This window comes from Leucoraja erinacea, chromosome 16 (genome assembly GCF_028641065.1).
Source record: "Leucoraja erinacea ecotype New England chromosome 16, Leri_hhj_1, whole genome shotgun sequence".
Lineage (NCBI taxonomy): Eukaryota > Metazoa > Chordata > Chondrichthyes > Rajiformes > Rajidae > Leucoraja > Leucoraja erinaceus.
Window position 1 is genome coordinate 24,873,439 of NC_073392.1, and position 253,917 is coordinate 25,127,355.

General features: G+C 49.3%; 5 protein-coding genes and 1 long non-coding RNA gene across 14 annotated transcripts in view; all 6 read left to right on the plus strand.

Annotated features, from left to right (window-relative positions):
• The first annotated feature begins 13,433 nt into the window (after positions 1 to 13,433).
• On the plus strand, positions 13,434 to 118,085 carry LOC129704659 (uncharacterized). The gene is made up of 4 exons (XR_008724753.1): positions 13,434 to 13,561; positions 42,784 to 42,870; positions 82,435 to 82,515; positions 115,351 to 118,085. It is a non-coding gene; the product is annotated as an uncharacterized LOC129704659 (long non-coding RNA).
• Positions 118,086 to 127,456: 9,371 nt separating this feature from the next.
• On the plus strand, positions 127,457 to 172,979 carry LOC129704658 (sodium- and chloride-dependent taurine transporter-like). Of its 3 annotated transcripts, XM_055647932.1 has the most exons (15): positions 135,781 to 136,020; positions 136,580 to 136,641; positions 137,501 to 137,728; positions 152,854 to 152,988; positions 154,439 to 154,673; positions 159,708 to 159,840; positions 160,651 to 160,785; positions 163,321 to 163,424; positions 163,829 to 163,953; positions 164,834 to 164,946; positions 168,337 to 168,474; positions 169,835 to 169,937; positions 170,733 to 170,833; positions 171,433 to 171,603; positions 172,821 to 172,979. In XM_055647932.1, exons 3-15 carry the CDS (start codon positions 137,503 to 137,505, stop codon positions 172,971 to 172,973), a joined length of 1,872 nt encoding a protein of 623 aa, XP_055503907.1. In that variant the 5' UTR covers positions 135,781 to 136,020; positions 136,580 to 136,641; positions 137,501 to 137,502; the 3' UTR covers positions 172,974 to 172,979. The 3 variants fall into 3 exon arrangements, with proteins under 3 accessions (XP_055503908.1, XP_055503909.1, XP_055503907.1); XM_055647933.1 differs by lacking the exons at positions 135,781 to 136,020; positions 136,580 to 136,641 and adding an exon at positions 127,457 to 127,661; XM_055647934.1 differs by lacking the exon at positions 136,580 to 136,641 and having other exon boundaries at positions 135,780 to 136,020.
• A 12,562-nt stretch (positions 172,980 to 185,541) lies between these two features.
• LOC129704661 (coiled-coil domain-containing protein 71-like) lies at positions 185,542 to 191,948 on the plus strand. The gene has a single exon (XM_055647937.1). It carries the CDS (start codon positions 185,833 to 185,835, stop codon positions 186,445 to 186,447), a length of 615 nt encoding a protein of 204 aa, XP_055503912.1. The 5' UTR covers positions 185,542 to 185,832; the 3' UTR covers positions 186,448 to 191,948.
• Positions 191,949 to 196,601: 4,653 nt separating this feature from the next.
• Positions 196,602 to 219,144, plus strand: LOC129704660 (phosphatidylinositol 4,5-bisphosphate 3-kinase catalytic subunit gamma isoform-like). Of its 2 annotated transcripts, XM_055647936.1 has the most exons (11): positions 196,602 to 202,313; positions 202,752 to 204,572; positions 205,231 to 205,296; positions 208,444 to 208,669; positions 209,277 to 209,371; positions 209,912 to 210,058; positions 210,204 to 210,294; positions 212,040 to 212,170; positions 212,601 to 212,712; positions 214,106 to 214,263; positions 216,098 to 219,144. In XM_055647936.1, the coding sequence occupies exons 2-11, from the start codon at positions 202,761 to 202,763 to the stop codon at positions 216,359 to 216,361; spliced, it is 3,102 nt and encodes a 1,033-aa protein (XP_055503911.1). In that variant the 5' UTR covers positions 196,602 to 202,313; positions 202,752 to 202,760; the 3' UTR covers positions 216,362 to 219,144. The 2 variants fall into 2 exon arrangements, 1 of the variants encoding a protein (XP_055503911.1); XR_008724754.1 differs by lacking the exon at positions 212,601 to 212,712 and having other exon boundaries at positions 216,098 to 216,236.
• An 18-nt stretch (positions 219,145 to 219,162) lies between these two features.
• LOC129704920 (protein piccolo-like) lies at positions 219,163 to 229,977 on the plus strand. The gene is made up of 6 exons (XM_055648329.1): positions 219,163 to 219,638; positions 221,820 to 222,302; positions 222,570 to 222,667; positions 224,245 to 224,321; positions 224,971 to 225,210; positions 226,099 to 229,977. The coding sequence occupies exons 1-6, from the start codon at positions 219,472 to 219,474 to the stop codon at positions 226,111 to 226,113; spliced, it is 1,080 nt and encodes a 359-aa protein (XP_055504304.1). The 5' UTR covers positions 219,163 to 219,471; the 3' UTR covers positions 226,114 to 229,977.
• A 145-nt stretch (positions 229,978 to 230,122) lies between these two features.
• LOC129704663 (solute carrier family 41 member 1-like) overlaps positions 230,123 to 253,917 on the plus strand; it is a 25,024-nt gene continuing 1,229 nt past the window's right edge. The window contains exons 1-10 of one of the 6 annotated variants that reach the window (XM_055647941.1): positions 230,123 to 230,247; positions 233,646 to 233,830; positions 245,347 to 245,454; positions 246,675 to 246,746; positions 248,536 to 248,680; positions 249,112 to 249,258; positions 249,366 to 249,510; positions 250,152 to 250,231; positions 252,230 to 252,364; positions 253,771 to 253,917. The exon at positions 253,771 to 253,917 is cut by the window's right edge and continues 2 nt beyond it. In XM_055647941.1, the coding sequence (XP_055503916.1) occupies positions 230,226 to 230,247; positions 233,646 to 233,830; positions 245,347 to 245,454; positions 246,675 to 246,746; positions 248,536 to 248,680; positions 249,112 to 249,258; positions 249,366 to 249,510; positions 250,152 to 250,231; positions 252,230 to 252,364; positions 253,771 to 253,917 (1,186 nt within the window). In that variant the 5' untranslated portion in view covers positions 230,123 to 230,225. Of the gene's footprint in view, positions 230,248 to 233,645; positions 233,831 to 237,882; positions 238,048 to 241,417; positions 241,836 to 245,346; positions 245,455 to 246,674; positions 246,747 to 248,535; positions 248,681 to 249,111; positions 249,259 to 249,365; positions 249,511 to 250,151; positions 250,232 to 252,229; positions 252,365 to 253,770 lie in introns of those variants that run through there. The other 5 variants (XM_055647947.1, XM_055647943.1, XM_055647942.1 and 2 more) reach the window with 5 other exon arrangements.

Sequence of the window (253,917 nt, forward strand, 5' to 3'; positions counted from 1 at the left end):
TGTACCAAATGCAGTGTCTATTACTCATCACCATGTGATGTTACTGATCCGACAGTTTTGATTTTTTTTTTCTTCTTGAGCTTTTATTCTCAGTCGCCTGGGGGTTGGTCTCTGAAGAAATTAAGTTCATATACTGAGAACCATCTCCCTTTTGTTACTTGAGACCTCTGGGGTCTTCAATTAGGCTTCAACACTTAAGAATTTTGTTTTGTGTGTGTGTGTGTGTGTCGATGTGTATGTACACATTAAGTTTACAACAGCAAAATGCAACATTTATAGGCCAGAAAATACTGATCTTTATGCTTGAATGTTCTTTTGAGTTTTCCCCCTACAATTAAATCTGAATCAATGGCTCTAGATATAGGAGAACGCAAAAAACTGTGAATGCTGGAACCTTGAACAACAAAGCGCTGCTGGAAGATCTTAGCGGGTCGGGCAGCATCTGTGGAGAGAATGGACAGACGGCATTTCGGGTTGTGATCCTTCTTTCATCAGTCTGAAGAAAGATCCCAACCCAAAACAAAATATGCAGTATTCACCTCAACTTTTCCAAGGTAATAAGTTCCACATTTTGATACTCTGGTAATGTAGTTTCTCCTGAAATGCATTTACTGGTGACAGTCATATATTGATGAACCTTTGGCTAAAGTTTCCTCCACATCTGGAAACACTTATCTACCATTTCAAATCTGTTAATAATCAATCTTCGGGTCACTCCCTCAGTCCCCTTTATACCAAAACCCAAATTTTCTTTATACTTAATATCCTGCTTCTGACTGTATATTTAATTGATTTTGTCAGTTCTTTAGATCTCTGTGAATAATTTAGTTCTTTGACCCTTAGGAAGTGGTATTAAATGTCCTTCTTACCTCAAGATTTACCTGTTGCAATACATTTCTGGACACTCTCCGTCATTCTCTGAACCTGAGCTCAGCCAAAACCTTGCTGAGTTACGTGGCACTGAATCCTGTTTGTCTATCAGTTGTAGCGGTCTCAGAATTACGATCTCAGAATTCTCATCCTATTTCCATGGCGTTGCTCCTTTTTCATTTCTGTAATCTCCAGTCCTCAGTGGTGGAGTCGCTACCTTACAGCACCTGAGACCTGGGTTCGATCCTGACTACAGGAGCTGTCTGTACGGAGCTTGTACATTCTTCCTGTGACCGCGTGGATTTCCTCCCACATCCCAAAGACGTGCAGGTTTTTAGGTTAATTGGCTTGCATAAAATTGTCCTTGGCGTGTAGGATAGAGCGGATGATTGATGGTCAGCGTGGACTCAGTGGGTCAAAGGAGCTGTTTCTATGCTGTGTGTCTAAACTAAACTACTGCCCTATCAATGTCAATGTTTCTCCAGTTCTGGCCCTGTAAGCATCTCCTAAAGTAACCACTTAATTATTGACAACTCTACCAACTGCCGAGGGTCTTAGCTTTGAAACTGCCGCCTTGAACCCCTCTGTGCTACTGCTCCATCCAACCTTGCAGCCACATGCCAATTGGAGGAACAACACTTCATATTCCACTTGGGCAGCTTAGAACCTAACAATATGAATATTGAATTCTCCAGTTTTAGGTAACGCACCAACAAAGAATCAGTCCTCTGGCTGTGCCTCAAACTCTATCTTTTCATCTCTGGGCTTTGACTGACTGCATGCCTATCAAAACCCCTCACATGTATCCACCAAGCACTCAGCAGGCTTATCCCATCCTCACCTCTTCTCCAGCTTTCTTCGCCCCCCCCACCCCTTACTAAAATCAGCCTGAAGAAGGGACCTGACCCGGAATGTCATCTATCCATATTCTCCAGAGATGTTGTCTGACCTGCTAAGTTACTCCAGCACTTTGTGTGTTTTTATTTTCCTTGCATCCTTTCTCTTGTCGATCTTAATTATCTCTTTGTGGCTTCATATCAAATCTTGTTTATCTATGGTCCCGTGCAATGGTGTGAGAAGTTGTATTGTGTGAGAGTACTCTGCACTTGCAGTTGCTTGAGTAAACCACATTTGAAGTATATTTACTGGCATTGCATGAAAGATGAGGTTGTCTGTCATGCTGCCAATATTGGGTAGGAACATGATGCTATGTATCTGAATCTAGAGGATGGTAACTGGTGGTGGTTGGGGGGGGGGGGGGGGGGGGGGGAGGATAGGAATATGAGAAGAAAAACAAGGAACTGCAGATGCCAGGATCTTGAGTAAAACACAATGCTGGAATAATTCATTGAATCAGACAGCATCTGTGGAAGGAATAGATATGGGCCAAGATGACAGCACAGGCCAGTGTTGACGAAATGCATGTTGCTGTAGCAACAAGTCTGCGTTGGAACAGAACAACATCTTTGAGGACCTAAGGAACTGCAGATGCTGCTTAGCTAAAAATGACACAAAATGCTGGTATAACTCAGCGGATATTTTGAGGCCTTGAAGGCCTAAGCTATAAAAGAGAGATTAGGGCCTCAACCCGAAACGTCACCTATTCCTTTTCTCCAGAGATGCTGCCTGATCCGCTGAGCTATTTGAGGAATTTGCATTACCTTATTCTTTGGCATGCAGGAGGCTGAGGGGTGATCTTACTGTGATGTATAAAATAGGTTGGGTGAATTCACAGAGTTTTTTACCTACTGTAGGATATTCAAGAACCCAAGGACATAAGTTTAAGGTTGGAGGGGAAAAGACTTAATAGGAATCTATTTTTCCATTCGGGCAACTTTTCATTCAAAGGGTAATGGTTATATTATATATGAGCTACCAGAGGAAGTAGTTGAGGCTGGTACGATCACAACATTTAAACAAACATTTTGACAAGTACATGGATAGGAAAGGTTTAAAGAGATATGGGACTAGCTTAAATGGGCATCTTGGTCGGCACAGATGAGTTGGGCCGAAGGGCCTGTTTCTGCGCTGTATAACGCAATAACGTGGTTGAAGAGCAAGAGAGCAGCAGGAATCAGAGGGGGAGCAGCGGGAGATGGTCTCACAGACCACCCGTCAAAGTGATCATACTCTGAGGAGATTTGGGAATGGAACAGTAGAATAGAGGCATGAGGAACTGCAGATGTTGGGATCTTGAGCAAAACACAAAGTACTGGAGGAACTCAGTGGATCAGGCAGCTTCCGTGATGGGAAAGGCATTTCGGGTTGAGATCCTTCAGAATTTCCATGTGATTCCCATGGAAACCAGGGCTTCCTATTCTCCTGATAATATTACACAACCTGACTTGCTGCAGCTGGACAGAGCACTGGTGAAAACACATCTGAATACTGTGTTCAGTTCTGGGCACCACACCTCGACGAAGATATATTGGATTTGGATGAGTGCAGCACGGAACACCACCAGAGTTCCAAGGGTTAGGTCATCAGCAAGGGTTGGGGCATTTCCAAGGAGAATACACAAACTAGGCTTGTTTTCCACTGCTTGCAGAAGGTTTAAGGGCGACTGCATTTTGAAAGGAAATTTTGGTTAACTTTTGTCTTATAGCCATATCAGGAAAAAGAAACTAGCGAGGAATAAAGTGGGACCACTTGAAAATAAAGGAATGCCAGAGCTGTTGAGTAATTGCTGTTATGATGTGCATTAGAGAGAGATGACTGCATGCCAGGTATCCCAGGGAAACTGTTTCAATAACACAGGCGAATAACAGCAGAAGAAAAAAATAATTGCACTGAAGTGTGGCAAATCCCCAGTGTTTTACATGCGAGTGCATTGCAGATTATAATTTTCCAAAAAATGTCTTTGATAGAGAGTCATTTCTCTTGATTCAAAAATGGAACCTGAAATTCTGTTTGAGAAATCGGTCAATGTTTCCACACAGAGTATGTGGAGCAAGCTGCCAGAGTGAGCAATTGAGGCCGGTACTATAAACAACATTTGAGGGTGGCAGAGTGGTGCAGCAGGTAGAGCTGTGTTCTCACAACGTCCGAGACCCGGGTTCAGTCCTGACCCCGGGTGCTGCGAGTGTGGAGTTTGCACATTCTCCCTGTGACCCCACCGGTTTCCTCTGGGTGCTCCGGTTTCTTTCCACATTCCATAGATGTGTGGGTTTGCAGGTTAATTGACCTCTAAATTGCCCCTAGTCTGTAGGGAGTGGTTTCAAAAGTGGGATGACGTAGTACTAGTGTGAACGGGTGATCGATGATCGGCGTGGGCTGGAAGGCCCGTTACAGAAATGTATCTCTAAATTTTGACAGGACAGGTTTTTGATAGGAAACACTCCGAGGGATATGGGCCAAATGTGAACAAATGGGACCAGCTTGGATGGGCCATCTTGTCTGGCACGGACAACTTGGGCAAAGAGCTGTGCTGTATGACTAATATAGACCAGTGAACTAACATCTGCTGTTGGGGAAATTACTGGAGTCTATAATTGAATGCACATTTTTGGTAATTTTCAGCTGATCGGAGAGGAAGGTAGCGTGGACTTGTAAAGAGTAAGCCATGCCTGGTAAACCTGACTGAAGTTTTTGGAAGTAACGGGCATGTCTATGGTGCTATTTATATAGGCATCCATAAGGCATTTAATAAATCCCTGGTGAATGACTGTCAGTTAAAGTTGAAGCACCTGGAATTGAAGGCAAATTATTAACCTGGTTGGAGAATTGAGTGGCAGGACATAGTTGTGATAATTGGAAAGGTGTGTTGTGGGGATTGTGCTTGGGGATTGATTAGCGACTTGGATGATGGCTTACATCCACCAAATCACACACTTGTGTGTCAACAACAAGCACATGTAGGCAACATTATCTGTGCAGTGGTGGCATTAAATTACAGATTTGTGTTGATAAATTAAGTGCATAGGCTAAATTGACAATCCATTTGCGAAAATATAAGGTTATTAGCCAGATGAGAGTGCAGCCAGGATGGTGTGGGTCTTTGATATTGGAGACAACATCAATTGTAGATCCTCTCACTGGTGGGGACGTCAATACCTGTGATGGGCCAGGTGTTACAACCATCTTCGCTCCTGGGCGTTTGAGTTGCTGATCCAGGCCTTATGCAACCAGTTAATGTGCCCTCTACTTGTACACCTGTAGAGGTTCAATAGAGAATTTGGTGACGTGCCAAATCTCCTCAATCTGAGTTCCTGGTGAACTTTCTCTGCAGCCTGCTCCATTCATGCACTGCTTTCAGATCTCTGAACTTCCAGGCCTGGCTTTGTGCACAATCTCCACTCTCTTCACTGCAAATAAAAGCCAAACTTTCATTCACATGCCCTAATGTGTGGAGTTTGCACCCCAATCCTTTCTCACTTTCTTTATAGGTACACAAAAATGCTGGAGAAACTCGGGTACATTGGTGTACCAGCATTTTTGTGCACCTTCGATTTTCCAGCATCTGCAGTTCCTTCTTAATCACTTTCTTTATAATTCGTTGACCAACGCCTGGTCATCTCAAGAAGGGAGCCAATCCAAAATGTCTGTCAATTCTCCCCACAGAGGCTGCTTGATCCACAGGGTTCCTCCAGCACTTTCTTTTGCTCAAGATTCCAGCATCTGCAATCTCTCGTGTCCCTGGGTCATTTGCCGTGTTGTTCCCTCCTTTGCATTTTTGAAGGGCTTTGGAATGTTTGCCAAGTTGCTATGTTTAAACGCAAGCAAATGTTTTCACTTATGCAGCAAACAAAAAATCAATGACCTTTATAAAAATAGCTGTGTTTTTCCTATTGTTGTGGGAGGCATGTCCCTCTGGTTTTGTGCACTGCAATAACATCTCCAAAGCTGAAGATGGTGCAATGTGCTAACTATCCTGCCTCATGACACTAATCACCTTTGCTCCGTGTCCTCTGATCACCACCAGTCCTGTCATTGGAAGCACCTTGTTATTTAATCTACCAAAACTCTTTATGATGTTGAACACTTCTAATAAATTCATGTTCATAAGTCATAGGAGCAGAATTAGGCCATTCGGCCCATCGAGTCTACTTCGCCATTCAATCATGGCAAATTTATCTTTCCCTCTCAACCCCATTCCCCTACCTTCTCTCCATAAACCCTTGATGCCCATCACTAGTCAAGAATCTCCACCTTAAAAATACACAATGACTTGGCCTCCACCGCCGTCTGTGGCAATGACTTCCACAGATTCGCCACCCTCTGATTAAAGAAATTCCTCCTCATCTCCATTCTAAAGGTACGGACTTTTATTCTGAGGCTGTGCCCTCTGGTCCTAGACTCCCTCTGTGGAAACATCCTCTCCACATTAATTCATTCAAGGCCTTTCACTATTCGGTAAGTTTCAATGAAGTCCCCATTTATCCTTCTAAACTCCAGCGAGTGCAGACCCAATGCCGTCAAACACTCATCTTACGTTAACCCAATCATTCCTGGGATCATTTTCATAAATTCTTCTCCGTTCCAAGGAGAGCGAACTCTGCTTCTCCGCTCCCTCCAAACTGCTGTAGTCCCTCATCCCTGGGACCATTCTGTAAGTTTCCGCTGAACTCCAAGATTTTTGGATTGTTCCTAAATTATGGGGCTTGGAGTTGGATGTAACACTCCTGCTTGGAGCCCTTACTTTCTCTTCCTCCGAATAAATCTAAGGATCTAGTGTTCATTAAAGAAGTCTTTAAAATAATGTTATTATGCTTGTTTAGCTTCCCCGTGTGTTTAAAGCCCAGACCAAGAGACGTGGGCAAATCTCAACCAGAAACAGCGCAGTGGCACATCTGGAGGAGCTGCTGACTTACAGCACCAGAGACCCACGTTTTATCCTGACCTCAGGCGCTGCCTGTGTGGAGTTTATACGTTCGCCCTGTGACCACGTAGGTTTCCTCTGGGTGCTCCGGTTTCTTCCTACATATCAAAGACGTGTGGGTTTGTAGGTTAGCTGGCCTCTGTAAGCTGCCCCTTGTGTGCAGGGAGTGGATGTGAACGTGAGATACCATAGAACTGGTGTGAATGGGTGATTGGTGGTTGGTGTACATTCAGTGGGCCAAATGGCCTGTTTCCATGCTGTGTCTCTAAACTAAACTAAAATGTATAAACAAATGGCAACTAAGTTGGCATTTTAAGCTAGTCCCATTTGTCTGCATTTGGCCTGTTTTCTTCTAAACCCTTCCTATCCATTTATCCGTCTAAAGTAAATGTATTTTAAAAGCCATAATTGGATCTGCTTCTATAGCTTCCTCTGGCAGCTCTTTCAAGATATGGACTACCCTCTGAGTGGAAAAACTTGCTCCAGACGTCGCTCTTAAATCTCTCCCCTCATCATAAGCCTGTGCTCTCTAATTTTAGAATCCTCTCCCTGGGGAAAAGAGTGTTCACTTTATCATGCCCCTCATAAACTTGTACACCTTAATAAGCCTCAGCCTTCTGTGCTCCAAATAAATCCCCTCCCCTCAAGCCGGGGAAGGGATAGCACCCCAGGGGGCCACATGAGTGGCAAGAGTGTCGGGTATAATTATGGTTTTTGAGAACACTATCAAATAGAAAGCTAAATAATGTATGTGTAGCCACAGAGAATGTCGGAGGAACTTTGCACAGTTCCTGTTCTGTACATATTTTATATCCTGAATAACTCCCTGTAACTCAAGTCCCCAAGCCCTGGTAACTTCCTGCTGAATTTCTTCTGCACTCTTTCCATGAGCAGGCGTTCAGTGGGTCAGGCTGTATGTATGGAGGAAATCTTTCCCCAGATGATGCCTGATCAGTTGAGTTCCTCCAGAACTTTAATTTTGCTCAAGGTTCCAGCATCTGCAGTTTCTTGTGTTTCCATTTTGCCTTTGCCCACCTCTCTTTGCCGGTTTTCTTCCCCCTACTACATCAGCCTGGCGAAGGGTCCCAACCCAACCCAATGTGTTGTCTGTCCATTCCCTCCACAGATGCTGCCTGACCCAACGAGTTCCTTCAGCACTTTGTCTATTGTTCAAGATTCCACCATCTGCAGTTACTTGTGTTACCCTATGATCTTGCATCGTAGCAGATCTTTGACTCTGAGTTAATATATTAAAGTCTTAGTTCCTATTCCTAGCTCCCAGACAGACTGTGCCCTGGCAGGCTCCATATCATATTACTCAAGAAACCTCTCAATTTGTGCTCTTAGTCTTTCCGACTCGATTAACCCAAACTACGTTCAAAGTCTCCTGTAATTATTGCTGTTCTTTTACCTACCCCTATTATTTGTTGATTTGTTTTATTTGTGCCAAGATATAAATGAAAGGAGAATGCAGGCAGACTAAACTAACATAAATGAGTAGGGAATAAATAGAATAGTAGAAAAGGAGTAAAAAAAAAAATAGTCAAATAAATAGTGTGCATTTAAAATTATTTGCACCGTCTAAGGTTTACATACTAGTCTTGAAAATACAGTGCTGTGCAATTGTAGAGGGGAAAGTTAGAATGCACCTTTATAACATTTTGGTTAGGCCGCATTTGGAATATTGCATACAGTTCTGGTTGTCCCATATAGGACAGATGTGGCGGCTTTGGACAGGGTGCAGAAGAAGTTTACCTGGATTAGAGGATACAGAGAGAGATTGGACAAACCTGGTTCAGTTTCTCTGGATCGTAAGAGGTAGAGGAGGGACCTGCTAGAAATATATAAAATTACTAGACTAAGTGGGACCCGTTGGGTCCCATGTTCACACCGGAGGGCTGGTCCCCCGACACAATATTCCACCTCTCCACCAATTCCAATATTGGTGGCCAGTGGGGGGAGGGGGGTTTCTGGAGTGCTGGTATGGGTTCTTGTGGTGGCAGCTCAGTCCCTCAAGCCTGATCTGCTCGCAGCTCACTCACGGCTGGTGGGCTGGCAGATGACTCATGACTATTCCTTGAAATTCCATTTCAAGCAGGGTGCAAGGCCACCAAATTCAAATCCATGTTCCTACCATTTCAAGCAGGGTGCCAGGCCACCAAATTCAAGTGCAGTTTCATACCACTTCAAGCTGGATCCAAGGCCACCAAATTCAAGTGCAGTTTCATACCTCTTTCAGCAGGGTGCAAGGTCATCAAATGCAGTGCAGTTTCACAACACTTCAAGCAGGATGCAAGGCTGCCAAATTCAAGTGCGGTTTCATTCCACTTCAAGCAGGGTGCAAGGCCACCAAATTCAAATGCAGCTTCATACCATTTCATGCAGAGTGAAACCACCATAAAACCACACAAAACACCAAACTCACAGTTCAGTAGACATTTAGTGTGTTCAGTTGATTCACAGCTCAGACAGAGTCGTGACCTCTCCCTCCCCCATCATGCAGAGACTGAGCCACACCCACACTTCCTGGATTTATAACCCCTCCCCCTCCCACCAGAAAAGGTGTGGCTTTCATGGCGTGATTGACAGGAGTGAGATTCTCAACATTTTTTAAACGCTAATAACACTTTTATTTTTCATTAATGGGAAGAATTCTCTGCACCTGCTGCGGCCTTTTAACTTCAAGCCAAAGCACCAAGCCGTCAGGCAGTAGTGCCCTTTTAACTTCAAGCCAAAGGGGGACTGAGTAAGATGGCCAAAAATCACAGCCGTAAGTGTTAGCGTTTTATCTAAAATCAATATACAGTGAGAAGTGCATTTGGGGTGACTTGCCATTTGCAGTAAGTATGGCCAAAAAGCCAAGCACCCCAGTAGTAGTGCCTTTCAACTTCAAGGTAGTAGTGCCTTTTTTTATCTAAAATCCATTTGCAATATACAGTGCAAGCCAGGAAGTGCATTTGCAGTAGTGCCTTTTAACTTCAAGCCAAAGCACCCAAGCCGCCATTTGCAGTAAGTAGTGCCTTTCAACTTCAAGCCAAAGCACCCAAGTCACAATTTGCAGTAAGTAGTGCCTTTCAACTTCAAGCCAAAGCACCCAAGCCACCATTTGCAGTAAGAAATGCCTTTCAACTTCAAACCAAAGCACCCAAGCCACCATTTGCGGTAACTAGTGCCTTTCAACTTCAATCCAAAGCACCAAAGCCACCATTGCAGTAAGTAGTGCAGTAAGTAGAACCTTTCACCTTCAAGCCAAAGCACCTAAGCCACCATTTGCAGTAAGTAGTGTGTTTCAACCAAGCCAAAGCACCCAAGCCACCATTTGCAGTAAGCCTTTCAACTTCAAACCAAATCACCCAAGCCACCATTTGCAGTAAGTAGTGCCTTTCCAATTCAAGCCAAAGCGCCCAAGCCACCATTTGCAGTAAGTAGTGCCTTTCAACTTCAAGCCAAAGCACCCAAACAACCATTTGCAGGCAGTGCCTTTTTTACTTCAAACAAACCCATATTTTCATTTTCAAACCACAATAAGGGGACTCACAGTTGTGTAGACATTTGTTCAGTGTTATTCAGAGCTCAGGGAGACATTACCCTTGGCTTCATCCATCTTGCAGAGTGAGGCACACCACTTTGTGTATAAAACTAAAAGAGAAGACGTATAACATAGCAAAGATGAGCGGGAAGCCAGAGGATAGGGTGACTTTTAAAGAACAACAGAAGGTAACTAAAAAGGCAATATGGGGAGAAAAGATGAAGTACGAAGGTAAGCTAGCCAAGAATATAAAGGAGGATAGTAAAAGCTTCTTAAGGTATGTGAAGAGGAAAAAAATAGTTAAGACAAATGTGGGTCCCTTGAAGACAGAAACAGATGAATTTATTATAGGGAACAAAGAAATGGCAGACGAGTTGAACAAGTACTTTGGTTCTGTCTTCGCTAAGGAAGACACAAACACTTATATTAATCCATTCAGCAATGACTGCTCTGTAACCTTCTGCAACTTGGTGGCTCACATGCACGCCTAGATACTTCTAACCAGACTCAGGAACAGCATCTTTCCCGCTATTATCGGACCACTGAACGGTCCTCCCAAAAGCTAGTGCGTAGTCCCAATCTCCCAACCTAGCTCATTGTGGACCTTTGGACTTTTTCCCCTGTCACTGCAACACTATAAAGCTGTAACATTATATTCTGCACTCTGGTATTTTTCCCTTTGCACTACCTATTCTACGTCTATATGCCTGGTTGTGCTCTCGTGTAGAATGACACGATTTGACTGGATAGCATGCAAACAAAAGCTTTTCAGTGTATCTCAGTGCATGCAACAATGAAAAGCCAAACCAAACGTTGAGATGTTTTGAATAAAAATCAGTAGGTTCGCAAGCTGAAAGTGTAGCGTTACAGTGGTGCTCTGTGGAGCCTGCAGTTGAAGATTACAGTGCTTATGGAGCTTAAAAATAATGTTTAACACAATCACAGTGTTGTAAAGCAAGCTGGACCAGTCTGTAATTAAACAGAAATATGGAAGCTGGGATGTTTTGGAAGGAATCAGTCAAGAGTCAAGAGTGTTTAATTGTCACATGCGCCGACAACGGAACAATGATTTTTTTTTTACTTGCAACAGCTTAACGAACCTGTTAACACAATAACATAGACGAGCACAGCACAGGAACACAGGTCTGAGCTGAACATGATGCCAAGTTAAACTAATCTCCTTTGCCTGCATGTTTTAAATATCCTTTCATTACTTACATATCCATGTGCCTATCTAAAAGCCTCTAAAACACCACTATTGAACACAGATCTCACCCTCTGTGTATAAAATAACATGCCCTGCACATCTCCTTTAAACTTTCCCCCTCTGACATTAAAGCTATATCTGCTATAACCCACAGATAATATATAATAATCACAATTCCAATCAATTAAGACTAAGAAGGGTTTCGACCCGAGACATCACCCATTCCTTCTCTCCAGAGATGCTGCCTGTATTGCTGAGTTACTCCAGCTTTTTGTGTCTATCTAAGACTAAGACTAGGTTACCATAATAATGCAAAGTCCGTAGTGCAACCAAAGACCAGTCCACGGAAGATCACAGTTACTGAGGTTAGTGTCGTGCGGTGTTCAAGAGCCTGATGGTTGCTGTGAAGAAGCCCTTCTTGAACCTGGAGGTCACGTTTTTCAGGCTCCTGTTCCTTTTTCCCAATGGTAGCAGCGAGATGAGAGTGTGGCCAGGGTGGTGTGGGTCTTTGATGCTGCTGGCTACATTTTTGAGGCACAGTGCCTCCAGTAGATGGTGGTGGGGGTCAGTACCTGTGATGGATAATAGAGTTTACTAGGATGTGGCTGTGGAAAAATCAGCACCCGGGATTAAACATTGCACAATGAAACTTCTTTGGTAAGTAAAATGGAGCCACTGACAAACCCAGATTTCATGGCTCTCATCATGTACCTGTGGGGCTTGAGTGGGCACTGAGCCACCATTATGAAGCATCACATGGTGCTGTTTTTTACATAGATAATTTATATCCTGTGCTGCCTGGATTAGAGGGTTTCCGCTACAGGGAGAGAGGTTGAATAGATTTGGATTGTTTTCTCCGGAATGTGGGAGGTTGAGGGGAGATTTGATAGAATTATATAAAATTATGAGAGGAATATATATAGGGTAATCAGTCAGTCTTTTTCCCAGGGTGGAAAAGTCCAACACGAGAGGGCATATCTATAAGGTGAGAGGGGAACGTTTAATGGAGATATGCGAGGCAATTGGTTTTACTCAGGTAATGGTGGGGGCCTAGAAAGCACTGCCATGGGTGGTGGTGGCAGATACGATAGTGGCATTTAAGAGGCTTTTGGATAGGCACGTGGAAGTGCAGGGAATGGAGGGATGTGGCTCAGATGCAGGCAGATAAGATCAGTTTAACCTGGCATCATGTTGGGCAACAAACATTGTGGGCCAAAGGGCTCGTTAGATCGGTACATGTACTGCCCCGTACTGTACTATTCCATGTTCAAATCCTATTTCATATCCTTAGATTACTGCAACTCCCTTTACACTGGCATCAGCCAATCTTCCCTGTCCCGTCTGCAGCTGGTCCAAAACGCCGCAGCGAGACTCCTGACAGGCACCCGAAAAAGGGACCACATCACCCCGATCCTGGCCTCTCTCCACTGGCTCCCTGTGCGGTTCCGTATAAACTTCAAGATACTCCTCCATGTCTACAAAGCCCTCAATGGGCTTGCCCCCACCTACATAAAAAGTCTTCTCACCCACCACTCCACCTCCAGGCCCCTCAGATCGGCTGACGGGGTTGCTGAATATCCCACGGTCTAGGCATAAGCTCAGGGGCGACCAAGCCTTTGCGGTTGCAGCCCCATGACTGGAACAGCATCCCCCTTCCCATCAGAACTGCCCCCCTCCATCGACTGTTTTAAGTCAACACTAAAGACTTATCTATACTCCCAAGCCTTTCCTGACGTCCTCTGAGTGAGGGCTACATGTATATATGTATGTACATAGTCTGTTTTGTTGTGCTATTCTTATAACAAATGTAAAGCACCAACAAGAGTTGTTTTTTAAATGTGCTATATAAACAAATGTAACTTGACTTGTCTATAGTTGTCTCATTTGAACATTGCCTGAAGAGGTAAGTGTATGTTGGAACTTGTTCATAGACCACGGGGAGAACAAAAGACAGAGAGAGAGAGAGAGAGAACAGGTTGATCCAGAAACTGGCAGTACATGTTTTCAAGCTTTTGTACCTTCTCTCCAACAAGAGAGGGGAGAAGAGGGAATGACCGGGGTATAATCACACTCCTTTGTAAGCAAGAATGCACAAAGCTGAACGAGAGAGGATTTATCCAGTGTTCGACAACAACTGGTAAGAAAAGTTGAAGCAGTGGAGCATCCAGGCAATAGTGATCATGAAATTATTTACACGCATGACAGGAGGATGAGAAATTGGAATTAGGACAACTTTGAGGGACTACCTCAGGCAGTGAAGAAAGCCTTTATTGCGAGAGGATTTGAGTTTAGGAGCAAGGAGGTCCTCCTGCAGTTGTACAGGGCCCTGGTAAAACCACACCTGGAGTATTGTGTGCAATTTTGGTCTCCTAATTTGAGGAAGGACATTATTGCTATTGAGGGAGTGCAGCGTAGGTTCACAAGGTTAAATCCCGGGATGGCGGGACTGACGTATGATGAAAGAATGGGTCGACTGGGCTTGTATTCGCTGGAATTTAGAAGGATGAGAGGCGTTCTTATAGAAACATATAAAATTTTTAGAGGATTGGACACGGTAGATGCAGGAAACATGTTCCCGATGTAGGGGGAGGTCCAGAACCAGAGGGTCACAGTTTAAGAATGAGGGGTATGCCATTTAGGACTGAGATGAGAAAACATATTTTCACTTGTGAATCTGTGCAATTCTCGGCCACAGAAGGTAGTGGAAGGCCAATTCACTGGATGTTTTCAAGAGAGAGTTAGATTTAGCTCTCAGGGCTAAGGGAATCAAGGGATATGGGGAGAAAAGCCGGAACAGGGTACTGAATTTGGATGATCAGCCATATTGAATGGCAGTGCTGGCTCGAAGGGCCGAATGGCCTACTCCTGCACCTATTTTCTATGTTTCTATGAAAGATAAAGGAAATAAAGCCGTGTTTGTAAAAACCAAGCCATGAGCCAGAGGGGGAACTTAGCAGAAATCTGCCCTTGTTGTGCCTCAGTCAGCAGTGCTAATTGTTTATCTGTGACAGGATGCTGTAGACCTGCCTGCAGTGTCCTTATTTAACGTGATGTTCCTGCTGCCCTCTTCAACCTGCAGCACGTGGCTCAGGAAACACAAGAGATCTTCAAGTAAGCTTAGTTACACATGGAGCTAATCATCAACCTCTTCAAAGCACATCACTTGGCTTCCATGAGAAAATTGATATCTGTGCTGTGAGCTCTGTGCCTTCTCCCTCATTCAGATTCCGTTAAACATTTCCAAGGCCTTAACCCTATTTCCTGTCTCATTAAATGATTTGGAATACATCTTCTCTCTCTCCTCTCTCGCTCCCCTCTCTCCTCTCTATCCTCTCCTCTCTCTCCTCCTCTCCTCTATCCTCTCCTCTCCCTCCCTCTCTCTCTCTCTCTCTCTCTTACTTTCACTCTCACTCTCAAGCTCTCTCACCTATTTCTCTCCCTATCTCTCTCACCTATTTCATTCTTTATTTCTCTGTCTCATCTATCTGTCTATCCTCTTTATCTCTCTTCCTCTCTCCCCTCATTTCTCTACCCACCCCTCATTTCCCCCCCTCCTCATCTCTCTCTCTCTCTCTCTCTCCTCTTTCTTTGTATCTCTTCCTATTTCTCTTGCACTCTAATTATCTGCCTAGCTTGTTGTCTCTCTCTCCTTCCCTCTTTCACTCTTTTGTCCTCTCTTTGTTTGCCTGTCGCCTGTCTGTCTCTCTCTCTCTTATTTCCTCTTCCCATGGTCTATGAACAAGTTCCAGCTTTCAACACTTATCTCATCGGATATGGTTCCCATGGGACAAGCATAGGATGTGAAACAGGACTGTCGACGCTCCAAGATTTGCTGGGAACTCCAGTAGCCAACATCACTGCTATAGACCTCGGCTTCAGGGGAAGTGCTGTGCAAATTTATTGCAAAATTGTCCATGACCATTTTCCTTTATGAGTTCCACATTGTTGCTGATAGGAAACTGGTCTGTTTGACTTTAACATGAGAGTCATCCAATCAGGCAGCAACTTGCTTTCTGATTGGTTGCAGGGTGATCAGGGAGACTCCAAAGTGATCATGTGATGCTTCCTCTGGGTAGAAGCCTGACCAATCCTGTGTGCGTGTCTGCAACGAGCTGCCAGGGGTGGTGGTGAGGCAGATACAATAGTGGTGTTTAAGAGGCTTTTGGATAGACATACGGATCACGTGCAGGCAGATAAGAGTTGGTCATGGCATCATGTACTGTCTATGTTCTATGTTGTAACTCATGTTGTGTTGGCTTTTGGCACAGAAAATATGTCACAGGAACAGGTGCTTCAGCCCACAAGATCCGTGACAAACACAATGCCAAGTTAAATTCATCTCCTCTGAATTGAATTGGAAACTTTATGTCACATGTGACAAGTCACAGTGAAATTCTTTGCTTGCATAGCTAAGGTATACAAATAGTCGCCGATAAAAGTCGTGTACAAAGTCACAAAGTACCCCCACGCCAGGTCCCCCTTTATTCTCACTCCCTCCTCTCCTCACCGAGTCCTCCATTGTCCATTCTTCTCCTCCCTCCCTCATGGCAGTTCCCCCCACGCTGGGATCCCATTGTTCTTCCCCCTCACGGTGGTTCCTCCACGGCGAGTCCTCCTTTGTTCCTTTCCTCGGCAGCAGCGTCCTCACTTCCACATGTCCGTCCTCGTCAGGGCTGGATTTACGTATAAGCTAGACAAGCTTAAGCTTAGGGCCTCGAGATCATGGGGGGCCTACTCGCCTCGCTGCCTCACTGGCCATCCGCCCACCGGGACCTCCTACTCTTCGCCCGCTGACCGTGGCCACTCCACCGCCCTCCAGCAGCCCGCGGCTGTTGCCTTACCTGCAGCCTGGACTCAGCATCGGGCCTGATGTTTCCACACTGCAGATTCCCACTCCCCTGGGTTTGAATGCGCTGGGTCGTAGAGCTAGGCCCCCTAACCCTGGTAACATGAGTGGCTGTTCCACTGGGTCTTCCCCATTCCCCTCAAACCATGTGACCCCAGCTCTTCCCCACCTACACTACAGTCCTCATATCCACCTCCCCCCTGACCACCCACCACCTCCCCACCAGACATCGCCTCGGCCTCAGTCCACTCACCTGCCTCCCTCCGACCCCAACCCCCATCCTTGCCACAGGCCCAACACTCCAGCTTCAAATGGCGATCCAGGTAAGGCATCGCCCGCTCCGCGGTGAATCCAATATGTATTTTAAAACCAACTGTTTAATGACAGCATACAGTAGGATCTAAAAGTGTCACACTGTCACTGTCAGGTAGTCATGGTCCTTTAGTCGTGGGGGTGGAGGATTGGGAGGAGGGGGGCTCACAAGTGAAATAGCTTGGGGCCTCTCTTCCACTAAATCTGATCCTCGTCCATCAGTCAGCACCACCATCGACCACCGCACTGACTTCTCCATTATCGCCGCCAGATCCTCTGCGGATGTCTCCGTGGCGCCGACCCAGTGGCGCCTGCACCTGGTGCATTTCCCTTCATTCCCGTCATATCCATGTGTTCTACTAAAGGTCCCGTCCCTCATTGCCCTTGAGAAGGTGGGGGTGAGCCACCTTCTTAAACCACTGCAGTCCTGGTGAGGGAGCTCCCACTTTGCTGTACATTTGACATTCTTAATTGCTGCAGCTTTACAGGCCTGTAAATGAAACAATGCACAATAAATATACCACTATCAATTATGCAACTACTTAATAATCAGTAATACTAGGTGACCATAAGAGTGCAAAACCAAAGTCCGTAGTGCAACAAAAGCTACAGTCCATAGATGTTGCTGAGGTTAGTGTTATGCAGTGTTCAAGAGCCTGTTGTGCAGTGTCCAAGAAGCTGTTCTTGAACATAGAGGTCACAGTTTTCAGGCTCCTGTACCACCTTCTGGATCAGTGGTTCTTAACCTGGGGGTCATGACGTTTGGGGCTTTGCCGGGGGTCATGAAGGGGACACAAATAAGATATCAATTTGTTGAGCCCATGTTTAGGAACCTAACAAAGGTACATACCACATACAGTATTTTGTTTGCGTGCGCGCGTACTGGTGCCAAAAAGGCTAAGATCCACTGTTCTGGATGGTAGCAGCAAGATGAGATCATGGCCAGGGTGGTGTGGGTCTTTGTTGACGCTGGCTGCCTCTCTGATGGTGGGGAGATCAGTACCTGTGATGGGCCAGGCAGTGCCCACCACCCTCCGCAGTCTTTGTTCCTGGGTGTTTGAGTTTCCGAACCAGGCCGTGATGCATGCAGTCAGTGTGCTCTCTCTCTACCGTACATCTGCAGAAATTCGATAGACTATTCGTCGACAGACCGAATCTCCTCAATCGTCTGAGGAAGTAAAGGCGTTGATGAGGGTTCTTCATGATGGCATCATTGTGCAATGTTAAGATGCAGAGAAGGAAGGGGAGAGTAGGCAGAGAAGGGAAGGTGAGTGACTGTGTGGAGGCTGAGAGAGGGAATGGTGAAGAATGACCTATTCAGCAAAAGGACTAGGGGAGATGAAGAGTGGAGATAGGTTTGAAGGGGGTGGAAATGGCAGAATGTGCTTCGAATTACAGCAGTCAATGCAGGGCCTGCAGATTAATCCCCAAGTCGCATATATCGCCGTTCCTTCATCATCATCGGGTCTAAATCCTTGAACTCGCTCCCCTACAGCATCCGGGAGCCCCTTTCATGAAAGCACCACGCCCCCAGCTCCGTGTCATGGAAATAAGGTTTAAGGTGAGAGAGAAAATATTTAATAGGAATCTGAGGGGCGACATATTCACATACACCACCCTTTGTGTAAAAAAGTTACCCGTCAGGTTCCTATTAAATCTTTCCCCCCTCACCCTAAACCTATGTTCTCTGATTCTCTATTCCCCTACTGGGCAAAAGATTGCATTTTTCCTATCTATACCTCTCATAATCTTGAACACCTCTATAAAATCACCTCTCATGCTCCTGTGCTCCAAGGAATAAAGTCATAGCCTGCACAACTTCTCCCTATAGCTCAAGCCATTGGATCACGGCAACATCCTTGTAAATCTTCTCTGCACCCTTTCCAGCTTGACAACATCTTTCCTATAACATGGTGACCAAAGCTGAATATAATACTCTAAATGTGCAGAATAATGTCATGTACAACTGTAACATGACCTCCCAACTTCTATACCACTAGTGGGCCCGGTGTAAATGAGGCATCCTGGTCGGCATGGACAAGTTGGGCCGAAGGGCTCTGTTTCCGTGCCGTGTGATACTATACAACATGGAAGCAGGCCCCGCAGCCCGACACGTCCTTCCCAAGGGATATGAGGGATGGACGATAAATGCTGGCCTTGTTTGCGACTCCCACAAACAATGAATAAAAGATTCAGAAGGCAGAAATGAATGATTGAGAGTTGAGAGATGAGGTGTTGTTACTGGTGCTGACTAACGCAGTGTAGGAGGTGAGATCGAAGGTCAGGGTGGGTGTGGAATGCCGCATTAAGGCTGCAGTCGCCTGGGAGTTTGGGATTAAAATCAAATTTCCTGTTTTCCACTCAGCTGCTGTGAGCCAGGCCTCTGCCCATAGCACACTCTCTCTGGCTGCTGGCACTCCTGTGAACAGCCCTCTCCCTCTTCTCAAAGGCCTTTCAAATATTTTCCAGCCCACATCGCACGCAACCCACACCGTTTGCACTTTCGCTTTGTGAAGACAATAGCAGATTCTCAGCACCAGCTGCCTGCGCCTTCTCCCTGTGTTTTCTCAACTGCCTCTGCTGACTATTGGATGTGACAATTTCAAGACGGCTAATTTTAAAATCTATTTTCTGCTTGCTGGATTTTTTTTTTTGCATTTTGTTGCCCAGAGACAGCTGAATAGCGATGCTGGAAATAGCTGGGATTAAGCTTCTGTCAATAATGCAGGGAGAGTTTCATACTGGGCTCCAGTCCTCAGCTGGGTTATGCTGCACGTTGCACATGTCACATGACCCCTGGGACCTCTGGCAGATAAAGCAGGGTACCAAGCGAGGCTGTGTATGAGAACCTCCTCGCCTTGTCTTTGAGTCGGAAAGTCCTCAGTCTAATTCCCATGGCCGAAGTCTGTGCTCAAAATCCCGGGGGATTTGCAGTGCAGTACTGAGAGAGGGGCGGTACTGAGGGAGCGCCGCGCTGTGGGAAGGGCAGCACTGTGGGGGAAGCAGTACTGAGGAAGCAACACACTGGGGCATGGGCATCATGAGCACTATACCTATGAGGACAAGTGAATTTCTCAGTATCATGCGGCACATATGTAACTAGACTACCTGTAAACAGCTGAATGCAGTTTGCGGGGCTTTGCTTATGTGCTGATTTTAGAAGAATTTTAGTGTTGCTTAATGTTAGGGCAGGTGCTACAGAAATCTTTTTTTTTCCTTTGAAGAAATATTAGATTGTTGTTGCATGCCGTGTATATTTACCGAGTGGCTTCACTATGCCACTCCACTGGGACTAGCTTAGCTGGGGGCACATTGATTGGCATGGTCGAGTTGAGCCGAAAGGCCTGTCTCCACGGCTGTATGATGGTGTGATCTTTGAAGAAAAATATTTTTTATTATGTTGTGAATGATATTGTTTACGCTTGGCAACGGCAGAGGAAAATTCCGGAGTCCCACAGCACTGTTTGTGCTATTTGGGCAGAAGAGGTAGGTGGAAAAGTGGTGAGAGTGAAGTCTGCTTCAGAATCACCAGAAGTCTCCCTCACTCAGCATACTGCAGGAGAGCAGCGCCATGGAGATCATCCGCACTCACAGTGGCTCCTGCCTAAATGGTGAGGGGAGGTTATCTGGCCCATTGGGGCCTTGCTGGCCCTTTGAAAGATCTCTCTGATGTCGGCCTCTTTTGGACCCCAAATGTTGCCCTCCCTGGTGTTAATTGAGTTATCTTCATAAAGCCCCATCGAGTTGCTCTGTGTGTCCTCTCAGGCAGCCGCCTCTCAATTGTAAACATACTCTTTCTCTTCCCCCATCCATGCCAGTTTTAATTTAGCTTAGAGATACAGCATGGAAATAGATCCTTGGCCCACTGAGTCTACACCGACCATCGACCACCCATTCACACCAGTTCTACGTAATCCCACATTCTCATCCACTCCCTACACTGTAGGGGCAATTTACAGAGGCCAATTAACCTGCACATCTTTGTGATGTGGGGGGAAACCGGAGCGCCCGGAGGAAACCCACGTGGTCCTGGAGAGAACATGGACACCAGTTATGAGAGGAATCCGATGGACTCCGGGCGCTATGTTACTCCTGTTCCGCATCCGTCGGATGTTTCGAGAAAGACTTGAAGAACAGCAAAACACCAAGTGCTGCAGTAACTCCGCGAGTCAGGCAGCATCTGCAGAGAGTTGCACAGACGAACTCCATCAAGCTGAAGGAGGGTCCTGACCCGAACGTCATCAGTCCATTCCTTCTACAGATGCTGCCGGAATTGCTGAGTACCTTCAGCACTCAGTTTAGTTTATTGTCACATGTACTGAGGTGCAGTGAGAAGCGTATGTTGCGTGCTAGTCAGTCAACGGAAAGACAAAATTATTACAATCAAGCCATCCACAGTGTACAGGTGCATGATAAAGGGAATAAGCTTGAGTGCAAAGGGAATATGTTTAGTGCAACATGCTGAACAAGATGCCTATGCAATGCAAATTTATGGGCTTGTCCCATTTGCCTGCACTTGGCCCATATCCCTCTAAACCAATTCCTATCCATATACGTGTCTACATCCTTTATAACTAAAACTCTGATCTTGTGTGTGTGTGTGTGTATGTTTTTTTTGTTTGTTTTTCTCGCATGCATTCGCAACGGGTCCCTGTACTGATCCCCATACCAATCTCACTCCCCACTAAAAGGTCGACATGGACGAGGTGGGCCGAAGGCCCTGCTTGTGTGCTGCACTATTCCACAACTCTATGAAGGGAGGGATGGTGAGGAAATATTGAAAAGCTGCTGGAAATGGAAGGCAGTTGCCAGATGATCTTTGGTTGCCAGATAGGAAAGGCATTTGGATAGAGGTGAACGCCCGAGCCACATTGATAATGAGCTCAGTATCAACTGTTGGATAGAGCATAGGGCATTGAATTGTAATCATTCTGGGTTTGTTGTAACCTGTGGGAACGGAAATGGCCAGATGAGTATCAGTGAAAGGGTGTGTTTGAGAGATTGTGCGTTCCTCCACAGCAATTAGAGCTCAGGTTCAATCAGTCAGCAACAGGCCAAAAGGTCTCTCGCTGTCACTCCCAGGGAGTTTTACCAGGTGATTTGCTTGAGGTCGTAAAGATATTGTGAGGAGCTGAGAGCCTGTGGGCCTGAGGGCCTGAGAGAACCCCTTCCTGTCGACCAGCAGGGCTGGGACTTAGGGGCAGAGTCGAGAAATAACAGCCAGGATATCAGGAGTGAATATCAGAAACCATTCTGGGAGAACTCTGTCCAACATTGGCAATCGATGTCTGGTTAATTGTTAATTTTAATTTGGGATTGATTGTTATTGCGTTAACCCAAGGATACGGTATTACGGTTATTCATTGGTTGTATCATTGATTATTATATATTGTCTGGGTGTCATTGTGTTTATGGGCCTGTTTAAGCTGCAGCTAGTAAGTATTTCATTGGTCCATTACCCACACTGATGATAATTAAACACCATTGGCAACCTTGAGAAAGGTGGGCCTGTGGAGTTACTTCATCCATGAACCACACTCACGTTGTACCAAGGAACAATCCTAACGCACTGGAATTGGTCCCCCTTTTTTCGTTAAAGGGGGAGGAAAGTTAGTAAACAATATGTTAATAACCCATTGTCATAAATTATTTGGATTTATTCTTCCAAGTTACAAGGGAGGACTTGCTTTCAACATTAATCGAACAGTACAGCACAGGAACAGGCCCTTCACCCCACCACATTTACGCTGCCCATGATACTAATTACAACACACCTTTTGGCCCACAATGTCCGTGCTGAACATGACACCAAGATAAACTATTCTCCTCTGCCTGTACGTGATCCATATCCCTCCATATCCATACCCTTGTGCCGATCTAAAACCCCTTTAAACCCCACTATGCAGCGTGTTCCAGGCACCCACCACCCTCAGTATAAAAATACTTGCTCTGCGCATCTCTTTTAAACTTTGTTAATCTCACCTTGAAGATATGTCCTCTAGTATTTGATTTACCCACCCTGGGAAAAAGATTCTGACTCCTACCCTATCTATGCCTCTCATAATTATTTTACTTCTCTCATGTCTCCGACACTCCAGAGAAAACAATCCAAGTTTGTCCAATCTTTCCTGTACTTAGTGTGAGAGGGTGTTTAACGGCTGGCTCAGATTCGGTGGGCTGAAGGGCGTGTTTCCATGCTGTATCTCTCTCTCTCTGACTGCATGGTGGACTAGTGGGTTCAATGTCCAGGGATCTGTTGGCGGTTCCAGACCTGATTACAACAGGGAGACAGGTTCTTGATTCAAAAGATCTTGCACTACTGATCCAGACTCTGTGACCCTACATCTTCTCACAGCATCGGAGAATTTGAATTTAGCAGAAATATAAATCATTTGCATCATAATCAAATTACCCTTTTGCATAAATATTTGCATGGAAATGGAATCTATGCAGAGGATGGCTATACGGGTGGCATATTGAGCAGCACAGTGAGCCGCTGCCTCACAGCACCAGAGACCCGGTTCGATCCTGACCACGGGTGCTGTCTATATGGAGTTTGCACGTCCTCCCTGAAACCGCATGGGTTTCCTCCGGGTGCTCCGGTTTTCTCCCACATCCTAAAGATATGCAGGTTTATAAGTTAAATGGCCACTGTCAATTGCCCCTTAGTGTGTAGGGAGTGGATGGGAAAGTGGGATAACATTGAACAAATGTGGACGGGTGATCGATGATCGGTGTGGACTCAGTGGGATGAAGGGACCCTTTCCATGCTGTATCTCAAAACTAAACTCAACTAAAGATGCATTTTGGGGTTAAGGATTCAATGAACTGCATCATAAAGTATTGCAAATTAAATATTAATTCCTGCAATGCTGTAATCAGTTCCTACACTCATTAACCAAGAGTGGGAGCCGGCACCCTGACACCATACAGATAATCGAAGCGCTGCATTTTATCAGCAGCCACTGCTCACGGTCACAGCTACAGATTCCTGTAAAAGCACCCTGCTGGTTCCTTGATCAGTCAAACACACGGGAGCAAAGACAGACATTACTGGGCAAACCCGCCAGCTGCTGTAACCAAAGTCTCCCTTAAGCCATTGATCATCGGATAATCTCACTCTCAGAGTCATACAGCCCTTTCGGCCTAAATTGTCCATGCTGACCAAGATGCGCCATCTAAGCTAGTCCCATTTGCCTGCTTTTGGCCCATAACCCTCTAAACCTTTCCTATCTATGTACCTGTTCAAATCTTTCAAATGCTATTATTGTACCTGATCAACTACCTCCTCTGGGAGCTTGATGCACTTAATGTGTTAGAGTTGCACAGGACAGAAACAGACCCTTTGGCCCTCCATGTCCATGCTGGCCTTTTGGCCTATCCACACATTTACCTCCTTTAGTACAAAGATACAGCACGCAAACAGGCTCCTCGGCCCACCTATTGAATGACCATGAATGAATGAATGAATGAATGAATCTATGTCATCCCATTTTCTCATCCACTCCCTACACATTAGGGGCAACTTCCAGAGGCTAATAAATCTGCAAACCTGCACATCTTTGCGATGTGGCAGGAAACTGGCACCCGGAGGAAACCCACAAGGTCACAGCGAGAACGGCAAGCTCCACACACAGACAGTGCCTGAGGTCAGGATTGAACCCGGCCCTTGGGTGCAGTGAGGCACTGTGCTTCACCCAAGTATGTCCCTTTCAACATCCACAACTCCCCATCATCAAATCCCCCCCCCCGTCCCCCACAATTTACAATTGTAAGTGACAAAGACTGGAGGTGAAAAAGGGACAAAGTGCTGGAGTAACTCAGCGTCTCTGGAGAACATGGACAGGCAGCATTTCAGACTGAAGGAGAGTCCCGACCTGAAACATCACCTGAAACACTCCATGTTCTGCAGAGGTGCTGCCTGACCTGCTGAGTTACTCCGGCACTATCTTTTTTTTGTAAACTAGCATCTGCAGTTCCTTGTGTCAGCTAGAGGTGAAAAGGAGACAAAAGGGAGTCAGATGAAGTGGCGTTGAATGCAAAGCCGGACGGAGGGATATGGGTAGAAAGGATGAGAGGGGATAAACGGGAAATGTGAACTCGGGGATGGAAGATGAGCGTATGGAGGGGGGGATAGGAGCAGGGCGACTGGGGGTGGGGGGTGGGGGGCGATGGTGGGGGCGATGTGTGCGCACGGCACAGGGGTGGGTGGGTAGGGGGCAGGGGAAGGTGGGTGGTTACTTGAAATGGGAGTATTCAGTCCATACCCGAAACGTTGCCTATCCACAGATGCTGACCGACCCACTGAGTTCCCTCAGCATTTTGTGTTTTGCACAGTATTTCTGCACCAGCAGTTCTTTGTATCGCTAGGCGTGGCCATGTCAGTTTTCAATAATAGAACAACCTTGGGGGAGGTGGGGGGGGTTGAATGAAGGGATTTAAGTAGCAGTTAGCAGCAAATTAAGATTTTACATCTGTATAATATGCTGCTAATTGTAAGGGTGTGGCGTGGCCAGAGGACAAAGGTAAAAAGACTGAGTCAAGTGATGCGTCAGCGTTGGTTATGATGCAGAAATATATAATCTGTTATTGGTTTTATAATCAGTTCTATTGGTTCTGATAAACACAGGTTCTTGAGGTGTTTTGCCTTAAATTTTGAGATACAGATACAGAGAGGAAAAAGGCCCTTCGGCCCATAGTGTGAGCACCAACCAGTGATCCCCGCACACTTACACTATCCTACACACACTAAGGAAAGTTTACAATTCTACCGTGCCAATTAGCCTACAAACCTGCACGTCTTTGGAGTGTGGGAGGAAACCAGAATACCTGGGGAAACCCCTCACAGGGAGAACATACAAACTCTGTACAGACAGCACCCGTAGTCAGGATTGAAACCGGGTCGCTGGGGCTGTAAGGCAGCATCTTTACTGCTTCGTCACTTTTTTTTTTTTTTAGATTAGATAGCCTTTATTGTCATTCAGACCGAAGGCTGAAAGAAATTGCAGCAGTCATACATATAATACAATAAAAACAACAATAAACACATATTAACATCCACCACAGTGAGTCCACCCAGCATCTCCTCACTGTGATGGAGGCAAAAGTCTTAGGTTGTTGTTGTTCTTGATGGTTGAGGCGGACTTCCCATCGAAGTTTGTGTTAGTTTGGTTTATTATTCTTCCTTGTTCCAAGATGCAGGGAAAACAATTGGCTGCGTGCTCTTCAGTCAAATCATACCGTTCAAGGGTACATACACACGTACAAACTGTTGTCCGCAGAGGAAAATACCAGAGCGCACAATATTGTAGTTACAGGTAAAAAGTGCAAGGTCAGCAATGAGGTAGGATGGAATATTGTGACAGCTCCCTCTTACAGAATGCTGATGTCACACACGCACACTCCGGAATGTTAACATACAGAAGGCAGCCGGTCCGGACAGTCTCCAGTTTCAGATTCCTGGGCACCCACATCTCAGCTGATCTCAGGTGGTCAACTAACACGCACTCCCTGGTAAAGAAGGCACAACAGCGACTTTACTTCCTAAGATCACTCAGGAAAGTCAACTTGCCACAACAGCTGCTAGTGTCATTCTACCGTTGCCCCATTGAGAGTGTCCTGACACATGGCATCCTGGTGTGGTGTGGCAACAGTTCTGCGGCTGACAAGAAGGCTCTACAGAGAGTCATCAATACAGCCCAGAAGATCACCAACATACATCTGGGAAAGATCTATAGCTGTCGTTGCCTGCGGAAGGCATCACACATCCTAAAGGATTCATCTCATCCCGTACATCACTTGTTTGCCCTTCTGCTCTCAGGAAAGTGTTACAGGTCCATTAAATCACACACCACAAGATTAACAAACAGTTTCTACCCCAAGGGCATCACGACTCTGAACTCTGCTCTGAATTCACACCCCCCCCATGGCCAATATTTTGTGCTGCTATAACACTAAACTGAAATATTAAACATTCTGTCTTGACTTGACGCTTTTCTTGCTGTTATTATTTATCTGATATGTTGAAGCTCCGCTCGGGCAGTGAGCCTGAAATTTCATTGTATGTATTTACAATGACAATAAAGTGTATTATTATTATTATTATTATTATTATTAGAAGGACCACTCAGTAGTCTGATAATAGAGGGGAAGAAGCTGTTCCTGAATCGGGTGGTGCGCACTTTCAAGCTTCTGTATCTTCTGCCCAACGGAAGGGAGAAGAGGGAATGGCCGGGATGTGAGTGATTCTTGAGAGGAGGGGCAGGTAGTGTGGAGAAAGCAGGGACTTTGCAGAAGGACTCATTGGGAGAGCGGGCTGAGAAGTGGCAGATGGAATACAGTGTAGCAAAGTATGGAGTCACACGTTTTGGTAGTCGGAATAAAGGCGTCAACTATTTTCTAAATGGGGAGAGAATCCAAAAATTGGAGGTGCAAAGGGACTTGGGAGTGCTGGTGCAGGATTCGAAAAGGTTAATCTGCAAGTCGAATCGGTAGTAAGGAAGGCGAATGCAATGCGAGCATTTATTTCGAGAGGGCTGGAATACAAAAACAGGGATGTAATGCAGAGGCTTTTATAAGGCACTGGTCAGACCGCATTTGGAGTATTGTGAGCAGTTTTGAGCCCTATTTCTGAGGAAAGGTGTGCTGGTGTTGGAGAGGGTTTAGAGGAGGTTTGCGAGAATGATCCCAGGAATGATTGAGTTAACATATGATGAGCATTTGACAGCACTGGGCCTGTACTCGCTGGAGTTTAGAAGGATGAGGGGCACTTCATTGAAACTCACCAAACAGTGAAAGGCCTGGATAGAGTGTGTCAACCCGGTCAGCATAGACAGTGTGGGCCGAAGAGCCTGTTTCTGTACTGTAGAGCTCTGTGACATATCCACCAACGTCGCTTCAATTATTTTGCAACTATGGCAGTCGATTTACTGATCTCCGCTTGCCTTTGGGATGCGGGAAGAAACCGGAACGGCCGGAGGGGGTGGGGTTGGGGGGGGGAACGTAGACAGCACGGAGGTGAGGATGAAAGCGGTGTCTCTGGGCGTGCGTGTGCACAGGCTCCGGGCCTCTGTCAGACGGACAGCTGGGAGCGTGGCCTGCCCTGGTTGCTGCAGAGATTGATGAGATTGCCTGCATCAAAGTTACTGTTGAGGACAGCTGGACCCAGGGTAGGGATTAAGCGAGTGTAATGGAGAGCCCATGTAATACGTCCTCATCAATGATCTACAGTAAACAAGTACTCGGCATGTGACAGGTCCATTCAGAATGACATCAAGAGTTTTGATAGGAACCTAATGCATCAAGAAGGCACGGTCAACATATTCCTAACCATCCCGGCATCCAACTTGGCTTTGAATCCATTCACTTTTTCCTTCCTCGCTCTTGATTTAATTAGGACGGGGATCACTGGACGGGAAGGATGTGAGCAGATACTGGAGACTGGAGCGAAACACAAAGTGCTGGAGGAACTCAGCGGGTCAGGCAGCACCTGTGGAGGGAATGGACAAATGACTTTTCAGGTCGGGACCCTTCTTCAGACTGATGGAGTGGGGGTGGGGGGGGGTGGGAGAAAGCTGGAAAAGAGAGGTGGGGGTGGGGCAAAGCGAGAGAAGTGGTGGAGTTATTGCATTTACCGGCCTGTTAAGCTGCAGCAAGTAACAACTTCATTGTGTAAGAAGGAACTGCAGATGCTGGATAACTCAACGGGTCGGGCAACATCTTTGGAGACTCAGGAACAGCTTCATTCCCAGAGTTATAGCGGCTCTGAACCGGCCCTGCTGAGTGCCCCCCACCCCCATGGACTGTCTCCCTTGGATGATCACGTCTGCACTTTAGTCTGTTTGAACTGTGTTACTGTTGTAATGTTCTTTTTACAAACCATGTTTCTTGGGGTATCTAAATCTAAATTTTATTAGTTATTTAAGTTATGACATCGGATGGAAGCTGCAAACCCAAATCTCGTTGCACTTATGTGCAATGACAATAATATATATTATTATTATTATTATTATTATTATTATTATTGAAAAGGAATAGGTATCGTATTGGGTCGAGACCCTTCTTCAGACTAAAGAATTTCATTGTTCTATTGCGGGTACAGATGACAATTACACACTCTGGAATCTCGAACACCCACATATACACTGACAGAGTCTGTCTGAAGAAGGGTTTCGGCCCGAAACGTTGCCTATTTCCTTCGCTCCATAGATGCTGCTGCACCCGCTGAGTTTCTCCAGCATTTATGTGTATAACACTGACAGAGATCAGTCGTGCCCTGGTTTCCAGGTCACTGGGTCCAAAGATGGGAGGACCCGTTCTCGGATAGAAAATGTGCAGTTCTATCGCATCTTCCACCACTCACTCATCCAAAAGGAATGGGTGACTTTTCGGGTTGAGGTCTGAAGAAGGGTGAAGAAACGTCATCCATTCCTTCTCTCCAGTGATGCTGACTCTCCCGCTGAGTTACTCTATCATTTTCTATAACTTACCAAGCTTTGTCCCCCCCACCCCATTTCTCTTTATCAGCTTTCTCCCCCTAAACCCTCAGTCTGAAGAAGGTCCCGACCCGAAATGTTGCCTATTCATTCCCTCCGCAGATGCTGAGTTTCTCCAGCACTTTGTTCGTTGCTCATGTTTGAGTGAAGCCCGTGTTGTGATGTAGGAAACCTGCGAATAAAATAAGGAGAGATAATGACCAGATAACCTGCCATCTGATGTTTCTGCAGGGATAAATACTGGTGCCAATACACAACGTGTCAAAATAGACCAGGGATCATGTGTCCATCTGAGAGGGGATCTACGTCAATGATTTGGATGCCGGGATCAAGTGTCATATGTTTGATGAAAACCCTAAAAGTGTTGTCACGGGAAGGCAGGCTGGTGAGGAAATGCACACAGTGCTGGCGTAGCTCAGGTCAGGCAGCATCCCTGCACAACATGGATAGGTGAATAGGTGATTTTTGGGGCCAGACCCTTCTTCAGACACTTCTCAAGGGATGTTGCTTGACCCGCTGAGTTACTCCAGCACTTTGTGTCTTTCCTTGGTAAACTAACATCTTGTTTCCACAGGGTGGTAAGGAATGCTTTTGGCATGTTTACTTTCATCAGTCAGGGAAATGAGTACAGTTCAGTCTGAAGAAGGGTCCCCAGACGAAACATCGCCTATCCACATTCTCCAGAGATGCTGCCTGACCTGCTGAGTTACTCCAACACTTTGTGTCTTTTTGAGTACAGATTCCATCTAAACCTGCAGATTTATCTATTTTGAAGGATCTTAACTCCTTTAAAACTTATTTTATGACATCCAATACATACCACTCATCACATGCCTTCGTCACAACAATGGCACCTTTCTCCTCCTTTGTAAAGATAGTAATTGAGGCATACAGCACAGAAACAGGTCCTTAGGCCCAACTCGTCCGTGCTGACAAAGATGCCCCATTTAAGCTGGTCCCATTTGCCTACACTTGGTCCATATCCCTTTAAACCTCTCCTAGGATCACCTCTCAGCCCCCTGCACTCCAAGGAATAAAGCCCTAGCCTGACCGACTCCCTATAGCGTTTAAGAAGGAATTGCAGATGCTGGAAAATCGAAGGTAGACAAAAGTGCTGGAGAAACTCAGCGGGTGCAGCAGCATTTAAGAAGGAACTGCAGATGCTGGAAAATCGAAGTTAGACAAAAGTCGACTCCCTATGGCTCTCTCTATCTATTCCCCTCAAGTTGCATAAGGTCACCCCTAAGTCTCATTGTTATTGTCCCTGCCTCTGGCAGCCCGTTCCATATACCCATCCCTCAGGTTCCTATTAAATCTTTCTCCTCTCCTGAAACCTATGCCTTCTGATTTTTAATTCTCCTAGCCTGGGGATAAAGTTCTCCTGTTTATGATCGTGGATTTCAGTTCCTCGGCACCTCTGACCCTGACTCTATCCCGGTTTATGTTTGGGTATCTGAAATCTCCGGATATTAAGGCCCTTGGGCGTTGTCACATGTTAGAAATTTGCTGACAGATTTCCTCCCAGTCCCACACTGCTTGGTGTGTGGAATTCATCGCCCGCACTGTGACTGCTTCGTTTTGTGCTTCAGCTCAACCTTCAGTGTCTCATTTAATGATCCTTCCAACGTTTCATTCCTCCTTACCCCTTCCCCGTGCCCCACATGGACCTGCACCCATTTCTCCCCCTCCCACTCCCCCTCCCCCTCCACCTACATTCCTTCCTCCGGATTCCCAATTCACCCCTCTTTTAGCTTAGTTTAGTTTCGAGATAAAGCGCGGAAACAGGCCATTCGGCGCACCGGGTCCGCGCCGACCAGCAGTCACCACCCACTATACTATCCTACACACTAGGGACAATTTACAATCCTCATCAAAGCCATTTAACCTACAAACCTGTACGTCTTTGGAGTGTGGGAGGAAACCGGAGCACTCGGAAAGAAAACACACACGGTCACAGGGAGAAGTCCAAAATTGGTACAGAGAGCACCCAAAGTCAGGATCGAATCCAGGTCTCTAGCACTGTAAGGCAGCCACTCTATAGCAGTGCCACTGTGCCATCTCTTCAATCCTTATCATACCTTTTGTCTTTCCATCTCTGGTTTTTGTCAAAACCATCTGCCAATCACCCCCCTATCACAAGCCAGGCTTTATCCTGCTCCCACCCTCCTCTCTTCCAGCTTTCAACACCCCTACCACAGTCAGACTGTAGAAGGGTCCCGGCCTGAAACGTCGCCTATCTATGTTCTCCAGAGATGCTGTCTGGCATGGACTCGGTGGGCCGAAGGGCCTGTTTCCATGCTGTATCTCTAAACTCTAAACCAAACAAACCCACTAAGTTACTCCAGCACTTTTTAAATTGTTCCTTTTCACAGAGTAGGCACAAGGAACTGGAGATGCTCGAGTCTTGTGTAGACCACAAGGTGCTGGAGGGATATGCAGGCATACGAGATGAGGTTATCTTGGCAGCACGTTTATCTGAAATAAAAACAGAAAATGCTCAGCATTTGTGCGAGAGAAACAGGGTTAATGTTTCAGGTCTCAATCAGAGAAGTGCCGAAACAATTGGTGAGACCACACTTGGACTATTGTGTGCCCAGTTCTGGTTGCACTATTGCAGGAAGGGTGTGATGAGGTGAGAGATGGTGCAGAGAAGATTCACTGGGACTGGAGGACTTGAGACTGGATGGGTCAGAATTGTTTTCCTGGGGTTGCAGGATGTTGTGGGGTGAACTTATAGAAGTGTATAAAATCATGAAGGGCATGGATAAGATAAATGGTCATGTTTCTATTCCCCTTGGTAAGGGAATCTAAAAACCAGAGGGCATATGTTTAAGGTGAGAGGGGAACTTTTTCACTCAGTGGATATATGGAACGAGTTGCCAGAGGAGGTAGCCGAGGCAGGTACTATAACAACATTTAAAAGACACTTGGGCAGGTATATGGATAGGAAAGATTTAGAGGGATATGGGCCAAATGAGGACAGTTGGGACTGGCGTTGATGGTGCATCTTGGTCGGCATGGACGAGTTGGGCAGAAGGGCCTGTTTCTGTGCTGTGTGACACTGTGACTATTGGGGAGAGTGTCCTGTCCCAGAGTGAACAAAGGCCGGCTCCGTCCCCAGCCAGGCACAGATGGAGGGGAACCTGCTGCCTTTGTCTACCAGGCCCCCTTGAGGAACAAGATAGACTCGATGCTTCTGGGTGGGTCTCTGACGCAGGGCGTACGAGTAGTTTGAAGAATTGACCTGCTCCAAGGTGATAGCACTTCCCTTTAAATAGCAGACGAATGCACGGTGAAATCTGATGCCCCGCGAGCAACTGAAGCCAGCGGGCGCATGGTTTCACGTTGCGTTCCAGCATGCCTCTCCAGTTTCATTCCATTAACTCTCCACTCTCCCTGCTCTACCGTGGCTGCTCACAGCACAGCTGATCGGCTCAGTGCTAGTGGTGGCACCAGGGCAAAGGCACAGAGGGGCACGGGGGAGGAGACAGGGGGCCCGAGGAGAGAGGCTCAAGAAGAGAGAGGCAGAGGCAGAGGCACAGCGGGGCAAGGGGGTAGAGACACAGTGGGGCTGGGGCAAGAGTTTCAGGGAGAGAGGCCAAAGGCAGGCCAGGGGCGGGAGGCCAGGGGCAGAGGCAACATTGGTCAGGGGGCCAGAGGAACAGTGACCCAGGGGTCTGAGCCACAGTTAAGCCCAACACATGTGAGAAAGAATCTCTCATCTTTTATGTTTTCTTAGCTCCCTGGCAGGTGTGTATGTGTGTGTGTGTGTGTGTCTGTTTGTCTGTGTCCGTGTGTGTCTTTGTATGGATGTGTCTGCTTGTGTGCATCCTTGTGTGTGTGTTTTTCCGCAAGTGCGCATATGTGTCTCTGTGTGAGTGTATGTGAATAAATGTATTGGCCAAGTATGTTCACATACAAGGAATTTGCCTTGGTGCTCCGCTTGCAAGTGACAACATGACATACAGTGACATTAAGAATGACACATAAAACATTAAACATTAATAATCAAACAATATCGATTAAACATGTGAATTAAATAAAATACCAGAGCAAAAGGAGGCTACAGATTTTTGGTTATTGAGTAGAGCTACTACTCGTGGAAAAAAGCTGTTTTTATGTCTGGCTGTGGCAGCTTTGACAGTCCGGAGTCGCCTTCCAGAGGGAAGTGATTCAAAGAGTATGTGACCAGGGTGAGAGGGATCAGGGATGATCTTACCCGCTCGCTTCCTGGCCCTTGCAGTGTAGAGTTCGTCAATGGAGGGAAGGTTGCAGCCAATAACCTTCGCAGCTGATCGGACGATTCGCTGCAGCCTCCGGGTGTCACGCTTGGTGGCTGAGCCAAATCAGACCATGATGGAGAAAGTGAGGACAGACTCTACGATGGCCGTGTAGAATTGGGCCAACATTGCCTGTGGCAGATTGTGTTTCCTCAGCTGCCGCAGGAAGTACATCTTCTGTTGTGCCTTTTTGACTGTGGATATGATGGTGGCCCCACATTTAAGGTCCTTGGACTGGATTGTTTTTAGTTCCCAGGAACTTAAAAGACTCCATAGATGTGACTGTGGTGTTGTTGATGGTGAATGGGGGGAGGGGAGGGGGAGCTCTCCTAAAGTCTACTATCAATTCCACTGTCTTAAGAGCATTGAGCTCCAGGTTGTTGCGATGGCACCAGGACGCCAGCTGTGTCACTTCCTATCTTTAGGCAGATTCCACCCCATCCTGGATCAGTCCAATCAGGCTTGTGCCATCCCCAAACTTGAGAAGCTTGACAGAGGAGTCAGTGGAGGTGCAGTCATTGGTGTAGAGGGAGTCTAGGAGAGGGGAGAGTACGCAGTCAGGAAGCTGGTGATCCACCGACAGAGGGGTTCAGGCACAGTCAACTTGGAGAGTATATGTGCATGCGTGTGTGTCTTTATGTGTATGCATACCTGTGTGTGTCGTGTGCGCATGTCAGCCTGTGCATGTGTGTGCACCTGTGTGTGTGTGTGCCTGTCTGTGTGATCATCTCTGTGTATTTCTCTGTATTTCTATGTGCATGTGCGTTACTTGGCAAGGATTGCTGCGTGTGGCTTGATTTGTACGCATACAGTGTTATCTGACGTGACTGGATGGCACGCAAACAAAGGCTTTGCACTGCATCCCAGTACACGTGACAATAATAATCCAATACCGACACCAATGTGGCCAGGGCTCGAGGGCCTGAGCTACAGGGGGAGGTTGGGCAGGCGAGGACTTTATTCCTTGGGCCTCAGGAGGAAAAGGGGTGATCGTATAGAAGTGTATAAAATCATGAGGGGAATAGATAGGTTGGATGCAGGCCTTCATGAGATGGGACATTGAATACAAGAGCAGGGAGCTGAATCAATCAATCAACCTTTATTGTCATCTTGCAAAGCAACAGTTGTACAGTGCAAAATGAGAAGACGTTTCCCAGGGAATACCGGAGCATCGCACATGAAACTTAAAACATGTCACACATAATAACAATAAAAAACAATCCAGTCCCTGATGAAACAGTTTAAATAGTTAAAAGCAGGTAAAACGGCAACATTAAAGTACATTAAAAACAATCATTAAAATGTCCAGGGCAGCTGATTTGAGTGGCCAGTGCCAGAGTTATTAAAATGTCAGTGCAAAGCCACAGAATCTGGTGGAGTGACTGTTTAGCAGCCTCACAGCCTGTGGCAGGAAGCTGTTTAGCAGTCTGGTAGTCCGGGCTTTGATGCTACGGTATCTCTTGCCTGATGGCAGAAGATCCAGGTGTGTGTGGAGGGGATGCAGTTTGTCCTTAGCTATTCTCAGAGCTTTTTTCAGACAGCGGCTCTGGAACAGTTCTTGTACAGAGGGTAGGGAGGCAGTTCTTGTACCGAGGGTGCAACCTTATAAAACTTTGGACACCCACAGCCCGGGGTGGAATTGTGATCACCACACTACAGGAAGGATGTGATAGCTTTGGAGAGGGTGTGGGGAGATTGACCAGGATGTTGCCTGGGATCGAATGGCTCAGTTACGACGAGAGAGTAGGGAGGACAGGACTGATATCCCTGGAACAGGCGGTAAAGAGCTCCGCTCTATGATCTTTGGTAAAGAGGGGCCAGGATTGAACAGTACAACATTAAGATGAGTATAGATAGGGTTGACCTCCCATATCAGAGGTACATAAAACTAGAGGACATAGATTTAGGGGAAGGGGGTAGTCATTTTGTGAGGCTCTGGGAAGATATTCTTCATCCATTGAGGTGTGGACGCAGAGTCACTGGCAGTGTTTAACAAGTGTCACGACCAACACTTAATCACCCATGGTCAAAGGCCGCAAGCTCTTAATACGGAAGGGTGTCCACTGGTCATGATCAGAGTGTTTAGTTGTCATCTGTACCAGCAACAGAAAATGAAAGTCTTACTTAGTGTGGCTTAACAGATCTGTAAACTCGATAACACACAGATAAATATATAATAAATAGCACAGTAAATTAATAACCGTAAAATACTAGGTAACCATGATATTGCAAAATCGAAATCCGTAGTGCAGCCAAGACACAGTCCACAGTAGATCACAGTTGCTGAGGTTAGTGTTGTGCAGTGTTCAAGAGCCTGATGGTTGCTGGGAAGAAGCTGTTCTTGAACCTGGAGTTCACGCTTTTCAGGCTCCTGTACCTTCTTCCCGATGGTGGCAGAGAGATGAGAGCGTGGCCAGGGTGGTGTGGGTCTTTGATGATGCCGGCTGCCATTTTGTGGCAGCATCTCCTGTAGATCCCTTCGATGGTGGGGAGGTCAGGACCCGTGACGGACCGGGCAGTGTCCACCACTCTCTGTCGTCTCCTCTGTTCTAGGTGGTTGAGGTGACTTCCCATCTATGTAACATCGAGGAGCAGAGAATGGGGCAGGAGCATGACACATGACAGAATTATACTGACTGCTTAACAAGGCCTACAGTGCTGCAGCATTAATCTCAGGGATTTATTTTTTATGGGGATTTACATTCAGTGCTGGTTTACACCAGCAGTTCCAATTGTTCAGTCATTTCAAGCAGTCTGCAGAACCTAACAATGGAAGATTAGAGTGGGAGCAGGTCACTTGGTGCAGCTGGTCTGGGCTGGGCTTGGCACATCACCCACAGCAGGTCACCACGGCAGCTTTTATGTTCCCCTCCCACTTCCCTCAGCCCCTACCCTCCCACTGAGGTGTTGAGCTGAGGCATGGTTTCTCTCTGAGTGGGTGTAAAGGCCCAGGAACCAGTCCATCCTGTGACCTGGGGAATGCTCATCACCAGCCAACGCCACTAGTTCTGGTGTTTAAGAAGGAACTGCAGATGCTGGAAAATCGAAGGTACACAAAAATGCTGGAGAAACTCAGCGGGTGCAGCAGCATCTATGGAGCGAAGGAAAGAGGAAACGTTGCCTATTTCCTTCGCTCCATAGATGCTGCTGCACCCGCTGAGTTTCTCCAGCATTTTTGTGTATCCACTCGTTCTGGTTCTGGTTGATTACTGTACATACACCCCATAAGTGGTTATCTCCCACAGGTCGATGGGAGTAGAGTACTGATTACATTTTGAAGTGGGCCTTTTTGACCAAGTTGAGATCTAGTTGCTCTAACCCCTTTTTAAATGACTTAACATCGGGAGCAGCACGTGTGTTGGGTGGTAACCTATTCCATTCCCTTTGCGTCCTTGGGTAAAGGGAATATTGGGAGCAAAGTTTAATAAAATTTAGCGAGTTGATGATGTTGTTTTGTCTTGTTTCATGGCAGTTAGTGCCAAAGATTATAGAGACTTTGGTTAGTGCTCTGGGATGACGGGAGATTTGATGACGCGATCTTGTGAATCTCCTTGTAAATTGCAAGAGACGTCCCAGGTCTCTGTTGTTTCTGGGATCTTCCTGTGTAGAACTGATGGGGTCATTGCCTGCAATAGGCCCGCATGGGACTGTCCATCTGACATCCACAGATAGTGCCCCCCGTAGCGCCAGAGGAGTCAGCCTGACATCCTCACAAAGCACCCCCTGTACCACTGGAGTTGTATGCCTGACATCCACACATTATGCCCCCTGTATCTCTGGAGGTGTACGCCTGACATACACACAGCACTCCCTGTATCTCGAGGTGTACACCTGACATACACACAGCACTCTATGTACCACTGGAGGTGTACGCCTGACATACACATAGAGCACCTCCTGTAGCATTGGTGGTGCACACACTGGCGTCCACACATGGTGACCCCTGCAGCTCTGGAAGTGCACACACTAATTCCACACACAATCCCACCACTGAGTGTTATTTCGGGGAGGGTGACCGGATGCCGTGGACTTGGGGTCTGGAATGACCCCTGCGTCAGTGCCTTTGGCCCTGCGTGGGTGTGGGAGGCTTGGAGCCGGCAGTTCCGAGACAGGCTGCCAGACGGGAGCCCCACCCTGGTCACCATAAGTCTGATGCTCTCACCACACAAACGGCTCCTTTGTCCAACCGCTGCGGTTCGATTCCTGTGATTATATACTCACAGTTAGGCAATCCTGGCAGCTGGACTGAAATTAAAGTCGTGAATTCATCAAACGGCCAGGAGCAGAGTGAGGCCCCACAGCCTCTGAACCTGCCCCCCTCCCCACTCAGCTCCTGCATGTTCCTCAACGCTATTTCACATCTCCCTCCACCCACCGTGATTCCCAGCGTCACTCCTGCCCCCTCTTACATACCCCCCCTCACTCCCCTCACCCCACTCTCTCCTTCACCAGGAACCCTCATCAGTCCATTGTTCGACCTCCTAATGGCCTCTCGGTTGAGGGAGTGAAAAATCCCTCAAACTAAAGAGATAGAACTATCTTCCTCCACTTTCTCCGAGGGTGGAAATGCCAAATACTAGAGGACATAACTTTAAGGTGAGAGGAGCAAGGTTTAAAGGAGATGTGTGGAGCAAGTTTTTTACACAGAGGGTGGTGGGTACCTGGAACTTGCTGCCAGAGGTGGTGGTGGAGGCAGATATGACAGTGCTGTTTAAGAGAGTTTTAGATCGGCACGTGGATGTACAGGGAATGAAGGGATATTGATCGCCTGCAGGCAGAGGAGATTGGTTTATCTTGGCATTATGTTTGGCACGGACATTGCGGGCCGAAGGGCCTGTTCCGTGTTCTATCTGTTTGGCCGATTGCTTTTAATTCCTGGCTGTGTCACGAGAAAAGAACGGCTTTCTTTGTCTAATGCTGGCTTTTGATTAAGAGCCTCATTAGAGGCTTTTGGCTGACTCTGAAGGCAGGGTATTTGAAGGAAAATGACTGGTCTGGGCAAGAGGCAGCGGATGTCAGTGAGGCGAGATAATGTGCAGGTAGTGGCATGTTGAGAGCCGAGACTGGCACCACCCCAGGGACCCAGCGCGGGACCTCGGTTATTTGTTGTTTAGAAGCAACTCAAATGACTGGACGGAGGAATATGTCAATGGCATAAAGATAGGAATCATTGTAAACAGAGTGAATGGAAACGTTCAATTAGTCAGAGGTATTAATAGACTAATGTTGGAACTGTGGGAATTACGAGGTCACAGTGGGTCTACTCCAGAATCTTTACTTAGGCTCAAAGACTCGCACAGCACCGAAACAGGTCATTCGGCCCAACATGCCCGTGCCAGCGTCAAGCACAAAGTGATGGAGGAACTCAGCGGGTCAGGCAGCATCTGCGGAGGGAACGGACAGACAATGTTTCGGGTCGGGACCCTTCTTCAGACTGATGGAGTAGGAGCTAGAAAGCTGGGAAAGAGAGGCGGAGGCGAGACAAAGCCTGGCGAGTGATAGGTGGATACAGGTGAGGGGGTGATTGGCAGATGGGTGGAGTAAGTGACAGAGGCTGGAGGTGAAAAGGAGATAAAAGGGGACAAAAAGGGTGTTAGACAAGGAGAGAAGAGGAGAGATGAAATGTGAAGCCAGAAGTTGGACAGACTTGAGTTGTTTTCTCTGGAGATTCATAACATTCACAACGGAGATTCATAACATTAGGAGAAACAAGCATCTGCACGTCCTTGTTTCTCCAAGATGTGCGGGTGCCTGCAACGTGCTGCCGGGGTGGTGGTGGAGGCAGATACGATAGTAAGATATATGGATAGGAAGGGTTTAGAGGGATATGGGCCAAATGCATGCAAATGGGACTTGCCCACTATGTCAACTTGGCCGACATGGATAAGGAAGATTGAAGAGCCTGTTTCCATGCTGTACAACTCTGTGACTCCCTAAATCATGAAACATAGAAACACAGAAAAGAGGTGCAGGAGTAGGCCATTCGGCCCTTCAAGCCAGCACCGCCATTCCGAATCAGTACCGCGTTCCTGCTTTCTCCCCATATTCCTTGATTTTGTTAACCCGAAGAGCTATATCTAACTATCTCTTGAAAACATCCAGTGAATTGGCCTCCACTGCCTTGAAGGATTTGAAGAATGATCTGCCTTCACTCTTACAATCGTGTTGGGTTAAAAGTTCTTGTCTGTTTGGCCATATTTTTGTGAGGGGGGGGTTGTCAATGTGAAAGATGCCACAAAACATTCTCCCGATGAGTGGGTTTTGTTTGCTGCACGTACCGACTCACCTCGACATCGGACTCAGCACCACCAGCCAGCAGCCAGCAGCCAGCACAGCACTGGCAGAGAGGTAACACCATGCTGGGAGTCTCGACCGGGAGGTCACCAGCCCATAACACTATAAAGACATAGGGGCAGAATCAGGACATTCGGCCCATCGAGTCTGCTCTGCCATTCAATCATGGCTGATCTATTTTTCCCCCTCAACTCCATTCTCCTGCCTTCTCGTAAAATTTGACGCCCGTACTAATCATAAACCTATCAATCACAACTTTAAAAACACCCAAATGAAGGCACGGTGGCACAGTGGCGCAGCAGTAGAGTTGCTACCTTACAGCTGGCAACTAACCAAAGACCCGGGTTCGATTCTGACCACAGGTGCCGCCTGTACAGAGTTTGTTCGTTCTCCCTGCGACTGTGTGGGTTTTCTCCGGGTGCTCTGGTTTCTTTCCACACTCCAAAGACGTACAGGTTTGTAGGGTAATTGGCTTCAGTAAAATTGTAAATTGTCCCTAGTGTGTAGGATAGTGCTAGTGTACGGGGTGATCGCTGCTCGGCAGGGACTAGGTAGGCCGAAGAGCCTGTTTCTGCACTGTATCTCTAAACCAAACTAAAGACGGCCTCCATGACCGTTTGTGGCAATGAATTCCACAGATTCACCACTCTCTGGCTAAATAAATTCCTCCTCATCTCCATTCTAAAGGGAGGTCCTTTCATTCCGAGGCAGTGCACTCTGGTCCTAGACTCTCCCACAAGTAGAAACATCCAGTTAGCGTGGACCCATTGGGCCGAAGGGCCTGTTTGCAGTGCTACATCCCTCCTTGACTGTCATTGTTATTAAGCATGTGATTAGGCAGAAGGATATTACTGGGACTGGAGGGCCTGAGTTAGAAGGACTGGATGGGATGGGACTGGTTTTCCTGGAATGAAGGAGACTGAATGGTGATCTTATATAGAGTCCAGTCAAGAGATTTTATTTCTCATATGCACCGGATATAAACTGGAACAATGAAATTCTTACTTGCTGGCACATTCAACGCAACAACTATGAAAGTAAACAACAGCAGAGGTTTCGAAAATCATGAAAGGCATAGATAAGATGGAAGGTCACAGCCTTTTGCTCAGGGGAGCGATATCTAAAGCTGGAGGGCACAGGCTTATGATGAGAGGGGTAAGATTTAATGTTCTGTCTACCCTATCTTCACACATAGACCATGGGTATATGGAACAAGCTGCCAGAGGAAAGGTTTAGGTTTATTATTGTCACGTGTACCGAGGTACAGTGAAAAGCTTTGTTTTACAACCAGATCAGATATAACTATACATAAATACAATCAAGTCAAATTCAAGTACAATAGGTAGAGAGCAAAGGGGAAGATACAGAGTGCAGAATATAGTTCTCAGCATTGCAGCGCATCAGTTCCGGAGACAATATCCAATGTCCGCAATGGGGTTGAGGTGAATCGGACAGCACCCTAGTTTATGGAAAGACCATTCAGAAGCTTGATAACAGAGGCTGTTAAGAACCTGTTCCTGAGTCTGGTGGTGCACATTTTCAAGCTTCTGTACCTTCTGCCGAACGCGAGCGGGGAGAAGAAGGAATGACCGGGGTGGGACAAGTCTTTGATGCAGGTGGCCAGTGTGGAAACAAAGCAAGGAACAGAGGAAACTCAGCTCATCAGAAGGTTTAGATGGAATGGTAGAACACAGGGAAATAGATCAATATCCCTCCATTCCCTGTGTGCTTTCTAAAAGTCTCGTATATGCACCGCTTTCCACACAGTCATGAGGATATAGGGAGTATAGTTTGGGGCAGAAAACGTATCCTTGTGTAGAGAGTATTGTGGACTATCCTCACTGATCGTGGTCTGTAGGTCAGGTGGTCAAAGATCCAGTGGCGGGTGGGGGTGGGAGAGGTTCTGACTCCTAGCTCCAGGAGTCTAGAACCTGGTTCAGCTACAACAGGGCGGCACAGTGACGCTGCAGGTAGAGCCACTGCCTCATAGCACCAGAGACCAATAGTCAATAGTCAGATTTATTCGTCACATACACAATGAAGTGCAGTGAAATGAACTTGCCAGCAGCGGTACAATAAAAAAGAGCACACAATACATATTAAAAATTTAACACAAACATCCACCACAGCATTCATCACTGTGGTGGAAGGCACAAAGTTCAGTCAGTCCTCCTCCATTTTCTCCCGTGGTCAGGACCACAAACCTCCGCAGTCGCCTCTGTGGGCGGCCAGATGTACAGGCGAGGCAAGGTAAGTCCTGAATCGGTGCTTCCCTACCGGAGACCATGGCTTCAAGATGGTGTAGGCCGCAGGCCGGCGGTCGAAGATCTAAAGTCCCCGCCGTGCCGTGGTTAGAAGCACCGCAGACCGCGGCTTGAAGATGATGTAGGCTGCGGGCCTGCGGTCGGAGCTCTTCTCCTCCAGGGTCCCCAACGAGGGATCCCAGGCTCCGGAACCCGCGCCAGCTGGAAGCTCCACAAACTGCGGTTTCAGCTTGCCGCGGGCCAGCGATCGGAGCACTCCCTTCTGGTGGCCCTCGGCGAGGGCTCGCCCGCTCCACGATGAAAAGTCCACGCTACGCCCGCTGCTGAAGCTCCTCTCCGTGGAGGAGATGACCGAAAGCGGTTCCCCCCTTACCTCCCCTCCCCACCCCCCACACTAGACACACCGAGAGACATTAAAACACACGTTTGGACACACTAAAAAAAACAAAAAAAGTAGAAATGACAAACATGCTGCTGGCAGGGCAGCCGTTTCGCAGCGCCCCCACCAACCAAGAGCGAGAGAGAGTTCAAGAGCGACCAGAGTTCAATCCTGACATCGGGTGCTGTCTGTGCGTGTGGAGTTTGCATGTTCTCCCTGTGACCGCGTGGGGTTTCTCCGGGTGCTCCCACATTCCAAAGATGTGCGGGTTTGTAGATTAATTGGCCCTCTGTAAATTGCCCCTAGTGTGTAGGGATTGGATGAGAAAGTGGGATAATATCGAACTAGTGTGAACAGGTAGGCGTGGCCTCGATGGGACCCAGGATCTGTTTCCATGTTGTGAACTGAACTAAACTAAACTGATGTTAAGATGGCAGAGCTACAGTCAATAAATGGGAGTCTGATGCAGGTGTCCGTCCCTGTTATCTAGGTTTTCCAGAGATGAATGAAGGACCAGGCAGAGTGCAGACCACGTAAACGAGGAGATGTTGCCACAGCAGGAGTTTTACTATTGATGGTAAGTGACAAGAAATCCCATTTTATGTTTTTATATATGTTACTATCTTGTCTTTTGCAGTTTAACCACTGCCTGTCTTTCACTTCCTGTAACATTTCCTGTCAGACTTTGATGTTGTTTCTGTGTTCGATCCACTTTACTGACTTGTTGATTCACGGCCTGGTTCAGTAACTTGAACGCCCAGGAATGAAGGAGTCTACAGAGAGTGGTGGACACTGCCCGGTCCATCACAAGCACTGACCCCCCCACCATCAAAGGGATCTACAGGAGGCGCTGCCACAAAAAGGCACAGACCCACACCACCCTGGCCACGCTCTCATCTCACTGCCACCAATGGGAAGAAGGTACAGGAGCCTGAAAACCATGACCTTCAGGTTCAAGAACAGCTTCTTCCCAGCAACCATCAGGCTCTTGAACACTGCACAACACTAACCTCAGCGACTGTGATCTTGTGTGGATTGTATCTTTGGTTGTACTACGGACTTAAGTTTTGCACTATTATGATTACCTATTATTACTGTTATTAATTTATTGTATTATTAATTATTATATATTTATCGGTGTGTCATTGTGTTTACGAGCCTATTAAGTTGCAACAAAATAATTTCACTTCTGTTTCCAGTACATATGACAATTAAGCACTCTTGACTTTATCTCCAATGAGCTCTGCATTGCTCGGACTCCGAAGTAGGGGGCAATGTTGCTTATTTCCTGCTGTACGTTAGCTTGGGGCAAAATTCATTAAATAGTTTTCCCCTGACTTTGTTATTGTTTATTTATAACATGATTCTTTCATGGCTTTTCCAGTTTGTAATTTTTATTCATAGGCCGCTGATGTCACATGCAATACCAAAAAAGTCGAGTCGACATTCATCAAGATATAGCCATGCAATACACAAGCAGGCCCTTCGGCCCAACTAGCCCATGATGTCCATGAAACCCCAACTAGGCTACACCCATTTGCCTACCTTTGCCCACGTCCGACCAAACCTTGTGTTTAAGAAGGAACTGCAGATGCTGGAGGATCGAAGGTTACACAAAAAAGCTGGAGAAACTCAGCGGGTGCAGCAGCATCTATGGAGCGAAGGAAATAGGCAACGTTTCGGGCCGAAACCCTTCTCCATACCGTGTGTGAAAAAGTTGCCCCTCTCAAACGCCTACTAAATCTTTCCCCTCGCAAGTTAAACCTATTTCCTCTGGTTTTTGATTCTCCAACCCTTGATTCTCCATCCCCTCAAGCCTGTTCTACCAACACCATTAAGTACCTGTACTTAGAGAAAAGCATGGAAACAGGCCCTTCTGCTTAAGTTAAGAAAGCCAGGAATGTTTCATTGTCATATGTACCAGGAAGAGGACAATGAGATTCCTACCAGCTGTAGGTTTACAGGCATATTAAACCCAACTACACAAATAAACATAGAATGATCAATAATACCATAAATTATTAGTAATACCAGGTGACGAGTCCGTAATACAAACCGAAGAATGTTATTCACGTGGGCGGAAAATGGCAGATGGACTTCAATCCGAGCAAGTGTGAAGTGTTGCACTTTGAGAGGTGAAATGTAAGGGGAAGATATTCAATTAATAGCATGACCCTTTACACAGGGTCCTGATGGTCCAAGTCCACGACACCCAGAAAGTCGAAAACAAGTAGATAGTGTGGGAAAGAAGGCATATTGCCATAGAGGGAGTACAGAGAAGGTTCACCAAACTGATTCCTGGGATGTCAGGACTTTCATATGAAGAAAGACTGGATATATTCGGCTTGTACACGCTAGAATTTAGAAGATTGAGGGGGGATCTTATAGAAACTTACAAAATTCTTAAGGGGTTGGACAGGCTAGATGCAGAAAGATTATTCCCGATGTTTGGGAAGTCCAGAACAAGGGGTCACAGTTTAAGGATAAGAGGGAAGTCTTTTAAGACCGAGATGAGAAAATCATTTCTTACACAGAGTGGTGAATCTGTGGAATTCTCTGCCACAGAAGGTAGTTGAGGCCAGTTCATTGGCCCTTGTGGCTAAAGGGATCAGGGGGTATGGAGAGAAGGCAGATATGGGATACTGAGTTGGATGATCAGCCATGATCATATTGAATGGCAGTGCAGGCTCGAAGGGCCGAATGGCCTACTCCTGCACCTATTTTCTATGTTTCTATATGAACTGATAAACGTATGCTCGGCCCAGGGTGGGTTTTGGAGGTGGTGGTGCCGTGATATGGGTGAGGGCTCTGGATGGAACATGTTGAATGTGTTCCCTCTCTGAGCCAGCTCTCATTCTCTTCCAGGGTTGCTAACCACTGGCACTCTCTGCCTGCCCTTCCCTTTTAATCGGCAGAAGTTGCAAACCAATGACCCATGCACACAGATCACAAAGAGTCGCACATAGAATAGAACACACAATATAGAATAGATGCGATTGGTCACCATCAACTTTACGTGAAACTTTAACACTGTTCCTTTCTCTTGTGTCTCCTCATCTTCTGCACTCCACGGAACAGGAGGAGGCCACTCATCCCCTCAAGCCTGTTCTACCAACACCATTAAGTACCTGTACTTAGAGAAAAGCATGGAAACAGGCCCTTCTGCCCACCGAGTCCATGCCGTCCATCGGTCACCCGATCACACTAGTTCGATGTTATCCCACTCGTGGGGTGGGTGGGAGATTGCAAACTTCCCGTGGTCCACCCTGTTTCGACTAATGCAATCAACCCGACGTGTACAGACAAAAGATCAAATAGAACAAGTTGACCAACAACTTTAGGCAGTGCACGTCGTACTCAAGAAGAAGAAGCCACTCTCTACACTCCAGAGGCAATTTACAGAGGGCCAATTATCCTCCAAACCCGCATATATTTGGGATGTGGGAGGAAACTGGAGCACCCGGAGGAAACCCACACGCAGCAGGATCTCTGGAGAACATGGATAGATGATGTTTCAGGTCCCGATCCGAAAAGTCACCTGGTCATGTTCTCCAGAGATGCCTCCTGACCCACTGAGTTACTCCAGCATTTTGTGTCTCTCTTTTGTAAACCAGCACCTGCAGTTACTTGCGCTACTGCGCTACCTTTGTGCTCGGGGTTGGGTGGGTTTCGGAGGTGGTGGTGCAGCCAAACTCCTGAAAAAGTTTGGGAACCACTGGTTTAGAGGGATATGGGCCAAACACGGCAAATGGGACTAGCTTTGATGGGGCATCTTGGTGGGCATGGACAGTGGGGCTGGGCCGATGGGTCTGTTTGCGTGCTGTGTGACTCTTTGTGATCTGTGTGCCTGAGGCATTGGTTTGCAACATCTGCCGATTGAAAGGGAACGGCAGGCAGGGAGTGGCAGTGCTGCAGTGCTTAGCAACCCTGGCAGAGAATGAGAGCTGGCTCAGAGAGGGGAACACAATCAACATGTTCCATCAAGAGCCATCACCGCAGTCTCTCACCCGAATCACTGCACCACCACCTTTAAAAGCCACGCCAAGCATAGGTTTATGCTCATAAGTTGTAGGAGCAGAATTAGGCCATTCGGCCCATCAAGTCTACGCCACCATTCAATCATGGCTGATCAACCTTTCCCTCCCAACCCTGTTCTCCTACCTTCCCCCCATAACCCCTGACACCCGTACGAAACAAGAATCGATCAATTTCTACCTTCAAGATATCCATTGACTTGGCCTCCACAGCCTTCTGTTGCAATTAATTCCATAGATTCACCACTAGGGCGGAACAGTAGCGCAGCGGGTAGGGCCGCTGCCTCACGGCTCCAGCGAACATCCAAGTCCATCACACGGACCAGACTCCCCGTCATCAACTCCTCACTACATCTATACCTCACACTGCCTCTGCATAGCAACCAACATTATCAGGCACCAGTCACTCCCTGCTCATTCACTCTTTTCCCTATTCCCATCGGGCAGAAGATACAAAAGCTTGAAATCGTGTTGCATGTTGACCAAGCTGCCACACTGGGCTAGTTCCATTTACCTGTGTTTGGCCCATAACCCTCTAAACACTTCCTATCAATAAATCTATCCAAATGTCTTTTAAAATTTGCAAGTGAATCCATTAGTATGCAAAGCTCCCTCTGACAGCTCGTTCCAGATTCTGACTACTTTCTGAGTCAAAAAGCTGCCGCTGAGGTCCTTCTTAAATCTCTCCCCTCTCACCGAAAGACTGTGTCCTCTTGTTTTAGGATCCTCTACCCTGGGGAAAATACTAATCAGTGGGGCAGACCCGAGGGGTCGACTGGCCTACTCCTGCTCCTGTTTCATTGACATTTGGGACTTGGTGCCAGGAAGGGCATTGGGAACGGGTTCAACAGGAATTTCACAAAGGGAATTGTGGAGACACAGAGAGAGGAGAGTGCGGAGAGATTGGGAGAGCTGTGAGCCGGAAGTGGGACTGGTTGTTTTCTCTGGAACGCCAGAGATTGCCGAGGTGACCTGACAGACGCAATAAAATGATGGGAGGCATAGATAGGGTAGACAATCTGATCCTTTTTCTCTCCGGGTGGAAATGTCAAAGAACAAATGGCATTGCTTTAAAATGAGAAGGACAAAGTTTAAAGCAAATGCATGGGTCAAGTTTTTAACACATTGGGCGGTGGGTGCCTAAAACACGCTGCCAGGGGTGGTGGTGGAGACAGATACGATAATGATGTTTAAGAGACTTTTAGATAGGCACATGGATATGCAGGAGATGGAGGGATATGGATCACACGCAGGCAGAGGGGATTAGTTTATCTTGGCATCATGTTGGGCGCGGACATAGTGGGCCGAAGGGCCTGTTCCTGTGCTGGGCTGTTCTGTGTGTGTTGAAGAGCCTGTACACAGAGTCGGGGCAGAACAGCTCCTGCCAACACAGCGATTACTCTGCGTTTGAGCTGCATTAGCCTCTGTGACGGAGAGTAAGTCAGTTGTGTTCATTAGTACGATGTGCATTCACGAGTGATGAGTGACTTTTCTTCATTGACAGAGCAATAATTACAACTGAGCAAAATACTTTAACAAAAAACAATGTAAAGGGATAATTACGGAGTTAATGGCCCATCTCCCTTAGCCCGTCAACAATGAGAGAACATCAGATTAATGAACCCAGAGGTGTTGAGGACAAACTCTTCCTGTCTGCGTGTGGTGTTGCCTGCTGCGAGCAGGCACAGTGGTGATGTTAATGGCTGCGAGTCACATCCATCTCCTGATGGGATCAGCTTTGTGATGCCGTCAGAAGATGTGGCCCACTGACATTCTGCAGGAGGTACAGAAACCTGAAGTCCCACACCGCCCGGGATGGTTTCCGAACAGCTCCATCCAAGACCAAAAGAAAATGCAGGGAATTGTGGACGCAGTCCACCCCATCACCCAACCTCCATTCCATTGACTCAATTTACACTTCATGCTGCCTCGGCAAGGCCAGCAGCATAATAAAAGACAGGTCGCATCCTGACCATTCCCTCATCCTCCCCTCTCCCATCAGGCAAAAGGTACAAGAGTGAAAATGCATACCTCCAGATTCAGGGACAGTTTCTTCCCAGCTGTTATCAGGCAACTGAACCATCCTCTCACCGACTAGAGCGTGGTCCTGAGCTACCATCTACCTCATTGGAGACCCCCAAACTATCTTTAATCTGACTTTACTGGACTTTATCTTGCATAATATGTTATTCACGTTATTCCCTTTAACATGTATCTGTACAATGTGGGTGGGTCAATGGTAATCATGTATTGTTTTTCCAGACTGGTTAGCACGCAACAAAAGCTTTTCACTGAACACGTGACAATAAACTAAACTCAAAACTCAGGTTCAGGAAAATACACATGGGCAGGAAAGGTTTAGAAGGATATGGCCAAACATGGGCAGGTGTGACTAGCTTAGCTTAGTTTAGTTTAGAGATACTGTGTAGAAAAAGGTCCTTTGGCCCACCGAATCCACGCTGTTTACACTAGTTCTATCCTACACACTTGGGCCACTTTACAGAAATGAATTAACTTACAAACCTGCATGTCTGTGGGACGTGGGGTAAAACCCATGCTGTCACCGGGAGGTTATGCAACTTCCACACAGACAACACCCAAGGTGAGTATCGAAGCGAAGTCGGGTTTTTTTAGCACCGTGAGACAGTTGTGTTTTGTACTAATGTCATTATTTTTCACAGTCTTTCTTTTCAATGTCTTGTAAAATGTATGTGCAGTTTACGTTTTTGTGCGTTTATCTGCATCTATGTGTCTGTAATGCTGATGATTTGGCCATTATACAGTACAGCTGGAACAATGTCTGTGCCGAATATGAGCCAAGACCAATTCTTATCTGCTTGCACATCATCTATATCCCTGCATTCACTGCCTTTCCATGTGGCCTATCCAGAAGTCTCTTAAACACCACTATCATATCGGCCTCCACCACCACCCTGGCAGCATGTTCCAGGCATACAGCATCCTCTGTGTACAAATCTTGCCCCACACATTTCCTTCAAGGGTTGTGCCCTCTTAGTGAGAGGGCAATGTTTTGATTGGAACCTCAGGGGCAACTTTTTCCATACAGAGGGTGATGGGTATATGGAATGAGTTACCAGAGGAGGTCGTTGAGGCAGGTACAACTTTAAAAGACATTTGGACAGGTACATGGATAGGAAAGGTTTGGAGGGATAGGAGCCAAATGCGGGTAAATGGGTGAAGAGTACTTTCATCAGCCTGGCAGGTCAATTGGTCGGGGCATTTAAGATGATCAGGGAAGCTCCTTGTCTGAGATCATCTGTTGCTGGCCCCAATCTACCCTGCATTTTTACCCATTTTTCCCCTGCTCTCTCCACTACAATCAGTCTGAAGAAGAGTCTCAACCCAAAACGTCACCTATCCATGTTCTCCAGAGTTGCTGCCTGACCCGCTGAGTTACTCCAGCACTCTGTGTCTATATGGGATTTGAGTGAACATGCAAACGGGAAAATGGGACCAGCTCAGATGGCGCATCTTGGTCGGCATGGACGAGCTGGGCCAAAAGGCCTGTCTCTGCACTGTGTAACTCTATGCGTTTAGACTTGAGAGATATAGCTTGGACACAGGCCCTTTGACCCATCGAGTCCGTGCCGGCCATTGATCACCCCGTGCAAATCGCACTATCCTACACACTAGAGACAGTTTACAACTTTCTAAAGCAACAAACCTGTGAGGGAGCGCGGGTTTCCCCTGATTGCTCCGGTTTCCTCCCTCCCTCAATACCACCCGTCCCACAGCGCGGCGCTGCCTCAGTACCGCTTCTCCGCACTGTGGGAGGTGCAGTACAGTGGGAGTGTCGCAATGTGTCGTTTTTTCGATATTTCAATCAAATGTGGTAGGATAAGTGATGGAAGAATTCCACCCCAATAATTACAAAGAGTGACGACATTTCCCTGAAGCCCTGGGGCCAATATTGCTCATCCACCAATATCCCCGAGACAGAATGGTAAGGTCCTGCAGCAAAATGTACACTCACAAAACTACCAGTTACATGGGTTACACAAAAAAGCTGGAGAAACTCAGCGGGTGCAGCAGCATCTATGGAGCGAAGGAAATAGGCAACGTTTCGGGCCGAAACCCTTCTTCTCACAAAACTACCAGTTACATGGGGTGGGAGATTGCAATCTTCACTTGGTCTGCCCTGTTTCGACGAATGCAATCAACCCGGCATGCACAATCAAATAAGATCAAATAGAACAAGTGGTCCTACAACTTTAGGCTGTGCACGCTATACGCAAGAAGAATACCAGATATATGTGCACTGTAGGAGCAGCACAGCCTGTACACAGAGTGAAGCTCCCTCTACACCGTCCCATCTCACTCCCATTGTAGCAAAAACCTGAGGGATTAACATGCAAGTAGCTGACTGTAATATCAGACCGTTTGCCGCTGCGATGTTTTGCTGCGATGATATATGGTGGTCAAGGACATGATTAGCCAATCTGATGCTGTAATTCAATCCTGATTTGCTCAAGTTTCTGTGAAGGACAGTGTGCCATGAATACTCAGTTTCCAAATCACGTTTCTTAATTAATACTTGTTGATGAATGGTGTATGCAGCATACCATAGATACCGTCTCTTGCCAAACATTGAATGTCAAACAGTACAGCACAGTAACAAACCCTTAGGCCCACATAGTCCCTGCTGAACACAATGGCAAATTAAACTAACTTCCTCTTCCAACTTAACAACATCTTTCCTTTAGCAGGATGACGCAAACTGAACATTACTCTAAATGTAGTCACACCAATGTCTTGTAGAGCTGTAACATAACATCCCAACTTCTCGGTGTGGGAAAGAACTACAGATGCTGGTTTAAATCGATGGTAGACACAAAATGCTGGAGTAACTCAGCGGGACAGGAATCATCTCTGGAGAGAAGGAATGGGTGACGTTTCGGGTCGTGTCTGAAGAAGGATCTCGACCTGAAACGTCACCCATTCCTTCTCTCCAGAGATGTGCCAGTCCCGCTGAGTTACTCCAGAATTTTGTGTCTACCTTCGATCCCAACTTCTGTATTCAATACCCTAACTGAAGAAGACCAATGTGCCTCATAATTTTACATACTTCGATGAGGTCTCCCCTTAACCTCCGGTATTCCAGGGGAAACAATTCAAGTCTGTCCTTACTCTCCCTGTCGCTAATCTGTAATATCTTACGCAACTCTCTATGTGGAGTTTTAACCAGTCAAGTCGTACAAGACATGAATACAATCAAGCCATACACAAGTTCTGTAACTTTATGACTAAGGTCAAGAAAAATCAGCATTCCTCTAAAGACTTACCAACTTCTACAGATGCATCACAGCTTGGTTTTGGCTCTGCCAAGACCACAAGAAATCACAAGCTCTGCCACAACCACAAGAAATTGCAGAGAGTTGCAGATGTAGCCCAGTCCGTCGCACAGACCAGACTCCCCACCAACGACTCCATCTACACTTCACGCTGCCTCAGGAAAGCAGACAATATAATCAAGGACCACTTTGAAAGTTTGTAAGCACGTACCTCCAGATCGATGAATATCCTGCTGTTATCAGACTACTGACCGAATCTCTCAAATGCTAAGAATATAATCCTGATCTTCCAATCTACCTTGTTTCAGCCCATGCACTTTTTTAATCTGCACTTGCACAGTAACACTATATCCTGCAATCTTGTTTATTTTCTCCTTTGCAATACCTGATGTACAATATGATCTGCCTGGAGAGCACGTAAAACAAAGTTTCTCACTATGACTCATTACACGTGATAATAATAAGTCAATGCCACCAGCACTCTGGCACATATACCGTTTAAAAATCATTATGAGGCATTGGTGGTTCAAAAGTCTGGACTGTCACTAAAACTTGGCGCAGTGGTAGAATTGCTGCCTTACGACGCCAGAGAACCGGGTTTAATCCTGACTAAGGGTGCTGACTGCACGGAGTTTGTACGTTCTCCGCGTGACCACGTGGATTTCCCCCGGGTGCTCCGGTTTCCTCCCACACTCCGAAGAAGTACAGGTTTGTAGGTTAATTGCCTGCGGTAAAAATTGTAAATTGCCCCTAGTGGGTAGGATAGTGCTGGTGTACAGGGTGGGATGGTGTGGTCTGGAGCATGGGAGGCTGAGGGGAGACCTGATAAGAGTGCACTGGATGAGAGCAACGGGAGCTCAGCACTTCAACTCCCCCTCCCATTCCCAATCTGACCTTTCTGTCCTGGGCCTCCTCCATTGGCAGTGAGGCCCAGCGCAAATTGGTGGAACTGCACCTCATATTTCACTTGGGTAGCTTACACCCCAAGGGTATGAACATAGACTTCTCTAACTTCCAATGGCCCCCGATTTCCCTCTCTCCAAACCATCCCCCTTCCCAGTTCTCCCATCAGTCTTACTGTCTCCGACTACATTCTATCTCTGTCCCGCCCACTCCCCTGACATCAGTCTGAAGAAGGGTCTCGACCCGAAACATCACCCATTCCTTCTCTCCAGAGATGCTGCCTGCCCTGCTGAGTTACTCCAGCATTTTGTGTCTACCCACTAATTAATTTATCTTGTGGCCAAAGCTTCTTGCATTGAGATGGAAAACATTTTGTCATAACCTTTTTACCATTTCCTCTGAGTGAACAATTTTTACTGATGCATTCAAGCATCCCAGTCTCTTTCCTTTGCTGACAATCTGACCTCTCCCCCCTTCCCCTAGGGAACACCATGCACCTCCCCCACTGATTATTACATTCCCCTCCCTAAACCTTTCAAAAGCCACCTCTTGCCATTAGTTAAAAATCTTGGTTATTCCTCCAAAGTTAACCCTTTTTGTATGAAGTCACATGGAGTGTCTATTGGCCACAGAGATCCTACATTTACTGAGTTCATTTGATCGTTTATCGAAAATGGTTTCATGGTGCTTTTATTGACACGGTGAAATTATTTTCTTAAATACAGTCCAGCAAAGTGTTCCCACACTTAAACACATCCTCGATTGTTAACTGTACAGAAATAGCCTACTGAGCCCGCAGGGAAGAGGCGTCATGTTTTGGCTCCATTTTCAAAGTCCGCTCTCTAGTTAGTAAGAGCAGTGTCTGATTCAGGCAAGTCCCAGGCTGCTGCATGGCCTCCAGCCGTTGCCATCCTTGGACACCTCGTCCCTCTCCTCGCCCCGAGGGTGCCTCCCGCAGCTGACCACGAGGGCACGGCAGGCCAGACCCCGGTTTCCTCTCTTGTCCTATTGGCCTCACTCCTCACCAGTCGCGTTCACCATCGTCGTCACCGGCTCCACCCTCCCGGTCTACGGTCTTCGGTGGATGAACAAGGGCCGGCGGCGGGCTCCCGCCCTCTGGCCATGGTCCACTGGGTCCTCTGACTGATCTCATCTCTTGCTTCAGCACACCAAGTGCTGGAGAAACTCAGCGGGTCAGGCAACATCTGTGGAGGAAATGGGCAGACCACGTTTCGAATCGGGAACTCAAGAAGGTCTTTGGACCAATCAGTTGCACCGTGGGAATTAATATTCAATTCACAAATCTTTATGATGCAGTTCACCAAATCTTAACACTTCTTCAGTGTGGAGTCCAAGATGCCCCATCTTTATTGTCCCACCTGTCCACGTTTGGCCTAAATCCCTCTAAAACTGAATCCCTCTGTCTGAAGAAGGGTCCCAACCCGAAATGTCCAAAGATGCTGCCTGACCCGCAGAGTTACTCCAGCACTTTGTGTCTATCTTTGGTATAGACCGACATCTCCAGTTCTTTGTTTCTGCCCTGTAAAGCTTTCATATCCATGTACTTCTCCAAGCGTTTTTTAAATGTTGTCATTGTTCCTGCCTTAATTACCTCCTCTGTACCATCACCCTCCATGTGAAAATGGTGCCCTTTGGGTTCCTATTAAATCTTTCCCCTCTCATCTTAAACCTATGACTTCTGGTTCTTGATTCCCCTACCTTGTGTAAAAGACTGTATTCACCCTATCTATTCCCCTCATGATTTTCTACATCTCTATAAGATCACCCCTCAGCCTCCTGTGCTCCAAGAAATAAAATCTTAGCCTGCCCAACATCTCCCTATAGCTCAGGCCCTCGAGCCCTGGCAACATCCTCATAAATCTCTGCACCCTTTCCAGCATAATGGCATCTTACCTAGAGCAGGGTGACTAAAACTGAACACAATATTTCAAGTGTGGCCTTACCGCATCTTGTACAACTGCAACTTACCATCATGACTTCTATACTCAACTGCCTCCTCCGGCAGCTCGATCCATATACCCACCATCCTACTGCCTGACCCAGTGAGTTCCTCCAGCAATTTGTTTGTTCAAGATTTCAACATCTGCAGTCTCCTGTGTCTCCATGAACTCATGCTGACTACCGTCTGAAAATAGAACTTACATTTATTTTTCTTTATTTGTCCCTGAACTATGTTTGGCAACATTTCCAGAGGCTCAAAGTGCTGGGGTAACTCAGCGGGTCAGGCAGCATCCCTGGGGAGCATGGATAGTTGACGCTTCGGGTCAAGACCCTTCTTCAGGCTGGTTCCAGACTTCAGAGAAAAATCTGATTCTGCTCAAATTCTCCCAGGCATTTTTAAAGACGTTTTTAATCTCGTAGCAGTAATAATAAAATGTTTCTGGATATTTACTCATAAGATTCATTTAACTTGGTGTTCATCTTCAGCATGGACATGGTGGGCCAAAGGGCCTGTCCCTGTGCTGTACTGTTCTGGAAGTCCTGTGAGGTGTGTGGGAACGACGTTACCCTCTGTCAGTGTGACTGGGTGCAGGTTATCTACATCTCTGGGCATCTTGCTCTGCATCAGTTGATTGTTCCCTTTCCTGCAGGCAGCGGGTAGAACAGCTGCTTACAGCGTCAGGGACCTGGCTTCGATCCTGACCTCTGGCACTGTCAGCCGCGTGGAGACGTGAGGGTTTGTAGGCTACTGTCCCTCTGTAAAATTGCTCCTAGTGTGTAGGCAGTGGATGAGAAAGTGGAAAACATGAGTGAACGGGTGATCGATGGTCGCCATGGACTCGGTGGGCCGTTTCAATCTTGTATCTCTAAGCTAAACAAATATATGGGACAATAAAATGGGACCAGTGTGTTTGTAGGCCAGCACAATCTCAATGGGCCGAAGGGCCTGTTTCTGTGCTGTATCTCTAAACAAAAACTAATATATGGGACAATAAAATGGGACTAGTTGTTTGAAACATAGAAACATAGAAAATATGTGCAGGAGGAGGCCATTCGGCCCTTCAAGCCAGCACCACCATTAATTGTGATTTGTGATTTGAAGGCTAGCACAATCTCAACGGGCCGAATAGTCTGTTTCAGTGTTGTGTATCCTTATGACATGGTAACTCCATCTCTCCCAGCTCTTCAGCTGAAAGGCGTCTCCAGTGTGACCACTTGGCAGTTGTTTGTTATTCCAGATATTGCATAACCGTGGTATTTTGCAGCTTTTTGAGAGATTGCGTGTTGTATTCGCAGCAGAAGCAGCAGCAGCAGCAGTTTGGCGAGTCTCTGTGGGTTGGGGATGGGTGGGGCTGTGTTCTGCAGGCATTATGAGGGTTTGAGGATCAGGTCTCAGCAGTGCTCCACCAGATGCCCCTGCCACCAGAAAGGTGGGAAAACTGGACTCATACTTGGATCATTTGGACTGAGCTTCCCGATGCCAGCTCAGACCAAACTCACTGGGAAATTCCTGAGGTTTTCTTGGAAGACAGGAATCCAAGCTAACCATTAGCCCCGATGGGAATACACAGTCATGCTTCCCAGCAACTGAGATTTCCCATGCATATATTAGCACGTGGGCTGGTTGCATCACAGCCTGGTTTGGCAACTCGGACGGCCAGCAAGGAAGGAGACTACAGAGACACACAGACATTGCCCAGTCCATCACAGGCACTGACCTCCCCACCATCGGGCATTGAGTATAAGAGTCAGGAAGTCATGTTGTAGTTTATAGGACTTTAATTAAGCTGCATTTAGAATATTCTGAGCAAGCCTTCTCAATTACTGCAGTCCTTCGAATGCTATGCCAACCCTCATTGGTTTGGGGCGTAGAGTATAAGAGTCATGAAGCCATGGTGCAGCTTTATAGGACTTTAAATAAGCTGCATTTAGAGCATTGCGTGCAGTTCTGCCGGCCAAATTACAGGACGATGTGGAGGCTTTCAGGAGAGTGCAGAGGAAGTCTACCAGAATGCTGCCTGGGTTAGAGGGCACAGGTTACAGGGAAAGGTTGGACAGATTTTGATTGTTTTCCCTGGCGTTGAGAAGAGACCTGATAGAAGTATGTAAAATGATGAGGCACAAAAAGGGTGGACAGTCAGAACCTTCTCCCCAGTGTGGAAATGTCAAAAACTGGAGAGCTTAGCTTTGAGGTAAGTGGGCAAAGGTTAATGGAAAAGTACGGGGTTGGTTATTTTACACAGGTGGGTTCCCTGTAACGTGTTGCCAGGGGTGGTGGTGGAGGTAGATATGATAGTGGTGTTAAAGATGCTTTTACATGTATTTGCATGCAGTGGAGGGATATGGATCACGTGCAGGCAGAGATTAGTTTAAGCTAGCATCATGTTGGGCATGGACATCATGGGCTGAAGGGCCTGTTCCTGTGCTGTACTGTACTGTACTGTGTTCTGCTCAACTGCTCTCCTCCCCACAGAAAAAGGGTAAAGGCAGACTTGCAATCCTTACAAAAACAAAGCATTGGAGCTGGGCATGGGGTCAAGGAGCGGGTTACTGCCCGCAGTGAGTGACGTGACAGAGATCAGGTGCGGAGAGGGGGAAGCTTCATGTTTCAGGTCGATGGCCCTTCACCAGATGGACGGCACCTGATGCTCGCAAGAATTCAGGCAAAGAGAGAAAGATAAAGAAAGGGAAGATAAAGTTACATCTCAGGGTCCCTGCTGGCCAGGTGGTGTCGACTAGAGGGAGAGAGGACGACATCACTTTACCAGACCGACACTCTGCTCAATCTGCAGGGACTGCCCTGAGCTCTGGGCTCCTGACTTCCCCAACCTCCATCAATCCCTGACCTCTCTGCCTGTGGTGTGTTGTGTGGAATTCGGCATAGGCTCAGCAACGCCCAGTGGTGAGGTTAGCCATTTCAGTAATCAGCATTGCCAGCTTTCAGCGCGGCACAGTGCCGCAGCAGTAGAGTTGCTGCTTTACAGCACCAGAGACCCGGGTTTGATCCTGACTACGTACGGGTGGTGTTTGCGCGGAGTTTGCACGTTCCCCCTGCGACCATGTGGATTTCCTCCGGGGGCTGCGGCTTCCTTCCACACTACAAAGACGTGCAGATTTGTCGGTTAACTGGCTTCTGTAAATTGTCCGTAGTATGTAGGACAGAGCTAGTGTATGGGGTGATTGCTGGTTGGTGTGGACTTGGTGCGCCAATGGACCTGATTCCATGCTGTATTTCTGAAATAAATGAATCTACACTTTGCTTCAGAACCTGCAGAGTACATGGATAGGAAAGGTTTAGATGCCTACAGGATGCATGATCATAGATGGGACAGGTGTGGATGGGGCATCTTGGCATGGACAAGGTGGGCCAAAGTGCTTGTTTCCGTGCTGTATGGCTCTATGACACTGACAACACCGTGTATCCCTTTGGCAATACGTAACCTTGAGATTAAACAGGAAACAAATATTTCCATGGCCTCAGCCCATGACGAGAACAGTTACCCTTGAGGAGCCTTCACGCCCACGTTGGTTTTGCAGCCTGTCACCGCAGCCTCCCGAGAAGGTCCAGCCTCAAGAGCTCAATAACAACTCCAAGGTCAGAGGCACTCATTGGCCTTATCTGCACATGGGTTATGATTGGTGAGAATGTAGGTAAAAGGGGCTTCTGGAATAAACGGAACACAAGATGTCTGGTTCAGCTAAGTGTTGTTTGTTCTTTACTTTCTGTCGTGGGATTCAGTAGATCTCTGCAACTGGTGACCCCGTTACTACACGCAACCTTCCACTTAATCACGAAATGTATGAGGATAAAAGTGATACGGTGTCAGTCGACAAAGTAAAACTTGACGTCCCAACTTTTAAAAACCAACGCAAGAGCGTTGTTGTCAATACTAGAAGCTCGATTTCACTCCCTCAATGTCACGAGCCAATGGACAAAATTCGGGTTCCTAGCAGCTCATCTTCCAGAGCAGATTGCATGGGAAGAAATGATGCCATGTGACGTGCTTCAATCCGCTATCTTGGAGCGAACGTGGCCCTTGAAGCAAGCTCGCATTTCGGAGTTGCTAGGGGATGATAATCTCAGCGATAGGAGACCATCACAAATGCTGCGGAGATGGCCACAGGCTGGCGGTAGAAGAAAAGATTGATGGCGATGTCTGGAAACAAGATTCTCTGCTGCATGTCTACTCAGGTGCAGGGGCACCTGACAGGTATGTTTGGGTACGAACCGGATTCGAACAACTGCGTATCACCCACAAGCGAACGGCCTGATTGAAATGTTCCTTCGCCAGTTGAAGGCCGCTCTGGCAGCCGAAGGAGACGCGTCGGACTGGAGTGGACGGTTGCCTCTGGTTCTGCTTGGCATTTGTACGGCGGTGAAAGCAGACCTAGGATAATCCTTGGTGGAAATGGGTAACGGCACAACTCCGAAGTTGCCCGGCGAATTTGTCAAACCAATCCCCAGAAAACAGATCCTATGATCCAAGCAGGTATGTAGATCGATTACGGTGAACTCTGCAGCTATTCAGGCCAACACCGACACGGTGAACACCTACAATGGTCTTGTACGTGCCTGCTGACCTCCAAAGCTGCACACATGTTTTGGTCCGTCATGACGCCGTCTGCCGACCTCTTCAGCAAGCATACGATGGCCCTTACCAAGTCACCCAACGCCTACCCAAACGTTTCGTGATCTATCGGAACGGAAAAACTGACACTGTATCCGTTGACCGGGTAAAGCCAGCATAAGTAGAGAACCAACCGACTACCTCACCCACTGAACCAGCAAAGTCACAAGACCCCAACACTTCCCGTCAAAGACCTCCCACACTGCAGTACCAAACAAGATCAGGCCGTAAAATCAACCCGCCAGCCCCGGACGGGGCAGGACAAAGCCAGGCAGTCGCCAGCTGGTATGACCGAGATGACTGAGGGAGGAGCTGTGGCACCTTCACGCCCACATTGGTTTTGTATACAGCCTGTCACCGCTGACTCGCCAGCAACCTCACGAGAAGGTCCAGTCACAAGAGATCATTAACAACCCCAAGGTCTGGCGCACTAATTGGCCTTATCTGCACGGGTTACGATTGATGAGAATGCACTTAAGAGGGGCTTCTGGAATAAACGAGATACAAGGTGTCTGGCTCAGCTAAGTGCCACTTGTTCTTTGCTTTCTGTCGTGGGATTCAGTACATCCTACACCCTCATAAAAAATACATCAAGTTCTGGAGTAACTGAGTGGGTCAGGCCACATCTCCAGAGAACATGGACAGGTGACGTTTCAGATCGGGACCCTTCTTCAGACTGAGGAGCAGATTATCCAGTGATTACCATGTCTGTGATTATCGATCACCCCTTCACGCTAGTTCTACGTTATCCCACTTTCACATCTATGAAACTCATAATCTTACACATTTCTCTCAGGCCTTCCCTCAGACGCCTTCGATCCAGGGATAACATGGCCAACCTGTCTGAGCTCTCTTGCAACTAAAGTATCTTAATAATAATAATAATGCATTTTATTTGCTGCCGCCTTTCTGGACACCCAAGGACACCTTACAGGACCTAAAATCACAATGCATTTATCAATATTAAAATCAAGTTGATTAAAAACAATGACAAAAAAATACACAAAACATTTTAAGTCATTAAAATCAGGGTGAACATGGTGGAAGTTATGTCGGGTATGCTAATCTAAACAGGTGTGTTTTGAGTTGTGAGTTGAATTGATCGATAGTGTCCAGGTGACGGATGGGAGGTGGGAGAGTGTTCCAGAGACGTGGGGCAGAGCAGCTGAAGGCTCTGGCACCCATGGTGCTGAGTCTAAATGTGGGGACAGTTAAAATTGCAGCTGAGGAGGAACGAAGTGACCGGGAAGGAGTGTATGGTAGCAGCAGGTCAGAGAGGTATTGGGGAGCAAGGTGGTGTAGGGCTTTGAAGGTCAACAGTAAAATCTTGTAGTTAATCCGGTGGTGCACAGGGAGCCAGTGGAGCTGAGTGAGGATGGGTGTGATGTGGTCCGATGATCTGGTGCGGGTGATGATCCGGGCTGCAGAGTTCTGAATGCATTGGAGGCGATGAAGAAGTTTATTGGAGGTGCAAGTGAGGAGGGCGTTGCAGTAATCGATGCGGGATGTGACCAGAGCGTGGATGAGGACTTTTGTATTGTCTTTGGAGAGGGAGGGGCGGAGTCTGGAGATGTTGCGGAGATGAAAGTATGCAGAGCGTGTGATATTGCTGATGTGGGGGCCAAAGGAAAGTGTACTGTCCAGAATGACGCCAAGACTTTTGACATGGGAGGAGGTGGGTATGGGTGAGCCATCAACTGAAATGGTGAACGGGTGGGTTTTGGAGAGTATGGACTTTGAGCTAATTAGCATGATTTACGTTTTATTTCCATTGAGTTTTAGAAGGTTGAGTGACATCCAGTTGCTGATAGCTTGAAGACAGGTGGTGAGGGCAGTTGGGGGAAGGGAGGTGTTTGGTTTTGTGGAGAGGTAAAGTTGTGTATCATCGGCGTAGCAGTGAAAATTGATTCCAAAATGACGGAGAATATTGCCAAGAAGTTGAATATAGATGATTACAAAGCAGTGGCCCCAGCACCGATCCCTGAGGAACACCATGGGTGGCTGTGGCAGTTGTGGATGTGACTTTATTTCCCTGGATGAACTGTTTTCTGTCGTGTAGATAGGACCTGAACCAAAGTAGTGCATTGTTGTTGATGCCGGTGGCAGATAGACGTTCCAGAAGAATTGGGTGGGAGATGGTGGCAAAGGTTGTTGTGAGGTCGAGGAGGATCAGGATGGATAAGTGGCCGGTGTCAGCTGCGAGAAGGAGATCATTTGTAATTTTTACCAAGGCTGTTTCAGTGCTGTGATTGTGGCGAAAACCGGACTGAAATGGTTCATAGAGGTTATTGTTTTGAAGGTGGACGAAGTTGTGTCCTTTCCAGAAGTTTAGTGATGAATGGGAGGTTGGAGATGGGGCGGGAGTTATTTGGATTGTTTGGATCAGAACCTGTTTTTTTTAGAATCGGGGTGACAGAAGCTGTTTTGAGAGATGTAGGGACAGTAGCAGTTGATAGGGAGGAGATAATTATGGACGTTATGATGGGTGAGATAGAGGGTAGACAGGATTTAACCAGGACCAGTAGGGGTGGGATCAAGCAAGCAGGAGGAGTTCTTGGACTTGGTGATGAGTTTAGTCATTTCTTCGACTGTTGGAAGCTGGAAAGTAGATAGGGTGGAGAGTGGGGAGTCCAGTGTGGAAGTCCAGGGTGGGCTGTTGTGAGCAGAAGCTGAGAAAGAGTTCAATTGGTGATGAATGCTGGTGATTTTGGTACTGAAGAAGTCCAAAAACGTATTACACTGAGCAGTGGAGGTGAGGTGATTCGAGGTTTCAAGAATTCAGGCTTAAGTAGTTCGTTGACAGTGGAGAATAAAGTCCGAGTGTTATTTTCACTGTTGTTGATGATGTTGGGGTAGTAGGAGGATTTAGCAGCAGTCAGGGCATTTTGATATGAGAGAAGATGATCTGTATGCATTTGGTGGTGAATAGTTAGTCCAGTTTTCTTTGTAAGTCTCTCCAGACGCCGGCCCACCATTTTCATATGGCGGAGTTCAGGAGATGACCTGCTAAAAGAGACTGTACGGGTTTTCAAAGGAGCCAAGGAGTTTAATGAGTGGGATAAACAGTCATTGTAGTGATCAACCAGGTTAGCAATGCAGAGTGGGGGGAAGTAGGATGAAGAGAGTTACCGATTAGTCTGTTGAGTTCCACTTGATTAATGTTTTTCAGATTATGGAAGGATATGGTGCGCTTCAGATTGCGTTTAGGGAGTGGCAGATTAATATCAAAAATGACAGTTTTATGGTCTGAAATGGGAAGCTCTGTAGATTTAAGATTGTATGGTGTCACTTCAGGTGAATCTCCTCAGCGCTTTCTCCAATGCAACCAGATCTTTCCTGCAGTGTGGGACCAGAACTGTACACAATACTCCGTGTGCAGTCAAAAATGTGTTTTGTAAAGTTGCAACATGTATTCTCAACCTCTATATTCTATGCTCCAACTTATTAAAAAACAAGCATCCCACAAACTTTCATCTCCACCTGTAGGGATACCTTCAAGGGACTGTGCCCATGTTCCTCCCCTCTGTTATCAGGCATCTGAACGGTCCTTCCATAAGCTAGGGTACTGTCCGATTCACCTCTACCTCGTTGTGGACATTGGACTAATGCCCCTGTCCCACTTAGGAAACCTGAACGGAAACCTCTGGAGACTTTGTGCCCCACCCAAGGTTTCCGTGCAGTTTCCGGAGGTTTTTGTCAGTCTCCCTACCTGCTTCCACTACCTGCAACCTCCGGTAACCACCTGCAACCTCCGGGAACCGCACGGAAACCTTGGGTGGTGCGCAAAGTCTCCAGAGATTTCCGTTCAAGTTTCCTAAGTGGGACAGGGGCATTAGCCTCTGGAACTGGTGCACTACAATGCTGCAAACTATAATCTGCACTCTGTATCTTCCCCTTTGCTTCACCTGTTGAGTTTGACTTAAGTGCATTTATGTACGGTGTATCTTAACTGTTTGGATAGCACTTAAATTAAAGCTTTTCACTGTACCTCAGTGCAAGGGATAATAATCAACCGAAACCTAAATATGTAGATGACGAATCTCTTGCATTCTTTCCATCCTTTCACCAGTCTGTACTCCCACGTTCCACGTTGCATTTCTTTATCAAGTCCTCAGCCCTTATTTGCTGAGTTTTTAGCCTTTTCCCAATCGGGCTATTTCTGGCATGGTGATAAACGCTTCCTTTGATGTAAAGCTAAATTTAATTTCTCCAGTCAGCCACAGGCAGACCACTTCTGATGGGTTTTAGACGAATGGATCTATTTTTGCAAATTCAGCATTATTGTTTGAAGTGCTAGCCTGTCATGTTTTTCAATGCCTCCTTGTAGTCAATGGCAGCCCACCTCTCTCATAGTTTGTCTTCGATGACTTAAATTCCTTGGTTCAGATTAAACACATCACGTTTGGGGTAACATTCTATCATGTCGTGATCAGTTCCCCCTCTCATCAACCTTTTCCCCGAGCTGGTCTCTCAATACATTGATCCTCATACCTATCCACTTTATTACCACTAATTAATCCAGTTTATACATTGGTGAAAGTCTACCATAATTACTTAACAACATCTGTGATATGCGCCACTAATTTCCTGATTCATGCTGCACCCATTATTACGAACACTATTTACTGACCTTTGATATTTCTTAGTTTGACCCAAATTAATTCTAATTCCACATCATAATCATAGAGTCATACAGCACAGAAACCTAGGTCCAACTCATCCATGCCCCATCTAAGCTCGTCCCATTTGCCCGCCTTAGGCTCCTAACCATCTCAACCCTTCCAATCCATGTATCTGTCAAGTATAAATGTTATTGTACCCGCCTCAACTACTTCCTCTGGCTGTTTGTTCCATATACCCAACACCCTCTATGTGAAAGAGGTGCCCCTCAGGTTCCTATTAAATCTTTCCCCTCTCACCTTAAACCTATATCCTCTGGTTCTTGATTCCCCCACCCTTGGAAAAAGACTGTGCCTTCAACATTTCTAGTCCGTTCGTGTTTGTATACACCTCCATACGATTACCCCTCAGCCTCCTGCACGCCAAGGAATAAAATCCTCCTGTTCCCTATAGCTCTGGCCCTCGGGTCCCGGCAGCATCCACGTAAATCTTCTCTGCACTTTCCCCAGCTTAATGGCATCTTTCCAAACATCTTCAGACCAAAACTGAACACAATATTGCAATAGTCAAGTCAAGACAAGTTGAGTTTATTGTCATCTCACAAGTACGGTGCAGTACAGGAACAATGAAAATCTAGACAACACAGAAACATCAATTAAACGTAATTAAACAAAACAAAAAACACAGGACTTTCCTATGAAGAAAGACTGGATAGACTCGGTTTGTACTCGCTAGAATTTAGAAGATTGAGGGGGGATCTTATAGAAACTTACAAAATTCTTAAGGGGTTGGACAGGCTAGATGCAGGAAGATTTCTCCCGATGTTGGGGAAGTCCAAAACAAGGGGTCACAGTTTAAGGATAAAGGGGAAATCTTTTAGGACTGAGATGAGAAAAACATTTTTCACACAGAGAGTGGTGAATCTCTGGAATTCTCTGCCGCAGAAGGTAGTTGACGCCAGTTCATTGTCTATATTTAAGAGGGAGTTAGATGTGGCCCTTGTGGCTAAAGGGATCAGGGGGTATGGAGAGAAGGCAGGTACAGGATACTGAGTTGGATGATCAGCCATGATCATATTGAATGGCGGTGCAGGCTCGAAGGGCCGAATGGCCTACTCCTGCACCTATTTTCTATGTTTCTATAATTGCTCCGGTTTCCTCCCACATCCCAAACACGTACAGGTTTGTAGGTTGCGTGACTTCAGTAAAAATTATAAATTGTGCCTAGTGTATAGGATAGTGCTAGTGTATGGGGCTCGCTGGTCGGTGTGAACTCGATGGGCCGAAGTGCCTGGTTCCACACTATCTCTAAACTAAACTAAAAGTGAGTCCTGCCCTGGTTTGACATATCAAACTGCAAACACACTTGTCAGAGTAAAATTCCATTAACCATTCCTTGGTCCACCTTGCCAACCGATCTAGATCCTGTTATGAACTTAGATATCTATCCTCACTGTCCAAAGGGTTATTTAGACTACTGTCAGCATCCTCTTACAATATTTGCTTCATTTGTAGCTGCTGTACCAAGCCCACTGATTACCTATTAATATCGCTAAATTGAAGGTTGACACAAAATGCTGGAGTAACTCAGCGGGCAGGCAGCATCTCAATTATTCAGCAATGCTCTGATATCGAGTGTACCTTCACCCTCCTCCATTGGAAGCTCCATTTCCACTCCATTTCCACTGTATCGAACGGCCCTTTGATAGATGGTGAAACGATGATATTCAGGGATGTGTGGGCAGGCTAGAGGAGCACGGAGGTGGAGAGAGGATTGGAGTGTTTAGTTCAGTATAGTTTAGAGATACGGCACGGAAACAGGCTCTTCAGCCCACCGAGTCCACGCCGACTATCGATCTCCCATTCCCACTGTTCTCTAATCGATGTTATCCCACTTTCCCATTCACTCCATACACACTAGGGGCAATTTACAGAAGCCAGTTAATCCGACAAACCTACACGTCTTTGGGATGTGGGAGGTGACCAGAGCACCAGGCGGAAACCAGTGCGGTCACAGGGAGAACGTGCAAACTCCACATACAGACAGCACCCGAGGTCAGGATCGAACTCGAGTCCCTGGCGCTGGGAGGCAGCAGCTCTACCTGCTGCGCCACAGTGCCTCACAAGTTGCCGGGGCTTGGGAATTGCAGATGTGACTTGTTTACTTCAGAACAGAGGAGGATGTAGAGGGTTGTAGTGGAGTTGTATAAAATCATGAGTTGAGATGGGGTAAATAGAGATCAACTTACCCCGGCCAGGAAGCTCAAACATCCATGGGCAGAGACTTACATAGCAGGGCGCCTTTTGGTAGCAAGTTCCAAAAGACCCACCACCCTCTTTGTATGGAAATAGTTGCACCCTCAGGTCGCACAGTGGCACATTGTAGAGTTATTAGCTCACAGGTGCAGAGGCCGGAGTTTGATGCTGATCTCGGGTGCTGTGTGTTTGGGGTTTGTATGTTCTCCCTGTGACAGTGTGTGTTTTCTCCAGGGGTTCCGGTTTCCTCACACATCTCAAACATGCGCTGGTTTGTAGGTTAATTGGCCTCTGTAAATTGCCCCTAGTGTGTAGGGAGTGGACGCAAAACTGGGATAAGGTGGAACTGTTGTGATATTTGGTCAGGGTGGACTCAATGGTGGGCTGAAGGGTCTGTTTGTTTGCTAAATCTGTCAGTTAAAGAAAATTAAAACTTCAAAGTTTGCTGATTTAGACCTTTACTTTAGACGTTAGAGATACAGTGTGGAAACAAGTCCTTCGGCCCAACGAGTCAGTGCTGACTAGCGATTACCCCGTTCTTTAGCACTATCCTACACACTCGGGCCAATTGACAAATTTTTCACATTGTATCTCGAAACTAAACTAAAGTAAAGGCTCCTGGTAAATCTTGCCCCTCGCACCTTAAATCTATGTCATAAGTTCAAGGAGCAGAATTAGCCCATTCGGCCCGTCATGTCTACTCTGCCATTGAATCATGGCTGATCTATCTTTCCTTCTCAACCCCATTCTCTTGCCTTCTCCCCATAACCCCTGACACCCTTACTAATCAAGAACCTGTCAATCTGCAACTTAATCCATTGACTTTGCCTCCACAGCCGTCTGTGGTAATGGATTCCACAGGTTCACCACCCTCTGACTCAAGAAATTCCTCCTTATCTCCTTTCCAAAGGTATATCTTTTCATTCTGAAAGAACCTCTGGTTCTTGATTCCCCTTGCCTGGGAAATGATTCCTCCTATGTATTCCCTTTTTTATTGTTTTAAACACATGCACCGTTCCTTAGAGATGATCCCAGCCAGTAAGTAGAACTATTCATCAGGCAATGATTGCACATTTGCCTGTCTATGAACCGGCCTCCAGGAATACTGAAGGACACTCTGCCATTCTGAAATAACAACAGAAGCTTTTAAAAATACTCAGCAGGTCAGGGTGGTTCAGTCGAGGAAGACAATGTTCCAGGTCGCTGTCCTGACAGAAGATTTAAACGTAAACTATTTATAAAAGATTCCAAAAAAGCACGAGGCGGTGATTGCCATCAGCACTGGCTCTGGTCCACTGCGGAGAGAACAGAATTCTCCCAACTTCATAGCCCTCACACAATCACACTTTTTAAAAACAAAATTACAAGTATTCAATTAATTACAATATTAGTTGCACAAGAAACAATAACAAAATACCCTCCATCATAATACCACATTGGCAAGTATTCTTACTACTAAATTGACTAGATTACAATTAGACAATAATAGACAATAGGTGCAGGAGTAGGCCATTTGGCCCATTCGAGCCAGCAACGCCATTCAATGTGATCATGGCTGATCATCCCCCAATCAGTATCCCGTTCCTGCCTGCCTTCTCCCCATATCCCCTGACTCCGCTATTTTTAAGAGCCCTATCTAGCTCTCTCTTGAAAGCATCTAGAGAACCGCCCTCTGAGGCAGAGATTTCCACTGACTCACCACTCTCTGTGAGAAAAAGTGTTTCCTCATCTCCGTTCTAAATGGCTTACTCCTTATTCTTAAACTGTGGCCCCTGGTTCTGGATTCCCCCAACATCGGGAACATGTTTCCTGCCTCTAGCGTGTCCAAGCCCTTAACAATTTTATGTTTCAATTCTGATCCAGGATACAGTTAGTCCCCAGCGGTGGCCCAGCGGTCCCAGAACCGCTCCATGGGTGCCCGTGGACACCGCATGTTCTTTTATCAAGGGACACCCTGGCACGGACCTAACCACGGAAAAGGGGCAGGCAGGCAGCCCTCTTCTGCCTGGCAACATGACTCACGAATGGCTAGCTTGGCCAGGCCCAGGAGCAAACCAACCAGGACATCCTCTGCTCTACCCCCTTCCCTGCACACGGGATGCCCAAAGATGAGGATGGTGGGACTGGAGTGCTGCCAGAAAGCGAGAAGCAGCCCCTTCCAACATTCAAACGGGCTGCAACCTCACACACTCCATGTATACGTGGAATACAGATTCTTCCAGCCCGCAGATGTGGCAGGTGGCTGGCGAGTCTGAACCGGCTCAGGAATTTGTTGCGTGGGACTGCTCGGTGTAGTACTCTCCGACCCAGGTCCCTGGTGTAATGGGGACTCACAATCACACTGATGCCGGGACTATCTCAGTCGATTACTGAAAATCGAGAGAAGACAGCAGCTGCTGGAAATTGGCAAAGGATACAGAGAATGCTGGGAACATTAAGCTGGTCAGGTGGCATCTGTGGAGAGAGAAACCTGTAACGTTTCAGACACAGCCAGACCATGGGGAGTGTGTCCAGCAGATCCAATTTATTTTTACACAGCACTGTGGAGTGGTGCATTCCCCCTCCTACAGTATGGTGCTCCCCCAGTACCTCCCCCAGCGGGGCAGGTTTATTTATACAGGGGGTGGTGGGTGCCTGGAAAGTGCTGCCAGGAGTGGTGGTCGAGGCAGATACAATAGTGGCGTTTAAGAGGGTTTTAGATAGGCTTGTGGGTATGCTGTGAATGGAGGGATATGAATCACGTGTAGGCAGAGGAGATTAGTTTAACTTGGCATCATGTTGGACACGGGAATTGTGGGCAGAAGGGCCTGTTCCCGGGCTGAACTGTTCTATGTTCACTGTCCAGACATCAGAGGTTTTCTGTGCAACAAACAACTGCTGGAGGAACAGCGGTTCAGGCAACATCTGTGGAGGGAAAGTTTGAAGAAGGGTCACGACCCAAAACATTGTCTGCCCGCTTCCTTTCACAAATGCTGCGTCTGTCTAGGAGTTTGTATTTGCTCAAGATATTGGCCAAACATCAAAGTGGGAATAAATGGATTGGCAACCGTGACTAGTGATGTATCACGAGGATCAGTGTGTGGATTGAAAATGTGGATTAGCAATTGGCTGATGAGGCCAGCGACGTTAACTGGTAGAGCTGCTGCCACACGGTGCCAGAGACATGGGTTTGACCCTGACCCTGGGTGCTGAGTGAGTGTGTAGTTTGCACATTCTCTCTGTGACTGCGTGGGATATCTCCAGTTTCCTCCCACATCCCAAAAGCCATTCGGGTTTGTAGGTTAATCGGCCCCCTGTAAATTGCCCCCTAGTGTGTAGGGAGCGGATGGGAAAGTGGGATGACATGGAACTAGTGTGAGTGGGTAGACACCAAATGCTGGAGTAACTCAGCGAGACAGGCAGCATCTTTGGAGTGTACGAATGGGTGACGTTTCGGGTCGAGACCCTTCTTCAGGCTGATGTCAGTGGAGTGGGCGGGACAGAGGTAGAATGTAGTCAGAGACAATAAGACTGGTGGGAGAACTGGGAAGGGGGAGGGGATGGAGAGAGAGGGAAAGCAAGGGCTATTTGAAGTTAGAGAAGTCAATGTTGGGGTGTAAGCTACCCAAGCGAAATATGAGGTGCTGTTCCTCCAATTTGCGCTGGGCCTTACTCTGACAATTGAGGAGGCCCTGGACAGAAAGGTCAGATTGGGAATGGGAGAGGGAGTTAAAGTGCTGAGCATCCGGGAGATCAGGTAGGTTAAGGTGGACTGAGCGGAGGTGTTCAGCTAAACGATCGTCGAGCCTGCGCTTGGTCTCACCGATGTACACAAGTTGATACCTGGAACAGCGGACACAGTAGATGAGGTTGGAGGAGGTGCAAGTGAACCTCTGCCTCACCTGAAAATATTGTTGGGGTTCTTGGATGGAGTCGAGGGAGGAGCTAAAGGGACAGGGGTTGCATCTCCTGCGGTTGCTGGGTAAAGTTCCTGGGGAGGGGGTGGTTTGGGTGGGAAGGGACAAGTTGACCAGGGAGTTGCGGATGGAACGGTTTCTGCAGAATGCAGAAAGGGGTGGAGATGGGAAGATGTGGCCATAGTGGGATCCCGTTGGAGGTGGCAAAAGCATTGAGGATTATATGCTGAATGCCACGCTGATGGGGTGGAAGGTGAGGACAAGGGGGACTCTGTCCTTGTTGTGAATGGGGGGGAGGGGGATCAAGAGCGGAGCGGTGGGATATCGAGGAGACCCTAGTGAGAGCCTCAATTATAATGGAGGGGAACCTCCGTTTCCTAAAGAATGAGAACATCTCCATTGGTCCAGTAAGGAAAACCTCATCTTGGGCGCAGACTATCCTCCACACTAGGAACACTTTACAATTCTACTGAGGCCAATTAACCTACAAACCTGCACATCTTAGAAATGATGGAGAACACCGGAGCACCTGGAGAAAACCCACGCAATCACACGAAGAATGGATAAAATCTGTACAGGTGTAGTCGGAATTGAACCTGACCGCTGCGCCACTGTGCCGAACCTAATGATGACGAGGTGGGATTGTGAGTCAGGAGGAGGAGGTGATGAAGCTTCAGGGTGGTACGGACAAGCTGGGAGTGTGGGGGAGAACTTGGCAGATGGAGAATAATGGGAGACCATCATTTAGATGCACCAGGCAGGAAGATGGGATGAATTCCAGTGACCATGTGGTGTTGAAGTTCGAACAGACCAGGGCGTATTTGTACAGTAGCTTTAAAGCAGGATGTAGGTGGATCATGCATTAGCAAGGCAAGCACACTTTTAATATATGAGAATTTCAGAACAAAGATTGCTTCAAGTTCAATAGATCAATAAATAATGCTTCATTTGTCACATATGCAACTGCACAGTGAAACTCTTTTGCATATAATACACATGCAGGCGCTGCCATTATTCAGTCTAGATGGCCCATGCACTCGATGCACAAGAGCAGCTGCCGCAGACTTCCCTCTCCTCTCTCCGCCTGGCCATCTTTGTGTCCCGAGGGCACCTCCTGCAGCCGACCTTGAAGGTGCTGGAGGCATTACCTCACTTCACCCTCCTACCTGCTCATCTGAATGAAGAGATCTTCCTCATCTCAGTCCTGAATGGCCAATTCTTTATTGTGAGAGTACTCCCTCTGGTCCTGGATTGCAAAGATGGGGGAATACGCACTCTGTGTACCTGGGCCTTCTGGCTCCTGTAAAAATTTGTGTTTCAGCGAGATCTGCTCACTCCCTTCAAAACTCAGCAGACACGGTCCCAGTATGTTCAAACTGTCCACAAACCCTCCGTCTCTGACTCACCCGTTGATTCACACAACACAGAAACAGGCCCTTCGGCCCAACTCGTCCATGCCAACTGAAGATTGTGGAGGTCAAGTCAATGGATGTTTTTGAGGCAGAGATAGATAGATTTTTGATTAGTACGGGTGTCAGGGGTTATGGGCGGAAGGCAGGAGAATGGGGTTAGGAGGGAGAGATAAATCAGCCATGATTGAATGGCGGAGTAGACTTGATGGGCCGAATGGTCTAATTCACACACACACAAGTTATAGGAGTAGATTTAGGCCATTCTACTCATCGAGTCTACTCCGCCATTCAATTGTGGCTGATCTCTGCCTCCTAACCCCATTCTGCCATTCTCCTAACCCTACTCTGCCATTTTCCTGCCTTCTCCCCATAACCCTTGACAACCATTGTAATGAAGAATTTGTCGATCTCTGCCTCAAACATATCCACTGCTTAAAAAATATAATTCTGCTCCAATCCAATGACCAACATACCCCATCTATACTTGTCCCATTTGTTCACGTTTAGCCCAGATCCCTCTAAACCTTTCTTATCCATGTTCTTGTCTAAATGCTGTTCTAGTACCTGCCTCAACTACCTCATCTAGCAGCTCCTTCTATATACCCACCACCATCATACCCAAGTCTGATGAATCTTCACAGGACTCCCTCTTTGACAAGGACAGGGTTATAGATGACCAAGAATAGTCACAGTCAAGAGTCAAGTGTTCAATTAGCATTTGTACCAATATTGGAATAACACAATGCTTACTTGCTGCAGCTTAACAGGCCCGTAAACACAATAAGACTAAGACAATAATTAATAATAAAGTACATTAATAGTTAGCAATACTAGATAACCATAATAGTGCAAAACCGAAGACCATAGTGCAACCAAAGACACAGTCCACAGAAGATCACAGTTGCTGAGGTTAGTGTTGGGCAGTGTTCAAGAGCCTGATGGTTGCTGCGATGAAGCTGTTCTCGAACCCGGAGGTCACGGTTTTCAGGCTCCTGTACCTTTTTTCCAATGGTGGCAGTGAGATGAGAGCGTGGCCAGGGTGGTGCGGGTCGGTGATGTTGCCGGCTGCCTTTGTGAGGCAGCGCCTCCTGTAGATCCCTTCGATGGTGGGGAGGTCAGTACCTGTGATGGACCGGCCAGTGTCCACCGCCCTCTATAGTCTCCTTCTTTCCTGGGCATTCAAGGACCTCCAGTACTATCTGTGTGGAGTTTGCACGTTCCCTCTGTGACCGTGTGGGTTTTCTCCAGCTTCCTCTCACATCCCAAAGACGCATTGTTTTGTAGGTTAATTGGCCCTCTGTAAATTGCCCCTAATGTGTAGGGGTGGACGAGAAAGTGGGACAATATAGAACTAGCGTGAACAGGTGATTGATGGTCAGTGTGGACTCAGAGGGCCGAAGGGCCTGTTTCTATGCTGTCTTTCGTGGAAGCAGGCCCTTCGGCCCTCTGAGTCTACGCCAACCATCGATCACTAAACTAAATCAACTTGGGATCAAGGAGGTACAAGGAACTGCAGATGTTTGTTTACAGAAAAGACAATGTGCTGGAATAACTCCACAGGTCAGGCTACATCTCTAGAGAACTCTGAAGAAGGGTCCCGACCTGAAACGCCACATAATCATGTTCTCCACAAATGCTGACTGACCCTCGGAGTTACTCCAGCACCTTGTCTTTTTTTGTTGCCCCCCTTTTCTCATCCACACTTCCTGTAAATAGGTGCTTGGTAGCTAAACACACTGGACCGAAAGGCCTGTTTGCACACTGTAGAAGTTGAATATCCTGGTGAAGCCAAGCCTTCAATAGCCAGTGGTATCCTACAGTTTGCTCTGTTGGTTTGGACTGTTACCAGGAATAGTAACATTTTGCTACACGCATCACATAACCTCGGGGAGAGCCTAGTTTGTGACTCAGCCAATCTGCCATCATGGAATTGCTCCCTGAGCAAGTGCCGGGTGATTCTTGGCATAGTTTACCCGTATGAGGAGCTGTATGCGTTATCTGAGATCCCACTTGATCTCAACACTCCACTCCTCACCGCTGACTTGTTGGACATTTACCCCGAACATCAGCCCCTAGAGATTAGTGCGTCGATCCCCAGTCTCCAAGGAGGAGCAGGCCCATGGACTGCTCACCGGACCATATCCAACACAATCCTTCCAGGAAAGGTCCCATTTCACTTTCAGTCATTGGATTATTTCACTCCATCTAACGTTACAGCGGGTAGAGCTGCTATCTCATGTTCAATCCAGGGTGTGTGTGTGTGTGCGTGCGTGTAAGTGTGTGTGCATGTGTGCTGTGTGTGTGCGTGAGTGTGTGTGTATGTGCGCATGTGCGTGACTGTGTGTGCGCATGTGTGTGTGTGCGCATGTGTGCATGTGCAGTTTGCATGTTCTCCCTGTGAGAGAGCACAGGTTTCCCCCAGGTGCTCCTGTTTTCTCCCATATTTAGTTTAGTTCAGAGCTACACTGCGGAAACAGGCCCTTTAGCGCACTGAGTCCATGCCGACCAGCGATCATCCCATACACTAACACTATCCCACACACACTGGGGACAATGTACAATTTTACTAAAGCCAATTAACCTACAAACCTGCACATCTTTGGAGTGTGGGAGGAAGCCGGAGCACCCGGGGAAAACCCATGCGGTCACTGGGAGAACGTACAAACTCCATACAGACAGCACCGGTAATCAGGATTCAACGCGGGTCTTTGGAGCTGTAAGGCAGCAACTCTACCCCTGTGCCACTGTGTCGCCTATAGCAGTGCCAAGCAAAACAAGATATTAGTGGCAAATCATTAAAAGTAAGTTGATGGTCATGCAAGAAGTGACCCGTAGTGACCTGTTCTTGAGGTAGGATTAGGGTTGTGCACGTCGGCTCAAGAACATGATAATTGTCGGAAAGTAACTGTTCCTGCATTTTCACTGATGCAGAGTGTCACGAATGAAGTGCTGCACTGATGCAGTGTTGCATGATACATCCACCGAAGGAATGAAGAAGGGTGTCTCAGCCCACAGTTGAATCTACATGAGATGGGGATGTGTGCCAAGTGAGCAGATGGCATTTAATTTGGAAGAGCAGTGCTCTTGGTAGTCTTGTGAAACAGAGAGACCCAGGGCACCCAATATGCATACACAGCTCCCTGAAAGTGTAACACAGGTGGGCAGGATGGTAAAGATGGCTTTTGGCACGCGTGGGGCATTGTGTACAGGTATGGTAACATGGCGTTACAACTGTACAAGACGTTGGTGAGACCACACTTGGAGTATTGTGCACTGTTCTGGCCAACAGCGACAGTGAGGATATCATTAAGGGTGGCACAGTGGTAGAGTCGTTGCCTTATGGCGCCAGAGATCTGGGTTTGATCCTGAGTACAGGTACCGTCTGTAAGGAGTTTGTACGTTCTCAGCGTGACCTGCGTGGGTTTCTCCGGGTGCTCCGGTTTCCTCCCATACTCCAAAAGCCATCAGGTTTGTAGGTTAATTGGCTTCTGTAAATTGTTCCTAGTGTGTAGGGTAGAACTAGTGTACGGGGTGGTTGCTGGTCGGCGTGGACTTGGTGCGCCAAAGTGCCAGTTTCCACCATGTATCTAAACTAAACTAGACTGAAGTTGAAAAAGGTGCAGATGCGATTGACAAGGATCAAGTAGGTTGAAAGCAGAAACATCACCACTCCATGTTGTCCAGAAATCCTGCCTGACCCACTGAGTTTCTCCAGCACTTTGTGTTCTAGGCAAGATTCCAGCATCTGCAGTTCCTTGTGTCTTCACAAGGGTGTCACTGCGACTGGCAGACTTGGGTTATGAAGAGAGAATGGATAGACTGAGTGTTTTCCCTGAAATGACGTAAGCTGAGGATTAATTTAGTTCAGTTTAATATTGTCACGTGAACCAAGGTTCAGTGAACAAAAAAATTGTTGTTGCATGCAATCCAGTCAAGGAAAATATTGTACAGTGCAGGAACAGGCCCTTCAGCCCACAATGCCTGTGGCTTGATGGAGAGGCCTCAGGCACCTGTCCTTCCCACTGGGCGGTGGCAGTGAGAACAGGGTCTGGTCTGGCGGAGACAGTGGGTTCAGAGGGACGGAGGTGCGGGAGAGAGAAGAGCTCACTAGCGCTAGGCAACTGGGAGCGGTAAACAAACAACGAAGAGTTGGGCAAACTCCCACTTGCACCCAGCATTTGTCACCAATTAAAGGCGGCACACAGTGGCTTTTAACGCAGGAGGAATGCAGAGAGCCGTAACTGTAACTGGAGAGCCCTTGCTTTGTTAGCACTTTCCCCGCGCTTGGTGCCGGCTATGTGTCTGCCTGGAACTATGCTGCGTGCGGACCCAAATGTTGTTATTGTACCCGCCCCTACCACCTCCCCCCCGACAAACATGCCCCATCCATGCTGGTCCCACCTGCCTGCGGTTGGCCCATATCCCTCTAAACCTGTTCTACCAAAGAACTACCTCCTCTGACAGTTCATTCCATATAGTGACCAACCTCTGTGAAAAAGTTGCCCTTCAGAATCCTATTCATCTTTCCCTCTTCACAAATCCAAGAACTCTAGTTGGTGATTCTCTTACCCTGAGAAGAAGACTGTGCATGCACTCTATCTATTCTCCTCATGATTTTATACAACTCTATTAAACCCTCTCAGTTTAAATCTATCTCCTCTGGTTCCCTTTACTTTGGGTAAATATCTCTGTGCATTTATCCTATCTATACCGCTCATGATCTTATACACTGTTATAAGATCACCCCTCAGCCTCCTACGCCCCAAGGAATAAAGTCCAAGCCTGCCCAACTTTTCCCTATAGCTCAGGCCCTCAAGTACTGGCAACATCCTTAAAAATCTTCTCTGAACTCTTTCCAGCTTAGAGTCATAAAGTGGAAACAGGCTCTTTCTATAAAAAAGTTACACCTCGGATTCCTATTAAATCTTTTCCCCTTCACTTTGAACCCATGTCCTCTGGTCCTCGATTCCCCTACTCTGGGCGAAAGACCCGATCTACCCGATCTATTCCTCTCATGATTTTGAACACCTCTATAAGGCCTCCCCTCATCCTCCTGCGCTCCGTGGAATCAGAACTGAAAACAATATTCTAAATGCGGTCCCACCAACATCTTATACAACTGCAACATGACTTCCCAACTTCTATACTCAATACTCTGACTGACGAAGGTCAAAATGCCAAAAGCCTTTTTGACCACCTTATCTACCTGCGACTTGACCTTCAAGGAACCATGCACCTGTACTCCTAGATCCCTCTGCTCTACAACACTACGCAGAGGCCTACCATTTACTGTGTAGATCCTGCCCTTGTTCGACGTCCCAAAATGCAACACCTCACACTTCACTGTGTTAAATTCCATCAACCATTCCTCCGCCCAACTGGCCAATCGATCCAGATCCTGCTGCAATCGTTCACAACCATCTTCACTATCTGCAAAACTACTCACTTTTGTATCATCAGCAAACTTGCCAATCTTGCCCTGTATGTTCTCATCCAAATCATTGATGTAGATGACAAACAGTAACGGGCCCAACACCGAACCCTGAGGCACACCACTAATCACAGGCCTCCAAACCTCCCACCACTACCCTCTGCTTCCTTCCATGGAGCCAATTTGCTATCCATTCAGCTATCTCTCCTTGGATCCCATGCGAACTAGTCTTCCAGAGCAGCCTACCATGCGGCACCTTGTCGAACGCCGTACTGAAGTCCATGTACACAACATCTACAGCTCTGCCCTCATCAACCTTTTTGGTCACGTCTTCAAATAAATCTATCAGATTTGTGAGACACGACCTTCCAAACAGAAAACGATGCGGACTATCCCTAATCAGCCCTTGCCCATCCAAATGCCTGCATATCCTATCCCTCAGAGTACTGTCCAGTAACTAACCAACTACAGATGTTAAGCTCACCGGCTTATAGTTCCCTGCATTTTCCCTGCAGTCCTTCGTGAATAGAGGAACAACATTTGCCACTCTCCAGTCTTTCGGCACCTCATCCTGTATTTAAGGATGATTCGTAAATTTCAACCAGGGCTCCCGCAATTTCCTCTCTAGTTTCCTGCAATCTCCTCGGATATATCTGATCAGGACCTGGAGATTTGTCTACCTTTAAACATGACACAAAAATCTGGAGTAACTCAGCGATAGACACAAAAAGCTGGAGTAACTCAGTGCATTCTATATATCCCTCTCATTACTTTATATACCTCTGTAAGATCACCCCTCTCCTGTGCTTCAAGGAATATGGTCCAAGTGGCTCAATCTCTCCCTGTAGCCCAGGCCCTCTCTGCACCCTTTCCACCGTCATTACATTCTACTTATAGAAGGGTGACTAAAATTGTACACAATACTCCAAGTGAGGTCTCAGCAACATCTTGTACACCTGTAACATAACATCTTGATTTTCATATTCAATATAAAGGGTCTGAGGAATAGTCCCAACACAAAAGATCACCTATTCATATTTTCGAGAGATGTTATTTGACCCGCTGAGTTACTCCAGCACTTTGTACCTTTTCCCTGAAGAAGGCCAGTGTGTCAAAAGCCATTCTCACCACCCTGTCTACCTGTGATTCCACTTTTGGGCAACTATGTACCTGTACTTCTAGATCACTCTGCTCTAGAACACTCCCCAAGGCCCCGCCATTCACTGTGAAGATTCTATCCTGGTTTGACTTCCCAAAATGTAACACCTCACATTTATCTGAATTAAACTCCATTTGCCATTCCTTGGCCAATATGCCCAGGTGATTAGAATCCCACTGAAATTCTTGATTTTCCCTGTCTACGATACCATTGTTGTGACATCTGCAAAGTTGCTAACCATGCCTTATACATTGTCAACCAAATTATTAATATGGATGACAAATTCAAGAGTCAAGAGTGTTTTGTTGTCATATGTCCCAAAACAGAACATTGAAATTCTTACGTACAGCAGCAAAACAGATATGTAAACACAGATCTGTAAAACCAATAATAAACAAAAAAAAAGTTCAGTATATATGTATGAAAAAACCAGACAAATAAATAGACAATAATAGTGCAAAAACAAGCGATGCACTGCAACTACACTGGGAGGGGCACACTATATCTGTGCTGGGGGAGGTGTGCACTGTATCTGAATTGAATAACCTTTAATAATCCTTTAATAATCCTTTACAGACAGAACATTACAGTGCCACAACAGCTTCAAGACAGACATAACACCACACATTTCCTCAGATCTGCACTGGGGGAGGGGTGCACTGCATCTGCACTGGGGGAGGGGTGCACTGTATCTGCACTGGGGGAGGGGTGCACTGTATCTGCACTGACGGAGGGGTGCACTGTATCTGCACTGGGGGAGGGATGCACTGTATCTGCACTGGGGGAGGGGTGCACTGTATCTGCACTGGGGGAGGGGTGCACTGTATCTGCACTGGTATGCACTATATCTGCACTGGGGGAGGGGTGCACTGTATCTGCACTGGGGGGAGGGGTGCACTGTATCTGCACTGGGGGAGGGGTGCACTGTATCTGCACTGGGGGAGGGGTGCACTGTATCTGTACTGGGGGAGGGGTGTATTGTATCCACTTGGAGGGGTGGGGTGTGCCTTCCGCCCACAGTACCATAGTCTCGAGCAGGACCTTTAGGAGCCTAAATGGATTTTTAAAATCCTTAATTAGTTCGACTCGCTCGCTCTGCTGTACCTGAGCTACTCGTTCCAACAATCTGCTGAGAAACAATAGACAATAGACAATAGGTGCAAGATTAGGCCGTACGGCCCTTCGACCAAGCACCGCCATTCAATGAGAAATTTAAACTAGAAAAAAGCAAGTAAAATATTCCACAGGATTATAAACCGGCTTCAGCAGTCATGTTATTGTGGTTCAACTGACAGCTTTACGTACGAGTTTGATTATAGGCCTCGTTCTCTGACCTTGCCTTTATTTTAACATACTAATTCATCCATTTGGAGAAGATTAAAGGCAAGCCTTGTAGGCTTTCCTGTTGTCGAACTCAATCGCGGTTCTGTCAATCCAGATCAACGGAGATCGGTTCAAAGGATCAGTCTCAGGGGAACAAATGTCCCTGTGAAAGGCACACTTCATTGTAACTCTCGACATTACACAGCCCTTATATAATCCACGTCAGACTAATCTTAATTGGGACCAGCTTCCTCTCCATCTAGCTGCTCTCTCTCTCTCTCATGAAACACAGACAAGAGGCGCCGTGCATAAGTCACCACCTGCTTCCATCTGTCTCCACAACACTGCATTTGTATAGCAACTTTAACCCGGTTAAAAGAAACAGTTCTGAGAAATCTCACAACACAAGCTGCTACGGAGTTTAAAGTAAAAGTCCTCGAGTAAATGGCGGCACAGTGGCACAGCGGTAGAGCTGCTGCCTTACAGCTTTGATCCTGACCATGGGTGCTGTCTGTATGGAGTTTGCAAGTTCTTCCTGTGACTGTGTGGGTTTCCTCCTCTGCTCTGGTTTCTTTCCTCATTCCAAAACATGCAGCTTTGTAGGTTAATTGGCTTCGGTAAAATTGCAAATTGTCCCTAGTGTGTAGGATAGCGCCAGTGTGCGAGGTGATCGCTGGTCGGCACGGACTCGGTGGGCCGAAGGGCCTGTGTCCATGTTGAATCTAAAGTAAAATAAAGTCCAAAGCAGACGTAAACATTTTTTAAATGATTTCTAACATTTAGTTTGTCTAGTATAGACAGGGTGGGCTGAAGGGCCTCTCTGTGCTGTGGGATGTTATGACAGTGAGACACATGGCATTGCCATTCCTGGGCCCACTTATTTATCGAGGATTATAACAGAACCTTGATCAGCTGGGCAAGTGGACCGAGGAATGGCAGATGGAGTTTAATTCAGATTAATGTGAGGTGTTCCATTTCTGGAATTCAAACCATGGCAGGACCTGCAGAGTGAATGGTAGGGCCCTGTGGAGTGTTTTGGGGCAGGGGGGTCGAGGAGTGCAACCGCACAGTTGTCGGAAAGATAGATAGGTAGCAGGTAGATAGGATGCTGAAGAAGGCCTTTGACACATTGGCCTCCATCCCTCAGGTAATTTAATGTAGAAGTTTTTGACATCATGTTACAGTTGTAGACATTGGTGAGGCTGCACTTGGAGTATTGTGTTTCGTTTTGTTCACCCTGCTGTAGGAAATATACCTCCCTCACCAGGCGATGGAGTTTCTGCTCCCTGATATCTCCGCTGTCAGCTCGGCTGTGGCAATGGAAACGGAGAGCACTTCCCACCGAGCGATTGTCAGACGCGTGCTTTGCCTCTCGGTGTCTGGGCCAGTTGTGGAGACAGGCACTATCCCAAAATAGACCCTGAACACTGACCAACTGCGGCATTCCTGGCACGCGGGACTGGGAGGGATGGGATGGAACGAACAAAAATAAGCATAAACAACTCTGACATTCTCTAACTGTATAGGAATGCAGTTCCATTAGACATCTTATTGCAGCCCTGGAGGTCACTCAGACTTGGTGTTGGTTTATTACTGTCACGTGCACCAAGATACAGTGTAAACATCCCATACATCCCAGACAAGCCACACACAGGTGCAACAGATGGAGCGAAGAGAAAATCACCACTAGTGTTACAGTTGCTGGGAAAGTGCAGATAAAAAAGTGCAAGAACCGCAATGAGGCGGGTTGGAGGATTTGGGCTACACACTAGCTTATGGAAGGACCGTCAGTAGTCTAACATTAGCAGGGAAGATGTTCTTGAGTCTGGTGGTACGTGCTTTCAATCTTCTCTATCTATTGCCCATTGTATTTATACAATGCCCGTTGTATTATAGGGTCATAGCATCATACAACATGGACACAGGCCCTTTGGCCTGGTGTCAATGCCCCATTTAAGGCAGCCCCGTTTGCCTCATTTGGCCCATATCCCTTTAAACCTTGACTATCAATGTACCTGTAGATATTGTCTTTTAAATGCAATTTTAGTACCTACTTCAACTACAGTACCTCCTTTGGCAGCTCGTTCCATATACCCACCACCCTCTGGGAAGTAGTTGTCCCTCAGGTTCCTATGAAGTCTTTCCCCACTCACCTTAAACCTATGTCCTCTGATTCTTGATTTCCCTACTCTGTGTAAAAGACTCTGTCAACAGTCCTCAGTTCTTAGATTCTGGGAGCATGTCTCATGTGAGCTTCTCCGCACTGCCGCTGTTTGTTGTTAGGACGGGGAGATCGACTCAGGTAAAGAGCTGCAGTTCCGGAGTTGGTACGTTCTTCCTGTGACTGCATGGGTTTCCTTCTGGAGCTCCGATTCCCTCCCGCGTCCCAACGAATTAGGCCAATAGGCCCATCAAGTTTGCTCCGTTGATCAATCATGACTGATCTATTTTTCCCTCTCAACCCCATTCCCCATCACCTTTGACAGCCTTACTAACCAAGAGCTTATCGATCTTTGCTCTAAATATACCCGATGACTTGGCCTCCTCAGCCTTCTGTAGCAATGAATTCCACAGATTCACCACCCTCTGGCTAAATACATTCCTTTTCACTTGATGCCTATATCTGGCACCTGAGAATGCAGACCCTGGGGTAGAAATAGTTGGCTTGGAGCATGACTGCCTTGGAAGTCTTACATGACTGCTCCAAGTCAGGGTGCGTTTATTGCCAATGTCACAAGTATGCTGAGGTACAGGTACAAATGAAAACATTGCTTGCGGCAGTGGCACAGTGGAGCAGCGGTAGAGTTGCTGCCTCACAGTGCCAGAGACTTGGGTTCAATCCTAACTATGGGTGCTGCCTGCACGGAGTTTGTTCGTTCTCCCTGTGACTGCATCAGTTTCCTCTAGATTCTACACACTAGGGACAATTTACAATCTTTTACCAAAGTCAGTTAACCTATAAACCTGTATGTCTTTGGAGTGTGGGAGGAAACCAGAGCATCCAGAGGAAACCCACGCAGTCACAGGAAGAATGTACAAACTCCATACAGACAGCACCCATAGTCAGGATCGTACCCGGGACTCTCACACTGTAAAGCAGCAATCTACCACTGTGCCACTGTGCCGTCACATGGCACACATGAAAATGAAACGCTCGCTCTCTTGGTTAATTTAATCAATAAGATTTACATTTCCTTGCTTCCTAGGTGGGATTTGAACCGTGCCTTTGGATAATCAATGCTGAACTCTGGCTGGTAATCGAATAACTTTAACCACTACTCTGTCAGGTCTGTATTTATACACGGTGGAACAATTGGTTGCTGTTGTGAAGGATGTCAGTGAATATCTCCTTCAGCTCAGGCTGACCTGCTGAGTCCGTGTCCCACCAATCAGTCATTTTTAAAGAGTTTGATAGTGATTAGGAGAGTTGGTGGAGCGCACTTCCCACCGTTCACCAGACACTTCTGCCTTCATTAACCCATCATAGAATTCAGAACATAGGGCACAGGACAGACCTTTCGGCCCACTATGTCCGTGCCGAACATGATTTAGGGTTCAAGTTCAGGGTCAGGTTCATTATTGTCACGTGTACCTAGCTACAGTGAAAAGCTTTGTTTTGCCTGCTATCCAAACAAATCAGATAATACTATACATAAACACAATTATCAAACTTAAGTACACTAGGTAGAGCAAAAGGGAAGATACATATAGTTCTCAACATTGTAGCGCACCAGTTCCAGAGACAAAGTCCAATGTCTGCAATGGGGTAGAGGTGAATCGGTCAGTACCATAGCTTATGGAAGGGCTTATCAGAAGCCTGATACGGGAAGAGGCTGTTCCTCAGTCTGGTGGTGTGCGCTTTCAAGCTTCTGTACCTTCTGCTGGATGGGAGCGGGGCTGGACAAGTCTTCGATGATGGTGGCTGCTTTTCGGAGGCAGCGTGAAGTGTAGATGGAGTCGATGGTGGGGAGTCTGGTCTGTGTGATGGACTGGGCTACATCCACAACTCTGGGATTTCTGCAATCTTGTTCCCAAACCATGTGATGGATCGCAACATCATGCATTCTGTGGTCCATTGTTAAACTAATCTCCTCTGCTGGCACATGGCCCACATCTCTCTTTTTCATGTATGTACTGATGTAAAAACCTCACACACCACTATGGTAACTGCCTCAACCACCATCCCCGGAAGTTCGCTCCAGACACCCACCACCATCTGTGTAAAAAACCTGCCCTTTACATCTCTTTTAACCTTAAAACTACACCCTCTAGTCTTTCACACTTCCACCCTGGGTAAAGGTTCCGGCTGTCCACCCCATCTATGCCTCTCATCATTTTATATACTTCCATCAGGTCTCCCCACAACCTCCGACGCAACGGAGACAACAATCCAAGTCCTTCCATCCCCTCCTTTTAGGCACTCCCCTCTAATCCAGGCAGCATTCTGGTAAACCTCCCTTGCATCCTCTCCGTTGCCGAACCAGCAGGTCCAGGAACAGCTTCTTTCCGGCGGCTGTCACTACTCAACAACGTACCTCGGTGACTGCCAATCACCACCCCCCCCCCGGACACTTATTATTATTTATTCAAATCATTTGCTATGTCGCTCTTCCAGGGAGATGCTAAATGCATTTCGTTGTCTCTGTACTGTACACTGACAATGACAATTAAAATTGAATTTGAATTTTTTTTGAATTTTGAAAGCCTCTACACCCTGTAATGGGGCGACCAAAACTGCACACAACAGCACCGTGGCGCAGCAGTAGGGTTGCTGCCTTACAGCCCCAGAGACACCGGTTCGATCCTGATTACAGGTGCTGTGGGTATGGAGTTTGTACGTGTTTAAGAAGGAACTGCAGATGCTGGAAAATCGAAGGTACACAAAAATGCTGGAGAAACTCAGCGGGTGCAGCAGCATCTATGGAGCGAAGGAGATAGGCAACGTTTTGGGCTGAAACCCTTCTTCAGACGTTGCCTATCTCCTTCGCTCCATAGATGCTGCTGCACCCGCTGAGTTTCTCCAGCGATTCTGTGTACCTTCGGAGTTTGTACGCTCTCCCAGTGCCCCACATGGGTTTTCCCCGGGTGCTCCGGTTTCCTCCCACACTCCAAAGATGTGCAGGTTTGTAGCTTAATTGGCTTTGGTAAAAATTGTCCCTAGAGCGTAGGATAGTGCTCATGTACGGGGATCGCTGGTCGACGTGGAATCAGTGGGCTGAAGGGCCCGTTTCCATGCTGTATCTCTAAACTAAACGATTCAGTCACACAATGCAAACAAGGTGAGCTTTATTGCCAATCCCAATTGTTTCTGCGAGGGGTGGCAGTGGCCAGTGGTTTGGCCAAGATGCTCAAACATTGCTTTTGGGTAGGTGGGGGCGGGACAGCCTGACAAATGATAGGTGGATGCAGGTGAGGGGAGGTGACTGGCAGATGGGTGGAGATAGTGAAGTGTGGGTCGGAGCATGGTTGAAGAGCGGGAGTCGGAGGGCGAGAGAATCTCACAAAACCCCCGTCGGGGGAGAGAGGCCAACTGGCAGCTGAGCAGTAAAACGGAGAAACAAAGAACTGCAGATGCTAGTTTGTACACAAAAGGACACAAAGTGCTGGAGTAACTCAGCAGGTCAGGCAGCGTCTCTGGAGAACATGGATAGGCAACGTCTCGGGTGGCGATCCTTCTTCAGGCTCAAATGGAGGCACTAGAAACTGCAGATGCTGGAGCCCAGAGTGAAGCACCAAAGTCTGGAAGAACTCAAGCTGAGCACTGAGGTGAAAGATCAGTGTCTTTTCCACCAGCTCTCCCAATCGCCATAAAATTCTTTAACAATTACTGAACGTACTGTTCAAAACTGATAATTTGGTATTTGGACATCAAATAGATAAAAGTGGGAAGTTGAGATAGCTGTAAGTCGGAGTCTGGTTGCTTTGGAACATGGTGTACAGGCAGTGACCTGAGGCAGTGAGAGTGATCTGCCAGGGCAGGCAGAAGGCAGGGCCGACCCAATCTCACAGAGGGGATGGACTTCCTAGAACAGCCAACACTCGCTCTCCTCAACAACTGCCTCCAACTTCAGCAACACCGTGTCATTCAAAGTCCACACCAAGCAAGATTAAATCGGAAGTGTCAGTGATGCAGTTGAACATAGGGGACTATGAAGGCATGAGAGAGGAGCTGGCCAAGGTAGACTGGAAAGGGATACTAGCAGGAATGACGGTGGAACAGCAATGGCAGGAATTTCTGGGCATAATCCGGAAGACGCAGGATCATTTCATTCCAAAAAGGAAGAAAGATTCTAAGGGGAGTAGGAGGCAACCGTGGCTGACAAGAGAAGTTAGGGATAGAATAAAACTAAAAGAAAAGAAATATAACACAGCAAAGAGTAGCCTGAAGCCAGAAGATTGGGAAACTTTCATAGGAGAACAGAAGGAAACAAAACGGGCAATGCGGACTGATAAGATGAAGTATGAGGGGAAGCTGGCCAGGAATGTAAAGAAGGACAGTAAAAGCTTCTTTTGATATGTTAAAGGAAAAAGAGTAGCAATGTCAAATGTGGGTCCCTTGAAGGCAGACACCGGTGAAATTATTATGGGGAACAAGGAGATGGCAGAAGAGTTGAACAGGTACTTCGGATCTGTCATCACTAAGGAAGACACAAACAATCTCCTAGAAGTACGGGCGGACAGAGGATCTGAGGGGGTTGAGGAACTGAAATAAATTTTCATTAGGTGAGAAATAGTATTGAGTAGGCTAATGGGACTGAAGGATGATAAATCCCCTGGGCCTGATGGTCTGCATCCCAGGGTCCTCAGGGAGTTGGCTCTAGAAATAGTGGATGCATTGGTGATCATTTTCCAATGTTCAATAGATTCAGGATCAGTTCCTGTGGATTGGAGGATAGCTAATGTTATCCCACTTTTCAAGAAAGGAGCGAGAGAGAAAACGGGGAATTAAAGACCAGTTAGCCTGGTGGGAAAGATGCTGGAGTCAATTATTAAAGAGGTAATAATGGGGCATCAGGGTAGCAGTAAAAGGATTAGTCCAAGTCAGCATGGATTTATGAAAGGAAAATCATGCTTGACTAATCTTGTGGAATTTTTTGAGACTGTGACAAGTAAAATGGATGGAGGGGAGCCAGTGGATGAAGTGTATCTAGACTTTCAGTAAGCCTTTGATAAGGTCCCGCACGGGTGACTGGTGACTAAAATTAGAGGCATGGTATTGGGGGTTGGGTGTTGGCATGGATAGAAAATTGGTTGGCAGACAGGAAGCAAAGAGTAGGAGTGAACGGGTCCTTTTCAGAATGGCAGTGGCGAGTGGAGTGCCGCAAGGCTCGGTGTTGGGGCCGCAACTGTTTACCATATATATTAATGATTTGGAAGAGGGAATTAGGAGCAACACTAGCAAGTTTGCGGATGACACAAAGCTGGGTGGCAGTGTGAACTGTGAAGAGGATGTTAGGAGGTTGGAGGGTGACCTGGACAGGTTGAGTGAGTGGGCAGATGCGTGGCAGATGCAGTATAATATAGATAAATGTGAGGTTATACACTTTGGTTGCAAAAACAAGTGGGCAGATTATTATCTCAATGGGGTTTAGTTAGGTAAGGGGGAGGTGCAGTGAAACCTGGGTGTCCTTGTACACCGGTCACTGAAAGTTGGCGTGCAGGTACAGCAGGCAGTGAAGAAAGCTAATGGAATGTTGGCCTTCATAACAAGAGGATTTCAGTATAGGAGTAGAGAGGTTCTTCTGCAGTTGTATAGGGCTCTGGTAAGACCACATCTGGAGTATTGCATACATCCTTGTGATTGAGGCAGTGCAGCGTTGGTTCACGAGATTAATCCCTGGGATGGCGGGACTGTCATATTGGAAAGATTGAAAAGACTAGGCTTGTATTCACTGGAGTTTCGAAGGCTGAGGGGGGAACTTATACAAACATATCAAATTATAAAAGGACTGGACAGGCTAGATGCAAGAAAAATGTTCACAATGTTGGGGGAGTCGAGAACCATGGGTCGCAGTCTTAGAATAAAGGGGAGGCCATTTAAGACTTTAAACTTTTTCACCCAGAGAGTGGTAAATTTGTGGAATTCCCTGCCACAGAGGGTAGTGGAGGCCAAATCACTGGATGAATTTAAGAGAGAGTTAGGTAGAGCTCTAGGGGCTAGTGGAATCAAGGGATGTGGGGAGAAGGCAGGCATGGGTTACTGATTGGGGTCGATCAGCCATGATCACAATGAATGGCGGTGGTGGCTCGAATGGCCGAATGGCCGCCTCCTGCACCGATTTTCTATGTTTCTATGTTTCTAACTCAAGTGCAATAGGTAGAGCAAACGGGAAGATACAGAGTGCAGAATACAGTTCTCATCATTGTAGTGCACCAGTTCCATAGATGAAGTCCAATGTCCACAATGGGGTCGAGGTGAATGAGACCGTACCCCAGCTTATGGAAGGACCGTTCAGAAGCCGGATAACGGAGGGGAAGAAGCTGTTCCTGAGTCTCGTGGTGCGCGCTTTCAAGCTTCCGTACCTTCTGCCAGATGGGAGCAGTGAAAAGATGGAATGACCAGGGTAGGACAAGTCTTTGGTTTTGTTGGATGCTATTCCGAGGCAGCTTGAAGTGCAGATGGAGCCGATGGTGGGGAGGTCTGTGTGACGGACTGGGCTACATCCACATTTCTGTGATTTCTTGCGGTCTTGGGCAAAGCTGTGTCCCTGACCAAGCTGTAATGCAACCTGACAGTGTGCTTTCTATGGTGCATCTGCGGACGTTGGTAGGAGTTTGTAAGAGACAACAATGAGTGAATTATCCCGTGAGATAAAAATTCAAGGTGCATAAAATACTTAGAACTTGCAATCTGCAATCTGCGGCCTACATAATGAGGCCTTTAGTGTGGGACCTGTATTGTGCGGCCTGTAATCGTGAACCTGCACTATAAGTCTAAATTCGGGGCCTGTGTAGAAAGGAACTGCAGATGCTGGTTTAAACCGAAGATAGACACAAAAAGCTGCAGTAACTCAGCAGGACATGCTGTATTTCTGGAGAGAAGGAATAAGTGACGTTTTAGGTCGAGACCGGGTTGGGTCAGAAGAAGGGTCTCGATCCGAAACGTCACCTATTCCTTTTCTCCAAAGATACAGTCTGACCCGCTGAGTTACTCTAGCTTTTTGTGTCTAAAATCTGGGCCTGTTCAGTACAGACAATATATTGGGCCTGGATATTACATCCCATAATCTGGGACCTCTGCTGACAACCTGTACGTGTGGCCTGCTGCAGGGGGCCTATAATTTGGGGCCTATACTGTGGATCCTATAATTTGGATCCTCTGGTTTTAAACTGATTGTTTCCTGGGGCTCTATACTTTGCAGCTAACTTAACAAAAGAAAAATTGCAATCATTTTTACAGACACACATCTCAAACATTAATTAGTGAGATTATGACTTTGAGTGCCTGTGCGATTTGGGAATTAAGTCTTAGGCTTCCTTTTAATTTAATGTTTTGCCCATCGCTGGATGCCCATGCGAGCTGCCTTCTGGAACTACTAAGTCGCAGAGTCATGTAGAACGGAAACAGGCCCTTCAGCCCTACCAGTCTATGCTGACCAAGATGTTCCATCTGATTGAATTGATTGAAAGAGACAGCATGGAAACAGGCCCTTTGGCCCACCGACCATTGGCATCAGCACTGACCATTGATAACCCATTCACACTAGTTCTATGTTGTCCCACGTTCTCCCACTCCCTACACACTAGTGGCATTTTACAGATGCCAATTAACCCACAGACCCGCACGTCTTTGCCATGCAGGAGGAAACCGGAGCACCCGGAGAAAACCCACACGGTCACAGGAAGAATGAGTAAATTCTACATAGACAGCACCCGTGGTCAGGATCGAACCCGGGCCTCTGCCGCTCTGAGGCAACAGCTCTCAGTTGCACCACTGTGCCACCCTTAGTGCAGAATGTAAGTCAGTCCCGTTTACCTGTGTTTAGCCCAGATCCCTCCTAACCTTTCCGGTCCATGTGCCTGTCCAAATGTTTTTTAAATGGTGTTTGTGACCGTGTGGGTTTCCTCTGGGTGCTCTGGTTTCCTCCCACATCCCAAAGACGTGTGGGTTTGAACATTAAATTGCCCCGAGTGTGTGTAGGGAGTGGTTAACATAGAATTAGTATGAATAGGTGATCGATGGTTGGCGAGTAGTACCTACCTCAACTACCTCCTCTGGCAGCTCATTCCATATTCCCACCACCTCTGAGTGAAATCGGATGTTCAGATTCCACCATCCGCACCCTTTTGCCTTCTCCGCTGATCACCTCCAGCCTCGTTACTTTCTCAGGCCTCTCCGCAAAATCTCCTTCTTTCCTGGGCATCCGAGTTGCCAAACCAAGCCACGATGCGACCATGCTGTGTGCTTTCAACCGTACCCCAGCAGTCTGGGGAGATTGGAAAATGGAACAGAGGGAGGAAGAGAAATAATGAGGGTGATTTGGAGAGGGGGGGGGGGGTGAAAGAAAGTGTGTGTGATGGGTGGTTGTGTGGAGGGGAGCTGAGTTGATGAGAGGCAGGGGGTGGTGGATGGAGTGGGGAGATGACTCAAAAAGAGGTTCAACATGAAGAGCAAAGTGTGGAAGGGTTATTTTTGGAACGCTTAAACCAAAGCTGCTGCTTTTCACACGTTGATGGGTCAGATGCATTTTCTGGCTGTTGTGCAGGATGAGATCTAGTTGCATTATCTTTAAGCGTGGGATAGCATTAAGGATAATCACCCTCAAGTAATAGACACGGCTGGCTGGTGAAGGAGATTGGTTCACGGGAATGTGCTGACCACTGGATTGTCAGCGCTCAGTGCTCCAGGACTGTGGCTCTGAGGAAAGTTCTTGCCTTCCCACCCACAAGGTCAAGGGTTCAAGTCCCATCACCGCTCTGAGGGAGGGGCAGTACTGAGGGAGGGCAGTACCAACGATGCTAGAGGAGCAAGATAGACCACTCCTCCGAAATCCAATGGGCTGACGTCTAGTATGTGATGGAACGTCACGGCCGCCATTTGTTTATGCCTCCCGCTGTGCACACGCTCTATCGTCTGGTGTCATCAGTGTTGTAGGGAACAGTGTTTGATTTAGCGCATCTATCACATCACATATTTTAGTTAATGCTCCTCTATAATCTTTGGGCAGTACTGTGGGACTGTGGGAGGGGCGGTACTGTGGGAGGGGCGCACATTGTGGGAGGGGCACACTGTGGGAGGGGCACATTGTGGGAGGGGCGGTACTGTGGGAGGGGCGGTACCGTGGGAGGGGCACATTGTGGGAGGGGCACACTGTGGGAGGGGCACACTGTGGGGCGGGGGCACACTGTGGGAGGGGGGGCTGTGGGAGGGGGGGGGGGGTACTGTGGGAGGGGCGGTACTGTGGGAGGGGCCACACTGTGGGAGGGGCGGTACTGTGGGAGGGGCCACACTGTGGGAGGGGCGGTACTGTGGGAGGGGCACACTGTGGGAGGGGGGGGTACTGTGGGAGGGGCACATTGTGGGAGGGGCACATTGTGGGAGGGGCGGTACTGTGGGAGGGGGGGCGGTACTGTGGAGGGGCGGTACTGTGGGGGGCGGTACTGTGGGAGGGGCACATTGTTGTGGGAGGGGCCACACTGTGGTACTGTGGGGCACACTGTGGGAGGGGCACACTGTGGGGGGGGCGGTACTGGGGGAGGGGCGGTACTGTGGGAGGGGGGTACTGTGGGAGGGGCACATTGTGGGAGGGGCACATTGTGGGGGGGGGGGCGGTACTGTGGGACTGGGGGGGGCTGTGGGAGGGGCGGTACTGGGGGAGGGGGGCACATTGTGGGAGGGGCGGTACTGGGGGAGGGGGGTACTGGGGGTAGGGGGAGGGGGTACTGTGGGAGGGGCGGCGGTACTGTGGGAGGGGCACATTGTGGGAGGGGCACACTGTGGGAGGGGCACACTGTGGGAGGGGAGGTACTGGGGGAGGGGCGGTACTGTGGGAGGGGGCACATTGTGGGAGGGGCGGTACTGGGGGAGGGGCGGTACTGTGGGAGGGGGGGCGGTACTGGGGGGAGGGGCGGGTACTGTGGGAGGGGGAGGGGGTACTGGGGGAGGGGCACACTGGGGGAGGGGCGGTACTGTGGGAGGGGCACATTGTGGGAGGGGCACACTGTGGGAGGGGCACACTGTGGGAGGGGAGGTACTAAGATCCCCTCTGCTCTGAGAACATCCGTCCATTTGCCTGACTCTCACAGACAGTGCCATATGGACCTGTCCTTTCATGGGCGATTAGAGTGGTGACATTGACGCATATCGCTTTGCAAAGCCACTAAACCCGAGCCTCAACGTCAGCCTCCGACGCACATGTCCCAAGTGTTTCTGAGCGCTTCAAATACTTTAATCTGCTGTGACATTCGCACTGATCCAACAGCAAGATGCGGTCACAGACTGACAAAAACGTTAGGTGGGGCTCTCTGTGACCCGGCCAGTGTGACATGACCCTTCAGCCCACTTGGCTCCCCAAGGTCTCTGTCCCATCCCAACATTAGAGATTCTGCACCGAAAACAGGCCTTTCGGCCCACCAAGTCAAGTCAAGTCACGTTTATTCGTCACATACACATACGAGATGTGCAGTGAAATGAAAAGTGGCAATGCTCACGGACTTTGTGCAAAAAGCCAAACAAACAAACAAACAAACTACAAACAGAATGGAACAGAATCACATATTCTTTTACATATTGCATATTGTGGGAGGAAGAAAAAAGGGAAAAAAAAACAGCAAATAGGAGTTTTCAGTCCGAATGGCCTCTGGGAAGAAACTCCTTCTCAACCTCTCCGTTCTCACAGCATGGCAACGGAGGCGTTTGCCTGACCGTAGCAGCTGGAACAGTCCGTTGCAGCGGTGGAAGGGGTCTCCCATGATCTTATTGGCTCTGGAGTTGGACTTTCTGATGTGTAGTTCCTGCAGAGGGGCGAGTGAAGTTCCCATAATGCGTTCGTCCGAACGCACTATTCTCTGCAAAGCCTTCTTGTCCTGGGCAGAGCAGTTCCCAAACCAAATCGTGATATTTCCGAACAAGATGCTTTCCACAGCCGCTGAGTAGAAGCACTGGAGGATCCTCGGAGACACTCTGAATTTCCTCAATTGCCTGAGGTGGTAAAGGCGCTGCCTTGCCTTACTCACGAGTGCTGCAGCGTGTGATGTCCATGTCATATCCTCAGAGATGTGGACGCCCAGGTATTTAAAACAGCTCACCCTATCCACAGTATCCCCATTTATCCTCAATGGTGTGTATGTCATCGGATGATGTGTCCTCCTAAAGTCCACGATCAGCTCCTTCGTTTTTTTGATCGTCGTACTGACCACCATTCACCCGTTCACACTAATTCTATGTTATCCCACTTTCTCATCCACTCCCGACACAATAGGGGCAATTTACAGACAATTAACTGACAAACCCGCACATCTTTGGGATGTTGGAGGAAACCGGAGCACCCGGAGGAAACCCACAATGTGACAATCCATTGGCAGCAAGAGTCAAGAGAATTTAATTGTCACCTGTTCAATCAACTTGCTGCAGCTTAACAGGCCGTAAACGCAATAACACACATATAAATGTGATCCGGATGGATGAATCCCGCATACCTCATCAACTCCTCTACAGAGTCCTGTCTCAAAGTCAAAGGATCCCAGGGCACCCAAAGAAACATTTCACAGACTGCATCAAGGACCACCTCTAGCATGAGGGCCTAGCCCCAAAAGAACTGGAAACCCGTGCCCCTGACAGGACTGGCTGGCGTACAACCACTAGCAAGGCGGCCAGCAGTTTCAAAGACAATCGCCGAAGCCGACTCGTTAGCGCCGGAGTCAGGAGGAAGGCTGCAGCCCTGAATGCCCCCACAGTGGCCTTCATGTCCTCCCCACTGCTCCCATATCAGACTCGCGAGACACACTCGATCCCAAGACATGAGACTGCACAACCATGCCATCGTCATCGATCAAGGCCACCAGCCGTCAATAGTACAATAAATTAATAACTGCAATACTAGGCAACAATGCAGAACAGAAGTCCGTAGTGCAACCATAGACACAGTCCACAGAAGCTCACAGTTGCTGAGGTTAGGGTTGTGCAGTGTTCAGCAGAGGCTGAAGGTTGTTGGGAAGAAGCTGGCCTCATTCCGAGGTCACAGGAGGTCAGCAACAGATTGAAGTCCTAATGACTAAATTGTTCTCAGTTCCTGATTTATTACTGACTTCCTGTCTCCTCGAGAGAGAGAGAGAGAGAGAGAGAGAGAGAGAGAGAGAGAGCGAGAGAGAGAGATACCTCTGGTTAGAAGCAGCATTTTATTTGCAGTTTCCTGTTTCAGTTACAGTTCTGTTTTCAATTTATTATTGTCACATGTGTACCGAGGTGCAGTGCAAGCTTTGTTTTGCATGCTGACCAAACAGATTAAATAATATGATACGGAAACACAATCAAGTCAAACTCCCTACACACTTGGAGCAAGTCAAGGCAATAGGTAGAACAAAGGGAAAGATACAGAGTGTAGAATATAGTTCTCAGCATTGTAGCGCATCAGTTCCAGAGACAAAGTCCAATGTCCACAATGGGGTAGAGGTGAATTGGACAGCACCCTAGCTTATGGAAGGACCGTTCAGAAGCCCGATAACAGAGGGGAAGAAGCTGTTCCTGAGTCTGGTGGTGTGCACTTTCAAGCTTCTGTACCTTCTGCCGGACGGGAGCGGGGAGGAGAAGGAATGACCGGGGTGGGACAAGTCTTTGGTGATGTTGGTCAGGTGATGTCGGTCACTTCAGGTGATGTCGGTCACTTCTCCCCCTTGGACCAGCTCCTTTCGATATTCAGATGCACAATGATTAAGCAGCTTACAACACATCCCGTTCCAGAGGATAGAACATGAAGTGAAGAGGTGGCTCTGTCTAGATTAGCTTAGTTTAGAGACACAGCATGGAAGCAGATCCTTCGGCCCACCAAACCCGCGCCAATCATCGATCACCCATTCACACTAGTTCTATGTTATCTCACTCTCTCACCCACTCCCTATACACTAGGGGCAAGTTAGAAGCGAATTAACATAAAAATCCAGGTGTCTTTGCGGTGTGGGAAGAAACCCATACAGTCGCTGGGAGAACGTGCAAACTCCACGCAGAAAGCACCCAAGGTCAGGATCGAACCCGAGTTTCCAGCACAGTGAAACAGCAGCTTTACCAGCTCAGACACCTGTGCTGCAAGAAATAGCCTGCCCAATCTCTCCCTACATCTCAGGCCCTCAAATCCTGGCAACATCCTCGTAAATCTTCTCTGCACTCTATCCATCCTTCTTGCTATAGCAAGGTGACCACAACTGGGCACGATACTCCAATTGCAGCCACACCAACATAACAGGTCTATACTGAATTCCCCAACCAATGAAGGGCACCATGCCACCCTGTCTGCATGCGTTAAGACCATAAGACAAAGGAACAGAATGACTCAATTTGGCCTATCGAGTCTGCTTCACCATTCAATCATGGCTGATCTATGTTTCCCATTCTCCTGCCTTCTCTCTGTAGCCTTTGACACCCTTATACCCCTGTCCCACTTAGGAAACCTGACCGGAAACCTCTGAAGACTTTGCGCCCCACCCAAGGTTTCCGTGCGGTTCCCGGAGGTTTTTGTCAGTCTCCCTACCTGCTTCCACTACCTGCAACTTCCAGCAACCAACTGCAACCTCCGGGAACCGCACGGAAACCTTGGGTGGGGCGCAAAGTCTCCCGAGGTTTCCGTTCAGGTTTCCTAAGTGGGACAGGGGCATTACTAATCAAGAACCTATCAATCTCATCTTGAGAAATACCCAATGACTTGGCTTCCACTGCCGTCTGTGGCAAAGAATTCCACAGATTCAAAGGTTTCAAAGGTCTTTTGTCATGTGTCCCTCGACCGCCCCGCGTTGGGGCAGTCGAAACATCCGTCGGGACGATCGAAACTCCCACGTCGGGGTGGACGAAACTGCCGTGGCTTGGAGTTTCCAAAGTCGGTCTCTGACCAGAGAGCGCACGCTCCATGATGTTAAGTCCACAAACACCCACGGTTGGAGATCCGAGGTCGATCCCTGGCTAAGGGATCGCGAGCTCTGCGACGTCCCATTGGCTCCCCGCTCTCAAAATCGGTCTCCAGCAAAGGCCGCCAACTCCTCGATGTTAGGCTGCAGTGTGGACGGAGATATGATACGTAAAAAAAATCGCATCACCGTCGAAGTCAGAGATTAGAAGCCAATCCCCAACCCCCCACAAAAAAACAAGCTAAAGAACACTAAAAAAACATCCATTTAACACATACAATTAAAACACAAAGAAGGAAAGGACAGACAGACTATTGGTGAGGCAGCCATTGCTGGCGTCACTTGGTGTACCCGATGCATTACCCCCTGACTAAAGAAATTCCCCCACATCTCCGTTCTAAAGGTATAGCCTTTTATTCTGAGGCTGTGCCCTCTGGTCCCAGATTCTCCCACTAGTGGAAACATCTTCTCCACATCCACTCTAGCCAGGTCTTTCATTATTCGATTTTCAGATTTCAATAAGATCTCCCCCTCATCCTTCCAAACTCCAGCGAGTACATGCCCAGTGCCTTCAAACACTCATCATAAGTTAATCCAATCTTTTCCGGGATCACTCTTGTCAACCTCCTCTAAGGATCCTCTCCACGCCAGCACACCCATCTTCAGAAATGGGGCTCACAACACTCCAAATGTTGTCCGACCAGCGCCTTATAAAGCCTCAGCAAAGGGGAAGCCATGTACTTGCACTCCTAGATCCCTCTGCTCTACTGCACTCCCCTGCCGTTCACTGTGTTGTTAGTCTGTAGTGATGTTGGGTCCGGGGAGGCAGCACCCAGCAGCAGCCACTATAGCAGCTCACAAACCACTCCGCATTTTGCCCTCCTTGCCAGCACCACCTACCTCTCCAGAAGCAATCAATGACAGCATTGTCTAGCCACTCTCTCCTGCCTCTAGTGGAGCCGGTGCCAGGCCTAGACTTGACGGCGTCCCTCACTCTTTTGTCACATGAGGCCCTGCTCTGCATTTGTTAAAACAAGTTCAATAAATAAACCAAAGAGAAAACTCCGAGGATAATATCCTGTGAAATTGGAACAGACTGTCCTTCAATTAATTAATTGTCTCTAGAAGTCAAACAGATAATGTACAGAGTGGCATAGATAATAGAGAGAGACAGATTATTGCCAGCTTTGGAATAATGTCTCTGTAGAATTTGTTTCCAAACTTTTTAAGGAAACTATGGTTACTGGGCCTAACGAGAGAAAGCATTTCTCCCTGCATTTTGCCCCCTTGCCAAGATGGCAGGCAGAAGGATGTTATGTGCTAATCCTTCCCTCTGAACGTGAAAATAAGCCACAAAGCACTCTCATTGTCGAAGGAACACGTGCTGCAGAGTCTCTGCCTTTGACTGAGGCCTTAAGCCAGCAGGAGCTGGTGGAAGCAACCCCCTCGACTGCTGGGAGAAGCTGACCCCTGATCCCTCCTCTTGTGAGATCGAGTCTCGCCCTCTCAAGGTCTCAAGGACCCTTGACCTGAATGAAGGGTGGATAGGGGAATATAGAGTGGAGGACTGGTGAGGGCCCATTGACTTGTGTTGGGGTGAAGAGGAGATTCTAAGGGAGCGCCACACTAGTTTTTATACCAACAATAGATTCATTCAATTGTTTACAATACTAAACAATGCAAACAAACCCACCACCATTGTGCAAGTAAAACAAATACTCTTAAATAACTATTTCACAATCATTATTAAAGATGTATTCCACCCTCCACACCTCCTCCGCCCAGCGGTCCCGGAAATCCCCCAGGCTGCCCGTGGACAGAGCATAGTTCCTCTCTAACCCCACCCGGGCACGGACGTAACCCCAGGAAAGGGGCAGGCAGCCGGCTTGGGCAGAGCCCTCTTGCACCTGGCACCGTGACTCGCGGATGGCCAGCTTGGCCTGGCCCAGGAGCAACCCAACCAGGACATCTTCAGCCCGACCCTCTCCCCTATGCACAGGGTGTCCAAAGATGAGGATGGTGGGTGTGAAGTGCAACCAGAAGGCAAGGAGCAGCCCCTTTAGGTATTGGAACAGTGGCTGCAACCTCACACACTTCCAGCCCGCAACAGGGGCAGCGGGCTGGCGAGCCTGTGAACCGCGAGAGAAACAGGTTGCAGGGAACACCTCGGTGCAGTAGCCTCCACCCCAGGTCCCCGATGTAGAGGGGGAGAATCCCTGCAATAGCGGGACCCCCACTAGGGGGGGCCTCTAGCGGCCAAAATGCAACATCGACCGCCACTTTGTGTCTAGACGTTGGTCCAGGGCGAGGAAGTGCAGGGTGTGGAGGAGGAGCCCATACAGGAGATGCCTCCCAGCGTCTCGGAGGGAGATGAAGGGTGTCGAGGAAAGTGTGAGACTCCCAAGACTCCCAAGTAGAGGAGGTGCCTGGTGCTCCATGTGAAAGGCCACATCTCCTCCGGGAGGGAGTCCACCTGTCAGGGACCCACCAAGAGTCCAGAACATTTCCCCCAGTTGATCCTGGCAGAGGAGTCGGCCGAGATGACCCATTGGCACTCGAGCATCCTCTGCAGGCCGACGGGGTCGGTGACCACGAGGAGCATGTTATCGGTCTATGCCGAGGGTGCCACTGCGGGAGGGGCGGTACTGAGGAAGGGTCACACTGTGGGAGGGGCCATACTGAGGAAAGGCCACACTGTGGGAGGGGCCATACTGAGGAAGGGAGGAAGGGTCACACTGTGGGAGGGGCCATACTGAGGAAGGGTCACACTGTGGGAGGGGCCATACTGAGGGAAGGGCCACACTGTGGGAGGGGCCATACTGAGGGAAGGGCCACACTGTGGGAGGGGCCATACTGAGGGAGGGTCACACTGTGGGAGGGGCCATACTGAGGAAGGGTCACACTGTGGGAGGGGCCATACTGAGGAAGGGTCACACTGTGGGAGGGGCCATACTGAGGAAGGGCCACACTGTGGGAGGGGCCATACTGAGGGAGGGTCACACTGTGGGAGGAAGGGTCACACTGTGGGAGGGGCCATACTGAGGAAGGGTCACACTGTGGGAGGGGCCATACTGAGGAAGGGTCACACTGTGGGAGGGGCCATACTGAGGAAGGGTCACACTGTGGGAGGGCCACACTGAGGGAGGGCCACACTGTGGGAGGGGCCATACTGAGGAAGGGTCACACTGTGGGAGGGGCCATACTGAGGGAAATACTGTACAAACGTTGCTTCTACCTTTTGAGTGAGATGTTTTTCAAGACTCTGAATTCAGTGAAATATATCCCTTTTTCCCGAAGAGTTGCATGCGATGTCCCTTGATTCTGCTCAGTACATCCTCCTGCCTCCACGTTGCCACTTTCCATCAAAGGATACGCCCCATCTAGTTGACTGTCAGTACTGTGGATCGTTCATTAATGGGATGTGACAGGTGCTACAGAAATGCAGGCCTTTCTTTCCTGCAGTGGTAAACATTGGTTGTGAAACGATTGGTTTGCTGACTCTGGGGTCTGGCGGTGCAACAGTGAGCTGACGCATTTCCTGCGTCGTGCAGTTCACAGAGTTCCCCTCGCTGGGAGTAAGGGTGTTGTTTTTGTTTTGTTTTTGGCCACATCATTTGCAGTTTGCCTGTTTCTTCCGTTGTCGATGCAAGTTCTGCGGTGTGAGCACGTGTCCATGTGCACGCACTGCGATCTGAAACAGCGCGGAGCGCACATGCAGTAGGCGTGCTCCTTGCATGGGTGGAGAATGCGTGCAGTTTACGGCTGCAGGAGGGGGGGCGGTGGGGCCATTGCAAACTCAACAACAGGCAGATTTGGACAGAGAGAAAGAGAAAGAGAGAAAGAGAGAGAGAGAGAGAGTGAGAGAGAGAGAGAGAGAGAGAGAGAGAGAGAGAGAGAGAGAGCAGGGGCCGGATGTATTTATGTCAGACCAAAGTCACAGTTCACTGAAGAACTGCAGTGGCTTGTTTACGAAAAAAGGACACTAAGTGCTGGAGTAACTCAGTGGGTCAGGCAGCATTTTTTAGAGAACATGGATAGGTGACGTTTCAGGTCAGGACCCTACTTCATACCTGAGATGTCACTTATCCATGCTCTCCAGAGATGCTGTCTGACCTGCTGAGTTACTCCAGCACTTTGTGTCTGTTTTTTTCCAGTTCGCAGGTTCCTTTCAAGAACACAGCAGATACACTTCATGCTCTAGGTTTACTCCTAGTTCTTGATTCAGTGGATGAGGACCATGCTGAGTTTAACAGCCCAGAACTATCCCCTTCCCTTGGGAACAAGGGACACGCATGTGTGGAGTTACACACAGCCCAGGAGGTCCGGGTAGGGTCCCTGACCATTCCTGTCCTTATTGGCAACAGCATTGTCATTATACAGAAGATAGACACAAAAAGCTGGAGTAACTCAGTGGGACAGGCAGCATCTCTGGAGAGAAGGGATGGATGATGTTTCAGGTCGAGGCCCTTCTTCAGACTGGTCAGGGATAAGGGAAACAAGAGATATAGATGGTGATGTGAAGAGATAAAGAACAGTGAATGAAAGTTATGCAAAGAAAATACTCTGCAAGAACCAGAGGACATAGGTTTAAGGTGAAAGGGGAAACATTTAATAGGGACCTGAGGGGTAACGTTTTCACACAGAAAGCGGTAGGTATGTGTAGCGAACTGCCAGAGGAGGCAGTTGAGGCAGGATACCATCGCAACGTTTACACTTGGACAGATACATGGATAGGACAGCTTTAGAGGTATAGGGGACAAACACAGGCAGATGGGACTGGTGTAGATGGGGCATCTTGACAGGCATGGAGGAGCTGGGCAGAAGGGCCTGTTTCCATGCTGTGTGACAATAGACAATAGACAATAGGTGCAGGAGTAGGCCATTCGTCCCTTCGAGCCAGCACCGTCATTCAATGTGATCACGGCTAATCATCCCCAATCAGTACCCCGTTCCTGCCTTCTCCCCATATCCCCTATCTCCGCTATCTTTAAGAGCCCTATCTAGAAAGTATCCAGAGAACCGGCCTCCACCGCCCTCTGAGGCAGAGAATTCCACAGACCCTGTGATTGTGTGGCTAGTTATGTAACGTCACTGGGACAGACACCAGGTCCAGAGCCAAAGTTACAATCAGTGATTATTTGGGAACGGGCTACTGCTGACCAGCCGATAGGAAGTGCCAACTCTGAACTGATGAGTGATGCGGCAGGAATGCAAATTCTTTCTTTTTTCACTTTGTTTCCTCCTCGATAGGGGAGCCTGTGAAGGTAGGGCAGCAACAATACACAAAGGGGGCTTGAAGCCAAACGTACTACCTGTGATCACAGATCACACCCACTTCCTCCGCTTACCTCTGGGACAGTGAACCAAAATATCCCCTGCTGAGATGGCGGGCCTGTTTAGTCAGGCCGCCGTTTTGTCACTTCCGTCTCTGTAGCTGAGATTTCTGAGCAAACCTGCCAGGGCTCTGAGCTGCAGCTTTGATTGTTATCAGCTGATTATAAATTTGGAAACTGGCAATTCATAACCCTGGCAAGGTGTACGGTGGAGAGCACACACTGGCTGGTTGCATCACGGCCTGGTTCAGTAACTCGAACGCCCAGGAACAAACGAGACTACAGAGAGTGGTGGCCACTGCCCGGTCCATCACAGGTACTGACCTCCCCACCATCGAAGGGATCTTACAGGAGGCGCTGCCTCAAAAAGGCAGCCGGCATCATCACAGACCCACACCACCCTGGCCACGCTCTCATCTCGCTGCTACCATCGGGAAGAAGGTACAGGAGCCTGAAAACTGTGACCTCCGGGCTCTTGAACACTGCACAACACTGACCTCAGCAACTATGATCTTCTGTGGACTGTGTCTTTGGTTGCACTGTGGACTTTGCTTTTGCACTGTTGTAATCTGCTTACTTAGTATTACTGGAGAAACATGGAACTGCAGACGCTGTTTACAAAAAAAGACATAAAGTGCAGGAGTAACTCAGTGGCTCAGGAGGCATCTTCGATGATCCTCAGACTGATGAAAGGATAGATTATTGCTCACTGATATCAGACCGCAGAGCCAGCCACCCCTTTCACACACCCTTCCCTGAGCGGCTGACATGTACTCTTGTTGTTAACTCTACCACAATCGGTTATTTTGTTATTGCACTTTAATATTTATTGACACCAGGCAGCTTTTGCACTACAGCCTTGCACCTTTCTGTTGAGTCGCACTTGTTGTTGTAGTTATTGTTATATCTATCATCACTCCGTGCAAGTTGCCATGTCTATGCTTTCAAGCTCCTGCATCTTCTCCCAGAATGTGGAAGAGAGAAAATGGAATGGCCAGGTTCTGAAGAAGGATCCGACTCAAAATGTCACCTGTCCATTCCTTCCACACCGAGTTCCTCCAGCAATTTGTATTTTACACAAGATTCCAGCATTTGCCCTTTCTTGTGCCTCATGCTTTACATAGTCATAGGATCGTACAGCATGGAATCAGGCCCTTCAGCCTCAACATGTCCCTGATGGCCAAGATCCAAGATACTCCATCTAAGTTCATCCCATTTACCCGTGTTTGACCCATACCCCCCGGAACCTCACACATTAATCAAAGTCGTAGAGAGTAAAGGGCCTGTCCCACCAGCATGCGACTCCATGCGGCAAGCGCGACCTAACGTGGTCGCTTGAGCCGTATGGCCTCGCGGGGCCGGTCCCACTTCGATCACTGGAGCCGTATGGAGTTGTGCGGCGCTGGTCCCGACATCGCGCGGGGTTCCGAAAAACTGACCGTGTTCAAAAAAATTGCCAGCCCGCAGCCGCCTCAACGCCGTAAGCACCGCCTCGACGGGCGTGCGCAGCGTCTCGATGCCGTACGCAGCGTCTTGACACCGTACGTCACGCGCGAACTTCCCGCGGACTTCGCTCGAACTTCACGTCACTCACTCGACCTCCGCGCGGCCCCCGCTTCCGATTTTGTCGCGCTTGCCGCATGCAGGTCGCATGCTCGTGGGACAGGCCCTTTACAGCACTTCCAACCTTCCTGATGTAACACCGCATGGATATGACACCGTGCTGCATAACTCAATGAGTCAGGCAGTATCTCTGGAGGTATCATGGCCTATCCTTGTTCTCCAGTAGTGCTGCCTAACTCACTGAGTTACTTTTAGGTTTAGGTTTATTATTGTTACATGTACCGAGGTTTGTTTAGCATACAATCAAAGTTTACAAAGCTGCCGTGCAGCTGCAAGTAAGAATTTAATGAGTCCGTTTAGGCACATGTGTACTCTTGACATATAAAGCACTCTTTACTCTTGACTGTAATCAGATATACCATACCTAGATACAATCAACTCGTCACAAGGGTCAAGAACACGAAACGTCACCTATCCACATTCTCCAGAGATGCTGGGTTACTCCTGCACTCTGTGCCTTTTTGTGTAAAGCGGCACCTGCAGTTCCTTGTGTCCACGCGGTGATGGTGGACTGGATGGACGGAAACGATGACATTGGGTTGTGTCCACTGCTCTCTGTGGTCTATGGTTCACTGGGCGGTGGGGACTCTCCTTTGCTGCAGTGGATGGCCTTTTCCCCCCCGATACCCTGGCGGGAGAGGACCTGGGTCTGGTCGGTGTGGACCTTGTCACCGCTGAGGAGGGATGGCGAGGGAACGGGAAGCGAGGAGCAGGGTGTAATCTCCAAGACTGACATAGAGTGCTGGAGTAATTCAGCGGGTCAGGCAGCATCTCTGGAGAAAAAGGATGGGTGATGTTTCAGATCGGGACCCTTGTACATTCTTTCTGCCAAGCTGTCATAGAGTCATACAGCGTAGAAACAGGCTCTTCAGCCCAACTTGCCCACACCGGCCAACATGTCCTGCGTACACTAGTCCCACCTGCCTGTGTTTGGCCCATATCCCTCTAAACCTGTCCGATCCATGTTAGGTATCCCATTAAATCTTTCCCCCCTCACCTTAAACCTATGTCCTCTATTCCCCTACTCTGGGCAAGAGAGTCCGTGTGTCCACCCAATCTATTCCTCTCATGATGTTGTGCACCTCTATAAGATCACCCCTCAACCTCCTCAGTGATTGAACCTCACAGTTGTTGGCCTTATTTCCGTCCTCGAAAGCCTCTGCACCAAATTTGGTTGCCATCTGATTCGCCAGGCACCGGGAAATAACAGAGCCCTGGTTTTGGCTTGTTTGGAAAGCACAATACTATTTGAGTTTAATTTAGTTTAGAGGTACATCACGCAAACAGGCCCCTCCGTCCTCCGAGTCTGCATTGACCAGCGATCCCCGCACACTAACACTATCCTACACGCACACTGGAGACAAGTTACGTTTATACCAAGCCAAGTAACCTACAAACCTGTTTAAGAAGGAACTGCAGATGCTGGAAAATCGAAGGTACACAAAAATGCTGGAGAAACTCAGCGGGTGCAGCAGCATCCATGGAGCGAAGGAAATAGACAACGTTTTGGGCCGAAACCCTTCTCCAGACCCATTAACCTACAAACCTGTACGTCTTAGGAGTGTTGGAGGAAACCGGACATCCCAGAGAAAACCCGCGCCAGGCAGCAACTCTACCGCTGTGCCACCGTGCCACCATGTTCTCGTGAGTCAGGTAGCATCCCGCCCGGAGAGAGAGGTTCCAGTTCAGAGGCCACGGCTCGGCACCAAAGGCCTGGCTTCGTGGCGAGAGTTTGCTGTGAAAACCAACAGCAAAACAAAGGCCATAAGTTTCCCTGAGGCATTCCAAGTATTTAGACAATGGCAGGAGGATTCGAGCTATACTTTGTACTGATCAGAGTTTCCACAGGCTGGCATTCCACAGGCTTGTTCCTGACAGCTCGCCTCTCTGCTCACACTCCCCACGGACCTCACACTCCCTTCCTATATTTAGGATGAAATGCAGCTACGTGCCAAGTGAGCGGCTCTCAGATGCCTGCTCGTGCTCACCAGTCAGCGGTCTTTCCTCATCACCCCTCTCCGTGCTGTCTGTACATTCTCCCTGTGATCACGCGCGCTTATTCCTGGGTGCGCCAGTTTCCTCTCACACGCCAAAGACATGTAGGTTTGTAGTTTCATCGGCATCTGCAAATTGTAAGTTATCGCTAGAGTGTAGGATAGTGCTAGTATGGGGTGATCGCTGGTCGTCGCAGACTCGGTGGGCCAAAGGGCCTGTATCCATGTTGTATCTCTAAAGTCCAAAATCTAAAAGGGGTTTGACCTCCCCACCATTGAAGGGATCTACAGGAGGCGCTGCCTCAGAAAGGCAGCCAGCATCATTAAAGACCTACACCACCCTGGCCATGCTCTCACCTCACTGCTACCATCGGGAAGAAGGTACAGGAGGCTGAAAAGTGACCTCCAGGTTCAAGAACAGCTTCTTCCTAGCAACCATCTTGAACACTACAAACACCAACTAAACTATCAACTACACAATGTCGGTTCCACTCGGGACCTTTGCACCAATATTGGGGCTTTTAATTGATTTTTTAGTTTATGTTTAATATGTTATCTACAGTATGACTACTGTTTTTCCAGAACCGTATGCTGCTCCAAATAAGGATTTCATTGTTCTGCTTATGGCACATGGCAATTAAACACTCTTGACTCGTGACATCTGTAACAAGCTGCCAGAGGAAGCTATAGTATGCCAACTTGGCCGGCATGGACAAGGTGGGCCGAAGGGCCTGTTTCCATGCTGTACAGCTCTGTGAATCTAAGTTCCCTCGTCTCCCAGAAATCTCTCTCTAAATTCACAGAATCATACAGCATGGAAACAGGCCCTTTGGCCCAGCTTGTTGACCAAGTTGGCATACTGGGCTAGTCCCATTTGCCTGCATTTGGTCAATATCCCTCTAAAACCCTTCCTAACCACATATCTGTCCAAATGTATTTATAAGCCATAATTGTATCCGCTTCTAAAGCTTCCTCTGGCAGCTCGTTCCAGAGACGGACTACCCTCTGAGTGAAAAAGTTGCCCCTGAGGTCCCTCTTAAATCTCTCCCCACTCACCTGAAGCCTGTGCCCTCTAGTCTTAGAATCCTCCACATTGGGGGAAATTCACTTTATCCGTGCCCCTCATGATCTTGTACACCTCAATAAGGTCACCCCTCAGCCTGCGATGCTTCAGAGAACAAAGTCCTAGCCTATCCAACCCCTCCCTGTAACTCAAGCCCACAAGCCCCTCATTTACATCCGGATGATCCCTTATTAATTCTTGCTACTCATCCTCAGAGGCCTATTTCTAAAGTTCAAACACCTCTCCTTTCTACCCTCCATAGATGCTGCCTGACACGCTGAGTTCCTCCAGCACTTTGTGTTTTGCTCAAGATTCCAGCACCTGCAGTTCCTGGTGTCTCTAAAGTCCCTCATCCCTGGAGTCATTTTGGTGAATCCTCTCTGCAGCCCCTCCACAACTTTTACATCTTTCACCCCGACTGGATACAGTCCTCAGGTTGGAGCTGAACCAGTGGTTTATAAACCAGGCTTTGTCCTGCCCCCACCTCTTAATTCCAGCTTTCTCCCCCCTTGTCACTGCTGAAGAGGGACTGGGGATGGAGAGAGAACTGGAATTGAGTAGCAGGGTACACCTCTTAGATAGATACAAAGTGCAGGAGCAACTCAGCAGGTCAGGCAGCGTCTCTGGAGAACAAGAACGGGTGACGTTTCAGGTCGAGACCCTTCTTCAGACTCATGAAATGTCACCCATTCCTTTTCTCCAGACGTGCTGCCTGCCCACTGTTACTCCAGCATTGTGCGCCTATCTTCTGTGTAAACCACCTCCTGCAGTTCCTTCCTACCCATTTTCTCCCCCCTCAGTCTGAAGAAGGGTCCCGACTTGAAAGGAGGGTTGTCAACTCCCTCCACAGTTGCTGCCTGACCCGCTGAGTTCCTCCAACACTTTATGTTTTGCTAAAAATTCCAGCGCCTGCAGTTCCTCGTGTCTCTGGTTTAGCTATTTAATTATTTTTACCAGTCGGTTTTCCAGGAAACTTGTGTGCCAGTGACCAGGTCTTTTCCAGCTGACTGCCTTTACGGCATCAGCCCTGCCATGTTAGCCTGTGTAATGATTCCCATACTCTGCTCCTGATTTCAACACAGCCTCAGCTGGACCATGCCCCAGAGACGTTCATGACTTGAGGAAAGTTGGACGGAGGCCAACAGAGTCGGAACAACTTGGAAACAGGCCCTCGGCCCACCACGTCCAGGCTGACCTTTTTGCCAGTCTACATGGTCGGTACGGTGGTACTGCGGGCAGAGTCGCTGCCTCACAGACCCAGAGATCCAGATTCAATCCTGACATCGGGTGATGTCTGCGTATGGAGTTTGCACATTCTACCTCCCTGTGACAGCAGAGCATTCCTCTGTTTTTTCCCGGTTTCCTCCTACATTCCAAAGACGTGCAAGTTTGTAGGTTAATTGGCCCTTTGTAAATTGCCCCCTAGTCAGTGGGGAGTGGATGAAAAAGAGGTATAACATAGAACTAATGTGAAGCGGCCAAGATGCCCCATATAAGATGCCCCGTACCTCGGTGACTGCCAATCACCACCCCCCCCCGGACACTTATTATTATTTATTCAAATCGTTTGCTATGTCGCTCTTCAAGGGAGATGCTAAATGCATTTTGTTGTCTCTGTACTGTACACTGACAATGACAATTAAAATTGAATCTGAATCTGAATCTGAATCTGAATAATCCTGTCCCATTTGCCTGTGTTTGCCCCATATCCCTCCAAACCATTCCTACTAATGCACCTGTCCAAGTGTCTTTTAAATGTTATTATAGTACCTGCCTCAACCTCTGCAAGCTCATTCCATACACCCACTGTGGGTGAAAACGTTGCCCCTCAGTTTCTTATAAATCTTTCCCCTCTCACCATAAACTTATCTCCCCTGGTCTTTGATGCTCCTACCTTGGTTAAAAGATTCTGTGTATCCACGATATCTATTCACCTCCTGATTTTATACACCTCGAAAAGATCACCTCTCAGCCTCCTGCGCTTCAAGGAATAATCTGCTAACCTTTTTAACCTCTCCCTATAGCTCAGCCCCTTGAGTTCTGGCAACATCCTCTTAAATCTTCTCTGCACACTTTCCAGCTCGATGACATCCTTCCTGGCAAGGTGACCAAAACTGAACACCTTACTGATAATTAACATTCCTGGACATTTCTTGAATGTTGTCAGTGGCTGTATTCCCACCATTCTCTCCGGCACTGAGTTCTAGGTACTCACCAATCTCTGTGTGAAGAAGGTTCCCATCAGATCCCCTCAAAGTCACTTCCCCTTTACTCCCAATCCATATCCATTAGATTTATCTATTCAGTTTGGACGCAGGAAGCTGTGACCAGGTCAGCATGAACAAGGTGGGCCGAAGGGTCTGTTTCTGTGCTGCCATGAAGCATTGTACGGGGTACAGTGAAAAGCATTTTTGTTGCGAGCTAACTAGTGTGCGGAAAGACTATACACAATTACAATCGAGCCATCCACAGTGTACAGATACATGTAGGTTTGTTATGGTAACATGTACTGAGATACAGTGAAAAGTTTTGTTTTGCATACTAGACAATCAAATCAGATAATACTATACAATACAATCAAGTCAAACTCATGTACAGTAAGTAGAGCAAAGGGGAAGATACAGAGTGTAGAATATAGTTCTCAGCATTGTAGCGCATCAGTTCCAGAGACAAAGTCCAATGTCCGCAATGGGGTAGAGGTGAATCGACAGTACCCTAGCTAATGGAAGGACCATTCAGAAGCCTGACAATAGAGGGGAAGAAGCTGTTCCCGAGTCTAGTGGTGTGCGCTTTAAAGCTTTTGTACCTTCTGCCGGACGGGAGCGGGGGAGAAGAATGAATGACGGGGGTGGGACAAGTCTTTGATGATGTTGGTCAGGTGGTCAGTGTGGAAACAAAGCAGGGAACAGAGGGAGCTCCGTCATCAGAAGGTTTGGAAGAAAAGGAAGAGCACAGTGAAATAAAAATGACCTGAGGCATGGGACTCAAGTTCGATTCTGACCTCGGATGCTGTCTGTGTGGAGTTTGCACGTTCTCTCTGTTACCGTGTGGGTTTTCATCCAGCTGAGCCATCTGGCAGAGTTCGGTTTCTGTCAGTTTATATTTGTTTATACTACTTTACATAGGTTGCCATTGGCTATAGAGATTGAGAAAACCAGCTCGGAAACAGGCCTTACGGCCCACCAAGGCCACGCTGACCACCAGTCACCCGTCCACACTAGTTTTATGTCAGGTACACAAAAGTGCTGGAGAAACTCAGCGGGTGCAGCAGCATCTATGGAGCGAAGGGAATACGCAACGTTTCGAGCCGAAACCCTTCTTCAGACAGATGGGGGGTGGGGAGGGGGGCGGGTAGAAGAAAGGAAAAAAGGAGGAGGAGGAGCCCGAAGGCTGAGGGATGGGAGGAGACAGCAAGGGCTAACAAAATTGGGAGAATTCAATGTTCAAGCCCCCAGGATGCAGACTCCCCAAGCGGAATATGAGGTGCTGTTCCTCCAATTTCCGGTGTTTCTCGCTCTGGCCACGGAGGAGACCCAGGACAGAGAGGTCGGATACGGAGTGGGAGGGGGAGTTGAAGTGCTGAGCCACCGGGAGGTCAGCTTGGTTATTGCGGACCGAGCGGAGGTGTTCGGCGAAACGATCGCCCAGCCTCCGCTTGGTCTCACCGATGTAGATCTGCTGACATCTAGAGCAGCGGTTGTTCTAGATGTCTAGTTTTATGTTATGCCACTTTGTCATCCACTCCCCACACACTAGGGGGAATGTACAGAGGGCCAAATAACCTACAAGCACGCACGTCTTAGGGATGTGGGAGGAAACCAGAGGAAACCCACGTGGTCACAGGAGAACGTGCAAACTCCACACACAGACAGCACCCGAGGTCAGGATCGAACCCGGGTCTCTGCGCTGCGAAACAGCGGCTCTACCCGCTGCGCCACTGAATCGCATGGGCCACATAGTTGGTTATATGTGCTGATATTTTCCAAAGAAAATAGTCCCAGCCTCTTCAAGATCTGAAGCAGGCGCAGAGAGACCGGCCTGGAGGCCATTCTGCTCCTTGTGCCGATGCTAGCCCATTGAAAGACCAATTCCTTTGCATCCAATTTCTTTTTGCGGACCCGTGTATTTTTTTCATTTTTTAGTATTTACCTGACTCCCTACGACACTAACTCCTTTAATGCAGCTTCTCACACACAGTGCCACTAGAAGGCCACTTTGATCACTTGACAAAATAATCAGTTGTCCTGCATTGTGGTCAGAGTCATGAGTTGAATTGTCATCTGTACCAACAAGGGGACACTGACATTCTGACTTACAAAGGTACACAAAAAAGCTGGAGAAACTCAGTGGGTGCAGCAGCATCTATGGAGCGAAGGAAAAAGGCAACGTTTCGGGCCGAAACCTTTCGGTTTCGGCCCGAAACGTTGCCTTTTTCCTTCGCTCCATAGATGCTGCTGCACCCGCTGAGTTTCTCCAGCTTTTTTGTGTGCCTTCGATTTTCCAGCATCTGCAGTTCCTTCTTAAACATTCTGACTTACAGCAGCTTAACAGATCCGTAAACACAATAGCATACTGATGAATATATAGTCATCAATAACACAATAAATTAGTAACAGCAATGCTAGGTAACCATAACAATGCACAACTGAAGTCCGCAGTGCAACCAGAGACACAGTCCACAGAAGATCACAGCAGCTGAGGTTAGTGTTGTGCAGTGTTCAAGAGCACTGATGGTTGTTGGGAAGAAGCTGTTCTTGAACCTGGAGGTCACGGTTTTCAGGCTCTTCCATCCTGATGGGGGGCATCTGGAGGAAACGCACGGGGAGAACATGCAAACTCCTCACAGACAGCACCGGCAGTCAGGACTGAACCCGGGTCTCTGGCGCTGTGAGTCAGCGGCTCTACCAGCTGCGCCACTTCACCTCACCTTAACCGCCTGACTTCAACTTGCAGACTCCCCCGCCCTTGATTCTGGCTATCTTTCCAATCCATGCCCCCTCGTGATTATATAAACCTCTGTAAAGTCACCCCTCAGCCTCCTACACTCCAGCAAGAGTATTCCCAGCCTGTCTCAACTCTCCTTGTAACCACAGCCTTCCTTTCCAGGTTACATTGTACGAGTCTCTTCTGCACTCTCCCCATTGCGAGCACATCCCTCCTGTGGGGTGGAGACCAGGACTGTACACAATATTCACAAAGTGCAGTCTAACCAATGTGAACCTAGTGGAAGAAGACACTAAGCACTGGAGTTACCCCAGCAGGTTGGGCAGCATCTCAGGAGAATATGGATAGGTGACATTTCAGGTCAGGATCCTTGTTCAGACTGAGGGGGGGTGTCGAAAGAAAGCTGGAAGAGAGGAGGGCCAGGACAAAGCCTGGACGATGGGGGATATAGGAGGGAACGAGAGGGGGAGGATTATGCATTTACCTAAAATTGCAGAATTCAATGTTCACATGATTGGGGTATAAGCTACCCAATCAGAAAACGAGGTTCTGTTCCTTCCGTTTGTGTGTGGCCTCACTTTGGCAATGCAGGAGGCCTAGGACAGAAAGGTCGGTGTGAGAATCTGGTGTCGATTTTGGTTCGACAACTCTTTGAATATTCCATCCAAACACTGCCCCTGAGAGCTGTCGACCCCAGCGTACTGATGTAGGTTGATGCAAGCCTCTACTGTCTAATCCGTTGCTTTCCAGCAATTGGATCCGGCCTTGACATTTGATCGTTTCCTTCAGATTCTCCTGTTTCAGATGCTGTTGGGTTCTCTGCTGCTCTGGATCCGTCAGGTTCAGGGCTTGCCCTTGAGCATGTGCTTGGCCCACCGGTGACACTGGCTGAATCTCCCTACTCCCAACGCCAATCCCTCCCTCCACATCCCACCACCAGGCACATTGAGTACATTGTCCGCCCACCCCACCCTCACATAGAGTGTCAGCATCATCAGACCTATCCCTATCTATAAGAGTCGTACAGCACTGATGCAGGTCCTTTGGCCCAACTTACCCACACGGGCCAAGATTCACCATCTACACTAATCCCACCTGCCCATGTTTGGTTTGTTTCCCTGTGAACCTTTCCAATCAAGTATCTGTCCAAATGTGTTTTATGTTTTGTTTAGTTTAGAGATACAGCACGAAAACAGGCCCTTCGGCCCATCGAGTCCATGCCAAGCAGCGATCCACGCACCCTAACACTATCCTACACACAATTTACAATCATACCAAGCCAATTCGCCTACAAACCTGTATGTCTTTGGAGTGTGAGAGAAAACGGGAGCACACGACGAAAACTCACGCGATCACGGGGAGAACGTACAAACTCCCGTAGTCAGGGTGGAACCCTGGTCTCTGGCGTTGTGAGGCAACAACTCTACCGCTGCACCACTGTGCCGTCCTTGGTGGAGTGAACAGGTGAAGTTCTGGAGCTCAGCTCCAAGGGTGAAGAGCTAGGAGCCAATGGTCCCCCGGAGTTTGGTGCCAAATATGTTCCACGTTGCCAACCCTGAATGGGACCGAGTTTGACACCGGCATCAGTAACCTTGTTTGCCACTGAGTCAGCTGAAAATCACTCCCATGGCACCAGCGTTTGCAGAGTCTCCTTCCAACTAGTTCCGCACACAACGGGACATTAACTTTTAAGAGAGTACCTTAGTTTTGTTTAGTATATTTACACCAAAAAAAAATGTCATTGTGTATTCATTAACAAACTCCCTTGCGTGATCTCAACCATGATCGTTGTGTTACTGAAAAATCCATCTCATGACATTGCGTGGACTTCAACAGGGCGGACACAAGGTGCCGTCCAATGCCGGCGCAAGGGAGATGTGCATCACGGTGCAAATTCTTCCCCTTCTCTCTTCAAGCCACTGACCCATACACGTTGGATGCCTTCCATCCACTTTCCCAAGAATCCTGACTGTTCAACCATGGAGGTCGACCTCAGCCAGGTCCCTGCAGGAACGCCACGGGAGTGCACTTTACACATGAGGTTACCGGGGTCATCGGTCAGCCAGTGGACATAGGGCCACCTATTACCGGCCACCTTTGTCTCCTCTCCCCCCTCCCAACAATAGGTCTGGCGAGGGGTCCCGACCCTTCAACTCTCTTTTAGGGTGGCACTCCGGCGTAGATGTTAGATCCGCTGCCTCAACACGGGTTTGATCCTGACCTCGGGTACTGCCTGTGTGGAGTTTGCATGTTCTCCCTGTAACTGCGTAGGTTTTACCCTTTGAGCCAGCACCGCCATTCACTGTGATCATGGCTGATTATCCACACTCAGCATCCTGTTCCTGCCTTCTCACCATATCCCCTGACACGGCTACCTTTAAGAGCTCTATCTAACTCTCTCTTGAAAGCATCCAGAGAATTGGCCTCCACTGCCTTCTGAGGCAGATATTCCACAGATTCACAACTCTCTGGGTGAAAAAGTTTTTTCTCATCTCCGTTCAAAATGCCTTACCCCTTATTCTTAAACTGAGGCCCATGGTTCTGGACTCCTCCAACATCTGGAACATGTTTCCTGCCTCTAGCGTGTCCAATCCTTAATGATCGTATATGTTTCAATAAGATTCCCTCTCATCCTTCTAAACTCCAGAGTATACAAGCTCAGCCGCTCCATTCTATCACCATATGACAGTCCCGCCATCCCGGGAATTAACCTTGTGAACCTACGCTGCACTCCCTCAATAGCAAGAATGTCCTTCCTCAAATTTGGAGACCAAAACTGGACACAATACTCCAGGTGTGATCTCATTAGGGCCCTATACAACTGCAAAAGGACCTATTTGCTCCTATACTCAACTCCTCTTGTCCTCTTCCCACATCCCAAAGACAAGGCCTCTGTAAATTGCCCCAGGTGTGTAGGGAGTGGATGAGAAGGTGGGATAACATTGAATATCGTGACGAAGAGTTCCGACCCAAAACATCATCTATCCATGTTCTCCAGAGAACAGTATTTGCAGTTCGTTGTTTCAACATAGAACTAGTGTGAATTGGTGATCGATGGTCAGCATGGTCTACCTGTACTAAAGGGTCTATTTCCATGCTGTATCCCTAAACTAAACCAAACCATGTCCTCTAGTCTCGGACATTTCCATCCTGGAGGAAACACGCTCTGCCTATCTACCCTATCTATCCCTCTCATCATTTTATGCACTTCTAACTTCTCTGACATTCCAGAGAAAACAACCCAAGTCTGTCCAACCTCTCCTGCAGCTAACCGCCTCATCTATCGCCCGAGAGTTGCAGTCAGAGGCTCCGCCCTGTCGATGTCCCATATCTAGAACAGGCTTGTCCACTCCTAATCAAAGAGGATGAGGTAACGTTGTGAAGTTAAGCAGGAAAACATGTTGTGGGCATTTGCATATCCCTTTGCCCGCTATCACTGCAGGCAGACCGCCTGCTTATTTCGTTGGAACATTATAGATAGATGATATTTCAGTTCGGGAACCCTCTTCAGTCTGAAGAAGGGCCCTGACCCGAAAGGTCACCTGTCTATATTCTCCAGAGATGCTGCATGACCCGCTGAGTTACTCCAGCATTTTGTGTCTCTTTTTGCAAACCAGCATCTGCAGTTCCCTGTGTCACCAACCCTTCAAGATCGGCACCTCTAGAGAACGTGAATAGGCGACGCTCACAAGGCCATCTTATGCGCTGGAGCGATCTCTCCATGTCCACACGTGTGTGCGTGTGTGTGTGTAAGAGTGTGTGTGTCTGTGACAGTGTATGAGTGTGTGAGAGAGATCGTGTGTGTATGTGATAAAGAGCCACACAGCAGACCCTTCCGCCCAACTTGCCCACACCGGCCAACATGCCCCATCTAAACCAGTCCCACCTGCCCACTTCCTCCCACCAGCCCCTGTGTAAAAACGTTGCTCCTCAGGTTCCCACCAAATCCTTCCCCCTTCACCTCAAAACCATGTCCACCGGTTCCTGATTTCCCCACTCTGGGCAAAAGACTCTGTGCATTTACCCTATCCATTCCTCTCATAGTCTTATACACTTGGCAAGGGTTCATCAGGTGACTTTGGAGGTCCTGAGATAGATCAAGACTGCGTTGAAAATAATAAATTGTTTGCTGTAGAGCTCCACATTACAGTTAGTTCCAGATTCTCCCACCAAATGTCATTGTAGAGTATTGAACATTTCTATATCAGCGTATTGATCAAACCCGTTTACTGCGGTCTATTGATTGTATATTAATCCAGCAGATACCATTACCTGGTCACATGTTGAACTGGAATGAACACTGGCTCATTGACCAAATACAGATGGATAGTCTTTTAAATATTATTATGGTCCCTGACTCAACTACCTCTTCTGGCTACTCATTCCATACACCCACCACTCTCTGAATGAAAACGTTGCCCCTCAGGTTCGTATTAAACCTTTCTCCTCTCACCTGAAATCTATGGTGACTGGATCTTGATTCCCCTACCCTGGGCAAAAAGCTCTGTGTATTCACCGTATCTACACTCTACACACAGACCAGATTTCCCACCATTGACTCCATCGACACTTCACACTATGAACATCATCAAAGACGTCCCACCTCGGTCATTCCTTCTTCTCCCCGCTCCCATCCGGCGGAAGATACAAGAAGCTTGAAAGCGCGCACCACCAGACTCAGGAACAGCTTCTTCCCCTCTGTTATCAGGCTTTTGAACAGTTCTTCCATAAGCTAGTCTTCGATCACCTCTACCCCATTGCAGACATTGGAACTGATGCCCTACTATGCTGAGAACTATATTCTGCACTCTGCATCTTCCCCATTGCTCTACCTATTGTACCTGAGTTCACCTTATTGTACTGAGGAATGGTATACAGTATCTGATCTGATTGGATAGCATGCAAATCAAAGCTTCTCACAGTACATTGCTACATGTAACAATAATAAATCTCAACCTTAACTTCTGCACAACCGTTCGGCGATCTCCGTTCTATAGATGCTACATCCCCGTGTCATGTTGATCGTATGTCCATATTGTGTTGACTCTGTTGATCATATTTGGATTCCGTATTGGTTGCAGTCAATTGATTGTAACATTCTCTATTCCCTAGGTGGTCCTTTGATCCATATCAGCCTGGGAGAACCCTCACCATGGGTGTCCTCAATAGGACTGTCCCCTTGGTCACACCTCTGGATGGATTAGCTGGTCAGTTCAACATCATTGACCATTATCACGGGACTGGTGTTTGGACATATTCGCTATCGCTCGCTTGGACAGCGATGTAACTCTAAAGGTGCCTGTGACTGAACGAGGGGTGTTGCTCTTCTGTTGGTCTCACAAAACTGTGTTGCGGGATCTTTAGTTTTGAGATACAGCATGGAAACAGGCCCTTCAGCCCACCCTGTCTACGCTGACCAGTGCCTATCTTGGGGCGGCACAGTGGTGCAGCGGTAGAGTTGCTGCCTCGCAGCGCCTGATATCTGGGTTCAATCCTGACTACGGGTGCTGTCTGTACAGAGTTTGCATGCTCTCCCCGTGACTGTGTGGGTTTTCTCCAGGTGCTCCAGTTTCCTTCAAACACTCCAGGTTTGTCGGTTAATTGGATTCTGTACATTTTAAATTGTTCCCAATGTGTAGGATAGTGTTAGTGTACGGGGTGATCGCTGGTTGGAGTCAGTGGGCCGAAGGGCCAGTTACCGTGCTGTACCTCTAAAATCTAAACTCCACGTCAACCATCGACTGACTACCTGTACACTAGCTCTATGTTATCCCACTTGTGCTTCCCACACACAAGGGACTATCGTCAGATTGCTTGTCCCATTCCTTCTTCTTCCCATTTCTATCAGGCAGAAGACACAGATGTTTGAAAGTGCGCACCACCAGACTCAGGAACAGCTTCTTCCCCTCTGTAATCAGGCTTAGGATACTGTCCGATTCACCTCTACCCCATTGTGGACATTGGACTTTGTCTCTGGAACTGATGCGCCACAATGCTGAGAACTACGCTCGAGTCAACACACAGCAGCCAATTAAACTCTTGACCAGTGCGTCTTTGGAATGTGGGATGGAACCGGAACAAATCCTGGAATGGCATGTACTCTCCTTTGTCCTTTCATACTTTTTATATATATTGAGCATAAAACAGTCCAGAACAGGAACAGGCCCTTCAGTCTACAATGCACGTGATCCATAGCCCTCCATTCCCAGCATAACCCACATGCTTATCTAATAGTCTTTTAATCACCACTATCGTATCTGCCTCCACCACCACCCCTGGCAACGTGCTCCGTGCACCCACCATGCTCTGTGTAAAAAACCTTCCAGCACATCTCCTTTAAACTTAGCCCCTCTTAGCAATGGAACTGGTGCGCTGTAGTGCTGAGAACGATATTCTGCACTCCTCAATGGTTCAATGGTACTTTATGATCACAGAGACAGTGACGGTTAAATTATTTTTTGCAAACAGTTCAGTAAAAAAATGACTACTCATAAGCACTATCGTAGATTAAGTTCAAGTGTTTGGGAATAGTACTCAGACAGTATACGAGAATCGCCAGGTTTTGGCAACATTCTTAAGTTTAGTTTAGACTATACCTGGGTTCAGTGAAAAGCATTTGCTGCATGCTACCCAGCCAGTGGAAAGACAATGCATGATTACAATTGAGCCATTCACAGTGTACAGATACATGTTAAAGGGAATGAGATGAATAACATTTAGTGCAAGATAAAGCTGATCAAAGATAGTCTGAGGGTTTAAATTGTAATAAGTGTGGAGTTCTTAACTTGACCGTAAAGGCTTTGGCAGCTTTGCAGGGTCGACCTGGCCAAGCGAAGCTCTACCTATTATATTTGAGTTTGGCGATTGTATTTATGTTCGGTATATCGGATGTGTTTGGATGGCGTGCAAAACAAAGCCTTTCACTGCACCTCGGTACACGTGACAATAATATAAAGCTGAGCCTCACCAGCATTGGGGAGACAGGGAAGCTGTCTCCTGTCTAGCGTGGCATGTGCGGCCCTACGGCACATGACCTTATCTGGCAGCCCAGGCGTCCTGCCAGAGTCGGGGAGAATTCATCAGCCTTATCTGTTGCACCCAGGCTTGGCATGTAAGCGTGATCGTCACGTGTCGGTTGCATGTGATGTTGACGGAACACGAGTGGGCGGATTGCCACACTCACTACATTCCCCGGGCAATGACTGATTGTGTTTGTCTGCTGGCAATGCATTGTCTGGGGCTTATTGATCAAAGGCAGGTCCATTACTGGCCACCAATCTATGTTTGATCACGTATTAGCTATTCATTATTGATGGGATATTGAACACAGCAGTCGGAGGTTGTGGGGGAGACCAGGTAGAGACATGTGAAATTATGAGATGCATAGATAAGGCAGACAATCAGAACCTTTTTCCCAGGGTGGAAATGTCCCAGGCTAGAGGGCGCAGCTTTAAGGTGAGAGGGGCAAAGTTTAAAGGAGATGTGCAGGGCAATTTCTTTACACAGTGGGTGGTGGGTGCCTGGAACGTGCTGCCTGGGGCGGTGGTGGCAGATACAATAACTAATGTATTTTTTAATGTATTTTAATGACCACACAGCCAGGCTGGTGGAATTTGGGTTGTCAGCAGCGATACAATAATAAAGAACACACAACCACAATAAAAAATGTAACACAAACATCCACCACAGCATTCATCACCGTGGTGGAAGGCACAAAAATTTGGCCATTCCTCCTCCATTTCCCCCCCGTGGACAGGACCAGAGTCCAGTCAGTCCAGGATTGGCTCTTCCTCACCGGAGACCGCGGCTTTAAGTTGTTGTAGGCCGCAGGCCGGCGGTCGAGATTTAAAGTCTCCGCCGCAGCCAGAAGCACCGTAGACTGCAGGGCCGGCGGTCAAAGCACCCCTCCTGGGGTGTTGGTAAGTCCATGCTGGCCCTGCGGTAGAAGTTGTTCAGCACGGAATATGTGGGCCAAAGGGCCTGTTGCTGTGCTGTACTGTGCTATGTTCTAACCCATCAGCTCACGTCCCCCCTTTCTATTGACGTGTGCAAGTCCCACATCATGTTCAGCACAGACATTCTGGTCCGAAGGGCCTGTTCCAGTGCTATTCTGTTCTACGTTCTCTGAGGGCAGCGCTGAGCAAGTGCTGTGGCGATTACCTTCTCCTGGGACACTCAGAGGCAGGTTCTCTGGATGCTTTCAAGAGAGAGCTAGATAGGGCTCTTAAAAATAGTGGAGTCGGGGGATATGGGGAGAAGGCAGAAACGGGGTACTGATTTGGAATGATCAGCCATGATCACATTGATGGCAGTGCTGGCTCGAAGGGCCAAAGGGCCTACTCCTGCACCTATTGTCTATTTGAGGTCTAACTTTCTCTCAATTCTTTGACCTGAACTAGAGAGCAGTCCTGACCTACCATCCACTTCATTGGAGACTCTCGGACTATGTTTAATCGGACTTTATTTAACACTAAACGTTATTCCCTTTATGCTGTATCTGTACACTGTGGACGGCTCGATTGTAACCTTGTATCTTTCCGCTGACCAGATAGCACGTAACCCTGGATAGGGCAGCATGGTGGCGCAGCGGTAGAGTTGCTGCCTTACAGCGCCAGAGACCCGGGTTCGATCCTGACTACGGGTGTTGTCTGTACGGAGTTTCCTCCCACACTCTAAAGCCGAACAGGTTTGCAGATTAATTGGCTTCAGTAAAAATTGTAAATTGTCCCTCGTGCCTGTGGGATAGTGCTAGTATACGGGTAACGCTGGTCCGCGTGGACCCCGGTGGGCCGAAGGGCCTGTTTCTGCGCTATACCTCGAAACTGAACTAAACCAAACAAAAGCTGTTCACTGTACTTGAGTGCACGTGACAATAAACTAATCAGGCGTTTCTCTTCCCGCGGAGATTCCCCAGCCAATTCTGCTTTTGCCTCGGGTTTCCCGGCATCTGCATGTTTTGATTTCCATTGCATTGTCCAGGGAGACGGGTCTACTTATAGATACCAGTCACCTTGAGAATTCTACTGAATAGTTTAGTCCTAGGCTGTTGTTTTCCTCTCAACCAAGTTACCATTACATTACTTAATAACAGAGTAAACCGATCCGGTACGGGGAAGATTATGTTTCTGTAACCTCAGCTCGCTGAACCCTTCCTTCCCAGTTGCTTGTGGGTTAAGATGATGAATTTGTTCACCTTGCAAGACGGCAGCTCTTGCATTATGTTCCCAGCTCTGTGGATGCACAGTGCTCAGAGGAATGAAGACCGTAAGACATAGGAGCAGAATTAGGCCATTCGGCCCATCGAGTCTGCTCCGCCACTCAATCGTGGCTGATCTATTTTTTCCTCTCTACCCCATTCTCCTGTCTTCTCCCTGTAACCTTTGACACCCCCTATCAAGAACCTGTCAAACTCCGCTTTAAAAATACCCGATGACTTGGCCTCCACAAGCGTCTGTAGCAATGAATTCCACAGATTCACCACACTCGGGACAAAGAAATTCCTCCTCATCTCCTTTACAAACGCATGTCCTTTTATTCTGAGGCTGTGCTCTCTGGTCCTAGACTCTTCCATTACTGAAAACATCCTTTCCCTGTCCACTTTATCTAGGCCTTGCATATTTTGCTGGGTTTCAGTGAGATCGCCCCTCACCCTTCTAAATTCTAGCAATTACAGGCCAGAGCCTTCAAATATTCCCACGTTAACCCAATTATCCCTGGGATCGTCCCCTTGTGCAACACACAAATCTCTATCAGCTTCACATTTTGCTTTATTACTTTCCTTATCTGACACCCTTTGTTTCCTTTTCACATCCAGCCTTTGTCACGGAGTCATACAGGAAACAAGTCCTTCAGCCCAACTCACCTATGCTGACCAAGATCCCCCTTTTAAGCTAGTCACTCCACTCATCGGCCAATCAAACCTGGCACATGGATATACAGGGAATGGAGGGATATGGATTATATGCAGGCAGAGATTGGTGTAACAGAAAGGACATTGTGGGCCGAAAGGCCTGTCACCGTGTTGTACTGTTCGGCATCTGACTGCAGTACCACAAGTGACAGGGGGCCTCAGCAAAAGAATGTTGGCGCTCTGGTTTTGGCTCGGACATAGCTACAGCTGCAGATTCCTTTCCCCGACGGACATCAGTGACCTTAGCTGGTTTCTAAAGACAATCCACATCCCCGGACACCAGCCTGCAACCTCCCATTAACTACCTCAAATACCCACTGGCCAGCTCCTGACAGTTCTTGGAAAACAAACAAAACTGCAGCTGCTGCATTTGGAATCAAAAACAGAACTAAGGCAGCAACTGTGGGAAGGGAGGATTGTCTTAGGTCAGGGGCATTTCCTCACAAATGTTGACTGCTTTCTCTTTCCACAGATGCTGCCTGACTAGCTACGTTCTTCCAGCACTTCCGTCTTTGTTCCTTCAAAATGAACCCTCGCCAATCATCTTTGTGGAAGTCATCCCCATTAACAACCGGTAACCTCACTTAACCAACAAATTCACCACACTATCTAACTCCGCATGTAATTGTAGAGTCATAGAGTCATATAGCATGGAAACAGGTCATTCGGCCAATATCATCCATGCCGACCAAGATGCCCCATCAAAGCTAGTCCCTTGCCTGAATTTGGCCCATATATTCTTCTCAAACTTTCCAAAGCATGTACCTTCCAAATGTCCCTCAAATAGAGTTATAGAGTCATACAACATGGAAACTGGCCCTTCCTCCCAACTTGCCCATGCTGACCAAGATGCCCCAAATACATGCAATATCCCATCTGCCTGCGTTTGGCCCTTATCCCTCTAAACCTATTCTATCCGTGTATTGTCGAAATGTTCTGATAGTACCTGTCACAACTACTTCCTCCGGCAGCTCGTTCCATAAACCCACCACCCTCTGTGTGAAACAGTCCCTCAGGTTTCTATTAAATGTTACCCTTCTCATCTTAAATGTTTGCCCTTTGCTTCTTGATTCCCCTCCCCAGGGTAAAAGATTCTGTGCATTCACCCTATCTATCCCCATTATAGTTTATCCACCTCTATAAGATCAACCCTCAGCTTCTTGCACTTCAAGGAATAAAGTCCTAACCTACCGAACCTCTCCCTAAAGCTCAGGCCCTTGAGTCCTGGTAACGTCTTCGTAAATCTTCTCTGCAATCTCTCCAGCTTTGTGGCTTTCCTCCTATAGCAGGGTGACCACACTGATGTGTACTCCAAGTGTGGCCTCACCAACATCTTGTACAACTGTAACATAACATCCCATCTCCCATACCCAGTATAGAAGGGTCTCAATCCAAAATTGTCCCATATTCATGTCTTCTAGAGATGCTACCTATCCTGCTGAATTACTCCAGCTCTTTGTATCTTTTTTTCTATACTTAAGGCCCTGACTGATGAAGGCCTTGATCAACCTTATCTCCCTGTGACGCCACTTTCAGGGAACTATGTACCCACACTCCTCAATCCCTCTACTCCACTACAGTCCAGGGACCTGCCGTAAAGGTCCTGCCCTGGATTGATTTCCCAAAATGTAAAACCCTGCACTTATCTGCACATGTAGTCAATCTGCTCAGATTCCATCTCCAGATTCTGGTGCCCAGTTTAAGGCCAATGTATATTATTAGGAGGAACAGCCAAACAGGTTAATTAAAAGAACTACAGGGACAGGTTTTAAATGAGGAATGTGCCTCCTTGTTGTATAATTAATGGCCTATTAACCAAATTAGGGCAATGCACAATTTTGAAAGACACTCTCAGTAGATTTATTCCCAGGCTGCTCATTTCAATGACAAAGGATTTAATTCAACGACAAAGGGATTAAAGTATCTGCATAAAATGGGTAATTGTAGAAGTTTGGTGCGCGTTTTCAATATGTGTGTGCTGTGCCCATGTGCCTGTGCCCATGTCCCCGTGTGCCCATGTCCATGTGCCCGTGTGTCCGTGATGTTGCTGCAAGCAAGATTTTAATTGTACCTGCACCCAAAGATACTGCCTGCACGTCACTGCATTTGTATGTCAAACTCAACCTAACTTGGCCTGAAGCAAACATGGAAATAACCTTGCCTTTGAATAATATTTTGCAAGTGATAGCCCAAGGCTTGGTTAGAGGTGCAGCATGGAAATGTGGAATACAGTGTGTAGCAACGTGCGGAGTCATGCATTTTGGTAGTAGGAATAAAGGCGTAGACTATTTTCTGAATGGGGTGAGAATCCAGAAATCGGAAGTGCAAAGAGACTTGGGAGTGCTGGTGCAGGATTACAAAAAGGTTAATCTGCAAGTCGAATCGGTAGTAAAGAAAGCAAACTTAATTTATTTCAAGAGGACTTGTATACAAAAACAGAGGTGTAATGTTGAGGTTCTATAAGGTGCTAGTAAGGCCACATTTGGAATATTGTGAGCAATTTTGGGCACCTTATCTGAGGAAGGATGTGCTGGTCCAGAGGAGGTTTACAAGAATGATCCCAAGAATTAGTAGGTTTACCTACGATGAGTGTTTGTCGGCACTGGGCCTGTAATCGCTGGAGTTTAGAAGAATGAGGGGAGACCTCATTGAAACATACAAAATAGTGACAGGCTTGGATAGAGTGGATGTGGAGATGATGTTTCCACTAGTGGGAGAGTCTAGGACTAGAGATCATAGCCTCAGAATTAAAGGACGTTCTTTTAGGAAGGAGATGAGGAGAAATGTCTTTAGTCGGAGGGTGGTGAATCTGTGGAATTCTTTGCCACAGAAGGCTGTGGAGGCCTAGACTGTGGATATTTTTAAGGCAGAGATAGATTCTTGATTAGTCAGGTGTCAGAGGTTATAGGGAGAAGGCAGGAGAAAGGGGTTAGGGGGGAGAGATAGATCAGCCAGGATTGAATGGCGGAGTAGACTTGATGGTCCGAATGGCCTAATTCTATTCCTCTTCCTTATGACCTTATGAAACAGGCCCTCCAGCCCACACCGACCGTCGATCACCCGTTCACACTAGTTCTACGTTACCCCACTTTCTCATCCACTTCCTACACACCAGGGGCAATTTACAGAGGGCCGATTAACCTGCAAACCCGCACGTCTTTGGGGCTTGGGTGGAAACCGGAGCACCCGGTCACTGGGAGAATGTGCAAATTCCACAGACAGCACTCGAGGTCAGGATCGAACTTAGACAGGCAAACATGGATTGTTTACTTTGGAATACTGGAGGTTGTAGGGAGACCTGGCAGAAGTATATGGAATTATGAAAGTCATAGGTAGGGTAGACTGTCAAAAATATATTTTTCGGGTGTAAATATCTAGAGGTTACAGTGTTAAGGTGAGAGGGGCAGGGCAGTTTTTTTACACAGAGATTGGTGGGCAAAGAGCAAGATGTTCCACTCCGGCAAAATCCAATGGACTGACATGTAGTATGTAACGGAGCGTAACCTCCGCCATTTCAGTAAACCCGACCCGTCTTCCGTTATGCCTCTCGCAGTGTAATCAGCGTTGCGGGGGGAACAGTTTGTGTGCGTGATATAGCTCATCTACCAAATTCATAATTTTGATCATTTTCTTTTAAAATGTTTTTTAAATTTTTATTTTTAAATGGCTCGTGTCCTGTGTTTGAATTGATTTTTGTATTAAACTTGCACTCTGTAATTCATCTAATCCCATTGTTCACAACTGCTTGTATGCACCCTTCAAAGGAAAATGTTAAAACCTCTTCAAGAAACGACAATGCAGAGAGGGCTGGGTGCCTGGAACATGTTGCCGGGGCGGTGGTGTAGGCAGATACAATGGTGCCGGTCGTAAGGCTTTTAGATACACGCATGGATGGATATGCTGGGAATGGATATGGATTATGTGCAGGCAGATCAGAGTAGGTCTTGGTCTCATGTTCAGCACAGACTATGGGCCGAAGTCCTGTTCCTGTATAGTTTGGTCTATTGTCTCGTGTACCATGGTTCGGTGAAAAACTTTTGTTGCATGCTAACCAATCAGCAGAAAGATTATACATGATTACAATCGAGCCATCCACAGTGTACAGATACATCATAAAGGAATAACGTTTACTGGAAGATATAGTCCAGTAAAGTCCGATTAAAGGTAGTCCAAGGGTCTCCAAGGAGGTAGATAGTAGCTCAGGACCGCTCTCTAGTTGGTGATAGGATGGTTCAGTTGCCTGATAACAGCTGGGAAGAAACTGTCTCTGAACCTGGAGGTGTGCTTTTTATGTTCTATACCAGCTGCGCCACTGTGCCACCCTTCACTGAGCTCCAGAGTGGATGGGATTGGTGCCAAAGGAATGCGAGTCTTTCTGTCTTGGGCTCTTGCAAAGGATATTGTGGAAGCAGCCGGCAGAGCAGGGAGCAGGGAGCAGGGCTGAGCTGCTGGACTGGACCCGCTGGGGGTCAGCACTGGGCGCCATGTTTCAACTGGAGCCAAGGCCAGCTACAAGCAAATTAATGAGCTTTGACTTGTTAAAAGTCGACTAATTGCTTCCAACAAGTCAGAGTGCATTAAGAAAACCTTCAGCGATTTCCCCCCCAGGCGGAAACCAAAACACATTAACAGACTTCCCGCTCCGTGTAGGCCTACGCTTGAACCCAGTGCTGGATCCTTGCAACGCTCACGACTCCTGCAAACTCTTCTAGAGTTGGACTGGCCCTTCGGCCCAACTCATCCAGGCCCACAGTAATGCCTGTTAATGCTAAGCCCATCTGCCTGCATCTTGCCCCTATCCCTCCAAACCTTTCCCTTCCATTTCCCATTGTAATTCCCTTTAAACATTGGAATCATATCTGTCTACAACCTCCCCTTCTGGAGGGATTTTCCTACCAGATGTGGGCATTTGTCCCCCATCCCTGGTTGCTCTCGAGGAGATAGAATTAAGTTGTCTTCATGAACCATAGTGGTAGGAACACAATAATAGGGGCACGAGCAGTCAGCCCGATCTCTCAAGCCCTTCCCATTTATTTTATCTATTCATCTAATCGATTCAGCATCAGCTTCCTACGCTCCAAGGAATAAAGTCCCAGCCTTCCCAACCTCTCCTTATAGCTCAGGCACCCAAGTCCTGGCAACATCTTCGTAAATCTTCTCTGCAGTCTTTCCAGTCTAACGATATCCTTCCGACAGCAGGATGACCAAAACTGAACACAGTGTGGCTTCACCAACATCTTGCACAACTGTAACATAACGTCCCAACTTCTATACTCAATTCCTTGACTGAAGAAGGCCAGCATACCAAAAGCCTCTTCAACACCCTCTCTACTTGTGATGTCACTTGCAGTAAAGCACAGAGAGGGATATGGAATCAATGCAGGCAAGTGGGGTTGGTATAGATAGGCATGATGGATAGCGTAGATGCGGTGGGCCAAAGGGCCTGTTTTTAAGGAGAAGAGGAGGCACATCAGAGGAACTTTGGAGCGAGCTGTCAGAAGAAAGTGAATACAATTGTGACTTTTAAAAGTCATTTGGACAGATACATGGATAGGAAGGGTTGAGAGGGATATGGGCCAAATGCAGGCATGAGGGACCGGCCCGGAAGATCAACTTGGGCGGCATGGACGAGGTGGGCCGTAATACCTGTTGTTATGCCCTTGTACTCTAGAACAGTCCAACCACGATTCAAGGCGTGATACCACAGTGATAGCCTGATAGAAGTAGATAGTAGATGATCAAATACTGAGGCTGTGGACAGGTGAGGATGGGGTGACAAAGGCTGGCGGGGTCTGGAATGTACCGCCAGGGCTGGTGGTCGAGGCAGGTATAATCGTGGCATTTTAGATTGGGCAACATAGTGGTGCAGCATTAGAGTTGCTGCCTTACAGCTCCAGTAGACCCGGGTTCAATCCTGACTACAGGTGCTGTCCGTACAGAGTTTGTACGTTCTCCCTGTGACCGCGTGGGTTTTCACTGGTGCTCCGGTTTCCTCCCACACTCCAAAGACGTATAGGTTAATTGTAGGTTAATTGACCCTCTCTAATTTGTCCCTAGTGAGTTGGATAGAACAGTTTAGGGGTGATTGTTGGTCGGCGTGGACTCGATGGGGCAAAGAGCTTGTTTCCACGCTGTATCACTAAACTACACTAAACTAAACTAAGTTAGATAGGCACATGGATATGCAGGGAATGGAGGGATGTGGATCACGTACAGGTAGAGGAGAATAGTTTAGCTTAGCATCATGCTCAGCACGGACATTGTGGGCCGAAGGGCCTGTTGTTCTGCCATTGAGCTCTCAGTGCAACCACCATTGGAGATGTGATTCCACTGTGGAATACACCCTTGCCTCTGCTCCCGGAGGTCTGAGCTGCCGGACCCCATTCCCAACTCTCCGAAGCAGGGATCCAGATAGGTTGAACAACGCTCCAATGAGGGACCCTTGGTTGTGTCATCGGAGACCTGCTTTAAAGCGTGATCATTTGAGTATAGGAGCAGGGAGGTTCTACTGCAGTTGTACAGGGTCTTGGTGAGACCACACCTGGAGTATTGCATGCAGTTTTGGTCTCCTAATCTGAGGAAAGACATTCTTGCCATAGAGGGAGTACAGAGAAGGTTCACCAGACTGATTCCTGGGATGGAAGGACTTTTATATGAAGAAAGGCTGGATATACTCGGCTTGTACTCACTAGAATTTAGAAGATTGAGGGGGGATCTTATAAAAACTTACAAAATTCTTAAGGGGTTGAACAGGCTAGATGCAGGAAGATTGTTCCCGATGTTGGGGAAGTCCAGAACAAGGGGTCACAGTTTAAGGATAAGGGGGAAATATTTTAGGACCGAGATGAGGAAAACAGAGAGTGGTGAATCTCTGGAATTCTCTGCCACAGAAGATAGTTGAGGCCAGTTCATTGGCTATATTTAAGAGGGAGTTAGATGTGGCCCTTGTGGCTAAAGGGATCAAGGGGTATGGAGAGAAGGCAGGTACAGGATACTGAGTTGGATGATCAGCCATGATCATATTGAATGACGGTGCAGGCTCGAAGGGCCGAATGGCCTACTCCTGCACCTATTTTCTATGTTTCTATCATCATTCCCACGAGCGGCCCGGCCAGTGTCATGCGTGCATCGAGCCACTGTCTTCAGCAAGATGACAGGGCGTGATGTAAGGTGGTGAATCTCGGCCACTTTGGCCACAGCTACGTCGCCCAGCCTTGGTCAAAATGTTTCCATTGTGATGTCACAGAAGTGCAACAGCGAGGGGAGAGGGCTGCAGCCTGCCTCTGCCCCAGCACAGATCACCACCTCCCTCCCGTCCACTCTACCCCGACTCACCCAGCTGCCTTCCACACGCTAGACACCCACACTCTTCTCCGTGACCCCGTGGACCATGGCCCACCCAGACCGCTCGACAAGGGAAGGACGGCAGGAATTTGGGGCAGGTGCAGAGGATGTGGCCAGGGGCGATCCCAGCCATGAGGGCCTTCCCGTCTGCCGAGTGAATGAAGCCAGGGTGGGTCTCTTTAGCATCGGAAGGTTAAGAGGAGATTGAATGATAAACACAAAGTGCTGGAGAACTATGAGAGGCATAGACTGGATAGACAATCAGAACTATTTTCACCAGGGTGGAGATCCCAAAGACTAGAGGCATAGCTTTGAGGTGAGGTGCAAAGTTGCAAGCTTTTTTACATAAAGGGTGGTGGGTGCCTGGAACACGCTGCCAAGGGTGGTGGTGGAGGCAGATACATTAGGTGGCATTTTAAAGACTGGATATGCAGGGATTGGAAGGATATAAGGTACAATGTGTGCACGCAGATGATGATGGTCTTGGCATCATGTTTGGCACAGACATTGTGGGCCGAAAAGCCTGATCTTGTGCTGTATTTTTCTATGTTCTAAAATCAGTGTCATAGGGTCCGATAAAGTCCTGACCTGAAACGTCACCTATCCATGTCCTCCAGCACTTTGTGTTTGATGTTGTATACCAGTATCTGCAGTTCCTTGTGTCTACAGTTATAGAATCGTACAGCACAGAAGCAAACCCTTCGGCCCAGCTTCAAAATGCTGACCAAGTAGGGGTTGAATTGCAGGGGTGATAGATAGGCAATGTTTCTGTTCGTGGCCCTTCTTCATAAGTCATAGTAGTAGAATTAACCCACCCGTCTCATTGAGTCTACTCTGCCATTCAATCACAGCCGAGAGGTTGGACAGATTTGGATTGTTTACTCTGGAACACTGGAGGTTGAAGAGAAGCCTGATAGAAGTAGACAAAATTATGAGAGACAAAGATATGGAGTAAACAGTCAGAACAGCCACGGTGGCACAGCGGTAGAGTTGCTGCCTTGCAGCGCCTACAGCACCGGAGACTCGGGTTCGATCCCGGCTGCGGGTGCTGTCTGTACGGAGTTTGTACGTTCTCCCCGTGGCCGCGTGCGTTTTCTCCGAGATCTTCAGTTTCCTTCTACACTCCAAAGATGTACAGGTATGTAGGTTAATTGGCTTGGTGTATGTGTAAATGGCCCCTAGTGTGTGTAGGATAGTGTTAATGTGCATCTCTCGATTGGATGTAAATGTTCAGTAATATGTGCAGAAATGCACTCAGGTTCTTCAGAATATCTTTCAGTCTCTCAGCATTTAAAAAAATAACCTGTATTCCTAAATTTTCCCGCAAAGTGCATGCTCTCGCAATTCCCCAGATTATATTTTATCTGCTGTGTGTTCTCCCAAGGGCTCTCTGCAACCCACACTTGGATATATTGCACTTGATACCTTTGCCCGACTCACTAACAGGTAGCAATCAGTTGGGGTCCCAGCACTGATTTCTACCACTCCCTCCCAGCCCAAACGTGACCACTCATTTTTCTCTCTGCTGACTATCCCTCAGTTTGCACCAGTACAACTCCCCAGCCCACTCCCCACCCAGTCCCACCTACTGATGCTGATCTTGGTTTATTATTGTCATGTGTATCGAGGTACAGTGGAAATGTTTGTTCTGCATGCTATACAGTCAAATCCTCGTTGACTGGATAGCTTGTGAGGTGTTGCATTTTGGGACGTCGAACAAGACCTACACAGTAAATGATGGTAGGCCTCTGGGTATTGTTGTAGAGCAGGGGGATCTAGGAGTACAAGTGCATGGTTCCATGAAGGTCAAGTCGCAGGTAGATAAGGTGGTCAAAAAGACTTTTGGCACTTTGGCCTTCATCAGTCAGAGTAATGAGTATAGAAGGTAGACAAAAATGCTGGAGAAACTCAGCATTTGGGCCGAAACATTGCCTATTTCCTTCGCTCCAGAGGTGCTGCCTCACCCGCTGAGTTTCTCAAGCATTTTTGTCTATCTTCGATTTTCCAGCATTTGCAGTTCCTTCTTAAAAATATTAAGTATAGAAGTTGGTAAGTCATGTTGCAGTTGTATAAGACGTTGGTGAGACCGCATTTAGAATATTGTGTTCAGTTCTGGGCACCATGTTATAGGAAAGATATTGTCAAGCTTGAAATGGTTCAGAAAAGATTTATGAAGGTGTTGCCAGGACTAGAGGGTGTGAGCTATAGGGAGAGGTTGGGTAGGCTGGGTCTCTATTCCATGGAGCGCAGGAGGATGAGGGATGATCTTATAGATGTATACAAAATCATGAGAGGAATAGATCGGGTAGATGCATAGTCTTTTACCCAGAGTAGGGGAATTGACGATCAGAGGATATAGGTTCAAGGTGAAGGGGAAAAGATTTAATAGGAATACTAGAGGTAATTTCTTCACACAGAGGGTGGTGGGCGTATTGAACAAGGTGCCAGAGGAGGTAGTTGAGGCAGGGACTATCCCATTATTTAAGAAACAGTTGGACAGGTACATGGATAGGACAGGTTTGAAGGGTTATGGACCAAGCGCAGGCAAGTGGGACTAGTGTAGCTGGGACATCGTTGGCCATTGTGGGCGAATTGGGCCAAAGGGCCTGTTTCCACACTGTATTAATCTATGACTCAATGACTCTATGACATGTACAAAGGGAACACAGAGTACATAGTTTTAGTCTCCAAGAAATAGGAGTGCAGGTTAAAAAACATGCAAGGTCTGCAATGAGGTAGGTTGGAAGATCAGCTTATGGTGGGACCATTCAGTAGTCTGATAACATAGAAACATAGAAAATAGGTGCAGGAGTAGGCCATTCGGCCCTTCGGGCCTGCACCGCCATTCAATATGATCATGGCTGATCATCAAACTCAGTATCCTGTACCTGCCTTCTCTCCATACCCCCTGATTCCTTTAGCCACAAGGGCCACATCTAACTCCCTCTTAACTATAACAGCGGGGAAGAAGCTGTTCCGGAGTATGGTGGTGCGTGCTTTCAAGCTTTTGTATCTTCTGCCCAATGAGGGAAGGGAGAAGAGGGAATGACGAGGGTGTGAATGGTCCTTGAAGATGTTGTCTGCTTTCCCGAGCCAGCGTGAAGTGTAGATGGAGTCGATGGTGGGGAGTCTGGTCTGTGTGACGGACTGGGCTACATCCACAACTCTCCGCAACTTCCTGCGGTGTTGGGCAGAGCTGTTCCCAAACCGAGCTGTGATGCATCCCGATAGGATGCGTTCCACGGTGCATCTGTAGACGTTGGTACGAGTTGTTGGTGACGTGCCGAACCTCCTTTGTCCTTTGAGGAAGAGTCTTCTGTGGAAAACACCAAATTTATTTCATTATTCCTTGTGTGACAATTTATCTGCTGGAAATCAAAAAAATCTTGCATCACTCATCAATTCTCTCATTTACAACCTCACAAATTCCAATAGATCTCTAAATATATCCCTTCCAGTAATCAGTAATTCCACATATCCCAATAATAATCAGTTCCCCCGATTTCTCTAACCTATCCCGCACATCTCCTTTAAACCTTACCGCTCTCACCTTAAAGCTATACCCTCCGGTCTTTGCTTTTTCAATCCTGGGAAAAAGATTCTGACTGTCCACCCTATCTCTGCCTCTCATCATTTTATATACTTCGATCAGACCTCCCCGCAGCCTCTGGCGTTCCGGAGAAAACAAACCAAGTCTGTCCTACCTCTTTCTGTAGATGAAATTCTCTAACCCAGGCATAATTCTGGAAAACCTCGCTTGCACCCTTTCCAGAGGTTTCCGCATCCCTCCTGTAATTGAGGCAAGCAGAACTGCTCGCGATACTCCAAATACCACCTAATTTCCCCTCCTCCCTCTCCCTGCCATCCCCCCTCCCCTCTTAGTCACTCTGCCCCTTTACTTTGAGGTCTGACCCACTTGGGTAGCTTACAACCCAACTGCACGTATATTGAATTCTCCAATTTCAGGTAGGATCCCCTCCCTTTTCACCCTCCCCTGTTCCCCAGCCGGATGCCCACCTTTTTCTTCCCCCCCCCCCCATCTCAGCTCAGCTTTCACTTACATTCCTCTCTCTGGCGTCACAATTCACAAATCCTCAACCCTTATCTCACATCTTAATTCTTTACATCTCTGGCCTTTGTCCAACCATCTGCCTCTCAACACCCTCCCCCTCACCTGTGTCCACCTATCACTTGCCAGGCTTTGTCCGGCCCCCACCTCTCCTCCAGCTTTCTCCTCCCCTCCTACAATCAGTCTGAATAAGGGCCCCGACCCAAAGCTTCGTCAGTCCATTCCCTCCACAGATGCTGCTTGGCCTGCAGGGTTCCTCCAGCACTTTGTGCCTTTTTCTACCTTTAGTCGGAAACCTCCCATTCGTGAGAAACGTCACCCTCTCTGCTATTCAGATAAGAATCCAAGCATCAGCTGTCTACAGTGTGACTGTGTGTGATTGTGCACTGATGCAGAGTATAAACAGGACTGGTTTGCCACCCGGGTTTCAAGCTCAAGCTCACCAATGCCAGACAACCAAGCCACCGCCCCTCCTTCCCCACCCACCAATGTGTTCTGACACGCACAGGACTGGCATCTCAAGCGTCCGCACCCTCCGTCTACCCGCACCTGCCAGCAGCAACTCTGGAGCAATCCGTCTGCAAGCTGACTCTGTGATGTGAGGCAGTGGTTTGTGAAATCCATGCCGTGTGCAGCCTCACAGCCGACCACATAGGCTGGGAGCCATGGAGAGGGCAACTCAGCAGCAGAGGATGGCTTCTGTCTCGGCCAAGGCAGAAGAACCAACTTGTAGACGCAAAGAACTGAGGTCCTGATGCTTTCAAGAGAGAGCTAGATAGGGCTCTTAAAAATAGTGGAGTCAGGGGATATGGGGAGAAGGCAGGAACGGGGTACTGATTGGGGATGATCAGCCATGATCAAATTAAATGGCGGTGCTGGCTCGAAGGGCCGAATGGCCTACTCCCGCACCTATTGTCTATTGACCCAAAACGTCACCTATCTATGTTCTCCAGAGATGCTGCCTGACCCGCTGAGATACTCCAGCACTTTGTGTTCTTTTTAGAAGAACCAATTTTAGAACCTTGGGGTGTAACATCACGACCTAATTAGTTTAATTTAATTTAGTTTAGTTATACAGCATGGAAACAGGCCTTTTGGCCCGACCATTGATCACCCTTACACTAGTTCTATCCCACACATTAGGGGCAATTTACTGAAGCCGGATGACCTACAAACCTGCACGCCTTTGGGATGTGGGAGGAAACTGGAGAACCCATAGGAAACCCACATGGTTACAGGGAGAACGTAGAAACACCGTACAGACAGCACCCACAGTCAGGATTGAACCCGGGTCTCTGGCGCTGTGAGGCAGCAGCTCTACCCGCTGCACCATTGTGCCGCCTAATGAAGGAGATTCTTGAAGAGAGTAAGAATCAGTTAAGGGGGCATATAAATTGATAAATTACCAGATGGTCTGGATTTATTAGGAGGCCTCCAACATTTGAGTGAGATGTTGATGGGGCATCATGGATGGCATGGGCAAGTTGGGCTGAAGGGCCTGTTTCCGTGCTGTGTGACTCTAATGTCTGGACCACTGGACACACCAGGAGCACAAATCCCAGCAGCTGGACAATCGACTCCCACCTCAACCCATCCGCAGACCACAGCACACACCTCTGGCCCACAGAACCTACCACAGGTGTGGAGAAAGGCTAGGAGATGTCAGCTTGAGGAGCTCGCACCAAATTGATGGGCCGGAAAGCTTTCTGTGTAACCATTCTCTGCAACACAGCCCCCATATTACCCCTACCACCTCACTCTTAAAAGCCCTTAATCTATACTAGCTTGCCCTGACTTATTCCGAACCCCTTACATCTCACATTCGCCTGGTATTGTTTTATTATTGTCGCATGTATCAGGATACAGTGATACATTTTGTTTTCATGCTATCCAGTCAAATTATACTGTACATGAGAACAATAGGTAGTGCAAAAGAGAAAATAAAGAGTGCAGAATATAGTGTTATAATGACAAAGACAATGCAAATAGAAAAGTGCAAACTTTGCAATGAGGTAGGTTGGAAGATTGGGACTACAAACTAGTTTATGGGAGGACCATTCGGTAGTCTGATAATGGCGGGGAAGAACCTGTTCCTGAGTCCGGTGGTGCACAATTTTGTATCTTCTACCAAAAGGAAGAGGGGAGAAGAGGAGATGACCGGGGTGTGATTGGTCCTTGACGATGTTGGCTGCTTTTCCGAGGCAGCGTGAAGTGTAGATGTAGTCGTTGTCTGGTCTGTGTGACGGACTGGGCTCCATCCACAACTCGCTGCGATTTCTTGTGGTCTTGGGCAGAGATGTTCCCAAACCGAGCTGTGATGCATCCCGATACGATGCACCTGTAGACGTTGGGAAGGGACGTTGGAATTGGCCGAACCTCCTTGGTCTCCTGAGGAAGTAGAGGCGTTGATGTGCTTTCATGACCGTAGCCTCAACGTGGTTGGCCCTGGACAGATTGTTGGTGATGTTTACACCTGGGAACTTGAAGCTCACGACCATCTCCACTACACCACCATTGATGCTGATGTGGACAAGTTCCCCACCACCCTCCCTGGTCAATAACTAGCTCCTTCCTCTCGCTGACATTGAGGGAGAGATTGTTGACCTGACACCATGTCCATCTTCATCAACGTGTAGATGGAATTAGAGTCCAATTTGGCCGCAGTCATGGGTGTATAGGGAATATGGAAGGGAATTGAAAACGCATCCTTGCAGGGCACCTGTGTTGAGAATTATTGTGGAGGAGGTGTTGTCACCTATCCTCATTGATTGTGGTCTGTGGTTCACCACCCAGTTGTTGCCCCATGACTGCCCCTGCACCCCCCCCCCCTCCCCCTCCCCCTCCCCCTCCCTGACTTCGCCCCTCCAGTGCCCAGAGGTCAACACCACCATCAGTCTTGCCCTACTCCTCCCTCCCTTCCTTCCCCCAAATGCCCCAGACCATCTCACCCTTGCCCCTATCCTTCACTTCCCCTTAGCCCACTCCCTACTCTGGACAATCTGCGGTGCTGGCCGGGGTGGCTGAGGTAGGGAGGGAGAGGAGAGTCAGTGTCTGGGGGCAGGCAGGTGTAGGCCGCTGCAGAGGGAGCAACCAGGCATAAAATGGGAGGCAGCTCTTCACAAAATGGGTGAAGGCAGAGACTGGCGGCCGGAGCCTCGCCAGCTCTGTGAGTTTCTCTCTCTCCCCCCAGTAATACAGGCTTTGCATAAACCTGTTAGCGGTCGCATTAGACGCGGCGCGGTCCGCCGACCAGCGCGTATATTTATACCGAGACCTTAACCCCGTCGGCGCCGACAGGCAGCGGACACGGTGGATGGAAGACACAACCTGCCCCAGCAACCCCCACCTCCCCATCACCCCACCCCCTCCCCTTTCATCACCCTCCCCTCTACCCCCTCAACCCACCCACTCCTCCCTCCCCCCCTCCCTATAGTGTAGCTCCTGGACGGACCCCAGGGGTGGGGGGGTTTAGCCCAAGGGGACGGGGGGGGGGGGGGTGTGAATCCACAGGATGGGGGTCTGTATGGGGACCTCAGGGTGTGATCGCCCCAGGGGTTGGGCAGTGTGTAAGGTAGTGGTTGCATAGACCCATAGGAAGGTGATGTAAGGACCCAGGGTGGAGAGTCTTAGAGACCCCCATGGTCAAGGGATGTAATCACCCCCCCCCCCCCCCCGGGGGGGGGGCGGTGGGGGGGGGCAGTGTGACACCCCAGGGTGGAGAGATGTCATTTCCCAGGGTAGGGGGAGAGTGTGGCCGCGGGGAGGTTGTTGAAATCCCCCAGGGTAGGGGGCTGTGTACCGCCGGTTCGAAGAGCCAGTCCCCACAACACGAGCAGCAAACGCCGGCAAAGTCAGATTGAAAGAGAAAACGATGATGCAGCGGGGGGAGAAATGTACAGTTAGTGTGTGAGAGATACAGAGAGAGACATCCGCCTCCCTCTTCTGTCTTTGCTTCTGTCTGCACGCTCGTGTCTCTTCTCTCGTCTCTCTGCTTCTCTTCTCTGCTTCTCTCCTCCCCTCCCTCCCCCCCCCCCCTCTCTCTCTCCCCCCCCCCCCCCTCCCCTCTCTCTCTCTCCTTCTCTCTCTCGCCTCTCTCTTTCTTTCCCACTCACACCCTCGTATATCCCCCCCCCCCCCCCCCCCCCCCCTCCCTCCCTCCCCCCCTCCCCCCCCTTCCTCTCTCTGCCTCTCTCACTCACACTCCCCCCCCACACTCTCCCCTCTCTCTCGATTTGCCAATCTACGTCCTTACGCAGAGAGGAAGCTGGCTTTGGGTTTTTTCCACTCATAGACATGAGGTTGCTGAGCGAGCGAGCGACGAGGAGGGACAGTTAGCGAGCCTTATAAATGAAAATCAGTCTCCAAAGCGGGATTCATTTTGTGAGCTAACGGAGGGATCTGTGAACAACTGAACGAGGAGCCGAAAACAACCTCCCCACTCCCCCCACCCCAGCTACAGGTAATCCACGATATTTCACATACAACCTTTGGGCAAGGGCTCTTTTCCAATTGGAAAAAAAAATAGGAATGACTTTTAATTGTCTGAAATAAAGGGAGTAAAATAGATTCTGGCGGGCGGGAGGAGAAACTACGGGAGGATTTTTATATTTTAAAAAAAACAAGAAAATCCTCGATTCTAACATCAGGATAGTGTTACATTAAAAAAAAATGTAATCTAGATATTCATATTTTAGCCAATTGAGCAGAGGAACCGCCGAGCCTTTGAACAAAGACGCAGGGGTCAAGGCAGGCAATGTTCTCTGTTCATGAGCTGAACGCTCCCCTTACAGTTTAAAAAAATTTAAAAGGGGGTTTTAATTCTCTCCCTTCCGTCTCCAAAATCATCGAATTAAAAAAAAAAGGATCGTTCTATTTTGGGGAGATTATTTGCGGGTGCCTGCTCCACCTACCCCCGTTGCTGCTCTCTCTTTCTCTCTCTCTCTCTTTCTCTCTCTTTCTCCCCCTCTCCCTCTTTCTCTTTTTTGTTCCTTGTCTATTTTTGTTGTTCTCCCAAACAGAAGCTGGACAAGTGTATTGGAGCGTGTAAGGGGCGTTTTTCCCGGAGTCCTGAACCCACTCTGTATGTATCATTGCCCCCGAAGCGAATATTGTGCCTATTTAAAAAATATATATATTTTTAAAAAAATTGAAACAAATTAAATTTAAAGAACAAAGGGAGAAAAAAATAAAACGACGTTAAGGTTGCATTGAATGGATGGCTTCGGGGGGAGGGGAGGGGAGAGGAGAGGGTGGGGAAGGGTTTTGTCGGAGGGAGGGGGGTGGGTACAGAGGGGGGGGTGGATCGAAGGCCGGTACCCGGCGAAGAAACATGCCCACCCCCAGGGGTAGGGTCCCCTCGCAGGGGGTGGGGAGAATACAGGGGTGGTGAGATGGGTGAAGGGAGGGGGGAGGGAGGGGGGGGGTGGGGAGGGGGGGAGGAGAGAGGGAGGAGAGAGCGCATTGATCCGGTGCCCTTGTGTGATTGGCGGGGCAGCGATCACTATGGGAGCTGTATGTGTGGCCGATGCCATTAACAAGACTGATTGAGACCTTTATTTTTATTCTCCTCTGTCTGTGTGTGATTGTGTGTGATTCTGTGTGTGTGTGTGTGTGTGTGTGTATATGTGTGTGTGTGTGTGATTCTGTGTGTGTGTGTGTGTGTGATTCTGTGTGTGTGTGTGTGTGATTGTGTGTGTGTGTGTGATTCTGTGTGTGTATGTGTGATTCTGTGTGTGATTGTGTGATTCTGACTGTGTGTGATTCTGACTGTGTGTGATTCTGACTGTGTGATTCTGACTGTGTGATTCTGTGTGTGTGTGCGTGTGATTCTGTGTGTGTGTGCGTGTGATTCTGTGTGTGTGTGCTTGTGATTCTGTGTGGTGCGTGTTTCTGTCTGTGTGCCTCCGTGTCTGGGCTGCATCATGTGTGTCCGTGCTCAGGAATGGCCCGGGGTGAAAAGATGCATTGCTTAAAAGATTTTCACAAAGACACCCTGAAACCCTCCCCTGGGAAGAGCCCTGGGACCAGACCCGAGGACGAAGCCGATGGCAAGGTGCAGCGCGAGAAGTGGGCCAACAAGCTTGATTTCATTCTATCAGTGGCTGGAGGCTTCATCGGATTAGGCAACGTCTGGAGATTCCCCTATCTCTGCTACAAAAATGGTGGAGGTAAGCATTGTCCTCATCCAGGAGATCCCATGCCTTGGTCAGGCAACAGTCTCACCACCAGGGAGCGGGAGAGAGGGTGGATGGCCTTTGTTCTGCCTTTATATGGCTGTGGTGATTGTATCACAGGCAGCCTCCAATTCTTGTTGACATTTAATTTGTTCCATAAAATCTCCTTGGATATCTACCAAGAGTGACGAGACTCTAGTTTAATAAGTGGACACAAGGAACAGCAGCCGCTGGTTTACAGGAAGAGACATATGGTGCTGGAGTAACTCAGCTGGTCAGACAGCATCTCTCGAGAACAGGTTTAAACCATCTTCAGAAGAAGGGTCCAGGTTAGAGGAATCAAAGCCCAGAGGACATGGGTTTAAGGTGAGAGGAGAAAGGTTTAATAGGAATCGGAGAGGTAATCTTTTCACACAGAGGGTGATGGGTATATGGTACGAGCTGCCAGAGGAGGTACACAACATTTAAAAGACATTTGGTCAATGCATGGATAGAAAAGGTTTAGAGGGATATGGGACAAATGCAGGCAAATGAGAATGTAATAAAAGGGAACTGCAGGTGCTGGCTCATACCAAAGGGAGATACAAAGTGCTGGAGTAACACCGGGTCAGGCAGCACCACTGGAAAACATGGAAAGGTGACCTTTGGGGTCGGGACCTTTCTTCAGACTTTTTCTGCAGTAAATGAGACTAGCTTAGATGGGGCATCTCGGTTGGCATGGACGAGTTGGGCTGAAGGGCCTGTTGCTCTGCTGTATGACTCTACCAGTGTCCTCCAGAGATGCTGCCTGGCCCGTTGCATTCTGTGTCGTTCTCTGGGTTAATGGTCCAGCACTGGGGCCCCGTTTGACCCCTAGCTGGTAACGTGAGGCAGAACCAACCCTCTGCCCGCAGCCCTTTGCTCCAACACCCAGCCTGACACAGTCGGGGAGCTGTGGCCTTAATACTAAAGCGGGATTAGTAACTGTCTTTGGCTTGTTGCTGTGTCCCTGTGGCCGTGGTGTGCGTGTCCCATCGCTGATCCTCACACCTGGTTAATGAGTACAGCAATTTTGACGGGAGTTGATGGCTGTTACACAACATGATTTGCATTGGCCATGTTGGGAAAACAGGGCGTTACAGATATGCACATCTTGCTGTGACTCACCTGGTAGCGGAACAGAAGCTTCCTGGATCTCTGCTACCCGATAAGAGTAGCCTCTTGTGTATCTCCCAGTCCGTGCCGACCGGTGATCTCCGCACATAACACGGTCCCTCACATTAGGGACAATTTACAATTTTTACCGAAGCCAATTAACCTGCAGACCTGTACGTATTTGGAGTGGAAGGAAACAAGAGCAACCGGAGAAGACCCACGTGGTCACAGGGATAACGTACAAACACACCGGACAGACGGGAGTCCGTAGCCGGGATCGAACACTGGTGTCTGGTGCTGAGGCAGTAACTCTACCACTGCGCCACCGTGCTGCCCCACTTGTGGCTTACAACCTAACAGTATGGGCAGTAAACTCTCCACTTTCAAGTAATAGAACAGAGAACTGTACAGCACAGGATCAGGCCCTTCGGCCCACAATGTGCCAAACATGATGGCAAGACCATCTCCATCTGCCTGTACATGATCCCTATCCCTCCATTCCCTGCATAGCCATGTGCCTATCCAAAAGTTTCTCAAAAGCTACCATCGTATCTGCCTCCACCACCACCCCTGGCAGCTCATTCCAAGCATTCTCCACCCTCTTTTGTGTAAAAATAAAAATTGCCCTGCACATCTCCTTTAAACCTCTCCCCTCTCACCTTAAGGCTATGCCCACTAATATTTGATTTTTCCACCCTGGGGGAAACAAGATTCTGACTGTTTCCCCTATCTCTGCCCCTTATAATTTTAGATACTTCTATCACAACCTCCCTTTGATCTCCCCACAACCTCCGGCATTGCAGAGAAAACAATCCAAGTCTGTTTGATCTCTCCCTGTAGCTAATACTCACTAATCCAGTCATTGTTCTCGACCCGAAACGTCACCCTTTCCTTCTCTCCAGAGATGCGGCCTGTCCCGCTGAGTTACTCCAGCATTTTGTGTCTACCTTCGATTTAAACCAGCATCTGCAGTTCTTTCCTACACATTCTGTCCGCTCCACTGCGAAATCTCCTCATTGTTCTTGTAAACCTCTGCACCTTTTCCAAAGCCCCCACATCCTTCCTGCACGCAATACTCCATGTAGCCTGACCAAAGTCTAATAAAACTGCATCATAACTTTCTGATTCCTATATTAAATGCCCCGACCTATGAAAGCAAGCCCTCTTTGCCGCTCTATCTACTTGTGTTGCCACTTTCAGGGAGTTATGGACTTGACCCCAAGATTTCTCTGTACATCAATGCTGCTAAGGGTCATGCCATTAATTGGATATTTCCTCCTTGCATTTAAATGCAAACCTCACACCTCAATGCCTGACTAGACGCAGCAAACCCAGGCCCTCAGTGCCAGCAATCCTCTACTCCACCTCCCCCTCCCTCTCCCCTCCTCATCACTCCCAACATTGTCCTTGTGCAAATCACAAAGTGCTGGAGCAACTCAGCTGGCCAGACAATGTCTTTGCAACCAAGCTCGTCCAAATATCCTCACTGTATCCGTGGACACACAAGGAACTGCAGATGCTGGAATCACATTTTTAGTTTAGAGATAAAGCAAGGAAACGGGCCCTTCGGCCCACCGAGTCCTATGCCCACCGTTGGTCACCCGTTCACATGTTATTCCACTTTCTTATCCACTCCCTACACACTAGGGGCAATTTAGAGGTCCAATTAACCTGCATACTTGCGCATCTTTGGGATGTGGGAACAAACCAAAGTACCTGGAAGAAACCCATACGGTCACAGGAAGAACATGCAACCTCCACACGGACAGCATCCAAGGTCAGGATCGAACCCGGATCTCTGCCAACGTGAGGCAGCAGCTCTACCTGCTGCGCCACTGTACCGCCCCAATATTTCCCATCATCCCCCACCCCCAATCACCATGCTCCTTTCCTCTCTGCACACTTATCTCCCATCCCCGATTTCCCTTGTATCCCCCACTTCCTCCCGCCGTTCTCGTCCACCCATATCCCACCCTCCCTCCTGCTATACATTTCACCCCTCTCCTTATCTGACACCCTTTTGTCTCCTTTTCACCTCCAGCCTTTGCCACCTACTCCACCCATCCGCTAATCACCCCCTCACCTGTATCCACCTATCACTCGCCAGGCTTTGTCCCGCCCCACCTCTCTTTTCCAGCTTTCTCTCCATCACTCTGAAGAAGGGTCCCGACCCGAAACGTCGCCTGCCCATTCCCTCCACAGATGCTGTCTGTCCCGTTGAGTACCTCCAGCATTGTGTGTTTTGCTCAGGATTCCAGCGTCTGCAGTTCCTTGGGCCTCCACCCCCCCTTGGGCCTCTCTGCTGCTCTAACGCAGTGGCTTTGTGTGAAGAAATTCCTGCTGAGTTCCACATTGGATCACTGGTGGCCATATTGGTTCATGGGAGCGTTACCATGGTCACCATTACCCCCACCCCCCATGTGACTGAGTTGGTGGTGACCTCTCTCTCCCCCCATAACCTCCAGTCCCTGACCTGAAGAACCCACACCCTCTAACTCCTCCCCAACCGGGCAGGGGTGGCATCCATCCATGTCCATCATGGCCAGGGAGCAAATAGAGCTGTACAGCATGGAAACAGGCCCTTGACAAGAGGCATTCTGGGCTAGTCCCATTTGCCTGCATTTAAAGTGCAAATAGACACAAAAAGCTGGAGTAACTCCGCTTTGAGTGGGTCAGGCAGCATCTCTGGAGAGAAGGAATGGGTTGAGAACCTTCATAATGCATATGCTACCTGACCCACCGAGTTCCTCCAGCACTCTGTCTTTTGCTGATTGCATCCACGCTATCAGTCTGCTGAACATTAACCTTCCTGGAGAAAAAAATGTGGGAAATCCATCAAAATCCTGTTTGCACTTTCTCCTCTGGTACAATATCGTTGAGTGATACGGGGCATTGTGTGGTCTAATCACAGACCCAGACATGTAAACAGTGCCTTCCAAGAGTTTAATTGTCATATGTACTGGCAACACAACAATGAAACTCTTGCTAGTTGCAGTTTAACAGGCCTGTAAACACAGTAACACACAGATAAATATATAATAATCAATAATACAATGAATTAATAATTTGTTTTTTATTGTCACTGGTACCGAGATACATTGAAAGGCTTTGCATGCTATCCAATCAGATCAGATTATACTCTAGATAAATACATCAAGCCAAACTCAAGTACAATGTGTAGAGCAAAGGGGAAGATGCAGAGTGCAGTGCCTTGGTGGATCAGGCAGCATCAAAGGAATAGGTGATGTATCAGGTCGAGACGGCCCGACAGAGATACACTCCGTAGTAAATCATCTGAAGAAGGGACCCGACCTGAAACGTCGCCATTTTCTCCAGAGATGCTGCCTGACCCGCTGAGTTCCTCCAGCACTTTCTGTCTTGTCGCATCTGCAGTTCCTGGTGCCTCCATTGAAGATGGTAGTGGCTGAGGTTAGTGTGGTGTAGTGTTCAAGCGAATGACGGTTCTCTACACTACACTACACACCTGCTCCATGCCGTGAGGGATGAAGGGCATCTTCTGTCCCCACCACTCCTGTTTGCTTGGCTGCTGCCTTGCCAGTTTGTGCATCCACTTTGTTATCGCTCACAGAGTGGGTGCTCTGTGAAATGTCCCACCGCTCCCTACGTCACTCTCTCAAGCTGAGCTTCCTTCCTCTGGTAACGCACGTGGTCGACGCCATCTCCCCACCTCTTCCCCCAACCCCCCTCGCTGCCTCTGTTCACACCACCACACGCTCTCCCACGTCTGTCTCATGAAGAAACAGAGCTGTACAGCATAGAAACAGACCCTTCAGCCCACCTTGTCCATGTTGACCAGGTTGGCATTCTGCATTAACAGGCTAAACCCTTCATATGCATATATCTGTCCAAATGTTTTTTAAAAACCACAACTGTATCCGTTTCCACAGCTTCCTCTGGCAGCTTGTTCCAGATACAGACTACCCTCAAGTGGAAAAAGTTGCCCCTGAGGTCCCTCTTAAATCTCTCCCCTCTCACCTTAATCCTGTGCCCTCTAATTTTAGAATCCTCTCCCCTGGGAAAAAGACTGTGAGCATTCACTTTATCCGTGTCCCTCATGGTCTTGTACACCTCAATAAGGTCATCCCTCGGCCTCCTACACTCCAATGAAAGAAGTCCCAGCCTATCCAACCTCTCCCAGTAACTCAAGCCCACAAGCCCAGGTAACATCCTGGTGAACCATCTAAGTTAGTCCCGAATGCCTGCATTTGGCCCTTATCCCTCTAAACCTTTCCTATCCATGTATTTGTCCGTCTTTTCATTGTTATAGTACCTGCCTCAACTACCTCCTCCGGCAGCTCATATCCGTATAGCCACCACCCTCCGCCTCTATAGCTTCCTTTGACAGCTCGTTCCAGATACAGACTACACATTGCCGCTCAGGTTCCTATTATAAATCTCTCCCCATCTACCTTAAACCTGTACCGTCTAGTTGTAGAATCCTCTACCCTGTGAGTAGTCACTTCATCCCTGCCCCTCGTGTTACCCAACATCAGACTTTGAATCATCATGCTCGACATCTCTGGCACAGTCAGAGTTTCCTCGAAGCGCGTGTCTCTGTTTTTGATGCAAAGCTGAACTCGTTTTTTTCCCTACTCTTTGGGCTGCTTTCAAGTTTCAGATCCTGTGCCTTCAGATACAGTGCGAGGTGTGTGTCAGATGGGCTGCACTTCAAACCTGCTAACAGCTGAAACAGCAGTGGTTACTTATCAGGGCCATCTTGTGTTGAGCAGAGATACTGTGAGAAATACTTCCCTGACACTTGATTCACCCGAGGCAGGGGCAGAACGAGGCAAAATGGAACCTAGTCCATAGTAACAGCGGCACAGCGGGTTGAGCGCCTGCCTCACAGCGCCAGAGACCTGGGTTCGATCCTGACCTCGGGTGCTGTCTGTACGGAGTTTGTACCTTCTCCCTGTGACCGAGTGGGTTATCACCAGGTGCTCCAGTTTCCTCTAACACGTGCAGGTTTGTAGGTTGATTGGCTTCTGTAAATTGTCCCTAGTGTGTAGGATGGTGATTGTTGGTCGGCGCGGACTTGGTCGGCTGAAGGGCCCATTTCCACGCTGTATCTCTAAACTAAACTCAACTAATTAGCAGAGTATGGGGCAGCCGAGCTGAGGGTCCCCACTTACTGGATCTGATCTCCGCCCTGCTGTTCACGTGAGGCCTCCTCTCCTCTCACCATCACACATCAGCCACCACAACTTCCTCTTCATCCCTTTGTTCAGACTCGTGATGACAATTTCCACATATACACGACCAAATTTCTTTAAGTCGGACCCAAAGGTCATAAGTTAGTGGGACTTGGGGGACAGTCTCCAAGGGTGACAACCCAGGGCACTGCTGACACACTTACCCCCAACTCCTCTATCCTACCCTGAGAGAGCCGGCAGCTCTGTTTTGAGGCAGGGCATGTGGGATGGAGGACAAAGGGAGAGAAAGAGACAAATCTCCCTGTGTCAGTTTCACTCACTAATCATGGGATCTCACTGTGTCCAGAAACCCCTATCTGCCAGTTCCCCAATTCAGACACGTTGTTATAATACCTGCCTCAACTACCTTCCCTGGCAGCTTGTTCCATACACCCACCTGTGGGGATAAAGTTGCCCCTCAGATTCCTATTAAATCTCTTTCCTCTCACTTTAAGCCTGTGCCCTCTAGTTTTAGAATCCTGTATTCTGGGTAAAAGACAGTGTGTTCACTTTATCCGTGCCCCCTCATAATCCTGTACACCTCAACATGGTCACCCCTCAGCCTCTTACACACCAAAGATAAAAGGTCCCAGCCTATCCAACCTCTCCCCACAACTCAAGGTCGCAGGTCCAATCTGACGAAGGGTTCCGTGTCGAAACGTCGCCTATCCATGTCCTGCAGAGATGCTGCTTGACCTGCTGAGTTACTCCAGCACTTTGTGTCCTTTTGTGTAAACCAGCATCTGCAGTTCTTTGTCTCAAGCCCAGGTAACATCCTGATGAATCTCTTCTGCACCCTTTCCAACTTCAGGACATCCTTCCTCTCGCTGGGCGACCAGAACCATTGTGCTCCAAGTGTGGTCTCGCCAACTTGTGCAGCCATTTTACCATGCCCCAACTTTTACACTCAACACAGGATAGTTTAGTTTAGTTTACAGATACAGTGTGGAAGCAGGCCCTTTGGCCCACCGATCACCCGTTCACTCTCGTCTATGTTATCCCACTTTCTCATCCACTCCATACTCTCTAGGAGCTAATTACAGTGTTAATTAACCTACAAGCTCGCACATCTTTCGGATGTGACAGGAAACCGGGGCACTCGGCGGAAACCCACACGGTCACAGGGAGAACGGGCAATTTCCGCATAGGCTGCACCCGAGGTCAGGATCGAACTCTGATCTCTGGCGCAGTGAGGCAGCGGCTCTAACCGCTGCACCACTGAGCCACTTCTGGTCGCAGCACAGTCATACAAGAGAGAAACAGCTACTTCCCCACTGTTATCAGACTTCCCATAAGCTAAGGTGTAGTCCCAATCTCCCAACCTACCGCATTGTGGACTTGCACTTTTTCCCTGTAACTGTAACACTATAACACTGTAACACTATATTCCACACTCTGGCATTTTTGTCTTTGCACTGCCTGTTGTACTTGTGTGAGGTTTGATTGTACTCGCGTATGGGATGATTTGACTAGATAACACAAAGACAAAGTTTGTTGCTGTATCTTGGTACACATGGCATGATATACCAAAAGCCCTATGGCCCACCATGTTAATGCTGACTATTCAGCTTCCCCTTACACTAATCCAATTTACCAGCACTTGGGCCACAGACTGGAATGTTTTGAAGAATCCAATATTCACCTAGACTTGAAACATATGCCCTCGAGTTCTTGATTCCCCTACCCTGGGAAAAATACTGTGAATTCCCACTTTCTATTCCTCTCATGATTCTATGCATATCTAAAAATCCTGCACTCCAAGGCCTGCCCAAAAATCCTGCACATCCTAGCCTGCCCAACCTCTCCCTGTTGCTGAGGCCTGGCCTGGCAACATCCTCCTATTTTCTGCACTCTTTCCAGCTTAATGGCATCTATCCAATAGCTTTTGTGTGATCAAACTGAACACTATTACAGCGACAGACCCGTCCCCACCAGTGCTGTACTCCAGTGTTATACAGAGACAGACCCGTCTCCACTGTACCCCAGTGTTATACACCGACAGACCCATCTTCACCGATAGCCCATCGCTTGAGCTCAGTGTGACTGGACTGGATTCCGGGTTTATTGATCAGCAGTTTCCATCCAGTTCATGCAGATGATTAGGGATTGATTTCTAAGTCTGAGCTGGTGACCAGCGGCACCTATGGCTGGGGCAGTGGATGAGACTCCCTCCGGTCAAACTGACCCCGTCCGGCTGCCCCCACCCTCTCCGGACTCCACATGATTTTATACACCTCTATAAGATCACCTTGTTCTCGGTTCCCCTACTCTGGACAAGAGACTGTGTTTACCCAATCTATTCCTCTCATGATTTTGAACATTAATTTCTACACGATTCCCCCACCATCCTCCTGTGCTCTAAGAAATAAGAGTCCTAGCCTACTCAACCTCTCCCTCCAGCTAAGACACTCCAGACCTGGCGGCATCCTTGTAAACCTCTACTATTTCCAGCTTGACAACATTCCTCCCACAACCAGTGTCTGGTGTTCTCATTTCACTATGGGCTCCACCACGTGATCCTGATTCTGCACACCAGGACTTGGATCCTGCCGGCTATTAATCTCCTGTGGACAGCAACCACTCCCAGCTCCCTCCCAGCACAGCCTGTCACGAAACAAAGGAGCGGTCGGTCATCTGCGATACACCTCCCCCGCTGTGGCCCAGACTGGGGAACTATACGCATAACACAGCACAGTCCAGCACAGCAACAGACCCTTCAGCCCACAATGTCTGTGCCCAACATGACGCCAATCTCTGCCTGCACGTGATTCCCTGCATATCCGTGTGCCTATCTAAAAGCCTCTTAAACGCCACTATTGTATCTGCCTCCACCACCACCCCTGGCAGCGTGTTCCAGGCCCCCCCCCCCACTGCCCGTTGTGTTAAAAGAAAAACTTGCCCCGCACATCCCCTCTCACCTGAAAGCTATGCCCTCTAGTCTTTGACAGTGTGAAAACAAGCCCTTTGCCCCACCCAGTTCACACCGACCAGCGATCACCCCATCCACTAGCACTGTCCTACATATTAGAGGCAGTTTACAGTTTTATCAAAGCCAAACCTTCGATAGGTTAACCAGGTTCAACCTACAAACCCTCACGTCTTTGGGACATGGGTGGAAACCGGAGCACCCGGCGAAAACCCACGCGGTCACGGGGTACAAACTCCATACAGATAGCACCCGTAGTCAGGATTGAACCTGGGTCTCTGGCGCTGGGAGGCAGCGATCATTGGCCGTGCCACTGGACCACTCTCCATTCCTTCCATGCTGTATCGCCAAACTCAATCTTCCCAGCTTACACTTACACCTCTATGAGATCTCCTCTCGGCCTGCGCTGTGAGGGGTGAAGTCATTGGGAGGTCTTGATTAAACTGGAACAAACTCCATCCACCTGCCTTGATGCCTGACACAGTGCTGGCTCTTTGTGCTGCCCTGGTCTCAGGTTACAGCCCAGAGGCACAATAGGGGCCTACGCGCACACACGCACACACACACACACATACCAGCTTTCTGCTCACCACCTCCCACTGCCTACAGAAGTACCAACCTGTGGACAAGTTTCCTCTTCGCCCCTCCCCTCGCCCTCCTCTCTCTCTCCTCCCCCACCCTCTCCTCTCTCTCTCCCCCCTCCCCTTGCTGCCCCCCCACCCCCCACACCACTCCCTCCGCTCCCCCACCGCCCTCCCCTTTCATTCTGCAGTGATTTATCACACTGAGGGCTGTTGACCTTGGGAGGTGGTGTCTCCAGTATGTAGTCACATTCTGACGGAGCCACCACTCCCAGTCACCACCGGTCCATGCTGACATGAGGGCCAGCCTGTGGGAGTCAGCCTGTGCGCGGGGAGAGACACACTGACTTGTCTGCTGGGCGCAGACTTCCCTCGGACTCCCACGACCTTCTTCACATCTGCGCATCAGTGTAGTTTAGATTACTATTGTCACCTGTACCTCAGTACACATGAAATTATTTTTGTTGCGCGCTATCCAGTCAGCGGAAAGACTATACATGATTACAATCAAGCCGTCCACAGTGCTCAGATACAGGATGAAGGGTTTAATATTTAATGCAAGGTAAAGTCTGATTAAAGATAGTCCAAGGGTCTCCAAAGAGGTACATTACTGTTATTTGTTTTTTAGCATTATTGATTATTATATTCAGCAGGCTGAGGGGCAAATAAAGTGGTTTAGGTTATTTATTGTCACATGTATCGAGGTACAGTGAAAAGCTTTGTTTTGTATGCTATCCAAATAGGTCAGGTGTACTATACATAAATACAATTAATTCAAACTCAAGTACAATAGGTCGAGCAAAGGGGAAGATACAGAGTGCAGAATATAGTTCTCAGCATTGTAGTGCATCAGTTCCAGAGTCCAATGTCCACAATGGGGTAGAGATGAATCGGACAGCACCCTAGCTTATGGGAAGGACCATTCAGAAACCTGTTAACAGAGGGGAAGAAGCTGTTCCTGAGACTGGTGGTACGCACTTTCATACTTATGTACCTTCTGCCCGGACGGGAGTGGGGAGAAGAAGGAATGACGGGGGTGGGACATCTTTGATTATGTTCACAGCGTGAAGTGTAGATGGAGTTGATGGTGGGGAGTCTGGTCTGTGTGTAGATAAGGTGAATATACAGAATCTTATACCCAGGGGAGGGGAATCAAGATCCAGAGGGCGTAAATTTAAGGTGAGAGGGGAATGATTTCATAGAAACCTGAGGGGCAACTTTTTCGCACAGAGATGGCGGGTTTATGAAATGAGCTGCCAGAGGAGGTGATTGAGGCAGGTTCGATAACAATATTTGAAAGCCATTTGGACAGATACATGGACAGGAAAGGTTGAGAGAGATATATGGACTAAACACAAGCAGATGGGACTAGTGTAGATGGAGTATCTTGCTTGGTTGGCATGGGCAAGTTGGGCCGAAGGGCCTGTTTCCATGCTGTATGACTATGACTCTTAATATCCAGTCCATTGTATTTGAGCTTGGGTCTTGGTTAGGCCAATCATATAGCAGTCTGACTACTGTCCCCATCTCAGCACGGTGGCGCAGCGGTAGAGCTGCGGCCTTACAGCGCCAGAGACCCGGGTTTGATCCTGACTACGAATGCTGTCTGTACGGAGTTTGCACGTTCTCCCGGTTTTCTTCGGGTGTTCCGGTTTTCACCCTCGCTCCAAAGACGAGCAGGTTTGTAGGCTAGTTGACTTTGATAAAAATAGAAAATTGTCCCTAGTGTGTGGGATAGTACCAGTGGACAGGGTGATCGCTGGTCGGCGTAGACTGAGTAGGCTGAAGGGCCTGTTTCCGCACAGTTTCTCTAAATTGAACTAAGTGTGGAATCGCAGCATGAGTCGTCCTGGAGCAGCGATGAGTCATTTAGGTTGTTTACTGCGACATGGAATGCATGGCTGTGCAGAATGTCTCCACATCCTCTCCACATTTCTCTGAGGCTGACCTGCACCCTGTTCCCTTTTCCAGCTACTCCTGCATGGGGGCATGCGATGGGGGGGGGGGAGGTTGCAGTGTGACGTGCGTGTGAGCTGCGGGCCGAGCTGCCGGCTCTCGTCATAGTGACGACGCAGCTGGCATTGTGTCCTTGACAGTGCAACGGCAAGGGTAGCCAGCTAAATATAGGAGCGCGTCCTCCCTCCGCATGGCTGCAAGGGGCTGATGCTGTCGCCGTTCCCTCAGGCCCTGCGCATCGGCCTCCTGCCCCAGGTGCAGAGAGAGCCCCAGGGTGGGGAAATCATGTCTCCGAGGAAGGGGTTTGCAGTGTAGTGACAGAGAGAGAGATACACACACGCACACTCATAGGCATGCGCGCGCACACACACACACAGATGTGCACACAGGCACACGTATTCAGAGACGCACACACACACGGAAATACAGACACACGCACTCACATACACAAAGGCGCATGCACACATACGCATACCCACATGCATACACAGAGACACACGCATGCACACATGGAGAAGCACATACACAGAAATAGAGACACATACAGAGACACACTGATACAAACACACATGCAGATGCACAGAGACACGCAGAGACAAATACACACTTACGCAGACGCACACATGCAGTCTGTGTCTGCCCCCCCCCCACCGCTCCTGCGTTACCCCACTACTAGGGGGAGCTTCCTCGGCTGCATGTGAAGCTTTGGAAAAACAATGTAGGTGCTATATATTAAAATACAGGTTATTTGAATTGAATTTGCATGAAAGTGGGTGACATTAAGAATATAGGACCTAATTAGGTTTAGCGTAGAGATACAGCATGGAAGCAGGCTCTTCAGAGATTGTTGCCAACTTGTAGCTTTGAATACACAAATCCTCCCAACACAAAGGCTTATACTATCATCGCTCTCCCTCCACTCCCTCCCTCTCTCTCCTCCTCCCTCTCCCTCTCTCCCTCTGGTTCTTTCCCTCTCTCCCTCTCACTCTTTCCCTCTCTGGCACTCTCTCTCTCTGTCTCTCACGCACACATCACCAAACTTGGTGTTAGATTCCATCAACAAAACATTTCTGATTTTTTTTTTGTTTTATTGTGATTTAAAACAAAAAGATGATAAAGTTCGCAGAAAGACTCTGCGGCACAGAACCATGGAAAGTTATAAAAAGTAGTTAATAATTGTGGGTCGAGGCTCCTCCTCGGAGCACAGTGACCCTGAGTTTGTTGCCGTTAAGATTATGCGCTCCAGGGATGAAAGTGAGTCATTTGGATTTCTGTAAAGCATTTCCTGAGCCCCGACTTTAATGAACTCAAGGTTAAGTTTATAGGAAAACAAATTAAATATATATTTGTATACCTTTGGGAGAGGAACTTTTAATGTATTGTGTATGTGTCTGGCCTGCTTCCATTTGCTTATCACATCGTGCTGTTTAACGGTGCAGTGACTGCAGACAAAACAGAGTGAAGTTTAACTCTCGGTTGCTGTTGGTCAGGGTACAGACGGTAGAGCGTGTACATACGTGACCTTCCCGTGGCTCTGCGCGGCGTGCACCGTGATAACGCTGATGTGGCTGGCAGCCGCTCAGCGGCGCCGCTGAGGCAAGGCCTCCGTCAGCTACAGACGTCCAACGCTAATTCTGTTCCCAAACAAAGCCAGATAACGCCTTTATCTCAGGCAGGGCGCAGGGAGAGGTGAAGGGTTGGTGGTTGCAGAAGCCACCCGCACTCGGGACGCGGAGTGGAGCAGCGCGGCGCAGGAAAAGGCCCAGTGTCCGTGCCCAATATGATGCCACGTTCAACTGATCTCCCCTGCCTGCACGTGATCCATATCTCGCTTAGTCACAGAGTCATACAGAACAGTTACAGCCCAACTTGCCCCTTCCGAACAAGAATGACCGAGAACAAAGTGAAGACAATACACTTCTCTGTAGAGCTAAACCTGGCCCCCCCACCTGCCCACATTTGGCCCATGTCCCTCGAAGCCTTTTTACGAAAGATGTCATAAGCCGGAAAGAATGCAGAGGAGATCCATGACAATGATGTCAGGACTCAATGGTCTGAGCTACAGGGAGAGATTGCGCAGGCTAGGATTTTGTTCTCAGGAGGCTGAGGGGTGATCTCATAGGGTTGTATAAAATCATAAGGGGAATAGATGGGGTGAATGCACAGTCTTTTACCCAGAGTGGGGAAATCAAGAACCAGAGGGTATTTGTTTAAGGTGAGAGGGAAAAGATTTAATAGGAATCTGGGGGGACATTTTTTTTGCCAGAGGGAGGTAGTTATAGTCGATGCTATAACAACATTTAAAAGATTTTTGAACAGGTACATGGATAGGAAAGGTTTAGAGAGACATGGGCCAAACGCAGGCAGATGCAACTATCTTAGATGGAGCATGTTGGTCAGTATGGACGTTGGACAATAGGCAGAGCAAAGGGGAAGATACAGAGTGCAGAATATGGTTCTCAACATTGTAGTGCATCAGTTCCAGAGACAGTGTCCGCAATGGGGTGAATCAGACAGTGCGATAACTCATGGAAGGAATGTTCAGAAGCCTGATTAAAGCAGGGAAGAAGCTGTTCCTGAGTCTGGTGGTGCGTGCTTTCAAGTTTCTGTACCTTCTGGCAGACGGGAGCGGGGAGAAGAAGGAAAGGGACAACAGTCTATGGCGTTGATGGTGGGGAGTGTGGCCTGTGTGCAGAGTGTAGATAGAGTGAATGCACACAGCCTTTTACCCAGTGTAGGGGAAACAAGACCAAAGGAAATAGGTTTCAGGTGAGAGGGGGAAGATTTAATAGGAACCTGCGGGGCAACTATTTCCACACAGACGGTGGTGGGTGAATGAAGGAGCACATGTGTCCTGTTTCCATGTTGCATTTTGCTGTGACTCTGCCTCCACACTCACTCCAGTGTTTGGACACTAATTCAGGGTTTGTGTATCAAACCCTTGGCCAGTGTTAATGCGGCACTAAGCTGGCAGCTGTATAGCCGCTGCCTCACAGTGCCAGAGACCCAAGTTCGATTCTGACTACGGAAGCTGACTGCACGGAGTTTATATGTTCAACCCTGTGGGTTTATTCTGGGTGCTCCTGTTTCCTCCCACACTCCAAAGACGTGTAGGTTAACTGGCTTTGGTAAAAAAATTGCAAATTGCCCCTCGTGTGTTGGATAGTGCTAGTGTACGGGGTGATCGCTGGTCGGTGCGGTCTCAGTGGGCTGAACTACCTGTTTCCATGCTATACCTCTAAAGGCCATAAATCTATATTCTGTAATTAAACGTGTATCATTGGTGATCCGTCTCTCTTCCCTCTCCAGGTGCTTTCCTTATCCCATATGTTATCTTTCTGATCGGTGGAGGACTGCCGGTGTTTTTCCTGGAGGTTGCTGTGGGTCAGTACACTTCGCAGGGAGGCATCACCTGCTGGGAGAAGCTCTGCCCCATCTTCTCTGGTGAGTGGGTGGGCCCGACACAGGCCACAGCTTCAGGGGGAGGGGTGGGGGGGGATACAAGGCATTGCTGGGGTTCAGGTTACAGAGTACAGTTGCCACTCTTAGGGAAATGTTGAGGTAACGGGCAGCGTTGGCATTATGGGGCAGTGTTGGGGTTCAGCTCCAGAGCTGGGCAGCACATTGGGGTTCAGGGCTGGTGCTGGGGTTCAGGGTCGGTGTTGGGGTTCAGGGCCGGTGCTGGGGTTCAGGGCCGGTGCTGGGGTTCAGGGCCGGTGCTGGGGTTCAGGGTCGGTGCTGGGGTTCAGGGTCGGTGCTGGGGTTCAGGGCCGGTGTTGGGGTTCAGGGCCGGTGCTGGGGTTCAGGGCCGGTGCTGTGGTTCAGGGTTGGGGTTCAGGGCCGGTGCTGGGGTTCAGGGCCGGTGCTGGGGTTCAGGGCCGGTGCTGTGGTTCAGGGTTGGGGTTCAGGGCCGGTGCTGGGGTTCAGGGCCGGTGCTGGGGTTCAGGGCCGGTGCTGGGGTTCAGGGTTGGGGTTCAGGGCTGGTGCTGGGGTTCAGGGCCGGTGCTGGGGTTCAGGGTTGGGGTTCAGGGCCGGTGCTGGGGTTCAGGGCCGGTGCTGGGGTTCAGGGCCGGTGCTGGGGTTCAGGGCCGGTGCTGTGGTTCAGGGTTGGGGTTCAGGGCCGGTGCTGGGGTTCAGGGCCGGTGCTGGGGTTCAGGGCCGGTGCTGGGGGTTCAGGGCCGGTGCTGGGGTTCAGGGCCGGTGCTGTGGTTCAGGGTTGGGGTTCAGGGCCGGTGCTGGGGTTCGGGGCCGGTGCTGGGGGTTCGGGGCCGGTGCTGGGGTTCAGGGCCGGTGTTGGGGTTCGGTGCTGGGGTTCGGGTGCTGGGGTTCAGGGCCGGTGCTGGGGTTCAGGGCCGGTGCTGGGGTTCAGGGCCGGTGCTGGGGTTCAGGGTCGGTGCTGGGGTTCAGGTCGGTGCTGGGGTTCAGGGCCGGTGCTGGGGTTCAGGGCCGGTGCTGGGGTTCAGGGCCGGTGCTGGGGTTCAGGGCCGGTGCTGGGGTTCAGGGCGGTGCTGCTGGGGTTCAGGGCCCGGTGCTGGGTGCTGGGGTTCAGGGGTGCTGGGGTTCAGGGTCGTGCTGGGGTTCAGGGCCGGTGCTGGGGTTCAGGGCCGGTGCTGGGGTTCAGGGCCGGTGCTGGGGTTCAGGGCCGGTGCTGGGGTTCAGGGCCGGTGCTGGGGTTCAGGGCCGGTGCTGGGGTTCAGGGCTGGGGTTCAGGGTCGGTGCTGGGGTTCAGGGTCGGTGCTGTGGTTCAGGGTTGGGGTTCAGGGCCGGTGCTGGGGTTCAGGGCCGGTGCTGGGGTTCAGGGTCGGTGCTGGGGTTCAGGGCTGGTGTTGGGGCAGTACGTTGTGGTTCAGGGCCATTCCCCTGTGTTGATGGGTTTGCTGTGTGTGTGTCGCAGGGATCGGCTGTGCCTCGGTCGTGATCGTATCACTGTTGAACGTCTACTACATTGTGATCCTCGCCTGGGGGATCTACTACCTCTTCCAGACCTTCCAGAGCGATCTGCCCTGGGCTCGCTGCGGCCACAGTTGGAACACTGAACACTGCATCGAGGACCGGCTGAGGAAGAACCTCTCGCTGTGTGTCGGCTGTAACTTCACCAACTTCACCTCTCCCGTGACTGAATTCTGGGAGTAAGGAAGCCAGTGTTGCGTTGCCCCCGGCGTTACCCTCACTGTGTGTGGTGGACATCCCAGAGCTGCCTCCGAGGCTGCTCTCCCTGGGTCAATGTGGCTGCCCCTTGACCTCACCGCCCCATGACCTCTTGGCCCTTAAACGTCACTGCCCTTTGACCGTTTTGTCCTTGAACCTTGCTGTCCCTTGACCTGGTTGCCCATTGGCCTTGTTGCACCTTGACCTCGGCCCCATTTGACCTCAGCCCTCTTTGACCTTGTAGCCCTTTGACCTCGTACCCCTTTGACCTTTTCTCCTTGACCTCGCCGCACAATGTGGCCTGCCCCTCAACCATGCCGCCTTGACCTCTTCACCCATTGACCTCATTGCCTCTTGACCTCTGCCCCAATCTTCACCCCCTCGACCTTGCCATTCCTCGAGCCTCGACCCCCTGACCCCGACCAGGCAATGAACCAGAGCCCTTCTCCGACCCTCCAGGAAGGGCCAGCACAGGCCGATGAGCCGAATGGCGTCATTCCCGCCTCCTTCTGTGGCGGTCCTGGCGGGGTCAGGTATGGGGTCTCTAGTTACCCCCATCACACTGCCTTCCTCCCCTCCCACCCCTCTCCCACATTCTCACTCTTCCCATCCCACCCGATGTTCTGAAACATTCCCAGCTCATCGGCTGCTCTGTTGACCAGGCAGGTAGTTAAACACCACCTGCCATCCCTTGGCCCACCTCCCCAACTGACCAAGAACTCAGACATCCTCCTCACCGTCCACTGCACCACCAACGTTGGTGTCATCTGCTAATTTACTAACGACGTTATCTACATAGCTGTGCAAATCGTTAGTGTGGATAACAAACCAGACTGGACCCAGTTCCCCACTGCTCTCAAGCCACCAAACAGAACATCTACACATTGAGTCCTTACTCCAAGCCGGTTTTGAATCCAGTCGGCTAACTTACCCTGGATTCCAAGCCGCATAATCTTCCAGGGCGGCACAGTGATGCAGCGGGTAGAGCTGCTGGCTCACAGACCTGGGTTTTGACCCTGACCTTGGGTGCTGTCTGAGAGGAGTTCTCCTGTGACCGCGTCGCGTGGCTTTCCTCCGGGTGCTCCGGTTTCCTCCCACATCCCAAAGACGTGCGGGCTTGTAGGTTAATTGGCTTCTGTAAATTACCCCCTAGTGTGTAGGGAGTGGATGAGAAAGTGGGACAACGTTGAATTAGGGTGAACAGGTGATCGATGATCAGCATGGACTTGATGGGCTGAAGGGCCTGTTTCCACACTGCATCTCCAAACAAAATTTAAAACTAAAACTAAGGACTAGCTAACAGTGTGAGAGCTTGTCAAAGGCCGTGCTAAACTCCATATAGACAACGTCTACTGCCCTGCTCTTGTCAATCTTCTTGGGGACCTCTTCACAAAATGTGAGACCTGGTTTCCCACGCACTGTTCTGATGAAGCGTCCACTGTTTTTTTTCTCTGTGGATGCTGCCTGACCTGCTGTGCCTCTGGTTTTATATCAGATCTTCAACATCTGTAGTGTGTTTGCTTTACTTACTGAAAATTCTCAACCCCTCCGTCCCGCTTAACATCTCACTCGATCCTGGACCTTCTCCGGTTCCAGCCCCCCCCTCCCCCCGATCTTCCCAAATCTTCCTTCGGCTTTCTGGATGCCGGGCTCTGGAAGCCTCTGCCCCTCTCTGGGACCTCTGCATTCTCGTAAACCCTGCACCTTCTCCAAGAACGTTGCTCATCCCAATGGAGGCCGTGGTGGTCCTCTGGGGAAGGAACCTGTGATGTCTCACCGTCAACATCTGACGTCTCGCTGTGTTAAACTTCTCCTTTGAAAGGGCGTACCATCCAAAATGTTCCTGCCTCCCCCCACCCCCCGTTACAACCTGACCCAACTTCACAACCTCTGCGTCCGGCCCGCCCTTCCTGCAAGGATCCCAGCATTTTCCAACCTCTCCCTCCGTCCGGCACATCGTTGCTGGGACCGCTGCGCCTAGCGTGGCCTCCGGCATAGACTGCGTGAGCTTTGAGCTCCCCAGCCACACACTGGACTCCTCCAGCAAAGTTAGCCCAGTGGTTAAGTTACTGGGCCAGTGTTCAGTCCGAAGCTCTGATCCAGAGACAAGTGTTCAAATCCCACCAAGGGCGGCATAGCGGTAGAGTTGCAGCCTCACAGTGCCAGAGACCCGGGTTCGATCGCGACTATGGGTGCTGTCTGTACCTTCTCCCTTTGACCACGTGGGTTTTCTCCGGGTGCTCCAATTTCCTCCCACATTCCAAATTGTAAATTACCCCTAGTGTAAAGGATAGTGCTAGTGTACGGGGTGATTGCTGCTTGAAGGTTGGGGCGGATATAGTGGGGCCGAATGGCCTGATTCCGCGTTGTATCTCTAAGGTCTCTAACGCTCTTCCCCCTCTCCAGCAAACGTCCATCGTATCCAGTTGTCCCTCCATCCCCTGCGGGGATCCAGCCTGTGTTACTCCTTCCTTCCACCATCCCATCCCCTCCTTATGAGCCACAGAAGCCCCAGCTCAATCTCCATTACAGAGCAAAAGTAGTCATCGCTCCAGTTAATGTTCCTCACCCCAACCAGACAAGGAAATGTTCACGAGGCAACTGCCTCTCTGTGTCTTCACACACTCACATGCTCACACTATCTCTCACACTCACCCACACACACCCACACCCACACTCACCCAAACACGCGCACACACACACTCTCACCCACACTCACCCAAACACGCGCACACACACACACACACACACTCTCACCCACACACACTCTCACACATTCACAAACACTTTCTCACGCTGTCTCTCACACTCTCTGTCTCTCTCCCCCACTACCCCCTCCCCCATCAACGTCTCATTCTCCATTTCTGCTTCCTTTCACTTCTCTCTTTCGACTTCCCGTTTTCTCTTTCCCTCATCATCACCCTTCCGCTCTCACTTCTCTCATTCTCTTCCTCTCTCCTCTCTCCCATTCTCAAATTATCTCTCCTTCATTTATCTTTCTCCTGCCCTCATGCTTTCTCTTTCTCCCCTTTCTAACGCATTCTACCTCCCTCTCTCTCTTTTTAATCTTTTTCTCATTCCCTCCCCCTCTCTATCTCTCTCCATCTTTCTCTCTCTCTCTCTCCATTTCTTTCTCTCTCCCCTGCTCACTTTCTCTCTCTCTCTCCATCTCTCTGTCCTGCTCATTCGTTCTCTCCATCTCTTTCCCTCTGTCCTTCCCACTCACCCACTCACCTCTGTCACATGGTGGGCCGGAGTGAGTCAGGTAAGGGTCGGGACTGTATACCCCCCGTGTACGATGGATGGACTTGCTGTACTCTCTCGGCCAATTTTCCGGAACAGTCCAGGGAAGAGGGCGGCCAGATTCCGCCGGGTTTCTGAGGGATTGTTACCATTGATATCCCAGCACATTGACAGGCAGAGACACGGGCCCTGTCCGGCTGAGTCACTGACCTCTAAACAATCCTGTCCTCTCACACACTGCCCAAATCTCTCTCCCCTTTCTCTTTACAGATGTGACTGAACCAATCCAGCTGTTCTTCTTTTATGTCAGGCTTTACATGTCTTGCAGGGTGAGGGGTTGTGCTTCTGTTGGAGTGGGGAGTGACAGGGGGAGCAAGGAATAGAGAGACCCTGTCTCTATCTAACGCCCAATGTCCCTGCCCCGGGTGTGTGTGTGTGCTGGGACAGGGTAGAGGGATCTTCACTCTGCTTCTGACCTGGGCTGCCCTTACCCTGAGAGTGTACTGTCCACAACATTTCTGACCTATTCCGTGGCAGTTTTTAAATTAAGATGCACATTTTAGGTAAGTCTGTTATGTGAATGTTGGAGAAGGGGGCAGGAGAGATTCACCAGGATGTCACCTGGGCTTGCAGGCTTGAGTTACAGGGAGAGGTTGGATCGGCTGGGACTTTGTTCTCTGGAGAGTAGCAGGCTGAGGGGTGACCTTGTTGAGGTGTACAAGATCATGACGGGCACAGATAAAGTGAACGCTCAGTCTTTTCCCCCAGGGTAGAGGATTCTAAAACTAGAGGGCACAGGATTAAGGTGAGAGGGGAGAGATTTAAGAGGGATTTCACTCAGAGGGTAGTCCATATCTGGAACGAGCTGCCAGAGGAAGCTATAGAAGCGGATAGATACCATTACAGCTTCTGAAAGACATATAGGACACGAAAGGGTTTAGTGGGATATCAATGGTATTTATTTATGGGCCAAATAGAGAGGATATGGGCCAAATGCAGGCAAATGGGACACCCAGAATACCAACTGGGTCGGCACGGACAAGGTGGGCCGAGGGCCTGTTTCCGTGCTGTACGGCTCTGTGACTCTGCATCAACTTGTGTTCTGCCTGTTATTTTGCAGAGCTGTGCCCGTGGGGCCCCTGTATTACACGGGCCCTCGCCCCATACTGTGGGAGGGTGCCCAAGGCAACAGTGCGTGACCACCAACCCCTACAGGACAGCAGCTAAACGCACCCCCTGTCCCGGCCAGCCTTGTTGCTCCGTCCCCCTGGCTGTGCGGAGCAGGGCGGGCTCCCTGTCCAGGGACCCGGAACTCCCTCTCGGAGCTTGTTTGACCCAAAGGTAGCCCTTGGTTATTTTGCTGTTTGCCGTTTGCCGAACGTTCTTGCATGCCAGCCCCCTGTCCCCGGCCAGAGCCGGCCTCTGCTGCTTCAGTCACTGCCTGGCACAGCGGGCAGTGGCTCCAGCTGACACCCGCAGTGCCCAGTGCCACCCCCACACCACTAACGCACACCCTCTCTCTCCCCCCTCCACACTCTCCTCTCCCCTCCCCCCTCCTCCTCTATCTCCCCCCTTCACCCTCTCCTCCCCCTCTCCCTTTCCCCAACCCCTCCCCCTCCCTCCCCTCTGCCCTCTCTCCCCCTACTCGATCTCCACTTCCTTTCCCTCCCTTACTCCATCTCCCCCCTCCCTTTCCCCACCCTGCCCCCTCCTCTCCCCTCTCTCTGTCCCTTCATGACCCTACCCTACCCCCCTCCCCCTCTCTCCTGCAGGCGGAAGGTTCTGGGCTTGTCGCCGGGGATCGAAGATATTGGGGAGTTGAAGTGGGAGCTGGCACTATGCCTGCTTGCCGCCTGGGTCATCTGCTTCTTCTGCATCTGGAAGGGAGTGCGATCCACCGGGAAGGTGAGTGGCGTCAGGAGGCGGGCAATGATCCTGGAGTGGGGATGGGGGGGGGGGGGGGGGGCAGGAGTGATTCACCAGGACGTTACCTGGGCTTGTGGGCTTGAGTTACAGGGAGAGGTGGATAGGCTGGGAGTTTGTTCTTTGGAGCGTAGGAGGATTGAGGGGTGACCTTGTTGAGGTGTACAGTTTAGTTTATTATTGTCACATGTACCGAGGTACAGTGAAAATCCTTTTGTTGCGTGTTCTTCAGTACTTTTATTTGATTCAGACTTTTATTTGATTCCAATCGAGCCGACCACAGTATACAGATACAGGAGTAAGGGAATAGCGTTTAGTGCAAGATAAAGTCCAGTAAAGTCCGATTAAAGATAGTCTTGAGATACACGGTGTTGGGGAGGGAGTTCCAGGACGGACGCCATGATGACTAGGGCACAGAGAGATGGCGTAACTCAGTGGGTCAGGCAGCATCTCTGGAGAACATGGATAGGCGACGTTTCAGATCGGGACCCTTCAGATGTCAACCACGTTCTTTCTGTCCATGTTTTTTCAGAGATGCTGCCTGACCGCTAAGTTACTCCAGCACTTTGTGTCTTTTTTGACCCTGGGGTTCATCTGGTGGTCCCCACTGCCCTTGTCATTTGGGGCGGGTTGGGAGGGGGGGGGGGGGGGGGGGGGGGCGGGTGGGTTGGAGGTGCGGTCGGGAGAACCTGGGTGGACGGTGCTGGAGGGGGAGACTGTTGGGTGGGGGGAGGATATCCGATGACTGATGATGCCTAAGCTGATGCCTCTTTCTCTCCCACCTCCCACCAGGTTGTCTATATCACCGCAACCTTCCCCTTCCTGATGCTGCTGGTGTTGCTCATTCGAGGAGTCACGCTGCCAGGTGCAGCTCAGGGAATCAAGTTTTACCTGTACCCTGATATGTCAAGGCTGGGTGACCCGCAGGTGAGTGGCCGGCATAGGCAGGACGTACAAGGTGGACCCTGAAACCATCAGACCACCCTAATCAAACATGGTGGTGCCCACGCCCGTCATGGCCGCCCTGCCCACACCCATCATGGCCAACCTGCTCACACCCGTCTTGGCCGCCCTGCCCACACCCGTCATGGCCGCCCTGCCCACACCCATCATGGCCAACCTGCTCACACCCAGGGCTGCCAACATTCGGTGAGGGGTGAGAGTGAGAAATTGTGAGGGAGTTCAGCGACCGAGGGGGAAGGGTGTGGGAGGGGGGGTGTCCCCCCCCTCCCACGGTAGGAAGCTTTCGCATTTTTCAGCTTGAAATTGTGCAATCTGGTGCATACTGTATCGAGTTTAACTTACAATTGATGCGACATTTATGCTTCAAAATGGATTATGTATGAATAAGGTTAGGCTAAATTACATTCCTAATTACATTGCACAGTAGAGCCAGGCTCTGATGACCTTAGTATATTCATGTATGGAATGACCTTAGTATATTCATGTATGGAAATCAGATTATAATTCATGCTCTTATGCATATATATAGAGAAACAAAAACATAGAAACAAGGCAAGAGGAGTCAGACTTCCATCACCGTTCTCCACAAATAAATCAACCTTACACTTTGACTATAGAAACAAGATGAAAATAATGCCACATATTCAACCGTATATGGTTGAATGAAATTAAGATATATATGTATACCATATATATGGAAACGGGTCCTTCGGCCCACCGAATCAACACCGACCAGCAATCCATCATACACCAGTTGTATCCTACACGCCAAGGACAATTTACAGAAGCCAATTAACCTACAAACCTGCACATCTTTCAGATGTATGAGAAACTGGAATTTCCACAGAAAACCATGTGGTCATAAGGAGAATGTACAAATACTGTATAGACAGAACCAGTTGTCAGGATCAAATCTAGGTCTGTGGTGCTGTAAGGCAGCAACTCTACCGCTGCGCCACCGTGCCACCCCATTAATTTTTTTTTCTGTAATATATTTATTATGGTGTCACGTCAATAAAGATGAACACATGATTCTGATTTCTGCCCTCAGTTGGATAACACACATCTCCAGTCTTTGTGTTTTATGGCTGGTTTTCAACCTTTCATTCTGAAGGTCTCGACCCGAAACATCACCTATTATTTCTCTCCAGTGATGCTGCCTGTTCTGCTGAGTTATTCCAGCTTTTAGTATCTATCTTCAGTTTAAACCACCATCTGCAGTTCCTTCTTACACTCTTTGATAAGCGAAACAGGTCATATTCTCATAATATTATTCACCTCAACTAAGTCTTTTCTTCACCGTTGCTGCAGAGAATACAATCCCAGTTATCAAATCTTTCTTCAAATTGAAACAAAAATTCCAGCCCTGCCAATATGTTCATAAATCGCCCCTGGATCCTCTCCAGAGCAATCACACCCTTTCTACAGTGTGTCATAGTCTTACAGCATGGAAACAGGCCCTTCATCCCAACTTGTCCATGCAGATCAACATGCCCCATCTTATCTGCATTTGGCACAAATCCCTTTAAACCTTGTGTGTGTTAGGTTGTGTGTGAGAGTGTGGGTCAGTGAAGTGGCGACAACATGCAGAGTGAGCGGAGACTCTCTCTCCCCCCCCCCCTCTGCGGGAATGCGGCCGGCCCAGGTGCTCTGTGTCTAGCTGGAGTCCGGGGGAAGTGAGGGACAGTGACCCGGGGGTCGGGCATCGGAGCGGAACCTTAGCCCGAGGGCACCGACGCCCTCACTCACCCGGTCCACTCCTGGCTCTGGGCCGGGGTTAAAACTCCATGGGTTGTGGACAGAGCGACCTACTGACACAGCCGCTGGAGGTGAGGGTGGGAGGTGTGAGCGATGCCTCAGGGGGGAGGGAGGGGGGTCGGTGCTGGGACCAGCGCCGTGTCTCACCTATCACACCATCTGCACGGGAATGTGAATGCGGGCGAGGCAGCATCTATAGAGCGGTAGACAAAAATGCTGGAGAAATGCTTGAGTCTGAAGAAGGGTCAAAGTCAGACATAGATGCTGCCTCACCCGCTGAGTTTCTCCAGCATTTCTGTCTACATTGTCATTTTAAATAGTGTACGATGGGCTTAAGCCGAATTGCTCGTTCTTTACTGGGAACCCGCCGACAAAAAACTATTCTCATTGGTGAGTGCGGAGGAGTGTGGCTTTATTTATTTATATATATTTAAAAATATTTTTTTGAGTGTGAGAACTTCTGTCGTCAGCGTGAGAGCGTGAGAATTTTGTCAAATGCGTGAGAGTTGGCCGCCCTGCCACACCCATCATGGCCGCCCTGCCACACCCATCATGGCCGCCCTGCCACACCCATCATGGCCGCCCTGCCACACCCATCATGGCCGTCTTGCCACACCCATTATGGCTGCCCTGCCCACACCTGACCTGTGTCCTACACTCTGCCCCCTCTCCCATCCCGACCCCGAAGCAACTACCCTCTTTCTCACCCCATCTCTCTCTCTCTGTACCTCTTTCCCCCAGGTCTGGATCGATGCAGGAACACAGATCTTCTTCTCCTATGCAATCTGTTTAGGCGCTATGACATCCCTGGGGAGCTACAACAAGTACAAGTACAACTGCTACCGGTGAGGCCACGGGCGGGGAGGGGAGGGAAGGAGTAGTATTGGGGAGATGGGGTGGTAGGATACGGTAGGGGGTTAGTGGAGGGCAAATAGGGGTGGCGGAGGGGAGAGGGTGGGGTTCAGGAAAGCGAGGGAGTGGTGGAGTTGGGGTGAAGGTAGGGGGAGGAGATCCACTGGGGACAGTGGTGGGGGGGAGGGAATGATGGGAATTTAGTGGAGGGGAGAAGAGGGTATGGAACGGGGAGGACGTGGGGTGGGATTTTGGGGGGCAGTGTGGAGGGATGACTGCAGTTGGGGAGATATGAGGAATGGGGCACTAACACCAGTCTGCACTCTGCTCCCTTCCCCCTGCCCTCTTCCCGCTGCTCCCTGCTCCTTGCCTCCTGCTGCCTGCATTCTGCCCCCAGGGACTGCATGCTCTTGGGATGTCTGAACAGCGGCACCAGCTTTGTCTCGGGCTTTGCCATCTTCTCCATCCTCGGTTTCATGGCCCAAGAACAAGGGGTGAACATTGAGGATGTCGCCGAGTCAGGTAACGGGGAGACGGGGCCTTGGGGGGGAGAGACCGGACATTGTCCCCAGGGTGGGGGGTACAACCTGGTCACCACCCGCTCCTTCCTAGTCACACGGCACGAAACAGGCCCTTCCGCCCAACCACTCCATACCACCCCAGTCCCAGGAGAATTGGGACGGAGACAAAGATTGGCAAAGGGTTTCTGTTCAGTTTACAGACCACACACTGCCACACACACTCATGCACAAACGCACACACACGCACTTGTGCACGCACACACACACACTCGTGCACAAACACACTGCCGAACACATGCACAAACACACACACTCGTGCACAAACACACACTCACACACTCGTGCACGCACACGTACACACACACTCCCACACACTCATGCACAAACGCACACTCGCGCTCACACACTCACACACTTGCGTACACACACACACATGTTCACTCACATGTTCAAACACATTTCCACACACACTCCCATGCTCACGCACACACGTTCAAGCACACACACGCTCACACTATCGCACACGCACACACACTCTCACACGCACGCTCACATACACGCACGCTCACACACACGCACACACACACTCTCACACACACACGCACGCTCACACACACACACACGCTCACACACTCTCACACGCACACACACACACACACACACACACACACGCTCACACACTCACACACTCACACACACACACACACACACACACACACACACACACACACACACACACACACACACACACACACACACACAGATTGCGCGGTGATTCGGTTGTATTTTTTTGTACTGGGTCAGTAATATTTATCAATTAATGCCTCTCATTTCTCCCCCCTTCCCCCCCCCCCCCCCTTCTCTGCGTTGCTTTGCTGCAGGTCCTGGCCTGGCCTTCATCGCCTACCCCAAGGCAGTGAGCATGATGCCCTGGCCCACGTTCTGGGCTGTCTTATTTTTCGTTATGCTCCTACTTCTTGGATTGGACAGCCAGGTCAGTTTGCGCCAAATCCCTTGTGGTTTTTTACGGGGGTGGGGTCCCCCCCTCTCTCTGTCTCTAGCTCTCTCCCTCTCTCTCTCTGTCTCTGTCTGTCCCTCTCTCTCCCTCCACTCCTCATTCTCTCCCTCCTTCTTTCGCTCTCTCTCTCTCTCTCTCTCTCCTTCTCCCTCTCCACCTCCCCCTCCTCCTCCCTCCCTCGCTCTGTCCCCTCAGAAACATGGAGAATAGGAGCAGGAGAAGGCCATTCGGTCCTTCAAGCCAGCACTGCCATTCACTGCGGTCATGGCTGATCATCCACAATCAGTAACCTATGCCTGTCTGCTCCCAAATATCCCTCGATTCCACTAGCCCCTAGAGCTCTATCTAACTCTCTTAAATCCATCCAGTGCATTGGCCTCTATTTCCTTCTGTGGCAGAGAATTCCACAAATTCACAACTCTCTGGGTGAAAAAGTTTTTTTCTCATCTCAGTTTTAAATGGCTTCTGCTTTATTCTTAGACTGTGGCCCCTGGTTCTGGACTACCCCAACATTGGGAACATTGTGCATCTAGCTTGTCCAGTCCTTTAATAATTGTATACGTTTCTATAAGATATCTTCTCATCCTTCTAAACTCCAGTGAATACAAGCCTAGTCTTTCCAATCTTTCCTCATATCACAGTCCCGCCACCCCGGGGAGTAACGTCGTGAACGTACGCTGCACTCCGTCAATAGCAAGAATATCCTTCCTCAAATTAGCAGACAATACTCTAGGTGTGATCTCACCAGGGCCCTGTACAACTACAGAAGGACATCTTTGCTCCTACTGTAGTGGCAAATGTCCAACTTTTCCAGTGGCCATGACTACACAGGTGGTGATCTTACACAGACCAAATAGAACAGATCTTCCAGTTGTTTGTCCAGTATAATTGCTCGTTTATTGAAATAGTTGTACAAACAAAGAGATGGGCGTACCAGGTTTTCCTTGTTCTGCATACAAGTTGTAGCTGGCTGTTCGCCCCGGTCTGGTGACTATGTTCTCCACCCCTGTGTCTGTCACTTCCTGTTCCCTATGCCTATATATATATATATATATATATATATATACATATATATATATATATATATGTATGTATGCGTCTCCACATATATATATTATATGTATATGTATGTATATGTGTGTGTGTAATATATATATATATATATATATATATTATAATATATATATACGCCACTCTGTGCGTTTAATGACCGCATCCAAATGTCCAAAATAATACTGCAAGATATATCTAGCCAACAGTAGCTAGCCTAAACAGAAATGGCTCCTACACCTACACCTATACTCAAACCCCTCCCTTTTTCTCTCACGGGGAGAGTGTTGACTCCTCCTCTCAAGAACTCACTGTGGCTTTCCACCATTGTGGGATTCATTGCCACAGACGGCTGTGGAGGCCAAGTCAATGGGTATTTTTAAAGTGGAGATTGACAGATTCTTGATCAGTTGGGATTATGGGGAGAAGGCAGGAGAATGGGGTTGAGAGGGAAAGATAGATCAGCTATGATTGAATGGCGGAGTAGACTTGATGGGCTGAATGGTCTAATTCTGCTCCTGTGTGTCTTATGGTTGTGGCTCCAGAGAGCACAGACTGTGGCGGTGGTGAGTCCCCTCCCCTCACCCCCGACTCCAACATGCACCCCCTCCCCCTGCACACAGGGTCCGGGGGGGAAGGGGAAGGATAGAGGTGATGGGGGAGGGAGTAGTCAGGAGGGGAAAAGCCGAATGCACTCATTGGCCTTTTGGCCTTCATTGCGATAGGATTTGAGTTTAGGAGCAAGGAGGTCCTACTGCAGTTGTACAGGACCCTAGTGAAACCACACCTGGAGTATTGTGTGCAATTTAGGTCTCCTAATTTGAGGAAGAACGTTGTTATTGAGGCAATGCAGCATTGGTTCACCAGGTTAATTCCCGGGATGGCGGGACTGTCATTTGCTGAAAGAATGGAACGCCTGCGCTTATATACTCTGGAACTTAGAAGGATGAGAGGATATCTTATTGAAACATACAAGATTATTAAGGGATTGGACACACTAGAGGCAGGAAACGTGTTCAATTGAGGCAATGCAGCATAGGTTCACCAGGTTAATTGCCAGGATGGCGGGACTGATATATGGTGAAAGAATGGGTCGACTGGGCTTGTATTCGCTGGAATTTAGGATGAGAGGGGATCTTATAGAAACATAAAATTCTTAGAGAATTGGACAGATGTAGGAAAATGTTCCCGATGTTGGGGGAGTCCCAGTTTAAGAATAAGGGGGTAGGCCATTTAGGACTTAGATGAGGAAAAACGTTTTCACCCAAAGAGTTGTGAATTTGTGGAATTCTCTACCACAGTAGACAGTGGAGGCCAATTCACTGGATGTTTTCAAGAGAGTTAAAGCCCTGGCCCACGGTTCGAGTTCATTCCAAGAGTTCTCCCGAGTTTGCCCTGATTCGAACTCGGAGATTTACGGTAATGGCTACTCGTCGGTACTCGGGGCTGTCGTGGACATTTTTCATCGTGTTGAAAAATCTTCACGAGTCTTCCCGTGCTTACCTGCCGTTAGCGAGTCATCTCGAGTACCTGCCGTTAGCGCTAAGAGACGTCCCCAAGCTCCGACGTATCCGCTACGTTCATTCTCCGTGCTTACTACGAGTTAGATTTTTTTTAACTCGGGAGAGCTCTTGGAATGAACTCGCACCCTGGAACAGGGCTATTAGATTTAGCTCTTAGGGCTAACGGAATCAAGGGATATGGGGGAAATGCCAGAATGGGGAACTGATTTTGGATGATCATTCAAAATCATATTGAATGGCTGGAAGGGCCAAATGGCATACTCATAATTTTCTATGTTTCTATGACCTGACCCCACCCATAGCAAATGTGTGGGCTGACAGAAGGTTGCAGATACTCTGGTTGGGTGTTTACACAGAGGCAGACGTTGGCTGTGGTCAGAGTCTAACCCACATCTGTCGGGGGAATGAAAGGCTTTGACACGGACATGGCTGCGTGTAATATTGACATACAGGAGTGCTGTTGACAAAAGGCCGCTTCGCACAGGGAGACTTGGCCTCGCCAGAACAAAGAGAGGCCATGATACCCGACATTTAACCCTGATGCTTCCTAGCAACGGCCAAATGCTGGGATCATCCCAAACACCTCATCCACTCCTAAAAAGCAGATATATCGCCCGCAACAAATCAGGAATCCTGGGTGATAGGACAGCTTCACTTTGGGGAGGCAACAACATAGGGAGGGGGGGGGGGGGGGGGAGGGCATGCGGGAAGGCATGCGGATGGGGTGGGGATGGGGGCAGGGGAGAGGCTCCCTGGTTAAATAGTTACTGATCCCGGTGTGCTCTCTCCACAGTTTGTAGAGGTGGAAGGGCAGATCACGTCACTGGTCGACCTCTACCCATCCTTCCTAAGGAAGGGTTACAGAAGGGAAAGCTTCATCGCCATCACCTGCAGCATCAGCTACCTGCTGGGCCTGGCCATGGTGACCCAGGTCAGTGTGTTCCCACATTCACTCCGTCCCCCTTGCCCATCCCCCACCGCTCTGACCCCCCCTCCCCCCCCCCCCGTCCCCCGTCCCCCTACACCCTGTCCCCCTCCCCCTCCCCTCCCCACCCCCCCCCTGACCCCCCCCCCTGCCCCCCCCCCCCCCCCCTCCCCCCCTCCCCCCCCTCACCCCCCCCCCCCACCCCCCCCCCCCCCCCCCCCCCCCCCTCTCCCCCCCAACCCCACCCCCCACCTCCCCCCCCCTCCCCCCCCCCCCTCCCGCCCCCTTCCCTCCCCCTCCCCCCCGCCCACCACCCCCCATCTCCACTCCTCCCACCCCCCCCACCATGCCCCATCTACCATTCGCCCCACCCTGACCATCACGCCCCCTTCTCTACTCGTCCCCCCTCGACCAACATGCCCCATCTACACTCGTCCCCCCCGCGCAACATGCCCCTTCTACACTAGTCCCACCCCGACCAACATGCCCCATCTACACTAGTCCCACCCCGACCAACATGCCCGTCTACACTAGTCCCCCACCCCGACCCAACATGCCCCATCTACACTAGTCCCACCCCGACCAACATGCCCCATCTACACTAGTCCCACCCCGACCACCCCGACCAACATGCCCCATCTACACTCGTCCCACCCCCGACCAACATGCCCCATCTACACTAGTCCCACTCCGACCAACATGCCCCATCTACACTAGTCCCACCCCGACCAACATGCCCCCATCTACACTCGTCCCACCCCGACCAACATGCCCCATCTACACTAGTCCCACCTGCCTGTGTTTAACCCACCACCCTTTGTGTGGGAAACATTGTCCCTCAGGTTCCTATTACACCTTTCCCCCCTCACCTTAAATCCGTCCTCTTGTTCTCAATTCCCCTACTCTGGGCAAAAGACTCTGTGCCTCTACACGATCTATTCCTCTCATGATTTGATACACTTCTATAACATCACACTTCATTATCCTGTGCTCCAGGGAATAGATGTTTTAGCCTGCTCAACCTCTCCCCCTTGAGCCCTGGCAACAACCGTGTCAATCTGCACTTTCCAGCTTGACAACATATTTCCTATAACATGGTGCCAAAAAAAAGCACAATACTCAGCTTCACTAATGTCTTGTACAACTGCAACATGACCTCCCAATTTCTACACTCAATACTCTGGCTGATGAAGCCCAATGTGCCAAAGGCCTTCCTGACCACCCAATCTACAGTACCTGTGGTGCCCACCAGTGAACTATGCGCCAATACCACCGTTCACAGTGTGTGTGTGTGTGTGTGTGTGTGTGGTGTTTGGGAGAGTGGGCTTGTTTTGCCTCTGATCCTTGCTGTCTCTTGTATCCACAGGGCGGGCTGTATGTGTTCCAGTTGTTTGATTACTATGCAGCCAGTGGTATGTGCCTTCTCTGGGTGGCATTCTTTGAATGTATCGCAATTGCGTGGGTGTACGGTGAGTACAGATGACTGTACCGCAGTGTTATACAGTGACAAACCCGTCCCCACCAGTACTGTACCCCAGTGTTATACTGTAAGGTGAACCTTTCACAGACAGCCTCTCCCTTAAGTCATTGTCACTGAATTGGCTTTTCTGCTTCTAATTTTAAAACCTTTTTTATACCGAGTACTGCGGTAGATTTTGCTGAATAGCTGTTGTTCCGACAGCTCTTTCCTGCCGCCCCTTATATGGTGTGGCCAACTATACCTTGGCTTAACGCTGCCTGCTATACACAACCAATGGTCCGGCTTGCTGCCTTGTCTGGAACTAATTCTTTTATAGATGATTTGGTTTATTTTGGTGGTGTTTTTCCATCAGTGAGCCGCCTCCACGTCACAACTGGGCCGGCCTCTCGTCGAGTGACAAGCTGACAGATCAGGCCTCTGATGCCTGCTGAGGGAGGGAGCCAGTTTGCCCCACTCCCTTCCTGCAGCAGGGCGGTCAGAAGTGAGCATGGCTCTCCCCGTCCCCCTGGAGCTCAGACCTGAGAGACACGGAGGGACGAGAAACCGCCCTCCCCAAATCCCGGTATTCTACCAATGCGGGGGGCGGCTCGTACCATTGGTTACCGAGAGCAGGGCCGTGTCTCAAACCACCCTCCCCCAGGCTGACTCTCCCTCCCCCCCCCCACTCACTAGGACGAATGTACCCCCACTCTACCCCAGACTGTCTCTCTCCTCCCCCACTCGCGCTGGGACAGGTCTTTCCCCCCCAACTCTACCCCGGACTGACCCCTCTCTCCCCCCTCAGGAGCCGATAACTTCTACGATGCTGTGGAGGACATGATTGGCTACAGGCCTGGATGCTGGATGAAGTGGAGCTGGACTGTCATCACTCCCTTCCTCTGCATGGTGAGGGGGGGGTGGGGGGGAGTGTGGAGGATGGGGGGGGGGGGTAGGGAGCAGGGGCCCAAGAGTGGGGAGGAGAGAGGATCTGGCGGAAGTGGGGTCCCAGTGGGGGAGGGGGGGGGGGGTCAGAAGGGTTCCTGAGGGAGGGGGTCCCAGTGGGAGAGGCTCCAGCGGGAGGCCGGGATGGTTCTGGTGGCCAGGGCAGGGTGAGCCGGGGTCCTGGGGGGGGTTTGTTCCATGGTAGAGGGGGAGAGGAGGGGAAGGGAACCCGGGGGGTTGGGGCAGGGGGGGGGGGAGTCCAAGACGTGAACCGCAGGCATCAGGGTCTCGGGGTGGAACCGTGAGCCGTTCCTTGTTCGCTGGAGAATCTCGACGGCAAGGTGGTTGGTCTCGGCAGAGCGGTGCGTCGGGTAGAACCGCTGCCTCACCTCCCCAGAGACCCAGGGAAAAACCCACGCGGTCACAGGGAGATCGTGCAAACTCCACACAGACAGCACCCCTACTCAGGATTGAAACGGGTCTCTGGCGCAACTCTACCGCTGCGCCACCAGAAGATACAAACTGGGTACATACGTATTGGTTTCCCCCTCCGCCCCCCGCAGGCTTGCTTTGTGTTCTCCCTGGCCAAGTACACCCCCTTGACCTACAACAAGATCTACAAGTACCCCGACTGGGCAGAGGGTGTGGGCTGGCTGCTCGCCCTCTCCTCCATGATCTGCATCCCGCTGGTGATGGTGGTCAAGATCATTAACTCCGATGGACCCATTATCGAGGTGAGCCCGGGGTCAGTCCAGCGGGGAGGGGGGAGGGGGGGGGGGGGGGCAAAAACCATGGGGGGGGGAACATATTTATTCACCCGCTGGATAGATTTAAGGCAGAGATCGATAGATTCTTGATTAGTACGGGTATCAGAGGTTATAGTTAGAAGGCAGGAGAATGGGGTTGAGAGGGAAAGATCAGCCATGATTGAATGGCGGAGTAGACTTGATGGGCTGAATGGCCTAATTCTGCTCCTATCTCTTATGATCTAATGACGGTGGGGTGAACCCACAGAGTCCTTCCCACAGGGACAGGGGAACCAAGAACCAGAAACATTGGGAATGCCAGCAGCTTTGGAGAAGTTGGGAAGTTCTGTTGCCGTTGTCCAAGATGTTGGTGAGGCCACGCCTGGGTCTATTAGTTGTGGTCACCCAGTGTGGGAAGTTCAGGAGGATGAGGGGTGATAGTAAAGAGGTGGATAAAATCACAAGGGGAATAGATAGGGTGAATTGATTAGTACAGGTGTCGGTGGTTGTGGAGAGAAGGCAGGAGAATGGGGGGGGTGAGAGGGAAAGATGGATCAGCCATGACTGAATGGTGGAGTAGACTCGATGGGCTGAATGGCCTAATTCTGCTCTCATAGCCTATGAACTTATGAATGTACAGAGTCTTTTACCCAGAGCTGAGGAATCAAGAACCAGAGAACTAAGGTGAGACTGGAATGATTTAATAGGAACCCGAGGGGCAATGTTTTCACACTCAAGGTGGTGGGTGTGTGGAACGAGCTGCCAGGGGCGGTAGTTGAGCATACAAGTTGGGGACATTATGTTGCAGTTGTATTGTGTTTGGATTTGGCCACTTGTGTAGGCAGGGTGTCATTAAGTTGGAAAGAGTGCAGAGAAGATTTACCAGGATGTGGCCAGGAATCGAGGGTCTGAGCTCCAGGGAGAGGTTGGGCTGGCTAGGAATTTATTCCTTGGAGCAATAGAATAAAGCCTAATAGGTTAGGCAGGAGGATGAGCGATGATCTTATAGAGGTGGATAAATTCATGATAGGAATGGCGGGTGAGTCTGTTGCCCAGGCGAGCGGAATTAAGAACAGGACTACAGGGAGAGGTTGGGCACAAACAGCAGAGGCAAGGTGGGCCGAATGGCCTGCTTTTCTCCCCCACCCTCCCTGCGCCCGACAGCTCTTTGACTCTCCCCCTCGCTCTCTCTCCCCCTCCTACAGCGGATAAAGATGCTCACCGCTCCAAGGGGAGAAGGGAGGAAACCGAAAGACCTGGCTCTTGATGCCGAAGCTGTCATCCCTCTCAGTCCCAATGGGACTGCTGCAAACGATGTAGAAAAAACACCTCAAATAATTATAGAGACTGCAATGTAACCTCTCTGTGAGAGTTTAAAGTTGTGCTTTTTTTTTTGGACAAACTCTAATCTTTTTAGGACCAGTTTCCCCTCCCCTCCCCTCCCCCTCCCACCTTGTCCATTCACCACACAACATCTGAGATCCTGGGCTTCAGACACTCAACGAGACCTTGGACTGAGTAGACCGTCTCGCTCTCCCGAGAACATTAGCCAGACCCATGGATCTGTCCATGCCCCGGGGAACCCGTCCCACCCAAACAACCCCCCCCTCCCCCCCGGCAGCTCCCCTCCCCTCCCCTCCTCTCCCTCACGACCCTTGTGAAAGGGTCTGCCGGGAAACAAGGACTCTGATCTCTTGCCCCGCCCCCCTCCTCCCACTCTCCCCAGCCCCTCCCCTCCCACCTCCCTCCACCCCTAGCCCGTCTCCCTCACTCCCCACTCCCTCTGCTGCCATGCCCCATCCCCCACTCCCACATTCCCGTCCCACTAGCCCATCCCTCCCTCTCCAACCCCCACATTCCTGCTCTCCCACTCCTCCACTCCACACTCTGACCCTCTCCCCTCCCACACTCCCCTCCCCGCGAGGCGAAAAATGCAAAGAGCAGAGGTCCGGTCAGAATCCCCACCCCCACCCCTAGCCCGATGCCCCTCCCCTGTGGTGACGGAGAGTTATCAGACGCCCCACACATACTGGACCAAATCCCTGCCAGGGTCAGGCTGACTCTGGGAACTGGGCTGGGGCTGCCTTGCCTCGTGGGTGGCTGGCAGGCAGGACGGCGGGTGGTAGATTTACAAAACGCTTCAAACAATGTTTTAAGACTTTGTGTGTGGATGCCTGTGTGGATGTGTGCGCGTGTGTGTGGGTAATGGAATAATTTTACATTATACCTGTGGGTATTCTAACCACAATCTGTGTAGATGATCCCAGCATCAATATTGTAGACATTTTGAGGAAGAATTTTAAACCCTTGTCATTTATTTTTTTGTATGGAGCATATTTTTCAACCTGTAACACTGTTGTGTTAACCTGTAGTAGGTTTCTATTTTACTGAGATGCATTGAAAATGTTGCAGCTTCACAGTGCTACTAGTCTGTCACTGGATACACGTGTGTGCCAGGAGTGTGTAAGCATAGTCTCCCTCTCCCTCCCTCCCTCCCGCTCTGCCTCTCCTCATCTCTCCCCCGCTCCACTCCCCTCTCCTCCGTTCCCCTCTCCCCCGTCCCCGTCCCCCTCTCACCCCCACGGTTCCAAAATGCCACCTCAATACCTGACCGGCTCAGATTGGAGGTTTTGGGGGTCCCTTTCCTAGGGTGAGGGCTGCGTGTGCATTGACATAACTCTGACCCCCACCTCCCCCCTCTCCCAAGGTGAAAGTGAATGTGTGTCCCTTTAAATGAGACCAATTATCCAGCATCACGGCCCAGGCCCCTTCACAGGGTGGGGGGGGGCTGCGTGAGCGTGCGTGCGTGTGTATGCGTGCGTGTGTATGTGCGTGTGTATGTGTGTGTGTTTGTGTGTGTGCGCCTCGGTGAACGTTTAGACTGGGGTCGGGCTATGGGTGGGGGGGGGGGGGGGGTCGAAGCCTAAGGGCACTGTGGGGGGGGGGGGGGGGGGTGTCAGAGGGAGCGGGCGGGGTCCAACACTACGACAAGGGGCAAAGGTCCAAGCTAGAGCAACGGGGAACTCCACCCGCCTGGCCTGGAGCCCCTCTCACCCTGTACCCACCCCCTTGCTGAGGGGTGAGTCTGAGAGGGAGTGTTGGTGCACGCACACGCGAACAAGCATGCACGTACGCCCACAGACAGACTGTGCACATGCACAAACATACACAGGACACAGACACACACATGCACACGGGCAGTCACACATACATGCACAAAGGCAGAGTCACACACACACACACACACACACACATACACATGGAGCCATACACAGAAACGCACATGCAAACACATGCTCACCCACACACATGTGCTCGCCCACACAGACACATATTCACAAACACGCACACTCAAGACGGTAGGGGTGGACACCGAGGCAGGGAGATTTGCACAGAGAGGGAGGGAAGGAGAGTGATCTATCCATGTGTCAGTGTAAACGTGCTGGTCGGTGACCCTGCTGGCAGTGGGGGCTTTACACCGAGACGTACAGTGTTACAACAGACTTGCTGCCGGGTGTCGGTGAGGATAACGCAGTGAGGATTGCACAGATCGTATTGACAAAGCCCAGTGCGATGTAAAGTCATCCTCGCCTGCGGAGAATTCAACGGCTCCCCCCCCCCCCCCCCCCCTGTAAATACCCGCACCAAGCTTCACGGCATTTTAACCCGTTATTTTTTATGTGTTGACTACGGATTGCAATCTTAGACACCAAACAATTTCATAGTGAATACGCTTTGAAAGACAATGTACGTTTTTTTTAATTTTTGAAACGTTGAGTTCTCGGGAGTTGATCGCTGGTAATTCTGTAGAATTAGTTTTGAATTCATGGCAGGAACTCTCCCCTTGAGACTCATCCCCTCTTTCTCTCTCCCTCATGCCCTCTCTCCCTCAACCCTTCTCTCTCTCTCTCTCCCCTCATCCCCTTTTTCTCCCCCCTCCCCCTCATTCCCTCTCGCCCATTTATTTGCCTCCTCCCTCTCTCACTGTCTCACTCATCCCTTTAATCCTCTCGATCCCTCCAACCCCGTTTGTCTCTCCCCAGTTCCCAGCTACTCTCTCTGCTCCTCTCCACCTTCCCTTTCTCCATTCCCTCTTTCTCTTTTCCTTCTTTCCCTCTCACTCTTGCCCCCTCACTTCATCTTCACACCTTCCCTCCTCCTCTTCTGCCCCCCCTTTGCCTCTCCCCTCACTCTCTCACCTCCACACCCCCACTCTTTCTCCCCCACCTCTGGATATCCCAGTCGCAGGGTGGGGGTGATGAGTGTGTGTGACAGGGAGTGGGTCTCTTGTCCCAGAGTAATGGATCAGGGGGATAGATCCTGTCCGTGCTGATCTGATCCGGACCGTTTCGCTGTTTTCATCCAAGATCCGGTTCAACTTTTAGCAGTTTGCAGGTTTTTTTTAGAAAGAAAAACAATATAAAAGATATGTATTTATGATACGGTATATTAATGTGTCATGTGCTTTCTTAGGTGACAGTCGAATTGTATTAGAACTTTGATCTTGTACTGTGTGAGTAAATAAAAAAAAATAAAAAAATTAATAAATGTTTACAGTTTTCACTGAAACCCTTAGACTACAGTCATTTCTTGCTTTACCTCATTCACGGGTATCCAATCCAATCCAATCCAACTTTATTTGTTAAGCACTTTAAGACAACCAATGTTGACCAAAGTGCTGTACAGAAGAATCATAACAGAACAGAACGTAACATAACAGCTCACATAAAGCGCATAAATTACATATGAAATACAACAATAAATTAAAAGACATAAAACACGAGTAAAAATAATAACCACGCAATAAAGCAATCAAAATAAGAAATTAAATCAAGTGAATAAAGTCGACATCTTACTGAATAGTGATTTTACACCAACTCAATGGGGCGGGACTGAGGGGGGGGGGTAGTGAGGGGGATACTGGGGGATACTGAGGAAGTGGGGTACTGGGGAAGGGGGGGGGGGATGGTACTGAGGGTGGGGGATACTGAGGAAGGGGGGGGGGAAGACGGTACTGAGGAAGGGGAGCAGTGAGGGAGGGATAGTACTTCTGTGGAGTCTCGCTGTGCCTGGAGCACACAGCTGCGTTTGCCCTTCCTCCAGAGCCTGAATTATCTTCATTGTGCCTCACTCAACTCATGACTTTTACTCTCTATTCTCTTATCTTTGGGCTATTTGCGGCGGACACCTCCCACCCTGTCATTGGTCCAAGCTCCATGCCAGTGGCCCGTTGACCTCCCCTGCCGGGCGTTGGCCTGTTCCCTGATCGCACTACGGCCACCTCCAGCTGGATCGCTCTCCCAGCCAACACCGGAGGTCAGAGGCCCAGCACGACTCCATCCCCGGCCCTCCCCAACCCAGCGCCCCGTCCACAACTCTCACAGCCGTGGAAACTACCAACTATGCAGCTCAAAAACAGACCCCTCGACCCACAATGTCCGTACCGAACATGATGCTAAGTTCAACTAACTTCCCCTGCCTGCATGTGATCCATATCCCTCTATTCTCTGCATATCCAAAAGCCTATTAAACACCACTCATATTATATCTGCCTCCACCACCACCTCCCGGCAGTGCATTCCAGGTACTCACCGCCCTCTGTGTGAAAAAAAAGCCCAGGACAAGGGGTCACAGTTTAAGGATAAAGGGGAAATCCTTTAGGACCGAGATGAGAAAAACATTTTTCACACAGAGAGTGGTGAATCTCTGGAATTCTCTGCCCCAGAAGGTGGTTGAGGCCAGTTCACTGGCTATATTTAAGAGGGAGTTAGATGTGGCTAAAGGGATCAGGGGGTATGGAGAGAAGGCAGGTACAGGATACTGAGTTGGATGATCAGCCATGATCATATTGAATGGCGGTGCAGGCTCGAAGGGCCGAATGGCCTACTCCTGCACCTATTTTCTATGTCCATGTTTCTACACCTCTCATAATTTTATATACTTCTATCAGGTCTCTCCTCAACCTCCAACACCAGAAAACAATCCAAGTTTGTCCAACCTCTCCTTATAGCTATTGCCCTCTAATGCATGGCATCTTTCTGGTAAACCTCCTCTGCGCCCTCTCCAAAACCTCCCCATCCTTCCTGAAATGTTGTGACCAAAACTGTGCGCAATACTCCAAATGCAGTCTAACCTATAAAGTCCTACAGTGCCCTCCATAATGTTTGGGACAAAGGCCCATCATTTATTTATTTGCCTCTGTACTCCAAAATTTGTGATAGAAAAAAAATCACATGTGGTTAAAGTGCACATTGTCAGATTTTATTAAAGGCCATTTTTACACATTTTGGTTTCACCGTGTAGAAATTACAGCTGTGTTTATACTTAGTCCCCGCATTTCAAGGCACCATAATGTTTGGGACAAATGGCTCACAGGAGTTTGTAATTGCACAAGTGTGTTTAATTGCCTCCTTAATGCAGGTATAAGAGAGCTCTCAGCACCTAGTCTTTCCTCCAGTGTTTCCATCACCTTTGGAAACTTTTATTGCTGTTTATCAACATGAGGACCAAAGTTGTGCCAATGAAAGTCTAAGAAGCCATTATGAGAATGAGAAACAAGAATAAAATTATTAGAGACATCAGCCAAACCTTAGGCTTACCAAAACCAACTGTTTGGAACATCATTAAGAAGAAAGAGAGCACTGGTGAGCTTACTAATCACAAAGGGACTGGCAGGCCAAGGAAGACCTCCACAGCTGATGACAGAAGACTTCTCTCCATAATAAAGAAAAATCCCCAAACACCTGTCAACAGATCAGAAACACTCTTCAGGAGTCAGGTGTAGATTTGTCAATGACCTCTGTCCGCAGACGACTTCATGAACAGAAATCCAGAGACTACTCTGCAAGATGCAAACCACTGGTTAGCCGCAAAAATAGGATGGTCAGGTTACAGTTTGCCAAGAAGTACTTAAAAGAGCAACCACAGTTCTGGAAAAAGGTCTTGTGGACAGATGAGACGAAGATGAACTTATATCAGAGTGATGGCAAGAGCAAAGTATGGAGGAGAGAAGGAACTGCCCAAGATCCAAAGCATACTACCTCATCTGTGAAACACGATCGTGAGGGTATTATGGCCTGGGCATGAATGGCTGCTGAAGGTACTGGCTCACTTATCTTCATTGATGATACAACTGCTGATGGTAGTAGCCTCATGAATTCTGAAGTGTATAGACACATCCTATCTGCTCAAGTTAAAACAAATGCCTCAAAACTCATTGGCCAGCGGTTCATTTTACAGCGAGATGGAAACAGGTGAATTTATTATGGGGAACAAGGAAATGGCAGACGAGTTGAACAGGTACTTTGTGTCCATCTTCACTAAGGAAGACACAATCTCCCTGGTGTACTAGTGGCCAGAGGATCTAGGGTGATGGAGCAACTGAAGGAAATTCACATTAGGCAGGAAATGGTGTTGGGTAGACTGATGGGACTGAAGGCTGATAAATCCCCAGGGCCTGATGGTCTGCATCTCAGGGTACTTAAGGAAGTGGCTTTAGAAATCGTGGACGCGTTCTATAAATTCGGGATCAATTCCCGTGGATTGGAGGGTGGCTAATGTTATCCCACTTTTTAAGAAAGGCGAGAGAGAGAAAACAGGGAATTATAGACCAGTTAGCTTGACATCGGTGGTGGGAAAGATGTTGGAGTCAATTATAAAAAATGAAATTTGGATAGCAGTAGCAGGATCGGTCTGAATCAGCATGGATCTACGAAGGGGAAATCATACTTGACTAATCTTCTGGAATTATTTGAGAATGTAACTCGGAAAATGGACAAGGGAGAGCCAGTGGGTGCAGTGTACCTGGACTTTCAGAAAACATTTGATAAGGTCCCACATAGGAGATTAGTGGGCAAAATTTGAACACATGGTATTGGGGGTGGAGTACTGACATGGGTAGAAAATTGGTTGGCAGACAGGAAACAAAGAGTAGGGATTAACGGGTCCCTTTCAGAATGGCAGGCAGTGACTAGTGAGGTACCGCAAGGCTCGGTGCTGGGACCGCAGCTGTTTACAATATACATTAATGATTTAGATGAAGGGATTAAAAGTAACATTAGCAAATTTGCGGATGACACAAAGCTGGGTGACTGTGTGAACTGTGAGGAGGATGCTATGAGGGTGCAGGGTGACTTGGACAGGTTGGGTGAGTGGGCAGATGCCTTGGCGCGCTTTTTAAATCTTCTTTACCTCTGACTCACCAACTTCCAGCCAATCTTAGCTCTCGCTGCTTCTGGCTGTTCCTTCTCTCCTACCTTCTTGGCCCGATCTGAACCCAAATGAGCATGCGTTTTATATGCTGAAGAGAAAACTGAAGGGGACTAGCCCCCAAAACAAGCATAAACTAAAGATGGCTGCAATACAGGCCTGGCAGAGCATCACCAGAGAAGACACCCAGCAACTGGTGATGTCCATGAATCACATACTTCAACCAGTCATTGCATGCAAAGGATATGCAACAAAATACTAAACATGACTACTTTCATTGACATGACATTGCTGTGTCCCAAACATTATGGTGCCCTGAAATGGGGGGACTATGAATAAACACTGCTGTAATTTCTACATGGTGAAACCAAAATGTATAAAAATCGCCTTTATTAAAATCTGATAATGTGCACTTTAATAACGTGATTTTTTTTCTATTACAAATCTCAAATTGTGGAGTACAGAGGCAAATAAATAAATGATGGGTCTTTGTCCCAAACATTATGGAGGGCACTGTATAAAGCTGCATGTGATTTCCTGACCGTTCAATGCCCCATCCAATGAAGGCAAGCGTACCGTACGCCTTATTTACCACTCGATCTACTTGTGTTGTCACTTTCAGGGAGTGATGGACTTGGGCGCCAGGACCCATCTTCAGACCCTTCCCACCCAAAACATTGCCTATCCATGTTCTCCACAGATGAGATGAGCCACTGAGTTTCTCCATCAGTTTGTGTCCTTTTTTTGGTCTGAAGAAGGGTCCTGACCCGAAACATGGTCCGTCCATGTTCTCCATAGATGCTACCTGACCCGCTGAGTTACTCCAGCACTTTGTACCTTCTTTGGTAAACCAGCATCTGCCGTTCCTTGTGTCTCTCTCTCTTGAAAATGATTTAGTTCAATCGGAAACCAGGGTCCCATCTCTGAACAGGTCATGGGGTTAGAAGGTGAAAGCTGGTTGCAAGAGACTGGGAAACCACTTTAATGGCAACTTCCATGAAAAGGGAAAATGCTGAGCATCAGGAGAATGATTCGTGGATTACAACAAGTTCATGGCCCTCTGAACAGCTACATCCCAATGGGGAAAAGTGGCCCAACTGTGGGCAACAGCTATAGATAGCTTTAGGTCACAGCACTAGTGTGCAATGTTGCCAAAAAGATCAGTAAACCCAGGGATTGGGAAAAGAGAGTTGGCTCATGGAGACATGCACAGTGAGTCCGGGGAAAGTCAACATGATATCATGAGAAAGTCGATCTCAAAGAAACATGGTGAAGAATCTTCCACAGATTCCTCCAAAAGGAACGCTAGCAAAGTGTACGTGCGCTCTCCACTGACTGAGTACATCGGCGAATACGGAAATGGCAGGGGAATTAAACACATAGTTTGCGTTCTCTACAGAAGAATGTACAGAAAACATCTCAGAACAAGTCCAGGGTGGGTGGTGAACTGAGAGAAATGGACACGGATATGACAATGGTACAAAGACAGAATAGATTTAGATGGGATATGGACCAAATGCTGGCAGGTGGGACCAGTGTAGATGGGGCGTGTTGGCCGGTGTGGGCAAGTTGGGCGAAGGCCCCATTTCCGTGCCCTGTGACATGTGACAATTAAACACAAAAAGGACACAAAGTGCTGGAGTAGCTCCGCAGGTCAGGCAGCATCTCTGGAAACATGGACAGGTGACTTTTCAGATCGGGTCAGGTCCCGTGCTGCAACCACCTGAGTTACTCCGGCACTTTGTGTCTGTGGTATAAACCAGCATCTGCAAGTCTTTATTTCTACACTTGGCTTTTGGTGTTCTGGCAAAGACCTTTGGCTCCCCCTGCTGTTCAAAGTGTTTAAGTGTCAGTTTGTTCTTCATATTTTGCTTGGGCAACTTACAGCCCAATAGTATGCACATTAAATTTTAGGTAACTAACCTACAAACAACCCCACCCTGTCCCCAGAATTCTCCTCCTCTCTTCTTTTTTCCACACCTGAACCCACACCCATTTCTCGCCCCCCCCTACACCCATCCCCTGGCTTCTCGTGTCTCAACTCCTCTATCCTTATCTCAACACTTTTTTTTGTCTTTTCATCTCTGTCCTTTGTCCACCCATCTGCCAATCATCCTCCTCAGTTGCATTAACGTATCACTTGCCCGGCTTTCTCCTGCCCCCTATGCTCTTCCAGCTTCCCCCATCCCCATTACAATGAGTCTGAAGAAGGGTTCCAACCCAAAATGTCACCTAGCCATGTTCTCCAGAGATGCTGCCTGACCTGCTGATTTACTCCAGCTCATTGTGTCTTTTTTGGTACACAGGACTCTGCAGTGTAGACCTGTGCCTCACAGCGCCAGAGACCCAGGTTCACTCCTGACCTCTGGTGCTGTCTGTGTGGACTTTGCAATGTTCTCCCCGTGACTGTGTGGGTTTCCTCCTGATGCTCCGGTTTCTACCCACGCTCCAAACACGTGCGGGTTTGTAGGCCCTCTGTAAATTAACCCCCTAGTGTGTAGGGCAATTCTGTTATCTGGAGGTGATGATTGGGGAAGACAAAAGGGTGCAGTTGGTGGAATCTAAGAAGAATGGAGAAATAGAATTGTACAGAGTGGAAACAGGCCCTTTGGCCCAACTTGTCCACACCGACCAACATGCTTCATCTGCACTAGTCCCACCTGCCTGCATTTGGCCCATATCCCTCTAAACCTGTGCTATTCATGTACCTGTCTAAATGTTTCTGAAACGTTGTGATAGTCCCTGCCTAAACTAGCTCCTCCGGCAGCTTGTTCTATATGCCCACCACCCTTTGTGTATATTTAAAAAAAGTTACCCCTCAGGATCCTATTAAATCTTTGCCCCCTCACCTTAAACTTCTGTCCTCTTGTTCTCGATTCCCCTACTCTGCAACAGACTCAGTGTGCATTTACCCGATCTATTCCTCTCGTGATTTGGGGGAATGAATGTGGGAACCAGAGGGAGGGTGATGAGATCTGTCAGCAGTTTTGCACAGAACGTGCACATTCAATTTTGAATCTATGATAATGACAGTAATTATCACTTCCCCAAATTAACACCCACTGACATGCATTTATTTGGTCCCAGCAACTTCCTCCTCCTCCCCCTCCACCCCCTTGCCAAACCGTGCCTCTCCTACTACACTGCCAATGGGAAGCTGTGTGATTAGTTTGAACTTTGAATGGAGTCCAACTCAATGTGGAACTTCCCCTGAGCACAGAAAGGGTGCAGGGAAGGAACAAAGTTCTCCCAGTGACAGAATCGCACATCCTTTCAACATTTAACTTCAATTCCTTCCTCTGGCTTCACAACTTACACATTTACTTTAGACTTTACAGATACAGTGGGAAAGGCCTTTTGGCCCATCGAGTCCATGCCGACCAGTGTTCACCGCAAACACTAGCACTATCCTGCACACTTGGGACAATTTTACTGAAGCCAATTAACCTGCATGTCTTTGGAGTGTAGGTTTGGAGGCATAAATAGCTCCACAAGACATCAAATTCAGGGACGGGTAGGGTGGAAAGGTTTAAGTTTATTATTGTCACATGTACCGAGGTACATCAACAGCTTTGTTTTGCATGCTATCCAATCAGATCAGATAATACCATACATAAATACAGTCATGTCAAACTCAAGTACAATAGGTAGAGCAAAGGGGAAGATACAGAGTGCAGAATATAGTTCTCTGCAATGTCGTGCACCAGTTCCACAGACAAAGTCCAATGTCCTGTGAAAGTGGGGATGATCAGAGCAGAGGACATAATTATGAGTCGCATAGTCACACAGCACAGAAATGGGCCCTTGCCCATGTCGCCCAAATACGCCATCTACACTCGTCCCATCTACCCACGTTTGGCCCATAAGGCAGTGGAGGCCGATTCTCTGGATGCTTTCGAGAGAGTTAGATAGAACTCTTAAAGATAGCGGAGTCAAGGGATATGGGGAGAAGGCAAGAACGGTTTACTGATTGTGGACGATCAGCCAATAATCACAGTGAATGGCGGTGCTGGCTCAAAGGGCCGAATGGCATACTTCTGTCATTGTCATGCTCCTTGTCAAATGCCTCTAAACCTTAGACACAAAGTGCTGGCTTAACTCAGCAGGTCAGGCAGCATCTGTGTAGAACATGGATAGGTGAACCTTCCTCAGACTGTGGGAGGGGAAAACTAGAGGCAATATTTTGTTTTTAATTTTGGGTTTTTGCTTCCAGTTCCTCCCCCCCACTGAATCACTGAAGAAGGTTCTTGACCCAAATCATCACCTATCCATGTTCTCCACAGTTGCTGCCTCACCCGTTGAGTTACTCCAGCACTTTGTCTTTTTCTGTACAAACCAGCATCTGCTGTTCCTTTTTATTACACTTATCCTACCCTTGAGGCACCCCCTCAGTCCCGCCCCTCCCACAGCGTGGCACTCCCTCACTGCCCCTCCCACAGTGTTAGCCCCCATTCACTTTAGGAGGGGGGTACGTCAGGGATGTCCCGTGTCCGGCCAGCTGTATTCCATCTGTGAAGAGCCATTCCTGTGCCATCTCCAGAGGTGGTTGGCAGGCCAGGTGGTTCTCTCAGCCTACGCCGATGATGTCCTTCTCATGTTCACCGACCCTGTCGACCTGCGGAGGATGCGTGAGTGCCAGCAGGTTTTCTCGGCTGCATCCTCCGCCAGGATCAACTGGGGGAAGTGTTCTGATCTCTTGGTGGGTTAGTGGAAGGTGGACTCCCTGCTGGAGGAGATGGCGGCTTATGCGTGGAGCACCACACACATCCTCTACCTGGGGGTCTACGCGAGTCCCACTGAGGGGGCTTGGCCGGTGAACTGGCAGGAGCCAGAGGCGAATGTGGTCACCCGGCTGGGGCGTTGGTCAGGCCTCCTTGGCGTGCTCTCTTACCGGGGGAGAGCATTGGTCATAAACCAGCTGGTGGTCTCTATGTTGGGGTACCGGCTGCCCACTCTGGTCCCGCCCTCTTTATTTGTCACCATGATCCAGATGAGGTTGGTGAACTACTTCTGGGGAGAGAGGAATCATTGGGTCTATGCTGGGGTTCTGAGTCTCCCATTGGAGGAGGGCGGTCAGTCGCTGGTTTGCGTTCCGTACCCAGGAGTCGGCTCTCGGTCTCAGGACCCTGTGGAGGTATGTGTATTCCGAACGTCCTCCTAGATGGCACGCGCTGGCAACGTACTTTTTCCGCCAGGGTCGCTGCCTCCAGGAGGGCACACAGGGTCCCTTCCCCAGAGCCGGCCCCAGGCAACATGATCCTCCTCTCCGAGATGCCCAGCGTGCCGTTCCGTGACGCTGAGAGGCGGGTACTGTACAGGCTGCTCCTGCACACTCTGCACTTCCTCGCCCTTGTCTTCCATGTGGACACGCCCTGGCGGTCCGTGTTACCATCTGACGGCGGGAGTGGTCCCCAGTGGAGGTCTCTCTATAGGGGAGTCCTCCCCCTTTACATCGGGGACCTGGGGTGGGGAGTGTTGCACATGGCTGTGGCCTGTAACAGATACTTGAGCCGGTTCACGGACTCGCCAGCCGCCTGTCACTTCTGCGGCGAGGAAGAGACCGTGTTTCATGTGTACGTGCAGTGTGAGAGGTTGCAGCCCCTGTTCAACTATCTGAAGGGGCTGCTCAAGTATTGGCTACATTTTAGCCCCACATGGACTTTGTAAATTGGCAACAACAGTCATACTCTAAGCCCCGCCCCCAGTGACGTAAGAACCGGACGTGACGCGTGGGAGGGGCGGACCCTGGCAACTGTTTCCGGCCGGCGCAGGGTGAAGGCCGCGAAGCCTCGGCCTCGAGTTGTTGACCGTTCCCAGGGCGGAGGCAGGCGCCCGAGCCCAGAGGCAGTAGAGACGCGTGGCCGTGCGGCCTGCGTCAGGCCCCGGTCCCAGAGCCGCGCCGCCGGCCCGAACCCCGGACTGAGTCCCAGGCTCCAGGGCCGGGCCTCAGGGCCATCTCCAGGTGCCAAGCCCAAGGCATAATATATCCCCAGGCCCCGGCCTTGCCGGATGGCTGCGGCCCCGGAAGGGCCGGCGGTGCAGGCCTGGTCCCGGGTGGCGGTGGTGGGTCCCCGGGCGCTGCGGGACGCGCTGGCGGTGTTGGCTCCCGAGTGCCGGGGCGACTCGCAGCGGCAGCTGCTGAACATGGTGCAGGGGCTGCGTGACGAGGGCTGCCTGCCCACGGTGCTCCGCAGCCAGGATGTGTACGGCTACACGTCCAGCACATGCCAGGTGCCGCCGGCCTGCAGCGCCCACACCCGGCCCGAGCCCCGGCCCCGACACCAGAAACCGCCGGCCGACGCCAAGCTCCCACATCGGCGAGGCTGGCTCCGGCCCCCGGCCCCGGGGGTCAGGCTGCGAGCCGTGCCGTGCCGGGTGCAGCACCGCTACCCCGAGCGCAGGACCGGGGCCCGCAGGCTGAGTCAGCAGGAGGCCGGATCCCGGGAGTTGAACCCGGAGGAAGAGGAGGAGGAGACGGCCCGGAGGCTGCAGCTACTCCGCTCCAAGGTCATCAAGGTGGACGAGCCGTCGTCGGACGAGGAGGTGCGCAGGAAGGCCCAGAGGATCCTGAGGGTCAACCTGTCGCCCGTGGTGGAGATCAAGCCCATCACCTACCCAACATAGCCCCCGGCTCGGCGCCACGACCTCGCCGCCACTCAGCACGCACCGGCCCTGCCTTTGAGCTGCCATCTCTGGGACGGCAACACCTGGGCCCGCTCCTCGGTAGGGGCAGGAGCCTATACCTACCACATCTGGAAAGACCTGTCATCGGGGCAATGACTCAGGACCTGCAACATCTGGAAACGAATGACTTGGGATGTGGAACATCTGGAAAGGGGCGTAGGTGGGGTAACATCTCTGTACCTGCAACATCTGGGGCCACATTTTGGGGGCAGTGATTTTGGCCTGGAACATCTGGAGACTTGTGTCAGTGGTGCAAGGACAAGATCAGCAACATCTGGACATGTGCACCAATGGGACATGGAACATCTGGATATGTGCACCAATGGGTAACAGCAGAACATGCAGCATCTGAAAACGGGCACCAGTTAGACAATGACTTAGGGTGTGCAACATCTGCATACAGAGGTCGGTTGAGCAATGATTCAGGCTTTGGAACATCTGGATACGTGCACCAGTGGATGACAATTAAGCACATGTGACATCTGGAATTGGGCATCAGTGGGACACAATCAGATGTCATTGGTTCACGTAGCCGTACGTCTACGTGCGTTCCCCGTCTCACTCTGCCCCCAGTTAGTGCTGCTCCCTACTTTACCAGGTGGGGAACCTCTGCCCCGTCGAGCTAGTGAGATTGTGGTCTGCCAGCCACTCTACTCCTTGCCCTGAAGGATTCTGCAGTTTACATTTCTGGTGCTTCATAGAAAGTGGACAGGGTTTCAGGGGCAGCAGTGACAAAACCCTTGCCTACGTCTACAGGGCTAAAGGGCCTCCAACTGTGTAGGTATATTCATACCCGGCCTCGGGATATGAGCCACCATTTGGAGCCGGTAGCTGGCTTAGAAGGGGGTCTCAGGGTCATCTCCTTAAATAAACCTCCAGCAATATGGTGGATTCAATCCTCGGATTTAAAGTGGATCTTGCTTTAAACGGGGAAGACCGTTCCAGTGCTTTGAGTGCTGGCATTACTCCACTCTGCTTGGGCGGGGGGTGCAATTCCCAGCGAGTGCAATATAAAACATGAGGTGGTACTGGGTAGTTTAGTTTCGTCCCCGGTCTCCCCGATAGTCTCCATTCCCCCGTGGACTGTGTGATGATCACATCAGAGCAGAGTGGCTGTGAGCATTCCTCGTAGACGTGTACAGGCTAGTACCTCTGTTGCTTTCAACACATCTCCTTTCACCTCTTCCCTAGGACAAGTTTACATTGAGTACCCTTGGGGCTCGGTAGTTTGTGACTCTTTGGGAATGATTGTTTGCTGTGCTGTGGCTCTACCTGGCAGAGTCACGTCAAGCTCTGGGGGGCAGGAATCACCGGATGGACTGGAGATGAGTTTCCTGTCCAACCTGCTGTCTGTGAAGCCTTCGTGTGGGTCTCTGTCTGGGGAAGACTAGAGGGAAAACATCCCTCTGTCACTAAAACTGTCCAGGCAAGCTGTGATCACTGCCGCCCTGGGAGGAGTTCTGGTTTTGCAGGACAGGATAGGGGTAACGATTATTTTTGGGGTTGAGGAGGTAGGACTGCAGGGGACGTTAGATGAGCATTGGATAGATCCATCCCGTAGCGAGTGGCTGGGTTACAGACCCTGCCACAAGTGGGCACAGATTGCCTGCCGCCGGGAGGCTGCTGCAGTCAGTACGTGTGGCCTTCCAGTCAGGGTGAGCTAAGCGGAGGGGCAACTGTCTGGCTCATCCTCAGGGCTCCTGTACCTCGGTTCCAGCCCATGATACGTGGTGTGCCTGCCAGTCCCTAACGTGAAACAGCCGCCAGATTACACCAGGCAGCCCATTGCTTGCCGTTGGCACACTGCATTGTCCTATTCAAGCAGCCCTGCATCGTCAGCCATGTCCACTTCCTCCCCTAACAACCTTAGTCCTCGACACTCTCACTGAATAACAGTGGCCACGTGCTCAGGTGAAAGAGGCAGCTTCCAGACAAATACCAAAGAACCCGTGGGCTGGTATAGACCGTAGGACAGCACAGCCACAGGCCCTTCAGCCCATAATGTCTGTGCCAAACACGATGCCAAGATCAACTCGTCTGCCTGCACGTGATCAATTCCCTGCATATCCATGTGCCTGTCCAAAAGTCTCCTGAACTCCACTGTTGTATATGCTTTCACCACCACCCCTGGCAACACATTCCAGGCACCTACCACCCTCGACATAAAAAAAACACTTGCTCCGCACATCTCCTATGAAACCGGCCCCTCTCACCTTATGGTTATGCCCGCTAGTATTTGACATTTTCATCCTGGGAAAAAGGTTCCGAATGTCTAACCTTCAGATAATGGCCGAGCCTTCAAATGCTTTCAGATTCTGAGAATCTAATCTGGGCTACCTTTAATCGCAGAAGTGTTCTTATGCCTTAGAACAGTATTTTAACCTAGTTACATAAAGCCAGCTAAAACATTTACATATTCCTGTTGAAATAAGGAACAGAAACATAGATAACCAGATAACCTTGCCCGCCCTTTTTGATCCGGATCTGGGCAGGTACCCCAGGCTGTGGTCGAGGCAGCCTAGTGTTTTGTTGAAACAATGTACTGCAGATGCTGATTTACCAAGAAAAGTCACAATGTGCTGGAGGAACTCAGCAGGTCAGGCGGCATCTGGAAAATGTGGATAGGTGATGTTTCATGGGTCTGAAGAAGGGTCCTGATCTGAAACGTCGCCCATCTATATTCTCTAGAGATGCTGCCTGGTCCGTTGAGTTACTCCAGCACTTGGTGTCTGTCCAGTCTGGTGCTTTGTCGTAAGCAGTGACCGTGAGGCTGACAGGATTATTTGCAAAAGGCCATCAGGTCGAAGGGTCTGTTTCAGAGAGGTAAGCTACCACCACGGACCCGACTACATCTCCAGCCTCACCACCCTCCAAGCACAGGTCTCCTCAGCCCCTCCCCTATGTCCTTTCAACAAGATGTCCAAACCGTTAAACCCGCTGCTGTTCACCTTCCAGTGTGGGGGGAGAACGGGCTGGTGTGGAGGAGGAACAAATAGCCGAGTGAGTTTGTGTCAGATTACTTAGAATGTCGAGACTGACTCCCTGTCATTTGCAGCGGCACAAGGTACTGCAGATGATTCTTTACCCAAAAAAACGCACAAAGTGCTGGAGTAACTCATTGGGTCAGGCAGCATCTCTGGAGAACATGGATAGGCGATGATTTGGATCAATCTGAAGCACGGCCCGGACCTGCAACATCACCTATCCATTTCCTCCAGAGATGTTGCCTGACCCAATGAGTTACTCCAGCACTTTGCATCTTATTTTCCCCTTATCATTCACGCTTTGTTGACTTGTTACCCGACACATAGTCGTACAGCTCAGAAACGGGCCTTTCGGACCATTTTATCCATGCTAACCAAGATGCCCCATCTAAGCTATACCTGCATTTGGCCCAAATATTTCTAAATCTTTCCGAACAATGTACCTAACCAAATGTCTTCTAAATGCACCTGCCTCAACTACCTCCTCCAACAGCTTTTTCCATATCACTGGTGTGTGTTGGTGTTGGCCAAGTGTAGGGAATGGTTAAGGAGCCAGATCCTTTCATGAGCATTTCCCCTGGGTATATATTTTACATGATCGGTGGGTGGAACGTTTGATTGATTGAAAGATATAGCATGGGAATACACCGTCCAGCCCACCGAGTCCACGCTGACCATCCATCATCCGTTCACACTAGTTCTATATTATTCCACTTTTTCAACCACTCCTTATACACTAGGGGCAATTTGCAGAGGACCAATTAACGTACAAACCCGCATGTCTTTGGGATGTTGCATGTGCAAACTCCACACACACAAACAGCACCCAAGGTCTGGATCGAACCCGGGTCTTAGTTTAGTTTAGTGATACAGCGTGGAAACAGGTTCCTTAGCTTATTGAGTCCATGCTGACCAGCGATCACCTATACACTAGTTCTATCCTACACACTAGGGACAATTTACAGAGGCCAATTAACCTACAAACACGCAAGTCTTTGGAGTGTGGGAGGAAACCCATGTGGTCACAGGGAGAACGTACAAACTCCGTACAGACAGCACCCATAGTCAGGATTGAATCCAGATCTCTGGTGCTGTGAGGCAGCAGTGCTACCTGCTGCGCCATTGCAATACCCTCCCTAAATTCTACTGCCCTCTTTCTTCCTCATTCCCCTCTAATATGCTGCTTTATAACCTACCTCTGACTGAGCTGTAGTTCATCCTAGTGACTGTTTCATTGTTCAAGCTCACTCACATTCCTGCTAAGATCTGCTTCTGTTTGTCACAGGCAGTGGAAGTAAATGCAAAGTATGTGACCTGACGCCCCACGAAACACGAGGCAGAGAGGAACAGAGCAGGAATTAGTGAGTTTAAATAGATTTACAATGCAGTGTTATAAATGATGAATGCAGTGCTTGGAGTGTCTTTAGCTCAGAGTGCACTTCCTTTCAACAGCACTTTGTTGGTATGGTTTGACATGCCTGGTGTTGATTGCAACGCAGGCGGCCTCTCTCGGCAAAGGTCCAGATTTGATGCACGATATATAGAACGCAGTATTAGAGGCGCAAGGAACTGCAGATGCTGGAGTCTTGAGCAAAATGCACAGTGCTGGAGGAACTCAGCGGGCCAGGCAGCCTTTGCGGAGGGAGTTTCATTAGGTTGTGATGCAAAGCTCCTGATCAGTCTGAAGAAGGGTCCCACCCCGAAATGTTGCCTGTCCATTCCCTCCCCAGCCGAGTTCCTCCAGCAATTTGTGTTTTGCCCAAGGCTTATTGTGGAGGGTGTATCTAGCTGGAATGTCAGCGTGGCACTCGGTAGCCATTTAATGTGGCACCGTGCCTGAGTGTCAGTGGTGACCCTCAAAGTAAAATACCACAACCCCCCCCCCCGCCCGTGTGTGTGTGTTCAGGCTGAGCACTGGAGTGACTGTTCAACGTAATGCGGCAAGTCTCCGATGAGTGGCTGTGTGACGGGTGGAACCTGTCACCACAGTATCATGGACACTAACGTCCCTGAAACCAACGGCCATTCCTGGTTTCAAGGTTTTCAACTGTGTCTTCCCATCCATCGGTGAAAGTTTCAGCAACAATTCGTTAAAGCCAAAGTCGGTAATCGTGCCAATGGTTCAACGCGCAAAAATATGGATGAGGCAGTCCCCGGACATCAGTTCTTACCTGGTTGCCCCTTGAATACAAACTCTGAACGTTTAAATGTGTTAATGAAACTGAACAGGAATTATATTTGTTGCATCGCTGAGCATTTTAGTGTCTGTAGCTGTCTGACTGTTGTATCTGTCACTGTATTAATCAAGACTAGCGGTTTAAGGAATTTAATAATTATTTGTGCTTTTACAGTCTGCAATTCAGCTGCATTTTGAACAAAATCACTGTGAATTATGAAATAACTGCCGGCAAATTGGATGAGTGTTTTTAAAAAGAAAATCTGTGCCAATATTTTGAATGTTTTTTGCAATGTCTCTTTATCATGGAATTTGGGTGTTTCGAAGGTTAGCCCTGGGTTTTAAGTTGAGGGCCAGTGTGTGAGTGAACATGGGGCATGGGGTTTCATTTAATCCCAGGAGTAGCAGAGAGCAGCGTGGGGGGAGGCTGGTTCCAGCTGCCAGACAGGTGAGCACCACAGGTAGACACAGTACAGGTTCAATCTCACCCTACCCCCCCTCCACGGCAGGGCATGGGCAGCGGGGATTGAAACCCCCAGGAGTGACATTGGTTGGTTTACCAAAGGGCCGATTATCCCGAGCATAGGAAGTCCTTTCCCACGCTATCAAATCATTTGATTCCATGGAGTCCGAGTTACTCTTGCTCAGAGTGAAGTTTGTTTCCTACATGAAGCAGGGCGATGAACTAAACCTGTGCCGTACCAAGAGCGGATCATTACCTCTCTTTGGATTCACCAGGCTGCAGGGGCAGGTGTCTGGAGCAAAACAGCAAAAGTGCTGGAGGAACTCAACGGGCCAGGCAGCATCTGCAGGCAGAGGAACGGTCATTGTTTCCTGCCTCAAGACTGAAAGTGTGAAGGAATGATAGCAGGTATGTAGAGGTGAGAGGGTGGTGGCACACAGGTGAAACCAGTGGGGGAGATAGGTTCAGGTTTATTATTGCCACCTGTGCCGAGGTACAGTGTTACACGTTATCCAGAAAGATCAGTTAACATTGTACACAAATACAATCAAGGGAAACTCAAGTACAATAAATAGAACAAAGGGGAAGATGCAGAGTGCAGAATATAGTTCCCAGCATTGTAATATGTCAGTTCCTTAAACTATAGTTCTCAGCATTGTAGTGCACCAGTTATAGAGATCGATGATGGGCTAATCGAACCAGGATGGAGGGGTAAGGTAATGCACCCCCTGCCGCCTCCCCACCTTGTGTTCCTTTCTAACTCCCATCTGCCTCTCCAGGTATTCACCTTTTCCACCCATCCTTCCCTCATTACTAAAACTCATTTCTCCTCCCACTTGGTTATACCTGCCCATCATTCACCCATCACCAGCCCCCACCTCTCCCCTCCCTCTCACTTATGTATACTGCTTATCTTCCCTCTACACTCTCACTCCTGAAGCAAGATCACCATTGTTTGCCTCCACAGATGCTGCCTGACCGACTGAGTTCTGCAGTAGTTTGTTGATTTGTGTTATTGCCCCTGGGTGTCTGTTTTATATGCCTCCATGACAGAGGCAGGGTTAGAAAGATGTACTGGACATTGATGGAATGACGTTTTTTAACTGTCCCCTGAGGATAATGTGCTGACAAAGTTGCCTAGCCAAGCCAGTCCCACTTACCTAATACAGGCCCATCTCCATCCATACTCTCCTATCCACTTTCCTGTCCAAATGTCTTTTAAATGTTGTTACAGTATCTCCCTCAACCACCTCCTCTGGCAGCTTGTTCCATAAACCCATCACCCTCAGTGAAAAAGTTGCCCCTCGGGTCCCTTCTAAATCTCTCCCCCCCCCCCCCCTCACATTAAACCTGTGCCCTTTAGGCTCTACCTTGGGGTGGGGGGGGGGGATAAAGACTGTGACCATCCATCCTATCTATGCTCCTCAATATTATAATCCTCTATAAGGTGACCCCTCAGTTTCCCTATGATCCACAGGATACATGTCCAAGCCTAACTAGCCTCCTTGTAACTTCCAGTAACATCCTCAAATCTTTTTTGCACCTTCTACAGTTTAATATCCTTCCCATAGCAGTATGATCAGAACTGTACACTCTTCTGAAGAAGGGTTTCGACCTGAAACGCCACCCATGTTTTTTTCTCCAGAGATGCTGCCTGACCTGCTGAGTTACTCCAGCACTTTGTGTCCACAGTGCATTCAGAAAGTATTCGGACACCTTCACTTTTTCCACATTTTGTTACGTTACAGCCTTATTCTAAAATGGATTCGATTTTTTTTTTTTAAATTATAAATCTACACACAAAATCCCATAATATAAAGCGAAAACAGGTGTTTAGAAATTTTTGCAAAGTAATTAAAAATAAGTAACTGAAATATCACATTTACATAAGTATTCAGACCCTTCACAGTACTTTGTTGAGGCACCTTTGGCAGCGATTACAGCCTCAAGTCTTCTTGGGTATGACGCTACAAGCTTGGCTCACCTGTATTTGGGTGATTTCTCCCATTCTTCTCTGCAGATCCTCTCAAGCTCTGTCAGGTTGGATGGGGATCGTCGATGCACAGCTATTTTCAGGTCCCTCCAGAGATAATCGATTGGGTTCAAGTCCGGGCTTTGGCTGGGCCACTCAAGGGCATTCACAGACTTGTCACAAAGCCACTTCTGCATTGTCTTGGCTGTGTGCTTAGGGTCGTTGTCCCGTTGAACCTCTGCCCCAGTCTGAGGTCCAGAACGTTCTGGAGCAGTTTTTCATCAAGGATCTCTCTGTACTTTGCTCTGTTCATCTTTCCCTCGATCCTGACTAGTCTCCCAGTTCCTGCCGCTGAAAAACATTCCCACAGCATGATGCTGCCACCACCATGCTTCACCGGAGGTATAGTATTGGCCAGGTGATGAGCGGTGCCTGGTTTCCTCCAGATGTGACACTTGGCATTCAGGCCAGAGAGTTCAATCTTGGTTTCATCAGACCAGAGCATCTTGTTCAGGTGCCTTTTCGCAAACTCCAAGCGAGCTGACATGTGCCTATTACTGAGGAGTGGTTTCCGTCTGGCCACTCTACCATAAAGGCCTGATCAGTGGAGTGCTGAAGATATAGTTGTCCTTCTGGAAGTTTCTCCCATCTCCACAGAGGAACTCTGGAGCTCTGTCAGAGTGACCATTGCATTCTTGGTCACCTCCCTGACCAAGGCCCTTCTCCCCCGATTGTTCAGTTTGGCGGGCTCTATGAAGATTCGTGGTGGTTTCAAAGTTCTTCCATTTAATGACGGAGGCCACTGTGCTCTTCGGGACCCGCAATGCTGCACAAATTGTTTTATACCCTTCCCCAGATCTGTGTCTCGACACAATCCAGTCTCGGGGGTCTACGGACAATTCCTTCGTCTTCATGGCTTGGGTTTTGCTCTGACATGCACTGTCAACTGCGGGACCTTATATAGACAGGTGTGTGCCTTTCCAAATCATGTACAATCAATTTAATTTACCACTGGTGGACTCCAATCAAGTTGTAGAAACATCTCAAGGATAATCAATGGAAACGGGATGAACCGAAGCTCAATTTTGAGTGTCACAGCAAATGGTCTGAATACTTATGTAAATGTGATATTACAGTTATTTCTTTTTAATTAATTTGCAAAAATTTCTAAACACCTGTTTTTGGTTTTATATTATGAGGTATTGTGTGTAGATTGATGATTAAAAAAATGAATTTGATCCATTTTAGAATAAGGCTGTAACGTAACAAAATGTGGATAAAGGGGTCTGAATCCTTTCAGAATGCACTGCATCTACAGTGCTCCAAATGTGGCCTTACCAACGCCATGTACAGCTGCAACGTGACTGTACTCAACTTCTGTACTCAATATAGACACGAGGAACTGCAGATGCAGGTTCTTCTTCTTCTGTTGTATGTCTTTTAGACCTGCAGCTCCGTTGTGGCGAGCCAGGCCAACGTGTCATCGTCCAGGTCAATCAGACCTCGTTCACCATTCGGTGGCCGGTGTTTGGAGCAACTGGTGACAATGTGCTCCACTGTCTGTGTTGGGTCATAGGAGGCGCTGTGCACAAGGCCCCACCTCTTCATCGCTACTCCATAGCGTCCGACACCTGTTCTCAAGCGGTTGAGGGTTGTCCACTGCTCTTGGGGCAGGTCCTGGCCAGGGACGACCATGGGGTCATTGATGTAATGGTGCAGATGCAGGTTCAGAATATAAAAAAAGGGTTTTTTAAGGGAATAAAAGAAAAGACCAGATGAAGGTTCAGAATAAAAGACACAAAAGTCCTGTAGTAACTCAGTGGGTCGGGCAACATCTCTGGAGAATGAATAGGCGACGATTTAAGTTGAAGTCTGAAGAACGATCCTGACCATGTTCCGCAGAGATGCTGCGTGACCCGCTGAGTTACTCCAGCACTTAGTGTATTTTATTCCTGTACTTAATACCCTGACCTATGAAGGAAAGCGTGCCAAACGCCTTCTTTACCACCCAAGATGTTAAACCCAAAAGACTGCAAGAGGGGCTGGGGGGCTGTGACTGTCTCCAAGTGCGAGGTTATCCTCAGAGAGGGTTGTTGGACCTGACCACCAGAGGATAAAAGATTGTTCTCGTGGAGTCAATCCTTTCAGGAGGGCTCTTCCTGGGCGGGAAGGGAGACGTGTGTGTGTTTAAAGGAAGGTATGGCCGGGAAGAAATGATAGGATGGTGTGAATATATTTTTTGGAAACAGATTTTTCATACATTGAAAGCTAGGAAGAGTGGTTTTGCTATGTAACTGACTTTGTATATTTTACAGTTATTTTAAAAAACAAACATTTTGACTGTGAAATGTACTGCGATTTTCTCTTTACCTGGGACGACACAACAGGTACAGTACAGAGACAGGCCCATTCATGCCGAGCAAGATGCTCCATCTAAATCCAACCCATTTGCTAAGTGTTGTTACAGTACATACTTCAACTACCTCCTCTGGCAGCTCGTTCAATATACCCACCACCCTGTGTGTGAAAAGGGTGCCCCACAGGTTCCTATTAAATCTTTTCCCTCTCCCCTTAAACCTATGGGCTCTAGTTTTTGATTCCCCTACCTGGGTAAAATAATGCATTCATCCTATCCCCCCCTCATGATGTTTTAGACCTCTATAAGATCACTTCTCTTCCTGCACTCCAAGGAATAAAGTCCTAGCCTGCCCAGTCACTACTATTAGCTCAGTCCTTGCCAACTATCGGTCCCATTCACACTAGTTCTATGTTATCCCACTTTCTCATCCTCTCCATACACACTAGTGGCAATTTACAGACACCAGTTAACCTACAAACCCATACATCTTGGGGAAGTGGGAGGAAACCGGAGAACCGCGAGCAAACCCACGCGGTCACAGGGAGAACGTGCAAACTCTGCTCACGCGCACACAGACACACGACCCGTGGTCAGTATCGAACCAGGATCTATGCCATCTGGCCATCGTACTGCCCTCAAGTTCTTGATTCCCTTACCTTGGGGAAAAAGACTGAGCATTCACCCGATCTACTCCCTTCTTGATTTTATCCAAATCACCCCGTCAACCTTCTACACTTCAAGCAATACAATCCTAGCCTGCCCTGTGTGGAAGGAACAAACAGGCAACGGTGTCGGGTCCCTTCTTCAGACTGCAGAAGAGTCCAGTTGTGAAATGTAACCCAGTCTGAAGAAAGGTCACAGCTTGAAATGTCCATTCCTTCCATAGATGCTGCCTGACCCATTGAGTTCCTCCAGCACTTTGCGTTTTGCTGAAGGTTCCAGCATCTGCTGCTCCGTGTGTCAGCATTCACTGCTGCGTTGGTCCAGAATTATCGAATGGGTGAACCATCTCGATTCCCTCCCGAGGTACCCACCCCGTAACCGCCAGGTCCACTCCCTTCACTCCAAATGTGGACCCCGGTTTTCTGTAGTGAGCCGAGAGAGACTGTCTTTGACCAGCCAGCCTCGCGGGCAGGGGTTGACAAATCCCACGTATCAAGTCACAAAATATGATAAAGGTCTTTAGGAAACCCTCCCACCATCAACATTATGAGGCTCAACCCTCACCAGCAATTCAACTGGATGTTGCCATCAACTCTTTATCATCACTGGGCCTAAATCAAGCAATCTGATCGTGCACACCACCTACACCAGAAGGATCACAGAGATGGGTGAAGATGGATCAACATCTACACCAAGGCAAGTAACATTGGGCCTCAGTAATAAAACACACCCCACCCCCTGAAAAATGAATCAGAACCAATGATCCCTGCTGTTCCTTGTTTGCCAAACTCATTGGCCCATAGAGTCACATAAAACTGTACAGCACAGAAACAGGCCCTTCAGCCCACTTTGTCCATGTTGACCAAGTTGGCATACTGGGCTAGTCTCATTTACGTGCATTTGACTCCTAAAACCTTCCTATCAATATATCTGTCCAACTGTCTTTAAAAAAATTGGAATTGTATCCACTTCTATAGCTTCCTATGGCAGCTCTTCCAGATATGGACTACCCGCTGAGTGAAAAAGTTGCCCCTGAGGTCTCTCATATCTCTCACCTTTAGAACCCTGTACAATGGCGAAAAAGACTGAACGTTTAATTTATCCATGCCCCTCATCCTGTACATCTCAATAAGGTCACAACGCTCCCAGCCTATCCAACCCCTCATGGAGTAATACAGCACGGAAACAGGCTCTTTGACCCAACTTACCCACATCTACGTTAGTCCTAGAAACATAGAAAATAGGTGCAGGAGGAGGCCCTTCGAGCCAGCATCGCCATTCATTGTGATCGTGGCTGATCGTCCCCAATCAATAACCCGTGCCTGCCTTCTCCCCATATCCCTTGACCCCACTAGCCCCTAGAGCTCTATCTAACTCTCTTAAATCCATCCAGTGTTTTGGCCTCCACTGCCCGCTGTGGCAGGGAATTCCATGAATTCACAACTCTCTGGGTGAAAAAGTTTTTTTCTCACCTCAGTCTTAAATGGCCTCCCCTTTATTCTAAGACTGTGGCCCCTGGTTCTTGACTCGCCCAACATTGGGAACATTTTTCCTGCATCTAGCTTGTCCATTCCTTTTATAATTTTATATGTTTCTATAAGATCTCCCCTCTGCCTGCCTTCTCCCCATATCCCTTGATTCCACTAACCCCTAGAGCTCTATCTAACTCTACCTACTTGCATTTGGCCAATATCCCTCTAAACCTCCTATCCATGTACCTTTTTTAAATGTTTCTTAAACATTGCGATAGCACCTGCCTCAGGAGGTAGTTGAGGCAGGTATTATCACAATGCTTAAAAAAAAAACAGCAAGTACATTGATAGGTTAGTTGATATGGGCCAAATGTAGGCGGTTGGGACTAGTGTAGATGGGGCAATGTTGGTCGGCATGGGCAAGTTGGGCTGAAGGCCCTGTTTCTACACTGTATGACTCTAAACACCTGCATGCCATTGGGATGTGGGAGGAAACCGGAATACCCGGAGGAAACCCATGTGCTCACGGGGAGAACGTGCATACTCCTCACAGAAAGACTGCACCCGAGGTCGGGCTTCCTGCCGGGCCGCGGCTGTGGGCTGGGAACGCAGCCGGAAACCTTTATCGGGGTGCCGCGGTCTCAATGCCACCCTGATATCCACGTAGAAGCCCGGGTCGGAGTCCGGGTCGGCACCACGGAGGCGTGAAGTGGGGGCGTCGACGGTCGATGAGACCGCAGGGTGGACCACTGTGGGGGACAAAAGACGGAGCCGGCATGTTTTGTAACTTTGTCAGTGCCGTAGGTGGCCGCTATTTGTATACATTGGGTATGCAAGCAAAGAATTTCACTGTGCCATGTCACATGTGACAATAAAGTATTCCATTCCTTCCAGGATTAAACCCGGGTCTCTGGCGCTGTGAGGCAGCAGCTCTGCCACCCTCATTCTTAGGTCTTGCCTTCTGAGCAAATGTATCAATGTATGTGAACAGCTTCCCAGAAAGGCACAGTGGTAGAGTTGCTGCCTTACCGCGCCAGAAACCCAGGTTCGATCCTGACTACGGGTGCTGTCTGTACGGAGTTTGTACATTATTCCCGTAACGACGTGGGTTTTCTCCGGGAGCTCGGTTTCCTCCCATAGTCCAAAGATGTGTAGGTTTGTAGGTTGATTGGCTTAGGTAAAAATAAATTGCAAATTGTCCCCAGTGTGTAAGATAGTGCTTCTGTACTGGATGATCGCTGGTCGGTGTGGATTCAGTGGGCCGAAGGGATGGTTTCTGCGCTGTATCTCCAAACTAAATTAAACTAAACAACTCCATTGCAACAATTGTTGCTCACCCAGCTGTGGCGGTGGGAAGTTCTCCGTTCCGCTCGGCTGAAGAATGCTTTGTACCTTGGACACCCGCCAACCTTCCATGACACCGCTCACAATGGTGGTGCACTGTTCCAGTAATAGCCCTGTCTCACTGCAGCCCTTCAATGCAGCGGGGAAGTTCAACACAGAAGGGTGGAGATACTCAGCAGGTCAGACAGCATCTGTGGGGGCAGGAGAGAACTGATGATCTCTCATTCGAAATAACTCCATGTGGGTTACACACGTGCGGCTGGTGCCTAGCCATGGAAATTGGATCGGTGTTAGAGAGTCATGCAGCAAGCAAAGGCCCTTTGGCCCAACTTATTCATGCCGAGCAACATGCCCCATCTACGCTCATCCTATTTGCCCGCATTTGGTCCATATCCTTCTAAATCTTTCCTGATCATATACCTGTCAAATGTCTTTTAAATGTTGTATTGTACCAGCCTCAATTGCCTCCTCCGGCAGCTTATTCCGTATATCCACCACCCTCTGTGTGAAAAGCTGCCCCTATTAAATCTTCCATCTCAACTTAAGCTCATGTCCTCTGGTTCTTAATTCCCCCTACCCTGGATAAAAGAATGTGCATTAACCCAATCTGTTCCCCCTGATTTTACACACCTCGATAAGATCACTCTGCAGTGTCCTGTGCTCCAAGGATTAAAGTCCTAGCCTTCCAAACCACTCCCTGTAGCTCAGGCCCTCGGGTCCTGCAACAACCTCATAAATCTTCTCGGCACACTGTCCACATAATGACATCTTTCCTGCAGCAGGATGACCACAACTGAACACAATACTCCAAGTGCACCCTCACCAACCTCTTGTACAACTACAATTTCTCTTTAAGAGAGTGAAAAATGTTTAATTGGCATCTGCACTGACAACAAAACAATTAAATCCTTACATGCCTCAGCATAACAGGCTTGTGAGCACAGATAAATATCTCATAATCAGTACTACAATAAATCAATAATCGTAATTCAAGGAAACCATAATAGAGAAAAAATGAAGTCCGCAGTGCAACCAGAGACACAGTCCACAGAAGATCACAGTTGCTGAGGTTAGTGTTGTGCAGTGTTCAAGAGCCTGATGGTTGCTGAGAAGAAGCTGTTCATGAACCTGGAGTTCCTGTACATGACTCCTGTACAGGAAGTGCAAAGAGAAAAGTCCTAGAGTACAGAATATATTGTTACAGCATCACAGGTACAGAGAAAGTGCAGATGAAAAAAAATGGTGCAAGGTCCGAAATGAGGTAGGTTGGAAGATCAGGACAACACCCTAACATTTGGAAGGACGTTTCAGATAACAAAATTTTAGACATTTTTATTTTAGAGATACAGCGCGGAAACAGGCCCTTTGACTAATGGAGTCTGCTCCGACCAGCGATCACCCCGTACAATAGCACTATCCTACACACTAGGCTCCATCGTTCCTATGCGCACCTAGATAAGCCAGGAAGCACTGTGAGAGTCATGTTCTCCAGTGCTTTTAACACCATCTGGTCTGCTCTGCTAGAGAGCAAACTGATGAAGATACGGGTGGATGCTCCATTGGTGTCCTGACTCACCAACTACCTGACTGGACGACCACAATATGTCAGGCTACAGAACCGTGTCTCACACATGGTAGTGAGCAACACAGGGCCCCCACAGGGGACGGTCCTCTCTCCCTTCCTGTTCACCATCTACACCTCGGACTTCAGATACAACTCGGACTCCTGCTACCTACAGAGGTTTTCAGATGACTGCAATTGTGGGCTACATCAGTGAGGGGAGGGAAGCTGAATACAGAGGTGTGGTCAACAACTTTGTGGAGTGGTATGGGCTGAATCACCTGCAGCTCAACACCGACAAGACTAAAGAGTTAGTGGTGGACTTTAGGAGGAGAGGAACACCCCTGTCTCGAAAAAAACTACAGCGGGCCGGATGATTTCGAGTTACGGGCTGCATTCGTAGGTTGCCGGGCCCTGGTGTAAGGTAACAATTCTACCACTGTGCTACCCTCTAGTGGGGGAAAAGGTGTTGCTGAGTCCGGTTGTATATGTTGTGATCTCATTACCAGCAGATCAGAGCCCTGCACTGTGTTACTGAGGTGGTGGAACAGGTAACTCAATTATCAGGAATGAGGAAGTGCGGAGAACTCTCTCCACCTCTTGGCACAGATTACCTTCCAGTATAAAGACCGTCTCAGCAGCTGACGCCCATCTGTATCTGTCACACTTGCCTGCTCATCGCCAGCCCATGAGACACCAGAGTCGTCTGCAAACCCCAGACCTGGTCTCCCTCAGTGAGAGGCTTGGAAGGGTAGACATCACCTCCAGGACACCGCGTTGCAACCCGATTCATTCAGCTGAAGTCCTGTCAGGTAATTCTTGGGTATTGTGTCCGTTTGGGAGTACTGTGCCTCAGTTGGAGTGTTATGTGCAGTTCTGGTCATCCTATGACCGAGAGGGTTTGGAGAGGGTGCAAAAGAGCTTTACCGGAATGATGCCTGGATTAGAGGGTATTAGCTGCACGGAGAGGATGGACACACTTGGATTGATTTCCCTGGCACATCGGAGGCTGAGGGGAGATCTGGTTGAACTATATATATGTATGGTAAAATATTATAGGAACATTTCAGATGCATGTAGGCAGCACATAAATAGGCAAGGAATAGAGGGATATGGACCGCTTCACCCTGTGTCTGACCTCGGGGGTGTATAAAGGGAGGTAGAGGGAGCTTCACTCAGGGAGTGTGTGATGGGACATTGTTGGGCAGAGAGCTGCGTTGACCACTGACATATCTCCCCTCTCCTCGCAGGTGCCGGCTATGGACCAGGCGGAGGGTGCGGTCAACAGCGCTGGACCTTTCACCGCCCGCGGCACTCTGCTCCTCACCTGTGTGCTGCCCACCTCCTGCCCCTCCAACAGCCAGAGTGAGTCGCTGGACCTGGAGATGCCCACACACTCCACAGTGTGGACCCTCCGCCTGTTGGCCTGGAGCCAGGCTGCCGGGCACAGTGCCACGCCCAGCCTCTACCAGCTGAACTCCCCCCACCACTTCCGGCTGCTGTACAGGAAGGGTCCCACCTGGTACGAGATGTTGGAGGACCAGCATACCCTGGCCTCGCTGGGGGCGGTGAGATATTGGAAGAGCTTGGGCCTCAAGAAGGGTCAGATCCACCTGGAGCCCCAACCCAAGGAGACCAGATCCAGCCAGGACTTTTGGAACGGGCTGACCAACCTGGTGGGTCTGGATGTCCGGTCCAGAGTGGCCAGCCAGCAGAGTGAACTGAATTGGGCACGCAGGATGTTTGCGGTGGTCAGGCAAGTGGATGTCCAACGGCGGGACGGGAGAGCCTTCGCCATGGAGCCCTGCCTGGTGTCCAGCCCCCTCCCTCAAGGTCTCCTGCCCCAGGTCGACAGGGAGATGGCGGTGACCATCTATCATGCTGGCACCAGCCGGAAGATGAAGGTGGACCTTCGCTACACTCCGGGCGAGGTTGTGCAAGCCTACCGTGAGGTAACGCCACCAGAGGTCGCCCCTGACCTGGTCTTGAAGGTCTGCGGGCGCCAGGACTACCTCACCGGCTGCCGGCCGCTGGTGGACTTCTCCTGGGTCCGCCACTGTCTGAAGAACAAGGAGGAGGTCCACCTGGCATTGGTGGAGGCCCCGTGCGCAGAGGAGGATGGGGTGGACGGTGTGGAGTGGCCACTGGTGGACGAGGCCACGGAGCTGACCACTGGACACCAGGAGCTGGATGGGGAGGAACCCCCCATCATCTCGCTCTGGGACTGCCACCACCGCTTCCGGGTGAAGCTCCTGGGCTTGGACCTCCCCGCCCCGCCCAGCGATGGGCCTCCCGCAGTCTACGTGGAGGCTGCCGTGCTCCATGGGGCCAGTGTCCTGTCCTCCGTCGCCTCACCCCCACGACCCCTTGCCCAAGAGATGATGTGGAACGTCTGGCTTAGCTTGGACATCCGGGTGGAGAACCTGCCCCGAGGATCACGGCTGAGGCTGGCAGTCTACGGGCTAGACGACCAGACACTCCCGTCCTGGGACCCCAGGCAGAGTCCAAGGGAAGGGAACCCTGGGCAGGGCAAGGCTGGACATCTACACTCGGTCAGTCTGCTCCTGATAGACCACCACTCGCTCCTGAGGCAGGGTGAGTACGTGTTGCACATGTGGCCGGGATCCAGGGACAACCAAGGAGCGGACCTGCTGAGCTCCCAAACCAACCCCGAGCTCGTGACCTCTGCTGCCATCTGCATCTTGCTTGACACCTACCATCGACCAGTGGCTTTGCCCGGACAATCAGACAAGGAGTCGGAATCGTCATACTTCGGGCAGACATCCCACGGTGAGAAGAGGGACCTGCTGCAGCGGTTCAGGGAAGAGTGCGGGCTCTACAGCCGCCCGCTGCCCATTTTCTTGGCCACGGTGCAGTGGGGAGACCGCAGTGTGGTACAGGAGGTTCACTGGCTCTTTCACCGCTGGCAGCCCCAACAGCTGGACCTGGCGGTGGCCCTGGAGCTGCTCGGTGCGGACGTCGCTGACCGTGAAGTCCGCAAATTGGCGGTGAGGCGGCTGGAGGGCTTGGACAATGACCATCTCCTGAGGTATCTCCTCCAGTTAGTCCAGGTGAGATATGAAACCTCCTGAGATTTCTCCTTCAGGTGGACTAGGCTAGATGGGAAACCTCGAGATATCGCCTCCCAGTGTCCAAGTGATATGCCCCACCTCCAAAAATACCCCCTCCAGATGATCCAGCAGAGATGTGAAACCGATTGAGATACTTCCTGCAGGTGTCCCTCGTACCTGAGATCCCTCCTCCAGCAGTTATGTGATATGCCCCAGGTGTCCAGGTGAGATGTTAGCACCTCCAGGTGGTGCAGGTGAGACGCATCACGTCCTGATCCCTCCTCCGGGTGCTCTTGGTGTGATGTTGCACCCTCCATGCCCACTCTCAACCCCCCCCCACCCTCCTTCCTCCCCATTCTCTCCCCTCCTCCACCCCTCCCTTGCCTTCTATTACCCTCCACTCCCCCCCCCCCCCCCCCTTCGCTCTCTCTCCTGCACTTTTGTCTCTTCCCCTCCACTCCTTGCCCCCTCCCCCCCCCCCCCCAGACATCCTTAGCCTGGTCAGATTCCTCACCCGAACCCCCGCAATGGACCAGTTGGCCAGAATCACCATCACCTGATCCAGGCTGGGGACCATGTGGAAGGGATGGTGGGGTTGGTGGGCTAGCAGTGAAACCAAGGCTGAATGGCCTCTGAGGTTTGTCTATCTGCTCCCCAGGTACTGAAGTTCGAGCCGTACCACGACAGCAGCCTGGCCAGGTTCCTGATTGGTCGCGCGTTGACAGTGAGTGTCAGCTACAGGCAGAGTGGGGGTGTCTCCATACTGCCCGTCCCTCACCGCCCCTCCCTCAGTACTACCTCTCCCTCAATACCGCCCCTCCCTCAGTGCCGAGTCCCTCCTGAGGAATCGTGGATGGTGTGGGCAGGGCGATAGAGATTTAAAAAAAAAAAAAAAAAATTAATTTCAAAATAGACTTTTTTATAAATATATACAATACATGATCCTTACAAAACTCCATCCAACATTCTCGGAGTCTATACATATGTTCAATACTGTTTACACAAATTACCCCACACTCATGTGGCCCACTGGCGTGGAATCCCTTCCCTTATTTTGAGGGGCGTCTCCACCACACCCCTGCCCCCCATGCCCAGCACGGAAGGACCCTAGACCGTGGTCCTCCCCCACCGAGCCTTGGCGTTGGCTGCACCGAGCTTCAGTGCGTCCCTCAGCACGGAGTCCTGCAGTCTGCTGTGGGCCAGTCGGCAACATTCCCTGACGGACATCCCGCTCCACTGGGTGGTCAACAAAGCTCGGGCAGACCAAAGAGCGTCTTTCGCCGAATTGATGACCTTCCAGCAGCACTCGATGTCAGTCTCTGAATGCGTCCCTGGGAACAGTCTGTAAATCCTCTATATGACGGAGCAGTTTTGAATAAATCGTGACTGGGACCCTTGCAGACCTCTCCAGACTGTCTTTGCAAACCTACACTCTGCAAAGAGGTGGGCAACCGTCTCCTCTCCATAGCAGCCGTCCCTAGGGCAGCTGGTAGTGAGGTTCCGACGGTGCAGGAAGGATCTGACTGGGAGGGCTCCCCCTCACCGCCAGCCAAGCCAGGTCTTGGTGCTTGTTGGTGAGTTCTGGCGATGAGGCATTTTGCCAGACAAGGGAACCACGCCACCGGATCCATCGAGTCCTTTCCCTGCAGTGCCTGCAGCACGTTCCGTGCTGACCACTGCCCGATGGACATGTGATCAAAGGTGTTGGTCCAGAAGAACCTTTCCATGAACGACAGATGGGGCGGCAATGTCCAGCTGACTGGCACATTGTGTGGCATCTGTGCCAGGCCCATCCTTCACAACACTGGGGACAGGTAGAACCTCTGCAGGTAGTGACACTTGGTGCCCACGTGCCTTGGCTCTACGCTCCGCCTGATGCAGCCACACACGTAGGTGGCCATCAGGGTGAGGGCGACGTTGGGCATGCTTTTACCCCCGTGTGTGGCCTGTCGCACCCGGTCCATTCTCAACCCCCAGATTAAGTGGAAGACGGCCCAGGTGATCCCTGTGGTGTAGGAGGGAGGGACGGGCCACACTTGCGCCAAGTACAGCAGCCTCGAGAGCACCTCGCACCCGATGACCAGATTTTTCCCCGTTATAGACAGGGAGCGCTGCATCCACAGCTCCAGTTTCCTCCCCACCTTGGCCGTCTGCTCCAGCCAATTCTTGTCACATGCCTCAGCTCCCCCCCCCCCCCGAACCAGATCCCCAGCACCTTCAAGAAGTCAGGCTTGATGGTGAAGGGGACAGATGATCGGTCAGGCCAGTTGCCAAAGAGCATGGCCTCTCTCTTTCTGTGGTTCACCCTGGCTCCCGTGGCCGACTCAAACTGGTCGCAGATGCTGATCAACCTGCGGACCGACCCTGGATCTGAGCAGAAGATGGCGACCCCATCCATGTACAGGGAGGTTTTGACCTGAGTGTCCCCACTGCCTGGCAATGTCATTCCTCTTATGATCACGTTTTGGAAAGTGGTGAAATCATTGGACAAAGTCAGCATGGATTTACGAAAGGTAAATCATGTCTGACGAATCTTATAGAATTTTTCGAGGATGTAACTAGTAGCGTGGATAGGGGAGAACCAGTGGATGTGGTGTATCTGGACTTCCAGAAGGCTTTCAACAAGGTCCCACATAAGAGATTAGTATACAAACTTAAAGTTCACGGCATTGGGGGTTCAGTATTGATGTGGATAGAGAACTGGCTGGCAAACAGGAAGCAAAGAGTAGGAGTCCTTTTCACAATGGCAGGCAGTGACTAGTGGGGTACCGCAAGGCTCAGTGCTGGGACCCCAGCTATTTACAATATATATTAATGAACTGGATGAGGGAATTGAAGGCAATATCTCCAAGTTTGCGGATGACACTACGCTGGGGGCAGTGTTAGCTGTGAGGAGGATGCTAGGAGACTGCAAGGTGACTTGGATAGGCTGGGTGAGTGGGCAAATGTTTGGCAGATGCAGTATAATGTGGATAAATTTGAGGTTATCCATTTTGGTGGCAAAAACAGGAAAGCAGACTATTATCTAAATGGTGGCCGACTAGGAAAAGGGGAGATGCAGCGAGACCTGGGTGTCATGATACACCAGTCATTGTAAGTAGGCATGCAGGTGCAGCAGGCAGTGAAGAAAGCGAATGGTATGTTAGCTTTCATAGCAAAAGGATTTGAGTATAGGAGCAGGGAGGTTCTACTGCAGTGTACAGGGTCTTGGTGAGACCACACCTGGAGTATTGCGTACAGTTTTGGTCTCCAAATCTGAGGAAGGACATTATTGCCATAGAGGGAGTGCAGAGAAGGTTCACCAGTCTGATTCCTGGGATGTCAGGACTGTCTTATGAAGAAAGACTGGGTAGACTTGGTTTATACTCTCTAGAATTTAGGAGATTGAGAGGGGATCTTATAGAAACTTACAAAATTCTTAAGGGGTTGGACAGGCTAGATGCAGGAAGATTGCTCCCGATGTTGGGGAAGTCCAGGACAAGGGGTCACAGCTTAAGGATAAGGGGGAAATCCTTTAAAACCGAGATGAGAAGAACTTTTTTCACAGAGAGGTGAATCTCTGGAACTCTCTGCCGCAGAGGGTAGTCGAGGCCAGTTCATTGGCTATATTTAAGAGGGAGTTAGATGTGGCCCTTGTGGCTAAGGGGATCAGGGGGTATGGAGAGAAGGCAGGTACGGGATACTGAGTTGGATGATCAGCCATGATCATATTGAATGGCGGTGCAGGCTCGAAGGGCCGAATGGCCTACTCCTGCACCTAATTTCTATGTTTCTATGTTAAGACCACCGGCGTGAGGTCGATGTGTCTGAACGCGAAGATGCCATCTTAGAATTTCTCCGTCTAACTCCGCAGCTCTTCCTCCTCCCCCAGAGCAAGAGGATCGGACATTTCTTCTTCTGGTACTGCCGTGGCGAGGTGATGGGATCACCCTCATTCTCGGACCGTTACTCAGTCACCCTGGAAGCGTACTTGCTGGCATGCGGCCAAACCCTTCTGCAGGACTTCCAGCGGCAGGTCCATCTGGCCAGCTCCCTCGGACACGTGGCCACCAGCCTCAAGGCGGTCATCGCTGAGAAAGGAGATGTCCCTTCCAACGGTCAGTCCACCCCGGCTGGGAACGGCCAAAAGCCAGCGTCAGTGGGGAGGGTGGGGCGGAGATGTAGGTGGAACTGCAGATGGTTCAGGGGAGTGGAGGAGGAGGCTAGAGGGGAAGCGATCGCTGGGGGTGAGAGACGGTGAGAGTGCAGGAGGGGCAAGAGGAGAGGTGAAGGAATTGCCAGCGGGAGTGGTAGAGGGCTACAATGTACAACGTTTAAAAGACTATTGGACTGGTACATGAATAGGAATGGTTTAGAGGGATGGACACAAAGTGCTGGAGTAACTCAGCAGGTCAGGCAACATCTCTGGGGAAAAACGATGGAAGACATTTCGGGTCGGGACCCTGTTTCAAACGTCCTCAGTCCCATGAAGGATCGAGACCTGAAACATCACACATCCCTTTTCTCCCGAGATGCTGCCCAACCCCCCTGATACTTTTGTGTAAACCAGCATCTGCAGGAGCTTGTTACTAAATCCTTACTTGCTGCAGTTAAAAGCTGCCATGAATACAAGGCGATAAATATATAATAGGGGAGGGGAGGGGAGATGAGGGGAGGCAAAACTCTGCTCCTCAGCGGGGCATTAACACATGCATCTCGTTGCAGCCGCAGCCTTGCTGCACGAACTGTTGCGACAGGCGGATCTCCCCCAGAACGTGGTGGCTCCGTACAACCCCAGCCTCAGGGTGGGGCGCATCCTGGTGAGAGATGGGCAGTTCTCTGGGGGCACCGTGCGTTTAAACATTTTTGTTTTTTTAAATTATACAAATACTTTTAATCATGAAAAAAATAAAACATACAGAGTATTAACACGATCAAAGACTGCCTATGTTGACAGTTTACAAACAAACGGTCGTCAAATTAATATATCGCCAAGTTTATCAACAATACACTCAACCTCCCGCGGCAACCAGCGTTGACGGAAGGCCTGCAAAGTCCCCCCTCCAGGGACACGCGGGGACGGACATAGGCCCGGACAAGGGGCAGGTAGCCAACCCCAGCGCAGCCATCAACTACCCGCTGCCTGGACCTGCGAATGGCCATCTTGGTCAGGCCCAGGGGCAGACCGACAGGGAGACCCCTCCCCTCCCACCCTCCCAACCTTTCTCCGTCTGTACTGCCGCACTGTGGGGGGGGGGGGGGGGGGGGAGTACAGTTTTTATTGTGAGGGGGGGGCACCGCTGGGGGGGGGTGGTGATGTTTACTTTGGGAACAAGTGGTCCTGACCCTGCCTCTGATAGGTGGAGCAATGCAAGGTTCTACCCTCCAAGAAGAAGCCGCTTTGGTTGGAGTTCACCCCCGCTGACCTCAGTGACCCCCACGGCCGGCCAATCTGCATCATCTTCAAGCAGGGCGATGACCTGCGACAGGACATGCTGGTCCTCCAGGTGAGACCGCTCGTCCCCTCCATCTGTACTAGCCCGCGCCTCCTCCTGTAGCAGCCGTCCCCACCTCCTGTACCAGCTCTCCCCTCAGCCTGTACCTCTGCCGGTCCACCTGTTTCATGCCCCCTCCTCTCTGCCTGTCCCACAGACTCTGGTGATAATGGATTCCATCTGGCAGGAAAACTCGCTCGATCTGAACCTCACCCCCTACGGGTGCATAGCCACCGGATACAACATGGGTAAACTCTCCCCACACACGTCCTGCCTCTGTGTCTCCATCTCTATCCCTCTTTTTCTGCCCCTCTCTCCCCCTGTCTCTCTCTCTCTCTCTCCCTCTCTCTCTCTCTCTCTCCCTCTGTCTGTCAGAAACATATCTTCTTAAGGATTTGGACAGACTAGATGCAGGAAAAATGTTCTCGATGTTGGTGGAGTCCAGAACCAGGGATCACTGTTTAGGAATAATTAGTAGGCCATTGATGAGGAAAAACGTTTGCACCCAGAGAGTTGTGAATCTGTGGAATTCTCTGCCACCGAAGGCAGTGGAGGCCAACTCACTGGATGTTTTCAAGAGAGAGTTAGATTTTGCTCTTAGGGCTAGGGGAGTCAAGGGATATGGGGAGAAAGCAGGAACGGGGTACTGATTGTGGATGATCAGCCATGATCATATTGAATGGCAGATCGAAGGGCCGAATGGCCTATTCCTGTACTGATTTTTTTTTTTCCTCTTTTTTCCCTCTCATTCTCACTCACAGAGCCCACCTTGTCCATGCTAAGTTGCCACACTGGGCTAGTCCCATTTGCCCGTATTTGGGTCATATCTTTCTAAACCTTTCCTATCCATATAACTGTCCAAATGTCCTTTAAAAGACATAATTGTATCTGCTTCTATACCTTCCTCTGGCAGCTCGTTCCAGATGCAGACTATCCTTAGAGTGAAAAAGTTGCCCCTGAGGTCCCTCTTAAATCTTTTCCCTCTCACCTTAATCCTGTGCCCTCTAGTTTTAGAATCCTCTACCCTGGAGAAAAGACTGTGAGCATGTACTTTATCCGTGACCCTCATGATCCTGTACACCTCAATAAGGTCACCCCTCCGATAGCCTATCCAACCTATCCAATGAGCATAAATAAAATTCTAGTTAGACAGCATTGCGTGCAGTTCTGTTCGGTCAAGCAGAGGGAAGGATATAGAGTCTTTGGAGAGCGTGCAGAGGAAGTTTACCAGAATGCTGCCTGGATTAGAGGGCATTAGCTATAAAGAGAGGTTGCAGAAACATGGATTGCTTTCTCAGGAGTACCCGAGGCAGAGGGGATATCTGATTTGTTTATAAAATTCTGCGAGGCACAGATAGGGTAGACAATTAGAGCTTATTACTGCAGGGTGACAATGTCAGGTACTGGAGGGCATAGCTTTAAGGTGAGAAGGCCAAAGTTTAAAGGAGATGTGCGGGGCAGGGTTTTTTTACACAGAGGGTGGTGGGTGCCTGGAACGTGCTGCCAGGGGTGGTGGTGGAGGCAGATACTATAGTGGTGTTTAAGAGGCTTTAAGTGAGGCACGTGGGTATGCTGGGAATGAAGGGATATGGATCACGTGCAGGCAGAGATTAGTTTAATGGTATCATGTTGGCACGGATATTATGGGCTGAAGGGCCTATTCCTGTGCTGTACTGTTCTATGTTTGATGTTATTCATTTTATTTATTTTACTTGAACCAACCTGCAACTCATCCTAATCCTACCTCAATAAGAGAACATGATGAACAACCTCTTGCACTACCGTGACTTTGTTTTCTATAAGTGTGTTTTGTGCTTTGTCTTTTGCACAGACGTTTCCTTTTCACTGACTTGGAGAATCTCCATGTAATTGATGTTTCTGTGTGTGTCTGAGTCTGTGCCTGTGATGCTGCTGCAAGCAGGATCTTCACTGCACCTGTATCTCACTGAACCCATGCGTGCAATAATAAACTTGCCCTGCCTGTGCGCTGCAGGGATGATCGAGGCGGTGGGAGATGCGATGACCATTGCAGCCGTGCAGCGCCTGAAGGGCGGCAACAGTGGTGCCTTCAAGAACGACGCGCTGCACGATTGGCTGCGGTCTAAGCTGCAGGTGGAGGAAGCGGTGAGTCCTACGTTCCCTCAGTACCCCCCACCCCCTCAGTACCCCTCCCTCACTGCCCCCTCACCACGCCCCTCTCAGTACCGCCCCCCCCCCACTGTGTCCCCTCACCGCGCCCCTCTCAGTACACCGCCCCCACTGCCCCCTCACCGCGCCCCTCTCAGTACCGCCCCCTCACCCCCCTCAGTACCGCCCCCTCTCAGTACCCCCCCTCACTGCCCCCTCAACTCGCCCCTCTCAGTACCGCCCCCCCCCCCCCACTGCCCCCTCACCGCGCCCCTCTCAGTACTGTCCACCCTTCAGTATCTCCCCCCCCCCCCCCCTCCATCCCCTCAGTACCAGCCCCCCCCCCCGGGGGAAGCCCAGGGTTGGGGCTGGTGTGTTGCTGTGTCTTATCCACTGCGTCTCACTGGCCATCCATCTCAACCTACAGTATCAGCAAGCGATGGAGACCTTCGTCACCTCCTGTGCCGGATACTGCGTCGCAACGTACGTCCTGGGCATCGGAGATCGACACAACGACAACATCATGATCACAGAGCGAGGTGTGACCCCTCACCCATGCACCCTGATCTCCCAAACACCCTGGGCTGATGTTGAGGGTCAAGTTGGAAAGAACGCAGACAAGATTTATGAGGACATTGCCAGGACTCGAGGGCCTGAGCTACAGAGAGGTTGGGCAGGCTAGGATTCCTTGGAGCGCAGGAGGATGAGGGGTGATCTTATAGACGTAATGAAATCACGAGGGGAAATAGATAGGGTGAATGCATAGAATCCTTTACCCAGGGTCGGGAAATCAAGAATCAGGGAACATAGGTATAAGGCAAGAGGGGAAAGATTTAATAGGGACCCGAGGAGCTAGTTTTCACTCAGGAGGTGTTGAATACATGGAACGAGTTGTCAGAAAGAGGCAGTTGAGACAGGTACTATAACAGGCAGAAACAAGCCCTTCAGCCCACTGAGTCCACGCTGACCACCGATCACCCTATACACTGGCACTATCCTACACACTAGGGACAATTTACAATCTTTACCAAAGTCATGAATAACATCTTTGGAATGTGGAAGGAAACACTGACACATCATGGGGAGAACGTACAAACTCCATACAGACAGAACTCTTAGTCAGGATCGAACCTGGGTCTCTGGCGCTGTAAGACACTAGCGCTGCACCACCATGCTGTGCCTTTAAAATACATTTTTTTAGAGGTACATAGATAGGGAATGTTTAGATGGATTTGGGCAAAATGTGTGAAAACAGGTCTTGGATAGACAATAGACAATAGGTGCAGGAGTAGGCCATTCGGCCCATCGAACCAGCACCGCCATTCAATGTGATCATGGCTGATCATCCCCAATTAGTACCCCGTTCCTGCCTTCTCCCCATATCCCCTGACTCTGCCATTTCTAGTTCTCTCTTGAAAGCATCCAGAGAACCCGCCTCCACCGCCCTCCGCAGAGAATTCCACAGACAGGCAGAGAATTCCAGATGCCCAGTGATTTTGGACAAAGCACAGCGGAGGGACATGCCCTTCGGCCCTGATGTCTGTGCTAACGATGTCAATTTAATGCACATGGTCCATATCCCTTCTTTCCCCCCCCGTTTGATCTACGGCAGCGCACTTCCAGAGCTTGGGAGCTGCAGTCAGTATGGGAGGTTGGAAAGCTATTTGGAGATAGACACAAATTACTGGAGTAACTCAGCAGACCAGGCATAATCTCTGTAGAAAAAGAAGAGGTGACATTTTGGGTTGGAACCCTTCTTCAGACTGAGAGTAGAGGGGATCCAGAGATGCTGTCTGATCTGCAGAGTGACTTTGTGAGTATCTATCCACATCATCCTGTTTCCCTGCTGGATGACGGTGATATCCTGATCGATATCCGGGTGGGGACACAAAGGCAGGAGTGCATGTTTGGTCATCCTTCCTCTCTCCACAGGGAACCTATTCCACGTTGACTTTGGCCACATCCTGGGCAACAGGAAGCGGTTCCTGGGCCTCAGGCGGGAGCGGGTGCCCTTCGTCCTAACCCCAGACATGCTATTTGTGATGGGGCGGCTGAACAGAAGGCCCAGCCTCTACTTCCAGCGCTTCAAGGTGAGTGTGGGCGGTGATGGAAGTCCCATAGAGAGCCCCCTCTCCCCACTGTCCCTCCCGTCCTTATCTCCTAGACAATCCACCATAGAAAACATCCCAACCATCTGCCTATCAAACCCCCCCTTGCCTGTGTCCACCCATTGCCTGCATGCTTTGTCTTCCCTATCCCAGCTTTTTTCCCCACTATAATCAGTCTGAAGAAGGGTGAGGATTCAAAACATCACCTATCCATCTTCTCCAGAGGTGCTGCCTGACCTGATGAATCACTCCAGCACTCTCATGTCTTTTTGTGTAAACCAGCATCTGCAGTTCCTTTTTACTACATTAAAAAGTTTGGCACGTCTCCAACGACCCTTCCCAACGTCTACAGGGGCATCCTATTGGGATGCATCACAGCTCGGTTTAGGAACTGCTCTGCCCAAGACCACAAGAAATCGCAGAGAGTTGTGGATGTAGCCCAGTCCGTCACACAGACTAGACTCCCCACCATCAACTCCATCTACACTTCACACTGCCCCGGGAAAGCAGCCAACATCATCAAAGACCACTCACACCCCGGTCATTCCCTCCTCTCCCCTCTCCCATCCGGCAGAAGGTACAGAAGCTTGATAGTGCTCACCACCAGACTCAGGAACAGCTTTTACCCCGCTGTTATCAGACTACTGAATGCTCCTTCCATAAGCCCTGATATAAGTATATAAAATGAAGGGATGAATAGAGAGGGTAGGCAATCAGAACCTCTTTTCCCAGGGTAGAAATGTCAGATACTAGTGGGCATAGCTTTAATCTGGGAGTGGCAAAATGTAAAGGAGATATGTGGTCGGTGAGTGATTGGAACGCACTGCCAGATATAGTGGTGGAAGCAGCTATGATAGTGGTGTTTAAGAAGCGTTTGGGTGGGCACATGGATATGAATCATTTCATATTGTTTCAAGGAGGGATATGAATCGTTTCCATCAGTTTAACTTGGCATCATGTTCGATACAGACATTGGGTGCTGTAATGTTCTATCATCTGTGAAGCTAGGGTGTAGACCCGATCAACCAACCTAGCTTATTGTAGCCCTTGCACTTTTTCTAGTCTGCACCTTCTCTGTAACTATAACAGTGTAATGTTCTAGCATTATATTCTGCTCTTTAGTAAATTTCACTTTGCACTGCCTGTTGTGTAAAGTATGACATGTCCTCCCTCAGTAACCCCTCCCTCAGTTCCCCCCCTCCCTCAGTTCCCCCCCTCTCTCAGTTCCCCCCTCCCTCAGTTCCCCCCCTTGCTCAGTTGCCCCCCCCCTCCCTCAGTTCCCCACTCCCTCAGTTCCCCCCTCCCTCAGTTCCCCACTCCCTCAGTACCCCACTCCCTCAGTACGCCCCTCCCTCAGTTCCCCACTCCCTCAGTACCCCACTCCCTCAGTTCCCCCCTCCCTCAGTTCCCCACTGCCTCAGTTCCCCCCTCCCTCAGTTCCCCCCCCCTCAGTACCCCCTCCCCTCAGTTCCCCCCTCCCTCAGTACCCCACTCCCTCAGTTCCCCACTCCCTCAGTTCCCCCCTCCTCAGTTCCCCACTCCCTCAGTTCCCCCCTCCCTGCAGTTCCCCCTCCCTCAGTACGCCCCTCCCTCAGTTCCCCCCCTCCCTCAGTTCCACCTCCCTCAGTTCCCCCCTCCCCTCAGTTCCCCCCTCCCTCAGTACGCCCCTCATTCAGTTCCCCACTGCCTCAGTATGCCCCTCCCTCAATACTGCCCTCCCTCAGTACTTCCCTCCCTCAGTACTGCCCCTCCTAACAGCTCCCTGGAGCGGTCAGTGTGTGTCCAGATGTGATAACCCCTGTTTTTTGGTCTACAGGACACCTGTGTCCAGGCGTACCTGAGCCTGCGGTCTCACTCCTCGCTCCTCATCACCCTCTTCTCGCTGATGCTGCGGACAGGACTCCCGGAGCTGAGCTGTGCGCGGGACGTTGAATACTTGCGGGAGGCGCTGGCTGTGGGCAGTGAAACCCCAGCCGCGCACCAACACTTCCTCAGCTGCATCAGCGAGTGCGAGAGCCTGGGCTGGACCGTACAGGCCAACTGGTGGATCCACATGTGGATGGGCATTAAACAAGCCTGACCCCAGCTGCAGAGACTGACTGGTGTGGGACAGCACTGACCGGTGTGGGACAGGACTGACCGATGTGTGTGGGCACTGACCAGTGGGATGGGAGTGACCAGTGTGGGACGGGAGTGACCAGTGGGACGGGAGTGACCAGGTGTGGGACAGAGTGACTGGTGTTGGACGGAGTGACCAGTGTGGGCTGGGTGTGTTGGGATCATGCCCGCAGTGCTGCGCTCGAGGGAGTTTCAAAGTACCATCAATGGCACAATGACATTTTTAACTTGCTGTGGTTTAACATGCCCATAAACACAATAACATGCCAATAAATATATAATAACCAATAATACAATAAATTAATAATAAACCCCGGGAAACAATAGTGCTAAAACCAAAGTCTGTAGTGTAACCAAAGACAAACTAAAGTGTTGTGCAGTGTTCAAGAGCCTGTTGGTTGCTGGGCAGAAGCTGTTCCTGAACCTGGAGGTCACGGTTTTCAGGCTCCTGTACCTTCTTCCCGATGGTAGCAGTGAGATGAGAGCTTGGCCAGGGTGTTGTGGGACTGTGATGATGCCGGCTGCATTTCCGTGGCAGATGTAGATTCTTTCAACGATGGGGAGGTCAGTACCTGTGATGGGTCGGGCAGTATCCACCACTCTGTAGTCTCCTTCGTTCCTTGTCGTTTGAGTTACTGAAGCAGGTCCTGATGCAACCAGTCTGTATCCGTGGAAGCAGATTACGACATTTAGACAGATGTGTGGATAGGAAGGGTTTAGAGGGATATGGGCCAAAAACAGGCAAATGGGACTAGCGAAGGATGCTAGCTTGGATAAGGTGGGCTGAAGAGACTGCTTTTGTGCTGTATAGCCCCATTACTCCATATTCAGGAAGTTGGATGTAGTTCTTAGGGTTTGAGAGACCAAGGGGTAATGGAGGTGAATGTACGAGTCAGGTGAGTGAGGTTAGATGATCAAGGAAGTGATAGTATTGAACGGTGGGACAGGTTTGAAGGGTGGCGGGACCAGTTCCGGCCCACTACTCCCCATGTCCCTCTGAATCTCGATGGTGCATCGATGGTGAACAAACGACTCCCAGCACTTGATTTTTTATTAATTATTACTTTGATCTGAGGATAGGACAGTGCGGTTGTCATGGCGAGAGAGGGGGAGGAGAAGAAGGGAGCGGAACAACAAATAGTTAGTCAAACCACTGGGCAGAGAATCGAGAGCGAGTAGCGGGCACAGGATTCTGCCAGAGAGGTACGTGCCTGAGCAACCTTCTCAATCGCGGTGGGTGGGGGGACTTGTTACACTGATCCACAGCCCCATGGGTTTAAGGTTAGTTTAGTTTTAGAGACACAGTGTGGAAACAGGCCCTTTGGCCCACCGAGTCCATGCTGACCATTCACATTAACATATCTTATTCCATTTTCTCATCCACGCTGGGGGGTATTATCAAAACTCCAATTAATCAACAAACCCGCATGTTTTTGGGATGTGGGAGGAAACTGGAGCACCCGGAGGAAACCCATACAGTCACAGGGAGAACGTACAAACTCCATGCAGGTGGCACCCATAGTCAGGATTGAGCCCGGGTCCCTGGGGCTGTGAGACAGTGGCTCTACCGCTGCACCTGTGTGGTGCCCCATTAAGTTTATGATCTCATGGGCAGCACTTGTCTGGGGGAGGGGTGGTGGGATTGAGGACCGTTGGAATCTAGAACCTGCTGAACCAGTGTGATTGCTGTGGGGATCCATGGCAAGGGGATGAAGAGATCGGAGAGATGACCTTTGCAAGCTGGGGGTCACCTCCCATATCCAGCACACGCAGCGACGGTTTAGGCTTGTTATTGTCACCTGCAGTGAAACGCTTTGTTTTGCTTGCTGTCCAAACAGATAAGATAATACTTTACTTAAATACAATCAAGCCAAACTCAAGTGCAATAGGTAGAGCAAAGGGGAAGATACAGAGTGCAGAATATAGTCCTCAGCATTATTGCTCACCAGTTCCAGAGTCAAAGTCCAATGTCCACAATGGGGTAGAGGTGAATCGAACAGTACCCTGGCTTATGGAAGGGCCGTTTAGAAGCCTGATAACATTGGGAAAGAAGCTGATCCTGAGTCTGGTGGTGCGCTCTTTCCTGCTTTTGTACCTTCTGCCAGACGGGACCGGAGAGAAGAGGGAATGGCAGGGGTGTGAGTTGCCAGGCCTATAGGGAGGGGTTGGGCAGTCTAGGACTATGCTTTGAAGCAATGGAGGCTGAGGGTGATCTTATTGAGGTGTATTAAATCATGAGGGGATAGATAGGGTGAATGCACAGTCTCTTGCCCAGAGTAGGGGAATCAAGAACCAGAGGACAGGTTTAAGGTGAGAAGAGAAAGATTTAATAGGAACCTGAGGGGCAGCATTTTCACACAGATTGTGGTAGGGTGTATGGAATGCATTGCCAGAAGAGACATATAGACAAATACATGGATAGGAAAGGTTTAGATGGATATGGGCCAAATGCAAGGATACACCACTAACCCTGAATACCACGCTGGTCAGCATGGATCTGGTGGGCAGAAAGACCTGTTTCCGTGCTATTCAGCTCGTCTATGAGAGCATTAAGCACAAGGCACTGGTCTAGACAAAGGGCAGGCACTTGAGTCGCACAGGGAAACAGGTCATTCGGCCCATCCATGACAACCAAGCTGCCACATCCAAGCTAGTCCTAACTGCCTACATTTGGCCCATTTTCCTCTAACCTTTCTTATTCTTAGCTTTTAAATGCTGTTGTAATACCTGCCTCCTCTGGCAGCTCGTTCCGCTGTTGTAATACCTGCCTCCTCTGGCAGCTCGTTCCGTATACCCACCACCCTCTGAGTGACAAAGCTTCCCCTCAAGTTCCTATTAAATCTTTTCCCTCTCATCTTAAACCTCTGCCCTCTGGTACTTGATTCCCGTACCCTAGGTAAAAAAAAAGCCTGCCAACCTCTCCTATAGCACAGGCAATGTGCTCGTAAATCTTCTCTACCCTCCTTCCTGCTTAACCCTCAACTTCAACCTGCCAAGGTGTCAGTTTTCAACGCAACGACTGTAAGCGCATTTCCATGCGGAACACATCAATCATGGTCTTGTTTCAATGGCATGGTATGTAGAGGAGGACCTGGGCCAGAACTGAAGGCCAAACAACGAGTGTTCCACTTTGTCCGAGGTCAGCAGTGGGTTGATAGTGATCTACAGCTTCCTGCCCGTGCCCAGTATAGACATCTCCGCACTGGGAGGGCGACCAACCTGACCCCTCTCTTCCTCAGGTAAGGAATGTTTCTCTCCTTTTCATCCCACCCTCTTTTCCTCGGATTAGTCAAGGGATCCCCCCCTCCCATTCCTGATACACCTCAACCTCAGGTTGCCGTGGAGACCGTCACTCGAAAGGGGGACCGTCCTCTCCCTGTTACCAGATACAGACGATCCTGGCGCTGATAGGGGCAGGACAAAGCCTGGCGAGTGATAGGTGGATACAGGTGAGGGGGTGATTGGACGATGGGTGGAGTAAATGACAGGCTGGCGGTGAAAAGGAGAGAAAGATGTCAGATGAGGAGAGGAGTGAAATGTAAGGCCAGAGGGAGTAATATGGGTGGAAAGAGATGGGACGTGGGGAAAGAGGAGGGGTAAAATGGGAATAAGGAACTGGGGGATGGGAGATGAGCGTAAAGGGGCTGTCCCACTGGGGCGACCTAATCTGCATGTTTAGCAGAATTTGCCCTCGACTCAAACTCGCAGCATGGTTGACACGTGGTCCTATGAGGTCACTGGAACTCTCCTTCATGCTCGAGGGAAGTTGCCGAATGCTCGCGACTTCAGCTAGGTCGCGGAAATTTGGTCAGCATGGTTCTTTTTAACTCGTGCAGTGGAATGGGGTCGCTATTTAGTTACAGGCAGTGGAGGGCAACTGTAGGCAATCTCCTTCGCTGACCGGGCATTTTAATTGGTTCATTGTAGTTTTCAGGGCCAAGGAAAACCGACCGGTAGATAAAATGCCTGCTAAACGTTATTATACTTCTTAAAAGTGTCTCCACTCCTCTCCCCCTCTCTCCTCTCCTCTCCCCCCAACCCCCTCCCCCCCTCTCCGCGCTCTCTAAATGACTTACCATACATTGTGCAGCCGTCTTTTACCTTCCTCTTCATCGCGGTGTGAATTTCAGACAGCGCTCCCCCGCTTTCCCTGGACCCCGCCTTTGCAATGTGTGTGTGTGTGTGCGGTCGGTCGATCCAGCTCACGGTTTCAACGCTGACGGCCGATCCAGCTCGAGGTTTTCCAGGCGAGTGCCCTCGAGCTTGAAGGTTGAAGACACTCTTCTTATCTCGCGACTTAGGTCACCGCAGTGGGACAGCCCCTTAGGGAGGTCTTCTCATTATTTAAGTCGTTAGATACACTGCTGGCCTAGATACTGAACCTTGGCAAGCTGTTCCACCTCGGAAGGCATCTCAAGGAACCGCCTCACAGACCCCTAACAAATCCAACCATCGGGATATGAGCCCAGGCAGATCTCACCCTGCCTCAGGAATAGGAGGGCAGGGGGAGGCTACTCTTCCCCTCTAGACTGTCCCACCAGCTAATAAGATATACAAAGGGATCTTGGGCTGCAAGTCCACAACTCCCTGAAGGTGGCAACACAAGTGGATTGAGTGGTAAATAGGGCATATGGTATGCTTGCCTTCATCGGTCAGGGCACTGAGTATGTCAGGAAGTCTTGACAAAGTTTTATCAAATTTTGGTCAGGCCGCATTTGGAGTATGGCATGCAATTCTGGTCGTCCCATTACAGGAAGGATGCAGAGGCTTTGAAAATGGTGCAGAGAAGGTTTACCAGAATGATGCCTGGATTAGAGGGTATCCACAGGGAGAGATTGGACAAACTTGGATTGTTTTCTCTGGAGTGTCAGAGGTTGCAGAGAGACCTGATAGAAGTATATACATTTATATAAGGCATTGATAGGGCAGACAGTCAGAACCTTTTACCAGGATGGAAATATCAAACTCTAAAGACCATAGCTTTAAGGTAAGAGGGGCAAAGTTAAAAGGAGATGTGCGGGGCAAGTTTTTTTTACACAGAGGTTAGTGGGTGCCTGGAATGGGCTGACTGGGATGGTAGTGCGGGCAGATACAAGAGTGGCGTTTATGAGGCTTTTGGGTAGGCACTTGGATATGCTCTGACCTATGTAGGCATGCATGACACCACCCTTCTTCACCTGTGTGGCCACTTTCAGGCCGTTTTGTATCTCTGTTCATCAACATTCCTTTGTGTCCAGTTATTGTATGTGTGTGACGGGGTGTACGGCAGTGAGGTTACATGAATCCACAACAAGAGCGATTCCAGGGACATTGCACGAATTGATGAATGAACTAATGGAGGAGTGTGTTGCGCTTTATCACATGTTGTGTTGCGTGTTACATGTTGTGTTGCGTGTAACATGTTGTGTTGCCATTGCCAGACGAGTCTCAGCGGATGGCCCGGGTCAAGATGGACAACGTCACCTCTGGTGCGGGCGGCTGCTCTCCAGGGGGAACGGTGGGCCACGTGTGGCAAAGATACCCCCCGACTGGGGAGTCCAGCCAATGGGGGCCCGTGCCCAAGGAACCTGGCCAATGGGGGCCCGCGCCCAAGGAACCCGGCCGCCCAAGGAAACTGGCCAATGGGGGCCCGTGTCCCAGGAACCTGGCCAATGGGGGCCCGCGCCCAAGGAACCCGGCCAATGGGGGCCCGCGCCCAAGGAAACTGGCCAATGGGGGCCCGTGTCCAAGGAAACTGGCCAATGGGGGCCTGCGCCCAAGGAACCCGGCCAATGGGGGCCCGCGCCCAAGGAACCTGACCAATGGGGGCCTTTGTCAGAAGCTGGCCAGTGGGAGCCCTCAGCAGAAGAACCTAGCCAATGGGAGCCCAGCAGCGAGCCCGAGTACAAGAGACAGCTTTACAGGCAAGTGCTGGTTTAAACCGAAGATAAGACACAGAAAGCTGGAGTAACGGAAGCTTCTGAAGAAGGGTCTTGACCCAAAACATCACGCATTCTTCTTTCCAGAGATGCTGCCTGTCCCGCTGAGTTACTCCAGCTTTTTGTGACTATCTACAGGCAAATCTCTCCCTTCCCTTGAATGCTGCCCCCTTCGCCCTGCGTTGCCCACCGACGCCCATGGACCGACAGACAGCTTCTGTTAACGTCTGCTGCTCTGATTTTCCCCTCCAGGCTCTTTGGACGTGAAGTGGCGGAGACCTTCCTCCATCCTGACCCAGCACGAGACCCGCCAAACCCCTCGGTCCAGCAGCTTCTCCAGAGGATGGGAGGTGCGGTAATGGTATCACGGGGGTTAAGCGGTCCCCATCGTGCTGTTGGGGAGGGAGCTCCAGGATCTAGACTCAGTGCTGGTGAAGGAATGGTGATAGATTTCCAAGATGGGACAGTGTAGGACCAGGAGGGGAACCTGCAGGTGGTGGCGTTCCCCTGTTCCTTTCCCCCCTGATAGTAAAGGGCCTGTCCCACTTGGGCGTCATTTGCATGACATCCGAAAAATTGGTTGGTACGTCGTGACGCGAGCGTGGTGGCGTATGCATTTTGGAATGCTCAAAATCTGCGCACGCCACCTGCGTGATGTATCCCTTGCGCACGCTGACGTACCGACGGCTTATGTGTAGCGCATAGTGACGCACGAACATTGCCAATGCTAATTTATTATGCGTCAATGTCCGTAACCATGCGCCGCACGTACGCCGTCGGCGCGCCGTTTGCACGTCATTTGAGCGCCGCACCACGTAACCACCCGGGTATAAAGCGTGCGTAGTTTTGAACATTTTTCACTGGGAAAATCCTTGCCACGGAGATCAGGCTAAGTATGAACGATATCGCAAATGGCTCCCAAAAGAAGCGGGGCCCTCTAGAGCACTTGGCCCGCGACTATCGTACTGCTAGACGATTTTCACGCGACTGTCACTACCGGCCTGTCGCGTAAATGACGTGCAAATAACACCCAAGTGGGACAGGCCCTTAAATATGTTTACTTTGGGAGGGGCTGTACATAGCACAGGTCATAGAGTCATACACCATGGAACAGGCCCTTTGGCTCAACTCGTTCATGCCGAACAAGATGCTCCATCTAATCTCCCATTTGCTTCAATTTGGCCCATATCACAAATTTGATGTAACCTAACCCCCCCCCCCCCTATTTCTTTCCCCATTCGTCCTCCCCAGTGCCCCACCTGTTTCTCCACCCTCCCCCTCCAACATTCCTCCATCTGACTTCACAATTCGCAATTATTCTACCCAATCTCACATTTTCTGCTCTTAATCCTGGCATTTATTCTAACCATCTGTCTATCAAACGCCCCCTTGCCTCTGTCCACTGATCACCTGCCACCCATCGTCCTGCCTCTCCCACTTTTCCAGCTTTTCTCTCTCCCCCTACAATCAATCTGAAGAAGGGTGCCGACCCAAAACGTCACCAGTCCATGGCCTCCTGAGATGTTGCCTGGCCCCGCTGAGTAAGAGACTGAGGGGAAACCGTCTAGAGGATTTTAAAATCATGAGAGATATGAATAAGGTGAATGGTCACAATCTTTTTGGCACCGTAAGGGAATCTCATGGGCTTAGGGGGGGGAGGGAAATGATTTAATAGGAACCTGAAGGACAACTTTTCCACATAAGGGCGGTGGGTGTATGGAATGAGCTGCCATAGATGGTTGAGGCAATACAATGATGACATTTAAAAGACACTAGGACATGCACGTGGATAGGAAATGCCTACAGGGATATATAGGCCAACTAGGATTAGCCTAGACGGTGCATCTTGGTCAGCACGGGCGGGTTGGGCTGAAGGGCCTGTTTCCTTGCTGTACGACCCTTTGACTCGCCAACTTTACCTCTGCAGGTCAGGTGACAGCCGAGCGGCTGTGGCGATGTGTTAGAGAAGGTTCCGGAAGCAGGAGCTCTCAGGCCCTGGTGCAGGTGAGGGGGCGATAGGGGATGCTCGAGGGATGGGGCAGAAGCTCGTCAGACTATCCAGACTCGGGGACAGTTTCTTCCCAGCTGTTATCAGGCCTCTGAAGTGTCTCTCACCAACTAGAGAATGGCCCTGACCTCCCATCGACCTCATTATGAGACCCTTGGACTATCTTTAATTGGACTTTATCTTGCACTAAATCTTATTCCCTTTATCCTGGATCTGCATATTTTGGACGGATTGATTGTAATCACGTATAATCTTTCCGCTGACTGGATAGTATGCAATTAAAAGCTTTTCACTGTACATCAGTACACATAATAATAATAATAATAATTTAGAGGTCCGTTAAGCTTCAGCGAGTATGAATTTTATTGATCCATTGCCGGTACATATGAAAATTAAACATTCGTGACTATTGACTCCTTGACACTTGCTGCGTATTTCTCGGTACACATGACAATAAACTAAACTAAATGATTCAACCCCCTGACTGATGATGATATCCTTCCTGTAATGGGGCGACCAGAACTTCACATAATATTCTGAGTGCAGCCCAAAGCTGCCACGTACTGATGTGTATATGTGTGTGTCGGTATGTCTGTGTGTGCGTCTGTGTCCATGTGTCCATGTGTGTGTGTGGCTGTGTGCCAGGCAGGCGTGCGGGAGCAGGCAGCGGGCAGGAGACCACCCAATTGGGCGTCCACCCACCAGCGGGCTGTGGTGGAGGGAGTACGGCGAGACGCCGAGAGGCAGCAGGAACGAGCAGCCATCATCCTCAACGCCAACCCACTCACCGATATTAACGACAGCGCCGGCCGAGAGGGACCCAGGAGGTTTCTGCACCCCCTCTACGCCGGGGCTGGGGCTGCTGCCACTCCCGCGGGGACTCTGGTAGGTTCTGGGGTTTTGTGGAAGGGAAGGGGGAGAGGAGGGGAGAAAGGGATGGAGAGGAGGAGGGGTATGGAGGGAGTTTGGCGGAGAGGAATGGGAGGGGTAGGAGTTCAAAGGGGGGGGGGGAGGGGGGAGGAAGGGAGTGAGGAAAGGAGGGGGAGGGATGGTGGGAGCGCAGAGGAGGGGAGGGAAGGGAGGCGTGGGTTTGAGCAAAGGGAAGGAGGCTGGAGGAGAAGCAAAGGGAGGGAGGAGAGGACACGAGGGGTGGTAGGGAGCGGGGAAGAAAGTGGCGCAGTGGTAGAGTTGCTGCCAGAGACCTGGGTTCGATCCCGACTATGTGTGCTGTCCAAGTTATCACCGGCTACATGTTAATAAACCAAAATCTAACGTCCCCATTGAACCTGTCCCACCTGCCCCGTCAGAACACTAAGCTCACTGGGGGATGTCTGACCCCTTCCCCCTACGGTCGTGCATAATCCCCCTTCACCTGATATCCTTACGGCCTCACCAACATCTTGTACAACTGTAACATAACGTGCCTACTTCTATACTTGGTTCCCTGACTGATGAAGGCCAGGGAGCCAAAAGCTTTATTCACCATCCCGTCTCCCTTTGATATCACTTTCAGGAGGGAACTATGTACCTGCACTCCTAGATCCCTCTACTCTGCCATTAATTAAGTGTTGTAATCGTGCACATTTGGGGAAAGGAATCTACCTGCAAGTGTCTAGTCCCTGGTGAAGGTTACCAGGTGCTTGCCTCCCCTGCAGTGTGGAGATGTTTTATGGAAGAGGAAATGTGTTTGTGCGGAATCACAGCCCCTGGTATGTTTGACATTGGTGAAGTATTTTGGGAGATAGTCCCTTAAGATCCTTCCTCTCATTACAGCCCTCAGGGCGGTGAAGATGCAAGGTCCAAGGAGCAAGCTGGACAACTAACTGCCCCGTACCACCACCCTCCCCACAGTACGAGGGTCCTGCTGGGAGAGGGGCTTTGGGGAAGAATCCCGTAAAGTCGTAATCAAAACTGGAGAAAAATGCACTGTTACCAACATTAAATGTTCTTCACATTGCGTGTCATCCTTGCCCAGGGAGGTGTAGAGGGATATCTTCACTGTGTCTCACCCCGGGTGTGTGTTGGGATGGTGTATGCTGATAGATGATGTCTGTCTGTGGTTGCCGAGCGGGTGGTGATACTGTGTACGGAGGTCAAGTCAGAGCCAATGAAGAGAGCAGAGAGGCCAACACCAGTGCCACCACCCTCAGCCGCACGGGGTGAGGGTCCAAGAGGATTCTTGTTAGTGGGTAAGTTAAATCCCAACTGATTCAGGAGGAGTTGTAAAGGTTGTTATAGTATCCACCTGGTCTGCCGGGTGGCACTGTGGCGCAGCAGTAGAGTTGCTGCCTTACAGCGTCAGAGACCCGGGTTCAACCCTGACTACGGTTACTGTCTGTACGGAGTTTGTACGTTTTTCCCTGTGACCGCGTGGGTTTTCTCCGGGCGCTCCGGTTTCCTCCCACATTCCCATGACGTACAGGTTTGTTGGTTAATTGGCTTTGGTAAAATTGTAAATTGTCCCCAGTGAGTAGGATAGTGCTAGTTTACGGGGTGATCGCTGGTCAGCACGGACTCAGAGGGCCGAAGGGCTTGTTTCTGATCTCTGAAGCCTAAAGACTGCGATGATATCTGAGGCACAGTTGGTGATCTGAACCCTAGAGGTCCCCATCGCAGATCTCCAGCCATCAGTTCCCACAAGCTCCCCAAACATTGAAGGCAACAGCTCCATCCAAGACCGCAAGATATTGCAGAAAATTGTGGACGCAGCCCAGACCATCACACAAACCAACCTCCCTTCCATTGATTCCATCTACACCTCACCTAGCCTCGGCAAGGCCAACAGCATCATCAAGGTCCAATCTCACCCCGGTCACTCCCTCTTCTCCCCTCTCCCATCAGGCAAGAGGTACAGATTCAGGGACAGTTTCTTCCCAGCTGTTATCAGGCAACTTAACAATCCTATCAACAAGTAGAGAGCAGTCCTGACCTCACATCTGCCTCATTGGAGACTGTCTTTAATCGGACTTTACTAGACTTGCACTAAACGTTATTCCCTTTATCATGTATCTGTACACTGTGGACAGCTTGATTGTAATCATGTATAGTCTTTCCACTGGCTGGATAACACGCAAAAATATGTAACAATAAACTAAACAAATCTAAAGAAGGGTCCCGATCCAAAACGTCACCTGTCCAGTCGTTCCACAGATGCTGCTGAACCCACTGAGTTCCTCCAGCACTTTGGGTGTTAGACATGGTCATAGAGTGATAGTGTGGAAACAGGCCCTTATGCCCAACTTACCTCCACAGGACAACATGTCCCAGCTACACTAGTCCCACCTGCCCACGTTCGGTCCATGTTCCGCTAAACCTGTTCTATCCATGTACCTATCTAACTGCTTCTTAAATGATAGGATAGTCCCTGCCTTAACTACTTCCTCTGGCAGCTTGTTCCATACACCCACCATCCTTTGTGTGAAAAGGTTACCTCTCAGATTCATATTAAATATTTTCTCCTTCACCTTAAACCTATGTCCTCTGGTCCTCGATTCACCTACTCTGGGCAAGAGACTGTGCAACTACCCGATCTATTCATCTCATGATCTTATACACCTCAATCAGATCATCCCGCATCCTCCTGCGCTCCAAGGAATAGAGTCTCAACCTGCTCAACCTCTACCTATAGCTCCGACCCTCTTGCCCTGGCAACATCCTTGTAAATCTTCTCTGTACCCTTTCCAGCTTGACAACATCTTTCCTATAATATAGTGACCAAAACTGAACACAATACTCTAAATGTGGCCTCACCAACGTCTTATACAACTGCAACATGACTTCCCAACTTCTACACTCAGTACTCTGACTGATGAAGGCCAAAGTGCCAAATGTCGTTTTGACCACCTTATCTGCCTGCGACTCCACCTTCAAGGAACCATGCACCTGTACTCCTAGATCCCTCTGCTCTACAACACGACCCAGAGCCCTACCATTCACTGTGCAGGCCCTGCCCATGTTAGACTTCCCAAAGTGCAACACCTTACATTTCTCTGTATTAAATTCCATCAACCATTCCTCAGCATACCTGGCCAATCGATCAAGATCCTGCTGCAATCGTTCACAAGCATCTTCACTCTCTGCAAAACCGCCCACGTTTGTATCAACTGCAAACTTGCTACTCTTGTCGTGTATGTTCTCATCCAAATCATTGATATAGAGGACAAACAGTCATGGGCCCAGCACTGAACCCTGAGGCACACCGCTAGTCACAGGCCTCCAGTCCGAGAAGCAACCATCCACCATCATGAAGCCCATTTTATATCCATTCAACTATCTCTCCTTGGATCCCATGAGATCTACTACCATGCGGAACCTTGTCGAATGCTTTGCTAAAGTCCATTTTTACAACATCTACAGCTCTGTTTTACTCAAGATTCCAGCATCCAGTTTCTTGAATCTCCCAAATCTTCTCGACATAGAACAATACAGTGAGGAACAGGCCCTTCGACACACAATGCCTCTGCTGAATATGATGTCAAGACCAACTCTTACCTGCCTGCACGTGATCCATATCCCTCCATCCCCTGCATATCCATGTGCCTATCTAAAAGTCTCTCAAACACCACTGTCGCATCTGCCTCCACCACTACCCCTGGCAGCACGTTCCAGGCACTAACCAACCTCAGATAAAAAAACGCCCCTCTCACTTTGATATGCCCTCCAGTATTTGACGTTTCCACACTGGGAGAAAGTTTCTGATTGTCTATCCTATGAATGCCTCTCATGATTATATAATCAGATCTTTCATCAACCTCAGATGCTCTAAAGAAAACAGCCCACCCTGTGACGGTGGGTATGGAGGAGAGGCGTGTGCGTGGAGTGATTCCGGCCGAGCTTACCCCCCACTCCGGCGGAATTGCTCAGAGGACCCACGGCCCGGGTCCCTTCCCCAGAGCCGGCCCCACACAACATGAGCCGCCTCTCCGAGATGCCCAGCGTGCCGTTCCGTGACGCTGAGAGGTGGGTACTGTACAGGCTGCTCCTGCACATTCTGCACTTCCTCGCCCTTGTCTTCCGTCCGGACACTCCCTGGCGGTCCGTGTTACCATCTGACGGCGGGAGTGGTCCCCAGTGGAGGTCTCTCTATAGGTGAGTCCTCCCCCTTTACATCGGGGACCTGGGGTGGGGAGTGTTGCACATGGCTGTGGCCTGTAACAGATACTTGAGCCGGTTCACAGACTCGCCAGCCGCCTGTCACTTCTGCGGCGAGGAAGAGACCGTGTTTCATGTGTACGTGCAGTGTGAGAGGTTGCAGCCCCTGTATGACTATCTGAAGGGGCTGCTCCTCAAATATTGGCTACATTTTAGCCCCACAGTCCTTATATTTGGACCCAGAGGGGGGAGGGTTGGGAGGGAGGAGGGGATCTCCCTGTCCGTCTGCTCCTGGGACTGGCCAAGATGGCCATTGGCGGGTCCAGGCAGCGGGCAGTTGATGGCCACATCGGAGGCAGCTTCCTGCCCCTTTCCCGGGCCTAGGTTTGTGCCCGCGTGTCCTTGGCGAGGGAACACGCAGTGTCCACGGGGACTTGAGGCCTTCTGTGAATGCTGGTCGCCGCGGGAGGTCGAGTGTATTATTGAGAAAGTTGGCGACATATTAATTTGATGACCGTTTGTTTGTAAACTGTCAACGTAGGAGGCCTTTGATTGTGTTAATACTCTGTTTTTGTTCTCTGAATAAAAGTATTTGTAAAAAAAAGTGTGGCACTCGCTCAGTACTGCCCCTCCCTCAAGTACCACCCCTCCCTCAGTACACGGACTCACAATTTGCCAACGATGCTGAAACCCGATGCTAAACACTCCCAAAATAGCTCGATCGGTCAGAAGGAAACCATCAACAGGACAGCATTCACCGCGGGTCTGGCCACATTTTGACGACCTGTGGCCGTAGAACGCCCAGCAAAATGGCAACGATCCCACCACAAGGTAGGTCAACTCTATGTTTTGTTCTACGTCAATAATTTTTTTGTCGTGCGGCTTGCCTCTTGCAAACAGTCAGGATATGTGGGGTAAAACACAGTGCTGGAGGAACTCAGTGGGTCAGGCAAGGCTGGATATGTTTCACACACAACAGTCCCCTTGCATCCACACAGGGGCTGTCCCATTGATGGAAACATAGAACAGCACAGGAACCGGCCCTTCAGCCCACAATGTCCATGCCCAACATAATGTGTGCCATGACCTGAATCGTTTTCTCCAGTGATGCTGTCTGACCCGCTGAGATACTCCAGCACGTTGTGTCTTCGGTATATACCAGCATCTGCAGTTCCTTTCTACACATAATGTGGGAGATGCAGACTTTTATAGAAAGGGGGAAGGTGGACTGATGGGTTAAGACACAGAACAGGAACAGGCCCTTCAGCCCACAATGTCCGTGCTGAACGTGACAGCAACTGCACGTGATCCATATTCCACCGTTCCCTGCACTTCCATGTGCCTATCCAAAACTCTCTAAAAGCCACTATCATATCTGCCTCCACCACAACCCCTGGCAGCACGTTCCAGGCACCCACCACCCTCTGTGTAATAACACTTGCCACATACATCTCCCTTAAACTTTGCCTCTTGTCATTGACATTTCCATCCTGGGGAAAGGGTTCTGACTCAACGCTATTTATGCCTTCCTCGATTTTAAATTATTCTATCAGGTCTTCCCCCCCCCCCCCAACCTCCGATGTTCTAGGAAAATAAACAAATTCTGATACAATTACTTTGTGTCTTCCTTCATGCAAGATGACACAAAAACAGCCAGAGGTTCAAATGAACAAATAGTCACAGAATCATACATTGCTGAAACAGGCCCTTCGGCCCAACTTCTCCATGCCGGCCAAGATGCCCCATCCAAGCTAGTTCCATTTGCTCGCATTTGGCCCAAATCCCTCGAAACCTTTCCGATCCACGTACCTGATAAATGCTTATTAAACCTACCTCAACTACCTCCTCCGGTAGCTCATTCCAAAAACTCACCACTCTCTGTTAAAAAAAGTTACCTCTCAGATTCCATTAAATCTTTCCCCTCACACCTTAAACCTATGTCCTTTCGTTCTCGAATCCCCTACTCTGGGCAAAAGACTGTGCATTTACCAGATCTATTTCTCTCATGATTTTGTACACTATAAGATCACCCCTCATCCTCCTGCGCTCAATGGAATAATGCCCTAGCCTGCTCAACCTCTCCCTATAGATCAAGCCCTTGAGTCCTGGCAAAATCGTTGTAAATCTTCTCTGCACCCTTTCCATCTTGACATCTTTCCTATAGCATGGTGTCAAAAACTGAACACAATACTCTAAATGTGGCCTCACCAATGTTTTATACAACTGCAACATGACCTCCCAACGTCTATACTCAATACCCTGACTGATGATTGCTAAGGTGCCAAAGGCCTTTTTGACCACCCCATCTACTATTAAATTCCATCCACCGTTACTTAGCCCACCTGCCCAACCAATCAAGATCCTGCTGCAATTTTTTTACAACCATCTTCATCGATCTGTAATACAATATTTGTATCATGTTTATACTCAGGGCAAAAACTGAGCAGGCTTAGGCGGGGCACCTTGGTGGGCATGGGTGAGTTGGGCAGGAGGGCCTGTTCCCGTGCTGTGTGACTCTGACTGACACACTACTGGGTAAGGTTTGCCCCATTCCTTTCCACTCATGGTGGCCCCAGTTCCACTGATTGGGATCCCATGCTCCCAGTGAACTGGGGAAGGATCCCAACCCAAAAGTCATCTATCCATTCCCTCCACAGATGCTGCTTGACCCACTGAGTTCTTCCAGCACTTTTGTGTTTTGCTCCCTCTGAACTTACTGGGTTCACTAAGATAATTATCACAACACTAGAAAAGAACAATACAGACAAATTAACATATGTAGAATGAATATTGACAATTACAATAATACTTTATTAGCCAAGTATGTTTTGCAACATAGGAGGAATTTCATTTGCCAAGTCAGACAACAAATAAAAATCAACAGAACACACAAAACACATTTTAACATTAACATCCACCACAGTGACTCCTCCACATTCCTCACTGTGATGGAAGGTGTAAAAAAGTGGCCTCATCCATGTCCTCTCTTTGCTCTATATATTAAAATATATTTGGACAGATCTATGGATAGGAAGGATTTCGTGGATGTGGGCCAAATGCAGGCAAATGGGACAAGCCCAGTAAGTCAACTTGCTTGGCTTGGACAAGGTGGGCCGAATGGCCTGTGTCCCGTGCTACGCATCCATCAGTCCTGGAAATTGGTTCATCCAAGCCCACCCTGCGCGCCGATTACCGACAGAGTTGAGGGATAGAACAGGGCAATGGGATTGATGAACGGCGGTGGGGTAGAGGGGCCAAAGGGCCTGTTCTTGCTGCTGTTACTGTGGGACGGCCCCAGAGGGAGTGGATTTTGGCGAGGCAAGGTACTGGGAGTTTCAAAAGCCTCAAATGAGGAGGGACCTGCGGAGATCCGGCGGCGTGAAGCGACAGGGGCGGGGAGGAGAGGGGCAGGTGGATTAGGATAGGATAGGAGAGGAGGGGGAGGGGGAGGGGGGGGAGGTTATGATAGGGGAGCGGTGGTTCAGGAGTGGGACGTGGAGCTGGAAGCGGAAGGGGCGGACCATGTCCCAGAGTCGGCGGTTACAAATAAGTTTTTCCGAACTTCTCAAAACTTTTGCCAAACTTTCTGTGAAAGTTTTTTTGGGGGGATTTTTCAGTGCGGAGCCGCGCAGCCCTGTCCCCGCCGGCCGGTGCACCCCTCCCGACCCCACAACCCCTTCCCCCGGGTTCCCATTGCCTTCCACGCCCCCTTCCTAAAAACAAAACCGCATTCTGACAAGCCCACCCACTCGTTCTACCCCCTTTCACCCCTCTCCGCCTCTCCCTTCAACCAACCCCGCCTCCACCCCTTTCTTCCCCCTCCCCCTTTCATTTCTCTCCAAACCTGCAACCAGTCCTCGCCCCCAACTCTTCTGCCATTCCCCTTCCTGCCTTCCCCCCCTTCCTCAACCCTTCCTCCCCCCCTACCCCCTCACCCCCTCACCCCCCTTCCTCCTCCCCCCCTCCTTCATATCCTTTGCCCCATCCTCCCCTACCATCTCTCCTTTACTCTCCCATTCTCCTCCACCCCTGCCCCAAACCCCCCCCCCCCCCCCCCACACCTCCCCATCACCCCTACCCCCCCACCCTCTCCTTGCCCCTTTCCCCTTGCTCATCTTCCCCCCCCCCCCCCCCCCCCCCCACTGTCCTGTTGCCCCCACCAGACCCAAACCCAGGAACAGCCTCCACCCGGTGCCTAACTCTGCCCATTCCCCTCCCTGGTGTTACAGAGTCGCCCATGGAAAGCATGAAGACTCGGAGGAGGAGGAGGGAGATCGGGGACAAGGATCGGCCCGAACGGGGGCAAGAGGAGACTGGAGAAACATCCTGGACAGTGGGTTCGCAGGTCACGCTGCCCTATCTGATGGCCGGAATAGGCATGGTTCTGGCCGGGTTTGAGTTGGACATTATTCAGGTCAGTCCCTTATTTTCTTTTGAGTTTATTGTCATGTGTACCGTGGTATTGCACTGATCCCCATCAAGAGAACCAGTATTGAACCTGTGACTTGTTTGACTTTATTTATTGTCATGTGTACCAAGGTACAGTGAAAAACTTTTGTTGCATGCTAACCAGTCACAGAAAAGATAATAGATGATTATAATCGAGCAGTCCACAATGTACATGATAAAGGGATTAACATTCAGTGCAAGATAAATTCAGTAAAGTCCAATCAAAGATAGCCCAAGGGTCTCCAATGAGGTAGATAGTAGGTCAGGACTGTTCTCTAGTTGTTGGTAGGATCCCTGAATCTGGAGGTGTGTGCGTTTTCAGACTTCTATAACTTATGTGTGATGGGAGAGGGGGGAAGAGGGAGTGGCCAGGGTGAGACTTACCTCTGGCCTCTGGAACTGATGCGCTGCAATACTTATTGGTAGTTTAGTTTATTGCCACATGTACCGAGGTACAGCAAAAAACCTTTTGTTGCGTGCTATCCAGTCAGCGGAAAGAGTTCCACTGTTTCCATCCTTGTATCCTGTCGTAAGCACAACTTCCCTAGCCAACAATAGACCCTTATGGACTCCACATCTCCATCTATCAATCTCCAGTGATGCTGCCTGACCTGCTAAGTTACTCCAGCATTTTGTGTCTATCTTCACCTGAAAGACAATACATGATTACATTCGAGCTGTTAGCAGTGTACAGATGGAGGATAAAAGGAGTAACATTTAGTGCAAGATAAAGTCTAGTAAATTATGAATAAAGACAGTCCGTGGGTCTCCAGCGAGGTAGATGGTAGCTCAGGACAGCTTGCTAGTTATTGATAGGACGGTTCAGTTGCCTGATCACATCTGGGAAGAAACTGTCCCTGAATCTGGAGGTGTGCGTTTTCACACTTCTGTACCTCTTGACTTCAAATCTCCCCATCCCCATCCAGTTATCGCAGAGTGTGCTATTGTGAAGAGAGTCTGGAGAAGGATGCAGGGGCCCTTGTCACAGTTTATCCCTTTAGACTTCAGAGATACAAAGTGGAAACGGGTCCTTCGGCCCACCAAGTCTACGCTAACCAGTGATCACCCCGTACGCTAACACTATCCTACACACTCGGCCCAATTTAACAATTTTTACCAAAACCAATCAACCTACAAAACTGTATGTTTTTGGAGAGTGGGAGAAAACCAGAGCACACGGTCACAGGGAGAATGCACAAACTACGTACAGACAGGATCGAAGATAGCCAGGATCGAACCCGGGTCTCTGGCGCTGGAAGGCAGCAACTCTAATGTTGCACCACTGTTCTGCCATATACATCCCAAACAGCTCCCTAACAGGGGACTCTCTGATTTACGGGCTGTTCCCAGGGCAAGTTTGGAGCCAAACATCAAGTGCTGCTGGAAGACCATCAACTCGGTGAAAGATGCTCTATGCCCGAAACCTGTTGACCTCCCAGCAGAGCGAGATGTCCTTCAGGGAATGTTGCCGACAGGCCCTCTCCAGACTGCAGGAGTTCGTGTTGAGGGACGCACTGAAGCTCGGTGCAGCCAACACCAGGGCTCCGTGTGGGAGGACCACAGTCTAGGGTCCTTCTGTAGCTGGACATTGGGGGGGCCAGTGGGTCACCGGGTCACCCCTCAAACAGGGGAAGGGATAGCACCCTAGGGGGCCATATGAGTGGCAAGGGTGTTTTGTTTAAAGAAAGGTGTGAACACTACTGAGTACGACACTGTTGAATGTGTGGACACCGAGAATGTATGAGGCATCAGCAGTTTTCCTTTTGTAAATTCTGAATACAGTTTATTTTTTGGGGAAGAAAATTGACCCCCAAGTATGGCATGAAAATCGGCATTCAGCCATCCATGCCGACCAACATATTCCATGTAACAGTCCCATTCGCCTGTTTGCCTGAGATAGAAACATAAAAAATAGGTGCAGGAGGAGGCCATTCAGCCCTTTGAGCCAGCACCGCCATTCACTGGGATCATAGCTGAGCATCCAAAATCAGTACCCCCCCCCCCCCCCCCGTTCCTGCTTTCTCTCCATATCCCCCTAAACCTGTCCGATCCATGTACCTGTCTGAACAAGGGTGCTGACCATAAATCGTCACCTATCCATGTTCTCCAGAGATGCTGCCTGACCCGCTGAGTCACCCCAGCACTTTGTGTCTTTCCCTGACTAATTGTCCCTTAAATGGTGTTGTTCTACCTGCTTCAGCTATATCCTCTGCGAGCACGTTCCATACACCCCCCACCTTCTGTGTGAAATATATCTCGATTAAACCTTTCCCTCTCTAACATTTAACCTATGTCTATTGATTCCCCTGTAAAACAGTGTGCGTTCATCCTAGCTATTCCCCTCATGATGTTGTACACCTCTATAAAACCACCTCTCATCCTTCTGCGCTCCAAGGAATAAAGTCCTAGCCTGCCCAGCCCCGCCCTGTAGCCCAGGCCCCTGAGTCCAAGTACCATCCTCATAAATCTTCTCTGCACTCTTTCCAGTTTAACAGCATTAATTATTTTATTTTTTTTATAGTCTGATGCGTTACAATGCTGAAAACCATATTCTGCACTCTGTATCTTCCCCTTTGCTCCACCTGTTATACTTGAGTTTGACCTGATTATTCACTGTATTATCTGTTTTGTTTGGATAGCATGCAACACAAAGCTTTTCACTGTACCTCGGTACACGTGACAATAATAAGCCTGAACATAAGTTGTAGTTCAACAAACAGCACTAAACTATAAAAAAAAGTCACCTTCCCATGTTCTCCAGAGATGCTACCTGACTCGCTGAGTTACTCCAGTACTGTCTTTCCCTATCCAAATGTCTCGTAAGGATTGTTATTCTACCTGCCTCAACCAATTCCTCTGGCAGCTCAGTGCAGGTCAGGCAGCATGTCTGGAGAACATGGAGAGAATGGGTTGACTGGGGGTTATATACACTGGAATTTAGCAGGATGAGAGGGAATCTTATAGAAACATATAAAATTCTTAAGGGATTGGACAGGCTAGATACAGGAAAAATGTTCCCAATGTTGGGGGAGTCCAGATCCAGGGGTCACAGTTTAAGAATACGGGGTAGGTCATTTAGGGCTGAGATGATGAAAAACCTTTTCACCCAGAGTTGTGAATCTGTGGAATTCTCTGCCACAGAAGGCAGTGCAGGCCAATTTACTGGATGTTTTCAAAGATAATTAGATATAACTCGTAGGGCTAACAGAATCAAGGGATATGGGAAGAAAGCAGGAATGGGGTATTGATTTTGGATGATCAGCCTTGATCATATTGAATGGCGGTGCTGGCTCGAAGGGCTGAATGGCCTACTCCTGCACCGATTTTCTATGTTTCTATGATAGGTGAGTAATCTGAACAAGGATCCCGACCTGAAATGTTCTCCAGATATGCTGCGTGACACGCTGGATCACTCCAGCAAATTGTGTTTTAAACCAGCATCCACAGTAGCTTGTATTTCATTTTTCATTTTACCCTGCCAGCTCCTCCTTTGTCCCCCCCCCCCCACCCCACGGCAGTCCCCCCCACACTGGGTGCTCCATTGTTCTTCCCCCCCCCCCCCCTCACACCACCACTTTGTGACAAGATTAGCGTGTAGCCAAATGGTGGACAGGCGTCCCTGTCCATTGTTCCATTGAAGAAGGGTCCCGACCTGAAACGTCACCTAACCATGTTCCCCAGAGACTCTGCCTGACCTGATGAGTTACTCCATAGCTTTGTGTTCATCTTCGGTATAATCCAGCATCTGCTGTTCCTTCCCACACATGACCAGTCTGAGGAAGGGTCCTCCTGACCTGAAATGTCCACCACAGATGCTGAGTTACTCCAGCACTTTGTGTCTTTTTTTGTAAAGCAGCATCTGCAGTTTGTTGTGTCACCAGAGGCCCAGGTGTTAGTTGTGTCCATCCAATCAGCAAGCTGCCGGTGTGATGTCACGGATTGTTTAGATTTGTGTCGCGGGTCGCTGGGGATCCCCTCCCCTCCCCACCCCCACCCCCCACCAACAGGTCCACACCGCCACACGGGATGTTGTGCAACCCCTTGCCTGTGCTCAGGGCCGCCCACCACACCCCTCGCTGGAGCAGGCACACTCGGTCAGATTCGTTTGACAACAGTTGATTCCTTTTACTACCCGCTGCTGCCAAGTCTGCCCATTATGTCCTTCAGGACTCAGCCGCCTTGGTCAGTGTGGGCTCCTTCAGATAATGCAGGAGCATTCATCAAGGGGGGGTTAGCTTGGGGTGGCATGGTGGCACGGCGATAGAGTTACTGCCTACAGTGCCAGAGACCCGGGTTCAATCCTGACTACGGGTGCTGGCAAACAGAGTTTGCACGTTCTCCTTGTGACCGCGGGGGTTTTCTCCAGGTGCTCCGGTTTCCTCCCACACTCCAAGGACGCTCAGGTTTGTAGGTTAATTGGCTTTGGTACAATTGTAAAATTGGCCCTAGTGTGTGTAGGATGATATTAGTGTACAGTTCTCCCTGTGACTGTGGGTTTCCTCCGGGTGCTCCAGTATCCTCCTACATCCCAAAAATGTGTGTGTGTGGGTTTGCAGATTGACCGGCCCTCTATAAATTGCCCCCCCCCAGCCTGTAGGGAGTTGGTGAGAAAGTGGGATAACATAGAACTAGTGATTGATGGTTAGCATGGACTCGGTGGGCCGAAGGGCCTGTTTTCCTGCTCTCTCTATACAGCTGCCTGACCCGCTGAGTTTCTCCAGAACTGTGTAATTCACACCAGAGAATGATAGCTGGAACCTGGAGCAAGAGGCAGGATGCTGGAGGGACTCGGCAGATCGGGCAGTATCCGTGGAGGCAGAGGGGTGGTCGACATTTTGGGTTGGGACCTGTTGAGGGGAAGGGTCAGAGGCTGGAGGTGGCAAAGCAGGTGTGGTGGGTGGGGGGGGGGGGGGGGGAGATGGAGCCATGGTTAGGGAACGAAGGGAGGCAGGCTAGAAAGTGGCAAAGTATAGCAATGTTACAAAATTTTGAGATTTAAAAAATCAAGTCTGTAATTTATCCCATCAGATAAAGCATAAAAAGAAGTTTAATTTGACACCTAATTCACTTTCATATCTCAAGTATTTAAAAGCTGTGATTGTGTGCTGTCAAAAGGCCATAACCTTCTTAAAAATTAAGAGAACTGAATGAAATTTTCAGTTATCGTAGATTGAACCATTCTGAAACAAATATAAAATAATCTTACTTGGATGACCTGAAATTAAAACATATAATTAGTTAGTTACCCAAGTGTAGCTAACTTCAAACTTCAATTACTAGATCTAAACATCTATCCATTTCTTAATAAATGATTAACATTTTTAAATAGCCCAAGTGTCCAAATAATATTCATAAATAATTCACAATAAAACATGATTTTGAAATCTCATTTACATTAATTTATAGGCCAAATGGAAGGAATTTAGTGTTCAATTGCTGTAAATTAAAGTCCATTTAAAGTGGGTTCCTGTGGAACGCGCTGGTTTAGAACGTTCACATTGCGGTAGATTTGTGCCTCAAATGCCCAGAAAAATACTGCGGGATATAAAGAGCCCAAAATTAGCTACTCGCAATAGTAAACTTTGTATAAAGGGTTCTTAAGAAGCCCTTTTTAATGTAAAAATAAGCTACATGCCTTCTGTATACAGCTCCATGCGGCCCTGTGGTTGCGTGAGGTCGCGGGTTTAGAGAGTGATTTTTAAACTATTATAACTATTATACAAGGCCATAAAAACTAATAATACCTTTTGCGACGGGGTCTTTCAGCGATTGCCAAAATCGCGCACACCCGCAGCGCTAGATTTTCAGCCACGCTTCAGGTAGGCTTTGCAACATACCTACAAAGTAACCTACCTCCCCTTCCCCCTTGCCCCCTTCCTCCACTCTAGTCATTTAACCAGTTCCACAGATCACCTCATTGTATCTCTTGTAAGATCATACCTTCCCTGACCAACAATGGGCCCGCCAGGCCTGAAGTCATCTGTTGGTGATGCTGCTTTCACAGTAGGGGGAGGGGGAGGGGGTGAGGGTGAATCCTTCTCCACCTTTGCCCTCTGATTCCATGAGATCTTCCTATGGTTCTGAGCCCTCCCTCTCCCAAACTCCCAGAATAGGACACGGAACAGTACAGCACAAGAACAGGCCCTTCGGCCCATGATGCCAACACCATCTGTTGGACATAATCCATATCCCTCTTATCCCTGCATGTTCATGTGCCTATCCAAACGTCTCTGAAACGCCACCGTCTCCTCCACCCCTGCCTCCCATGGTGTAAAAATGCTTGCCCACGCATCTACATTTGCCCCTCTCACCTTCATCCTATGACCGCTAGTCTTTGACATTTCCACCTTGGGGGAGAAAAGGTTCTGACTGTCTCCCCTATCTATTCCTTTCAATTTTATATATAGCTATTCAGTCTCTCTGTATAATTTTATAATTTATTTACTATTCATAATTTATCCATTTACCTGTCTATTTATATTTATCTATTTATTTATTTGTCAATCTGTCAATGTTATTCATCTATTATATGCATTTTTATTTATTTATTCTTTTTTTTTTTTTGAATACTTCTAACTGGTCTCACCACATAATCTTATTCAATTCAATTCAACTTTAATGTCATCGCACAAATACAAGTATGAGTACAACGAAATGCACTTTTGCGTCAGTCCGTAGTAGTTGTGCATAAAGAAATAAAAAAAATAGAAAGAGAGAAGATATAGAATAATCAAAAAATACAGAATAATTAAACGATGGGGACGGAGGGACCAGAGAAATCTATCGGCGGGACTCCAAGTTCAGCAGTGTCATTGTATTATTGTAGAAGCTGTTCCTCATCCTACTAGTACTTATTTGAGGTCTCTATACTTATACTTATTTGAGGTCTCCCCTCAACCTCTGAAGCTCATGACAGTACAATCCGTCTGTCCAACCTCTCCCCGTAGCTTTAATGCTCTAATCCAGGCAGCATTCCGGTAAATCCCTCCCCCCTCGCCAATGCCTCCAGTACATCCAGACCAGCCTCGACGCTGTGCCCTGCTGCTGAGACAGCAGAATTGGCCAGAGCCGCCTGTTCCTGCTCTCCGCATGCCAATGGCAAACCAAACAGCTTCTCTGTATGTAGCACAGGTCTGACTCACTGTGAGGCCGCAACGCAGAACTAAGAACTGTTCATCTGCCTAGCCTGTGTCAGAGAGAGGTTTGTAGAGAGAGGGACAGAGACAGAGAGAGAGAGTGACAGAGACAGAGAGTGACAGAGACAGAGAGAGAGGGACAGAGAGAGAGGGACAGAGAGAGAGAGGGACAGAGAGAGAGGGGCAGAGACAGAGGGACAGGGAGAGAGAGAGGGACAGAGAGAGAGAGAGAGGGACAGGGGGAGGGGAGGTCAGTGAGAGTGGGACGGACAGAGACAGAGAGTGAGAGAGGGAGAGAGAGAGAGAGAGAGAGGGAGAGATGAGGTGACAGACAGAGAGGGGGTACGTAGAGATAGCCAGAGTGAGAGGGAGGGACAGAGGGAGGATTCTAGTTTAATCTCTGTGTAACTCGTCAGATCCTCTGATCTTCCAGCGAAGGGCAGAGTCACCCTGGAGTGGGTTGCTGGGAACGTTTTCCCAGAGGCAGCGCCCGTGCAGACCCGTGCTGCAGCTGGTCAAGCCATCACCGGGGGTCAGGAGGTCCAATCCTGGCCGTTCCACCCCCCCTGGTCGAACAGTGTCTGAGGGGGAAGGAGCTGGTGGCCATGGGCTAGTTTGCCACCCGGTGGCGGGACAACCATGTATGTGAAGCAGCTCAGACTCCAGCTGTGGTTCAACGAAGGGCGTCTACGCGAGTTCACGTGCCGCCTCGCCAAATACCCACCGGGCTTCCAGCCGGAGACCGGCTTCTCCTTGATGTCCCAGATCCTCCTGCCCTTCCTGCTGGCCGGAATCGGGATGGTGGCGGCCGGAATCGTCATGGACATGGTGCAAGTGGGTATTCCTGCAGACCCGAGACCGTGTGGGTGGGTGAGGGGGATAATGTGGTAGCACCAGGGAGGGTGGGAAGTCCTGGGGTGGTGGCACACAGGGATCCGGAACATTCTATCTGTAATCTGCCACGGACTGAGCTTGAACATGTAAAATCAGGGATTGTTTGCAGCAGGTAACAAGGTATTGAAGATGGGATAGCACAGGCTAAAGGGGTTGGTGGCCTCACAACCAGTATTAACTGGGCACCGAGGTGCTTGTTTAGTACTGCCCCTCCCACAGTACTGCACTCCCCAACACTATGATGCTGTTTGGATCCTGAGATTCTGATGAAAACCAAACTATTTCTGGTTGGGGGGGGGGGGGTGGACTAACTTGACCAATTGCCTGTTAATGTCCAAAGTGGCGACTCTCTCCCGTCCCCCTTGCCCCCCCTCCCCCCCCCCCTCCCCAAACAAACGTCACGTTGCCTCTTTCTCTGGAAGTTGAATTCTATTTACAGCGTAGGAATGGTGTGTCTGAGATGTGACTGCTCTGCGTTTAGGGTGCTGACATTTGCTGATGAAACGTTTTGGTTTAGTTCAGAGATGCAGCGTTGAATCAGGCAGTTTGGCCCACTGAGTCCACGCCGACCACCCGTCCACGCTAGTTCTATGTTATCCCACTTTCTCATCCACTCCCTACACACTAGGGGAAAGTTACAAAGGGGCAATTAACCTACAGACCTGCACATTTTTGGGGGGATGTGGGCGGCTAACGTGCAAACTCCACACACTGACAGCACCCAAAGTCAGGAACGAACCCTGGGTCACTGGTGCAGGGAGGCAGCAGCTCCACCCGCTGCACACTGTGCCGCCATACTCTCAAAACTTGACGTATTCTATTGACCCTTACAGTGTTTCAAACACTCTCCCTCGCTATCTCTCCCCTTTCCCTTCTCATTCTCCTCTCTTCATGTCTCTCTCTCCCTGTCTCTCTCTTACAGAGGGTGGTGGGCATAGGAAATGAGCTGCCAGGGGAGATAGTTGAGGCATGTACAATAACAACATGTAAAAGGCATTTGGAGGGGTACATGGATAGGAAAGGTTTCAAGGGAGACGGGTCAAACACTAAGAGTCACAATTGTCATATGTGAATCAGTTACTTGCAGCAGCTTAACAGGATCGTAAACACAATAACATGTAGATTAATGAAGAATTCTCAACAATGCGATAAATTGATAAGCGTAATATTTGGTAACCAGAATAGTGCAAAACCAAAGACCGTAATGCACTCTTTAATGTTAACGCCACAGACATGTTTTACTTCTTGTGGTTTAACAGACACGTAAACACAATAACATGCAAGTAAATATATAATAATCAATAATACAATAAATTAATAACTGACACTGGGAAACTATAATAGGGCAAAAACTGAAGTCCGCATACCCACCCAAGACACAGTCCATAGAAGATCACAGTTGCTGCGGTTAGTGTTGTGCAGCGTTCAAGAGCTGATGGTTGCTGGGATGAAGGTGTTCTTGAACCTGGAGGTCACGGTTTTCAGGCTCCCGACGGTAGCAGCGAGATGAGAGCGTGGCCAGGATGGTGTGGGTCTGTGATGATGCCGGCTGTCTTTTTGAGGCAGAGCCTCCTGTAGATCCCTTGGATGGTGGTGAGGTCGTGGGCCGGGTAGTGTCCATCACTCTCTGTAGCCTCCTTCGCTCCCGGCGTTCGAGTTGCTGACCCAGGCCGTGATGCAAACAGTTAGTGTGCTCTCTACCGTACACCTGTAGACAGTGGGTAGTGTTCTGTTCCATTGTCTTGCTGCATTCTGGGGGACTTGCTGTATGCAGTAGTCTGTCTATGTTGGGTGCATTTCCTGTCCTGTGAAGCACTTTGGGATGCCCAGGGGTTGTGATAAAATAGTAGCCAGTATTCCTCTGATTTAGGTTTATTATTGTCACTTGTACTGAGATACAGGGAAAAGCTTTGTTTTGCGTACGATCTAATGACATCAGATAATACTATCAGTTCATACTCAAGAACAATGAGCAAAGGAGGAGATACAGAGTGGAGATGATAGTTCACAGCATTGTGGCGCATCAGTTCCATAGACAAAGTCCAATGTCCGCAATGGATAGAGGTGAATGCAAGCTTATGAAAAGACTGTTCAGAAGTCTGATATCGGAGGGGGAGCAGCTATTTCTGAGCCTGGTGATGTGCGCTTTCAAGCTTCTATACCTACTGCCCAAAGGGGGCAGGTAGAAGAACAAATGACTTTGAAAGTCTTTGATGATGTTGGCTGCTTTCCCGAGGCAGCGTGCAGTGTAGATGGAGTCGATGGTGGGGAGTCTGGTCTGTGTGATGGACTGGGCTACATCCACAACTCTGTGATTTGTTGCAGTCTTGGGCAGAGCAGTTCCCAAACCAAGTTGTGATGCATCCTGATAGGATTCTTCCTCTGGTGCATCTGTAGATGTTGGTGAGAGTAGTTGGAGATGTACCGAACTTCCCCTTAAGGGCCAGTCCCACGAGCATGCGACCTGCATGCGGCGAGCGCGACCAAACCGGAAGCGGGGACCGCGCGGAGGTCGAGTGAGTGACGTGAAGTTCGAGCGAAGTCCGCGGGAAGTTCGCGCATGACGTACGGCATCGAGGCGGTGCGTACGGCGTTGAGGCGGCTGCGGGCCCGCAGGCCATTGCCGCGCAGAATTTTTGAACACGGTCGGTTTTTCGGAACCAGCTCCGCACAAATGGCGGGACCAGCTCCGCACAACTCCATACGGCTCCGGCAATCGAAGTGGGACCGGCCCCGCGAGGCCGTACGGCTCAAGCGACCACGTTAGGTTGCGCTTGCCGCATGGAGTCACATGCTCGTGGGACAGGCCCTTTAGGTTTCTTGGATGCTTTCATGTTGTTGATGATGTGGATAGTTGGGATTGGGCCAACCTCACGAGTGGACTTGTTGTGGGTGGGGGACGGGAAGGGAGATGGAAGCATTGACTCTACCCTCCCCCCCCCCCTCCTCCCTCCCCCCCCCAAATGATCTCTGTCTGTTGGCAGGGTGGATGCCCTTGCCTGCAGTGAGGAGACCCCAGGTGTTGGAGAGGGAGATGAGGAGGGGTTTCTTTAGTCAGAGGGTGGTGAATCTGTGGGATTCATTGCCACAGAAGGCTGTGGAGACCAAGTCAATGGGTTTTTTTAAGGTGGAGATAGATAGATTCTTCATTAGTATGGGTGTCGGGGTTACAGGGAGAAGGCAGGAGAATGGGGTTGTGAGGGAAAGGTAGATCAGCCATGGGTGAATGGTGGAGTAGACTTGATCAGCCGAATGGTGTAATTCTGCTCCAAGTCTTTATGAACCTCAGGAGACCCATCCACGCCTGGTCTACATGGAACGGCAACAGCCAGGCTGGAGGTTTCTGGGGCCGGGCGGAGGGCCCTGATGATTGCGGGAGGAGGGTTGCCGTGGGGACGAGTGGGCGGCCAGTCACTAACCTCTCACCTCTCTCCTCCCCCACTCTCCCTAGCACTGGCCGGTGTTCAAGGCAATGTCCGAAATCTTCATCCTAGCCCCTGCCCTGGTGGGGCTGAAGGGCAACCTGGAGATGACCCTGGCGTCCCGGCTGTCCACAGCGGTGAGTGACCCCTCCGACCTCCGACCTCTGACCTCTCCCCAGGGCAGTCGCTTGTCCATCAGCCGTCATCCGGACCTCGAGCCCAATGTCACCCTTGGGTGCCAGCCATCATTTGGATAAGATGTTGATGGGACGTCCCTTTTGGAAATATATTGGGCATGTGTCACAGTACAGCACAGGAACAGGCCCTTCAGCCCACAACATCCATGCTGTTAAACTAATCTCCACTGCCTGCACGTAACCCATATCCCTCTATTCCCTGCGTATCCTATGTACCTATCTAGAAGCCTTTCAAACGCTACTGTCGTATCTGCCTCCACCACCACCCCTTAGCCTCCTACACTCCAGTGAGGACAATCTCAGCCTTCAACCATAGCCCTTCATTCCAGACCACATTCTGGTGAATCTCATCTGCACCCTGAGGTTGGGATTTTACTCCTTGGAGCATAGGAAGCTGAGGGGTGATCTTATAGAGGTGTATAAAATCACGAAGCAAATAGATGGGGTAAACACACAGTCTTTTACCCAGAGTAGGAGAATCAAAAACCAGAGGTCATGGGTTTAAGGTGAGAGGGGAAAGATTTACATAGAACAGTCCAGCACAGGAACAGGCCCTTCGAGGTGTGGCGCAAGCCTGGATCGCCGCTGCGAGCACGAGATAAAACTGTCTGATTAACTGTTCATAAGTTATAGGAGCTGAATTAGGCCATCATGCCTACTCCGCCATTTAATCATGACTGATCTACCTTTCCCTCTCAACTCTATTCTCCTGTCTTCCCCCCATAACCCCTGACACCCACACTAATCAAGAATTTGTTAATATCCACTTTTAAAATACCCAATGATGGCCTCCACAGCATCTGTGGCAATTAATTCCACAGATTCACCGCCCACTGACTAAAGAAATTCCTCCGCATCTTTCTAAAGTAGGTCTTTTTTGTAACTATTTGTAGGTTTATCACTGATCTTTGTTTACCTTGCCTTACTTGAGGTCTGCTGTATGATTTTACTGGGTTGTATGCAAGACAAAGCCATTCACTGTACCTAGATACATGTGACAGCAAAGTATAATTGAAACATTGATAGGGAAGGTTTAGAGAGAACTGCCTGCTGAGTTACATTGTGTGTCGGTGAGGTTTAGAGGGTCGTGGGGCAAGTGCGGGGGGTGGGACGTGTTGAGCCCCGGTGCTGATTGACACTGTGCACTGTTTCTGTCACAGGCGAACACTGGGAAACTGGACTCTGCTGCTGACTGCTGGCTGCTGGTGACAAGCAACTTGGCCGTCATACAGGTAGGGCATGGAACCCCCTCGCCCCCGGCCCCCGGCCCCTTGCCCCCTGCCCACGGCCCCCGGTATCCCGTCCCCTGCCCCGTCCCCGGTGCGTGTCTTCAGCCAAAATGTGGACACGTAAACCCTTGGAGGGAGGGTGGGACCGGTGTTTGCTATTGCCGATTGTCCGAGTATAACCGAGTAAGCGATTCACTCCAACCATCTTGCAGACACTCCGTGAAACCAGTTATTTTCATATACAAAGTTGTTTGTTTGTTACTGCAAGCTAGAAATACCACAGGGTGTATGTTACATTGTTTGATAGAGTTATGTGTGGAAGGAAATGTCAATCTCAATGGCCTCCACAGTGTAACCAGCAGCCTGTGTTCTTAAAGAGACAGTCCGTTATAACCAAAATACATTATAAAGAGGTCTGGAGTAACGAGAGTTTATTGTGCTAGAGTAACTCAGCAGGTCAGGCAGCTTTTCTGAAGAACATGGATAAGTGACGTTTCGGGACGGGACACTTCAGACTCATGAAGGGTCCAGACCTGAAACATCACCATTCCGTGTTCTCCAGAAATGCTGTGTGACTCACTGAGTTACTCCAGCACTTTGTGCCCTTTTGTGTATTAACCAGCATCTGCAGTTCTTTGTCTCTACAAGTACATGGCCACATGGGCATTCTGCGTGTTTTACTTGCATGTTTATATACAGGTATTTTATGTCGGCCAGTGTGTGTATATGTGTGCTGTCTGTGTACATCTGCATGTTTCGGGTGTGTACATGCTCATGTGCTGTGTGTGTACACATATGTGCTGTGAGTGTACACATCTACGCTTGCTGTTTGTATATTTGTGTACATTTATATGCACCGATGTACAGTGGGAAGCTTTGTTTTGCATGCTATCCAATCAGATCAGATATACCATGCATAAGTACAACAGTTCAAACTTAAGTGCAGTAGGTAGAGCAAAGGGGAAGATACAGAGTGTAGAATATAGTTCTCAGCATTGTAGCGCATCAGTTCCAGTGACAAAGTCCAATGTCCGCAATGGTGTAGAGGTGAATTGAACATTACCCTAGATTATGGAAGCCTGATAACAGAGGGGAAGAAGCTGTTCCTGAGTCTGGTGGTGCAGGCTTTCAAGTTTCTGTACCTTCAGCCGGACGGGAGCGAGAAGAAGATGGAATGACCGGGATATGAGTGGATCTTAATGATGTTGGCTGCTTTCCCGAGGCAGTGTGAAGTGTAGATGGAGTTGATGGTGGAGAGTCTGGTCTGTGTGACGGACTGGGCTACATCCACAACTCTCTGCGACTTCCTGTGGTGTTGGGCAGAGCTGTTCCCAAACCGAGCTGTGACGCATCCCGATACAATGCTTTCTACGATGCACCTGTAGACGTTGGGAAGAGTCGTTGGAGTTTGTGCGTACGTGTATATGTTCCTTGTGGGCGTGTACACATGCTGTGTGTACATGTGTGTGTGTGTACATGCGCAATGTGTATCTGAAGGAGTATATGTGCCAAATGTGTGCTGTATACATTTGTCCATGTACACATAACATATGTATGTACGCATGCCATGTATATCTGTGTAATGGTATATGGGCCATGCTTGTGCATGTTCACGTGTAGTATATATGTGTATGAGCCATGTGTGTGCATGCACATGTGCCGTGCGTATGTTAATGTTCTATGTGTATGTACTTATGGGCTTGTACGAGTACAGTATGTACATGTGCCATGTGTATGTTCACATGCTGTGTGCATGTATGTGCAGCGTGTGCTGACGTGCGTGTCTCCACAGCTCCAGGCCACGGTGGTGGGGTTCATTGCGGCAGTGGTGGCCATCACCCTGGGCTCGATCTCTGGGGGCAACATCGAGCTCAGCCGCGCCATCCTGCTCTGTGCCAGCAGCACCAGTACCGCCTTCATCGCCTCGCTGATCCTAAGTACGTGACCCCAGCCCCACAAACCTCACCCCATGCCCCCTTACGCACACACTCCTCCCCTCCCCCCCAGTGCCAGCAGCGCCAACAACACGCTGATCCTAGCTACGTGACCCCTGACCCCATCCCCCTGAACTTCACCCGCCCCCGCGCCCACTCCCCTCACGCTACACCCCCCCCGCCCGGATATAGAAGGGGGGGGGAGGAGAGGGAAGACATTTCTCCCACTGAATTTCCACCCACTGCAGTTCCACCGGTGACCACATGATGGGAGCATTGGGCCAGTGACAGGTCTCCTTGAATTACCCCCACCCCCCATCCCCCCACCCAAATTGCCCGCCCTTCCTACCTACTCCCCCCTCCCCCCCCCCCCCCCCCCCCCCCCCCCTTACTTCTCAACCTCTCTCCCCCATTCCCTCTCCCCCTGCCCCCAGGTCTGGTGATGGTCGCGGTGATCCTGGGCTCACGGAAGGTGGGGGTGAACCCAGACAACGTTGCCACGCCGATCGCCGCCAGCCTCGGCGACCTCGTCACCCTCTCCCTGCTGGCAGCGATCAGCAGCACCCTGTACCGGTACACCGGTAGGTGGGGGATGGGGGGGGGGGGGGGGGTAGGTGGGGGAGGGGGGGGGGGGGTAGGTGGGGCCATACTGAGTGAGGGAGGGTCTGACTGCCGCCTCTGTCTCCAGACATAACCTACCTGGCTCCCGCGCTGTGCGTGCTCCTGATCATGGTGACTCCAGTGTGGCTGCTGATCGCCCGGCGGAACAGCTCGAGCCGAGAGGTGCTGCAGAGCGGCTGGCAACCCGTCCTGGTGGCCATGTTGATCAGCAGGTGGGTCCCACTCTCACACACACACACACACACACACCCACACACACACACACTCACACACACACACACACACACACACACACACACACACACACACACTCACACACACACACACACACGCACATATACACACACTCCACACACACACACACACACACACACACACACACACACACACACACACACACACACACACACACACACAAATACACACAATACACACACACATATACACACACTCACACACACACACACACACACACACACACACACACACACACACACACACACACACACACCCCCCATCACCACTCACACACACACACATACCATCTCACACACACACACACACACACACACACACACACACACACACACACACACACACACACACACACACACACACACACACACTCCCCCCATCACACACACACACACACACACACACACACACACACACACACACACACACACACACACACACACACACACACACACACACACACACCCATACACTCACACCCCCATCACACCCACACTCGCCCCCATCACACACTCTCCCGGCCAGGGAGGGTTAGTTGGTGGTTTTTCGAGGCAATCCTTTCACTGATCAAACGTCTCCACTGGTGAATGTTTTGCAGTTGCGGGGGTCTGATCCTGGACAAGATGATCACAGACCCACGGTTTCAGGGAATGGCCGTGTTCACACCTGTCATCAACGGTGAGTTCACCCATCAGGTTAGCAGAACACGTGACAATCAACTCAGTTAAAACTAAGCTAAACTAAACTAAAACTAAGGGGAGGAGAATCAGGAGACATTGGTTTATGGTGAGAGGGGAAAGATGTACAGACTTTTTTCACAAAGAGTGGTGGGAGTATGGAACGAGTTGCCACAGGAGATAGATAAATACATAGAAACATTCCTATTTTCCTATTATGAAACATAAAACATGACAGCCCACTCTCAGCACTGATACGGTGGGCCATAGAGCCTGTTTCTGCACTGCTCTATTTTGTGTAGTTATTGCAGCCAGAATCTGTACCTGGCACAATTGCAGCGGGTAGAACCGCTGCCTCGCATCGCCAGAGACCCTGGTTCGACCGTGACCTCAGGTGCAGTCTGTGTGTGCAATTTGCACCTTCAATTAGAAGATTGAGAGGGGATCTTATAGAAAATCACAAAATTCTTAAGGGGTTGGACAGGCTAGATGCAGGAAGATTGTTGCCGATGTTGGGGAAGTCCAGGACAAGGGGTCACAGTTTAAGGATAAAGGGGAAATCATTTAGGACCGAGATGAGAAAATCATTTTTTACACAGAGAGTGGTGAATCTCTGGAATTCTCTGCCACAGAAGGTAGTTGAGGCCACAGTTCATTGGCTATATTTAAGAGGGAGTTAGATGTGGCCCTTGTGGCTAAAGGGATCAGGGGGTATGGAGAGAAGGCAGGAACGGGATACTGAGTTGGATGATCAGCCATGATCATATTGAATGGCGCTGCAGGCTCGAAGGGCCAAATGGCCTACTCCTGCACCTATTTTCTATGTTTCTCTCTGTGAAGCGTGCGTTTCCTCCAGGTGCTCTGGTTGCCTTCCACATTCCAAAGATGTGTGGGTTTGTAGGTTAATTGGTCTTCTGTAAATTGCCCCTAGTGTGTAGTGAGTGGATGAGAAAGTGGAATAACATCAAACTAATGTGAATGGGAAATCAATGGTGAGGCAGTGGGCCGATCCCAGTTTACAAAAAAAAAACACAAGGTGCTGGAATAACTCTGCAGGTCAGGCAGCATCTGTGCAGAACATGGACAGGTGACGTTTCGGCTCAATCTTCTGACTGATGATGGTGTATTTTTGTAGTGTATTGAGTATAGATGTTGGGAGGTCATGTTGCAGTTATACAGAGTATTGTGTTCAGTTTTGGGCACCATGTTATAGTAAAGATATTGTCAAGCAGAACATTGAAAATAGGTGGAGTAGGCAATTCGGCCCTTCCAGCCAGCACCGCCATTCAATGTGATCATGGCTGCTCATCCAAATTCAGTATCCCGTTCCTGCTTTCTCCCCCATATCCCTTGATTCCATTAACCCTAGAAGCTAAGGTACACAAAAATGCTTGAGAAACTCAGTGGGTGCAGCAGCATCTATGGAGCGAAGGAAATAGGTAACATTTCGGGCCGAAACCCTTCTTCAGACCCCAAGAGCTAAATCTATCTCTCTTGAAAACATCTAGTGAATTGGCCTCCTCTGCCTTCTGTGGCAGAGAATTCCACAGATTCACAACTCTCTGGGTGAAAACATTTTTCCTCATCTTAGTTCTAAATGGCCTACCCCTTATCCTTAAACTGTGACTCCTGGTTCTGGACTCTCCCAACATCGGGAACATTTTTCCTGCATCTACCCTGTCCAATCCCTTAGGAATTTTATATGTTTTTATAAGATTCCCTCTCATCCTTCTAAATTCCAGTGAATGGCGGTGCTGGCTCGTTGGGCCGAATGGCCTTCTCCTGCACCTATTTTCAATGTTTTTACTATTCTGTGTTCGTTGAATGTTGTACTTGAAGGAGAGGTGGGAGCTGGGGATGGCTGGGGTTGTACCGAGGGCTAGAATGGGCTCGATGAGCTGAATGTCCTGCTGCTGCACGCTCTCCGACGGTCCGATGCACACGTTGGCCGGGGCTGACACTCCACCCCTGACCTTCTACCTTTGCCCCTCCCCCTCAGGAGTCGGCGGGAACCTGGTGGCGATCCAGGCCAGTCGCATCTCCACCTACCTGCACCAGAGCAGCATTCCGGGAGAACTGCCGCAAGGCATGAAGGATCTGTGTCCCACCGTCTGCCAAATCTTCCTGCGCTCAGGTAGGTCTCACCAGGGTGGGGAGTGCCCTCATCCTGCCACGCGGCTCCCCTTGCCCTCTCCACCGCATTTCGCCCTCCTCTTTGTCCTCTGATTCTCACATCTCTCCCGCCCCTCCTGTCTGTTTTCCACAACCCCTCCATTTTTTCCCCCTCATCCTCCTTCCCCTGTGTTTCTCCCACTCCTCTTCCCCTCCCTCCCCACAACCCCCCCATTCAACTGCAGTTAATCCGATCCCCAAATCCTCCCCCCACAACTACTTGTCCACACCCAGCAACTGTGTTCAGTGCGGCCATTCTCAAAAGTATTGGTCTATTACTGTTGTGTGTACGGAGATTCAGTGAAAAACTTTGTCTGCGTGCTCTCCAGTTAAATCAGTCAGTTCATGAGTACAACCAAGCCGCACGCAAGTACAAACAGGTAGACCAAAGAGAAAACAGGAAAGACAGTTACAGGCAAATTGCAGATTAAAAAAAGCTCAAAGTCCATGCTGAGGTAGGTTGGAAGATCGGGTCTAGACCCTAGTTTATGGTTGGATCGATCAGTAGTCTGATAATAGCGGGGGAAAAGATAGTGCTGAGTCTGGTGGAGCGCACTTTCAAGCTTTTGTATCTTCTGGCCAATAGGAGAGGGAATGACCGGGGCGTGAGTGGTCTTTGATGATGTTGGCTGCTTTCCCGGGGCAGCGTGAAGTGTAGATGGAATCGATGGTGGGGAGTCTGGTCTGTGTGACGGACTGGGCTACATCCACAACTCTCTGTGATTTCTTGCAGTCTTGGTGCAGAGCTGTTCCCAAACCGAGCTGTGATGCATCCCGATACGATGCTTTCCACGATGCACCTGTAGACATGCCGAACTTTCTTATGTAGTAAAAAGGAACTGCAGATGCTGGTTTACACAAAAAGACAAAGTGCTGGAGTAACTCAGAGAGCCAGGCAGCCTCTTTGGAGAGAACATGGACCAAGTGACGTTTTGGGTCGAGACCTTTCTTCAGAAAGATTGGTGGTCGGGGGGGGGGGGGGGGGGAAGAAAGCTGAGAGAGGGGAGGGGCAGGTAATATGTGGACACATGCGAGCGGGGTGTTTGAGAGGCAGATGGTTGAAATGAAGGCCAGACATTAAGGTGCGTGAGTAAAGAAACTACAACAGTTGTGAGACAGAGTGGCAAATTGTGAAGCCAGAGGAAGGAATGTGGGAGGAGGGGGGGGGAATGGGGGTGGGAGTCCAGATGGAACTTTGCGGGGGGGGGGGGGGGGGGGGGGGGGGAGGGGAGTTGCTAGTGGTGGACTCCCCTGCACTGGTGAGACTCAGTGACCATTTGCCCCACAGTTGCTGGCTGGTGGGTTTGAGACGGTCGGCAGGATTGGGTGGTGCTGTCGAGTATTAACCACACCCTCTGCCCCCCACAGGTCCAAACTCAAACTCTGCCCGTGTGCTGTTGTTTCTGGTGGTGCCAGGGCACCTGCTCTTCCTCTTCACCATCCACGTGGCGCGTGCTGGCCACGCCTCCATCACCCACATGTTCACCATCTTCTACCTCATCGCCTCCCTGGTCC

Bases quoted from the DNA above. Each gene is read 5' to 3' on its own strand.
- LOC129704661 (XM_055647937.1), top strand. From the start codon at position 185,833: ATGGCTGCGGCCCCGGAAGGGCCGGCGGTGCAGGCCTGGTCCCGGGTG.
- LOC129704658 (XM_055647933.1), top strand. From the start codon at position 137,503: ATGGCCCGGGGTGAAAAGATGCATTGCTTAAAAGATTTTCACAAAGAC. The intron at 159,841-160,650 runs GTGAGTGGCGTC...ACCTCCCACCAG, and splicing joins GAGTGCGATCCACCGGGAAG to GTTGTCTATATCACCGCAAC. The intron at 169,938-170,732 runs GTGAGTACAGAT...CTCCCCCCTCAG, and splicing joins CGCAATTGCGTGGGTGTACG to GAGCCGATAACTTCTACGAT.
- LOC129704660 (XM_055647936.1), top strand. From the start codon at position 202,761: ATGGACCAGGCGGAGGGTGCGGTCAACAGCGCTGGACCTTTCACCGCC. The intron at 208,670-209,276 runs GTCAGTCCACCC...ATCTCGTTGCAG, and splicing joins AGGAGATGTCCCTTCCAACG to CCGCAGCCTTGCTGCACGAA. The intron at 210,295-212,039 runs GTAAACTCTCCC...TGTGCGCTGCAG, and splicing joins AGCCACCGGATACAACATGG to GGATGATCGAGGCGGTGGGA.
- LOC129704920 (XM_055648329.1), top strand. From the start codon at position 219,472: ATGGTATGTAGAGGAGGACCTGGGCCAGAACTGAAGGCCAAACAACGA. The intron at 222,668-224,244 runs GTGCGGTAATGG...TTACCTCTGCAG, and splicing joins GCTTCTCCAGAGGATGGGAG to GTCAGGTGACAGCCGAGCGG. The intron at 224,322-224,970 runs GTGAGGGGGCGA...GCTGTGTGCCAG, and splicing joins GCTCTCAGGCCCTGGTGCAG to GCAGGCGTGCGGGAGCAGGC.